This window comes from Suncus etruscus, chromosome 12, assembly GCF_024139225.1.
Source record: "Suncus etruscus isolate mSunEtr1 chromosome 12, mSunEtr1.pri.cur, whole genome shotgun sequence".
Classification (NCBI taxonomy): domain Eukaryota; kingdom Metazoa; phylum Chordata; class Mammalia; order Eulipotyphla; family Soricidae; genus Suncus; species Suncus etruscus.
The window spans coordinates 64,542,685-64,830,093 of NC_064859.1; the positions used below are offsets into that span (position 1 = coordinate 64,542,685).

Sequence of the window (287,409 nt, forward strand, 5' to 3'; positions counted from 1 at the left end):
TTTCACCTAAAAGCAATATGCAGTCTTGCTGTAAATCTCTGAGCTAAGAGAAAAGAATGTAGCTGCAGGACTTAATTTAGCTATAAGCCCGGAGGAGAGAAAAAACCGCCTGGTCCAGTTATCAGAAACTAGGCCCCATTCCTTAAGACCACATTCCGGAGTAATTTAGGCTGTTATCAATAAGTATATGCTATATTGTCTGTTCAAGATCACTTAGGCAAGCACATATTGCACCATTTCCTGATAGTCAAGCAATTAGGAATGCAGCTAGAAGGACACTAGAAGTTTCCATTGAAACAGCACGTTCAGTATAGCTTAAAGGTCATCCAGCCCCTAGCCCACTGCCCACTTCCTTATGAGCCTTCGCGCCAAAAGTATGATTGACATCACCTTTGTACTGCCCCTTTTTCTCCTTCACTATTTAAGAAGGAACTGTAGCCAATAAAGACACCCTTGAACAGTGAGACGCTGCCTTGGGTCTTTATTATTAACCTCTCTCAGATTTTTTACAGTGTGGTTGTTCTTCTACTCAGCAAAATAGGAGTGCAGTCGTCTGAGAAGCCTTCCCAGCTAATTCCTGCTGGCCGGGTCCCCCCTGGGGGGTTTCTGGTCACTGCAATTACTAATTTTTTTCCAGGGTTGAAGAGATGATAGAGAGGTTAAGGTGCTTGTCTTGCATACTGCAACTCTGGTTCAAACCCCAGCACCACATATAGTTCCCCAAGTAACAGCAGGAGTGATTCCTGAGCACAGAGCCAGGAGAAAGGCTTATACTGTGGTGTGTGGCCAAGTAAATAAAAACACATTTTTTTTTCAAACCATGATATCTCAGCAGCAATTATCATACATGTTTTCAAAAGGATATATTTTCCTCCAGAATGGAAACGTGGAAAACACTGTTATATATAATACCGTTATATTTGACAAAACACCTTTTTCTTTTTTCTTTTTTTTTTTTTTTGGGGGGGGCCACACCCGGCGATGCTCAGGGGTTACTCCTGGCTGTCTGCTTAGAAATAGCTCCTGGCAGGCACGGGGGACCATATGGGACACCAGGATTTGAACCAACCACCTTTGGTCCTGGATCGGCTGCTTGCAAGGCAAACGCTGCTGTGTTATCTCTCCGGGACCACCTTTTTCTTTTTTTACCATCTTTCACTATAAAGAGGTTCCACAAACCAATTAATTCATTCACTACATTGTTTGACATTAAGGCTATTTCTGACTTAGGTTATTTTAAATAAAGCAAGGGTGACCTGTTTGCTGACCAAGTTTTGTACTACCAGTGGTCAGCAACCTGCGGCTCACGAGCCACATGCGGCTCTTTACACTTTTTTTTTGGTTTTTGGGCCACACCCGTTTGACGCTCAGGGGTTACTCCTGGCTATGTGCTCAGAAATCGCCCCTGGCTTGGGGGGACCATATGGGACGCCGGGGGATCGAACCGCGGTCCGTTCCTTGGCTAGCGCTTGTAAGGCAGACACCTTACCTCTAGTGCCACCTTCCCAGCCCCGGCTCTTTACACTTTTAGTTTGGCTCTTCTGTGTGCTGAGCGGCCGCTCCAGGAGTCAGGACTCTGTTCCTACCCTCTGTCAGTGCGCGCCCTATGTGGCTCTCAAAATAAATTTCAATCGTGGTTTTGGCGAGATTTGGCTCGGTTGAAATAAAAAGGTTGCTGACCACTGTACTAACCTAAGAGATTAAATTCCTTGAAACATGTTTGTAAAGTCAAAGGTTGTACATCTTAAAAGCATTTGACAAGTTCCCTTCCCATTAAAGTAGTTTAATATGACATTAATCAACTGTGTGTAAGCCTACATCACCACTTTTCCCAGCAAAGGTACCCCAAGAACCAGATATGGACATGCTTCTCCAGCCAGTGGTGGGGGCCACCATAACACACTGTGAACTGTCTTAGACCATTCCCCCCCACCCTCCACGTCCTACTCCCTGAAGCTTCACTAATGTTCTACGTTTCTTTAACTAGTCTCATGTCTCTGGGCTGACATTTCTTTCATCTTAGTGGATTCAGCTCACTTTCCCTGCTCTGAGACCATCTTGGATTTAATGCTTCCACTTAATGTATTAAGCATTACTCTCTCTCCAGCTCTGCTTTATCTGGGAATTTGATCAGCATGTGCTCTCCCGGCTCCTCTGACTCATTAATATGTCACGTATGGAAAGACAAGAGGCTGAGTGCAGCCTCAGAGTTGACCTTGACCCACTAATTAGCACCTTTCAGTGACTATAACTCAAGCAATTGTAAATTTGCCTAACTGATTTATTGTCTGACCCGAATGGCTTTTTCAACAGAGATATCTCAAGAGAGCTGTCAGATGCTAAATCTACTTAAGCTAGTAGTGTCTCTCACCTTCTTTGCATTCCCAGCCAGTAGTTGGGGGTGGGGGGGGAGACAGTTACTCTCACATTTTCTCTTAGAAAAACCTTACTAATTATAAAGATGCACTGCTTGGGGGAGGAGCAAAATCTGTGTGTTCACTCCTGATGGTGCTGATGTTCAGAAGACTGTATACATCACTACTAGAGTTTGAACTTAGGTAGGTTGCATGCAAGCCAGATGCCCTGTGCTATCTTTGGCCCAAGAGTCACTACCTTTTTATATAACCCTCACCGAGCATGATCATTTATCATAATCTCACCTAATCAAGATATCTGAGGTTTTAGTAATTAACCTTTTTCGCTTTTTGAACATTGAAATCTTTATCTCTAATCTCCTGGCATCTTCTCGTATCTCCATTCTTCTAAATTTGGTAGGAGATTAGGAACCTTCTCCACATTGCAGAGATCAGTGGTTCAGGCTCAGAGACCCACTGAGGACAACTAGATACTTTCCTTGTTCTTTAATTTCCATCTCGCCTTGGGCCTCGATTTCTTCTCTACCTTCATTGTTGAGTCTACCTTCTATGTTACAACACTCTTTTCTTTACCAACTACCAGTTCCTTTACTCACCCATTTTGGTAACATATACCTAAGAACCCACTCTGCAGTCATGTGTTAGGTACTCTGAAGACTTGCTTGAGACTGAGACCCAGCCTTTGTAGAGCTCCAGAGGAGCTGGTCTTTAGAATTGATCATTGCTTGGAAAAGTTCAAGGTGTTGTGGGAGCAAAGAGGAAAGGTGACAGAGAGCAGTGAACCAGAGTCTTCATGAAAATGCAGTGATAGAAGTTAGAGGAACAATGTGGGGCTAGGGCCTTGCCTCAAAGGTCCAGAAAGGAGAAACAATGACACAGTTTTCTCTGCAGAGAGAAGACCAAGAAGATGTTAGAGGGAAGATGAACTGGGCAAGGAGAACAGGGTCAGGTCCTGTTGAATTCCATGGGTTGAGTTAGAGGCCTTGGACTAGATCTCCACAATTGGGAATAAAACCATGAGGCTCAACAGAGACAAAGCAGAGCTGGTTTAAGGTCAGCTTCTCCAGATGACTCAAGCTGCTTTGAACATAATAGGAAAGGGCTTCATTTTTGGGGGATGGGTCATACCTAGCAGTGCTAAGGGTATTCTCCTTGCTCTGCACTCAGGAATTACTCTTGGCAGTGCTCAGGGGATAAAACCCAGACCAGCCACATGTAAGGCAAACACCCTACCCATGTACTATTGCTCTGGCCTGATTTTTGTAGCTTAAATATTTTTCTTAGTAAGTTTCTATTCTCCTTTCTGACCTCACAATCACAGTCTTACATAGCTTCTTTTTCTTTCAATTTGGTCATAGTTTATATCCTCCACCTTCCATGTAAGGCCATTAACGGACTAGAGTAATAGACTTCTTTAACACTTTTCCCTGCCTATTCTACATTCCCAAGATAATAATAAAAAAAAAAACCCAACTTCTACTTTTTCTTTTTTCTTTTTTTTTTTTTTTTTTTGAGCTGTACTGATGGTGCTCAGGAGCTATGCCCAGGTCTATACTCAGGGCTCACTCCCAGTAGTACTAAGGCAATTATGTGGTACAGAGAATACATTGAACCCAATCTCCAACCCTGTTTGCATGTTCTGAATGAAGTTTTAGTGGTGACCTCCCTCCCCCACAACTGCTTTTCTCCATGTTTTAGGCCTCTTTTCTCTGAGCTTTAGAAAATCAATCTTCCCACTCCCTTAGATAGAGCTTTTTAAAATTCCACTTAAAACTTTTTAAAATTAGGGGACCGGAGAGATAGCATGGAGGTAAGGCGTTTGCCTTTCATGCAGAAGGTTGATGGTTCGAATCCTGGCATCCCATATGGTCCCCTGAGCCTGCCAGGAGCGATTTCTGAGCATAGAACCTGGAGTAACCCCTGAGAGCTGCCAGATGTGACCCTCCCAAAAAACTTTTTAAAATTAAAAAATATTTAAATGCCCCACCCAAGGGAATTCATTCTTCCAGAAACAGTTGTTTTCCTTTATCAGTAAATGCCAAGATTTTGTCATATGTGATCTGCTAAACCCCTACTCCAAACAAGAAAGCCCACAACAGAAGTTGGAGTATTAATTTCTTCATCACTTTGCAGCTGCCATGAGTTAGACAATGGGGTATCTCTCTATTTCCTCTGGGAGGAAGCCCACATTTCTCTTCTCTCTCAGGGGTCCCTTTATCCTCAACATACTTCTATCCTTAGAATTGTGTGTCTTAACTATAATCACTGATTTTTGGAGAGGGCCACATCCTACTATGTTCAGGGTTTACTCCTAACTCTTTTCCCAGGGATCATCCTTGGCAGTGTTGGATGGGCAGGATGTAGTGCCAGGCATAAAACCAGGTTTGGCCATGTGCAAGGGAAGAATTTTAATCCCTGTGTATCTCTCTGGCCCTACTACATCTTTTTTTTTTTTTATCCTTAATGACATATATACTATTGATTTAAATGATAAATTACACATTAACACAGGCTTCTTGTAAAATTAAAAGGTTATAGTTGGGGCCGGAGAGACAGCATGGAGGTAAGCCGTTTGCCTCTCATGCAGAAGGTCAGTGGTTCGAATCCTGGCATTCCATATGGTCCCCTGAGCCTGCCAGGGGCAATTTCTGAGTGTAGAGCCAGGAGTAACCCCTGAACACTGCAGGGTGTGACCAAAAAAAAAAAACCAAACAACAACAACAACAACAAAAAACTTGTAAAAATAAAAAGGTTATAGTTACACCTCCTCTCATACAGTATCGTTGTGTGCTTTTAAGAAAGCACATACAAATCTTTTGAGGCTTTACTTTTTATTATATACCTTTCACACAGTAGAAATCCATCTACTATCTAATAGAATTTTATCTATTATCTAATATCTATCAATATATCTCTCTAATATGAACATTAGTTTACATCAATCATTCTGACTTTTCTCTTACACTATAGCATAAGTTAAACCTTTATGTCAGGAATCCTCAAACTGGGGCCCAAGGGCCACATGTGGCCATCAAGGACATTTATCTAGTCCACCAGGTTTTTTTTGCTGCCACTTCCTGTCCTGTTTAGCAGCCTACTAGTCAGGGACCCTCAGTGCACATGTGTGGGATATGTGCCCCCACTCTCCTACTCCCTTCCTTTTTTCTGTCTCTGAACTCCTCTCACTCTTAGGCAGGGGTCCTCAAACTACCACCACCATAAGCAGGCCCATGGTTCCTATTTAAATACTGGTAAATTTGTTGATTTAACTTTACTTTCTTTTTTTTTTTTCCATTTTAAATATTGTATTTGTTCCCATTTTGGTTTTTCACTTCAAAATAAAATATGTTGGGCTGGAGTGATAGCACAGCATAAGGAGTTTGCCTTACTGACCTAGGACGGATCTGGGTTCAATCCCCAGCATCACATATGGTCCCCCAAGCCTGTCAGGGGCGATTTATAAGCACAGAGCCAGGAGTAACCCCTGAGCGCCACTAGGTGTGGCCCAAAAACAAAACAAAAAGATATGTGCAGTGTGCATAGAGATTTCTTCAGAGTTTCTGTTTTTAACTATAGTCTGGCCCTCCAAGGATCTGAGGAACAGTGAATTGGCCCCTGTATTAAAAGTCCAAGGACCTCTGCTTTAGGTGTTCCAAATTTTGATTGTATTTTCCTCAATTAAAGAGAAGCCCATCTTCCTACACCTTTGCCAGTACCTTCCACAGAACTTTATCTGTACTCTGAGTGACAAAGATTGTCTTTCATTTGCATATTTATGATAACTATGAATATCTTTTCCTATAATTGTTTGCTTTTCCTTTTCTGTCAACAATCTTGACATAATCATAAAAACCTCTTAGTTTTCCTTTTTTATGTTTTTGTTTTTGTTTTGTTTGTTTGTTTTTTGGGTCACACCCAGCAGCGCTCAGGGGTTACTCCTGGCTATGCTCAGAAATTGTTCCTGGCAGGCTCAGGGGACCATGTGGGATGCCAGGATTCGAACTACCGTCCTTCTGCATGCAAGGTAAATGCCTTACCTCCATGCTATCTGTCCGGCCCCTTATTTTTCCTTTTAAGCTACTGACTTTCTTCTTTCCTATGTCAAATGTTCTAGAATTTATTTCCACTGGATTCCAATTCTGTAGTCATGTCAGGTTTTTAAAGGCAACTGTGTTCATTTGCTTGGCCTACCACAGCAAAGCCTAGCAAACAGGCATCTTAAATCACAGAAATAAATGTTCTTGTAATTCTAGAGGTCAGCATTATTGCTTTCTGCGAAGGCTTTTTTCCTTGGCCAGTTTGTGACCACCTCCTCACAGGGTCTACACATGATCATCCTATGCATATGTATATCCTAACCTACTCTCTTTTTACAGATATCACACCTATTGAGTCCTATTAGATACCAGTGATGTTGAATTCATGACCCCATTTTATATTAAATACTTCTCAAAGATCTTATACCCATAAATATAGACCTTATTACTCTAAGGTCTCAGGAAGCAGATTAAGGCTTCAACATAAGAATCTGGGGTAAGACACAATTTGGCTCAGAAGGAAAAATTTCATCTGCCCATCCATGCCTTCTGGAACTGGGCCTTGGCTGCAGATATAATTAGACCCCAAGATTCCAAAGATATTTTTCTCCAACCTGATTTTGACAAAAGACTGACTCTTTTCTACCCCAACCCCAGGTGCTCCGGCCACTGGTTTACTCAGCCACACTCATCATGTGTGAAGAGGAGAGTACCGCACTTGTGTGTGACAATGGCTCTGGCCTATGCAAAGCTGGTTTTGCAGGAGATGATGCACCCCGGGCTGTCTTTCCCTCCATCGTGGGCCGTCCACGCCACCAGGTTTGTATTCATCTGGACCCAAGACTTTGAGTATCCTGAGCTCTATGTGAATGAGTGTGTGTGAGTGCGTAAAGGGGAAGGAGTGTATCACTGGGCCCTTTTATATTGCCCAAATTATATTGCCATATGAATGAGAAGAGAGAGAAAAGGAAATCCTCTGCATTTTCTCAACATCGCCTCCACATGTGTCTGCTCTACTATTCTCTCCTGCTGTCCTGCTTCTAGGGAAAGATTTTCAACTTTCTTCGGAGTCCATGTAGCATTTGCCACTGAGTGAAGCCCTCCACCAATATATACTTCTCCTACCTTCTCTTTTGCATTACAGGGAGTGATGGTGGGAATGGGCCAGAAAGACAGCTACGTGGGAGATGAAGCTCAGAGCAAGCGAGGGATCCTTACTCTCAAATACCCCATTGAACATGGCATCATCACCAACTGGGATGACATGGAGAAGGTATCTGTGAACTCTGGCTGCAGTGCACTCATTTGCATGATAATACAGCATTGTGAGCATTACTCCATTCAGCATATATACTTTCCATCCCCCTCTAAGGTGTTTCTGCTTTGCCCTTATGCACCCCCAGGCCATTCTCCAGGCCCTCCTCTCTTAGGAGGTGGCTTCCTAACTGATTTCTTCTAATTCAACCAATTAATTCTTCACACTGCTACAAGGTCTTTCAAAAACTAGATCAATCATGTCACTCACCTCCTCAGCAATCTTCAGTAGTTCCTTATTAACTGACAGTAAACAACTAACTCTCTGCCTGGCATCTGAGGATCTGGTGCTACTTAGTTCCTGGCTTCATCTTCTCAAATTTCACTCCAGCCCAGCACTTCCTGTTTTTAAATGCTGCTACTTCTTCCACAGAGGCAAATAACTTTCTTTCCTTTTCTGCTGCTTCTGTGACTGCAGAGGGATGCACTGATGTTGTATTATTAGGATAATGATTCTCTAATTTCTCTAATAAGTAATATAAGTACCAATTTGGATGGGAGGGATTAGTTCTAGAAGCTTTTTTTTGTGTGTAAGAAAATGAAGGGGGATGTTCATTTTTAAGTGGTGGATGATGATCAACAAAATCACGTGCAAAATGTTAACAGAGCCTTTCTAATACTCTTGATAAATTCTGCTGACAGCTGTCTGAGAGTTCTTGATTCTGCAATGATGGCCTTTTGAAATGTTATAAAAGGCTTATTGAGCAGACTGCAACTGGGAATAACGAGTGTTGGTTTGAAATATGTACTTTGAATACATTTTTTTCTAAAACCTAGATTCAGTCACTCTGGTGTGAGATACATGGATAAAATGCAAAAAAGACATTTGCTTCACAATAGAATGGTTAAGGGCACAGATACTGATGGTCAGTGACAGGAAGGTCTGGACTCCCCACCCTCCCCAAACCTTAGTTTCCTCACTTGCAGAGCAAAATTATTCTCTCTTCATAGGTTGCTTTGGAGATTGACTAAGTATAGGTCAGGCCTATACTTAATACTCAAGAATGATATATATTGTTCCTATATATCTAGCAATATCTAATTAAAAACATCAACAAAATGTCTTATTCATGGTAGTCACAATTTGAAAAAGTCTAAAAAAAAAAAAAAAACCCACCCTGAAATATATTAAGTGCCTTAAAAGAAAAGCTAAAAAAAGATAAATCTGTTCTGTCTTCCTCCACTATGGAGATCAGGGCCATTCTGATCAAAATCTGACAATGTTGAATGTATGTATTGAAGGCAAACAGCTTAATATAATAAGCAAGTGCATGATGGATTTATTTAAGCTCATTAACTTAAGTACCTGTCAGCTCATCCAAGTACCTTTTTGTGGTGTGGTGATGCAAAATTTATTTTGGTAACAAATCTCAGGTGGCCCATGCCCCAGTGACCAGCACAATTTATTCTCCCTCCATCTCAACCCCCAACTGGCAACTACCATTCTACTTTCTGTTTTTGTGAATTTAACAAGAATAAAATTATAACTTGTAATTTTTCAAAATAATTACAACATTGGCTTGGAGAAATAAATAAGAAACAAAGAAGGAAGGCCAAAGAGCAGAAGGGATAGTACAGTAGGTATGATTATTGTACGTGACTGACCCAGGTTTAATTCGCATATGGGCACCACATATGGACCCATAAACAGGGAAGATACCTGAGCACAGAGTTAGGAGTAAGCCCTGAGCACTGCAGGTGTGATCCAAACCATCTTCCCCGCCTCCCAAAAATAGACAAAAATGCTCACAAGTACAATAATGCCTTAATATATATATATATATATATATAAAAGTTAATATAAATTGGTAGAGGATAGGGAAATGGCTCAAAAGATGGAATATATGTAGGAGTTCCAGGCTTGATACCTGACACTGTGTGACTTCCCCAAACCAAGCAAACAGAAGTCAAATTGATAGTAAAAAACTAAAGTTTTTATGCCTCAAATAGACAAGTGACATGAATAGATAATTTTCCAAATAAAAATTACAGAAGTTGCAAATGTGAAAAAGTTTAAACTCATATGAAAATGAAACAACTAGGTATTATTTTTACTTAAGGAAAGTCTTCACATTTTAACAATTGGACATTGAATGCAGGGAAGGGTATGGGGAGCAGACACTTTCTTATTCTAGAGTGAAGACAAATCTACCCTTGCTGTTGGTCATAGAAATCAAAAAGTGCCCGAAGGGCTATCTATGCTAATTAATTCTATGCTCAATAATTTTAGTAAAGATATTTTGTCTGAAAAACATCCTGAATGCTATCTATCTTTCTATCTATCTATCTATCTATCTATCTATCTATCTATCTATCTATCTATCTATCTATCTATCTATCTATCTATCTATCTACAAGCTCAGTTATCATCACAAGACTACAATAACAAATGGATAAAATCATGTATTGTAATGTGATTAAATATGCAATGGTTTTTGGAAATGGTTTATGAACATTAACAAGCAACTGTTTGTTCAATTTATTTTAAAAAATGTATTTTGGGAGGGCAGAGAGATAGCATGGAGGTAAGGCGTTTGCCTTTCATGCAGAAGGTCATTGGTTCGAATCCCAGCATCCCATATGGTCCCCTGAGCCTGCCAGGAGTGATTTCTGAGCATAGAGCCAGGAGTAACCCCTGAGCACTGCTGGGTGTGACCACAAAAAATGTATTTTTTTGGTTTTGAGGTCATACCCAGTGGTGCTCAGAAGTTACTCCCATCTCTGCACTCAGAAATCACTCCCGGCAGGCTTGAGGGACCACATAGGATGCTGAGAATCAAATCTGGGCAGTCAGCATATGAGGCAAATGGCCTACCTGCTATACTAAAGCTCCAGGCCCTAAAACAGATTTTTAAGGGGCTAGGTATCTGGCTCAGCCTAGTAGGTGCGAGATCATGAATTTAATATAGGGCATTATCTGGCCCCTGAATATTAATGAGTATGACCCTAGTGGGCCCCAGTACTGCTAGGTGTGATTCTTATTTTTAAATTAACTAATTAATTAAATTGAAATGAAATGTGAAAAAGGAAATTAACTAAAACATGGCAGGAAACAAATTTGAACAATGAAATTTGAAAATTATAATAGTATAATAAAAAATGGAAATATACTAAATAAATGCTAGAAGTAATAAAATTAAAAACACATAAGAGGGGTCAGAGTGGTGGCGCGAGCTATCTAGGATGGACCTAGCTAGCCTACAATGGACCACAGTTCAATCCCCCATTGTCCCATATGGTTCCCCAAGCCAGGAGCAATTTCTGAGAGCATAGCCAGGAGTAACCCCTAAGTGCATTACCAGGTGTGGCCAAAAACAAACAAACAAACGAACGAACAATGGGGCCAGAGAGATATCATGGAGGTAAGGCATTTGCCTTTCATGCAGAAGGTCATTGGTTCAAATCCCAGCATCTCATATGGTTCCCCGAGGCTGCCAGGAGTGATTTCTGAGCATGGAGCCAGGAGTAACCCCTGAGCACTGCCAGGTGTGACCCAAAAACAAAACAAACAAACAAACAAACAAACAAAAAAGAAAAGAAAACACATAAAAGTAAAAGATTAGGAAGAAGAAAAATGCCCAAAAAACTATTAGGTAACTATTAGGTGATAGAAATACGGGCAATTTTAATTTCTCTTAAATATATGTAAGTAGGCAGGCTGGGGATGGAGCTCAGTGGTAGAGCAGTTGCTTTACACAAAGGTCTTGGGTTGGATCCCTGTCACCACAATTTTTGTTATTTTAGGGGCTACACCCTGTGGTGCTCAGGTGTTATTTCTGGCTCTGTGCCCAGAAATTATTCCTGATGGTGCTTGGGGGACCATATGGGATGCTGGGGATCAAATCCGGGTTAGTTACATGCAAGGCAAATTCCTTACCCACTATGCTATCAACTGCTGTGCAGTCAGACCCCAACTGCAATTTTTTTTTAATTTGCAAATTATCAGTATCTTTTTTTATTTATTTTATTTTTTGGGCCACGCCTGGCAGTGCTCAGGGGTTACTCCTGGCTGTCTGCTCAGAAATAGCTCCTGGCAGGCACGGGGGACCATATGGGACACCGGGATTCGAACCAACCATCTTTGGTCCTGGATCAGCTGCTTGCAAGGCAAACGCTGCTGTGCTGTCTCTCTGGGCCCAATTATCAGTATCTTTAACTTTTAAAGTGTCTTCTTAAAAACCCCAAAAGAAAAAAATATAGTGAAGCACAGGTGCTTATGCCCAACACTAAGAGATTCTGTTTCAAGAATTTAGAGTACCAGCTAGAAACCTGCAACTATAACTATCCAAGAGCATCTGGGTATAAGGCCTGTGGATTTGTACATGTTAGGAAATGGTATTGTTCCTCTTGAAGATTCACTGCTGTTTCCTTCCTTCCTTCCTTCCTTCTGTTTGAGCTCCCTCTCCCTCTGAAACCCTGAGACTCTTCCTGTGTCTTCAGGACTCCAATTTCCCAGAAAATAACTTCTCTGGCACCTTTCTTCACTTAAAAAAATGGCTGTGCTTTTGTAGTCTTTATGTTTCTCCCCTCCCCACCCAGACTTTAAAACTAAGCCCTAGTAATCATGTCTGATCTTGTTCAAACTATCAGTTTAATATAATCCTAAACACCAAGCCAGTACCTAGAAATATATGGGCAGGAACCAAATGTTCCTTTGCCCCTCCGTGGAGGTGATCAAAGCATAAGCCCCTACCACTCTCTGTTGATTCTTTCTGAGATAATGGTGCTTGTCTAGTTGTCCCTGGAGCCAAATTGCTAAAGAGGAAACTGAACCCAGAGGGAAGAAGACTTCCTTCAAAGCAATGATTCCTGATGGAAGCAAGTTTGCCTTCCAAAGGGACAATTGTCAATGTCTAGGGGACAATTATTGTTTGTCACAGCAAGACAAATGCTACTGATGTCTAGTGGGAAGTTTATCAGGACATGCTGCTAAATTTCCTATCATACACAAGTTAGCTCTGGCAACTGTTTCCCATTCTAAGTGCTGAGGTTGAGGAATCCCACTCCTAAGCACTAGTCCAGCCACTGACAGTCACGCAAAATTTAAGGATGAGTGTCAGGTTCCCAGCAAGACAATATACATGCAGAGTTTTGAAATTAATGGAGAACATTAATAGAGATATGAGCAAAGTTAGAGAACCAAGAAGGGATGATCAGTCCTAGCAACAAAGGAGAATATTCCAGATCATCCCTAAAACCAAGGAGTAAAGGTAGTACCACTAGAGTTTAGTGAGAGCTGGAGCCAATGTTCTAAATAAATAGATCAGTTTTCTTGCATGTATGAGGCCCTGGGTTCTGTCCATAGAACCAAGTGGAGGAGAGAGGAAAGGCTTATTCCACTGGAGCTGTTTTCATGGCGTATCATCACACTTCTGTGAATAGCTGGATTCTCTCTCCAACCCTTTCTAACTTTCTATCTTCCTCTCTCTCCCTGTACCCCTTCTTCACTCTCTGCTCTCTTGATGATATTTTCCACTAGCCAATTACAGCCAGAATCTAGGAAACAAAGACTGTTGATAAATGTAATAGGACCTTCCATCCACAGTACAAAAGCAGGAAAGAGGAAGAAAAGGCATAAAAAGAGTAGATCCTTGGAATTTTACACATTAAGTATATTAACTCCTGGTTTGAGTGTTGTTTAGGACTCTATTGAGAAAAACTATAAGCTCTAACTGGCCATCAGAAATTCCTAGGGCTGACCGGTTGTTGTTTTAATTTAAATTAAAGAGTCCTAGTGTTGGTATTGGGATGGTGAGGCCTTTCTCGGCTAGGCCTGACTCCCGCCACCCCTTAAGCCCAATGGTCTGAAAGCTTCAGGGTAACAGTGGAGAAACTCACAAAGCAGTCAGATGAAGTCCCAGCTTTATTTCACGGTCCTAACCTAACATACATTTTCTCACATGGCTTCTATGCTAAACCTTTTCCTAGCAGCTACTTCTCTACTCCTCCTGCTCTCCTGGCTTCTGTTTCCCTTTCAGCTGCTTTCCCCAGGCTTCCTTTCTGATTAACTCTCTTTGCTGATGCTACTGCTGATGCTCAACTGCTGATGCTGAATTTGATGCTGAAATCTCACTATTGATTCTCGCTTCTTCTACATTTCTCTCACTAACTCTCCTTCTTAATCCCCTCTCTCTCCCCCAGTCAGCCTCCTCTACCCTTCCTTTCCAGGTGTGGGCAGTTCTGATCATTCAGATGGGATAAATAAGAAGTTGGGAGAGGGGGATACCCACAATGGGTCTCCTCACCATATCCAGCCCATCCTGAAAACATTGTGCCAATCCCCCAGTATGGGCATGCCAATCAGCATTTTTTCGATATCAAAAGTCTATTGGGCTCATTTGACTCTTATCTCAACCAGATCTGGCACCACTCCTTCTACAATGAGTTGCGGGTAGCACCGGAAGAGCACCCTACCCTGCTCACAGAGGCACCCTTAAATCCTAAGGCCAACAGGGAGAAGATGACCCAGGTAAGAGGCCAGGAGATTTGAACAATGACACCATTATGCACCATGGAATCTTGATCAGACCCTTTCTCTCCTTCGTGCATCAACTCAAAAGAAATCGTTTTAAGGGCCTGTTATCTGCATGACCCATGCCAGACTATTGGGGAGAGAAGGGGAAGGTAAATAAGCATTGTCCCTCTCTCTAATAAGATTTCACACTGTCCAAAGGGCCAAGGGGCACTGTGAATTTGGCCGGTTAGTTTCTTATTTTGTATTGTTCTTTTAGATCATGTTTGAAACCTTCAATGTTCCTGCCATGTATGTTGCCATCCAGGCCGTACTCTCACTCTATGCTTCTGGACGCACAACAGGTAAGACACCTATAATCTATTTCCTTCCTGACCTCAGGGGGAGAGAGAGAAGCTGGCCTCATGCAGAGGCTCCTGCTCAGAAAAAAACAAAGGGACAGCTAAAGTTTAGGGAGACCTAGGAATAAGAGAAGGGAATGCACTTGTCAGGCTGCCTGTAGGGCTGGAAGAGCCTACACAATAAGTCTAAATGGCTAATTCAGGGAGGGCCATTTCCATCATTTATAAGTCTAGCTTATAAACACATTTTAACAACACTAAAATGTTGCTTCTAATTAAGTAGCAATAAAACATATTGGTGGATATACAAAAGTGTGGCCTTGGTATAGAACAGTGATCCAGGAAACAGAGGAAACACCATAATAAAGTAAATTAATTTTTGTGGTTTTTGGGCCACACCTGGCAATGCTCAAGAGTTGCTTCTGGCTTTGGACTCCGGAATAACTCCTGATGGTGCTCAGCAGACTATATGGAATGCCAGGAATTGAACTTGAGTCAGCTACATGTAAGGCAAGTGTCCTATCACTGTGCCATCACTGTAGCCTAGAAAGTGATTTTTTTACAACACATTTTTGTTACTGCAGTTCTGTGGAAGGAGCAATGAAACATGTACTAGGAATCAAAGTTAGGACATGCAAACGTGTGCTCTTGTTACTTGAATCACATCTCCAGCAAATTAAGCAACTTTTTATTTGGAGGCCACACCCAGCAATACTCAGGGGTTACTCCTGACTCTGTGCTCAGTAATTACTTCTGGTGGACTCGGAAAACCATGTGGGATGCTGGGCATTAAACTTAGGCCACGTAGGCACGTACAAGGCAAATGCCCTATCTGCTGTACTATTACTCTGGCCCAAATTAAGCAGCTTTTAGGGGAGATATTGGAGCCATACCTGGCGGCACTCATGGGATACTCCTGGCTCTATGCTCAGAAATCACTACTGGAAAATTCGGGGGATCATATGGGATGCCTGGAATCAAATCTGGGTCCTGGGTTGGCCACATACAAGCCAAGTGCCCTACTGCTGTGCTATATCTCTCCAGCTCCCCCAAATTAAGCAACTTTTAATTGGATTGGCAACTTCCATGAATATTGTTCAAATATTTGCTCATTCATGTATTCATTGATTTGTTAATTCAATCAGAAAATATTTTCCAGCACACTCTACCATGTGCCAAGTACTATACCAGGCCTTGAGCTTATTATAACAAAATAAATCCTGCTGTTGCAAAGTTAACTATTTAATGGGGAAGGGACAAAAAGAAAAGATAATTTCACTGCAACTGATAAGGACAATTAGGAGGAAATAAGTGACAGAGTACAGGATCCTATACTTTGTACTTGATTTTATGCTGTAAACATCATGCTTAATGTTTACAGTTTAATCATTGTAGGATGGTTCCATAATTTCCTCTTTTTAAAAAAGCATCTCTCTCAGGGCCGGAGCAATAGTACACCAAGTAGGGCACTTGACTTGCATGCAAAAGACCGGGGTTCAATTCCCAGCATCCCATAGGATCCTTGAGCCTACCAGGAGCGATTTCTAAGTACAGAGTCAGGAGTAACCCTTGAGGACCACCGGGTATAACCCTAAAATTAAACAAAGCCAAAAAAACATCTCTCTGTAGCTGAACTTTTAGGTTGATTGCCTTTAGATTTTTTAATTATGAATATGCTATCATTTGAACATAAGTAAGATACTTGGTCTCTCTATATTTATTTTTCTCCAACTAAACATCTTACTAGCTAAAATTCTTTATTAGTTGGTTCTCTTAGTTCTTCTAGTTATATAGTCATAACATCTGAAAGTAATAAAATTTCTATTTTGATAATAGTATCTTTTTTGTTGGGGATCTCCCAGGGGTGCTCAAGGGCCAGGGAGTGACTCCAGTGATATTTGATTGACAATACGGGCCTGATGGTTCAGTGCTCAGGTCTAGAATTGCAGTGTTTCTGGACCCGTAGGTTTCTGAACCACCAGAACTATGCCTGACAGTGATGGAAGTGTGATCTAGGTTTCTAGGGATTTAACTCTAGATCTCATGCTTGCAAGGCACCTCTTTGAGTTATCTTCCTGTCCCCACCTCTTGGCTTATTTTATGTCTTATTATATTGATTTAGAACATTCAGGATAATATTTAACTAAAACAATATAAATATTGTAATGTTTCCCTTCAATTGGGATGTGACTGTGACTGAAAGAGATTTTTTTTATCATGTTTGGAAAACTTCTTCTCTTAATCTCTTACTAAAAGTTTCATCAGTAGAAAATGTTATTTTTGTTCAAATTGACTGGGAAAAGGTCTGTTTTTCCATTCCTTTCAGTTCCAACATATGTGTAGTTTGATATCTAAAGGATGAACATATTATCCAGTCTCACACAGTCTAAGATGTAAACCAACAAGGGTGCAATATCATGAACAATTTTTAAGGAAAATAAGCAAAGAAGATGATTTTTTTGCTTTCTGGAAAGCAATAGTCTCATTTGGAAAGATAAAGTGGCTACACACACACACACACACACACACACACACACATGCACACACATCATGATAGCTGAATCTCATAGTGGGTGAATTTTCTTAACTGCTAAAGAAAAATATAGTAACTGAAGATCCTATGATCACTGATACTAGAAAGAGAAAGATGAAAGATAAGAAATGTTTTTGCATTTTGTTTTGTCCTCTCTTGTTCACACAGGCATTGTCCTGGATTCGGGAGATGGTGTCACCCACAATGTCCCCATCTATGAAGGCTATGCCCTGCCTCATGCCATCATGCGCCTTGACCTGGCTGGCCGTGACCTCACAGACTACCTCATGAAGATCCTTACAGAGAGAGGCTATTCCTTTGTGACCACAGGTACTGTGGCCCTCATCCTTATTCTTACTTGAATTCAGATCTGTTTCAGAATCCAAGGTTCTCGACTGATGAGAAGTTTGCAGCCCTAGGGTGAGGAGCAGCTGGGAGGCTACTAAACCTTTAGATAAGACCAGATCATTAAGGTAACCTTGCTAAGGAAGGTGGGCTCCCATCTGAGATACCCCAAAGAGAAGACAAGCTTTTGCCCATGGATCTTTGGCTCCCCTGTCTTGACCCTCCTTGTACTGCATTTCTTACCTCCCAAGGCACCTACTACCTCTGTCCTTGTAGTGTTAGGATTAGGGAGGGTGGTTTTAGGGTTTTTTTTTTCCAGAGCGGAATTGTAATAAAGATCTGGGGAGGTTTAGTCCAGAGAACCTGTATAATAAATAAGGTTTGACTTTCTATGTAGCATTGTTATCTTAGTTTTCCTTTTCCCACCACCTCCAGGGCAAGAGGAATGGCTAGGATGAAGCCTTCCCAGATTTTAAAAGGCTACACATAGAAGACTGCCTCTGGGCCAAAAGTCTATACTGCAAACCTTTATAAAGTCCTACAGAGGGTTAAGGATAAGAGATCAGGTTTGGGGGGTTGAGGGGGAAAGATCAGGTTTCAGAATTAGAATCTAGAATCTAAGCTCTCACTATAGGAGGAATGAAAATGATAATAATAATAATAATAATAATAATAATGATTAAAATGATAATAAAGGGCTAGAGCACAGCAGGTAGGGCATTAGCCTTGCATGCAGCTGACCCAGGTTCAAATCATGGCATCCCCCAAGCCTGCCAGAACTGATTTTACAGCACAGAGCAAGGAGTAACCTCTGAGCACTGCTGAGTGCGGCCACAAAACAAAACAAAAGCAAATAAAACAAAACAAAAATGTTAATATTCATCCTGAGACTGAGTCTAAAGTAGATGATAGAATTTTTCAAGCAGCCCAAAAGGAACAATCACACTAACAGAAATGATTGCTTACTATATGTTACTTCTTCCAGCTGAGCGAGAAATTGTGCGTGACATCAAGGAGAAGCTGTGCTATGTGGCCCTGGATTTTGAGAACGAAATGGCCACAGCAGCCTCCTCCTCCTCCCTGGAAAAGAGCTACGAGCTGCCAGATGGGCAGGTCATCACCATCGGCAATGAGCGTTTCCGCTGCCCCGAGACCCTCTTCCAGCCTTCTTTCATTGGTGAGATACTGCCCTCAGACCCTGCTAACTGGTAGGGTTTGGTGGAGAAGGGGAATGAGAGATGGATGGGAAGAGAAACACCAGGGGACACTTTGTTTAAAATGTATACATACACCCATATTTTTCCTATAAGGGACAAAAGTAAATAATCAACACAACTATTGATTATATGACTATAATTATAAATGAAAGAGTAGGGAAATCAAGATAAAGGGAATGCAGGACAGGGTATTATTATTATGAATGTTAAGGAGGAGGAGTTTCAGGTCAGGCCTTTGTCTGTTCAAAGCTGATGGACGTTCAATCGCCAAAACCCCATGTAGTCCTGAGCCCTGCTAGAAGTGATTACTGAATGCAGATTCAGAGTAAGCTGTGAGCATAGCTAGATGTGGCCCAAAATTAAAAAAAAATTTTTTTAAGGAAGTTAATAAAATACTCAAGGACCATATGTGTCATAGAGTTTAAAAACTAACAGTAGGGCTGGAGAGATAGCATGGAGGTAAGGCGTTTGCCTTTCATGCAAGAGGTCATCGGTTCGAATCCCAGCATCCCATATGGTCCCCCGTGCCTGCCAGGAGCAATTTCTGAGCATGGAGCCAGGAGTAACCCCTGAGCACTGCCGGGTGTGACCCAAAAACCACAAAAACAAAACAAAACAAAAAAAAAAACTAACAGTAAAGATAATGCATTTGGGGTCAGATCTTACTTTAAGTTTTAAATTTTCCTCTTCAAACCCTGTCACCCTGGACATGTTATCTTCTCAGTTAATCTTTAATACAGAACAATTCATTTTGGTTTTGTTTGCTTATTTGTTTTTGGATACACCCAGTAGAGCTGAAGGCTTACTCCTGGCTCTGCATTCAGTGCTAATTCCTGGTAGTGTTCAAGGGACCAGGTGTTAGGGGATCAAACCAATTTCAACCACATACAAGGTAAACACCACAACCACTGTACTTTTCTTGGGCCCCAACAATAGCTTTTTTGAAAAAATGTATAGGAAAAGATATATGTATAAGCAAATGTTAATCTACAGTATATAGTAGTAGATAACAAACTGGATAAAATGTTAATGATCTAAGAGGTTAGGAGAGGACTTCCTAGAAAAGGTAAACATTTGAGCACTAAGATTTTATGGTATCTAGGATGCAAGGAATGTAGAATGGGAAATGATATACAAGGTCAGTGTGAAGATAAATACAAAGGAATGAAGGTGGAAAAGGTCATGCTCTATTTCGGATATAATGGGAGAGTTGTGTGCATGTGCACGCACACAGATGGAAAACTGGAAAGAATTGCTGGACCACACAGAGTTCATCATTAACAGCATCAAGATTCCCTGGAAGAATTTAGGCTACAGTGCATCAAGGTCAGTTTAGGGCCCAAGAATGTTTCTTGATCAACAGTATTCACTTATTTCACATGAAAAGTGATTGGATGTAGGGGGGGCCAAATAGGAGGAATTGTACTGGTTCAGCCTTCAGCATTTCTGGGGAATACCAGGCTTGATGCCAGGATCAGGTAGTGCGATTTCAACTTGTAGACAAATGCAAATGTCAACAGTGATATAGGTAGGCAGTGGAATACTCTGAGAATAAATAAGAATAAAGTTCTGGCATAAATTTTGATATATTAAGCTAAGCATATTATGCTAAGTGAAAGAAATCAGCTATAAAAGACCAAATTTGTATGTTTCTACTTAGGTGAAATTTCCAAGAAAGATCATTTTGTAGAGAGAGAAAAAAAGAAATTAAATAATTACCTATGGCTGGAGAGGGTGAGGAGGAGGAAATAGGAACCAAAGAGATAGTTGATGGGTTAAGGCATTTGCCTTGCCTTGCAAGATCAAGGCATTTGACCTCAGTTTAATCCCTGCTACTGTATATATTGTCTTCTGAGCAGTGTCATGAGTGATCTCAGAGCATAGAGCCACGAGTAAGGCCTGAGCACTGTTGGGTGTGCCCTCCAAAAAAATAATAAATAAAATAAAAAGTAGAAAGAAACTATTAAACTGTTTTAAAAGGGTGGATGTTAGAGAGTAAATATCATTTATCAATAGAGCTATTAAATATGGTGATACAATGAAAGGGTTTCTTGGGCTCAAGTAACTGAGCTCAACAGACTGAGCATATGCTTTTCATGAAGAAGACCTAGGGATTTGAGCCCTGGCACTACATGTTCCTTGTGTACCACCAGAAGTAGCCCCTAAGCACTGGCCCAGGAGTTTCCCCCAAGCATTGCCAAGAGTAGTCCCCAAACTATACAATCAATCAATAGGAAAAGGTTACTTTACAAACTTAAGCAACAATATGAAAGCTCAATTAGAGCAGTGAGAGATTGAAGGCAGGGAACTGACCAGGTAGAGGTCTGATTTTATAATGTTTTGGGGCTATCATGAAGGGAACTGGGGGAACTACAATAACCAAAGAATCACTTAAAGGGGTTTTAAGGATACTGACTATATGCTGTGATTGCCACTAGGCATGGAGTCAGCTGGGATTCATGAAACAACCTACAATTCTATCATGAAGTGTGACATCGATATCCGCAAGGACTTATATGCCAACAATGTCCTCTCTGGGGGAACAACCATGTATCCTGGTATTGCTGACAGGATGCAGAAGGAGATCACAGCCCTGGCCCCCAGTACCATGAAGATTAAGGTGAGTCTTCGTTCAGTTTTGTTTCAGGGGATTGTGATTCCTTGATTGTTGAAGAGCTGGAGACATCTATAGCATGGGCTCTCTATTACAAGAGAGCCATACAAAAAAGGGTGGGAATTTGGGAGGATAACAATATGGGGGTTGGTGATCCCAGGAGAGAACTCAATAAGAGGAAAATATGGAGGAGAAAAGAGTAAGGCCACACAACACACAAGATTTTTTGTTTTTTTGGTTTGTTTTTGTTTTTATTTTCTTTTTGTTTGTGGGTCACAACCAGCAGCACTCAGGGATCACCTCTGGCTCTATGCTCAGAAATTGCTCCTGGGAGCTGGAGAGATAGCCTGGAGGTAAGGCATTTGCCTTGCATGCAGAAGAATGGAGATTCGAATCCCAGCATCTCATATGGTCTTCAGAGCCTGCCAAGAGCGATTTCTGAGCATAGAGCCAGGAGTAACCCCTGAGTGCTGCTGGGTGTGACCCAAAAAAAAAAAAAAAAAAAAAAAAGGAATTCGCTCCGGAATCCATGCTATGTCTCTGGTCCACTATAAGATTTTTGAACTTACAAAGGACTTGGGTGTTAGTTCAGGAGAGATTGAAATTTCCAAAAACGAATGTTTGCCATACACTGGCTTCTGGTTTATACCCACCATGATTTTTCATGATCTCTGAGGAATCCATCAATATATGGTTGGCCACCACTCATACCACACTGCTTCTCACCCTGTAGGACCTGGCAGATTGGGGCTCTCCTTTTGCCACTTCTCCCCAGCTTCTAGTCCCCAAGCAATTACCTATATCTTTCAGGGTTTCCAGGTACGTTTGAAAAAAAAAATGTTGGGAATAAAATGGAGATTAAAAAGTAGGCTTAGTTGCTGGAGTGGTGGGTAAGGCATTAATTAGCCTTGCACATAGCCATCCCAGATTTGATCCTCGGCAACCCATATGGTCCCCCAAGCCTGCCAGGAATAACCCTTGAGTATTGCCAGGTGTAGCCCCAGAACAAAATTAATAAATGAATAAATAAATAAATAATAAAATAAAAAATAAAAATAAAAACTAGGCTTAAAAAGTGAGACTTCATAAAGTTGGTTTTTGTCTTTATGTTGGTATTCTAAGAATCTTCACAGAGGAAGGCTGCCCCAGGCCTTCCCAAGCAAAGAGATGGTACATGTGGAAGCAGAAAAGACCAAATAGGAAGAAGCTTGAGCATTCTCTTCACTTAGTGCCACTGAAGTAGCCAAACTTATAGAAAGGAGTTGTGCTAATTATGCTAGTTGGGCAGGACTTTTTACTAGGTCCATGCATCTGGATACCACACCTAGCCTTACTCCTATATTCTAGTTCAGGATCTGAAGAGTCCCTGTCATCTGCAAGATGAGATGCATATATATATATATATATATATCCAAAAAAAATATATATATATATATTTTTTTTTTGGTTTTTGGGCCACACCCGGCGATACTCAGGGGTTACTCCTGGCTGTCTGCTCAGAAATAGCTCCTGGCAGGCACGGGGGACCATATGGGACACTGGGATTCGAACCAACCATCTTAGGTCCTGGATAGGCTGCTTGCAAGGCAAACACCGCTCTGCTATCTCTCCGGGCCCGAGATGCATATCTTAACTGATAAGACACAACCCTGTGTGTCTTAAACAACCCACACACACATATATACATATACATACATTCATGTGCCAGCCTTCAAGAAGCTTAGAGATGATCAATGAAAGAACTACATTGATAAAAGTGGGTTGGGGAAGAACACTCCAGGCAGAGGAAAGAGAGTGAGCAAAATTCTCAGGGTGTGTTCATGTAAAAATATCATTTGCTGACAAATTATACAGGAGGAATTGCGTACAGGAATAGGGAGAAATGAGGATATGGAAAGATAATTGTGAGTTGAGGCTGGGACTGAGATTTAGGAGCTCCAGCCTAAGACATCCATAGTTTTCTCACAACCAGAAGTTCCCAGTTAAAAAAAAAAGTCTGGAGGTGGAGTGATAGCACAGCTTTAGGGCATTTGCCTTGCATGCAACCAATCTTGGATGGACCTGAGTTCCAACCCAAGCATCCCATATGGCCCCCCGAGTCTGGCAGTAGCGATTTCTGAATACAGAGCCATGAGTAATCCCTGAGTGCCACCAGGTGTGGCAAGAAAAAAAAAATAGTTTGTTACCTTAATGGTTATGTGAGTCCTGAGCATTTGAATGACTTTTGTCTCCCTAAGTAACTATAATTACCACGATTACTACAATTTTGAAAATATAAAGATATTCCCCAAGAAACAAAATCATTTAGTGTCTGGCTTGCTCTAGCACTGAATTCTTTTTTTTTTTTTTTTTTTTTTTTTTGGTTTTTGGGTCACACCCGGCGGTGCTCAGGGGATACTCCTGGCTGTCTGCTCAGAAATAGCTCCTGGCAGGCATGGGGGACCATATGGGACACCGGGATTCGAACCAACCACCTTTGGTCCTGGATCGGCTGCTTGCAAGGCAAACGCCACTGTGCTATCTCTCCGGGCCCAGCACTGAATTCTTATACTCTTTGTAAAGTGGAAACTTAGCTGAAGAATCTAGTCCTTAGGGATCCACTTTTGGTTGGAGTTCAGAGTTGTGTTATGGGCTGAGGAGACAGCTCAAAGGGATAAAGTACATGTCACTGTACCATGTGACCCCAGACCAACACTATAGCTTACAGAGAGTATCTTTTGGGACTCTGATCATTGCTAGGGGGCCTATATAAAACTCCAATAAAGCTGTTCAATATGACATTCAGTTGCTAATGCTAAGCCCAAAGTCCCCAGTTGCAATGTATATATGAATCTGAGAATTTTTCAAAAATAAATGTCTATTGGCAGATAAAGTCTAGCTCAAACTCAGAAACTTAGGGATTCCAGCTCATTACCCACGCTATCTAAGTGAGGCAAGAATACGAGTCACTGCTATAGATAATTGTATTGGTTAGCTAATGCTGAGTAATGAGCAACTATGCTATTTCAGGAAAGGTGACAATGGGTATTATTGCTCGACCACCTGCAGGTCATTTGGGAGTTGGCTAGTGCAGTTCCCCTAGCAAAGATCAGGTCTACATCTCACATTTTGGGTCCCTGGCCAAAATGTCAGTAGTTCCTCCAACAATCCTGTTTCTTAAAGATGGCAGGGCACAGGAGTATGCTTGAAGTTCACATTAAGCTTCTGTTTGTATCATGTCTACTACACCCCTTTGGCCAAGGCAAATATGTGGTCTAGTCCAAAATTACATTGCACTTTCCCCATGAAAGGGCAGAGGGATCTGGGTGATGGGAAGAACAAATATTTGATCAATAATTCACTTTTTTCCTTACCATCGGGGCTCTCATTCTCTACAGCAGATCAGCAGTAATGAAATGATTTCTAGCCCACCTTCCTTATGTTTTGGAAATTGATTATACTTCACAACTTTGTTCTTTGCAGATTATTGCCCCTCCAGAACGGAAGTACTCAGTCTGGATCGGAGGCTCCATCCTGGCCTCTCTCTCTACCTTTCAGCAGATGTGGATCAGCAAGCCTGAGTATGATGAGGCAGGGCCCTCTATTGTCCACAGGAAGTGCTTCTAAAGCCAGATAGTTTGGAGATATCCTTAAGACTACTCTATTATGATCATGAAACATTAAAACCTACAAGATTGTCTGTGTGGGGTTCTATTATTTTTTACCTCCAGAACTTTATATTCCAAAATACTTTAAAGACTCTTCATGGCTTATCCCCTATTTATACTCTTTAGGTTTTTGGGTGTGTAAGAGAGAGAGAGAGATGTGTGTGCGCGTGCACTACAAATTGTAAAACCTCATATAGCATGTCTGTTTATAATATACACAATGATCCTGTGAGGTAGGCAATATTATTATCAAATTGCCTCTAAAGAAAATAATAGAAGTAAGGCACTTGCTGAAGATTAAAATCTGGCCCGGAGAGATAGCACAGCGGCATTTGCCTTGCAAGCAGCCGATCCAGGACCAAAGGTGGTTGGTTCGAATCCCGGTGTCCCATATGGTCCCCCGTGCCTGCCAGGAGCTATTTCTGAGCAGACAGCCAGGAGTAACCCCTGAACACCACCGGGTGTGGCCCCCCCCCCCAAAAAAAGATTAAAATCCAAGTGGTTCTGACTCCAATGTTAGTATTCCTATTATAACACCTTGTCTCTCTCCCTTGGAGATGAGTAAGAATGAGCAGCACATATCTGGGAAGAGAGTAAGAGGAAAGAATGGTGGTAGTGATGGTGATAAGAAACAAAATTTCCAGGACTAGATAGATAGTACAAAGTTTGCAGCACTTGTCTTGAAGGTGGACAACCCCAGTTTTATCTCTGCAGATGGTTTCTTAAGCACCCTGAAGCTCTTCCCTGAACTACCCAGGTGGCCCTGGTAATCCTTGACATGGCAGGTCCTTGTGGCACTGCATCCTCTGGGATGGAATGACTGAGAATTGCTGGGAGAAGCCAAAAAAAAAGAAAAAGAAAAAAAAAAAAGAAAAAAAAAACCTTTTGAGATAAACATCCTGGTACTCAAGGGGAATACACAAAGAGCAGGAATAGGAAATGAGGGAAGGAGTGATAGCACAGAGGGTAGGGCATTTGCCTTGCTCGCACCTGACCTGGGACTAACCCAGGTTCCATCCCCAGCATCCCATAATGTCCTCCAAGACCGTCAGGAGCGATTTCTGAGCACAGAGCCAGGAGAAACCCCTGAATAATGCCTCAGCCACCGCCAGGTGTGGCCCCAAAACAAACAAACAAAAATAGGAAATGAAACACAGGCTTTAGAATGGAATATGCAAGTGCGTCAAACACAGTGTTACTGAGTTAAGGTAAAGAAAGGTCATAGTATGACCTAAAAATAGTACTTTTTAAAATTGAAGCAAAATAGTTTTTATTGTCTGAAACTTACTTAGGAATATGTGAGTGGTGGGGAAGGAGAAAAGGAATATGTGTTTAAGAGAAAACATATGCTATAAAGAGAGACAGGATAAACAAGCAAAATAGGTTTTTCAAGGGAGAGCACAGGCTTGAAAAGACAGTCTGCTTAAGATCCCTCTAAAGTCTTTTTTTTTTCTTTGTTTTTTTTTTTTTGGCCACACCCGGTGACACTCAGTGGTCACTCCTGGCTATGCGCTCAGAAATCGCTCTGGGCTTGGGGGACCATATGAGACGCTAGGGGATCAAACTGTGGTCCTTCCTAGGCTAGTGTGCGCAAGGCAGATGCCTTATGCCTTCCGTCACAGCTCGGGCCCCCATCCCTGTAAAGTTTTTTATGGCTATTGAAGATTAAGTTGTATTTTCAGCTTAAAAAAACTAGCAGAACTCATCGAAAGACTATTTCCTTTCTCCGTTGCTGTTCCTTTTCCTCCTTCCCTTCTTCCTTTATTATCTCATTATTTGTTCCCCACCCCCTGCCGTTAGTCAATTAGGTTTAATTTGACAAGTATTTGCCAGATCTGGAGGCATATAGAACTGCTGAGTAAGTCACATGGCACTTATGTAATTCATAAGTTTGCTATCAGTTACTTCATAAAAAGTGAGAAATATCACCCAAAACTCTTTCAATTCACCTATATTATTATTTAAGGGTCTTCTAGGTTTTTGTTATTGTATTGATCAAGAAATTTAAGTTCTGAAATATTGATTTTTGATCATTCTAAAAATATTGAAAAATATGTTAAATATTTCTCAGGTTAAATGTAAATAAATAACTATAGAGAAAGAAAAAGGGAGAAATAATACAACACAATGATTTGAAGTAAAATAGAAACAGCCACAAAGTACTATGAGAAAATGAAGGATAACAGTAACAGCTAACTATCGGGTAGTTATAATGTAAGCACCAGGTAAGATTTATATGGATTTTTCTCATTTAGTCCTCACCACAAACCTAAACACAGGTGCCAGTATCATTCCTCTCTTAGAGTTTACTAATTAACTAGGTGATCTAACTAGTGAACGTCATTAATTCCGTCTTCACTTCTGCCTAGTGTGCCTTTTGCTCTCTCCACATAGCCAAACCCAATCCTTGAGACTCCTAAAATCTCACTTGACTATTAGCCTGGGCGTCACACTTATTTGGAGACAGTTGAGCCCACTGGAAGAACTGTGACTTCACCTTGATTTCAGATACCTCTCCTCACCATCCCTTCATCAGGAGTTGCAGTAGAGAACCAAGACACCTAAAGCCCCTGGAGGATTTGTCTTAGAACAAGTTTTCCAGAAGCGAACCCTAAAATAGTGATTCACATGCTAATAGTTTATTAATGAAATGCAAGTGGTTTATCAATGAAATAACTCATAGGCAAGTGGTTTTGTAATAGAGAAAGGGTGAGTACAATGGGAGAAGCAGAAGAAAAAGGGAGGAAGCAGTGGGCAAGCAAAATTCCAGAGGAAACTCTGGAGCAGTGGTCCTCAAACTATGGCCCGCGGGCCACATATTGTATTTGTATCTGTTTTGTTTCTTCATTGCAAAATAAGATATATGCAGTGTGCATAAGAATTCGTTCATAAGTTTTGTTTTTACTATAGTCAGACCCTCCAATGGTCTGAGGGACAGTGAACTGGCCCCCTATTTAAAGTTTGAGGACCCCTGCGTCTGGAGTTAGGAGCAACCTAATCTCAGGCTTTTCACCTTTTTTTTTTTTTTTTTTTTTTTTTTTTTTATAAATCTTTATTTAAGCATCATGATTACAAGCATGTTAGTAGTTGGGTTTCAGTCATAAACAGAATATCCCCCTTAAGCAAAGATCTTTCTTTGCTGCAAAGACTGGCTGTTGGAAGAGCACTGGCAAGTGGGGAGAACAGTCCTTCCCACAACAACCCCCATTGCCCAGACCAGTACTGTTATTCCCCTCCTCACACCTGCAATCAAAGGGCTGTTTCCATTTGCATTTATCTTTTAAAGGTGCCGCCTGAGGCATCCCATATGGTCCCCCGAGATTGCAAGGAGTGATTCTGAATGCAGCCGGTGTGACCCAAAAAACAAACAAACAAAAATGTGGCAGGTTTGCCAGCCAACTCTTAGCGTGTGACTCTTGTGATGTAAGCATGGAAGGTGGAAGCATCTTATGACAATACCCATTTTGAGGTGATGACAACAAAGACTTGACAAAGGACCCGGTGGCCTACACTCAGAACTGTCCAGCCAGCCTTTTGCAGAGAGCAGAACAATTAGTAAACATTTGCAAGTCTCTGGTGCCCACCCATAAATTGCATTTTACCCCTCACAGTCCCACTCTGCCCTGATTCAGTTCTGCCTACTGACTCCAATAGCCTCAGATTCAACAAGCGAGTCACACCCCAGAACTTTTGTATTTTACTATTATGCAAACTGATTGACCTGCGTTATACTTCTCATTTAAAAGACAAAATAAAAGATGGTGCACTGGTTAAGGGGGGTATTCTGTTTATGACTGAAACCCAACTACTAACATGCTTGTAATCATGGTGCTTAAATATTTATAAAATTAAAAAAAAAAAAAAAGATGAGGTGTTACTGAACTCACTAGTTGATCCCTCAGCAGAGCAATAGTGTCATGTGTTATGAAAGCTATTTGCATAAATTATTAGAGGGGCTCATTTTCCCACTTAAAAATTTTCCCAATTTCCCCGTCTTTGAAAATCAGACAACTGGGGTGGGGAGGGGAATTGGAGTTCTCATTTAAAATTGTAAGCATTGGTTTTGCCCTTAGTTATACAATTTAAAGTTACACGAAAACGCAAAAGTGGTGAAATTTCTATGATTCTTTCAAATGTTATTTGTCCAAGAAAACAAAAAAGGGTTTGGGGTGGGGAGGAGGGAGATTTGGACATTGGAGATGGGAATGTTGCATTGGTGAAGGGGGGGGGATGTTCTTTATGACTGAAACCCAACTACAATCATATTAGTAATCAAGGTGCTTAAATAAAGATAAATAATTCAAATTCCAAAGGCAGAGAGCAAATAGCTCTGTTATGAAGATAATTAATTGGATACTTTCATATTTATAAAAAATAAATGTACTATCATATTTTTATTTCAATATAAATGTATTAGATAGGAACAACTAAGAAAAATGAAAAGACAGAAAAAAGAAAACAAAAAAAAAGGGCAATCTAGTCTTGCCACACCATCAGCAAACGCTGGGGTCGCCCAAGTCAGAATGCTAGGTCTTCCGGTGACGTGCTCTACAAACATCGCGATAACAAAACGATAGCCCCGCCCCTTTGATCCCTCCCACCCAATCGGTTCCACCGCCTCCGCACTTCCTTCCTGACGTCACAGCTGCGCGCCCGCGTGCGTGCGCGGCGGCCCGGGGGCGGAAGAGCTCGTGGCGGAAGTGACCTGCGTAGTCGTGGGTGGGATGACCGCGGGACGGCTGTTTCGGAGACTGCTGCGAGCGCGCTCCAGTGCCATGGCTCAGGGCCCACTCGAGGGCGTGGCGCCCTCCAGGGGTCTGCACGCGGAGTGCAGGCCCCGAAGGCTTTCCGTCGAAGGCAACATTGGTAAGGGCCGCAGAGTGACTGTGCCCAGCCTTGCCGTTCCGTGGAAGCAGGGCAGGGAGCTGGGCATGGTTGAATGCTGCGGGGCTGCTGCCAGGGCCTTCCTTCCCCTCCCAGAGTGGGCTATTGGCCATTAAGCCGCAGTTCTCTGTAGGCATCTATTTGGTGTGTCTTAAGAAACCACGCAAGTGGGCAAATGGAAACGACCAAGAACAGGATGCAGTTCTTTTAATCTCCCTAGGGTGGCTAGATTAAAAAAAAATTAAGTGTAAAATAAAGTATATATACACACATGCATATATCTATATACATATATACACATATATACATATATGTATATGGGGCCGGAGAGATAGCACAGCGACCTTTGCCTTGCAAACAGCCAATCCAGGACCTAAGGTGGTTGGTTCGAATCCCTTTGTCCCATATGGTCCCCCGTGCCTGCCAGGAGCTATTTCTGAGCAGACAGCCAGAAATAACCCCCTGAGCGCCGCCGGGTGTGGCCCAAAGACAAACAAAATAAACCACATATATGTATACATACGTGTGTTTGTATATAGGTACATATTCCCATTTAAAGTCAGATTTCAGAAAAGAAAACATAGCGTGCCTCAAGTGCTATTTGGGGATAGACATCAAAGATAGTAAAAAAAAAAGTATTTATTGTTTATTTATATGTCCAAGTTTAACTAGATGCCCTTAAAAAAATTAAAAGATCACTTGATGGATGCAGGCACACTCAGAGATACTGTGAATTCACTTCCAGGCCACTGCAGTCAAATATTGGCAATAAAGAGAAGCACACAAAGGTTTTGCTTTCCTGGTGTATATAAAGTTATGTCCACACTATAGCTTTTTAAGTATGGTAGCATGAAAATAACAATCTAAAAAAGCAATGCTCATGCCTTCCTTAAAGATGACAAAGGGAGGGCCAGAGCGGTGGCACAGAGCTATAAGGCCTAGGACAGATTGCATTCGGTCCCCTGGCGTCCCATGTGGTCCCCCAAGCCAGGAGTGATTTCTGAGTGCATAGCCAGGAATAACCCCCTGAGCATCACCTGGTATGGCCAGAAAACACAAAACAGAAGATGACAAAGGGAAGTTAGTAAATGTTAAAAAAAAAAAAAGAAAAGAAAAGAAAAAGGGGACATACACTTGCAGGTTAAAAAGCTGCCACATACCTTCTGTTTGTTGAAAGTCCAGTATGAGAGAAGCACAATAGAGTGAAGTGCAATTAAATGTGGTGTTTCTGTACTTCGATGTTAAAAGTAGGTAATGTGGCAGGAATGATTGGGCCCAAACAATAACAGTGGAAGATGAGAAGCAAAATGTAGTCTAATTACTTTAAAAAGCTGGTTCAGGGCTGGAGAGATAGCATGGAGGTAGGGCATTTGCCTTGCATACAGAAGGACGATGGTTCGAATCTCGGCATCCCATATGGTCCCTGGAACCTGCCAGGAGCGATTTCTGAGCATAGAGCCAGGAGTAACCCCTGAGTGCTGCCAGGTGTGACCCAACTGCCCCCACCCCAGCCCCCCATAAAAAGCCACTCTAGGTCCATTTGAATTTGGTAACGTGTGGACTGTGAGATAAAAAGTGAATCTATGAAGACTCAAATCATTTTGGTCTGAACAACTTGAAAGATGCTATTTCAATTTTCTTAAATGTAAAGGATGGTAAGATCAGGAGGCCAGGAGTGGTTCCAAGATTGGGATTTTTTTCTTTTTTTGGTTTTTGGATCACACCCGGCAGCGCTCAGGGATTACTCCTGGTTCTAAGCTCAGAAATCGCTCCTGGCAGGCTCAGGGGACCATATGGGATGCGGGGATTCAAACCACTGTTCAGCATGAAAGGTAAACACCCTACCTCCATGCTATCTCTCTGGCCCCAAGATTGGGGTTTTCATTTTCCATGTTAAGGTTTTTATATGGTTATTAGCTGGAAATGAGAACAAATAGTTGGGATCTAAGTATGGAGTTCCTGTACTGTTGGAGTTCCTATACTGAGTTCTAAATGTAAATTGTATCTAAAGCCTGGAGACTTGATAAAAAGGATTAAGCACTGGGTTATGCAGATGTGAAAAGTGATTGGGAGATGTATGGAACCTACAAACAAGATCGAAGGAATGAGCACAGTGAGAGGAGAAAAACAAAAAACAAAAAACTAAAGAGATTGGTATCCTGGAAGCTAAGTTAAGAGATGTTTAGGGGAAGAGAATAACTCATGTATTATTAAGACAATAGAGGCAAAAGTTTGATTGTTGTAGGCTTAAGGAGAATGAAGTTGGGCAGTGGGTTAAGATAGATTAATACATGTGTTTGGAAGTTTTCTCAGAAAGAGAAAACAGGATGGTTGCTAAAATAAGTGGAAAATTTTCTCTTCCTCTTCTCTCCCTTTTCCACTTCCTCTTTCTCTTTTTTCTATTTCTTTTTCTCTTTATCTCTTCTCTTGGTAATTAGATAATAGAAGATGGTAGAAATAAGGTCTAGTTCAGAGGCATAAAATTGGAACAGAAGGGCCGGAGAGATAGCATGGAGGTAAGACGTTTGCCTTTCATGCAGAAGGTTGGTGGTTTGAATCCCGGCATCCCATTTGGTCCCCTGAGTCTGCCAGGAGCGATTTCTGAGCATAGAGCCAGGAGTAACCCCTGAGCGCTGCCGGGTGTGACCCAAAAACAAAACAAAAATTGGAACAGAAGAGAGGATAGATTGGAGTGATTCTATTAAACAAAAGGAATGAACTCTGCTACCTGAGTTGAGACAGGTTGACCTTAGTTAAATCATACAAAATGTGTTGGGAACTAAATGAATACTGACTCATGTAGGTATTGCAGTATTTCTTTTGATTGTATACATTATCTCTGTCAAATAGGAAAGTCAGCTGAGAGTAGTTGTGGGAATATTGGAATGACATGAATTTGTCAAGTAAGAGAAATGTAGAATTGTCAACAGCATTTGGTGGGGAGATTGAGGGAATGGTGCTCCCCAGCCAGTATTTGGAAGACCATATGGTGCCAGGGCTCCAAGTCTTTCGAGTTGTCTACCAACTGACATGTATTAAAGATACTCTCTCCTGTAGTTGGAGCACATGTCCCTAAAAGAAGCTATGCATTTAGAGCCCTGAGAGGAATCAAAAGTATTTCACTCTGGATAGAATCTGAGGTTTGAACTGTCTCTATTCAGTCTTTCTGATCTTGCTTAACTTTTCTTGCTTCCTCTGCTTCTTTCTTGCTTTCTAGTGCAACCAACACTAAAAGAGCCTGGAATGAGGGTGGGCTCCAGAAGTGATTTTCCGAGCACAGAGCCAAGAGTAACCTCTGAGCACCACTGAGTGTGGCAAAAAACAAAAACAAATAAACAACTCAACTAAACTAGAGAAACAGATTTATAAACATTTTTATGGAACTCAAAAGTCTCTGGATTAGGAATTCTCAAGGAGGAGAAGGGGAAAGGAATACTCTAGGCACAGGAAGTGATATTTGCCAAGGCAAAGACTAAAAAGACCCTTAGATTTTTAATCATAGGAAAGGAGCTGAAGTTTGAAGGGCCTGTGACTGGATGACAGACCAAAGTGGGCAAAGGTAGGAGCTGCCAGATATTGACAGCCTTTTAGGCAATGCTCATATCTTTTTTTGGCTATGGTAAACCACTGAAACACTACAGCCAGTGTGCCACAACTAGATTAATTGTTTAGAAAATGGGGCTAGAGAGATAGTACTGCATATTAGAGAGGATACAGTTTGCCTTGCCCCTGGCCAACTTGTGTTCCATCCCTGGGGTCCCTGTATATGTTCCTACTGGAGTAAGCCCAGTGGCCCCCCAAAAAAACACCATCATCATCATGAAACTGGCTAGTATGAGCATCACAAAGCACTCTTTATATCTGTTTGCTGCAGTATCATAGTGCAAAAATTGAAATGCAAAGATTGAAGAGAAGGAATGGAGGTTTGAGATAGAATTGATGATTTTAGAAAGATCTTAGAAATGGATCAGTGGTGAGTACTTATAGGTGATGAATAATTGGTATAGAAGATAACAATGAGGTTTATAATTTGAATTCTAAGTCTAAAATGTGCTGATGGGACTAAGAGAAGAGAAAGATTGGAAGGTATGAGTGATATGTATGCAATGCCTCTGAGTCATAAAGAGATTGAAGAACATATACTGAAGTTAAGAGAAATAGAGGCTGAGATATTTGATGAGGAAGTGTTGACTTGGGGAAGTAGTTAGAGCCTCCAGAATGATGCAGTTGCCCAACTTAAGTGTGACTAATGAAAAGTAGACTGGGAAGACCTTAATCTGGCTCTCGGTAGTTTTATTTCCTATTATATTTCATCACCCCACACTCCTCCGATGACTCTCTAGACAGAATTAGTCACAGCCTCCTCTGGTGCTCTCATAACATTTTGTACCCACAACTGCTGCTGCACTTGAATTCTGTTAAGATTGTTTGCAAATTCAGTCTTCTTTAGGTTAGCCATCTCACATCTTTGTGCTATCATCCTTAATCTTTTCCTGACCCATTGTACTCATTCAGTATTTGCAAAATGTTTGAATACTGTGATACTCATGAAGAAATTAGTCATTAGTACTGAGAGGAAATATATTAAACCACTTATACAATCAATTCAAGAGTTAGCTTGCTCTTGAGTCACTGATGACATTTCTAAAGAGAGTCAGAAAGTACCATTCAGGAACCTGAACAGGAGAAGGCAAGTCCCAATCCTGCCTGATGTTCATGTGTAGAGGAACTTTTTACTTTTTAATTCTATTGCACTAAGTCCTACTAGTCTGATCCTGAGGGAAAGGAAAATAAATTTGGGAAGGGACAATTGGTGATATGCAGCATGAATTATGAATTCAGATGTTTTGTGATTAAAAGTCAAAAGCTCAGTATCTAGCTTTTAAAATCTATAAAAATGTGACTGGAGCAATAGTACAGAGGATAGGCCATATACCTTGCATGTGGCTGACCCAGTTTCAATTCCCCAAGCCTACTAGGAATGATCTCTGAGTTCAGAGCCAGGAGAAAACCTGAGCACTACTGGGTATGACCCGCAGACCAAAATAATAATAATAATAATAATAATAATAATAATAATAATGAAGCACCTAGTGTTTTTTTTATCACTGAGGTATATTCTTCTCTTCCTGAACCAGTTATTTTCATATTACAACCCTAAATTTAATAAAGACTGCTTTATGAAATATTGTCTCATCTTAGACTGTTGTTCTCACTTTGTTTCTTGTTTTAAGGACACACTTGGTGGTGGTTGGGAATTGTTCTTGGCTCTGTGTTTGAGAGTCACTCTGGCAGTGCTCAGTGACTGGGTGATTCCAAGGACAGAACTTGGATTGCCTGCATCCAAGGCAAGCACCTAAATACAACAGTTTTTTAAAAATACATATTTTGGGGACTGAAGAGATAGCATAGCAGTAGAGTGTTCGGACGTGGCTGACCCAGGACGGACCTGGGTTTGATTCCCAGCATCCCATATAGTCCCCCGAGCATGCCAGGAGTGATTTCTGAGCAGGAGTAATTCTTCAGCACCACTAGGTGTGGCCCCCAAACAAAAACAAAAATAATAAGTAAATATATTTTTATTTAAATCTATGGTTACAAGGTTGCTCATAGCAGTTTTTTTTCCACAGATAACCTTCATGATTGAATTATAGTCACGCAATGTATAACAACCTTTACCAGTGCACATTTCCTACCACAATGTCACAATGTTAACAGTTTCCCTCTCACCATCCCTAATGCCCTCTTTCCTCCCTCCCACCCTCTCCTGCCTTCTGGGGCAGGCCTTTTACACACACACACACACACACACACACACACACACACACACACACACACACTCTCTCTCTCACATTCTCTCTCTCTCTTTCTTTCTCTCTCTCTCTCCCTCTCCCTCTCTCCCTCTCTCTCACACACACACTCTTCTCTCACTCTTCTCTCTCTCTCTCTCTCTCTCTCTCTCTCTCTCTCTCTCTCTCTCTCTCTCTCTCCCCCTTCTCTCTTCTTTCCTAGCATTGTTGTTTGTACAAATGAAAGGGGTGCAAATGAAGGGTTGTCATGAATGACCTTTTTATATTAGACCCTTCTCTACTCTAACTGCACTCTCTGCTCTTTGTGGCAAGCTACCTACCTGGAATGTCCTCCTGATTTTTTTCTCTATTGTCTCTGGATGTCATCCCCACACTGTCTTTTATTTTTCTTATCTCCCAGTGATGAGTGAGATTATTTTCTTTCTTTTTTTTTTTTTGGGGGGGGGTCACACCCAGCAACATTCAGGGGTTACTCCTGGCTCTAACTCAGAAATAACTCCTGACAGGCTGGGGGGACCATATGGGATGCTGGAACTTGAACCACCATCTTTCTGCATGCAAGGCAAGCACTCTACCTCCATGCTATCTCTCCGGCCCTATATTCCATTTTTAATCTGTCTTCCTCTGACTCATTTCAGCATAATACTCTCCATGTCCATTTATAAGCAAAATTCATTACTTCATCTTTTTCCTAACAGCTGCACAGTATTCCATTGTATAGATATACCACAGTTTCTTTAGCCACTCATATGTTTTGGGGCACCTGGGTTGCTTCCAGATTCTGGCTATTATAAATAGTGCTGTGATGAACATAGGAGTGCAGAGGGCATTTTTGTATTGTGTTTTTGTGTTCATAGGATATATCCCTAGGAGTGTTATTGCTGGATTATAAGGAAGCTCAATTTCCAGTTTTTAAAGGAATATCCATATTGTTTTACAGAAAAGCTGGACTATATGGCAATCCACCAGCAGTGATTGAGAGTCCTTTTCTCCCCACATCCACATCAGCAATGATTATTCTCGTTCTTTGTGATATGTGCCAGTCTCTGTGGTGTGAGATGATACTTCATTGCTGTTTTGATTTGCATCTATCTCCCTGATGATTAGTAATGTGAAGCATTTTTTTGTGTGTGTGCCTTTTGGCCATCTATTTATTTGAGAAATTGTCTGTTTCTTCTCCACAATTTTGTTGGGGTTAGATTTTTCTTTTCTTGTTCAGTTCTGTCAGTATCTTATATATCTTAGATATTAGCCCTTTATCTGATGAATATTGGGTGAATAGTTTCTCCTATTTGTAGGTAGCCGTTATATCCTAGTCACTGTTTCCTTTGAGGTGCAGAGGCTTGGAGCCTGAGAGATAGCACAGCGGCGTTTGCCTTGCAAGCAGCCAACCCAGGACCTAAGGTGGTTGGTTCGAATCCTGGCGTCCCATATGGTCCCCCAAGCCTGCCAGGAGCTAATTCTGAGCAGATAGCCAGGAGTAACCCCTGAGCACCGCCAGGTGTGGGCCAAAAACCAAAAAAAAAAAAGTGTAGAAGCTTCCGGTTTAATGTAGTCCCATTTGTTTATCTCTGCTTCCACTTGCTTGGACAGTGGTGTTTCCTTCTTGAAGATGCTTTTAGTTTCAATGTCATGAAGTGTTTTGCCTACGTGTTGTTCTAGTCAATATACCTTATGGTTTCCAGCTTGATCTGGATCTTTAATCCATTTTGATTTAACCTTTGTGCATGGTGTTAGCGAGGTCTGAGGTCACTCTTTTTGCATGTAATTGACCAGTTTTCCTAACACCACTTGTTAAAGAGGCCTTCCTTGCTCCATCTTGTATTCGTTGCTCCTTTATCAAAGGTAAATTGGTTGTATGCTGTGGGATCAATCTCAGAATACTTAAGTCTAGGGCCCAGAGAGATAGCACAGCGGCGTTTGCCTTGCAAGCAGCTGATCTAGGACCTAAGGTGGTTGATTCGAATCCCGGTGTCCCATATGGTCCCCCGTGCCTGCAGGATCTATTTCTGAGCAGACAGCCAGGAGTAACTCCTGAGCATCGCCGGGTGTGGCCCAAAAACCAAAAAAAAAAAAAAAAAAAAAAAAAAAAGAATACTCAAGTCTATTCTATGGATCTGAGAGTCTGTCTTTATTCCAATACTGTGCTGTTTTTAATAATTAATTGCTTTATAGTATAATTTAAAGTTGAGAAAAGTGGTGCCTCCCATCTTTTTTCTCCATCTTTAGCTATTTGTGGGTGTTTAGTGTTCCAAATGAATTTCAGGAGTGTTTGATTCACTTCTTTGAAAAATATCATGGATATCCTTAGAGGTCATACATTTAATTTGTACAATGCTTTGGGAAGTGTTACTTTTTTTTTTTTTTTTTTTTGGTTTTTGGGTCACACCCAGCAACGCACAGGGACTATTCCTGGCTTTACGCTCAGAAATCGCCCCCTGCAGGCTTGGGGAACCACATGGGATGCCTGGATTCGAACCACCATCCTTCTGCATTGCAAGGCAAACGCCCCACTGCTGTGCTATCTCTCCGGCCCCAGGAAGTGTTGCCATTTTAACGATTAATCCTCCCAATCTATGAGTAGGGTATATATTTCCATTTCCTTGTGTCCTCTTTTATTTCTTGAAGCAGTGTTTCATAGTTTTTTTTTTTTGTTTTTGTTTGTTTGGTTGGTTTTTGGGACCACACCCAGTGACACTCAGGGGTTACTCCTGGCTATGTGTTCAGAAAGCTCCTGGCTTGGGGAACCATATAGGATGCCAGGGAATCAAACCACGGTCCGTCCTAGGCAAGTGCCACTGCTCCGGACCCTATAGTTCTCTTTGTATAGGTCTTTCACCTCTTTAGTTAAGTTGACTCCAGGGTACTGATTTTCTGATGCACATTTGTGAATGGTGTTGTTTTTGTATGTCTTTTTTGTCTCTTTCTTTTATTTTTTTTGTTTTTGTTTTTGGGCCACACCTGGCGGTGCTCAGGGGTTACTCCTGGCTGTCTGCTCAGAAATAGCTCCTGGCAGGCATGGGGGACCTTATGGGACACCGGGATTCAAACCAACCACCTTTGATCCTGGATTGGCTGCTTGCAAGGCAAACGCCGCTGTGCTATAGCTCCGGGCCCATCTTTCATTTTTTTGTATATAAAAATAACATGTATTTTTGAGTGTTAATATGTAGCCTGCCACTTTACTTTACAAATCTATTGTTTCTGGAAGCTTTTTGGTAGTCTTCCAGATTTTCTAAATATAGTTATCATGTCATCTGCAAACAGTGAGAGCGTCACTTCTTTTTTTTCTATATATAGATGCCTTTGATAGCTTTTTCTTGTCGAATTGCTATGACAAGCACTTCCAGTACTATGTTGAATAGAAGTGACAAGAGGGGGCAACCTTGTCTTGTGCTAGATCTTAGACTTAGAGGAAAGGCTTTTAGTTTCTCCCCAGTGAGTATAGTATTTGCCATGGGCTTGTTGCAAATGGCCTTGACAATATTGAGAAAAGTTCTTTCAATTCCTATTTTGCTGAGAGATTTTTTTTTTTTTTTTTTTGGTTTTGGGTCATACCTGGCAGGGCTCAGGGGTTACTCCTGGCTCTATGCTCAGAAATCGCTCCTGGGACCATATGGATGCCAGGATTCGAACCAATGAGCTTCTGCATGAAAGGCAAACACCTTATCTCCATGCTATCTCTCTCTGGCCTGTTGCTGAGAGTTTTTATCATGAATAGGCGTTAGACCTTGTCAAATGCTTACTCTGCATTTATTCTAAGTACAACAAATTTAAATTTTATAATTTTGAGTGTTACATCAGAATAATTATCTTACTACAAATTTTAGTGAAGTTAGTATAGGTTTTTGTAGGCATCTCAGTTTTTAGAAAAATTCTGGGAGGGAAAAGAAGGCATGACAGAAGAATGAACATTAACAACAAACTTATATGGTTTATCTTGTGGGAGAATTATCCTGGTGTTAATAAAAATGAACAATGGGACCCGAGAGATAGCGCAGTGGTAGGGCATTTGCTTTGCATATGGCTGACCTGGGAGGGACCCAGTTTGATTCCCAGCACCCCATATGGCCCTCCAGCCTGCCAGGGGTGCTTTCTGACAGCAGAGCCAGAAGTGGCCTTGAGATCTGCTGGGTGTGGCTTAAAAAAACCAACCAATTGATAAATATAAGTAAAGTTTAAAAAAATAAAAATGGGGCCCGGAGAGATAGCACAGCGGTGTTTGCCTTGCAAGCAGCCGATCCAGGACCAAAGGTGGTTGGTTCAAATCCCGGTGTCCCATATGGTCCCCCGTGCCTGCCAGGAGCTATTTCTGAGCAGACAGCCAGGAGTAACCCCTGAGCAACGCCGGGTGTGGCCCAAACCCCCCCCCCAAATAATAAAAATGAACATACAGAAATAACATATACTCTAAGTAGATGTTATTCATGTATAGTATACTCTTAAGTATTTGTCCAAATTATTTTAAGCCATGTTTTATAAAGCATAGGAATAGGCAAGTTTTATTATAAGAAACTGGTGTTCTACATTAAGACTGGACAAAGGGAGATGCTTGTCCATTTTCCCCAGTGTTTGAAGAGATATTCTGGGTGACACAAGTAATCTGACCTCCAGGAGTCCAAGGTAACAGAAGAAAGTCGCACACCACCATTCTTGCTAAACCCATGGGACCACTAAACACAGCAGCCATCAGAACCTATGTAGAAGGAAAACAGTTATTATGCTCAGGTATCAGCACTAAAAAAAAACATGCTGTGTGTGATTTTAATATAAATGTATAACTTTGAAAATAATTGCTCCTTCTGTGTGGGTGGTGCCTGGCACAGCAGAGTTCATTGGAATGCAGCTTAAGAAATACTGCCCTGTGGTTATTACCCAGGCTCCTGAAGCTCTTAAAGACCTTCCTCCCTATTCACTGTCATTCATGGCTGGAGCCAGATTCCAATTCTTAAACCAGGACTGGGAGTCGGGGTGTAAGTGGGAATGTTGACTTGGTGTATTTGTTTCAGTAATTGGAGCTGTGTATTTCCCATTATGTCTGATTTGTTGGCATTTGGGTGTTGTGTATATAAATGTCATGAGTTGTTTTCTAAGAGCCATGGTAGTCCTCAGATGAACTATTAAGTGTCTGATCTCAGAGGTAAAGTTGGCATCTCCAACAACTCAGGGCCATTCGTTTCTATCTACAATAGTTTTTTGTGAGTTGATTCTCTCTCTCTCTCTCTTTTTTTTTTTTTTAACTCAGAAGGCCTTAAATTGGCACTCAGGAGACCTGGAAGCTCCACCTTGATTCTTAGCTAGCCAAGTGTTAGTTTAGTGCAAGGGTCTGAAGACACAATTCTTCTTGTGCCTGCAGTACCAGGGATACCCAGGCCACCCTAGTAATGCTGAGGTGGGGATGGGGGTTCTTCCACAGCTGAAGCTGCTGATGATTGAGGGGCCATGTAGTACTGGGAATCAAGCCCAGATCAGGGAGATAGATGATAGGCATGTGCCCTACACTGCTTTATTTTATTTTATTTTATTTTATTTTTTTTATCTCCCAGCATGTCTTAGGAATTTTTTTATTGTTTTGGCCACAATTCAACAACAGTTGGGGTACTACTGGCTCTGCACTAGAAATTACTCCTGGCAGGCTTAGGGACTATATCGAATACCAGGGATTGAACCTAGGTCAATCCATACAAGGCAAACACCCTACTTGCTGTACCTGGTTTGGCCCCTTATGAATTGGTTTGTTTGTTTGGTTTTGGTTTTGGTTTTTGGGTTACACTTGGCCATGTACAGAGGTTACTTCTGGCTCTGTGCTCAGAAATCACTCCTGGCAGGCCCAGAGGACCATATGAGATGCTGGGGATTGAACCTGAGTCCATTACAGGTTGGCTGTATACAAGGAAAATGCTCTACTGCTGTGCTATCTCTCCAGCCCCTTATGCATTTTTTAACTTAAAAATATTTAAGTTGGGCCCGGAGAGATAGCACAGCGGTGTTTGCCTTGCAAGCAGCCGATCCAGGACCAAAGGTGGTTGGTTCGAATCCCGGTGTCCCATATGGTCCCCCGTGCCTGCCAGGAGCTATTTCTGAGCAGACAGCCAGGAGTAACCCCTGAGCACTGCCGGGTGTGGCCCAAAAACCAAAAAAAAAAAAAAAAAAAAAAAAATTTAAGTAATTATAACAGCATTCAGTCCTATAGACCACTTGTCTTTGTCCTTTCATATAAATTAAATTAGCTTTCCAACTGATAGTCAGAGACCATGTTTTAACTTCATTAACAACCTACAGTCTAAATACTGACCACTTATGCCTTTTTTTTTGGTGTTTAAGCCACACCTGGTGATGCTCAGTTACTTCTGCTATGAGCTCAGAAATCACTCCTGGCTTGGGGAGGTACCGTATGGGACACCAGGGGATTGAACCACGGTCCGTCCTAGATCAGCTGTGTGCAAGGCAAATGCCCTACTGCTGCGCCATTGCTGTGGACCCTGTGCCAAATATTTTTTTTTTTTTTTTGGTTTTTGGGCCACACCTGGTAACGCTCAGGGGTTACTCCTGGCTATGCGCTCAGAAGTTGCTCCTGGCTTGGGGGACCATATGGGACACCGGGGGATCGAACCGCGGTCCGTCCAAGGCTAGCGCAGGCAAGGCAGGCACCTTACCTTTAGCGCCACCGCCCGGCCCCATGTGCCAAATATTTTTAACCAGAAACTACTCAGTGCAGGGCAGGTATCTGATAATACACCAACTTAATCAATTTTTTGGCTTGGAGGCCTCTCTATTACTAAATGAGATCTAAAGGGTTTTGTAAGTGATTTTGGAGCCTATTTATTTTTTTATTTAAATTTAATTTTAAATAAATTTTAAAACTGTGGTTTACAAAGTTGCTCCATAATAGTTTTTATGGCATTCAGTTTCTTAACACCATTCCCACCATCAGTATAACATTCCCTCCATGATTGTCCCCAGCTATCCACCCTCCCCCAAGCTTGCACCTTGGCAGATATGAAATAATTTTCTTCATATCCTTGGTAATGGAATTATCAAAAAAAATTTTCATTAAGGGAAAATTTGTGAAAATTGTCAAATTTCATAATGAGGTCATTATATCAATGTTAATGGTTTACTAAATTGTTCTGTTGCTAGTTGAGCATTCCATTGTTGGTTTTGTTTGTTGTGTTTAGATGACTTCTGTGATAATTTCACATCTAATTTAGTACATTTCTATGTCAGTATGAATAATACAGCAATGTCACTATTTATGCAGTCTCATGCTTTAGGACTAACTTAATATGGCGGCATCATTAGAAGTACAGAGGCGAGGGGGCAGGCTATCTACCCTGATTCCAAAGAGTCCCTGGAGATCTCAGCCACAGAACCAGTATACCTGGAGTTTGAGGCGGTTAGATGTCTCTTCATAGATAAATGAAAAAGTGGTAAAGTTGAGCCATTGGCGTGGCAGCAGTTGTTGGGTGTTTCAGTGTGTGCAGCTGCCATGGCTTCAGCAGACCCAGGGATTTGCCCTACCCTCCTCCTGAGGAGCCTCAGTTCGATCAGCTGCAAGACCTGTATATCCATGAAATTTTTGTTTTGTTTTGGTTTTTGGTCACCCAGTGACACTTATGGATTTACTCCTGGCTATGCATTTTGAAATCGCTCCTTGCTTGGGGGACCATATGGGGTGCTGGGGATCAAACCCAGGTTTGTCTTTCATCAGCAAGGCCAACACCTTATTGCTGTGCTATCGCTCCAGCCCCTCCATGAGTTTTTTTGTGACTTGATTTGCCTCTCTTTCAAGAAATAAATGAGTCTGTGGTGCTGGCCAATGGGCAAACATTATGGCAGTTCTGGATCATGGGCTAAAGCCTGTATTTTAAGAAAACCATATCTGTTGATTTTGATCAGATACTTCTGAATAGTAATCTCATAAATATGTGTGAAGATCACTTGGTCCATACCTTTAAAATGTGGATGCTGGGACTAGGATTCTGGGATCAGTGTTTGATCCTGGTACCAGGTATCCTGCCAAGTATCACTAGGGATAGTTCTGGAGGCACTCGAGCATCACCAAATGTAGCTCTGGAGGCTAGTAAGGGCCACTGGAGAGGCACTGATGCCCTTCCTCCCCAAGATCTTAGATCTTAGGCTGCATCTCATTATCAGGCTCTAGCTCTGAACTAAGGATTATTTGGCTGAGAATTGCCTGCCCTGGTCCCCGAGCACTGCTTTGGAGCCCCCCTTGCCCCCCAATAAAGGGGGAGAGGAGGAATTGCTGAGTCAGGAATGTGGGGCAAGTGAAATTCATATGCATAGCATGTTTTAAACTCTTGAGTCCCTATCATTGCTGGGCTATTAGATCACTTGAGTATACCCTAATGACCTCCACAGAACCACAGGCCTTAGTGGAGGAACCTATAAGAGTGGGTCCAGGGCCCCATGCACTGCTGAGTGTGGCCCTTGTTTTGAAGATGTGAATTTGTGGGGTTGGTTCAATCTCAGATATTCAGATCCTGCATGGAAAACAAATTTGAGAACTAGAAAACAAGACAGTTACTAAAAATAACTTAGTTAATATTTCTTGTTTGATTCACTTGCCCAATGCAGTAGGAATCTGGTATAATCTATTAGTATTATTATTTATAATTTTTGGGTTTTGGGTCACACCCGGCAGCGCTCAGGGGTTACTTCTAGATCCATGCTCAGAAATCGCTCCTGGCAGGCTCGGGGGACCATATGGGATGCCGGGATTCGAACCACCGTCCTGCATACAAGGCAAATGCCTTACCTCCATGCTATCTCTCCAGCCCCGGAATCTGGTATAATCTAATCTTGAATTTCATAAAAGAGGCATGGCTATGGCACCTATTTTGCATAGACATAGAAAAAAAGGAAAGGCTTTTGTTGACTGAATGTGGGAAGAGCCAAGACTGAGCATATGTGCAAAGGCACATAGGAGTTTCTTGGAGATGGGTTTGAGAGATGAGATTAGTGTGACTATTTAAAAAAATTCAGGATGGGCCTGGAGAGATAGCACAGTAGCGTTTGCCTTGAAAGCAGCCAGTCCAGGACCAAAGGTGGTTGGTTCAAATCCCGGTGTCCCATATGGTCCCCCATGCCTGCCAGGAGCTATTTCTGAACAGACAGCCAGGAGTCACCCCTGAGCACTGCCGGGTGTGGCCCAAAAATCAAAAAAAAAAAAAAATGCAGGAGCCGGAGAGATAAGCACAGCAGTAGGGTATTTGCCTTCAATATGGCCCACCTGGGTTGGACCCGGGTTCGATTTCTGGCATCCCATATGGTCCCCTGCACCTGCCAGCAGCTGCCAAGAGCTGCCAGGAGCAATTTCTGAGCACAGAGCCAGGAGTAACCGCTGAGCACCACCAGGTATGGCCCATAAAACAAACAAACAAACAAAATGCACAGAGTTTTGTTTTTGGTTTTTACCTTGTGTATTGAGAAGAGTAGTATGTAATAAATGTCACATAGTGGATGTGTGGACTTTTCTGTTGACATTGCTTCATACCCAATCAGTAAACATGAGTGACTGATAGAACTGAGTGGACAAGTGCCTCCTTTCCTCCTTTTTATTTCATTTTTTTTTTCTCCCAAGGATAGGACTCATTTGTGAAGAGTGCTTTGGGAGAAGAAATAGAATTTCAAATACACTCTTAAGGGGGCCAGAGCAATGGTACAGTGGGTAGGGAACTTGCCTGGCACACAGCCAACCCAAGCTCAATTCCCAGCATCCCATATGGTCCCCTAAGCATTGCCTAGAGCCGAGATAGCGAACCTATGGCATGCGTGCCAGCAGTGGCATGCGAATGCCTTGCAGTTGGCACACAGGAAGGCCCACGGTTAAGATATGCGGCATTGCTGGGTGTGACTCAAAAACAAAAACCCCAAAAATATCACGAATATATTCTTAAGGTTCATCATTAAAATTTTTAACAAATTAGTTTTCCAAATAGACCGAAATTAATATTGTACTGACTTCTATCTAGAAGAACACAATTACAGTAGTATTGGTGGAGTCTTACCCAGAATGCCAGACCAAGAACTAAGTAGGATTAATTGTTACAATTTAGAAGAGTCAGGAGTGCATCTGAACAAACTCTCAAAGATTAAGTAGGACTTGGCCTAGGAAGGAAAGGAAGCACTCTAGGAAATGGGGAAGCATATGTAAAGTCATTTTTCCAAGAGATAACATGGCACACTTGAAGTTCCAAAAATTTTGTCCATATAAATCTGAATTTAGAGCTCAGATTACAGAGACCAGAAAGGTATGTGCAGGGGTCAGATCTTGAAGTGTGTTAAGCAGTGTTATTTTGTGTTCATTATGGTTGCTCTGTGAGAGAGATGGAGGTAAATAAAGAATGGAGTTGGAAAGCCAACGGATAAGATGTGTATCTTCGGGCCCGGAGAGATAGCCCAGCGGTGTTTGCCTTGCAAGCAGCCGATCCAGGACCTAAGGTGGTTGGTTTGAATCCTGGTGTCCCATATGGTCCCCCTGCCTGCCAGGAGCTATTTCTGAGCAGACAGCCAGGAGTCACCCCTGAGCACCGCCGGGTATGGCTCAAAAACTAAAAAAAAAAAAAAAAAGTGAATCTTCTAACATGGAGTTGGAAATGGAGAGAATAGGAAGGTGAGGAAAGCTACAAAAGATACAGAAGGACTTGGTGGTCACATAAGGTTTTGGCAAAGGAGGAAGTTTTTATAATGAGTAGATGGTGGATGTTTTGTTTTCTTGAGATCCAGGATACCAAAGGAAGCTCAGTTTGTTAGGGAAGATAATTTGTTAAAGGAATATAATGACTTAAGAATAGGGCTGGGGGAGATAGCATGGAGGTAAGGCGTTTGCCTTGCATGAAGAAGGTTGGTGGTTTAAATCCTGGCATCCCATATGATCCCCCGAGCCTGCCAGGAGCGATTTCTCAGTGTAGAGCCAGGAGTAACCCCTGAGCACAAAACAAAACAAAACAAAAAAAAGAATAACTGTGGAATGTTAAAGTAGAGATGTCTGGAAGGTATAGGTCAGACATTGGTGTGAGTGGGAAAAAGTAATTTCAGTGATGTGTTGCTAGGTGGAATTCATCTCTCAGCTATTTTGTGACTATTTAGTAAATAAAACTATTTAGGGGCCAGAGAAGTGTAGGTGTCTGCCTTGCAAGCACTAGCCAAGGAAGGACTGAGGTTTGATCCCCCGGCGTCCCATATGGTCCCCCCAAGCCAGGGGCAATTTCTGAGCGCTTAGCCAGGAGTAACCCCTGAGCATCAAATGGGTGTGGCCCCCCCCAAAAAAACAAAAAATAAAATAAAATAAAACTATTTAGTCAATAAATAAATATTTAGTAACTATTTCCCAACTCCATTGATTCAAGTGACTGTCTTCTAAGTGGTTTGTCTACTACCTTATCATTCTGTTCTTATCTATCTGGGGAGTCATCTTTTTACAGTGAGATGGAAACTTGTCATTTCTCTATTTAAAACCCATCATCACTGACTTCCCATTACCTTTAGAATAGAATCCAAACTTTTTTTGTTTTTGGGTCATACCCAGCAGTGCTCAGAAATCGCTCCTGGCAGGCTCAGGGCACCATATGGGATGCCGGGATTCGAACCACCAGTCTTCTGTATGCAAGGCAAATGCCTTACCTCCATGCTCTCTCTCCAGCTCCTAATCCAAACTTCTTAATCTGGCTCCAGAGTCTTCTTCCTACCTCTCCATACTGATCCTAAAACAGTCTTTTTCCTCTCTTGGCCATAAAGCAGCACTTGCTTCTAGGCCACAGACTTTCCTTCTCATTGTGTGCCTCTCTCCTTGCTTTTTCACTGCCATAAGTGTAGAGAGTCTCCTACTCTTTCTTCCCTTATGGTATGGCTAGCTCCTCATTTTTAGGGTCTTTGCTCAGCTGTTATTTCTTCTGAGAATTTTTTGTTTTGTTTTGTTTTGTTTTGTTTTTTGTTTTTGGGCCACACCGGTGGCACTCAGGAGTTACTCTCTGGCTCTGTGTTTAGAAATTGCTCCTGGCAGACATGGGGGACCATATGGAATGCTGGGATTCGAACCACCATTGGTCCTGGATTGGCTGCTTGCAAGGCAAATGCCCTAACACTGTGCTATCTCTCTGGCCCCTTCTTCTGAAGTTTTTCTGTTGTTCTTATTGTTGTTGTTGTTGTTGTTGTTGTTGGGGAGGAGGGGGAAACACATGGTAATACTCAGATTTTACTTCTGGTTCTATGCTCAGAGATCACTCCTGGCAATGCTCAAGGCCATATGGGGATTGAACCCATGTTACCTGTGTGCAAGGCAAGCACCTTATCCATTGTGCTATCTCTGACACTCCTCACCCCCAGAGCTGTTCTTGACCTTCTGAGTTCTATTAGAGCCATCTTGCATTTTTCGTTCCTAGCACTTAATACAGTTTTCTAGTTACTGGTATGTTTCATTAATACCTGTCCTCCTATACAAGATTTGTAAGGCTGAATCTGATCTAGGTTTTGTTTACCATTGAACCCAGTTCCATTCTGAGCATGTAGTAATAAATATTTTATGAATATTAATTAAATTTGTTGGATAGTTGAGGGTCATGTTTTTTTTTATCTTGAAAAACAGGAAAATTTTGCAGTCACAGAATAAATAGACCTGTGATTCAGATGATTTCATCTACATTGATAGTCTTTTACATTTTCAACTAATATATTACTCAGAGAAACAAGGATATCAAAATTGCAATTCCAATCTTACAGGTATTTTCCCTTTTTCTTGTCTTGTATTCTTTTTTTTTTGTGTGTGTGTGTGGTTTTTGGGTCACACCCGGCAGTGCTCAGGGGTTATTTCTGGCTCCAGGCTCAGAAATTGCTCCTGGCAGGCACAGGGGACCATATGGGGCGCCGGGATTCGAACCGATGACCTCCTGCATGAAAGGCAAACGCCTTACCTCCATGCTATCTCTCTGGCCCCTTGTCTTGTATTCTTGATAGTCACCCTGCTTAGGATGATCTGGCTTCTCATCAGTCTGACAGTGGCATTACTGCTGAATTTTGGAATTGGAAAAACTGCTACTCATTTCTTTTAGGAAGGCATTTATGGCAGAGTGTAATAGCAGCTTTCTTTAGTCCTGATTTGAGAAGTATCCCAATACATGCTGTTTACATTGCAGCTGTGGGAAAGTCAACCTTTGTGAAGTTACTCATGGCAACTTACCCAGAGTGGCACGTGGCTACAGAACCTGTAGCAACATGGCAGAATGTCCTGACTTCTGACACTCAAAAAGTAAGTTTTCTTTTGTGGCGAGTAGTTGACTGGCTTGGGTAAGTAAACTAATTATAATAATTCAATTTGCTCTGAGTAGGTAAAGCAGAATAATTTGAGTCTTTCTTAAGTACCTTCATTCTAGGGCCAGAAATGATTGTGCAAAGGGCTTGAGTGCATGGAGAAAACACCATATTCTATCCCTGGTATTGTATAGCCCCACCCTCCTCCACCTTGAGCACCTAGGTGGAGGCCCTGGTGGCCTCCTAGCACTGTCACTCAGGTCCACAGAGCCATGACATGTGAACCCCCTGATCTTTATTGGGAAAAACTCTAGCTACCAAATTCCTTTGTTCTAAGAAGCTGACCATACATAAACCAAAGAAGATATGGTTTGTTTAAATATGTTTAGATTTTTCGTATGTGTAAGAATTGTGTGTGACTTTTGTGTGTCTGCATTAGTGACTACCTTGGATTTTTGTGGTTTTCCAAAACTTGACCAGCCATCATAGCTTTTTGTCATTTGTCATTCCTGCCCTTTAAGTACTTATATTTACTGAAATAGATCATCAGGATTAATATTAGCAGTGATTCTTAACTTATCTATAAGTCTTAGAAATTGGAATGAACCTGAGAGAGCATCTTGTCACACTTCGAGTCAGTGAAAAAATAAAAGCTAACATTTATAAAGTTATTTATAAAGCATGACACTATGTGCCAAACACTGTATATTTCACTAACGCCTCATGGTATACAAACTGGAGTCAAGTCTGTTGCATTGGAAAAGCTGTTGTGTAGGATTCAGTGCCAGAGTGAACAGGACCAGTTTGGACTTGAACTTTGGTTATGGCTAAAGGAGTAGCAGCACTGTGCCTCCTCTTTGTAGACTCCCACTGTAGCCCTGGAACAGTCACTGAATGCTCTGATTTGCTTGTTTGGCTAAACTGGCACCAACAGTGCTTAGGGGCTACCCTTGGCACAGTATTTGGGGAATCAAGCAGTATCAGGAATTGAAACCAGGTTCTTACATGCCAAGCATGTGCTTCACCTCGAATACCCTTGGTTCGTAACAACTTTGATATTTAAAAAATTCTCATTTGTGCTACTTTGCATTCCTATAATTCTTACTCATCAATTCTGATTCTGCCTCTTAAATCTTATCTTTCCACACAGCAGCCTTTCATATAGTTGAAAGCAGTGGTTTTTATTTTTTTTTATTTTTTTATTTTTTTTTTTATTTTTGGGTCACACCTGGCAGCTCTCAGGGATTACTCCTGGCTCTGCACTCAGAAATCGCCCCTGGTAGGCACGGGGGACCATATGGAATACTGGGATTCAAACCACTGAACTTCTGCATGAAAGGCAAGTGCTTTACCTCCATGCTATCTCTCTGGCCCCAGCAGTGGTTTTCTATGCTACTTTTCCTTTAGATTTTCTCTTTCATGCCAGATCCAGACTGTTTCTCATTTTGAAGTAACACTGTCTAGTTAATTTTACATGTAAAAATGATAGAACAGTACTGAAGCATTCTGGACATAGTCTAAATCAGTTGCTTTCAATCTTTTGACACTTGCAGACAGGTGTTGATATAGAATATTATATAATTTATGGGGCCGGAGAGATAGCATGGAGGTAAGGCATTTGCCTTGCATGCAGAAGGACGGTGGTTCAAATCCCGGCATCCCATATGGTCCCCTGAGCCTGCCAGGAGCGATTTCTGAGCATAGAGCCAGGAGTAGCCCCTGAGCGGGTGTGACCCAAAAACCAAAAAAAAAAAAAAAAAAAAGAATATTATATAAATTTACTCTGATCCCATTTTTGTTGTTGTTGTTGTTGTTGTTGTTATTCCAGCTTAGAATCATGTTACCCCTTTTGGCAGGTACATTGTGTTTATTGAAGATTTGGTTTTGAAATATTCTCTATGCTCTCTCTCCATATGTTTTTATAAAATTATCTTTTATGGGGTTGGAGGACACCACCAGCAATGCTCAGGGCTTACTCGTGGCAGGGTTGGGGGACCATATGCAGTGCTGAGGGTTCATATGCAGTGCTGAGGTTTAAACTGGGGTCTACTCTTACAAGGCCTTAACCCTTTTACTGCCTCTGCCCCCAGCTTTTCCATTTAATAAATGAATTGTCTATCTTTTTCTGAACATGACATGGGACAGCTGCTGTAGGGATTTAAAAATAGGTCCACAAGTGATCTGACACCTTTTCCTTCAAAAGGTGCCAACTTAATACTCCCATTGAATGTTGCCTAGGCTTGGTGACTCACTTCTATCAACTAGAATATAGAAGGAATAACAATGTGACTACTTAGGGTGGTCACAAAGATGCTTTTTATTCTCTTGATCACTTTGACTCTGGGGGATACCAGCTGCTGGTTATGAAGTCATTCTCTGGACAAAGAACTCCAGGCAGCCTCCTGCTGACAACTGTGTGTGTGTGTGTGTGTGTGTGTGTGTGTGTGTGTGAGAGAGAGAGAGAGAGAGAGAGAGAGAGAGAGAGAGAGAGAGAGAGAGAGAGAGAGAGAGAGAGAGAGAGAGAGAGAGAGAGAGAGAGAGAACACATGTGCGTCCATGCATAGATTCTCAGGAGTGTTCTTTTGGGGAGCACACCAAAGAGCTCTCGGGTTACTCCTGGTTCTATGCTCAGAAATTACTTCATGCATGCTCAAGGGACAATATGGGATGCTGGGGATGTGAGACAGATGCCCTACCCTCTGTGCTATAACTCTAGAATGGACTCAGGAGTTCTTCCTCAGCCCCACTCAAGCCTTCAGATGACTAGCTTAAGCCAAAGTGTATCTGAAGCCTCATGAGAAACCATGGGATTGGATTTCAGATTCCTTACCTACAGAAACTGGGATAATGAACTTTTCTTTTAAGCTTCTGAATGTGACCAGAGAGATAATACAAAGAAGTAATAATGCACTTGCATCAGCCACAACCCTGGTTCGAATCCACAGCACCACAAATAGTCTTTGAGCACTTCCAGACTTCATTCCAAGTTTTGCTGAGTGTGGCACAAAAAACAAACAAATGAATATAGACTCAGTAGATAAAGAATGCCCCAATCCCATTATCCAGAGATAAAACTGTTAATTATTTTTTCTTCAGAGGGGGTATATATATATTTACCTTCAATTACTTAAAACATTTATGTTACGTAAACAAAATTTGTAGGGCCAGAGTGATAGTAAAAGGGTGAAGGCTCTTGCCTTGTATATGGCCAGTCCCAATTCAGTGCCCAGCACTGCATATGATTCCCTGAGGAGTGACCCCTGAGCATAGAGCCAGGAGTCAGCCCTGAACAATGCTATATGTGGCCAAAAAATCCCAAACAAACAGAAACCTCACTTGATAAGTATTATTACAGAATAAGGAAGAAGGGGCCAGATAATTAAGACTCTCATTAGTGCCTTATTTCCATCCTTGTGTGCATAGGACATCTATGACCTGGTTGGTCAGTTCCCTAAGCCCTTATTTACAGAAGAGGCAACTAGTCAGAGAGCAAGGGGATTAGTTGGTAACCTGTTCTTACCTGCTTCATATCCTATTATAAACACGTTTTCTTGCCTGTGGGGCCTTTTCAGAGCCTTTTTGGGGTCTGATATGAATGCTTTTCTAGCTCACTCTGTATGGTGTGTGGTGTGGCACAATTGTTGATGTTGCCACCTTATATGTGAAGGATGCCATCAGGCTGCTCTATGAGCTGCAAAATAAAGAACTGTGGGTGCTGGAGATATAGTACAGCAGTAGGGCATTTGCCTTGCATGAAGCTTATTCGAACAGATGGTGGTTCAAATCCTGGCATCCCATATGGTCCCCTGTGCCTGCTAGGAGTAACTCCTGAGCGCTGCAGGGTGCTTCCTTCTGGTTACTATCTAGATGAGAATTTGTGCAACTGATCATTAATGTGTCTGTGCTGTGCACACAATGGTTTGTAACACAACCAATCAGAATATATGTAGATGAGACGCTAATGGCCCCTCCTTTCCATTCTCTGTAACAGTATTAACTCTTGCTGATACTTTGCCTTGGTTGCCATATTTTCATTTAATCTTCATATGCAATGTTTTGGAATAGAATACTTTTAACTTTTTGGGGGGAGCCACACCTGGTGACACTCAGGGGTTATTTCTGGCTATGAGCCTAGAAATTGTTCCTGGCATGGGAGACCATATGGATGGGGGGGGGGATCGAACCGCAGTCTGTCCTAGGCTAGTGTGGGCAAGGCAGAGACGCCTTACCGCTTGCACCTCTGCTCCAGTCCCAATACTTTGAGCTTTTTAAATAGTCAGATATACCTTCATTATTATTACCTAGTGCCAGAGTTTTTAAAAACCTCTCACAGGGCCAGGAGAAGTTACTCAGTGGCTTAGAATTCCTGCCTTGCAAAAATGAGGTGGCAAGAGCTGTTATCAGTGCTGAACTTGATCCTGGCAGCTCTGCTTTCTGTGAACCCTGGAGCTGCAAGCATTTTTATGTGTTAAAAAAAAAAAAGCGTAGCCTTTGAAAAGCAAGGCAAGTAAAATACATGCAAGCACCATAGACTGGAAGATGGCTTCTAGTGAGCCCATGTGAAGCCACAGTGATCTTCTATCAAGTACATCAACTAAAGGCATGCAAAGGCATGTAAGCAAACAGTTTGCTCCTTAGGGGAGTGTGTGAACACCATGACTAAAAATGTGCTTGTTTGTGTGCAATTCCATCTCTGTAACAGCAGTAAAGAAAAGGGAATATGGGGTGGGGTGGGGTGTTTAAGTATAAATAACATGGACCAAAGCAATAGCACAGCGTGCAGACTTTTGCCATGCTGGGTTCAATCCCCGGCATCTCATATGGTCCTCTAAGCCTGCCAGGAATCATTTCTGAGTGCTAAGCCAGGAGTAACCTCTGAGCGCCACCAGATGTGCCACAAAAACAAATAAAATGTAATTCAGTAAGCCCTTACAATCTTAAATTTTTTTTGTGTGTGTGGTTTTTGGGTCACACCCGGCAGTGCTCAGGGGTTATTCCTGGCTCCATGCTCAGAAATTGCTCCTGGCAGGCATGGGGGATGCCGGGATTTGAACTGATGACCTCCTGCATGAAAGGCAAACACCTTAACTCCATGCTATCTGTCTGGCCCCTACAATCTTAAATTTTATTTAAATTTATTTTTTTGGAGGACAAAGTGATAGTACAATGGGAAGAACACTTGACTCCATGTCTCAGACTCAGTTTTAGGCTCTAAAACTAGATATGGTCCCTGAATCCACCAGGAGTGATCCCTTGACACAAAGCCATGAATAATCTCTGAGCACTATGGGGTGTCATTCCCAAACTAAAACAAAAACAAAAAATTCCAAAAATTTTTTCTTTATCTTGCTTCAAATACCTTTGTTTTGTTTGTTTTGGGGCCACACCTGATGATGCTCAGGGGTTACTCATGGTTATGTGCTCAGAAATTGCCCCTGGCTTGGGGAATCATATGGAACTCCAGGGGACCATATGGGACTCCGAGGAATCGAACCGCCGTCCGTCCTAGGCTAGCGTGTCCAAAGCAGACGCCTTATGCCCTGTGCCACCGCTCTGGCCCCTTTTTCTTGCTTCAGATATCTTTAAAAGTTATAAGACACCTCATTACTTACAATAATTAAAATAGTGAAACAACAGGGACCAGATCTATAGCACATCAGTAGAGCGTTTGCCTTGCACGGGGCAGATCCAGGACGGACCTGGTTTGATCCCTGGCATCCCATATGATTCCCCAAGCCAAGAGCGATTTCTGAGCACATAGCCAAGAAGAAGTAACCCCTGAGCATCACTGGGTGTGGCCCAAAAACCAGGAAAAAAAAAAAAGGTGAAACAACCAAACCTGACCATAGATAAAAGATAAAGAGGCTGTTGATATATTCATACAGTGAACTACTAGTCAGTTTTTTTTTTTAATTTTTTGTTTTATTTTGTGAGTACACAAAGCCACTCAGAGGCTATTCTTGGTTCAGTGCTTAAGAGCATCTTTTAGTAGTGCTCAGGGGACTATATGTGGTACAGGGATTCAAACCTGTGTTGTGGCCAATGGAAGGGGGTGTTGGCCACACTCAGCAATGCTCAGTGTTACTTCTGGCTGTGTGCTTAAAAATCAGTCTGTTGTAAGAAAAATAAAAGATAGTATGGCAATAATATCCAGAGACAATAGAGCTGAATACTGGAGGACCAGGTCATGAATGCAGTTAGAGCCTAACCACATGACAAACACTATAACTATAGTGAAGAAGAGAGGCAGAATGCCTGTCTGAGAGATAGGCAGGGAGTTGGGGTGGGCGAGTGTAATGGGGACATTGGTAGTGGAATGATACTCTGGTGAAGGGTGGTATACATTCTATGACTGAAACCCCATATGAAAATTTTTGTAAACACAGTGATTAAATTTAAAAATAAATAATAAAATTTAAAAATAAAACAATAAAAGAAATCAGTCTGTTGGGGCTCAGGGGACCATATATGGTATCAGGGGTTGAACCTGGGTCAGCCTTGTACAAGGCAAGTGCCTTACTTTCTGAACCATTTCACTGGCCCTGCAGTAATTTTTTGTTCGTTTGTTTTTGTTTTTTGGGTCACACCTGGCAACGCTCAGAGGTTACTCCTGGCTATGCACTTAGAAATCGCTCCTGGCAAGCTCAGGGGACCATATGGGATGCCAAGAATCGAACCAGAGTCTGTCAGGGGTTGGCTGCATGCAAAGCAAATGCCTTACTGCTGTATTATCACTCCAGCCCCACATTTCTTTATTTTAAACACCGTGCTTTACAGAGTTGCTTATAATATAGTTATTTCTCTCAGTCAGTGTTCCAACAGCAATCCCACCATCAATGTAACATTTCCTCCACCACTGTCCCCAGTTTCCCAACCACCTCAAAGCCTCTTGGCAAGATACAAATAATTTATTTAATATTGCTTGGTACAACTAAATGGTAATGGAATTATCCAAAGAAAGCTTCATTAACAGAAAATTTGTGTAAACTGTCATATCTTACAATGAGGTCAATATGTCATTGTCTAATGGTTTACTATGCTGTTTATGCTGCATATGACAGTTTGTGTAAACTGTCATATCTTGCAATGATGTCATTGATGGTTTACTATGCTAATTGAGCATTCCATTATTGGTTTTGTTTGTTGACCTTATATGGCTTCTTTGATAATGTCACATCTAATTTGGTGTATTCCTACTGGAAAGTTGGTATCAAAATTATGGAAGTGTCATGTGACTGCATAAGTGACCATGTGGTTCAGGACTTCAAGAATCTGGGCCAATACATTTTTATGGCAACAGCAGTGGTTCATGGGCATTACTGCCAGGACTTATGGAAGTAAAATGGCATGGAGGAGTGGTAGGGAGAGGCCCTCTCTGGCTCCAAAGAGTCCCTGGAAATTTCAGCCACAAAATTGGCATACCTGGAATATTTGGCGGTGAGAAGTCTACAGAGACTGGTGGAAAGGTGGTGAAGCTGAGCTGTTGGTGTGGAGCATTGTAGAGCAGGTCTGTGTGTGCATCTACCACACAGCTTCATCAGGGTGGGGGACTTGCCTCACCCCTCTCCTGAGGAGCCCTAGTGCGATCAGGGATGAGGCCAATATGTTCGAGTTTTTGCTGCTAGTTTTGCCGCTCTTTAGAGAGTTAGATGAGTCTGTGGTGATGGTTACTGGGCAGACATGGTCGGCTCTCCCTTCAGTAATTTTAAAAATTAATTTTTCCCCATTCATTATAAATTAGGAAGAGCTTGAGAGGTATGCAAAACAGAAGTAAATCATAAGGAAAAAACACGTATTAACTAGTTTCATTAATGGAGCAGTACAAGGATATAAAGTTCCTGAATAGACAAAATAAACCAGTGGGTACAATCATAGAACTAAGTTCATCTGAGGAGAAGAGTTGGGGGAGAGAGGGGAGAGTGTGTATGAAATGTAACTGTAGGTGGTGGGGTTTATTTGTGAAAAATAAAATAATTGGGTTAGAAAGAGTTAAATATCATCAGAGTACATGTTTTACATGCAGGAGGTCCGGGTTTGATCTACAGCACCATGTGGTTTTCCAGAAAGACTGTATGACCTCTGGGCACTGACCAGAAATAATCCCTGATTGAGCACTGCCAGATATATCCCCCAAACCAAAAACAAAAAATGGAAGACTAAAGGAGTTTGATTTTCCCGGTAATTAACTACTGGCCTTGGTAGTGTTCCTTTTTATTTTATTTGTGAGTGGTTATTTATATACATATTATCATGTCTGATTGTGTTTTCCTGTTATCCTTTTGAAGTAGTTATTGCTGTTTAGAGAAAAGTCATTGTATTTTATATTTGTATTCTCTGACTTAATTCTTATATTGTTATAATTTAATTATTTTCTAAACAGTAATTATGAATTTTCTAGTGTTCATACCTCATTTGTATTCTTTCATTTGGGTAGAAGTTCTAGAATAACATTAAATTATAGTAGAGATGGTAGTTACAATTATTTGGGTGTGTCTTTAATTAAATACCTCTAAGTCCATTTTAGGTGACATAATTCTTGCTCAATACGTATTAGCATGTGATGGAGGAGGTACACTTCTGTAACTAGGATATTGGCTTTTCATCAGCATCAGTGCTGTATTTTCATCAAAAGCCTCTTAGTAGCTAGTATAATAGCCCTGTCTACCTTCTCATGCACAAATGCTTCCACAGAGTCACATTTCCAACCATGAGGATTATTGTCTTTAATTTTTCAGTCACAGATTTGATAATGATACATCTTCACATGCCTAGAATGAACTATTTTTTGGCAATGATGTACTAGCCTACATTTGCTAATATGATACCTGGAATTGTATAGGTATGTTTATAGACTTTTTTTTTTTTTTTTTAGATTTTTGGGCCACATCTGCAGGTGCTCAGTGGTTACTCCTGGATCTGCCAGGAATCAAACCCGGGTCTGTCTTGGGTTGACAACTAAATGGTAATGGAAGACAATGTTTGCAAGACAAACATTTGCTGTGTTATCTCTCTGCCCCTAGACTTAACATTTTAATAGTTTATGTGTACAATTTTTATAGACTTCACCTTCAGTGTTATGAAAGTATTGAAAAACTTGGTTTTTTTAGTTTGGTTTGGTTTGGTTTTTGGGTCACACCTCTTAGTGCTCAAAGCCTACTTCTGTCTGTAAAGTCAGGGAATCACTACCTGTGGTGCTCAGTGGGCTCTATAGGGTGCCAAGTATCAAACCCAGGTCAGCCATTTATAAGACAAGCACTCTGCCTACCCTCTATTTGTTCCAGTCCCCTTAAAAAAATATTTTAAGTACTTGTTAGGTTAGAAAGAGAATAAAAAGTTTAGACTTTCCTTCTTGTAGCTGAGATTCCTGATACTCCATTTGGTCTACAGCATTGCCAGGAGTGATATCTGAGCACAGAACCAGAGTAAGCCCAGGGCATTGCTGGGCATGGTCAAAATTTATTTTTAAATTTTAGTTTTAATTTAGTTTTGCCCAAATTAAAAAAAAATGTACTTAATGCCATTGATTTAAATGTTAATGTTTTGGGTCTGCAATGATAGCACAGTGGATTGGACATTTACCTTGCATACAGTCAACTCATATTCAGTCTCTAGCTTCCCATATTGTCCCCTGACTCCTCCTGCCAGGAGTGATTTCAGAGTGCAAAGCCAGGAGTAATGCCTGTGCACTACTTGGTATAGCCCCAGTGACACTCAGGGGTTACATTACTCCTGACTCTGTACTCAGAAATTGCTTCTGGCAGGCCCAGGGGACAATATGGGATGATGGGGATTGAACCCAGTTTGGTTCTGGGTCAATCCTGTGCAAGGCAAATGCCCCACCGCTTTGCTATTGCTTTGGCCCCTTTCTTTGTCTTTTTATTTCACTTAGTATAACACCCTCCAGTTCTGCTCATGTGTTATAGAGAAAAACAAGATTGCTTTATGACTTCATGAAAAAAGGCTCTTGTATTTTTCTGGAGTCTTTATTATTTGATTTTTAAAATCTTTTGTAGGATTTACTGTTTTTTTTTTTTATGTAGTTTTTTTTGTGTCTTACTCCATTTTATTTGCAGCTGTTTACTGATTTTTGCTATTAATTAATTGATTAATTTATGTATTGGTGCTGAAGTCAAACTCTGTCTCAGGGATGCAATACATGTGCATTGAGTTACATTAGTATGGGGATTTCTTTGTTTTTATTAATGTTTTGCCAAAGTAGGTCCAGTTTGTGGCTATCTGCATGTTATTGAGTTTCTCTGATGGAAATACTTCAGATCTCAGATTTAAAATTTTTTCCTTTGATTTTAATCAGATTTTTATCTGATCATTTCAGCTTCTTTATAATTTTCATAGTTGAACCATTATTTTTTGTTTTGTTTGTTTTGTTTTGTTTGGGGGGGGAGGCTATACCCTAGAGCATTTGGAAGTTTAATCTGAGTTAGTCTCGTGCAAGTCAAACACCCTACACATCGTGCTATCGCATGATTTTAAACTTTATTGCTGTTCTAAAACATCTAGAGATATTACATGTTTGTATAAAGTAGGGATTCTTAGGGATGGTGAAATCTGATGGGAGTGAGCACTTCTGAGTCTCTTCTATTGAGGATGTATTTCACCTCTCTTCTATTTCCTGAGAAAAAGAGTATTATGAAGTTTCAGATCATTATAAAGTTTATAAAGTTATTTGAATACAGTATTACAGTTACTGAAGTAGAAAACGTGGTTTATATTGATTTGTCTTTTAGGGAAAAAAATAAAAAGCAAAAGTTCTCTAGTAGGAGATGTTGCTCTCCTAGTTTTTCATCTCTAGGTTTTAGCTGCATTTTATACTCTCATAATTTTCTGCTTTTTAATATTGTAATTTCAGAAGAATTGCTTAAACTGACTATATGGTAGTCATTAATTAGGCTAATTGCAGAAATTAGTTTACTAAATAACTGATCCTCATTGGGATTCTTATTTGGGCAATTGCATTTTTTGCTTCTGAAAATGCTTCTCTTTTCATACTATACTTTAAAAAGAAGTTAGATTTGTTTTTGTTTTTTTGTTCTTTGTTTTTGGGCCACACCCAGCTGTGCTCAGAATTTACTCCTGGCTCTGTGCTCAGGAACTACTCCTAGTGGTATTCAAGAAACCATATATGGTGCCAGGGATTAAAACCAAGTTAGGGGGCCGGAGAGGTGGCACTAGAGGTAAGGTGTCTGCCTTGCAAGCGCTAGCGTAGGACGGACTGCGGATGACGGACCGCGGTTCGATCCCCTGGCGTCCCATATGGTCCCACCCAAGCCAGGAGCGATCTCTGAGCGCATAGCCAGGAGTAACCCCTGAGCGTCAAACGGATGTGGCCCAAAAAACAAAACAAAACAAAACAAAAAACCAAAAACCAAGTCAGCCATTTATAGGTGCCTTACTCACTATACTATTTCTCTGGTACCTTTATATTTTTTTTTCCAGTCACAGCTTTTTTTCATATTTTATCAACGTGTCAGTCTCTTGAGTCTCATTGATATTTTCCTATTTTGTTTCTGGCAGCAGTTCTTGTCTCCCAGGAGGTGGTTTGTCCTAAGCATGCAAATTGTCTCTCTGCTCCTGAGTTGTTAAATAGTTTTATTTCCATGATTTTTCCTCTGTTTGCTAATAGGTTTGAAGGGGTTGGTGTATATGTTCTCCAGCTAAATGGGTTCTGAGCAATTATGTAGGTCACTAAATATTTTTTTGTTCTAGAGCAGTCTCCCCTTAATTGTCCAGATTCCACTGATGGTGGAATAACCTCCTTTTCTCACCTTTCCCCCAGTCAGCATGGTACATCTACCAGCAAAATGCCTCTCCCTCTTATCCATGCTTCCACAGTCTCAGGACTGTACCACACACTCAATATCCCTTGCAGTCTCATACCCATTTGTGAAGCAGGTGTGTTTTGTAGTTGAGCATTTTGAAGGAGGTTAAATTGTTGTGGGTTGGTTTTTTGTGGGAGTTGGAGGTAGGCACACTTGGAAGTGCTCAGGGCTACCTCCTGGTTCTGTGCTCAGGGTTAACTTCTTCTTGGTGGGCTCAAGGGACCATAGAGGTTGCCAGGGATTGAATCTGGGTCAGCCACATGCAAAGCAAGTGCCCTACCTGCTATACTGCCATCCTGGCCCATGGGAAATCATTTTTGTGATCCCACTCTATTCTACCTTCTAAAACCTTTCAAAGCCTCTTTACAATGTAGGAATGATATTTTAACCACATTGGACCACTTGTACTTGTCTAAATAAATGTCTAACCTTTTCTCCTATTGCTGTATCTGTCTTCAGCTAGATCTTTTTTTAAACCCTCATTTCTTTTTTTTTTCCCCCTTTGGTTTTTGGGTCACACCCAGTGACGCTCAGGGCTTATTCCTGGCTCTGCGCTTAGAAATTGCCCTTGGCAGGCTCAGGGGACTATTTGGGATGCTGGGAATTGAACCACTCACTGTTGGTCTTGGTCCTGAGTTGGCCACATGCAATGCAAATGTCGTGTCACTATGCTATCTTTCTGGCCCCTAAACCCTCATTTCTGTTGGAACTTACATGTATCATTTACTTCCCAACTGACTGCCACTGTCCCCTCAAAGTAGGATTTGAAATGATTTGTTTTGTTTTGTTTTGGTTTTTGGGCCACACCCGTTGACGCTCAGGGGTTACTCCTGGCTATGCGCTCAGAAGTTGCTCCTGGCTTGGGGGACCATATGGGACGCCGGGGGATCGAACCGCGGTCCATCCAAGGCTAGCGCAGGCAAGGCAGGCACCTTACCTCTTGCGCCACCGCCCGGCCCCGGATTTGAAATGATTTGATTGTGACTCCTCATTGTGACTCCATCATCCCATCTATCAGTGTTGTTCTTCCCCTGTTATATTGAAGGGAGCATGTCATCTCTACCAGACTCTTAATCATGTAAGGTGGGAAAATCTTTTCCTTGTGAAGCCTTGATTAGACTAGGGAATGAGTTTGTATCGTCAGTGGAAGGGAACTTTTGTAATTGCTTCCCTAATTGATGATTAAGCCTGCAAGGGGAGAAGACAAGCAACATGAAGCCAACATGCCTCCTAGGAAATTTTCCCTCTTTGTAATTTCTCTTTAGGACAGCACTACCCAGAGTCTTGGAAACTTGCTCGATTTGATGTACCAGGAGCCAGCACGATGGTCCTATACATTCCAGACGTTTTCTTTTATGAGCCGCCTGAAAATTCAACTGGAGCCCATCCCTGAGAGACTGTTGCAGGCCAGCAATGCAGTGCAGATCTTTGAGAGGTCTGTTTACAGTGACAGGTAAGACTCTGCCCTGAGTCTTCTGAGAGTCATAGCCCCATTTTCATGCTACATGTTTTCTCTTCTTGCTCAGACCATGCATTGCCCAAGTCTTGAAAGGTGATCTGTACAGATACAGTAGACAGATTTTGTTCAGAACTGTAAATTCCACAAATTTGTCACATGTGTTGATGAAAGACCACTGTGCCTTTCCGAAGCAGTGCATTTAATTCCCACATTGCTTATATTGGTTATATTTCTTTAATCTTTTCTGCATAGAGGTAAACTGATAGCTACCTTAGAACTGCCACATGCCAAAAGGCACAGAGTAGTACTACTTAGCAGTGTTTTTGGTGGGGGTTTGGTTTGGGGGCCACACTCCAACAGTGCTCAGTGGTTACTCCTGGCTCTGCACTCAGGAACTATTTCTGGCAGTGCTTAAGAAACCATCTGGCGGGGCCCGGAGAGATAGCACAGCGGCGTTTGCCTTGCAAGCAGCCGATCCAGGACCAAAGGTGGTTGGTTTGAATCCCGGTGTCCCATATGGTCCCCCGTGCCTGCCAGGAGCTATTTCTGAGCAGACAGCCAGGAGTAGCCCCTGAGCACCGCGGGGTGTGGCCCAAAAACCAAAAAAAAAAAAAAAAAAAAGAAACCATCTGGGATACCAGGGATTGAACTCGGGCCACATGCAAGGGAAGTGCCCTACACTTGAATTGGTAGTTAGTTATCACCTTTAAAAAAGCAGTTGAATTAAAATATAGGTTCCTAAAATGATGAACTTTTTCTTTTTCTTTTTTTTTTTTTGGGGGGGGGGGGTTATACCTGACAGCTCTCAGGAGTTACTCTTGGCTCTATGTTCAGAAATCACTCCTGGCAGGCATGGGGGACCATATGGGATGCCGGGATTTGAACCACTGTCCTTCTGCATGCAGGGCAAATGCCCTACCTCTGTGCTATCTCTCTGGCCCCTAGAAGCTTTCCTTTTTGATGAAGGATTAGAGGAGGCAGTTGGGTTACAACTAACTGTGTGCTCAGATGTCACTTCTCAGAGTACCATATGTGGTCCTGGAAATTGAACTAGAGTTGGCCATATGCAAGGCATCCAGAATGATCCCCTTTATACTGCCAGGAGTAATTCCTGAGTACAGAGCCAGGAGAAAACCCTGAACATCTCCAGGTGTGGCCCAAAACAAACAAATAAAAAATAAACACTTTGCTAGTGTTACATACAGCACACCAACAACTCTGTGAGTCATGTTGTATCTCTTTAAGGAGAAGAAACAAGCTGATTGGACTAGTTTGCCCAAGATGTTGCAGCTAGTGAACTTCAGAACCAGAAATGGTTTAGAAGCTTTTAATCTTATTTTCTTTTGTTTTGTTTTAGGGCTACACCTGGTAGTACATAGGCAACATGTGATATTGGGACTTGAACCTGGGTTGTATTTTTTGTTTTGTTTTGTTTGTTTGTTTTTTGTCAAAAAGTCAACTCATTACACATTTTAAGCTTGAGGATAATTAGATCCTCCCTTTTTTTAAAAAAAATTGTATTAATTTATTCTCTGATTACAAATACATTAAATGCCTCCTGTGTACAGGCACCAGACTGAGTCAGGCTGCAGCAGGACAAGGCAGATCTAGTGCCTACCTTCCTGGCACCCCTCTTATAAAAGAAGATTCTGAGGTCAATTACTTTGAGGCCAAGGAAGAACATGGATTGTTTGGAGAGTAGATAAAAAGGGAGGAAAAAATCTAAATCCCTTCTGCTTGGGCTAAAGAAATAGTAATGTGGTTTAGAGCAAGAATCCTGATATGTACATCTCTGAGATGGTATTTCTCTGGTCTCTGTCCTTAAAAAGTGCAGTGGCTCCTTCCTCTCAGGTTCAGTACCATCCCCATATTTGAAGAGATAAAAGAAGTGCCAGTCCTCAAGAAAGGTGAACTGAAAGGAAGGGCTAGAGAGGTGTATAGTGTGTTAGGCATTTCCCTTGCCCAGCACCATAGCACCAACCTAGGTTTGATCCCTGACATCCCATACGGTTCCCCAAGAACCACCAGGAATGATTTTTGAGCGCAGAGCCAGAGATGATGCCTGAGTATTGCCAGGTGTGGCCAAAAATAAATAAATAAATAAATAAATAAATAAATAAATAAATAAATAAAGGCAAATTGGAGAGATAGTATAGTAAGTTTGGCACTTGCCTTGCCCATGGCTGGTTAGGTTTTGATCTATCACTTCATTTGGTTCCCTCCTGAGCCCTGTCATCTGACACAAAGCTAGAAGTAAGTCCAAAGATATGACTCCAAAATAAAGGAAGATGAGGAATACTTTAATGGAGGTAGTAAAAAAATTTGTGATTTCTTTTCTTAAAAATTTTATTTTGGGGACTGAAGAGATAACACAGCAGTTAGGGTGCTAGCCTTGCATAGGCTGACCAGGATTCAGTTCCTAGCATTCCATATGGTCTCCCAAACACTACCAGGACTGATTCCTAAGTGCAGAGTCAGTAGCAAACTCTGAGCACAGCTAGGTGTGACTCCCAAACAAACAACAACAACAAAAAAAATCTGTTTTTTTAAGTACCTGTCAAAAAGCTGAAAACATAGTTTATAAATTGAGCTGCAGAAGACACCTCTTTGTTGCTGTGGCCAAATTATCATCAAACCATACCAGACCGGGCAGTTTGATTTCTTTGACTAATTTGGGGTAAAGCTCCCAAATTAGTTTCTTCATAGCCTAGCAACAGAAGAATTCTAATAACTAAGAAGTTTGGAACGTTGTGTCCCAATCACTCCTCTAAGCAAGTTGCTAGTGCTAGGCCAGAGCAGGAACGGTGCTTGCCTTGCTCTTAGCCAACCTGGGTTCAGTCTCTGGCATCCAGAATGATCCCCTTTATACTGCCAGGAGTAATTCCTGAGTACAGAGCCAGGAGAAAACCCTGAACATCTCCAGGTGTGGCCCAAAACAAACAAATAAAAAATAAACACTTTGCTAGTGTTACATACAGCACACCAACAACTCTGTGAATCATGTTGTATCTCTTTAAGGAGAAGAAACAAGCTGATTGGATTAGTTTGCCCAAGATGTTGCAGCTAGTGAACTTCAGAACCAGAATCAGACCAAAAATAACTCTTGAAATCCTTTCTTCTTCAGGACTCTTTGCAGCCTTTTGGTATATACTTCCCAGAGTCACTTGTAAACAAGGATTCTAATTTTCATTTTTCCAGAAGTGGCTAGTTGCTTAGCGTTGCCTTAGAAACTGGAGTTTATTGTTTAGAATGTAATTGTGTTTTATATTAAGATGCCTGATGTTTTAAAGCAGAATAACCATTCTGAAGCAGTGGTTTCTAGTTAGTACCAATTTTCCTCCTTACCAGCTGCTCTTCTAGTTTTGGAAATCAGCATGGGGTAAAGGTAGTTTGATTGTTTTTATTTTAATTTTGCTTTCTTCTATCTGGATTAGTTGTTCAGCACCAGAGAAAACAAGTATATAAGGGCTCATATATGTTTTGAAGGAGAGTCTGCTTTCTTTGAAAAAAAATTACAATTAGTAGGAAATGCACTTTGTCATCACAGGTGGTACCACTTAAATATAGTTTATTTTACTTATTTTTTATTTTTTGAGCCATACCAAGAATTGCTCAGGGGTCACTCCTGGCTTTGCACTCAGGATTTACTCCTTGCAGTGCTCGAGGGACCATAGGAGATGCTGGGGATTGAATCCCCGTTGGCCATGTACAGGCAAAAGCCCTACCTACACACTGTGCTATTGCTCCGCCCTAAATGAAGTTTCTTCTCCACTTCTTAAATAAACCAAAGATGGTTCAGCAGCCTGGAGATTGAGAATCCCTCAAACTTATTTGAAAACCAGGTTATTTGAACACCAGTAGATGCCCTACACCAGGTTCTTTATTTGATATATTATAGAAGAATAAGGAAGTTTCACAGGGCCGTAAAAATAGCACAGCGGTAGGGCACTTGCCTTGCACGTGCCTGACCCGGGATGGACCCAGATTTGATTCTCAGCATCCCATATGATCCCCAGGCCTGTTAGGGGCAATTTCTGAGCGCAGAGCCAGGAGTAACCCCTGAGCACCGCCGGCTGGGTGTGGCCCAAAAACTAAAAAAAAAAAAAAAAAAAAAAAAAGGAGAAATAAAAATAAGGAAGTCTCAAAATTTCAGCTATCATGCATCCAGTTCTATATATCCTTATTGGTTTTCAATGACCAGTGATACTCTCTTTCAGTTTCCTTTTATTCCATTGGTTGATCCATGTGGAGAGATGCAATTTGGGCTTCTGAACTATAGATACTAGCTCCTGTTTCAGAGTTGCGCAAGGAGAAAGATGCAGATTAAAAATTCACATTTCTGGGGGCAGGTAGGGTGTTTTTCTTACATGCAACTGACCTAGGTTCAAAACTCCAACATCCCATATGGTCCCCCAAACTTGCCAGGATGAGTGCAGAGCCAGGAGTACTGCTGGTCGAGGCACCACGCCAAAATGAATTCATATTTCTTGGTCACTTTGGAGAAGAACTGGGTACTGAAAGGATGTAATATGATATACATGATACCCTTCAGTAACAGTATTGCAAACTACAATGCCTACAAGGAAAAAGGGGAAAGAGAGAGAAGAGGAGAGAGAGAAGAAAACTGCCATAGAGGCAGTCAGGAGGAAGGGGTGTGGGGACACTGGCGGTGAACAATATGCATCAGTTTTGGGACAGGTGTTGGACTATTGTATGACTAAAACTCAAATCATGAACAACATATAACTATCTAACAGTGATTCCATTTAAAAATTATTTTAAATAATTCTTTTTTTTTTTTTCTGGGTCACACCTAGCAGCGCTCAGGGGTTACTCCTGGCTCCATGCTCAGAAATCATTCCTGGCAGGCTCTGGGGACCATATGGGATGCCAGGATTCGAAACAATGACCTTCTGCATGAAAGGCAAACGCCTTGCCTCCATGCTATCTCTCCGGCCCCTTAAATCATTCTTTTAAAAAAATAATTCACATTTCTGGGGCCAGAGCAATAGTACAGTGGGTAAAGCATTTGCCTTGTAAGAGGTTGACCTGGGTTCAATCCCTGGCATTTCATATGGTTTTCTGAGAACCACCAGGGGTTCCTCAGGTACATTTCTGGGTTATTCCTACTGAGCCAAAAACCAAAAGAGAAAATAATTAAAAAGAGTTGGAGCAAGAGAGATAGCATGGAGGTAAGGTGTTTGCCTTGCATGCAGAAGGACAGTGGTTCAAATCCCAGCATCCCATATGTTCCCAAGTGCCTGCCAGGGGGCAATTTCTGAGCCTAGAGCCAGGAGTAAACCATGAGCGCTGCTGGGTGTGACCAAAAAACAAAAACAAAACAAAACAAAAGAGTTCATATTTCTGAGACTACAGTGATCCCTAGCACAGAGCTGAGAGTAAGCCTTAAGCACAGCCAGGAGTGGCCCAAAAACAAAAACAAGTTAAAAAAAAAAAAAGAATGAATACTTTTTTTTGATTTTTGGGTCACACCCGGCATCACTCAGGGTTACTCCTGGCTTGGGGGACCATATGGAATGCCGGATTCGAACCAATGACCTTCTGCATGAAAGGCAAACGCCTTACCTCCATGCTATCTCTCCAGCCCAAATTAATACTTGTTAAAGATTGATAAAGTGTTAGAAAGGTTAAGTGTTTTGAAACAGACATGGAACAAGTTGGTTATTGATTTTCTGCAACTCTGTCTCCTTTGCCTTTCATTCCATTTCCCATTTTTCTGTCTTCTCCCATTCCTCTTCATTTCCACCCAGGTATGTGTTTGCAAAGAGCCTTTATGAAAATGGCTCCCTCAATGACTTGGAATGGCACATCTACCAGAACTGGCATTCTTTTCTCCTGCAGGAGTTTGCCACTCAGCTCAGATTACATGGCTTCATCTACCTCCAGGCTACCCCCCAGGTAATGTAAAACCTAAAACCCTAGTCCAGGGCTATATGAGATGGAGGAGAGGTACTTCAGACTGCTGGTTTTCTGGCTGGACAACATGTGTTGTGGGTATTGTTCAGAGCCTGGAGAATGGTAGGTGAGCACACACTGGACACTCACTTCACAGGTGCTCTGCCAACTCTGTGGATCAAGTCACTCTTAAAGGTGCAGCAGCATAGGACATAATAGACTTTTAAAAAGATTTGCTCTTTCATAGTAATGTTGATGTTGTCCACCTCACTTTTCTAATCCTCTCCCTAGGTAACCTCAGTTTTGTTGTCAGCGTTGCTGTTTTGGTCTTCCAGGGTCTGCATGTTGGACCCTCTGATTAATTGCTTCAACTCTTTCTTTCCACTTATTGGGTCATCAGAATCTGTGGTGGTCTATATGATTTCCTAATTTATAGTTCTTTCGTTGCTTGGTTTGGTTTTGGGGACATGCCTGACAATACTCAGGGGATTCTCCTGGCTCTGTGACTGAAGATTGCTCCTGGCAGTGCTCAAAGGACTACATGATGCTGTGGATTGATCCTGGCCTGCCACATGCAACATATATGATCAGCCCTTTGTGTCATCTCAGCAGTCTAATAGCCCTTCCCTCCTCAATGAACCTTGAGGATGCCTCTGACCAAGCCTGAAGAATTGCAGATTTTGCATCCCATGGCTCCTTGCATGGGACTGGCACACAGCAGGGGCATGTGATGGTAGGAACACTGAAGTTTGAGCACCTTTTGAAGAGAATAAGGCTGACATAAAATGTATGAATTTTAAATGACCAATGACTATACTATAAGGATAGGGATTGATGTCAGTGACTAGGATTAAAGAGACTCCTGCCAAAGAGAATGACTTAAATAACCTAGTATAGGGTTTGAGTGAGAGGAAAGTTCTATTCCCCAGGAAGGTTCAATACCTGGACCAAGGATAAGTGATGGTTCTGTGAACTAGGACTGAGTAAAGATTAAGGCTGGCATCTGAAGCAATGGTAGAGGTTTCCAGTGGGAATCATAGGATGACTGACTAAAGAAGCAGAAGGTTGATTGCCGAATGTTAGAAGAATTGAGAAAGCTGAGTAGCCTTGTCCAAAAGAAGCAGGACTTCAAGATCAATTGGCTTCAGAAAATTGGCAGTCAAAAAAAATAGAGAGAGAGAGAGAGAGAGAGAGAGAGAGAGAGAGAGAGAGAGAGAGAGAGAGAGAGAGAGAGAGAGTGAGAGAGTATAAGGGCCCGGAGAGATAGCACAGCAGCGTTTGCCTTGCAAGCAGCCGATCTAGGACCAAAGGTGGTTGGTTCGAATCCCAGTGTCCCATATGGTCCCCCATGCCTGCCAGAAGCTATTTCAGAAGCTATTTCTGAGCAGATAGCCAGGAGTAACCACTGAGCACCGCCAGGTGTGACCCAAAAACCAAAAAAAAAGAAAATGGGTAGTCATTCCAAAGGCCAGACAGTATGCTTGGTATCCATACAGTATCCCCCTCCCTGTAGCAGCTTTGTTTCTAGGACCTGGAGACTGAGTTTTTGTTGTTGTTGTTGTTTTCTGGAGACTGAGTTGAGAAAGCAAAGAAAGCTCCCTGTCCTGTCTGTGCACTTGGAAGGAGCAGTGGCGAGGACAGTGATGGTGTTATTTGGGTGATGGTGCAACTGATGTGGGGTATTTCAGCTGGGTTAGTCTGACAGGAATTGAGGGATCTCTGTAGCATAATGATAGGAGACATAGCTTGCTTGTTTTGTGAACAAATGGGATTTGATTGCTGCTTCCACTGGAGGTCATGAGAGTCAGGGAACCCAGAAATGCTGCTGTTTTTCCCTGAGATCAAGTCTTGACTCCTCTGTACTGTATTCACAAGAGCAGAGCAGAAGGGAAACCTCTATGTACAGCTGTTGAAAGCAGCTGTTGAAAGAAGGGCTTAGAGGTAGGGCCTTTCCTCTATTCAAGTAAGCTTGAGGGCTGGAGAGATAGCACAGCGGTAGGGTGTTTGCCTTGTATGCTGTTGACTCGGGACAAACCTGAGTTCAATTCCCAGCATCCCAGATGGTCTCCTGAGCCTGCCAGGAACGATTTCTGAGCATAGAGCCAGGAGTAACCCCTGAGTGCCGCCAGGCGTGGCACCAAAATCCCCCCCAAAAAATGAAAAACAAATAATCAAGTAAGCTTGGTAAATGAGAAGAGAAATGGCTGTTCCTCTGCATGCTTCCCTAGACTCACGGGAATGGGAAGCAGGAGCTCAGCGATGGTGCCTCCCAGCACTAGGCCGTGCCTGCACTGTAGGTACATGAGAACAACTGGCAGAAAACCTTGGGAAATGAGGCACCTAAGACAAGTGAGAGCCATGCCATGGGCCCCTGCCTCTGACCCCACATAGCCCAAGCAGCAGATCCTCCTTGTTAGAGGCAAAGGGGTTGATTGTCACTTGCAACTAAAGAAAGACTTTTTCTGCTGCCATTGAGGTACGCCCTCCTGTGTGGTTTTTTGTTTTTGTTTTGTTTTATTTTGTTTTAGTTTTTAAAAGCAGTTTTCCAGAGAGATGAAACAGCAGTAGCCCATTTGCCTTGCACTCAGCCTACCTAGAATGGACCTGGGTTCGATTCCCGGCATCCCATATGGTCCCCCAAGCCTGCCAGGAGCGATTTCTGAGCATAGAGCCAGGAATAGTCCCTGAGCACTGCTGTCGGGTGTGCCCCCCCAAAAAAAAATAAATAAAAATAGCAGTGTAACATGAATGCCACCAGATTTTCAAAATGGGAATTAACCTAGACCTATAGGGAGAAAAGTTTGCTCTTTTAAGCAAATTAATACTAAAAAGGGGTATGTTGGCCTATTTTCAGAGGAGAGGCTTTAGGATCAATGTTTGCCTGCAAGCAATGAATGAATAATTATAGCTTTAATAAAAAGAAGGGCTCTGTTCTTGTGTATAATTGAAAACATAAAGCCACATTCAAAAATACGCATTTCCATTAATTCTGATAATTTTTCCCCGAGAGAGGAAAATTAGATAGCTTTGCTAAGTTTAGCAATCTTGAAGCTACCTTTCTAGTAGGAATGTAAATTGGCTACTCTCTGTGGAAGCTTTTTGGCAGTATATGCTAGTAAGTCCACATACCTTTTGACTTGTTAGTCATGTGCCTTAAAATTTACTCTTTAATCAGGGCTTCGTACGTAGCAGAGCAGCTCCCTCGCTGCAATCTATTGAAAGTCAGCCCTCGACACAAGGGTTTGTAGAAATAAAAAGTACTCTTTAAATATGGGCACATTGACTCATGTGCAAGGCAGCACTGTTTGTAAGAGCACTTGCAGAGAATCAACACAAGAAATCATCAGTAGGGACAAGATGAATATATTACACTCCATCCTTGCACTGGAAAATTCTGACACCATTAAAATGAACAGCGAAGTTGTCTTAGGACATCTTGTAAAGAAAAACAAAAAAAAAGTGTGTGGTAGGTCTTTTGCTTGTATGCTTAAGGAAAATAGGTTGGGGATTAAAAAACGTTACCTAATAGCACACAAAAAGTTAATATAGTTGGTTGCATGTTTCTGGGGTAGCTGAAAGTGAGGAATATAAAGCTGCATGATGGAGAGAGAGGGGCAAAAAGGAGGAATGTATTGAAGCCATTGGCAATACAGTTGGGAATTATGGAACAAATACAGAAGGGAAAAAAAGGAGTTTCATATGGGGTCAGAGAGATACTACAGTGGGTAAGAGGTACCTGCTTTGTACACAGTTGACCTGAGTTTGGACTGTAGAACAGGTTTCCCCCATCAGGAGTGATCCCTGAGCACAGAGCCAGGAATAAGGCCCTGATCGCCTCAGGTTGACACTCTATCTAAAAAAAATAAAAAAGAAGGACCATAGAAAGGAAGATTAGGAGACCTAGGTAAATGGAAGCCATTAAATGTCAGAAAGTAAAAGATTTAGAGAACTCTGGGACTTAGTGTAAAAGGGTAGGCAGCCTCTCCCTACTCCCTCCTTCTGGAAGCCCCAGCAGCCACAGACACATCCCAGCCAGCCACCGTCATGTCATGTCACCTCATCATCCCAGCTCCACAGAATTCCTGGAGCACATGGCCACATATGCAACTGTACACCTCCAAATTTTTCAATACTGCTACCCCAATAGGAAAGCACCAAATTAGATGTCAAAGTAGCAGATAAATCACCTAAGCTCAACAAAACTAGTAATACTGAATGCTCAGCCATCAAGAAACAGCTTAATAAACTTTCAGACAGATGACTTAATGAATCTATTGTGATTGATATGTAACAATTTTCACAAATCTATTTTACTAAAGTTTTTAGCCATTTAATTGTAGCCAGCAATATAATGTAAATTATTTTGTGCCTGCCCCATGGGTAGGTGAAAAACAGGGGCAATGGTGGGAGAATATTACACTGGTAATGGGATTGGTGTTAGAACATGAAATGCCAGAAACAACTGTATTATGAACAATTTTTGTTTTGTTTTGTTTTTGTTTTTTTTTGGGGGGGGGTCACACCTGGCAGTGCTCAGGGGTTACTCCTGGCTGTCTGCTCAGAAATAGCTCCTGGCAGGCACGGGGGACCATATGGGACACCGGGATTCGAACCAATCACCTTTGGTCCTGGATCGGCTGCTTGCAAGGCAAACGCCGCTGTGCTATCTCTCCGGGCCCATGAACAATTTTTGTAAACCTTGGTGTTTAGTAATAAATTAATAAAGTTTTAGAGGCCGGAGCAATAGCTCAGTGGTAGGGCATTTGCCTTTCACGTGGCTGATCCAAGCCAGGAGCTATTTCTGAGCGCATAGCTAGGAGCAACCCTTGAGCGTCACTGAGTGTGGCCTAAAAAAAACAAATAAATAAAATTTTAGCAAAAATTTTAATAATCATTTTAAGCTTTTAAGTGGATACACATAACACATTTTGTTGACCCTCTCCTCCACTTGACTGTGTTCAGTCCTATGCAAGGATTCTTGCCCGTCCCCTGGGATTCCTTTATCCATTGAGAAGGAGCACCCCATGATCACCTCCTCCTTCTGATGTCTAAAAGAGTGAAAACTCCGGGGCCGGGCGGTGGCGCTAAAGGTAAGGTGCCTGCCTTGCCTGCGCTAGCCTTGGACGGACCGCGGTTCGATCCCCCGGTGTCCCATCCGGGGCCGGGCGGTGGCGCTAAAGGTAAGGTGCCTGCCTTGCCTGCGCTAGCCTTGGACGGACCGCGGTTCGATCCCCCGGTGTCCCATATGGTCCCCCAAGCCAGGAGCAACTTGTGAGCACATAGCCAGGAGTAACCCCTGAGCGTTACCGGGTGTGGCCCAAAAATCAAAAAAAAAAAAAAAAAGAGTGAAAACTCCTTTAGTAGTCTGTGTTTGCACAGGCCAAGAACAGCACTAAACTCAGAGTTCAGTGAGCTGGTACCAGAGAAGCAGGAAACTTCTCTAGGAAAGACTTCTTGGACTTTCCAAGCCCAGTCACTCCCTCTTTTGGCTAAAGTGTCTTACTTAAGATTCAGACCTCTGGACTAGGGATTTGTCAGGAGAGTTGGAATATGTGCTTTGTATGTGAAAGACCTAAGTTGGGTCCCTGGTACCAGATGGTTCATGGAGCACCATGTCAAGAAGGAAAAGGAAAATTCATAATTGAGCAGTCGATTACTTCATATATTTTTTGTTATTCTCTATATTATAAAACTCTGAGGACAAAGACTTTATCTAAATGTGGGGGTATTTAATTGATTCAGGGCTGAGGGAGAGATAGGTAGGATAAGTGTTGAAAGTGTAGATCAGTTTGAGGAGTTGGTCATGAGCCCATAAATGAAATGTTTGTATTTCAGTAGGGTACAGGTGGGTTATGAGGGGAATGTAAAGATGATCTGTGGAAATGTTGTGTGCTATATTTGGAAATGATCTTTACATTTTGGAAATACAATGTTTGAGAAATTCAATCGTTGGGTTTATTTAAGGGTTATTCAGTGGGTTAAAGATACATGACACTGACTTTGAAAAGGTTACCTAGGAAGACAAAAGGAGAAATGCTAATCAAGCAAAATATAAAATATCTAAGGCAAAAGTTTTGAGGTGTGAAGGAACTTGTCTTGCCTGTAGGAGATCAGATCTTCTCTTGCCAAAGCTCAGAATCCAGGAGAGTAACTAAAAATTTGAGAGTGCAGAAGACACAGGAGTGGGGCCAAACTCTAGGACAGCTTGTGTGCCAAGTACAGAAGATGACATTTTGTGAGCTGCTGTGTCTACCAGGTTCCCAGCTTTTATATAGCAGAATAATAAGACCATTCATGCTTTCCACTTTACTGAAAAGTAAAGGGAGGAGAGTTACTCTCAAGCCTCATTTTAAAAAATTCTTTTAATTTTGACCTCAGCAAATTTTTTGCATTTTTGTTACAGAAAGCATGTTTGGTATAATAAGAAAGCTGTTTTAAATTATTTATCATTATGTAAATATGAGGCCACTCACACTTCTCTGAAAGGAGGAGGTAGTACATACCTGTAGACAGGAGGGAGCCTGGGAGGTAGTTAATAGAGAGAGACATGTCGTCATACTTCAGAACTATGGAAGGGTTGACTGAAGGGAACCAATTGGAGGTTTTGCCAGGAACCTGACAGGCCTTACCACAGTAGATCCTCACAACAACGTGTGTGGTGAGAGGAGAATTAGGAAATAAAAGCCCACAAAGATTGCACCACTAGAACGTGGTGAAGTCAGGAATTTGATCCTGGATTTTTGTGATTTTAATGTCTGTTTTCTTTCCATGTGCTTCACTACTCCCAGAGGCAGAGAGCTCCTCTAGTGGACCAGGTGAGAGAAAATGAGGGCCAGTCATGAGGCCTGAAATGAAGGCAGAGGTGAGAGTAGTGGGGAAGAGAACCAACTGGAGAAAAACTAAAGAGAATTTAGAGACTTCCCAGATGTCTCTGGGAGAAGGAAACATAAAGATAGTGCAGGTTTCTGGAATGGGTCTTGTTTGCCTGTATCTGAGCCAAAAAAAAAAAAAAAAAAGCAGGCAGAAGCAAATTTACATGGAAATTCATCACAGAATCAGAATAGACCTCAAGAGTGGGTCTGAGAGCCCCCAAAGATGAGATTGTAACAGTCAAGGGAACAGTCCTGGTTGGTTTTGTTTTTCAGGTTTGTTTGAAGAGAATGCACCTGAGGGCCAGGCAAGAGGAGAAGGGGGTTGAGCTGTCCTATCTTGAGCAGCTTCATGAGCAGCATGAGGCCTGGCTTGTTCGTAAATCAACCAGGTAAGTGTGAAGGGAGCAGCAGGGGATCCCTGCCTCCCTCTTGCCTCTTCCTAGGAAGAGGAAGGCTTTGTAGGAAGGCTTTGAAAGTACTAAAAGTGGTTCAAAACTTCAAGCATTATTCAACAAAAATTTAGTATTGGACGTAATCTGAATATTCCAAGAGGCTTTTTATTAGATTCCATTTCCTCAGCTTTTTTGCTATTGTTCTCTTTTATAATGGTCATCTAGTTGACTCTGGGTTAAAAGGCTGAATTGTCAAGAAATTGCTCATTTTGCTAAATTGGCATTCTTAGTTTCTGCCTTTTCTCCCTTAGACTTGCTTTATTCTCTACTTAAAATGGGGCTCAGACCTTAAGTATAAGCCTAACTAAAAAAATAATTTCAGGACCAGACAGTATATGAGGTAAGGCACTTGCTTTGCATGTGGCCAACCCTGATTTTCTAAGTTCCCTGAGTCCCATCATATAACCCCTGAGCACACAAACTCTTCTTACCTAAAGAGAAGATAAAATAAATTTACCACTTCATTTCTGCCAATTTTATTTATTGTTTGTTTATTTATTGTTTGGGTTTTTTTTTCCCCTTTGGTGGTGGAAGAAGGGGACACACCTGATGGTGCCTGGGGCTTATTCCTGGCTCTGCGTTTAGGAATCATTCCTGGCAAGGTTTAGGGAGCCATATATAGTATGGGGATCTAACCTAGGTCAGCTGGGTGTAAGACAAGCTCCTTACCTACTGATTATCACACTAGCCCTATTTTTTGCCTAATTTCTTTTTTTAACCATGTTTACAAATGTACAGATTTTATAATTTATGGGTTTTTCTTATTTTAGCCTCTCTTTCTTTATTTCAGGGCAAGGGGGCTGTGGCTCAGTGCCAGGACCTAAAGCTATTTGGGCCCCACAGAGCTAGGAATTACCGGATCACCCAGAGATGCTGGTAGTGGTCAGGTGCCACCAGGGCTATACCTGATGCTGCTGAGGGGACATTGTCATGCCAGGGATTGAACAAGAGTAAGCCACATGCAAAGCATGAGCTTTAACTCCCTTTACTATTTCTCTGGCCCCTCTTTCTTCTTTGTGGGTCTAAGGGGATTGTTTATACCTGGCAGTGTTCAGGGACTTTACTCCTGGCTCTGTGCTCAAGGATCAGTCCTGGTGTTGCTCAGCAGAATATGTGGTGCAGATTGAACCTGGGTTAGCCGAATAGAAGGCAAGTGCCAATACCTCCTGAACTTTCTCACCACCATCCTATCTTTTGTTTGAATTTTTTTGTTTGTTTGTTTTTGGGCCACACCCAGCAGCGCTCAGGGCTTACTCTTAACTCTATGCTCAGAAATCGCCCCTGGCAGACACAGGGGACCATATGGGATGCCGGGATTCGAACCACTGTCCTTCTGCATGAAAGGCAAACACCTTACCTCCATGCTGTCTCTCCGGCCCCACCATCCTATCTTTTGAATTACAGCTTACGTTCTGTTTAATTTCATTGAAAAGCAATATGAGTTTACTTCTCCTCTTTGAACTAATTGTAAGACATTGTGGACATGTCTCAAAGTGGCTCAGTGTCCTTTTTCCAGTCTCCTAAATGTTTGTAATCTTTTCAGGCTCCACTCCGATACTCTGCTCAACATCCCAGTGCTGGTGTTGGATGTCAATGATGATTTTTCTGAAGTAGGAGCCAAACAAAAAGATCTAATGGAGAAGGTAGAAAAGGATCTTGAGTCTTGTCTTCTAGATGGTGCTTTTTATCTTTACTTAAAGCTTCATTATAATGGGCCTTGTCTTTGATGCTTTAATTCACACTGAACTTGTGAAATGTGGAATTTTGTATAAGTTACAAATATAATTCCAATTCTCAAAAGTATTTCAAACCAATAGTAATTTTTATTTAGATCCTGTGATTCACAGCAGTATTAACATTAGTGTTCCAAAGTGTCCAGCATTCCTCCCCCACTGTAGAAGTCTCAGTTCTACAACTGACTCTCAGGGTCTCTTATCATTGGCCATTGTTTACTCCATGATTATGTTTTTTATATGCAGAGCTGATGAATTTTATTAATAATTGATATACTAGATACTTCAGAATTTTCTCTTCTAAGGTATTCTAGAACTAGAAAATGCAACCTTATCATTTATTTTCTCAGCTCTGCTGTTTGCTTCTGTATGACCCTGGGTAGGTCACATTTTCTCTTCCTGCCTGTGACCTCCTTTACTAACGAAACTCCTTGGGTTTGGCTACACAGATTTGGTATAAATGGATTCTTGTATAGTCAGCAAAAAATTTGAACTTCAATTTTTGTTCTTTTCTCTTTCCTGCAGGTAATCACCTTTGTAAAGAATCTGTAGTCATGTACTATGATATGGACTCTCTGAATTTCTTAAGCTAGAAAAGCACTGAACCAACTGTTGAAGTTCAGGCATGACCGAGGTCCAGTGTTCCTGTGTGGTCATCTGTGAGAATGCTCCAAAAACTAAGGCAACAACCTTGGAGACAGACAGCCTGGCTCACACTGAGCCCAGCACACATACTTATATAGATTCGGTCATTCCGAATATAATGATTATAGTTGGATCAAGCTGCAGACAAGTATCTTTGTCTTCTGAGGCCAGAGCAGTGGCAGAAGTGGTAAGGTAGTGCCTTGCCCGCACTAGCCTAGGATAGAATGTGGTTCGATCCCTCAGTGTCCCATATGGTCCCCTAAACCAGGAGCAATTTCTGAGTGCATAGCCATGAGTAACTCCTGAGCATCATTGGTGTGGCCCAAAAACCAAAAAATAAGAAAAGTATCTTTGTTTTTTTATGCCAGTAGCTCTCCTAGTTTTATTCTCATTCTTTTAGCCTTGTTCCTCATTATTTTACAACCCTAGTGATTAATAACTCTTGGTATTAGTCATTTGGACCTAATCACCTAGATCAGTCAAACAGGATAGAATACAAAAAGCAGACAGCCCTAATAAAATTGCTACTGACCAGCAGTCAGTAGTTTGGGCTACTCAGTAGTCTGTCTCCATCTTGTTCTTTCTGGCTCCGTGCATTAGGTACTCCATTCCCCTGGACGGTCCAGCACCTATTCTTCCTACCTACTCCTACGTCTGGGAGCTCTAGAGCAATCTCACCCTCCAGCATTTGGTTTGTATTGCCCTGAGATGTTATTGCAAGAACTTTGTGGGGCATGGGAGTGATCTATACCTGTGTCCTCAAGCTGTAGAATCTAACTTAAAAAGGAAGTCATGGCCAGGGCCAGAGCGATGGTGCAAGCAGTAGGGCATTTCTGTTGTACGAGCTAACTGAGGACGGATTGCGGTTGGATCCTCTGGTATCCCATATGGTCCCCCAAGCCAGGAGCAATTTCTGAGTGTATAGTTAAGAGTAACCCCTAAGTGAAACCAGATGTGGCCCAAAAAGCAAAAAAGAAAAGGAAGTCATGGGTTGGAGAGATAATATAGTGGGTAGGGTACATGTATGCATACTGGCTGACCTGGATTCAATCCTCAGCATTTTATATGGTCCCCTAAGCACTGCAGGAATGAGTGATTCCTGAGTGCAGTCAAGAGTAACCTCTTGAGCATTTCCAAATGTAGCCCACAAACAACCAACAAAAAAAAAAGAAAAAAAGAAAAAGACAAGAGAAGAGATCCAGAATTTGCTATTGAGGATTCAGTTATCCTAATACTCTTAACTTGCTGTGAGTACCCAGTGATTTTTTTTTTTTTTTTTTTTTTGGATTTTGGTTTTTGGGTCACACCCGGCAGTGCTCAGGGGTTACTCCTGGCTCTATGCTCAGAAATCGCCCCGGCAGGCATGGGGGACCATATGGGATGCCGGGATTCGAACCACCATCCTTCTGCATGCAAGGCAAACACCTTACCTCCATGCTATCTCTCCGGCCCCGTTTTATGTGATCTTAATAGATAAACAAATTTATGCTGCAAAGAAAAAGTATCATTTTTTGGTGATTTACTTCCAAATCTCAAGGACAGTTTCCACTTGTGCCACATAATGAATTTTAGATTCCTTTTGCTTGGTGATGTGGTACTCACGGTCATTGTTCTACAGGAGCATTAAGTCACGGGTGATAAAGCCCCTCTTCTGACATGCCCTCCTCAACTGTTTGCCATAGAAATGAAGAAATGGTGTGTGGAAAAGAATCCGCACTCTGTGACGTTCACACAAGAATGCAGTTGCCCAATGACGCATTTCTCACAGCATATCTTTGTCATTTAGTGATGCATGTCTATAGGTTTAAGAGAGAAAAAGTAGGGGCCGGAGAGATAGCATGGAGGTAAGGCCTTTCATGTAGAAGGTCATCAGTTTGAATCCCAGCGTCCCATATGGTTCCCCATGCCTGCCAGGAGCAATTTCTGAGCATGGAGCCAGGAGTATCCCCTGAGCACTGCTGGATGTGACCCAAAAACCACGAGAGAGAGAGAGAGAGAGAGAGAGAGAGAGAGAGAGAGAGAGAGAGAGAGAGAGAGAGAGAGAGAGAGAGAGATGTCTGTTATCTTTTTTTTTTTAGTTTTTGGGTTGAGAGAGAGAGAGAGAGAGAGAGAGAGAGAGAGAGAGAGAGAGAGAGAGAGAGATTAATGTCTGTTATCTATTTTTTTTTTTTTTTTTTTTTTTTAGTTTTTGGGTTACTCCTGGCTGTCTGTTCAGAAATAGCTCCTGGTAGGCACGGGGGGGGGGGGGGGGGGCATATGGGACACCGGGATTCAAACCAACCACCTTTGGTCCTGGATCTGCTGCTTGCAAGGCAAACGCCGCTGTGCCATCTCTCCAGGCCCAGTATTCCTTTATCTTACATAAAAATATTTAACAGTTTTACTCATGGGCATTTAAAGTATATAGTTTTAGGTCAGAATTACAGCTCAGAGGGCTGGAGTGCAGACCCTGGGTTCAAACCTCCACAATATATGGTCTCTGAATATCACCTAATATGGTCTAAACACTCCTGCAAGTTTTTCCATAGCATAAACAATTCCAGACTTTATCACCCCAAGGAGAGATGTCATGTCTTTTGCAGTGATTATCCATTTCTCATCTCCCTGCAGTCCCTGCTCATTTCCTTCCCCCAGCTTGGGCAACCACTATCTACTTTGTTTTGTTGACCATACTCAACATGTTTAGGGTACTTCTGTATGACTCCGTACTTAGGGATTACTCTTTTTTTTTTTTTTTTTTTTTTTTTTGGTTTTTGGGCCACACCCGGCGGTGCTCAGGGTTTACTCAGAAATAGCTCCTGGCAGGCACGGGGGACCATATAGGGCACCGGGATTCGAACCAACCACCTTTGGTCCTGGATCGGCTGCTTGCAAGGCAAACGCTGCTGTGCTATCTCCAGGCCCCAGGGATTACTCTTGATGGGGCTCAGAGGACTATATGGGGTGCTGAGGATATAGCCCAGGTCAATTTCTGGCCAGGGATTGAACCTAGGTCAATGCATGCAAATCAAGTGCCTTTCCTGCTGTACTATGTCTTCAGCCCACACTTTGTATCTGTAGATTTACCTATTCCAGACATTGTATATAAATGGAATCTCATAATATATGCTTTTTGTGTTGAGCTTTTGCTTCCAAGAAGGCTTTTAAGGTTCATCTGCTAAATGTTCTGTCATTTATCAGTGATTCATTTTTTATGGCTAAATATTTTATGTATCTATCACATTTTGTTTATTCAGAATTAAACCCTGAACACTTCCAGGTGTGGCCCCAAAACAAATACTAGGAACAGTCTGTGCTAGGAATGTGATGAAAAAGTACTCTTATTCTTTGCTGGTAGAAATGTTGTCTGTTTCAACCCCTGTGGAAAACAAGTTTGGAAATTTCTCAATAAGCTTAATAATTGAGCTGCCATATGACCCAACAATTCCATTCTACATTTCTGCCTCTACAACACAAAAACATTCATTCAAAAGGACGTGACAAAAAAAAAAAAAAAAAGACAAAAAAGGATATGACACCATTATTCATTGCAGCACTTAGTACAATAGATAAAATATAGAATCAGCCTAAGAGGCAACGATGAGTGGGTTATAAATATGTAGTGTATAGGCCGGAACAGAGGCGTGGAGCAGTAAGGCATTTGCCTTGCTGTCGCTAGCCTAAGACAGACCGTGGTTCGATCCCCCAGTGTCTTATGGTCCCCCAAGCAAGGAGCAATATTTGGGCACATAGCCAGGAGTAACCCCTGAGCATCACCAGGTATGGCCCCCCCAAAAAAATGTAGTGTATATATGTGTATGCACACACACAGAATGGAGCTGCAAAGAATGATGAAATAAATGATGCAACTCAATGTAACTTGGTTGGAACTAGAAGGTATGTTAAGTGACTTAGAAGAACTAACAGGATAATTGGACTTATCTGTGGCATATATACTAAGTAGAAGAGGAAATGCAAAAGATTAAAGGGAAGATGCATAGACCACCCTTGACCCTAGAGTAGAAGGAGAAGGACAGAGAAGCAAAGAAGTCAAGGGGGAAATAAGATATAGGGAAGTGTGCACAAGAGCCTTGGGGACATTGGTGGTTTAGAGAAATGTTGTAGCTCTCTATTCCAACCACAGAGTTGACAACACTGGCAACATGAGATTCAAAACTACAATGACCAAACTTTAAAATGTGCCTGTCATGGTGGGGGGAGGGAAATGGGACACTGGTGGGGGAAGTAGACTCTGGTGTTGGGATCACTGCTGGAACATAGTCCTGTAACTCAACTACCAATAACTTTGTATCATGATTCATTTAATAAAAATTTTAAATATTACAGCTGAGACATTTTTCGACTTGTTTCCAAAGTCTGAAGCTGAAAGCTTAGTTTTTATTTTGTATTCACAAAATAATTTTTTAGTCATGTCTTGACAGATAATTGTATCAGAACTTGAAGTTAAAAATTTACACATTTTAAGGGCTGGAGTGGTAGTGCAAGCAGTAAGGTGTTTGCCTTGCACGCGCTAACGTTTGATCCCCTGGTGGTCCCCCAAGCCAGGAGTGATTTCTGAGTGCATAGCCAGGAGTAACCCCTAAGTGTCACTGGGTGTGGCCCAAAATAGAAAAAAGATTTATACATTTTTAGGGGTCAGAGTGATAGCATAGTGGATGGGACATTTGCCTAGCATGGGCTGACCTGGATTTGGTCCTCAGCATCCCATATGGTCCTCTGAGCCTGCCAGCAATGATTTCTACGCACAGAGCCAGGAGTAACTCCTGTGGCCCAAAAACAAAGCAGCAGCAAAAAAAATACACACACACACACACACACACACACACACACACACACATTTTGGAACCGGAGTGATAGCACAGCGGTAGGGCGTTTGCCTTGCTCATGACTGACCCAGGACAGATGCAGGTTCAATCCCCAGCATCCCATATGGTCCCTGGAGCCAGGAGCAGTTTCTGAGTGCATAGCCAGGAGTAACCCCTGAGCGTCACTGGGTGTGTTCCCCCCAAAATACATATTTTAGGGACCAGAGTGATTGTACAGTGGTAGGGTACTTGTCCAACATGCAACCAGGCTGGGTTTGACCCTCACCATCCCATATAGTCCCTAAAGTTCTGCCAGGGTGATCCTTGGGTGTAGAGTAAGCCCTGAGCACTGCTGGGCGTGATCCCAAAAGCAAAATGAAATTTGTACATTTAAAGTAATGTGTTTTCTCCTTTAAGTTTTTTTTTTCTTTTGGTTTTGGTTTTTGGGTCACACCCAGCAGCGCTCAGGGGTTACTCCTGGCTCTACCCTCAGAAATCGCTCCTGGCAGGCTCAGGGGACCATATGGGATGCTGGGATTCTAACCAATGACCTTTTGCGTGAAAGGCAAACACACTACCTCCATACTATCCGACCCCTCCTTTAAGTTTTTAATATTAAATTCTTCAGTTAATAATTTTTTTAAAAGGTAGCCTTTAAGGCAATGGATATGGTTCAGTGGTAAAGTGCAGCTTTCCAAACCATTGACCTGGGTTCAATCTCAGACATTGAAAAATAAGCCTTTCATTTTATTTATATTTTCTTTTTTTTTTTTTTTTTTGGTTTTTGGGCCACACCCGGTAACGCTCAGGGGTTACTCCTGGCTATGTGCTCAGAAGTTGCTCCTGGCTTGGGGGACCATATGGGACACCAGGGGATCGAACCGCGGTCCATCCAAGGCTAGCGCAGGCAAGGCAGGCACCTTACCTTTAGCACCACCGCCCGGCCCTATTTATATTTTCTATTGGCTTTATTCTCTTTTTGAAAAATTTCCCTTTTATTTATATCCACTTTTTTTTTCTTTTTGGTTTTTGGGTCACACCCAGCAGTGCTTAGGGGTTACTCCTGGCTCTATGCTCAGAAATCGCTCCTGGCAGGCTCCGGGGACCATATGGGTCGCCGGGATTCAAACCAATGACCTCCTGCATGAAAGGCAAATGCCTTACCTCCATGCTATCTCTCTGGCCCCTATATCCACTTTTCTTTATTCTTGTGTGTTTTCCCTATTCTGCACCTATAGTCTATAGTTGGATCTATAACTCATTTATTTTAAATCTTTTTAATGTTCTGATAAATGTGCTCAGACAAAAGCATAATATCTCTTAAAAAAAGAAACCATACATATACACAATGGAATATTATGCAGCCATTATAAAATGAAAATTTCCTGTACATGGGTGGACATGGAAACTATTATACTGAGTGAAATGAGTCAGAAGGAGAGAGAAATAGAATAGTCTCACTCGTATATGGGTTTTAAGAAAAATAAAAGACATTATTGTAATAATGCCAGAGACAGTAGAGACAAGGGCTGGAAGGACTGGCTCAATATGAAGCTCACCACAAAGTGGTAAGTGCAATTAGAGAAATAACTACACTAATAACTATTATGACAATATTAATGAGAGTAGAATGCCTGTCTCGAATACAGGCAGGGAGTGAAGGAGGAGTGAGATGGTGGAGGCATTGGTGGTGGGAATGTTGCACTGGTGAAGGGGGATGTTCTTGTTATGATTGAAGCCCAACTACAAACATGTTTGTAATTATGGCGCTTAAATAAAGATATTGTTTTAAAAATTAAAAAAACCATAGGGGGCCCGGAGAGATAGCACAGCAGCATTTGCCTTGCAAGCAGCCGATCCAGGACCAAAGGTGGTTGGTTCGAATCCTGGTGTCCCATATGGTCCCCCGTGCCTGCCAGGAGCTATTTCTGAGCAGACAGCCAGGAGTAACCCCTGAGCACCGCCGGGTGTGGCCCAAAAACCAAAAAAAAGAAACAAACAAACAAAAAAAGAAACCATAGAGGGCCAGAGTGATAGCACATCAGAGGGACATTTGCTTTGCACTAGGCCAAACCAGGACCGACCCAGTTCAATTCCCAGCATCCCATATGGTCCCCAAGCCTACCAGGAGCGATTTCTGAGAGCAGAGCCAAGAGTAACCCTTGAGCACCGCTGGGTGTGGCCCACAATCACACACACACACACACACACACACACACACACACACACACACACACACACACACACACACCACACTGCCAGCTCCATAGACTTCTCCAAAGAGATGTAGGCCAGCCATACAGTTGAAAGGTGGCAATTTCAGGAGGAGAGGGTAGGCCAGTCTCTGCCCTGGCCGAAGTCGTGGCTGCCACCCGACACCCACAATTTGCACTTTACCAATGACCCTGCTTCATCACTCTCTTTTTTTTTTTTTTTTTAGTTTTTGGGCCACACCGGTGGCACTCGGGTTACTCCTGGCTCTATGCTCAGATATCGCTCCTGGCAAGCACAGGGGACCATATGGGATGCTGAGATTCAAACCAATGTCAGTCCTGGGTTGGCCGCTTACAAGGCAAATGCCCTACCACTGTGCTATCTCTCCGGCCCCAGAAATACAATAATTTTTTTATAAATTTTGCTTATCGCTATACTTTTTTTTTCTCTTCTTTTATGTTCTTTCTTAATTTCTCACCCACTTACCTGGAAACATTTATTATAACCAACTATGCCAACTATATGATACTTGCTCTTTAAATAAAATTTAAAAAAAGAATCAATGGGGGGCTGGAGAGATAGCATGGAGGTAAGGCACTTGCCTTTCATGCAGAAGGTCATTGGTTCGAATCCGATATCCCATATGGTCCCCCAAGCCTGCCAGGAGTGATTATTGAGCATGGAGCCAGGAGTGGCCCCTGAGCGCTGCCGGGTGTGACCCAAAATCCAAAAAAAAAAAAAAAAAAAGAATCAACAGGACTGGAGCAATAGCACAGTAGTAGGGCATTTGCCTTACACGTGGCTAACATTGGACGGACCCTGGTTCGATTCCCAGGATCCAGTATGGTCCCCCCACCCTACCAGGAGCAATTTCTGAGCACAGAGCTAGGAGTAATCCCTGAGCACCACCAGGTGTGGACACACACACACACACACACACACACACACACACACACACCATAAAAATCAGCAGTTTAAATCTTTGGAATGACTTCTCAGAAGTCTGTTGATCTCTTCTGTCTCCTCTGCTGTCTGGTGTGTTCTTTCTTATATTCTTGGTTGGCTCATCTTTATCTCCTGTCCATCATTGAAGTGTTAATGTCCCCCAGATCACTGTTAGGCCTGCAGTTTGTTCTTAAATCACCAACAAACATGGGCTGAATACAACACATACTCATTACCTTATAGTTCTTTTAGTCAGAACTCTGGGTCAAATTACCTGCCAAAAGGTTCTTTATACATTCTGGAGATTCCTGAAAAAGATCCATTTCCTTCCTGTCTTCTACATGCTGCCTAGATTCTTTGGCCCATGGTCCCTTCTTCCATCATTTATTTTTTTAGATATAGGAAATTTTTAATTAAGTTGCCATAATTAAGAACAAAAAGATTTAAGGGCCACTGTATCTTATCCTGTTTTTTTTTTTTCCTTTACTAGGTTAGTAAACATAACCTAAAACAGATGTCTTCCTGTTCTAGGAGATGGTGATTTCCTCAGTCTTTAGGTCTATTAACATAGCCAGTCATAGAAAACTATTCTCCCACAGGTATGTAATTCACAATCACAATCTCTTGGAAAGGTGAATATGACCAATTAAGTTCAATCATATCTTTAGAAGGAGCAAATGGTGATTTGTACCTGCTGACCTGGAATTATCAAAATTCAAAAAGCTGATTATAAGTCATTTAAATACAAGCCAATTTTATTTCAATCAGGGCTGTCCAACAACAAAAAAATACACTACACCAGCCACTCACATGATCTGAATTCTGATGAATGAGATGGAATTAAATATGGTACATGGGACCAGAGAGATAGCATGAAGGTAGAGCGTTTGCCTTGCATGCAGAAGGACGGTGGCTCAAATCCCAGCATCCCATATGGTTCCCCGAGCCTGCCAGGAGTGATTTCTGAGTGTAGAGCCAGGAGTAACCCCTGAGCACTGCCGGGTGTGACCCAAAAACCAAATATCTATCTATCCTAATATGTATACATATATAGTACACATAAAAGTCATGAGACATTTTGTAATAAATAAGGTGGTGCCAAGTATTACTCATTAATAGCTTTTTTAATTAATAGCTATCAACTCTGCCCTCTCAGTCTTCTTAATGTCAGCGAAGATCATTTTTGTTCCAGGGATGTACTTTTTGGGTTTCTCCAAATACACCATCAGCGTGTCCTCTCCCCAGGTGATGCCTTTGTTCTTGTTAACATCAGTATAAGAGAAACCAGGAGCCTGACCCTTCTTCGGCCCAAACAGACCATGGAGATTCGGCCCAGTTTTGTGCTTGCCTCCTTTCTCAATGGTATAGCACTGAGCACACATCTGGACAAAAACTTTTTGCCCTTCTCAGTATCACTCATCTTAGAATCTTGATATCCCCGCGTGTGACCAAAAAAGACCTGCTCGCAAGTCCGCCGTTGAGCTCTTTTTTCTCCTTCCATGTTTAAGGTGAGCAGTGTTGTTTTTCCAATCTTTGCACCTTTATGTTTCCCTGATAGCTTTGAAGAAGCTGCTAAGGAAGGTTCTTTGCTTTTAATAATCCATGTGATTAGGATACAATGAATCATTCTGTGATTACCTAGGTGACATAGCAGGCCTTCCCAGTCTCAAAGTGTAGCTTTATCTTTCTGCAGGTTCTTTTGTTTAATTCAAGTCCCTTTTGTTTAGATTACCAAGATTAGGATATGAATCTTTTGTTGGGTGGGAGTGGGGTTACCATTTTTGCCTTCCACAAATCTTAAACTGTCATGGCTCCTATTGTGATCATAGAGTGAACACTTACAAACTTAAAAATACTTGAATGGTAGAGATAGTAGAAGAGTTAACATGCTTGACTTGCACACAGCAACTAGGTTCACCTCTGGCACTGCATATTGTCCCCCCAGTCTCCCAAAATGACCCCTGAGTGCAGAACCAGGAATAGGCCGTGAGCATTGCCAGATGTGGCCCTAAAACCAAAAACCCCAACCCCCAAAAAACTGGAATTGCTGGAAAATGTGAGTCATTTGCCACAGCAAAGAGTGCAGTACAGAATTTATATGTGCTATCATTATCCATGCCCTAGCTCAGACAGCCTAAAATCACCAGGAACAAATCTACATTTTTACAAAATCAGAATTTTTAAGTTATTGCAGTGAAGGAGACCACAACACCAGAGGAACTCTGGGGCCTATCACCAAGAGGATGTGGGTGGACGGTAAATTTTAGGTAACATTAAGATGATGCATCATTTAGATAGGCTAAAAGCAAAGCCAGGCCGATATGAGTCCACATCTGGTATGATCTGTACTATAGACCTAGGTTCACTTCCTTTCGCAAAGTTAAGATAAATGTGGAATGTTGTGGTCAAAGGCCCTTCCTTATCTGAAGCTCTGAGCCTGGGCTACAAATCAAGATTGCTTCTCTCTGTGTTAAAGCCACTTAGCTCCATCGGGCAAGAGAAAGCTGTTTCATTTTTACTACAAAGTTTCAAACAGCAGGCTCGATAATAGTCTGTGGGCTCCGTGTGGCTCTCGGTGAGACTGAAAGTTGAGGTCTGGTCTCTCCAGGAAGGGGTCATTTGGACTCCAGCTGTAGCCCAGCTAGTAGGAGAAATGTTTTACAATTTTGTTGCTGGTCTTACCTCCCTACCTACTAGCCTGATCAATATCTGGGCAACTGTTCCTTTTTCCGTATAAGCTTGAGTTTGTACTTTCCTGCCCGCTTCATTTACCTTGCACCTTTGCTGATTCTCAGGTTATATCCCAGCAAATGCCATCAAAAGACAGCTTATAAAGTTGGCACTGTAGGGGCTGGAGCCATAGTGCAGCTGTAGGGTGTTTGCCTTGCACGTGACTGACACAGGACGGACCTTGGTTCTATCACCAGCATCCCACATGGTCCCCTGAGCCAGGAGCTATTTCTGAGTGTAGAGCCAGGAGTAACCACTGAAAGTCACCGGATGTGGCCCCCCCACAAAAAAAAAGTTGGCACTTTAGTGACCCCTGGATATCAAGTAGATACTTGATAGTATCTCACCTACAAGCCCACTCATTCCCCTCTCTTCTCCACCAGCCATACATTCCTGTCCCACAGCCATGGAAGGCTACAGAAAAGCTCTCAATCATCTCTGTTCCTTCTGCCTTCCTAACACTCATCAGATTCTTTTTATCTCCAAGAGCTCTCACCATGAGTAGCCAGAATACCTGCATGTCCTCCTTCTTCCTATTAGTGATCACCTATCTTCCCACCCCCAGCCACTGTAGTCTTGTGTGGTTCATGGTTTGAGTGGTAATAGCTCTTAAAAGCCTGGCAACTGTACCCTGTCTACATGGGAAGGGTCAGGGGATCTGGGTCAAAACTCTTTTCATGGCCACACTTAGAGAGTCTGAGGGTTACTTGCATGATTTGTTTCCCACTTGTCAAGCCTTGCTTTCTCTTCCTCTCTCCTCCTCCTTGCTTTTATTCTTCTGGAAGACCTAATGATTTGCCTAGGGGTTACTGTCCTCTCTGTGAGACTCTTCCTTGTACTACATACATGTGGTGAGTCTCTTTGAGGTCTTGGAGATCCACTTATGTCAAATGTGTAATATCCCAATGAAAGTTGTGTAGCAGAATCCTCTCCTAAGTTTCCCATTCTTTTCACTTCTTTGTCACACCCAGCAATGTTCAGGCACTCAGAAATTACTTCTGGTGGTGCTTAGGGACTATATAGGATACCAGGGATTGATCTTGGGTTGGTTGATTGCAAGGCTAGTGCTCTATCAGTTTGTACTAGCTCCCCAGTTCCAGTTTTTCTATTCTTGACATAGATCTTATCTTGGTCACTTAGCACAGTGCCTGTGTTCATTATATATTGCTCTTCAGGTGTAAAGTAACTGGAGACATACTTGACCCTTTTTCAGGTCATTGTTTTTTATTTTTTATTATTATTATTATTTTTGTGGTTTTTGGGTCACACCCGGCAGTGCTCAGGGGTTATTACTGGCTCCAGGCTCAGAAATTGTTCCTGGCAGGCACGGCGAACCGATGACCTCCTGCATGAAAGGCAAACGCCTTACCTCCATGCTATCTCTCTGGCACCTTCAGGTCATTGTTTTATGCTCTCAATTTCTAACCATTGATTTAAAAAGTACCTGTCATGGGGCCAGAGTGGTGACACCAGAGGTAAGGCCTTGCAAGCGCTAGCTGTTCGATCCCCCTGCATCCCATATGGTCCCCCCAAGCGAGGAACGATTTCTGAGTGCATAGCCAGAAGTAATCCCTGAGTGTCAAATGGGTGTGCCCCCTCCCAAAAAAAAAAAAAGTACCTGTCATGTACTATGTCTGAAGAAGACATGAAGGAAAAGGACAGACCCAGACACCACCCTTAGAGTGAAGGGAACTGATGATCACCGAACATTTGCCATGTGCAAGCTACCAAGTACTTCTCAAACAGTACTTAATCTTCCTAGTTGAAGATCCAAATCTACCCACATCTAAATCTACAGGCCCATATGACCAAGCATCTCATATTCTTGCATCGAACTACTGGCAAGGAGAGGTCTCTGGACTTCCTCAACACCACTTGGGAGGCCCCAAAAAACAAAATCCATACATCTTTAATTGTATTGATATTTCCTTTAAAAATATTGGTATCAGGGGGCCAGAGCTATAGCATAGCGGTAAGATGTTTTCCTTGCATACGACCAACACAGGATGGATTCCAGTTCAAATCCCTGCATCCCATATGGTCCTGCCAAGAGCAACTTCTAAGCGCAGAGCCAGGAGTGTGACCCAAAAACCAATATATATATATATATCAGACCAGGAGATAACTGAGGAGGCTGGACAGCACACTTTGCATGCAGGAGTTCCAATTTCAATCCCTCGCACCACATGTGGTCCCCAAACCAAGATAAGCAAATTAAAAAGTTGGTATCTAAATGTAAAGCAGTATCCTGGTGTGGACCCTGGAAGAGAAAAAAAACTAATGAAGATTTAAAAAAAATATATTAGTGAGATCTGAATTAGGTCTTAGTTAAGAGCAATGTATCAATGCTGCCTTCTTGATTTTGACAAATGCAATATAATGCAAGATGTTGGCATGAAGGGAAATTGGGTCAGGGTATGTGGGAACTGAATTGTCTCTGCCACTTTTCTGTACATTTAAAACTATTGCAAAAGAAAGTGTTTTGTCTTGTTTTAATGTTCGTGTCTCGTATAAAAACAAACTACTCAGCTGGATATCATAGTTCCCCAATGTCCTGTCTCTGTGAATCCCCCCCCCCCAATTAGGCTAAATAGTTTTCTCAGTGCTTAGAGCAGAATGGCAGCACTATCTCTACCAGCCCTGCGTTTGCCCTCACCCGGACTGATAAACTGCCAGGAAATCCACTATGAGCTTTAATTGCTAACAGAAGCAAATTCCCTCGAATCTAATGAAGCTCAAGCTTCAGAGTCTGTCATTTACAAGAGTCCCCCCGCTGCTGTCACGAGCCTGTGATTGCTCTGCCTTTGCTGCTGTGGCCGCAGAAAGTTCTCCCACACCGAGACTTGAGGGAGCCTGGGCAAGTCTGAGTCTAGGACCCGGACACGCAGACGAAGCATGAAGTACTGAGGGCATCTGGGAAGACTGTATCTGCCTTTTCATCTTTTCTGTGGGAAGGAGCTTGTTTGCCTGAGCTAGGTAAGTCAACTTGGGAAGGAGATGCATTCGCCACTTCTCCACCAAGTGGCAGCTGTTCACAACAGGAGGGCTTTCTAGAGCCAGAGCTTCTGCCAGGGACCACGGGGCTCCAATGACACTTGTGCAATTCCAGCCTGTGTTGGCAGGAATATTGTGCAGGCCAGTTTCTGCTCCTCTAGGTGATTTACTAGACCAACTCCAAGGGAACTCGGCCTCAAGAGGGCACTGAAAGAAACCCCTCAGGGTCCACATGAGTAGCTCTGTGGTACAGTTCTTGTCCTGCAGAATCCTGGGGTCCTGGATTGGATTCCTGTTACATCTTGAGTGGTTCTAGTGATGCATCAACATGTGTGGCCCCCATCACTGCAACAACCACCACAAGCAGGAGGGATAGAGTGGAGAGGATGATCAATCTATGTTTATTTTAAATGAAAGGGGGGAGTGTGGAGCAATAGTACAATGGGTTGGGCATTCGCCTTGCACATGGCCAACACTGATTTGATCCCGGCATCCCATATGGTCCCCTAAGCCTGCAAGGAGTAATTGTTGAGCACAGTGCCAGGAGTAGCCTCTGAGCACTGTCATGTGTGACCCATAAAACAAAGGACAGGGTGAACAATTTATGTGCAATAATTCTCTGCTGTGTCTCTGCTCTGGCCCCTCCCAAGCAGGTTTTAGTTCCTGCTGAGGGTCGTTTGCAATGATCTCATTGATACATTTGCCACACAGCATCAAAATGATCCACTTGGGTGTGCGAGTCAGTACAGGAGGTAAGGTGCTTGCCTTGCAAACCCCTTATGGTCTCCTACATATTGCCAGGAGAGTCCCCTGAGCATAGAGCCAGGAGTAAGCACTGAGCACAGCCATTGCAGCTCAACCTACCCACACCCACATTCAAATCTACTTTCTTCTTTCTCTGTTAAAACAAGGAATAAGTTTTACTCTCTATAATTCTAGTGCCTAGCACATAGGAGTAAGCAACTCAATAAATTGACAAATGGAAAGAGGAAGAAAAAAAGAAGAAGCAAGTAAAGCTAGGAACAGGGCCCCCTATACTGAGTAATGTTCCCCACACCCTTAATCCGTTGAAGTTGCCAACAACATACTACACGCTTGCCAATCCTAGGCCAACCCACATCTAGGTATGAGCAGCCTTTTTATTCTCAGGACCAGATAGGATTGTTGAGATCCTTTGCACAAATGACAGGACTTGAAGATGGGCTGTAAAGCCTTTGATTCTACTCACAGACACACACACACACACATTTGTCCCCCTCCAGGGGATCCTCTGTGACCATAAAGTGCTGTGCAGAAGGAGAGATGGCTTGGTACTGTTACCAGTGCAGTCAGTCACTGTTGCCAATTTTTTTTCTTTTCATTCTTAACTTTTCTTTACTGTTAACAAATTTTAATACAGCTAAGTTAATGCTGTTCTATATAGCTCTGAGCTTGTTAGCAACATTTGCTCCTGCTTACTATGGGACATGTTTGCTGGGGTAGACATGTATCAAATGGATTGCAACAGGGTATCTCAGGGAATAATGCTGAGTTCTCTCTGTGTGTGTGTGTGTGTGTGTGTGTGTGTGTGTGTGTGTGTGTGTGCGCGCTGCAGTGGACTGGTGGTTCTTGGTGGTTCAGTGCTCAGTTGTGGTTTCAGAGCTAGTGCCTGGGAGGAATGAGAGAAAGTCCTGCAAAGTCCTCAAGCCTCTCTGTCTTCACGTGCTTTGAGAGCAAGCTGGGTTTCACAGTTATTCACAATCTCCAGAACATCATTGCCTTAGTCTGGAGACAAATGTTTGGGGGGTTTACCTGATTATACTCAGAGCTTACTCAGCTCTGTGCTCAGTCCTCACTCTGGGGGGTCTTGGGGGATCCTGTGCAGTGCTAACGATTAAATTCTTGGTCAGCTGCATGAAAGGCAAGCACCTTACCCACTGTAATATCTCTACCCTCTGCCCTCCACTCCCTGGCCTTATGAAAATGATTTTTTTTTTTTTTTTTTGGTTTTTGGGTCACACCCCAACAGCGCTTAGGGGTTACTCCTGGCTCTACGCTTAGAAATCGCTCCTGGCAGGTTCGGGGCGGACCATGTGGGACGCCAGAATTCAGAACCTCCAACTCCTTCTGGCCAAGTGAGCTTAGGTATGTCCACAGTCCTGGTTGGTCCCACCAACCAGCAGTGTAAAGCTTGGGCAAGTTCCTTCACTCTCAAACCTTCTTTCTTTAACAGCTTCAGCTCTTCAAACTCCAAACTCCCTTCTTTACATTTTGCAGTGATGAAACCCACTTTTGCTCCTCCTTTGCAGGGGGGTATTCCCAGGTTTATTAGGACCATCCTTCTATTCTAGGCACAAGAACCACTCAGCAAATGGGGAATGTAGTGGATGGAGGAAAAGATGAAGAGAGTAGAAAAGTCATTCACAGGGAGAATAGCTGAGCCAGCTCCGTGAGTGGTGGGAGAGGAGTCAGTTGTAGATGGAATGGTGAAGACTGGTAGGCAGGAGCGGGAATAGGTGAGCTTCCAATGCAGTTCCCGGTGTGGAAAGACAGTTGGTCTTTGATGCAAGTTTGATGCAAGCTGGACTTGAACAGGTACTGCTCCCAGCTAAAGGGGCTTCCTGGAGAAGATGGGGTTCAAGTTGGACATGCATGAAAGGATTAAATGAGAGGATTTTTAGTTGCTGTTTGGGGGGGTTATCTGGTTATACTCAGAGCTCACTCTTAGCTCTGTGCTCAGTCCTCACTTCTGGTGGGTCTTGGGGGACCCTGTGCAGTGCTAGTGGTTAAATCTTGGTCAACTGCATGCAAGGCAAGCACCTTACCCACTGTAATATCTCTATCTTCTACCTCCACCCCCTGGCCTTATGAAATGATTTTTTTTTTTTTTTGGTTTTTGGGTCACACCCGGCAGCGCTTAGCGGTTACTCCTTGCTCTACACTCAGACATCACTCCTGGCAGGCTCTGGAAACTATATGGGACTTTGGGGTTCAAACCACGAACCTTCTGCATGTGAGGCAAAAGTCTTACCTCCATGCTATCTCTCCGGTCCCATGAAATAATTTTTTTTAAAAAGTATGTTTGGGGGCTGGAGAGATAGCATGGAGGTAAGGCATTTGCCTTTCATGCAGAAGCTCATCGGTTTGAATCCCAACATCCCATATGGTCCCCGTGCCTGCCAGGAGGAATTTCTGAGCATGGAGTCAGGAGTAACTCCTGAGCACTGCCAGGTGTGACCCAAAAACCACAAAAAAAAAAAAAAAAGAAAAAGAAAAAGAAAAAAAAGTATGTTTATTATTGTTGTGCTGCTGGGATCCAATCCAGGGTGGCACATGTGCAAGGCCTGCATTCTACCATAATCTACATTCCTGGGCTCTGGAGTAAGGTCGGGGTGAGGATGGCCTTGAAGTTAGCTCCTAGTCAAAAGCGTGAGATAAGAAAGTGTCTCTGTCATTGTATGACTGAAACTCATCACGAACAACTTTGTAACTATGTATCTCATGGTGATTCAATTAAAAAGTTATTAAGAAAGAAAGAAAAGGGGGCCCGGAGAGATAGCACAGCGGTGTTTGCCTTGCAAGCAGCCGATCCAGGACCTAAGGTGGTTGGTTCGAATCCCGGTGTCCCATATGGTCCTCTGTGCCTGCCAGGAGCTATTTCTGAGCAGACAGCCAGGAGTAACCCCTGTGCACTGCCGGGTGTGGCCCAAAAACCGAGAGAAAGAAAGAAAAGAAAGAAAGAAAGAAAGAAAGAAAGAAAGAAAGAAAGAAAGAAAGAAAAAGAAAGAAAGAAACAAAAATAGAAAGTAAGATAGAAAGAAAGAAAGAAAGAAGGAAGGAAGGAAGGAAGGAAGGAAGGAAGGAAGGAAGGAAGGAAGGAAGGAAGGAAGGAAGGAAGGAAGGAAGGAAGGAAGGGGAAGGAAGGAAGAAAAGGAAAAAAAGAACGAAAGAGGAAGGAGAGAAGGAAGGAAGGAAGGAAAGAAGCAAGCAAACAAGGAAGGAAGGAAGGAAGGAAGGGAGGGAGGAAAACAGGGAAGGAGGGTTGGAAGGAAGGGAGGGAAAGCATGTCTCTGTCAAGGAGGTTGGCAGTAAGGCTGGAGGAGTGGGTGGTCATGAAGTAGGAATGAGCCCAAGTTTTCAGCAATGCCCTGAATTGCTCCTCTGAAGGCAACGAGGATGGATCTGCTGAACCTCAGCTGCTCACACTGTCCTCGTGTGCTACCTCGCAGCACCTCTACTTGTCTCAGGTCCTCAAAGTCGAAGTCAGGATACCTGGGTCTGGCAGGGGCATCTGTGAATGGGCATCTCAGGGGCTTGTGCTCTGAGAGTGGAGACTGAGAGAACAGGCAGAAACAGCGTGCAGGGTGGCAACCTTTCCGGAGCCTTGCTCTTGACCTCAACTGCCTTGTGTTCCTTCCCTGGAGCTCTTCCTTTGCTATGAACTTCAGAGCTCCCACCAGCTGCTTTCTTGATCTTAGCCCAGGCTGACTTGTTGCATCTCCTGTTTCCTTGAAGTTACCTGAACCTCTTTCTCCAGTACATGCTGCGGGAAAGGGGCTACAGCTGGAATCTCTGCTTGCCTCTGGTCAGCTTTCCCTATTCCTTTTTCAGTAGCTGAGAAGGATGGGGAGAAAGTACTTGCCTTCCATTTGACTGACCTGATTTCTGTCCTTGGAACCAGGTAAGTCCCTTGACCCAAGCACCAACAGAGTGATTCCTGAGCACAGAGGCAAGTGTAAGCCCCTTAGCATTTCCAGATGTGGCCCATAAAAACAAGCAAACAAGCAAACAGAAAAGCTGACTTTAAGAGTGTGAGATCCTTCTAGAGATGTCTGAAAGATCAAGAGAGGCAGGTGTCAAATATTTCCTGGGGGCAGCACAGCTAATTAACACTGGGCTGGCGAGACTCAGAGCAGTGACACCACACCTGTGTTCTCTGACCTGATCGAAAGCTGCCTAACTATCCTCTGAATTTAAATGTATCAAAGCATGAACGTGTGGACCTTAGCTCATTTGCAAGCTCAGATTAATGTCAGCATCTTGAAATCCCTGTAGGAAAAAGTGAGTTATGTTCCAGGCATTGTCCTTGTTAACAATACCATGTTTGGATGTTTTGTGGGTTGGGTTGGCCTGAAAAATAATTTCAAAAATTACTGGATCTGTCCAATGTCACTGAATGAGTTTTGCCTTGGGAGACTAAATCCAGTCTTAGCCCTAGTAAGGAGAAGCATAAGGTATAAACACTTAGCATACATGCTAAAGACATGTTTCTAATCAGCATAAAAATGAGAATCCATGAATCCCAATGAAGTTGTTTCACTCACAAGCCTTTCTAGACTTACTTTTGAATCAATGTGTGAGCCCCAGTAGTCAGGCTTGTTCACAGTTTAACAAAAAACGATGTTAAATGTCTGGGTCCTGGGCACTGTGTGGGCACCAGGAATGCACCGGGTAGCAAGGTGGATCAGCACTTGCGCCTTATAAGGAGCCTGTTTAGATAAAATACAAAATATCTTATGAGGTTTGAAAACCACTTCAATCATTAGGCTCGGTTCCGAAGAATATTTTTGGCTTCTTTCTAAAATAAATCTTCTCTTCAAGGGTTGGAGAATAAATTTGCTGTTTGAAAACGCTCAAGGAAAAACATTATAATTCAGATAAATGTAATCTTCGAAGAGGAATTCCTGTGACAGTTTATGCAATGGTCATATTACCTCCTCAGGAGTCCATTTACAGAAAAATACGTTTTTGAATGAAAACATTAAAGGGTGTTTGCCTTTGCCTTTTCCTTTTAGGGTTTTGGGGACACATCTGGCAATGCTCAGGGGTTATATCCAAGCTCTACATCCAGGGATCACTCAGGCAGTGCTCAGGAACCATATGGGGTGCGTAGGGATCAACCTTGGTCAGCCCACCTGCAATGTTATACAACCCTCCCTACCAGTACCATTTCTCTGGCCCCCATTTATTTTTTTTCTTTTCTTTTTTTTCTTTTTGTTGTTTGTTTTTGTTTGGAGGGCACTTTCCCATTGTGCTCAGGAGTTACTCCTGGCTCTGCACCTCAGGAATCTACTCCCAGGAAGCCTTGGGGGATTCTATGGGATGCCAGGTATCAAACCCACATTGACTGCAAGCAAGGAAAGTGCCCTACCCCATATACTATCACTCCCAGCCCACAGGAGGTTTTTGTTGTGATTTTATTGGGGGAGGAGTAGCACAATTACTAAATGAGAAGAATGTGGGGGACACTCTGAGGATAAATTTCTCGGTTTTGTTTACTTCTGTTTTCTTGGGGGTAGGAGGTTGTTCTCTGCCAGTGGTTGGGGGAAATCATATGTGATGCCAGGGATCAAGCTGAGATTGGTTGCATGCCAGTGCCTTAAACTCTGTGCCACCTCTCCAGCCATGAAATGGGTCCTCCTGGGACTGTACAGTTTCTACAAATGGGATTCAACCATAAAGAATAAAGACCATAAAGAATAAAGAATGTGGTGAAACGAGAGGGCTAAGAATGAAGGGCTTTGGGCCCGGAGACATAGCACAGTGGTGTTTGCCTTGCAAGCAGCCGATCCAGGACCAAAGGTGGTTGGTTCGAATCCCGGTGTTCCATATGGTCCCCCGTGCCTGCCAGGAGCTATTTCTGAGCAGACAGCCAGGAGTAACCCCTGAGCACCGCTGGGTGTGGCCCAAAAACCAAAAAAAAAAAAAAAAGAAAAGAAAAAAGAATGAAGGGCTTCATATCAACTTCATCAGATGTCAGATGGGATAAGCCCTCTCTGGCTGAGTGGGAATGCGACAGGAGCATCTGTAGAAGCAGGAGATGTGCCCAAATGGGCTGTTCCTCTCTTTCTGCTGAGCCTTTGCTGTGCTGACTGGATTATTAGTCTTTGTAGCTTAGACATTTCACCTTTATTTATTTTTCTGTACATAATTCTGCGGTTTCTTCTCCCCTCCACGTCTGTTTTGCTTGCTTTTGGTTTTGTTTTACAAGTTCCTTTTCAAAAACACTGATCTTGAAGAAATTGGTGTTGAAGTTGAACCAAGAAGTTGATCACAGGATTGGCACCATCAGGTGACCTTAGGGGCCCCTGTCTGTTCTGCTTCCTGGCTCCCCACCCCTCTGGGTATATCTCAAAGGTCGCCCCAAACTGAACCAGATCCAGATCAAACATCTCTTAGCTATTACCATTCCTGCAGTCCTGTTTCTTGGTCTGTTTTCCTAGACGGGTCTCAATTTCTCACTATCTTCACTCTTCTTCATTTTTCTTCCCCTGGACATCATAGTCTTCTGTCAAGCTGGTCTCTGCCCTCATTTCATGTTCCCACACTGCCTCAGCACAGAGCAAGATGTGGTTACTGGCTGCTGCTTTGCGAAGGGGAATAGTCCTCACTTGCACTATGTGTGTGACTCTCAGGCCCTGTCTTGAGAGACCATCAAAGGCTTCCTGGAGCGTCACCACATTTAGCCAGGAAGATAAGTGAGTGGGAGTGAATGGCAAGGCGGCAGGAAATGCTTCTGCCCTGCCCGAACTGTGCTGCTTTAGAAGTTTCCTTTCACAGACAGGCCCCTGGGGACCCATAGACCCCAAGTCCTTCCCTTCCATGCCTTTCTTTCTTTCTCTCCACCACCACTCCCCTTCCCTTCATTGTTGCCGATGTCATGGCGTTGGTGACCCGGGTCGCACACATGCCTGGCCGGGGACTCACACACCCAGTGGCAGCTGTGCCACGCGCCCTTGCGATCACACACCCTCGGGCTGCTACTGTGAGTGCCCTCTCAGTGATCGTTCTCACTTGGGCTTGCCAAGTTCACACAGGTGCTCACAATTTTGGAAATCTGGGTATTTGCACACATTTTCCTTGTGGGTGCTCTCCAGGACATACACCCCTTTATGATGCTCATTCTCTTGGCTACTGGGCAGCTAGAAATTGATGTGTGTGTGTGTGGGGGGGGGGGTGGAGCACAGTGTACAGAGAATACAGGATCCTGCTTGCACATACAGTAGCCCTGGGCATTCGACTCACAGCCATGTGATGACAAGGTGGATGCTCTCGGCCACTGAACTCTCTCCTGGGCCCAGAATTTCTTTCTACTATGTAATCACTCCAGAGTTATCCACTTTTCTTCCTTCTTTCTTTCCTTCTTACCCCCTGTGTGGTTCCTCAGGTTGGAAAATTAGCTTGCTTTTGTTTTGTTATTATCTCTTTCTTGTTACATTTTCCTTGTAAATTATGTAGTCTAATTGATTCAAATCAAATTTAAAATGAGGCCTGGAGGGCCTGGAGAGATAGCACAGCGGTGTTTGCCTTGCAAGCAGCCGATCCAGGACCAAAGGTGGTTGGTTCGAATCCCGGTGTCCCATATGGTCCCCCGTGCCTGCCAGGAGCTATTTCTGAGCAGACAGCCAGGAGTAAGCCCTGAGCACCCCGGGTATGGCCCCCTCCCCCCAAAAAATGAGGCCTGGAGAGTTAAGGTGAATGCCTTCCATGATGCTGGCCCCAGTTTAATCCCTGACATCACATGGTCCCCTAAGCATCCCAGGTGTGGCTCTGCAGGGCCCCCCCAACACTTCCAGGTTAATCCCTGGAATCTTCAAGGATACCACACCACAACTGTGAGCCCTCAGAACTCAGTGACATAGGATCCGCAGGCAGGATCTTAGAATTCATGAGCACCTTGAAAATGGAAATAAGGGCCTGGAGAGATAGCACAGTGGTGTTTGCCTTTCAAGCAGCTGATCCAGGACCAAAGGTGGTTGGTTTGAATTCTGGCATCCCATATGGTCCCCCGTGCCTGCCAGGAGCTATTTCTGAGCAGACAGCCAGGAGTAACCCCTGAGCACCGCCGGGTGTGGCCCAAAAACAAAAACAAAAACAAACAAAAAAAAGAAAATAAATCACAGAAATTGTTACAAGGTACAAAACATTTGTATAGCTATTCAAGAGCATCATCTAGATACCCTACACATTTAACACTCACCAATAAATGTCTCAGGGCCATATACTAATGAGTTGTTCTTTCCTTAAGAACAAAATGTCGATTTTCTGTCCACTTCAACCCTGCCACTAATATGTTAATTACAGAGGTCCCAGATCATAAATCTGAATCTGCCACTTGGTAGTAAATAAAACTGGGACATATTACTTCTGACTCCCAAGTTTTCTCATCTACTAAAATATTTATATTAATTAAATATTGTTTCCATAAAAGGGACAAAATGTATATATGGATGCTTAATATATTATCTACTTTCTGCAGAAAGATGTATGTAGAAATGCTTTGCGCAAGGACATTTCTAGGCAAATAATGGCTGGTATTATTTTTCACTAATACACGATCAAAGAAGAAATACATTAAAGACCAAATAAGATTAGGAGTGGGGGAAGAGCTAAGTGGTAAGACCATAGGCTTTGCCAGCGATCTCCCTATCTCCCCCACCCCCCAGGGACAATGTGAGACGACAGCCCTGCCAGCTGGTGATCTCAGCACGCTCCACAACTCAAGTGTGTGATCCCACACCCCACCATCACACAACAACCACCCTCAACACAAAAAGCACAGGAAGTGAGGGTTGGGGTGGCAGAATCAAGAAAATTGTAATCCTTTTTTTTTTTTTTTTTTTTTTTGGTTTTTGGGCCACACCCGGCAGTGCTCAGGGGTCACTCCTGGCTGTCTGCTCAGAAATAGCTCCTGGCAGGCACGGGGGACCATATGGGACACCAGGATTCGAACCAACCACCTTTGGTCCTGGATCGGCTGCTTGCAAGGCAAACGCTGCTGTGCTATCTTTCCGGGCCCAAAATTGTAATCCTTAATCTTTAAAATAGAACCTTAGGGGCCTGAGCTATAGCACAGTGTTAGGGCATTTGCCTTGCACACGGCTGACCCAGGTTTGATTCCCAGCATCCCATATGGTCCCCCAGCACCACTAGGAATGACCCTGAACTCAGAGCCTGAACAACACCAGGTGTGACCCAAAGATTTAAAAAAACAAAAAAACAAAAAAACCTTCCTGTGGACATGGGTGTCTATTGACATTGCAATGCAAAAGGCCCTATTAGTACCACACTCATTCTTCAAACAGGACAAATTGCTAATTAGCTAAAGAGAAGGCCCGGGTCAGACACCTCAAAGGAGGTTAGTCACTTTCAATCATTTGCAGCTTCAGCAAACACCAAAGTGTTGGTTCCAGGCAGTGATTTCCCGAAATGCCGCAGGCGGCGTGTTTCCAATGTTACTTCCTGTGCCCTTTGCTCTGCTCTGAAGCCACACCAGTGCCTCAGTGGAGCTGGAAGGGCTCCGTTCCCCAGCCACCTTCGCCATTCAGGTAAAAAGCCTCTCTGCCTTTGCAGTGCCTGGGGCACTTAGCCTTCCAAAGGCTATTTCCTTTTCTAGTCCTTGGGGCACAGCGGCATGGTGATGACTGTGGCAGAGCTATTGTGGAGAGGATGCGGCTGGGGGAGGAAAAAGTTCAGTGGTTGACTTCTGGGGGTGGGACTGCCTCCACAGGCCGGAGACTACCACCTCAAAGAGCCCAGACTTCATTCTGGCCCCTGCTTGCTGAACTTGCTTCTCTATATGCCCTCTCCAGCCTGTTCTGGTCCAGTGCTTCCCAAACTTGAAGTGCATCTCCCGAAGGCTCTGTTGTTTTATCAACACTAGGTACACCCTCAGAATTGCTGATTGTGTAGGTTTAGTGGGAGGTCCAAGAGCTTGCTTTTCCTGACCTGTACTGAGGTTCCAGATCCCTTTTTCCACTATCTCTAAAGTAACGCTAGCTATTCCTCCTCAATAGAGGCATTGCTCTGTACCGCTGCTCCCCCAAGCATATGAGGAGAGAAATATCCTTGCAGTTAGGAGGCTGGAAGTCCCTAACGGAAGGACCTGGGGAGTTTGGGAGTTATCCTGGGGGGGTTCCTAAAGACTTCAGCAGACAGGAAAAACCTTAGAAAGCCTGTGGGCCCGCAGTGTTACTGAGATACACATTAAGTAGGTTTTAAGACTTCGATTCTTCATTGACAAGTGTGATAAGACAGGGTTCCAGACCTCTGGAGCTTATAGTCACTGGGAGGTAAATTGCAAACAATTCCAATACCGATAAGATCACTGTTCCTCAGGAGCGTCTGTTCAACTGCAACCCCAGGAGCTGGAAAAGTTTTCAGGGAAGAACTGACATTTTTGCAAGCCTTGGAAAAGATTGGAAATTTGACAGGTGGAAGGAGCAGCTGGAAGGGAGTGAGAAGAAAGCTGAGCCCCTGTGGAAAGAAGGGCCCCAAAGTCTGTTTGCAGCACTGGGTTCCAGGGGAGAAGTCACTGAGGGGTGACTTGACCCATAGGTGTCAGGCTGGACCTGGATTCCTCCCGCTTGTCTCTTCGGACAGCTCCCGCTGTGCTCCAGAAGTCAGCCACTGTCTAGCCTGGGAGGCACTCCCGGTGGGGGGGGGGAAGGGGGGGGCTCTGTCCAGCTGCTTTTTCTCTTATTCTCCGCATCTAAATGTTCAGGAATTGGCTCACATTTGTGTTCCCAGCCCAGACCTCACCCATGGGCACACAGGGATGTCCTCAGGACATTTTCTTCCTGCTCTTGGACAGGGTGTTGCACGTGCACAGCCTCCGTCTAGACTCCAAGCCAGAAGTGATCATCTCACAGCAGGCTGGGGAAGAGTGCAAGGCACAGTCCACTGCCAGAGCTGTTCCTTTATTTATTTATTTATTTATTTATTTATTTATTTTTTTGTTTTTGGGCCACACCCGGGGGTGCTCAGCGGTTACTCCTGGCTGTCTGCTCAGAAATAGCTCCTGGCAGACACAGGGGACCATATGGGACACCAGGATTCGAACCAACCACCTTTGGTCCTGATCAGCTGCTTGCAAGGCAAACGCCGCTGTGCTATCTCTCCGGGCCTTTTTTTTTTTTTTGGTGTGTGTGGTTTTTGGGTCACACCCGGCAGTGCTCAGGGGTTACTCCTGGCTCCATGCTCAGTAAATTGCTCCTGGCAGGCAATGGGGACCATATGGGACTCCAGGATTTGAACCGATAACCTTCTGCATGAAAGGCAAACGCCTTACCTCCATGCTATCTCTCCGGCCCCAGGGCTGTTCCTTTAGACTACACAGAAGCAGTGGCTGGCCTTAAGTCCCCAGCTTGAACAAGTGATTTAATGTTTCCTTCTCCGTTAAAGGGGTTCAGTGATAGTCCTCACTCCAAGAGAGTTCTCCGGATTAATTGTGGCCATTTATGAAACCCCAAATTAAGTACTTCACTTGAATTCTCTTGGAGGTGGTGAATGCCCGACCCAAAAGACGCTCTGCTAGCATGTGGCAGAGGCAGATTGGGATCTAGTTTTGCCTCCCACATCACCTCTTCACCTCACTGTCACTGGACTAGCAGAGATTGTACAGCAAAACAAGGAACACGTGGACAGTATGATAGTAAGTGAAAAGAGGTCAGCATAAAACTGCATCATCAGCGAGTACAACCATATAATTTTTTTTTTTAAAAAGGAAACCACCACAAACAAACCTAGAAGAAAACATACCAAGTAGTTAAATGTCTGCGATTGGTGTGCGAATGCCACTTTCTACATATTCTTGACATAATGATCTAAAAAAATGAAGCCAGGATTACACTACACGGACACGGTAACAAACCCACGGCCAAGGGCTGCTACTCTCCTGGTGGTTTTTCTCTTCTTATTTCTAGATCCTCTTCCCCATCACTCTCCAGGCCTCTCAGAGGCCGCAGTTAGGAAGCCTGCTCTGTAGCAGGCACGTTCAGCACGCGCCCCACAGCTGACTACCTGGCCCCTGGGAACAAGCTGTCAAAAGTGGCCTTGGAGGAGGAAGTTCCAAGCAGCACAGGGCTTCTCCCTACCGACTAGGGCTTTCTACTTGAGATCAGTTTACGTTGTTTTCCTCCTCCTTCCTCTAAATAACCGGCCTCTCCTAACGCTCTCCTCTTTTCCCAGTTCTGGCCTGAGTTGTAAGCTTCACCTAGTTGGGGGTGAAGCACATCCCAAAACGGGTCTGGCCAGTCTCTGCCCGTGGGCTGTTTTCTGCCAGGACTTGCCCGCTTGCGCGTGTGTGTTATTAGGCGTGTGTGTATAAGAGACCCACCCTGGCTCCCCGGCAACCCAGTAGATGGAAGGCAGCTACGGGGGCACCATCACCCTGGCAGTCAGTCCAGAGGGTGGGAGCTGAGTTCATCTAACCTGGAATTTCAACTTGGCCTGCACAACAGGTGAGGGAGGGGGTGGTGGTGGGAGGGAAAGCAGGCAGCAACAGCTCAGCAGCAGAGTCCATGGGGGCAGCTCAGCAACTTGGAATTATTCTTGGGCCGCCGTGCCCCCTGTCTGTCCCCTGCCTTGCCTGCCTGCCTGGAAAAAGAGCCCGGGGGTGACTTTTCTCAGCCAGGGGCTGGCTGTGAGGGCTCGGGTGAGCGCCCGCGTGCCAATGCGGGGAACGATTCGAACCGTGCATACATACGATACATGCAACGCTGTGTCCTTTCCCGTTCCCCCCCTTCCACGACGCGACGAGCCGGGCCCGTTCGTTCGTTCGTTCGTTCGTTCCCACCTCTCCTCGGGAGGCAGGGCGGGGCGGGAGGGGGATCGGATTAAGTCTTTGTTTTCGACGACGAAAAGAACCGAGCGAGCGCGGTGCAGGGGAAGCCAGCCGACGATGGCAGGGCCTTGGGGTTGTGCCAGGGCAGGGCGATCACCGTGACCCCGGGGGGGGGGGAAGAATCTCCTCTCGGCCGCCTGTGCCCGACACCCCAAGAGGGCTCCCCCCGTTTTTTCTGCGGCCAGGACTGAGTCGGTACGCAAACAGCGCGATTGCTTTTCCCCTCATTGTCCTGCTGGGCTGGGGGGAACCACAAAGCGCGGTAGCAGCCCGGAGCTCGGGGTGGGGGGGTAGGGGATAGGGTGGGACGATCGTGAGGGGGGGCTCCCCAGATCGTGCGGGGGAGGGTCCCCGCCAGAGAGAGAGAGGATGAGAGAGGGAGTGGCTGGCAGGTACAGACCGACTCAGTCAGATCCCCCGGAGGAGAGGTGGGGAGACTCGGGACAATCGTGGGGGGCTTCCCAGATCGTGCCTGGGAGCCCCGCAAGGAGGGGAAGGAAGGGATGGCTGGCAGAAAGTGGGGGGACACCTAGACCGACTCAGTCAGTCCCCGGGTTGGGGGGGGCTATATAGACTAGGAAGGTCCGCGTGCCCCACCCCACCTCACCCCACCCCGGCCCGCGCGGCCCACACTCGGGTGGTGGGCGGGCGGCCTAGGAAGGAGCGGGAGGACTGGCAGAGAGAGAGAGAGAGAGAGAAAGAGGGGAGTGCATTCACACCCTCTAAGAAGGCCAGGCGGGGTGCAAAGTAGGGAGGACCTGCGGGGTTGGGGGTGTGTGTGTGTTGTGTGGCTGTTACTGCTGCAGGTGCAAAAGGCCTTCCGAGCCGGGCCGGGCCGGGCCCATGCACCCCGCACTCCCCACTGCCAGCTTCCCGGTCCATTATTGCATGCCCTCCCTCTCTCGCTCCCCTCCCGGGGCCCGGGGTCCCCCCTTCTTCTTCGCCCCGGCCCGGGGAGGGGGGCGGCGGGGCCGCACGTGCGGCGCCCTCCCGGTGGCGGGGGGGAGTCCCCGGGCGAGCACGTGCGCGGCGCGCGGGGGGCGGGGGAGTCCCGTGGCCGCCTCCTTGGCTGCTCGGTGCGGCTGGCGGGCCGCCGCTGCCTTCTGCCTTCGTCCCCTGCCCTGCTCTCCGTCCGCTCCCGTCTGCCTTCGTCCCCGCAATCGCCCTGCACGGGCTGGGCGGGGGCGGGCGTGGGGGCCCGGAGCGCGCGCGCCTGCCTAGTGAGTGAGCCTGTGGCCGGGCCGGGCTGGGCTCGGCTTGGCTCGGCTTCTCCTCTCCGGGCGGCCACGGCAACTTTGCCCCACTTGTGGCGCTCCGCCCCGAGGCGCCAGCGGGCAGGGTCGGTCCGGGTTCTGTCGGTCGGTCGGTCGGTCGGTCGGTGCAGCCGGTGTGGGGGGCAGGGAGGGGGGGTAGGGAGGGGCCGGCGCGCGGCGTTGGGGGGGGCCCTTCGGGGGGGCTCCCGCGAAATGACTTTTGTAGCGTGGGTATGTGCGTGTGTGGGGGACACATGGCCCCCCCGGGGGCCGTGCGTGGGGGGGGGCGCGCGCCCGGGTCGCGCGGTGCAGCGAGGCGGGGCGGGGGCCTCCGGAGCGGAGAGCCGCTGCGAGGCCTCAGAACAAAGGAGAGAGCCCGAGTGAGCGGAGGCGCGCGCGCGCGAGCGAGAGCAAGAGAGAGAGAGAGAGAGCGAGAGTGTCCCGGCCGCCGGCGCGAGCGCGCGCCCCCCCTCCCGCACCCCCCTCCCGGTGCAGCGCGAGCGAGCAGCAGCGCGCGCGCGCGACGGGCGCCGCTCTCCCCCCTTCTGCACCCCCACCTCCCACCCCGGCTGCCCGGCGCGGGCTCTCTCTCTCTGTCTCTCTCTGTCTCTCTCCCTGGGTGCGCGCACTCTCTGCTTCCCCCTCACAGCCGGGGCGGCTCCAGAGCGAGCAGGAGTGGGGGGGACGGACGGGTGTGCAATGCCGCCGCCGCCCCTGTGGGAAGGTTTTTTTTTTCCCCCCTCAAACTTTTGAGGGCAAAGCGGCTGCTCTCCCTGGGTTGCTGCTGGGGGGCCCCTCGTGTGTAAAGGCTTGTTGTGTGGGAATTCCGAGGAAATTCTCTCTCTCTCTCACTCTCAGGAGGACAACTTTCTTGGAAACCCACTTGAACCACCAACAACACACCCCCCCACACCCCTCCAAAGTGTTTGTGGGTTGGGGGGACGTCCTCCCCACTTGCCTCAGATGCAGGGCCCCCTGTGGTGATGGTGCCCTGGCCTCCCTGAGGCAGACTCCTGGGGCATGACTTCATTGGGCAAACCCCTTCTCACCTCCACCCTCCTCCTTTTTCTTCTCATTTATTTTTTTTTTAATCTCTAGAAGCAGGAAGAGATGAGGTGATATATGAAAGTTGTCCCCTGGGGGCCCCCCCCCATGAGTGATGCATTTCTTCTTCTGTGTGTCTGTGTGTCTGTCTTACAGGCGGTGCTGCCTGGGCATAGCCTCACGCTCTTCCAGAGCGCCCCATAACACACCTCATCTCATGCCTGGGCCCTGGGTAGGTGAGGCTGAAGAGCCCACCCAGCCAAGATGATCCCTTCCCTGGGCACGGCTGTTGTCACCACCGCCGTCCTGCTGCTCCTCCAGGTTCTGGGCCTCCATAGTGACCCCAGACTGAACCCCGAGAGACTGCTGCAGAGGTGAAGAACAGATCGGGTGGACCAGAGGTGCCTCTTGGAACAGGAAGTTACTCATCTTCACCCTTTCTACACTCTTGATTGCTTTTTAGGAGAGAAAGACCTGTTGGTGGCCTTGGCAGGCAGGCAGGCAGCGGGACGGTGGCTCTGCCCGGGCACTTATGCCCCTTGCTCCCGCTCCATCATGAGCCAATTTCAGGTGCCTCTGGCCGTTCAGCCAGACCTGCCTAGCCTTTATGACTTCCCGCAGGGCCAGGTGATGGTAGGGGGCTTCCAGGGCCCAGGCCTCCCAGTGGCTGCAAGTGACTCCCAACTCCGAGGAGGAGGAGGAGGAGGGGGTGGAGATGGGCGAAAGAAGAGGAAAAGGTGCGGGACTTGTGAGCCCTGCCGAAGGCTAGAAAATTGCGGGGCTTGCACCAGCTGTACCAACCGCCGCACACATCAGATCTGTAAGCTGCGCAAGTGTGAGGTGCTCAAGAAGAAAGTGGGACTTCTCCAAGAGGTAAGCTAGAGCGGGCTGGGCCGCCCTTGCCTTTCCTAGAGGGCCCTGCGTACTCAGGAGACTGGTCTGGGATGCTGGAATCCTCCTGGACCCATGCTGAGGGGCCTGGAAGAGGAGGGGTGGCCTTGGAAGTTGAATTGTGCTCCTTTGCCTAGGCGGCAGTCTTGACAGCGAGTGCGCCAGGCTTGGAAGGCTCTGAGCTGGCGCTCTGCTCTCTGATGTGTGCGTTTAGCGCAGGACATTGATACCAAGTTTAATCTCTGGAAGCTTCTTGTCCTGTGTGAAGCTTTCAGTGTCGTTTTCAAGGTCACATCGATGCATGTGTCCAGACCTGGGGTGTCAAGTGAAGGATGGGTGGATTTGAGGAGACTGGGAGTGAAGGGTAGTTTGCTTGCCCCGAGTGGGATGTTTCTTTCCCTAAATCTTCTCCTGGATCCCGTTATCTTTTCTGGAAAATGACCGCTGAGCGAGCCAGTTGATAGTTCCTGGGAGTTTAATGAGAAATCGGTGATTTTTGGATTCCCCTACTGAATAGAGTAGTTCTGAGGTCAAAGGCTGGTGTTTGTCTCTGTTTGCAGGACCTGGCTTCGTTCCTAGACAGTAGTAAGCGTCTAGATACTAGCTAAATGAATGAATGAACGAGGTGCTTCTGCCCCACTGTCCGCCTCAGGGAGAGGACGCCTTATTTGGAGTTAGGGGCCATGCACGGAAGGAGGGAAGGAGGGATCGAGGTAAAGACGGGTTGTGGACGAGTGGGAAGAAGGGAGGCAGTGACCCTGCTTGGGTCATCTCGCATTCTGGAGGCAGACTGCCAGCACGAGGTTGGTGGCAGCTGAGACAGCAGAGAATTGCCAGAAATAGGGACTCGTGGAGTGGAGTAGCGCAGGGGGAGCGTGTAGCGGCTGAGGTCGCTCCAGGCAGCGGAACTGGTGCTGGACAGAGACGGAGGCCTGCGCTGTCCATGGGGCTCTTGGCTCTGCCACTGATTTGTCTACAGGCTCTGACAACTCAGGCTCCTCTCTCTGGGCCTGTCTTCTCCCCAGGGAAACAGAGGGTTTGTGCTTGATGGCCTTTGAAGCCCTCTACAGCTGAGCTGAGAGCTGCCGCTGTGTTGCTGCGGGTTCGCGCACCTGTGGCTTGGATGTGCTGGCGGCTTCCACTCTGCGTTGCCATGATCGCTGAGCTGAGAACTTGCGGAGCTTGACGGGGCTGTGGGCCTGTGGTAGCGGTGACAGCGCCTTTTGGGGGGCAGGGCTGTGGCTGTTGTTGGGCCATTCCGACCCTTTCTCGCCATCTCTATCTAGTTCATTCTCTGTGAGGCTGTCCAATATGGTCCAGGGACCTCAGGTGTGATGCTCTTCGTCCACCTTTCCTACTTAATAACAAACACCTGTGTTGTATTATGCAGGGTCCTGCCTCAGACTGGGAAGCATTGTCTGGACCCTTTGGGTCACTGGTATTGGGAGACTTGGCAACCTGTTGGTCCATTGTCCCCAGGGCCATTTCTAAATGGAGGGTAGGGTCAGGGGAGTGTTCCTCTTTGCTGCTTGGTGTTCTGATGCGAGGAGGACCTATCTGCTTTGTAACGCTGAGTTCCTGACTTCCTTCTCACCTGCACCCCTCTACCCTGTTGTGTTGTCACTCCACAGTCAAACCTATAGGTCAGGGAGTTTGGCTTTTTGGAATGTATGCTCCTGAGCCTGTGACCCCAGGAACCAGGCGGAAAGTCTTCTGTTGGCAATGAAGAGAGCATGCCTGCATGAAAGAGGCTGGGAGTGAGGCCAGGGTTAGGGTTAGGATTGTCCTTCTGTGGAGAATGCTGGTCTGGGCAGCCAGGTAGTCATGGTTAAGATTTGGGAAGTCTTGGTTGGCCAAGGCTTAGAGATTCATGTGTTGGGAGCTGTCTCCACACCATGGACTCTGTCATATCTGGCTGCCCCATTGGACTCCCAGGGTCAGGGAAGATGCTATTGGCATCCTGGGGTGTCCCAGGAAAGAAGGCCTAAAAACTGGCTCATGAGAGTGTTGGCTCATATTCTGGAGAAATGATGGAAAGAGGACAGCGAAATCAGCTTTTTCCTTAGTACTCATTTTCTTTAACCTATAGAGCAGTATTTTGTTCTTAGGGCAGGTTATTTTTACGTGGTGTGTAGAATATGCTGACCTGTAGGAAAGAGAGGTGTGGATAGAAGAAAGTAAATCTGTTCTTTTAAGTCTTGATAAAACACAAAATAGATAGTGTCAGTCTCCACAAATTGATGATGATACTGCTTTTTACTAGTCATGTGGACTTACTGTCCAGGCCACACTCTTTAATGAGCACAGCTCTCACAGGGCTGACCTGTCCTAGAGGCTCTGTCTGGGGCTGGAGCGATAGTTCAGTGGGTAGGGCATTTACCTTGCACATGCTGACCCAGGTTCAATCCCAAGTATTTTATAGGGTCTGCTGATCCTTGTGCAGATCCTTGTGAGCTCAGAGTACAGCCAGATGTGCCCCCAAACAAAAAAACTAGGGTCTCTGGTGGAGAAGTTCCTAGATCAGACCTGTATTTACTAGCAACCCTAACACCACTGGCTGGGATCTCTTAACCATTAGCCAGTTGCCCTGGCAGCCCAGTGAAAATGCTACTTCTGAGTCATGTAGCAGAGGGAACTTGTTCTGGGAAGGGAAGAGACACATTTCTGCTGTCTGCATTTTCTCTGGTTTGCTCTAGTTTACAGTTCAGGAGTTAAACTTTAGAATGTGGACTGATTCCTCAGGTGGGGAAGGACACAACACTCCACAAACCTCACTGGGCTTCCTCATTGGGGTCCCATTTTCTTCCCTCCATTCCCACCTCCTTCAGCTTTCTTGTCTGCTGCTTTGTGTCATCCCAAAGCAGGGGTTCTCACTTGGGTTGTTTGCCTTCCCTCATGGTTCCTGACTTCTCTCAGTAGGGTAGCCAATATGGTGGGAGTCCTAGTACTTGGAAACAGAAATGCAGCAGTGGACTGGAGACCTTCCAGGGACCAGGATGGGCACTGAGGATGGGCTGTTTCCATCTTTGGGTCTTATCAGTCAGTGCTAGGAGGGCCTCCGTTGGAGGCTGGCTATTCTCACCTTCTTTGTTTTTGTTTGTTTGTTTTGTTTTGGGGTCACAATCAAGCTGGCCCCTGACTCTGCACTCAGAAATCACCCCTAGAGGCTTGGAGGATCATAAAGAATCTGCTGGGATTTGAACCCTAGTCTACCACGCGCAAGGCAAATGTCCTACCCCTGTGTACTCCAGCCTTTCTCACTTTCTTTGAATGTGAGTATGACTAGGCATCTGGAGAATTTGGTAGCTGCAGGTCTCAGAAGCCCAGTCAGTAGTTCTCTGCCACTTGCTCCTGAGCAATCCCTTTCCTCCTATGTCAGACACAGTCAGCCTCCTTGGCAGGTTTATTGTGAGGATTGAGATAAAGTGTGTTTTCAGAACTGGCACACACAGTAGGGCATAGATTTTTCTCTATCCTTTTGAAAAGGCTTCACTTTGGCCCCCTGAGCCTGCCAGGAGTGATTCCTGAGTGCAGAGCCAGGAGTCAGCCTGAGAGCAAGACTGGGTGTGGCCCACCCCCCTCAACCACCCAAAATGTAATGCAAATTAAGTGTGTTTCAAGAGTTCCCCCTGGCTGGTTCATAAAAGAATTGTGGAGCTGTGGGGGCTGGGAAATTGTTTGCTAGACTTTTTACTAGAGCATGGGGAGTTAGTCAGGAACTGCAATTGGGTGGCCCTGGGCCAGCCTGTTAGGGAGGGTCAGAGAACCTTAATGATGTCTAAGTTGTGGAACTATCATAGCACCTATGCTATCATCTGCACCAGTGCTTCTCAGTCTTTTTCTGTGTTTTCATCTTCTGTCCCTAGTCTGGTGCTGTAATCTGTCCATTAACACTAGGTTCACCTATGGCCCTCTTGGACTGTCCTAGGAGCCCCAGTTGAGAATTGCTGCTCTAGCTGGTGTGAAACTCAGCCTTGCCCACAGCTGAGTGAGCTTAGTGGTTGATACAGATCTCTGCCACGTTTTTCCTCCTTCTGTTTTTTTGTTTGTTTGTTTGTTTTTGGGTTAGACCTGGCGTGATCAGGGGTTACTCCTGGCTCTTTGCTGAGAAATCGCTCCTGGCAGGTACGGGGGATCATATGGACTGCTGGTATTCGAATCACCATCCGTCTTGGATTGGCTGCGTGCAAGGCAAATGCCTTACCGTTGTGCTATCCCTCTGGCGGCCCCCTCCTTCTGTTTTTTTTTTTTTTTTTTGGTTTTTTGAACCACACCCGTTTGATGCTCAGGGGTTACTCCTGGCTAAGCGCTCAGAAATCACCCCTGGCTTGGGGGGATCATATGGGACTTGGGGGGGGGGATCGAACTGCGGTCCTTCCTTGGCTAGCACTTGCAAGGCAGACTCCTTACCTCTAGTGCCATCTCGCCAGCACCCCTCCTTCTGTTTTTTAGGTTACACTTGGCAGTGCTCTTGGATGACTCCTAGCTCTGTGCTCTGGGGACCATATGTGGGCCCAGTATTCAACCCACGCTGGCTGCATTCAAAGCAAGTGCCCTCTCCAGTCCCTTTGTTTAGTTTCAAGACCAGCTACTTTGGGCTGGGGCATTGCTCAGTGATCTCAGAATCTCCCATGAATTCTGGTCTCTGTATCCCAAAGATGCAGGCTGGGTGGAGGGATGCCTCCCGGCCACATCTGCTCCCAGAAACAAAGGGGAGAGTTGATGGTGATCATGTTCCTCTGGAGCCCCTTTCCCGTTTGCGCTGAGCAAGGAGAGGCGCATCCCACAGACTTGAGGAAACTCTTGCTCAGATGCACAAGTTTTTAATCCCATGGCCACAGACTATAAACGGGAAGTTAGCTAGTTAAAAGAAAAGTTAGTCTTGGGGCTGGAGAGATAGCACAGCAATAGGGTGTTTGTCTTACACGCATCCAATTCAGGATGCATGGTGGTTCAAATTCGGCATCCCATATGGTCCCCGAACCTGCCAGGAGCGATTTCTGATCGAACCTAGGTCAGCTGTGTGTAAGGAAAGTGGCCTATGTGCTGTACTTTCACTCTGTTCCTTGCATTACAGCCAGGAGTAACCCCTGAGCGCCTCTGGGTGTGACCCAAAAAAAAAAAAAAAAAAGAAAAGTTAGTCTTGCTTCTTAAAGAGGAAGTGCTGAGTTTATGGGCCTGAATGGTGCCCCGAGAAGGGTGGTGGCTGTACTAGTAAGAACGGAACCATCTGTTAGGTTGCCCGGGCACCCTGAGTAAAGAGGGGAATGAGCAAACTCCTTCATGTACTTCAGGTATATGAGCCACTTAGCAGAGTAGTCTGTCCATAGTAGTCTGTCCCCTTCAGAAGAATGTCAGAAAGCCTAGGAGTCAGAATGTGCTGAGGCTGGTGGAAAATCTATAGGACAATAAAAGGCTTTTGTATGTTTCCAGCAAGGAGGAAAAGGAAGAGGGGGGGAGAGCTCCTGACTGCAGGGAGTATAACCATGACAGAGTCTCAACCTAGGCTGCTGGATCCCGGCTATGATTGGAGTCACCCACTGGGAAGGACAGCAGTGTGTGTCCTCCATGGGGGCCAGCTCTTCCCTATCTTAGTCATTTGCTGTTCTCTGCCCCAACACCTTCAGATATGCTGGTGGAATAGAAACTTTAAGGAATTGCAATGCTTAGAAAAAGACCACAGACAGTCTAACATTCAATGTTTGCAAGATTTAGGAAATTATGCACACATATATACAAATGCACACTCTCAACAGCTTTTGACAGTTCTTTTTTACATTTTTTTGGAGGGGGGGCACACCTAGAGGCATTTAGGAGTTACTTCTGGCTCTATTCTCAGAAATTGCTCCTGACAGGCTCGGGGGACCATATGGGATGCCTGGGATTGAACCTGGGTCCGTCCCAGGTTGTCTACATTCACATCAAATGCTCTACCGCTATGCTATCACTCTGGCCCGAACTTTTTTTTTTTTTTTTTTTTTTTTTTGGGTCACACCCGGCAGCACCAAGGGGTTACTCCTGGCTCTATGCTCAGAAATCGCTCCTGGCAGGCTCAAGAAACCATATGGGATGCCGGGATTTGAACCACCAACTTTCTGCATGCAAGGAAAACGCCCTACCTCCATGCTATCTCTCTGGCCCCAACTTTTGATAGTTCTAAGGCAGATGGTGAGATGACAGACAGATGGTGAGTTTTTGGGGTCCCTCTAGTTTTATATTAAGTAGCCCAGTTTGACTAATACTGCAACCAAGTGACAGTATCATTTGGGTGAGTCAGAGGCCAGTTTTTGATTTTAGGTCTTCTTGGAGAGAAGGCTTAACTTGAAGAGAATTATCAGTTGTCTTGTTCAGTGTTTTTATCAGTTATGTGTAGTAGAGTGTCCACATTGAGATGACCTGGGTTCCACCTCTGAGATTCTAAACTCCCGCTATGGAGTGGGACCACATAGGTTTTGGTAGGTGTCTAGGGTGATAAGCACTCATTCTTCCCTTCCCAGTTTAGTCTGGATCCCAATTGGTTCACAGCTGTAAATTCAGCTTGCTGATTAGTGCTTGACTCATAGTAACAGCCACCTGGCAGAATCTGAATCCCTGTTACCAAATCCAAATTGGTGCTTGAACTAGATCTGATGTCACTTTGATACTCTTAAGTTTGGGGAACTGGTGTCCAGCATCTTCATGACCTGAAGAAAGGGTGTGTGGGCCACGGAAAAGGTGACAGAAATAGCAGGGTAGGAAGGATAATTCAGCTCAGTTTTTCTCCCTGTCTGCCAGAGACAGACAAGATGTTGAAACTGACCCTGTGTTTATTCTTTTTTTTCTAATTCATTACCTTCTAATCTTGTGAGTTAATTAAGCCCCCTAAAAACCTATGCCATGAGGAATTAGGAGAGAGCATTCAGAAGGCATTTGGTGTTCAGTACCTGGCAGCTGGTGGTAGTTAAGAGGGACATATCCACAGACTACTGTGTCTCAGGGAAGGGTCTGAAGGCTTATGAAGAAGTGATGTGTCTCCCTTTCAAAGATGTAGCTTAAGAGTTTTGCTAGATTTGGGGATGGCAAAGCTATTTAGTTGGATAAAGGAAACTAGGACAGCCTGTGACCACTGGCCCCAACCCAAATTTGATTGAGTTTAATTAGGGTAAACCCAAAGGCCTGTATTTGCTTTTTAAAAACAAATAGATACACAAGTAAGAACCCTGGGCTTTCTGGCAAGTGGCAAAGCTGGAATGTACTGAGGGAATGTGACCATTTCTGGTCCACTGAAGGATGAAGGATGTTTCTTCTTAGAAGATACGACAGGAATGGGGGCAAGTTAAGGCATTTTGTGGGGAAAAGGGAGTTTTATGTGTGCCAGAAAAGGTGAGAGACTTTTATTAGTGGGTGGAAGTTAGAAGTATGTAGACTGGATCCATGTTCAAGAAAATAATTGTCTAGCATTTACAGCTGCTTTAAAACGAGCGTCGCTTGGAAGTGCAAGGGCACCATGTTGCAAGGGCACTATTAGGAGGGAGGGGTATCTTGGTGGTCTCTCGCTGAGACTATGCAAATTCTAATGTTCATATTTCTTAGATGCTTGCAGAAGAGATGTCTCTTAGACTAAGTAAGTTTTTTTGGTTAAGTTCTAAACTTCTTTTTTTTTTTTTTTGGTTTTTGGGTCACACCCAGCAGTGCTCAGGGGTTACTCTTGGCTCTACACTCAGAAATCACTCCTGGCAGGCTCGGGGGACCATATGGGATGCTGGGATTTGAGCCACCATCCTTCTGCGTTTAAGGCAAATGCCTTACCGCTGTGCTATCTCTCCGGCCCCTAAATTTCATCTTTTATCAAGACCTGTGTAATGCTCTGAATATTCTTAAAAACTTCATTCAAATGTCTGGGGTTTAGGGCTGGTTTTTTTCAGAGGAAATATCCATCACTTATTTATTTTATTATATATTGGACTATGTCTGCTGGTACTTAGGGCTCACTTCTGGATCTATATTCAGGGATCACTTCTGACAATGTGTTTGGGACACCATATGTGGTACTGGGAACAGAACTGGGGTTGACCACATGCAAGACAGTGTACTTTATCTGCTGTACCATCTCTCCATTAATAGTAGACTTTTTCAAAAACTTTACCTTGTAGGTGTATAGCATTACTTTGAATGTACACTTTGTTATTGCCACCAAAAGTTTCATTCCCATTCACAGACTGAGTTCCTTTTACTTTTCTTCCTCCATCTCCTTTCACTCCTGGTAACCATTATTATAATGTCAGGGGCTGGAGCAATAGCACAGTGGCAGGACAGACCTGGGTTTGATCCCCAGCATCCCATGTGGTCCCCTGAGCCTGCCAGGAGCAATTTCTGAGCACAGAGCCAGGAATAAACCCCTGAGCACCGCCGGGTGTGGCCCCAAAACAAAAACAAATGAACAAAAACCATTATTATATATTGTCTAAGGATTTATTTATATTCCACATATAAATGAAACATAAACTTGGTATCTATTTTTCTGTTTTTAGCAGACTGATTCCTCCCACCCTCCCCTTCCTTTGCTACAATGACCAGGGATCTCACACACATATTTGTGGTGCTTGCACACTTGAATGTGTGGCTCACTGGGGTTTTGTATTCTTTTTTTTTTCTTTTTCTTTTTTTTTTTTCTTTGTTTTGTTTTTGGGTCACACCTGGCAGCGCTCAGGGGTTTCTCCTGGCTCTAAACTCAGAAATCGCTCTTGGCAGGCTCAGGGGACCATATGGGATGCCGGGATTCAAACCACCGTCCTTCTGCATGCAAGGCAAATGCACTACCCTCATGCTATCTCTCTGGCCCCTAGGTTTTGTACACTTCTAGTTGTAAGCTTCAGCAGATGCCAAAGAGTTTCTACACCTGCCCCAAATTTAAAGAGTGTGCTTTGAGCTGGCCAATATGGTAACCATTAGCGATTTAAACTTATTTCTTTGGTTTTGGGGCTACACTTGATTGTGCTCAGGGCTTATTATTCCTGGCTCTGTGCCCATGGATCTCTCCCAGCAGGGCTCAGGACCCTGTGGGATGAGGAATGGAACTGGTATACGCTGTATACCAATCAGTTCATGCCTGTACTTTTTGACCCAGCTATTTACATTTAAATTAACTTAAAATTAAATTCAGTAGAGTATATAACTGTAACATCTACTAGACTGTGTTGGACCGTAACCTCCCTCAGATTTTAGAAGAACAAAGTAACTGCTGAGGTGAGAACTGAATATATCAGGATTAAAAACACTGGAACTGTTTAGGAGCAGTTTGTGAAGTGATAGGAAAATTGGAAATGAATATTGCTAATGACATCTTTTTTTCTTGGAGGAGCAAATGATTTAGACTGGGGTGGAAGCAGGGAATGAAATGACTTAGGAGTGCAACAGGAGACAGGGAGGAAGAGGAATATGGGGCAGTGTGGGGTTGGGTTGGGGGAAAGCAGAAGAGAGAAAGCCAGGGAAGAAAAACGAAGTGACCTGTGCTTGGTTGGACACTGTCTTATTGAATACCTATTGTTTAGATGCACTTCAATCACAAGATCTGTGATCACCTCCAATCAGGAGTTTGTTTCAGTTCAATATTGTAGGGCTTTAAAAAAGCTTCCTTTCAATAAAACAAGTGCTTTTACCTAGCTGCTTTTCAAAGTTCAATAACAAAGCTCTTGTTTTGGCTTGTGCTGGGGACAGAATCATGGAAGATTCTATTGCTCTGATCTGCAGAACTACACAGGCATACTTCTGAGTGGTTTCTCTGAGGCCCATCTTTGGGGTAGGGCAAGAGCTGTCTGGGTTAGTTGTTGTCAGAATTTTGGGGGCTAGGGGCCCTATTCCCACCCCATGAAGGTGCGCATTCCTCAGAGAAAGTGTTCTCCTGGTTCTAACTCACCAACAGACTCATGGCCCCTCCCTGAGCTCTGGGCATTGTTTTAATTACCTGCTCTTAGTAAACAGGATCCAGTACCCACATGCTGGCTTAGAAGCTCCCAGAAGGGTGAGTGGCCTCTCCCAATGACTTACAGCTTTGATGAACTTTATGCTTGTTTACTTCTGGCCCCACACTGACTCTTCTGCATGGATCTTGCCTTAGTCACCCCACTCTCAGCCTCAGGGCTCTCATTCCGTAAAGGGCAGAATAGGGATGGGATGGTTGGAAGCTCAGGTCTTGGGAGTTGTCACTAAAGTTCCATTCCCTGTCTTTCTTTTGAGGGTTGTAGGTAGGATGCCACGAAGTGAGAAGGGATCCTGTTTATTTGTTTGTTTCATTGCCAGACCTCAGGTGTACTTGGGGTTCTCTTCTGGCAGTGTCAGGGGACCATATGTGGCACCAGAGATAGAACCCGGCTTAGCTGTATGCAACCCAGGTGCCTTATCTTTCTCATGTTCTGTCTCAGACTGTTTCTGATGAGCCTGTGGAGTTCCAAGGCCTTTATCCTCTGCCTGAGTGTCTGTGCAGGGAAAGGTTGCAGGCTCAGCTGGACTGGACACACTTCTCTGTGACCTGGACTCCTCACTTGCATAAGAAATCCTGATAACCTGGTTTTTATTCCCTTGGGAGACCAGGCTGGAGTCTCTGGCCAGACTTCCGGGACACAGACTAGTCGGGGGTACTTGCCCACTTCCAGTAGTTCTGTTCCCCTGCTGCTTAATTTGGCCACCTCCCCTGCTTCCCTACACCCAGGCTGGGAGATGGTGGACAGGAAAATGTACCTCCCACTTGGATAAAGTAAGAGGTTTTCCAAATAAAGTGGAGTTTTCTTTGGGAGACTTAGTAGCTGGTCTGCCTAGCCCCCCACCTGTCCTACTGATTCCTGCCAAAGGAAATCCGAGTAAGGAGTGTAGAGATTATGGTGAAAAACAAGAAGAAAGGTCCTTTGCTTCTTCATTCCACTTCTGAGCCTTTCTTTTGGGGAGGCTTGTAGAGTGATCCTCCTCTCCTGACTGTCTGACTTTATTGCTGGCTCTGCCTTCTGGAGGATGAGCTCTGGCCGCCTCAGTTTCCTGGTTAATGCTGGCAGTGCTGGCAGTGACCTTGGAGCCCCAGAAGAGAGTGGGATGGTGGGTTCCCCCCACCCCACCCCAGAGGACCGTGTCTGGTTTGTTCGAGTTCGCTGCTCTGTGATGAGTGGTTGCAGGACTTCTGTGGGTGCAGACATACCGGTGCTGAATGCTGGGAGGGTGAGAAGAAGAAATGCCTTCATTTTATTTATTTATTTATTTATTCATTCATTCATTCATTCATTCATTCACTCATTCATTCATTATTTTTGGGCCACACCTGGTGACGCTCAAAGGTTACTCCTGGCTACATGCTTAGAAATTGCTCCTGGCTTGAGGGACCATATGGGACACCCAGGGATTGAAGGTCCATCCTGGGTCAGCCACGTGCAAGGCAAACGCCCTATCGCTTCGCCATCGCTCTGGCCTCAGGAATGCCTTCTCGGAGTTGTTCCTCCAGCTCAGGACTTGCAGGGTTCCTTTGCTCTGGCTGCGGCTGCGTGGCTGCAGTCTCTGGGAGGCAGGACACAACCCGTGTGTTGCCTTCCCACAAGATATTCAGCGTATCTCAGCTGAGACTGTCTGCGCCAGGCGCCACGCTGAGCCTGAGCGTAAAGGGGAGTGAAGGCAGCATTAACTCTGTCCTTAATGAGCTCACACTCTGGGGAGGGAGGCAGCATGGAAACAAACAATTACAGTGCAGTCTGCCAGGGCTGCTGAGGGGGGTGCCCCCAGGAAAGGGACTGGCCTCAGTCACCTGTGGGTCCCCAGGCGCTGGAGGAGAGGGGAAGGAGCATGTTCTGAGAATTGCAATGTAATGAGAGCTGAAGATGGCTTGGAGGAGGAAGAGAAGGCAAGTGTATACCTGGCATCCAGGTGTGTAGTCAAGCTCCTCAGATACTCTGCTTGTGGAAGGAATCAGACTTCTGGGCACTCGCTGGGCTTATTCCCAGAGCCTCAGGCTTTGTGCTTGTCTTGGAAATCTATTAGGCTGCCTCAAGTCTTGAACTGCCTCATCCAGCATCCCTGGTCTTCTTAATGACATTTGTCATTCCCTCAGGTCCTGGATTGTTTGGTGGTCTTAGATGGTCTGGTGGTCATGTTTAGAGAGGGGAGATGTTGGTGAGGTTCATAGAACATAGGACTTTCTGTGCATTTAGCAGTGCGCTCAGGGTGTGGGCAGGACCTCAGCGGCTCTCTGTTCACCTGGGTTCCCCACATATATTCTCTTTGTCGGAGTGGGCACTGCAGGCAGAGCCGCTGCTGGCATTGAGCATCCCTTAGAGCTAGCTGGCTGCTTGAGATCAGTCTTGTTCTATAGCTTCTCCAGGGAGGAGCACTTTTTTCCCTCTTCCTACTGCTGTTCTTCCTCCTCAGCTTCCTCCTCCCTTTGAGATTTTCTGTTGACACAGACTTCCGCTGCCAAAGCTAATTGTGAGGCCTGATCAGTGAATGAAGGCACAGGCAGTTCCCATGACAACCGTGAAGAGTTTCAAATATAGGGGATGATGTGTGTGTGATGGGCTGCAATTACTTGGGTGGAAATTGATGCGTGGACACCAGGGACTTTGAACGTAGGCTCTGAAGGTGGAGGGGTATGTGTGTGTGCATAAGGTTTCTTTGTGCGTTGGAGAGGGGAAGGAAGGAGGTCACAGATTTCCCTCACAGTGAATCCCAAATGCTTGTCATGTGTCACAAAATGTTGGTCAGAACTCTGCAGGGACTTTGGAGAGTCATGACTTGAGTCATTCTGGCCACAAATGTGAGACTTGGAGGTGCTGTCAGCTGGCTCTGGGCTGGAGAAACCTGAGAAGGCTTCCTGAAGGAAATCAGACTTGAAGTGAGTGTTGAAGTCGAGCCCTGTGGGGCAGTGACCTCATTTAGGATAGTCATGGCCCTCTCCCCTCTGGCCACTCTAGAGGAGGCAGGTGGAGGTGAGAACCAGATCTGACTAGACTAGTCCCAATGCTGTGCTACAGGTGTGTGGGTTGTGTCCCCTCATTTCCTAGCTCAGTGACCAGTGACTCGGGGCCAGGGTGTCACCTCCTTGAGGCCCCACTTCCCCAACTGCTGGGTGTTTCATTGGCTGCAGATGAAAATGAGATATCATTCTTCATGCCTCATTATTTTTTTGATGAGTTTGGGGTTGGTTGGTTGATGCTCCTGCAAGGCCCCTGAATCTGCCTGGATGTTTCCCTGTTCCCTAATCTCAGCACATCTGCATGTTCTTGGACCTGTGACTTTACGGCCTCAACCTCCAGTTTGGCGCTGCTACTTTTGTTCTTTGCCTCTGTCCCTGGGAGAAGCCATAGCCCTGTTTCTTCTGAAGGTTGGATGGGGGAACCAAATGGAAGGTGGAATGGGAACCTGGACCTCCCAGTCAAGGGGTCTCAGGTACCTCTGCAATCACAGTGAAACCCCAACTGTATACATGCTAATGTGAGGCAGCTGGAATGGAAGATCAGATGAGAAGACAAACAGCCTGTTCTGCTCATGACCTCTCAGGACCCTGGTATTCCAGGTGCCTTGGTAAAGGGCAGACAGCTGGAAGGGAAGGGAGCAGGTGGATTGCCTGGGGTCACTAGCTCTCATAGGGCCTTGTTTCCGAAATAGCATGTTGTTCCCCATATGCGGCCACATATTTAAATGTGTGTGTGTGTGGGGGGGGGGGCAGAAATTCACCAAAAATTCTTAACAGTAAAAGGTTTCTGAACTTGCAAAAATAAAAAGCTTGACATTTCTGCTCCTGGCAGCACTCCTGTGTTGTGTTGCTTGGGCAAGACAGGTGGGTCTCCAGTGGAAGAAGTTTCCAAGGACCCTGCTTTGCTCTCAAGGTATCTTCAGGCTGCAATGGGTGCAGGCAGGGATTTGTAGGTGAGGTTGCATGAGCTCTGGGGACCATGTGATATTCCAGAGTCAGCTAGTTCCTAGAGAGAAGTGAAGAAGAGGTGAGTGAGCTGAACAAAGCTGGGTTTTAGTTGGGTTGTGCCAGGTCCTTCATTCCAAGAAGAGTCCTTATTTGTGGAGACTGAGAAGGCCAACCAGGAGCATGGGCTCTGAATCCAAATACCTGCCTCTTCCTACACATTCTGCTCAGTGTAGAGCCCTGCCCACATGGAAGACCTCATCAACAGGCCAGGGTGAGCCTCTGTTAATGTGATGGGGTCAGTGAGCTGGGAATGCAGGGGAGGGGGAAAGTGAGAGTTTTTTTTTTTTTTTTGCTTTGTTTTGGAGTTACACCCATTGGTGCTCTGGCTTACTCCTGACTCCAAGCTTAGGGATCACTTCTGGTGTGACTCGAGGAACCGTAGAGGGTACTGGATATCAAACCTGAGTTGGCCACATGCCCCACTAGCTCTATCCTTCTGTCCCAGGAAATGAGGTTTGGATTAAGCCTTTACACCAATGCTAGCTTGCGGGTGTGGTTGGGGAGAGGAAGAGCCGCTTGGGGAAGTGTTGGAGGCACGAATAAACAAACCCTTCTGGGCTTGGAGAGATAGCACAGTGTCGTTTGCCTTGCAAGCAGCCTATCCAGGACCAAAGGTGGTTGGTTTGAATCCTGGTGTCCCATAAGGTCCCCCGTGCCTGCCAGGAGCTATTTCTGAGCAGACGGCCAGGAGTAACCCCTGAGCACCGCTGGGTGTGACCCAAAAACCAAAAAAAAAAAAAAACACAAACAAACAAACAAAAAAAAACCCAAAAAAACCAACCCTTCCTAGACATGGAGCTGAAAGGGAAGTGATGGGAGGCCAGTGTCTTTCACTGGGTTTGGGGACTCGTTGGAGTGGAGAAGTGGAATGAGAAAGATCTGAATTGGAATTCTGCCTCTCGTCCTCCAGCTGTGTCTTAATGGACAAGTAACTTCATATGGCTAGTTCATTTTCCTGTGAGAGACGAGGTCATGTGTGGAGTCAGTCAGTGAGATGCTCCCACAGAGAGTCACTGGCACCGGGCCTGGGACCTAGCGGGGGCTTGATAAACTGTGGCAACCTCAGCAGCAACAGTAATAATTGCTACTGTCCAAGCCATGTTGGTGGCTCTTATCCAGCAGCAAAGAGTGTGTGGGGGAGCAGGAGTTGTGGGGACCAGGAGGGACTTCACTTGGCCTGGCCAACCTAAAAGCTGAGGGGGATAGCTGAGGGGCAGCTTCCTGTCTTGAACCACAGCTGAGGCCACTGTCCTGCCTTTGTCACCTTCCTTTCTCCCTGCAGGCTGGGTCAGGTGTGTGCAAAGTCATGTCACCACAGGCCGGCTTTGCTCATGCTGTCATGCTGCCCTCCCACCTTGGGGTCACAGGGTCAGGGGCCAGCAGCTGGGCTCCTGTAGAGGGGAAGAGGCTTCAGGTAGTAACCCACATTCCTGGGGGCAGGCATGCAGCAGATTCAGCACCTTCCCTCTGGCTTCCACCGTTGCTGGCTAGCGTGAACATGAGTGTGAGAGAGAGGAGCAGAGCGACAGTTAAGGCATCTCCCGAAGCCCTGAGCTGCGTTTCCCCATCCAGGACTCGCAGCTGGGTGCAAGGAGCCCTTGGAGACAAGCTTTTCAGATGAACAAAACGGAGCTCAGGAAGCGAAGGCGCCACCACAGCCTTCTGCACCCCTGTGGAGCCCAGAGCTGAACTCAGATGTGTGTCCTAGAGTCTGGGAAGTGGGAAAGTAGGAACACTTTGGGGTGTTCAGACTACGGGGCAGAGTGGTGGTAGCTGAGAGAATTGATTGTGCCGAAATCAGGACAGTGGGTGAGGACTTTCCTTGCCCCTCCTTCTATTCCTCATCCTGCCCTTTCTTCAGCCTCCTTCAAAGTCCCAAAGCTGCTTGGTTGTCAGTCTCTTGTCCTCAGCCTCTCTTCCCTCAGGGAAGGATGACACACCAGGTATGACTGGGAATGCCTTTGGGAAAGGAGAAAAGACTGGGGCGGGTAGGTGGAAAGGGGGACAGTGTGTGTGTGTGTGTGTGTGTGTGTGTGTGTGTGTGTGTGTGTGTGTGTGTGTGTGTAGGTGTTGTTCCAGCTCGGGGGTGTGAGGGATCTTAGGGTGAGGTGGGGGTGTTCCGTAGGCCTGGGCAGGTGGGCCTGGAGCAGCTCAGCCTGTCTCTGAGGTGGGCGCTAGGGGCTGGCGGGTTGCCTGGGATTACGTCTATATAAGTGTGATGGTGAGGACTCTGGTCTTTGCGCAGCCAGAGCTCAGTTAGCGCCAGGCTCACCTCTTCTCCACATCTGCAAAACCGGGTAAGGGTGCCAGGGCAGAGCTTGTTTTTTTGTTTGTTTGTTTCGTTGTTAGTGGTGCTTGACTTGGAAGGTGGCCAGGTGACCGCTCCTCATGCTCCCTGTCCCAGCTGCTGCCTGGATAAAAGCTGTTTACTGGGCTTAGTTTGATTTGGGAGGGGGGTGAAGGCGGAAGATCCCACCAACAACGACCCCAATCTGTACGCGGCCTATCCTCTTGACCCAGGTGCCGCCCGAGGATGACCTTGGAGGGGGGGGTCTCCTCCTTGGGGGCGGAGGCAGAGCGTCCCAGGATGCCCCCAACCCCCCACTGCCACCCCTTGTCGGCCAGGGAGCGGCCTCCGGCCTGGACGGCTGCCAGCGACTCTCAGCGGCCCCCTTGGTGGCGCCCCCGCCTCTGGCTGGGCAGGTCCAGCCCGGCGGCCCTGCCCCCGCCCGGCCGGCCGCGGGGATTGGCTGGCGCGCGCGCCGCCCCCTCCACACCAGCCCGGCAGCTGGCGGCCGCCGCCTCTGCAGTGCCTCGCTCGGTGCGCTCCGGAGGGGAGAATGCACGGCCCGGCTGCCCCGAGGGCGCCCCAGGAAGCCGGCCGAGGTAGAGCGGGCGGGCGGGCCGGGGACGCAGGGACAGAGGCCTGCTGGGGTTCTGGAGGGTGCAAAAAGGGGAGAAAGGGAAAAGCCAGCCGCCCTGGAAGGCTCCTGAGCGCCGCCACCTCCAGCCCTGGCGGCAGCTGGAGGCAGGAAGATGGTCCCTGCTCTCCTTTCTTCTCGGGGCCCCTTCTCAGCCCTGCCAGTACCGCTGCGCGTGTGGGTCCGCCGCCTTCCCGGTGCCAGGCTGATCCACCCGTCTCTCTGGTTTCTTTTGCAGGTGGAAATAAAGGCTGGTGAAGGAGCCGGGCCGTGGGGACAAGGGGCTGCCGCTGTCAAGGTACCTTGTGTGTGTGTGTGTGTGTGTGTGTGTGTGTGTGTGTCCCCGCTTACGTGCGCGCGCCTGTGTGCGCGCCTGCATGTGCGCGCGCCGGGGGTGAAGTGTTGGACTGGATTGGATAAAAATAAAGGGTCTCCTCTGGTGATCCCTTAATCTCCCACTGTGTAGCAGCAGCTGAGGGGGAGGGGCGGCGGGGTGTGGGCGGCCAATGAATTCTCAGGCCTGTGTGGGTTTTGTTTGGATTCTCTTTGCTTTCTCAGCTGGATGGTTTGGATGCAGTTGGGGTTAGATTTGTGGAACTGTTTTTATTTATTTTTTTATTTTTGTCTTTTATATATATGTGTGTGTGTGTGTTTGTGTGTGTGCACGCATTTTATTTTTATTTTTTATTTTATTATTTTTTTTAAAGACCTGCAACCCACTTCCTACCCGCGCCTCTGGAAATCTCTGGAGAAAATCCCTGGCACTGTTGGTTTACATCCAATCTGCAGAAATCCCTGAGGGGGGGGTTTAGGGAGGGAGGGGGAATTGTACTCCTGAGTCTAAAGCTGATAGGATGTTATTAGTCATGCTGCTGTCACCATGGAGATGGCTGGAGAGGAAAGGAGGTGGTGAGGGTGAGGATATTTTGGGTAGGGTGGGGGCTGATGCAATATCATGACTGGGAATCGGGCGGGCAGGCGAGTGGCTGCTGTTACTCTGTGCAACTTGGTGTCTGGGGGCCTGGAAAGAGAATGTTATTGGTGCGTGGGAAGCGGAGAAGGGGCCCTGCGTGGCTTCATTTTGGTGTCTGGTGGCCCTGGTTGGGGTATTGGGAGCAGGGCAGGGGTGAGAGTCAGCCCTGACGTGTGCATCAGCATCAGTAGGTTTCATCGGGTTCTTCTCCCATGGGGGGGGTGTGCTGAAGGGAGTTTGGGATTACTCAGCAGTATCCTCTGTTGACCCAAGGATGGAAAAAACAGTGGGAGGTCGCTCCTTGTGGCTGCCTCTGGCAAAAGGGCTGGGTGACAGGTGTGGGGCAGGTAGGCAGGGATGAGGTGGGGAGAGGACAGATTTGTAGAGGGAAGGAAGTAGCTGCTGGGGCCTGTGAATGAGGAGCTGGGGATCCTGGTTGCTTGGGTAGCAGGTGGGTGAGCTGTTCTTGTCCCCAAATGCTCCCTGGAACCCTCCTCCTGCTTCTTGGGAAAGCTGTGGGAAGCTCTGAGGAGGTGCTGGAAGTGGCACCTGCCACCTCACTCCTGGGTGGGGATGCCGGCAGGGATGGGCTCTGACCACCATGTGGGACAGGGGCTTAAGAGTGAGGCTGCCAGGTGGTTTCTTGGCTGTCTTTCAGGGAACTAACTGAGGCAGGGAAGTGCGGGGACAAGGGTGAGACTGTCTTCTGGAGCAGCTTCAGAGGGAAGGAACAGAGTCCTGTTAGCATTGGCTCCCCCTGGGGAGCCGGGCATGCATGGGGGAGTTTTGGGGAGTAGAGGGTGAAAGAGACTGTGGGAGGCCCCCAGGAAGGCAGAGGGTGGTTATATCAGGGATGCTGTGGGTGGGGAGAGAGGCTTGTGAGCTCACAGCCTGCTCTTCTCGGAGCAGAACCCCCAGGTTCCACTTTTCCACCTCCGTTTCCTTCCCTGGCTTCCTAGTCCCAAGGAGTGAGCAGGGGAGGTGAGAGCTGGATTCTAGGGGTGTACCCCAGAGGACTGGGGCACTGGATAGGGTGGTGCGCTCTGAGTAAAGCAGGACAAGGGTATGAAGCAGATGGGCCTGGGAGGGGGCAGTTCCTTCCTGCCTTCCCTCTGCGCTGCTGGAGGAAAGACTGCTGGCAGGTTTGTTTACTCCTGGAAGCTCCCCTGCTGCCTGCTGATGGCTTCTCTGCGGCTCTTTCCCAGTGTCCTCTCTCCCTGCTGCCCGCATTCTGCTAGCCCTGCAGAAGCTCCTGGCCTGATACCTCGTCCCCTCCTTGCGTTGTAGGCCTGTGGCAGGGGCTTCTGAAAACAAACAACCGAGGAAGCCCTTTAAAGGCTCCGTGTTTATACGGCTCTGAGGTTGTATCCTGGTTTGTTTTTAGTGTGAACTTGTCTGTCTGAGAATCCGAGCTTCCTTACTGTCTGACTTGGACACTGCTAGCCCACCGCCCCCTTCCTGGTACTATTTCTTGTTCTTCAGCAGAATTGTCATGTTCCTACCCAGCGTGTTGTGTGTCTACCTGTGATACACCAAGGAACATTCCGTAGTGCACCCTGTTGCCTCTGCCGCCGCGTTGGCAGGCTGGACGGGAGTGAGTGTCCCGTGCCAAGAGCACTAGGCCATTCTGTTTGTGGAATCCCACGCTGCTCCCACGCTCTTCCCCATGGGAACCCTCCACTGTCTGACGATGTCTGGGAAATTATTTTGGGATTGTGCCCCAGGTTTCTGCCTTCTATCTCTCCTCTGTGCACTGCAGAAGCTTCCCCCGTCCCTGCTATGTAAGAAGATGAGATCCTTCCTGGCCACGAATCCTGGGTCATCCCTTTCCCTGCTCTCTGGCCTTTTATGAGTGTCCAGCAGGAGCGCTTGGCTAGCTTTTACTCTGCTCTGGAGATGCTTTACAAGCAGGCTTGAACTTGGGGCTATAGTGAAGTGGGTGAGCAGGCCAGGCAGAGTGAATTTCCATCCAGAAAGTTTCAGGGTTGAGTTGGAGAATGGAGAAAGCAGCTTGTTGCATGCATGATGAATAAGAACTGGAGTTTCAGGATCCCAGATCTCATCTCCTCAGGGACCACTCCCCCCAACAGATTTCTTTTTTCATCTCTTAGAAGAGGAAGAAGACTTTGTAAGGTAGATACATGAATGAGCTGAGTGCTGGGAGCTTTCCTGCATGCTGTGAGGGTGGTTATGGGGAATTGCGCTTGGGCTATTTGGGTCATTTTTTTTTTCCGGCCACACCCAGTGACTCTCAGGGTCCTCACCTGGCTATGCACTCAGAAATCGCTCCTGGCTTGGGGGACCATATAGGATGCCAGGGGATTGAACTGCGGTTCGTCCTAGGCTAGCACACGCAAGGCAGAAGACGCCTTACGACCTGTGCCACCACTTCGGCCCCTGCACTTGGGCTATTTGGAACTCTCTTTCTGAACTCACTGAGCTGGCCTTAGACGCTGGGCTCCCTCCAGCTTCAGATGAAGACTTTTGAATTAAATGGCCTTGGTATTCTGGCTAGGTGCCCTTCCCTATATTCAAGGCCAGCAAATGGTTTGACTGGATGGTGTTAGGGGTGGGTTCTGAGGGGAGCAGGGAAAGGAGACTTTGGGTTGGCTTGTTTGGGAGGCATCCCAGTCGTCATGCCCTTTTCTTTCCCTTCTCCTTTCTGATAGCAGTCAGCTAATGATACACTCACCCATCCCTCCCCCACACTTTTCTGAAGAAATAGGTGACTTTCTGGGTGAGTTTAGAAAGTCATAGAGCAAATACAGAACTAGGATGGGTTTTTGGATTCAGATCTGTAACTGGATCATAACTTTCAGGCCAGAGAGCCAGTCCGGTTCATCTTGTTTCCTTTTTCTTCCCCTTGTTTTTCATTATTTCTAGGGCTTGTGTCAGATATAGTAAGTGTCAGGTATAGTGCTAGGTCCTAAAAAATGAGTTAAGTCGTTGTTTCTGGGTTTCCATAAAATCACCACAAGTAAAGGTCAGTGACAGGATTACTGACAGTCACAGCTCTGTGTTTGTGGGGGGGGACGACAATGACGGGACATGGCCATTTGTCTTTGTCATATAGTGAGCAATTTGAATCTGCATTTGGGTTACATACTTGCACTCAGCTGACTCATCCTTTTGTCCCCAGTGGTGTCTAGTACTCTCTGTATACTTCTAGGAATGGTCCAGTGCACCCCAAGGCACCTCAAGGGAAGAAGCAACACACCAACCTTGTTTTCCTTAAGTTACAATTTCTGGGGGGTGGGGGATGATAACAGATTGGGGATGCGAGTCAGAAGTGGAAGTGTCCAGTAAAGAGTTTGTTTTGCGGGCCCGGAGAGATAGCACAGAGGTATTTGCCTTGCAAGCAGCCGATTCAGGACCAAAGGTGGTTGGTTCGAATCCCGGTGTCCCATATGGTCCCCCGTGCCTGCCAGGAGCTATTTCTGAGCAGACAGCCAGGAGTAACCCCTGAGCACCGCCGGGTGTGACCCAAAAACCAAAAAGAAAAAAAAAAAGAGTTTGTTTTGCAAGGAAGGTGTTTGCTAGAGCTATATTGGCTGAGAGTCAGATAAAGGTGGAAATACTATGCCTGGGTAGTTCACCTTGAATCCGAAATTCTTCTAATCAGGGTCTATGTGGAGCCAGTGACTGAGAAGCAATTGGTGGGTAGTGAGGCTGTCCAGTCTCTATCTTCAGCTTTGCTTCTATTCCTTACATTAGCTCTTGGTACTTTTTTTTAAATGTCCCTGGACTTTAAGTTCCTCTGTGAAATGAAGGACTTTGCCTTTCAAAGTTGGTACTGCGTAAGCAGAATGTGAGGAAAGGCTAGTTTTCTATCTTTTAAGTTCCCCAAACATCACATTTTCTTGCTTGTCTGGATGTCCTAAGTATCACATGGAGCAAAGCTTGGCTCTAACTATAGCGACTCCTGTTACTCACATCAGACATATGGGGGTTCTGTTTGGTCCACATATCCCTAAAAGTGAGACTACTCTGGGCCCTAAGCCCCCTGTGATGAGTCCCTAAAGCCTTCTCCTGGCCTCAGTGTTACTGGGGAGTTGGCCTAGTGCCACAGCTTAAACATCATCCCCCCAGACCAGCATTTGATTCCTTTCCCATGGTGGGACAAAAAGGACGTCCCTTACTTCTGTTGTCTCCATCCTGGGGATGGAGCTCCCACTGGATAGTGGGCATCATTCTTTTCCAGAGATGCTGAAGCCTCCTATCTGTTCTCTCAGAACCTGCAGAGCCTCCGAGGGCATATGTGTGTATGCGTCACCAGCATGGCTTAGAGAAAGACTTAGTGGAAGATGAGGCCAGTCTGCAGACATTGAACTGTGACATTAAAGTTCTTGGCTTCAGTCTAAACACCTTGAATTGTGAGCTTTTTCCACTCGGTAATTCTTAAAACTCTGGAGGTGTCCTTGTCTTCTGAGGGCTGATCTGTGTGCGCTGGCTTCTTTAAGGACAGTTGTGCTGCTTCTTCATCCACCTATTTGCCTCTGTTAACCTTTTTTTTTTTTAATTAATTGTCTGCCACTGAGGATCATTACCTTTTTTATTTGAAATGCTAAATAATTAGACCCAAAGGTAAAATGTTCTGATTTTCTTTCTGCCCCAGACTCTATCCTAAGATGCAAGATGGGGGTAAAGGGGTAGGTAATGCTGTCTTGACACCAGAAATATCCCTGAAGAGGCAAACATCCCAAGGACAGAAGATTAGGGTCTAAGCAAATCCTGGTTACTCTGTGGCTTGGAACTTTCGTGCCCTTGATGCTTAAGTAATTGGATTTCTCAACCCTGCCTCCAAGCATTTTCATGTGTAATCCTAACCCCTTGGGCTTTGCGAAGGAAACAAAGACATTGAAAGAGTTTGCAACTTGTCCCAGACAGTGGGCTCTAAGCCCTTGTTGCCTGAGTTTCTGCTCCGCCTTTTCTGCTGCGCCCACCTGCATAGCCCTCAGTGCCCCCTCCCCTTAGCACAAAGAAGCTGCTCTTTGTGCTAAACAGGTGGAAGATACCAAGGGAGGGAGTATTGCCTGCTATTCTTCCTCCCAGACTTCCTGAAGGCCTAGCAGACAGTGGAAATGGTCCAGGAGGCTGTATGTAACTCTTGAGGAAGTTACAGAAGTGAAGACCCTGAGAGAGGTTTGGGCTGAGAGCCCTGTCTGGGCTCCTCCAGACACTCCCTCTGCTGTCCCTTCTCTCTTGAGTATTATTCTGGGCCGAGCCATTTCTCTGTTAACTTGAACATGTGCTTAAATTCAGCTCCTGCTTGTAGGTAGCATGGATGCAGGATGGTGAGGGGGCTCCAGAAATTAATAGTGCTGGGTGCTCCTGGCATATAGGTTCTGTGGTGCTGCCCTTCTCCCTGGTCCTGCCATTTGTCCTTGTATCAAGCCTTACCTGATGATTGCATGGTATACTGACCTCCGTTTTGTGGCCTTTCCCTCACTATTACAATTCATCTTGGTTCTGCTTTCCAGCTATGGGATTTCTAGCCAGTGGTATCATTTGAACCCTGGGTAGTAGTTAGGGCTTAGCTGTGGGGTTGTGTGGTTGGAGTGGTGGTGTCTTGGGGCTGCGATGGTGGTGGTCCAGAGCAGACTCAGCACCCCTGGCTGGGAGATGGAGTCTGGGGAACCCTGGGCTACCAGGAGAAGTCTCCCACTCCATCCCCAGCGGGAGGCTCCATCTCTGTGGGGGGCATTGCTCCTCACTGAGTCTCTGCCCAGGGTCTCAGGGAAACAGGATGTGGAGGAGGATCTGGGTGGGTGCCAGGGCATTTGAGCCTTGAACACTTGCTCCCACCCCCTCAGCCTCTACTGGAGTAGGCAGGAGCCATGTTTCAACTTGCCCAGTGTTTTCCAGTGGCCAGTCCCTCTGGTTCAACTAGTTTTGTGGTTTCTTAGTTCTTCTGCACATTAGCATCATCTGGGAGCTTTTATGAAAGATACTACTCAGGTCGGCATTGCAGAGTCTGATCTGTCTGGTGTTGAGTGGAGCCAGGGCCCCATGTGTCTGCATCCCCAGGTGTGAGCTGAATGTGCACCCAGATGTGGAAGCCAGTGCCCTTCTCCACTTGAACTCTTTCTGTGTCTCCCTGAACTGTGGCAAATTGGCTTCTTTCTCTTTCAGGAGTCAAGTTGGTACTCAGTATAGAGATTAGACACATGAAGACAGTGAGACATGGCAGGCACTATCCTGGATTAAATGTTTTGTGAGTTAATATTTATTAGATCCAGAATTTAAGAGAGAGGTGTGGTAATAGATGGAGACTGGGTATTCTTTCAGTTTTAAGTGTTTTACTGAAATATAGAATAATGTCAGAAAATGTATACCAGGTGCAGTGAGTTTCCTAAAGTCATCACCTCCACATAGTGTCCCAATCTGAGTCTGGACCGGAGAGACTGTCACCCAATACCCATTCTCAGAATTTTGGGTGATATTTAGGCAAAGTTATGTTGGTCATGGAGGAAGAGTGCTGGCCTGTCCCTCTGGGATCACCTATAGAGACTCAGCTTACCTTCTCCCATACCCCAGCTGAGTGAGTTTTATATAGACTGGACATAGGTCGTGTCCCTCCCACCCCCAATGTCCTATTACTTTGAGCTCTTTCTGCATTTTGGCCTTTAGATTTTTCCACTTTCAATCTTGGATAATCCCCAAATTCTGCATCATCCCCTCCTTCCTTTTCTTCTTTATTTTGAGAATAAGGATAATACATGCTTTTGGAAAAAATTAGAAATGGACTGGGGAAGGAAGGAATTTAATCTTGATTTTGGGCACTCCCTTGTTGGTATTGTTTGTAGAACAAGCCAGAGAGAGTACAGAGGTTAAGGCCTTACATGTAGCAGCAACTGTGACAGTAGTTTGAACACAGGCAGTATATATGGTCCCTTGAATATAGAGCCAGGTGTGATCCTGAGCACTGTGGGATGGAGGGATAAGAAATGGGAGGGAGAGGGTCCTGCTGTGCTGCGTCCCCATGTGATCCTACATAGCAACTGGAGTAATGTGCTTTGCTGAGTGCTTACCAAGTCTGAGTCTTTGCATATGGGGCTGTTTGCCTGGTTCTCTCAATTCTCAAGGCAACTCTGCTGCCAGTGGTGCTAGCCCCACTTTTCAGATAAAGGAACAGACTCTGAGGCCTGACCCAGGGTGGTTTCACAAAAGGGTGGAGCTGGAATGAAGGCCAAAGATGTCCGACTCACAGTATCCTTGTCAGTGGACAGCTACCTCTCTCCTAGAACCTTCCACTACATTCTTTTTGCAAGTATTTATCAGAGCAGAGGGAGTCTTTTTCCTTTGGACATTTCCCCCCCTTTTCTTTTCATTTTAAGGTGGACTATTTCTTGAGTTTTGCCTGTAAGGGTGACATTGTTGATTGAGGTCTTCTTTATCATGTTAAGGAAGTGCCTCCTATGGGTTAAGGAACAGTTTTGTGCTCAGCGGTGCTCAGGGATAGTTTCTTGTAGTATTGAGGGAAGACTAGGCAGCATCAGAAATGGTACTCGGTCAGTTACATGCAAGACAAGCATCTTATTTGCTGTACTATCTCTCCAGTCCATTCTGCTGCTTATTCATAAGACATTTTCCCCCTATAATAGAGGATGCTTCATTTTGTGACATCCATTTAGTCTGGTTTGAAAATAGGATGTTTCTACTTTGCTAGTTAATGAGATAAATTGTTAATGCACTTATTAATACTGAACTTTCTTTGTGTTTTTAGACTATGTAATACCTGGTGATGCAGTACATACTTTTTTACATGCTTTTTGATTTGATTTATAAATCTGATAGTTTTGTGTCTGCAAATGAGATTGACCTGTAATTTACCTTTTATTGTGTTTTCATTCAGATGTTGGCATGAGAGTAATAGTACTTTCGTACTGTGGATTGTGAAACTTGACTTTGGAACAATTTAAACACAAGTTAAAATAATTTTACTTGTTTAGGATTAGGAAAAAGTCTGATAAAGCCAGCTGAATTTGGTCCTTTTTGAGGGATAGGTATTTGTAGCTTTCTGTTATTTTTTTTTCTTCTTGTGGCTTTGGTATGAAATGCTTGGCTTTCTGTTTCCCATGAAGTGATCTGTTTTCAAATTTATTAGCATGACAACATGTAGTTAATGTCTTTACATTTCTGCAGTATCTGTGATTGTTTTAATTTTTAGTTCTTCCTTTCCTCCTCTATTCATTCATAGCTCTGTATTCAGGGATCACTCCTGGCTGTGCTCAGGGGACCATATGTGGTGCCAGAGAGTGAATACAGGTTGGTTGCAGCAAAGCACATGCCTGATCCATTGTTCTATGTCTCTGGCCCATAGTACTGTATATTTTTCTCCTAACTTTTCCAGAGTTTCAGGTAAACATATACACATTGACCATTTGTGATTTGTTTCTTAGAGAATGCATTTCTGCTGGAGTCTTTAGTGTTTTCCTTCTTTTGTCTTATTGGTGTGTACTTTTCTTTAGCTTCTCAGTTGGATCTTTATGACTCTTTTTCTACTTCTGTCTTCTCTGGTCATAACCATATTGAAAAGAAAAATGTCTGTCTCTAAGTTTTCCTGTGGCCTCATTCCCAAGGTTTTGATATTTGACGTTTGCTAGAGCTCACAGGGAGCTCGACCTGAGAATAGCCTGGCTTCATTTAACCCCAGTGGTGTTTTTGGAACAATGGCAAGGTCATTTCTAGGTAGTCCTTGTTTGCTCTTAGGGACTTTGTGTTTAAGCTTCTAGGTAGGGAGTTGATGATCTTAGCCACTAAGATAAGTGGAAACTTACTGTTAAGTTTTTGTTTGTTTTTACAGTAAAATCAGTTTGAACTTATTGCCTAGAAGAACTACAGTATATCCTCAAGGCCAATTGAAAGTTTTAGTACTATGAAGAAAAGCCTCAGACATTAGCACCAGAGAAAATGAAGCTAAGGATAGAGAGAGAGTGAGGACCCTCCTGACTTAGCTGAACCGGCCTGAACTTGAGCTTGGTCCTTTCTTTTTACACCTGTAAAAGATATGCCTGTTGATGTCCCTGAACTGGTGAAGACATGTCCTAAGACACAGACATAATGGGAGGAGGGAATAGTTTGGAATGCCAGGAAGACACAGGGTAGACTTTTATTTTTATTTATTTATTTATTTATTAATTTTTTTTTTTCTTATCTATTTTCTTTTTATTTTTTCTTTTCTTTTGATGAAAATGGTTATAAACTTGTTTATAATTGGGTTTAAGCCATAAAATGCCCATCCCTCTACATGAACTTTTCAGCCACCAGTGGGGGAGGAGGGAAATAGGGTATAGGCTTTTTTTTTATAGGGCTCTTCTTCCAACCAAACATACATGAAGATTTGTTTCTCTTCCCATCTCCCATCCCATCAGAATGTAGGGCTACAATGATCCTAGTTGTGAAGGCCCAGTCCTCCTCCCATTCCACCCCTGGCTTCAGGGCGTGGTGGATGTGTGTGTGTGTGTGGGGGGGGGGGACCCTTTGTACCTAGTCTCTTCTTGTTCAAGTCAACAGAGAAATGGCCTGGCCCTTGGTTACAGCCTAGGAAGAAGGTGCAATACTTGAGAAGATAAGATTTTCTTATCCTTTATCTTGAGAACAATAAAGTCCTGGGGGAGGGTAAGGGCAAGGGAACTGAAATGGGCTGAACTTTCAAAATCATCAATAATATATTTTCCTAAATAAAAGGAAAAAGAAAATTTTGTTTGGGGATTTGGTATTTGGGGTAACCTCTGGCAGTTCTCTGGCTAATGCTGATTCTCAAACCAGGCCTTCAGCAGTGCAGAGCATTAGACCTTTGAACTTTCTCCCTGGCCTTGATGTTTGAACTTTAAAGTAATACATGCCCATTGAAAGAAATCGGATAGTTCTTTATAAAAGTATATAAATTGGAAATAGAAAATCTCCATTTTCTCTCCATTCCCATGTAATTTCAGTTGTGTTTACATATATTTTCAGACATACACACTGCCTTTGTAGCAGTAATGGTTTTGTGTCATAATTCATTTTGTATTTAAATTTTTTGTCATTTAATTCATTTTTGTTTATATATTATGAACATCTTTCATAATATCTTTCATGTCAGCGCTGTTAGCCTTTGTTTCAGCTAGGTTTTTGCACCACACCTGGCAGTACATAGACTAATACTGGCTCTGCTCAGTGGCACCTCCCAGTAGTGCCCCCGGGGGCCACGATGTGCTGGAGATTGAATCAGGCCTCCTGCAAGGAAAGCAAGTGCTTAGTGTGTCAAGCTATCTCTCTTGTCCTATCTCAGCCTTTTAAATGGCTAGAGTATTTTATTTTATGGTTTTATTACGATTTGTTCTTACTGATAGACACAGTTCCAGTTTTCTTACATAAAAATGACATGGCATTTTAACATATTATACATATATATATATATTTTTTTTTGTTTGTTTGTTTGGTTGGTTTTTGGGCCATACCCGGCGATGCTCAGGGGTTACTCCTGGCTGTCTGCTCAGAAATAGCTCCTGGCAGGCACGGGGGACCATATGGGATACTGGGATTCGAACTAACCACCTTTGGTTCTGGATCGGCTGCTTGCAAGGCAAACGCCGCTGTGCTATCTCTCCAGGCCATATTATACATATTTTTGATTGATTAAGAATGTAGTGTGAAAAATCATACAAATAATACTTAAGTTGACATTACCAAGTTGTCCTCCTACAAAAATGTTTGATACTGTTTATCACATTTATTCTTCCACTAACACTGAATCAGGAATTATCAGTCTTTCATTTTTGCCATCTTGGTAGGAAGAAAGGACTCGTGTTTTACTTTATTACTATACCTGAAAATGTTTTAAATACTAGCCATTTTGCATTTATTCTGTGTCTTGTTTTATCTATAACCCATTTTTTTTTTTGGTTTTGGATCACACCTGGCAATGTTCAGGGGTTACTCTTGGCTCTATACTCAGAAATCGTTCCTGGCAGGCTCGGGGAACCATATGGGATGCTGGGATTCGAACCACCATTCTTCAGTACGCGAGGCAAATGCCTTACCTCCATGCTATGTCTCTGACCCCATCTGTTATCCACTTTTATTTAAGTTGTCTGTTTATTGTTCTGCAATAAACAAAAATAGAAAAAAATTGGTGGGGCGGTGATTATACCAGTGCTTAGATACTGTTTCTGGCTGTGCTCTAGGATTGATTATTTCTGGAGGTGTCTGTGTCTCAAAGGACCCTCCTGTGTGTAAGGATGTGCTCAACCTGTTGATCTATCTCATAGACCCCATAAAGGTTTCTATTTTGAAAAAAGCATTTAGCCTCTTGCTGTCACTATCATAAAAATTTGGTGTTTTTTTTTTGTCCCCCAAATCACAATACAGACCAGGCAAAGGGCTGGGCTGAGGTGTATATGGGGTGCATTTACTGTACCTCCTCTTTCCATACAGTCAGTGTAAAGAACACAGCCTGTGGTAAGAATTGGGAAGCCTGGTTTTTTTTTTGGATAGAACTCATGAATATTTTGGCTTATACTTTATAGTTTCAAGTTACTTAAATCTCTAAGTTTAAATTTACTTAAATCTCTAAGTTTAAATTTACATGAGGTTTAAGATAGAATTTAAATTTGTCACACAATGAGAGTCTGTTAGCTCATCTATAAAATATAGTTTTCCTAATGATTTATATTCTCATTTAAGCATTTAATAGATGTTTAGTATTCTAGAGCCTTTTATCAGTTCCTTTAATTATTTGGTTCAATGTCAGTATTTTATTGTTTTAATTACAGTATATTAAAAAGCAACAACGAAAACAAAAGCTTAGTTTTTAGATGACATTTTGGGGGGCTTATTTATTTATTTTTATTTATTTATTTATTTTTTGATTTTTTGGGCCACACCCGGCAGTGCTCAGGGGTTACTCCTGGCTGTCTGCTCAGAAATAGCTCCTGGCAGGCATGGGGGACCATATGGGACACCGGGATTCGAACCAAGCACCTTTGGTTCTGGATCAGCTGTTTGCAAGGCAAACACCGCTGTGCTATCTCTCCAGGCCCGGGCTTTTTTATTTGAGGGTTTTGGGCTACACCCAGTGACGCTCAGGGGTTACTCCTGGCTATGCACTCAGAGAATAGAACCATAGTTTGTCCTAAGTTAGCATGTACAAGGCAGACGCCCTACTGCTTGCACCATTGGTCCCTTTGGGGGCTTTTTAAAAAATGTCTTTTCTTGAATAAACTGAGAAGCGAAACAGTTTATCAAGATCTGTGAAAATTGGGGATTTTTCTATTGGAATTACATGTAGAATGGACTTTTTTTGGATCTGAAAGAATGAACTGCTTTATAAAGAGTCTAGCCATTTAAGCAATATATTCTCATCTTTTTGTGTATTCATCAAAGTTTTAAAGTATTCTTCCTATGGATCTTTCTCCTTTCTCTTATTTCTCTCTCTTTTTATTTTTTTGTTTTGGGGCTACACCCGGTGACGCTCAGGGGTTACTCCTGCCTATGCACTCAGAAATTGCTCCTGGCGTGGGGGACCATATGGGATGCCAGGGGATTGAACCGTGGTCAGTCCTAGATTAGGGTGTGCAAGGCAGACACCCTACCGCTTGCACCACCGCTCTGGCTGCTCCTTTCTCTTAGTTCTTACTAGGTTCTGTTGCTGCTGCCATGAGTAGGCTCTCTGCTGTTTTGTTTTGTTTTGTTTTGTTTTGGAGGGGGGGTGGTTTGTTTTGATTTTGGGGTCACACCTGGCAGTGTTCAGGGGTTACTCCTGACACTGGACTCAGGAATTATTCCTGGATGGCTCAGGGGACCATATGGGAAGCTGGGAATTGAATTCAGGTTGTCCTCATGCAAGGCAAACACACCCTACCTGCTGTACTCTCATTGCCATCCAGAATATTGCTGTTGTGCTTTGTGACTGGGACCTACAAGTGTATTAGACACACTCTGGTTTCTGCCAGCTGCACTGTGAGACTGTCTCTGACACTCCCACACCTATCTGGGTGTGGAGAACACCTCCCCTTTGTTTCCTGAGTTCCCCTCACCCTGCCCTACACTGTACTTCTGTGGGGACACTTCAGCACCAATATGAATTCAAGTGGTGAGGTGCCCGTCTACTCAGTTCACTTTCTAGCACCTGGCACCTAGAGCCTAGCTTGCAGTAAATCTTTTTAATAAATGCTCTGGAATCAGACTGATGAGAGAAACAGTGAGTGCCACCTTCTCCTAATGTGACAACCTAGACCAATGAAACTACCCTACCTAGGGTAGAATTGAAAGCAGTCCTGGCTCTGAGCCTGGAGGTTGTGTCTGGGATAACATTGAAGGGGGCACTGCCCTGTCTCCATAGTCTAAGGCCTTGGGCCATTTTCCCACAGGCAGACATCAGGGAGGAATCCTCTGAGCCCACACCTTATAATTACTCTGGGACCCGAAGCCCACTTGTCATTAACCCTCATTAGTGCTTAAGTGATGGGGAGCTGCCTTCCTGATTTCCAGACACCTGAAGGTAGCCAGAGAAGCAGGCATAATCTGCTGCTGCCCCTCTGGGCTGAGGGTTCACTGATGCTTATAAAAGTGCTGGGAAAACTGTCTCCACTGTTCTTTTTTTGGAGGGGGACACTCCCAGTGACGCTCAGGGGTTACTTCTGGCTTGGGGGATCATATGGGATGCCGGGGGATTGAACTGCGGTCCATCCTAGGCTAGTGCTGGCAAGGCAGATGCCTTACCACTTGCTCCACCACTCTGGCCCCTCCACTCCATTCTTAAGGTAATCCTTTTCCTTCTCTTTCCTACCTCTCATCCTCTTCTGGATGACCTTAAGTTCTACAAGTATGCTAGTCCTTACCTTTGTGTTTGCATTTTCTTTCTTCATTTTTGTTAGTGATGTTGGGGAGGGATCCAATCTAGAGCCATCAGACAGATGCCCTATTGCTGTGCTCTATCCCCAGTCCCCAGTTGTGTTTGCATTTTAAGCTTTTACTAGTTCTCGAGGAAGGAAAGACACCATTTCTTGGTGGAACTCTCCAGCACCAGCTGCTCAGGTAGAGTTTACCTACCTGCCTTCGGAGGGATGTTGGGGTCTTTGGAAGGCCTGAGCAAAGGACTAAGCCTGGGGTTGCTTAGTTAGATGCCAGCCTTCCTGCCTCTGCCTTAATGAAGAGGTGACTTCAAAGGGGGTTTATGAGTGTGGAGTGTCTGGCTCTCTTTGTCTGGTTCTCAGTCAACTGGTGGTCTCTGCTCATCTTCCCTCCCATGCTCAGGGCAACAGAAGGATGGAAGCACTTTTTCCTCCTCTGCTAGTGAGTGGAAATCTCCCGGAATCAGTAGACTTAAAAGTCCAGCCAAGAGGTGGAGGAGGGGTTGGAAGTAATATTCTAAGTTCCCCTTCTGTTTGTTTCTTGACTCACGGTGCTTACTGCAGAGATAGGGCTGCACCCTCCTGGGCAGAGGGAGAATGGTGCCAAGTCCACAGGGCCCCCCGGTGGCAGGCGCTCTGTGTCTCTGCCAAGTTGTGCAAGAATTGCCTCCCTTCTAGGGTGCCGAGAAGTGACTCTGACAGATGGGTCTGCGAGAACCTGTGGAATGGTTCCAAATGCCTTCTCCAGAGCAATGCACATTCTGCCACACTGGGCTGCAAAAGGACTCACCTGTTGAAGAAAGTCTTGCCTGCTCCTGCCTCCTTGCCCATGTGTCCTCTTGTAAAGAGCAGAGGTGCTGACCACTGTCTGTCTAGGCCAGTGTGCACCTGCTGCCCCTGTTGAGCTCTCAGACCTTCTGCTCACCCAGTTTTTGATTGAGCTTCACTTCATATGTTCACCCTCACTCCTGTAAGGTGGTTGCACTAGAGCCTTTGATTGAGCTTCACTTCATATGTTCACCCTCACTCCTGTAAGGTGGTTCCACTAGAGCCCTCAGAGGGGAATTTGAGGCCCTTCTGCATCTACAGCTCCTCTGTAGACCTGCAAGGTAGATCTGTTACTGAATCTTCTGCCCATTGAGATTTAAGAACTGCTCTGTAGAATAATGTGCCAACAGCTCTGCTGATTTGGGGTTCCCAGTCCTTGAGGACGATACAAAAGACAGGCTTTTGGTCTTGCAATGCTTTGTGAAGGGGATGGGCATTTTGCAAACACGTGAAAGCTCCAGAGAGACTAGATGAAAAGGTCAAGTCTAGGAGATAATTAAACTTTTTTTTTTTTGGGGGGGGGGGAGAGAGAGAGAGATATCACTGTCCATTATAAAGAATGCAAATCATTGCAGAGGGATCAGGAAGTTCAGGTAAGCAAATAGAGAAAATAAAACGTCTCTAATTTGGCTGTTCAGAGAATCCATTTAATATTTTAGTCTTTCCAGAGCAACTATTTCTTCCTGATCATAAAAGTAATACATTTCTTGTTAGTTGGTATAAAACTGGGACTGACTATTTTGTGATGATGTCTTAGAACCAGGGTTAGTTGTGATTTGCATTTTTTGGTGAGCATATATTGGTTGCTTTACCTGCATTTCTTTCAGAGAGAGTGTTTTTTGGGTCACACCTGGCAGTTCTCAGGGATTTCTGGCAGTTATGGAGGACCATATGTAGTACCTGAGATTGAATTGGGTTGGCTGCATGTTGGGCAAGTACCCTAATCCATGTGTTATCTCTTTGGCTCATTGTGTGAATTTTTTGTTTGTTTGTTTTTTGTTTTTGGGCCACACCCGGTGATGCTCAGGGGTTACTCCTGGGGCTTTCTGCTCAGAAATAGCTCCTGGTAGGCACGGGGGACCATATGGGACACCGGGATTTGAACCAACCACCTTTGGTCCTGGATCAGCTGCTTGCAAGGCAAACGCCGCTGTGCTATCTTTCCGGGCCCTTTGGTTTTGTTTTTTGAGCCATAGCTACCAGTGCTCAAGGGTTACTCCTGGCTCTGCATGAACAAATTACTCTTGGTGGGCTTGGGGGCCCATATGAGATGCCAGGGATTGAACCCAGATTGACTTGTATGCAAGGCAAGAACCCTACTTGTTCTGCTATTTCTCAGGACCCAATTATGTGAATTTTGTTAAGAATTAATCAGAGCTTCATGTATTAGTGATTTTTTTATTTGTTTGTTTTTGAGTCACACCCAGTGGTGCTCAGGGGTTACTCCTGGTTCTATGCTCAGAAATCACTCCTGGCAGGCTCTGGGGACCATATGTGATGCCGGGATTCAAACCATTGTCCTTCTGCATGCAAGGCAAATGCCTTACCTCCATGCTATCTCTCTGGCCCCATATTAGTGATTTAAACTCTATCATAGTTTGGTAAAACCACAGATGCCTTTTAATTTTTTTGTATTCATTTTACCAATTGCATTCTACAGGTATGATTTATATGATGAATTCTAGTTTCAGTATTTATTAAAAATATTTCAGGGACTGGAGCGATAGCACAGCGGTAAGGCATTTGCCTTGCATGCAACCAACACAGGACAGACGCGGTTCAAATTCCAACATCCCATATGGTCCCCTGAGCCTGCCAGGCGTGATTTCTGAGCACAGAGCCAGGCGTAACCCCTGAGCTGAGCGCCACTGGGTATGGCCCAAAAACTAAAAAAATTTTTTTTGCCAATTGTGCAAAACAGGACACTGATTTTGCAAATTTTAGAGGAATCAAAAGATATGATATATTCCTTTTTCTACCTTTCATTCTTTTCTCCTCCTGAGCTGTACTCAAGGGTCTGGGGCCCCCTCCAGGTGAAAGTTGGCCAACCGTGTTTGATGAGTTAGTGTTTTGGCCCAGATATATCGGTGGCTGCCAGGGCAACCCTAGTAGTGCTGAAAGGGGCCCCTCTAGGGCAACATCCTGAAGCATCCAGGGACTGTGTCGTACTAGGTTCCTACTCTGGTCCATGTGATACCAGATGTGTGCTCTGACTACTGAGCTATCTCCCAGACCTCTTAGTTTTTATTTTTTTAGATTCTTGTTATTTTTTTGTTTATTTGTTTTTGTGGGTTTTTTGTTTTGTTTGTATGTTTTTCGGTCATACCCGGCAGTGCTCAGGGGTTACTCCTGGCTCTATGCTCAGAAATTGCCCTTGGCAGGCTCCGGGGACCTTATGGGTTGCTGGGATTTGAACCACCTTTTGTTTGCAAATGCCCTACCTCCAAAGCTATCTTTCCAGCCCCCTAGATTCTTGTTACTTTGATACTTAAATCTTTGATACTTTGTTAGCAGAAGCATTTATAGAAGCATTATTTTTTCTTTGTTAAAAGCTTCTGTTTATTTGTCTTTTCTTTTCTTTTTCTTTTTTTTTTTTTTTTTTTTTTTTGTTTTTGTTTTTTCAGGTCATTTTTCAGGTCATTTTCAGGTCGTTTGATGCTCAGGGGTTACTCCTTGCTAAGCGCTCAGAAATTGCACCTGGCTTGTGGGGACCATATGGGACGCCTGGGGATCAAACCGCGGTCCTTCCTTGGCTGGCGCTTGCAAGGCAGACACCTTACCTCTAGCGCCACCTCGCTGGGCCCCTGTTTATTTTTCTTATCCTTTTTTTTTTTTGGCCACACCCAGCGGTGCTCAGTGGTTACTTCTGCTTCTACACTCAGGAGCGATTCCATATGGGGAACCATAGGGGATGCTGGGAATCGAACCTGGATCCATTGGAGCTTCTCTTTCTTGTGATAATTTTTTTTGTTGTTGTTGTGGTTTTTGGGTCACACCCGGCAGTGCTCAGGGGTTATTCCTGGCTCCAGGCTCAGAAATTGCTCCTGGCAGGCACGGGAGACCATATGGGACACTGGGATTTGAACTGATGACCTCCTGCATGAAAGGCAACTGCCTTACCTCCATGCTATCTCTCGGGCCCCTCTTGTGATAATTTTTAAGTTGTTTCAATATTTGTAATTTGTATGTGCTGGTCTGGTCTGGTGGAGAGTTCCAGACCTCTGGCTGCTGCTGACCACAAAGCCAGCAGCATCTTTTTTCCTGTCCCTCATCTGGGAAATGAGGATAATGTTGCTTTTTCACAGAAACTGGAAGAGTCTTAGACATTATCTTGTAACATACTGTCTTAAAAATATATATTTTTGGTTTTGAGCAATTTCAGAAGAGTTGCAAGAATAGTACAAAGAATTCTTGTCTTGATCTTTAAAATGTTAATGGTTGACTGCACTTGCTTTATGTCTTTCTTTGTGACTTTTGTTTGAGCTACTTACAGCGAGGTGAAATCCTGTCCTTCTAAATATCTAAGTGTACATCTGGGGTATTTAGAGAATTGAATCAAGGGGTAGACTGTATCAGCTGATAACAAATTCTGGGCACTGGATCACAGAACTGAAAACCAGGTTGGGGGAGAGAACTGGGGGTGAGGGGCATGATGAGGTAGACTGGAAGTCACACAAGAGCATTGGTAGAGAGTCTTGGGCACTTTGGTGGTGAAGAAATAAGGTCATTGTATAACCATTATTTCAACACTAGTGTAAACACAAAACCTATAGTAAACTAAAAAAAGAATTCAATGGTGAAGATGCATAGACCCTTTTGATGGTGATGAAATAATACTGTATATTAGTTATTAATACTATTAATACTAGAACTATGGTTATTAATGCTGTTGTAACTCTGTTACTAAACTATAAACATTTTTAAATGCATACATAAAATAGAATATTAACATGGATGCACCCCCAGACTTAAGAGCAACACATTTTATTCAATTTGCAACAGTGTTGTACAAACGTTACATACTTTTTCAGTTATAGGAAGATAGAGCTCAGATCACCTATTGTATTCAGGGATTAGGTTTTTTAGCCTTTAATTTTGTGGGGGCCACACCCGGTAGAACTCAGGGATTACTCCTGGCTCTGCACTCAAGAATTACTCCTGGCAGTGCTCAGAGAACCAGATGGGGACTGAACCTGGAACAACTGTGTGCAAGGCAAACTCCCCATTCGCTGTGCTATCACTCTGGTCCCTAATTTAAAATTTTTATTTATTTAAAAATTTTTGCTGTGCTGTCTCCTTGCACAGTTATCAGGGCCATTCCCTAGGGTGCTGGGGGACCATGTGGTGCCATGGGTCAAATCCATGGCTCCAGGGCTGCCATATGCAAAGACTGTACTCTAGCCCTTCGAGGTGTAGTAGGCCCTTTCCTGACACTTTTTTTTAAGATTTTTAAAAAAAAAAGTTGATGAGGGATTTGGGGCTGGAGAGATAGCAGAGCAGTAGGGCGTTTGCCTTGCATGCATCTGATTCAGGACAAATGGTGGTTCAAATCCCAGCATCCCATATGGTCCCTCATGCTTGCAGGAGCGATTTCTGTGTGCAAAGCCAGAAGTAACCCCTGAGCGCCGCCACCAGGTTTGACCCAAAAACCAAAGGAAAAAAAAAAGTTAATGAGGGATTTTGAGCCTCATTTAGGTGAAATGACGTATGTGGGTCCTGTAACAAGATAGTCTTAGTAGAGCTGAGGCTTAGAGCCTGGGACCTGCTCTCTGAAGCACAGCCCCCTAGCTCCCAGGTGAGTTCTCCCTTGGCATTCATGTCAGGCATCTGCTCCTGGGAAGGGAGCTGCCTTCTGCCCTGCCCTTCTGCTCATTGCTCAGTGCAGTGCCAGGCCACAGCACTCCACCCAGCCCTTCCCAACTTTGGTGTTGGGCCAGGATCAGGGACTTTAAAACTGGTCGAGCCACTTACTGCCTCTCCCTTGAGAACAGGGTTGAGGGACAACACCCCCTCTGGGTGGGGCACTGCTGCTGTTGGTGGAAGAACACAGATACTCTTACATATTACAGCCCCTCTTGGCAAATTGGGGCTTATGTGCCAGAGCAAGCAACTCGCCTACTTATCTGCCTTGGCCTCCTGTGGAAAGGGTCATCAACATGACAGTGAACAGAGAGTTTGGTACTTGAGAGGCCCACATCAATAATGCTTGGGGCACATGTGGTGCTGGGTATAGAACCAGAGTCAGCCGCATGCAAAGCAGGTACTTTCACTCCTGTGCTATCTCTGGATGTCACTGGATCTTGGTTTTGGGGATCCACAGTGCATTCCAGACCTCATGGTTTTCTCCTTCAGCCAAATCAATACTGTACCAACTTGCTTTTACTTTCCTCTCAGTGAACCCCACCCATGCTTTGTGACAGAGTCTTCCTTTCAGAACTTAGTGAAGTTGATTCTTAACCACTTTCACTGAAAATGACCCTTATTTTCATGTTCACTTGTAGCCTGCTGGGAAAATAAGGGAAGTGCTCAGTGCTGGGAGAGACCTACAGAGAGGGACCTGTGGTCCTATCTTTTCTACCAGAGTGGACTCAGTAGATCAGCCCTCTTCTCTAGAGTTTAGTTTCTGGTTTTGTGTAAATTTTCTTTGTTTTGTTTTGTTTTGTTTTGGGCTACACCTGGCGGTGCTCAAGGGTTACTCCTGATCTCTGCACTCAGGGGTCATTTCTTGGCAGTGCTTGAATAACAATATTGGAAGCTGGGGATCAAACTTGGGTCGGCCATGTGCAAGACAAATGCCCTCCCTGTGGTGCTATTGCTCCAGCCCCTGTTCTTGTGTAAAATTTCTTATGAAGATTTTTTTTTAAGTTTTTTTTTAGGGGCCAGAGTGATAGCACAGTGGGTAGGGGGTTTGTTTAACTTACACATGGCTGATCTGGGTTTGATTCCTGGCATCCCATTTGGTTGCCTGAACCTGTAAGGAATGATTTCTGAGCATGGAGCCAGGAGCATCTACACTGTTCTATCTCTCCAGCTCCTTAAATTCCAGATTCCAGTATCCAGTTTGAGATACAATTCACCAATCTAAAGTGTATAGTTAAGTGAATACGAAATACATTTTTAGTGTATTCAGAGTTGAGCAACCAATATCACCATTCAGTACATATCCATCCTCCCTCCCTCCCTCCCTCCCCCCCCCCCCCCCCCCCCCCCCCCCCCCCCCCCCCTCCCCCCTCCCCCCCCCTCCCCCCCCCCCCCCCCCCCCCCCCCCCCCCCCCCCCCCCCCCCCCCTCTCTCTCTCTCTCTCTCTCTTTCTCTCTCTCTCTCTCTCTCTCTCTCTCTCTCACACACACACACACACACACACACATACACACACCCCGCTATTCTGTTTTTTTTTTTTTGGGGGGGGGCGGGGGAACCACAGGAGCAGTGCTCAGTCAGGGCTTACTCTTGGCTCTGTGCTGAAGGTTCACTCCTGCCTGTCTTGGGACCAGCAGTGGTTATTTGTGGTCATTTAGTATAAACATTTGGTACAAACATTTAAAAAAATCATTAGAAAGTAGATGGAAGCTGGGTCAGCCACATGCAAGGCAAGTGTCCTACCCACTGTACTCTTGCCCCTACCCCTTCTCAGTGTTTTACAATTACTAATGTTTCTCTTCCTATACTTTTCTTATTCATAGAATCATGCAATATATGGTTTCTCGCATTTGACTTCTTTATAGAATTTGGTATCCCCAGAGTCCATCTAGATGGAACCAAGTACTAGCACTTCATTTTATGTTTGTGTAATATACTAGAATGTATATACCATATTCTATAGATCCATTTATCATTATAATTAAGTTGTAAGAGTTTTCACATATTCAGGATATATGAGGCCCCCAAGCCATGTTTCCACCCAGGGGAAAGTGAGTCTGAAGTAAGGGCCATGCAGGAAATAATCTACACCAGGCTGAAAGTGAAACAAGTGTGACTAGTAACTTTCTGCCTCATCAAGCAAAGCAGCTGCCTTCTAGAACTGCAGTTTTTATTGAGTACAGAGACCACCCTGGGGGGCGGGGAATAAGGATAAAAAGCCAATCCTGAGCCATTCCCGTCCAGGTTTGCTTGAGACATGTAAAACAAGATGGTAAATAGGAAAAATCTCTGTTTTAGGTGAAACCAAGTTGTAAACAAACAGATACAAAGAAACCAGAGATTATTTTTGTTATGGGTGAAACCAACAAGGATACAAGACCCTTATTAGATAGGACAAACCATTTTTCCAGTTTGGGACTCCCTTCCCTTCCTGCATGATGCCTTTCAGAGCTCAAAAGCTTTTAATTTTGCTGAAGTATAATTTATCTTTTTTTTTTTTTCTTGGTCATTTGCTATGTGTTATCACATGTAAGCAGCCATCCTCTAATCCATGACAGTGATTTTGAGAGCTTTATTCTCTTGTATTTTACATTTAGATTTTTTGATTAATCTTGAGTGAGTCTTTATGTAAAGTGTGAGAGCCCAAATTTATTCTTTTGCTTATTGGTTGCCTAGTTCTTTTAACATTTGTAGAAAAGAAAAAAAAAAACATTCATTTGAAAAGACCTTTTTATTTTTTCCTGTTGGGTGGTCTTGCCACTTTCTAATGCTAATACCAAATGACCATGCTTTTTTGCTGGTTATCTGTATGAATTGACCGGTCTTAACACTTAAATATAAATCAATGCTCCTCTGATTTTCTGGCGAGTTATGTTTAAATTATTTTTATTACCAAAGCTTGATAATTTTGTAAAATCCAATAAAAATGAGTTACTAGAAAAATGATCACTTATTTGTGTCAAATTGGGACACCACTTTCTTGAGTTTATACTGTTTCTGAACTTAACCTGGCACAGGCTGATAGAGCACAGACAGTGCTGCAAAGAACTCAGGAGAAGAGTGCTGGCCTTGAGCTTTCACACACAGACTCTTGCTGACTGTGTCTTTGACCCTTTTTTTTTTTTTTTTTTCAAAGCTAGACCTTGGAGGGCTTTCACCTTTGTCTCCTGGGCACTGAAACAGCAGATGCTGCTGCTGCCTCTAATCTTGCTCCAGTCTTGGGAGTGCCTGCCCCCAAACTCAGGGTACTTGAAATTGCTTTTCCTGTAGTTTTCCCACTATTATATCAGGGTTCCCTATTGTAGCCTTTGGAATTGGTAGTTCTTTGCATTTAGCCAACCAGAGCCTAATCAAGTACCAAGTTTTCTTTTTTTTTTTTTTTTGTCCTCAGAAATGACAAACCCAAAGAGGTGAGATGAAAAGAAGGGAACTCAGCAGACAGTCTGACCATGGGAATATCCAAGAGAGGACAAAGAGAGACCTGCTGGGTCTATATGCAGGCTCCAGGGTGTCAGAGAAAGAAGTATAGCTATGAAAACAAAATTCTTTTTATTTTATATTTTTATTTTTGGGGGCCACACCTAGTGGTGCTCAGGGGTTACTTCTCACTCTATGCTTAGAACTGACTTCTGGCAGGCTCAGAAGATCGTATGGGATGCCAGGGATTGAATCTAGGTCAACAAAATGCAAGGCAAATTCTCTACTTGCTGTGCTATTGCTCTGGTCCAAAATGAAATTCTTCATGAGTTCATAAATGGGTAAATTCTTATGACATATTAAGGGAGAAAATATTGCATTGAAATATTGCCACCCAGTTAAAATTTTGTTTATGTTTATGTTTTGGAGCCACACTGGCAGTTTTCAGTTCTTATTCCTGCTCTGCAGTCAGGGATCATTCCTGGTGGGCTTGGGGGACCAGATGGGGTACCAAGGATTGAACCTGGGTAGGCCACATGCAAGGCAAATGCCCTACCTATTGCACTATCACTCTGGCACTCCGGTTTTAAATTTTTTAGGTGCATGATGCATGGGTGAAAAGTGTAAACGTCACCCGTGGTCATCTCTGGGAAATGAGAGTCTCTTGGCCTCTTTATATATCATTGTGCACAGAACTGCCTTTTTTTTTGTTTTGTTTTGTTTTGGTTTTGGTTTTGGTTTTTGGGTCACACCCGGCAGCACTCAGGGGTTACTCCTGGCAGGCTCAGGGGACCATATGGGATGCCAGGATTCGAATCACCGACTATCTGCATGCAAGGCAATTCTCTTACCTCCATGCTATCTCTCTGGTCCCAGAACTCCCTTTTTTTTTTTTTTTTTTTTGGTTTTTGGGTCACACCTGGCAGTGCTCAGGGGTTATTCCTAGCTCCAGGCTCAGAAATCGCTCCTGGCAGGCACAGGGGACCATATGGGGCGCCGGGGTTCGAACCGATGACCTCCTGCATGAAAGGCAAACGCCTTACCTCCATGCTATCTCTCCGGCCCCAGAACTCCCTTTTAATCCATCTCTCTCAGCAGCTCTTACAGCTGTTCTCTGCTTTCGTTATACTGTTCTTTGGACCCTTCCATGGTCCTTTGGGTCATCCATCACGGTTCACCCTGACCCCGATGAGCTTACAGTATGTCCAACATCACATAGAGATGAATTTGTTGTTTTATCGGTTTTCGTAGCTTTTTTTGTTTTCTTAGACCAACAGAGTATGTAACATAGATTGATGCTGCCATGCATATTTTAGAGTGTCTGCCCTAAAGAAACTTACCTTTAAATTTGATGTAAAACAGTCTAGACACACAAGATTTGTCTTTGGGGCAGGAGGGCTTGTTCACTGCTCTGTTCCCAGTGCCCAGCAGTGCTGTTCATGATAGTCAGTGTGGAATGAATACATACATGCCTGTTAGAGGGCTAAGAAGTGAATATGCACTTGAGTATATGTGCATTTATGAATGGTGTCATTGTTATGATATGGAATGGCATCTGTTCATGACATTTCTTAATTCTACAGCTGTTTTCACTTTATTTTCCACAAATCGAATTTAAAAAAATTAATGCAGAATTCATTTTGGGAGGCAGGGTTGAGTTTTACCCATTGTTGCTCAGAGCTTACTCCTAGTTTTGTGTTCAGGAATCACTCCTATGCTGTCAGGAACCTATTGTGGGTTGGATGTGTACAGTCTGTACTGCACCTTTTCTCTTTATTCATTTCCCTGTTAGTTTTACAACTAGAACCTTAACCTTCTGATCAAATTCTGCCATTTATACTTCCCATTTATACTTTAATTGGCACTTCCCTTTGGGGTCATAACTTATGGATTGTGATGATTATATAATATCTTATATATTGTAATTTAAGTTTTTCTCATTCTGAATTCCCAGCTTTTACTATTACATGCAAAAGGTGTGTAGTTTTTTTGTTTGTTTAGGACTAGAGAGATAGTATAGGGGATCAGGGGATTTAGCTACTTGCCTTGCATTTTGCTGACCCCAGTTTAATTCTAGCATTGTACATGGCCCACCAAGTATTATCAGGAGTGATTCTCACTGAGCACAGTTAGAAGTAAGTCCTAAGTACTGCTGGGAGTGGCTCCCAAAATAAAGGCAGTGGTGGCAGAAGAGTGATTGTTGTCATGGATACAGAAGCAGGACTGGGGGATGGGGCAGGAGCAAGTGTTAAGGCTGGGATGTCAGCCTCAGTTGTTTCCTGGTAGAGAAGTTTCCAGTAGTTGGAGAGCTGGGTTGGAGAAGGAAACCTTTGGGTTCTTAGTGCAGGAACCTCGGTTATCAGGAGACAGATGGGAGGTTGAAGGAATACAGGAAGAGGTGGTGCTGGGGTGTGGGGGTCTGCCTTGGAGTGGCCAGAGAGATGAGGGACACCCCTGGCTTCCTTATCACCTCCGACCCTCTTGGGAGTAGATAGATAATGGATAAAGAGAGGCTGGGTTTCCTGTTCCCTTTTCTCCAGTCTGCAGGTGGCACTTCCAGATGACTATGGACATGTCCTGTTACTACAATTTTTTTCCGTTATCTGGTCGAACAGACCAGTAGATTGTGGATCTGGAGCCTTTACATTGGGAAGTGTTGTGTTTCCAGGGGTCAGGATAACTAGGCTCTCATTTGCTCTTGGAGTTTCCTGCCAGTTCTTCATTGTGGACTCTGCTGCAGCCCCCTTCCCATGTCCTTGCCCACTCTGAAGTGAGGCTCATGATGGATGGAAGAAGGACCCCCTGCCAATGTTTAGTTTTCTTCCTGATTTTGGGGGTAGTGATATTTCAGATTTCATTTCTTCAGATGGAAGATACATTTTTCCTCTGGATCAGGAAAAAGGAGTGAGTGACGTAGGAAAGGGGGGAGTCACTACTACCACTGGCCAGTTATGAGGCTGGGAGCCTGCTAGGGAACCGCTGCGCCTCATGTGTGTTCCCTCATGTGGCTGTTGGATTTGGACAAGAACTGAAAGGTTCACGTCAAACCGTTGATCAAGTTGAGCACCAACACCAGCAAACTAAATTGTTCACTGCTTTTGTCATGACCACGATTCTCTTGCTCGGCCTCTCCAGTGGTTTGGTTTGGTTTTCTTTTTGACCACAGTGTGATGCTCTTGGGGATTGCAAGGTGACCCCCTGGGATGCTGCAGCCCTTTCTGCTCTCTTCCTAGCCCTGGTCTTGCCTTTTTCACAAACTGAGCTGCCAGGTTTTTGTAGGGTTGGTAGTACCTTTAGGGAAAGTTTTCTGGGTCCATTAGTCAGGGGTTGGCTCTCTGTCAGCACTCTATGGTGTGGGTAATGTTTACTCTCTCATTTCCTTAGCTTTGTAGGCTTGTGGGGAGGGTGGTGGTGGTGGGTGAGGAGAACTAGCTGGAGTAGTGGGTGGGGCTGTGGGAAGGGGCTTTAAAGACTCTGGGACGTGTTCTACAAGGCTTGGGTGATGGCCCCAGCCAATGTGCGTTGTGCGTGTACATGCATGCGTGTGTGTGTGTGTGTGTGTGTGTGTGTGTGTGTGTGTGTGTGTGTTTTGTGGAGTCTAGGCTCTCTGTCTGGGGAGCCGCCTCCGCATCCTGACCTGGTTCTCATGTGCTGGCGGCTTCTGCTGCAGCTGCAGCTCGTTTTGCCAGGCCTCAGATGTGGTCAGCTTGGTTTCTTCCCCGGGGCTGGCCTCTGGCCGGGCCACCACCGGCTGTTTGAGACAGGGGCTTCTGTCCGGCGGCCCCTCTGGCGGCCCATCCTGGATTTGGAGTTGGCCAACTGTGTAGTGTGGGGATCCCCTTCCTCCTTTCCTCCTGGCTTACTGGGAGGGTCCAGGGGCTGGGGTGTTGGGGTGGGGTGTCTCGCTGCTGCTGGGTTGGTAGTGAAAGAGTACTTTTATTAAAGGGCCGGTTCTCATTTTGTTTGTATAGACACACACACACACACACTTTTATTAAAGGGGCGGTTCTCATTTTGTTTGTATAGACACACACACACACAGACACACACACAAAACCTTCAGGTGCCTCTCCTCTCCACTCTCTGGAGGCTTGTGGAATGGGTGGCATTTTAGGTGTGTGGTAGATATTCGCAGACTTTTTCCCCTTTGAGGAATATACGTAGAGGGGATTCTGGAGCTTGAAGAAAATATGCACCTTCCAGGGTGGCCTGGCCCCGCCCCCACAGTATTACTCCCAAAGCCCGAGGTTCCCCTTCATGATCCTTGTGTTCTCACAGGATGTGAATGCAGTGGAATGCTTAAATGGGCAGTGATTCCAATGCTGTTTTTTTCCATTTTATTTAGTAAACCATGTCCCTTGCCATACAAACCCTCAGAAAGCATCTGTTTCTGAGCACGTTACATTTGAGTTTCAGTTTTTTATAAATTTTTTTCTTGGTTTTTGGGTCACACCCGGCAGTGCTCAGGAGTTATTCCTGGCTCCAGGCTCAGAAATTGCTCCTGGCAGGCACAGGGGACCATATGGGGCGCCGGGATTCGAACCGATGACCTCCTGCATGAAAGGCAGACGCCTTACCTCCATGCTATCTCTCTGGCCCCGAGTTTCAGTTTTTTAAGATTGTGATTCTACTAGATTTTTTTCCTTTTTTTTTTTTTTTTTCTTCTTTTAAATTTATTTTTTGTTTGTTTGCTTTTGGGTCACCTGGAGGTGCTCAGGGCTTACTCTGTTTCTGTGCTCAAAAATCAGTCCTGGCAGGCTCAGGGGATCAGAGGGGGATGCTGAGGAACAAACTCGTTTGGCTCTGAGCAAGGCGAGAGCCTTCTGTATGCTTGCTCCAGTCCCCAACATATATTTATTTTTAATTCTCATGATGACTGTGTGAGATTAGGTATTTTTATTAACCCAAAGTTTTCAGATGAGGAAAAGGACAGTGAGGTTAACTGTTAACTTCAAATTTACAGATGAAGGAACAAAGCATAGAATAATGAACTTGCTCAAGGTCACATTGTTAGTAAGTGGTGGGGAACCAGACATTTGAGCTAAACATTTTTGCTTTTAGATGTTAATGAATATAATTTAATGGTCCAGGTCTAAAATAGAACCTCAATGCCAAGTAAGCTTTGTATTTCTCTTATTCTAATTTTTCTTTATGCATTTATTCCTCATTCTCTTGTCATAAAGAATTACCATAGCATTTCAATACCATTTCCCTGTTGTTGGGGACTTTTTGATGATTTTTTTATTTATCTTTAATTTTAAAAATGTTTCATTTTAGACTATTTTTTTAATTTTTAAATCTAGGTTATTTATAATGCTTTATTAAGACTTCAAGGAGAGTCTAGGGCACAAATAACATTCTTATTCTATTGTTTATACTTTATGATGTGTGGTGAGGAGTAGTAGTTAAAAATCACATAGAGGGACTGTAGCTCTGATAGAGCGCAATGCTTCACATGCATTAGTTCGTGGGTGTGAACCCCTGCACAAAGAAATTGCTACACCTCAGAATTTCTGTGTAACCTGGCAGAGTTACATAACCACTTTGAGGTGCCCTTATTGTGGCTGTAGGGACTGTACCTTGTAGGGAGCTGGTGAACTTGGAGGAGTTAAAAGTGGGTGTGTTGACCCTGTACATTCTGTCAGAGCTACAGAGCTACTCCCGCGCTTTCTCCTCTTTTCCTTTTTCTAAAACCACGTGAATATCTGCTGGCTTAGAGGCAGGAACAGCCGCAGTCCTGTGCTTCTGCCAGATATGATGACCTCAGGAAATCTGGCCTCATTTTACCTCATTTCAGCTTTGTCTCAACTGGTGCTCTAACCGCTGAGATCTGCTGTATCTGGCCATGTTGTTGTAGGAAAAAGGCTTAAAATATCATATTGAAGGGCTGGAGAGATACTAAAGGAGTTAAGCATGTCTTGCATGCAGCTGACCCTGGTTTCATTGCTGGTACTCTGTGATTCCTTGAGTATTACCAGGCACCGACTTATCAATGCATTTGACCAAGAAATGCCAGAAGGGGCCTAAATACCTTTTGAGAGGTTCCCCCAATGTTTTATTGATAGGTACCCAGTAACCAACTCTGTCCCCCCACCACTTCCTCCCTCCCCCCACAAACCTCACACAAAAACACCTGCCAGCACTGACCCTAACCTCAGACTTGTCTGCAGAGAGAGTAGAGGCACAAGCATCTCCTGAGCAAAGAAAGCCTGGCAGCCTCTGAAAGGATCCCTGAGCTCCCTGAGTGGAGTTTCTTCTCCGCTCCTGGGCTTATTTCACCAGTGAATCCCAGGAGGGGAGAATCTTCTTCAGAGATGAATAATTGATCAACTCTAGACAGAAAGAGTATAAATCCAGCTTGTGTTACAAGGGGGTGGGGGCCGGCCATGAGGGGATGGGAGGGAGGAGTTGGCTTTGTGTGGAGCTAGAGAAGAGGAGTGGATCATTCCTGCTTTGGGGGTATGGGTGCTGGGAAGCTGAGCCAGGACTGTGGGCTGTGGGGAGCACCAGGTAGGAGTTTTTGGCTAACTGGGTGGGGAGCTGCCACCACTGCCTCATCTCAGAGTCCCCTGAGGATTACTTTGTGATGTTTCCACTCTAGAGAAGGCCCCCCAGCCCAGTGCTGCCTCCAGGCCATCAAAGATGAGGGCAGGTAGAAACATGCACTTACAGGGACAAGTTCCTTCCAATTAGGGGCTTTAACTGCTGTTGACTATTATTGGTCTCATTGAATTTCCTCCCCAGGAAAGTGTGGTCTCAGGGACTTTCAAGATTATGGTCTCCTGCTTCCACTATCCCTTCAGGAGAGGGGGCTATGCTCTCTCTCCTCCTTCCCCTTTCTCTCTCTTCCTCTCCCCCCCTCCCTGTTTGGTTTTTGGCCACACTGACAGATATGCTCAGGAATCAATCCTGGTGGGCTTGAGGAACCATATGTGGTGCTGGGAATTAGGCTGAGGTCAGCCATGTACAATGCCAGTGCCCTCCCAGTGTCCTGCCTTTCTGGCCCTGGTTTCTTCCTAATGTGTTGAGACTCAGGCAGCAGAGGCTTGGCTAATGTGATATCATGTCTCTAGTTCTCACTGTGTTGCTGACATAATGAGACATTTTGGGGGTTGTAGAACTCCATATTGCTCCAGCCTAGGCTGACACCTTCACGCTCTGGTGTATCTTAGAAAGGAACCCAAACACCATCGGAAGAACCCACCAAATACTGTGCCAGGTGTCACCCTCAAACAAGCAAAGCAAACAGTAGAGACTATGCTGGCGAATGGACATAGTTAGTAAAGGGCAACTTTGCCAGAAAAAGGTACATGTTCCTTATCTCACCGTCTACACTTCGTCTCTCACCTCCATCACCATACCTCTCACCCCGTCACTCTGTAATCATTTCCATCTAGGCCTTTATTAACCCTGATCTGGATAGTGGCGTAAAGGGTACCTAGGAGTTTGATTTTGCACTTGGTGGCCTGTACTTTGTACCCTCCTGCTGTGTGATGGCTCTGTAGGTACTATCTGCCACACATGCCAATTATACATGTTTTTTGTTTACTTGGTTTTGGGCCACATGTGACGATGCTCGGGAGTTACTCCTGGCTCCGTGCTCAGGAATCACTCTCAGCAGTGCTTGGGGGACCATAAGGGATGCTGGGGATCAAACTCAGGTTGGCTGCATGCAAGGCAAGTGCCCTACCTGCTAAGCTATCTCTTTGGCCCAGATGCCATTATTTAAATTTTTGTTGTTATTTTTGGGCCAACCCCAGCAGCACTCAGGAGTTACTCCTGGCTCTCAGAAATAACTTCTGGCAGGCTCGGGCAACCAAATAGGATGCCAGTCGCATACATATAAGGCAAACGCTCTACCTGCTGTGTTATTGCTCTAGCACCACAAACTTTTAATTTTGAAGGTAGAAAGGATGGAATATAAGGAAGAGTATGGCTCTGCTTGCTGGGAATCAGTCTTGAAGCTTGAGAGGGCTTGGGTGTACATAAAGTGGCTCTAAGGGGCCACTTTAGACTACCTTTTTAGACCCTTAGGTTGTCAGGTTGCCCAGTTGAACAGTGTACAGAAGCACAGATACCCAGATTGGGCAGGCAAAGGCGGAGCCAGAACAGGGAGCATTTTGTTTTAAGATTGTTCCAATCTGGTGATTGGATGTGTTGGAATAATGGATGATGTTTGTGTTGGGAACATTGGGAGCCGGCAAGAACACTGGCCAAAACAGCTGGGAAGGGGGAGGCGAGCTCGGGGTTTCTGTTCCAGTGTAGACAGGCTGAGTCAGTGAGCTGCAGCAGGTTCCAGAGCTGGCAGCCAAGCTGAGTCTGCTGAGATGTCAGAGGGGCAGCAGACATGAAGGCGCATCCTGAAAGCAGTTGGCTGCCTCCCTGCTACATAAATGCTCGATCATTTTTGTTGTTGTTGTTTGTTTTGTTTTTGGGCCACACCGGGTGGTGCTCAGGACTTACTCCTGGCTCTGTACTCAGGGATTGCTCCTGATGGCCTTAGGGGACTACTTGGAGTAACAGAGATCAAACTGGGTCAACCATGTGCAAGACAAGTGCCCTACTCATTGTATTATAACTCTGGCCTCTGTCACCTTTTTTAACACCTCCAGGATGTTAGGGGGACCAGGTTTTTTTTTGCTTGTTTTGTTTTGGGTTTTTGGGTGATGCCAGGGCTTCCCACTTGGCAAAGCATGCATTCAGTCCTTTGAGCCCTCCCCCTGACCCTCTATATATTTTTAAGAAGTATCTCATAAGTATTGGCGTTCATGCAGTAAGTTAATTAAGTTCTTCTAAGCTTTACCTGTGTTCTAATTCCATTCCTTAGGGCCTCTGAAGAGAGTCTAGTTCATATTTTTTTTTTTGTTGTTGTTGTTGTTGGGCCATACCAGTTGTTACTCAGTTCTTACTCCTGGCTCTATACTCAGGAATCACATTTGACAGTGCTCAGAGCACCATCTGGGCTACCTAGAATTGAACCTGGGTTAGCTGCATGTAAGCCAAGCACCCTACTCTATGTACTATTACTCTGGTCCTGAGTCTTACTCTTTCTCCTGGCAGCTGACCTTCCTATGGACAAAGACCTGAATTTTGTTTTTTGTTTTTTTTACATCAGAAGAAATTTTTCTCTCCCTGTATTGCCTTTCTCTGTGCCTTTAGAGAGGGGACAGCCATGAAGGGGGGCTGTTACTCAGGTGGGCACTGCCTTGGCACAGCACTTTGATTGCTGCTTCTGCTTCTGGCCTTGTTCTGCTCAGGGGGACATTTGTACATGGACTATGGACTATGGGGGAAAGGAACTGTTTTTTGTCTACCCAATGTGTATTATCCATATACAGACACATAACACACATGTATAACACATACAGGATCAGAATGTAAAACATGTTTCTCACTTTGAATCATAGTAAATAAGTTTGGTGGGGCGGGGGAGCTTGGGTTATAAATGACTACTTGAAGCTGCCAAGTCACAGTTTCTGAGCATGCCAGCCGTTGGTCTTTTAACTCTTCTGATCCCAAAGACATCTTTATGAGCATTGCTGGCACTGTTCTGTGCTTTTCCCATTTTTAATTTGTACAGATGAGATTTGGGTCTCATATATAGCAGCACCCTACTTAGCCTTAGATTTCTTTCTCTCTAGCATGTTGACTTTAGGTGCTTGGCCTTGTCATAATGGAGCTTTATCCCTCTCATTTTCAGCATGCCTGTGTAGAAAGTCATGGAGGCCTTTCCTGTTGCTATTGATTAGTGTATCATTGTGCTCTGCAGAACAATTCTGAGCATGCAGCCCAGGGGCAGACCACTCTAGACCTTTCCAACCAGCTAGGACAGTGGTTGTACCTTGGAGCATGGTCATTCAGCCTTTAGCAGTCTGGTCCTCTAGAGCTTTTCCTCAGATATAGATCCTGGCAGACCCTGAGGAACTTGAATATCTACACCTGAGTTGCAAATCCAAAGGGTCTTTAGGGGCCCAGTAGGTTACACAAAGGAAGTGATAGACTTAGGCAGTTCATAAATAACCTTCAACCTGGCCCTTTTTCAGGAAGGCAGAGCTAAGAGGTGACTCATGTGAAGGTGGCAGTGCTTGAGAGAGGTGAAGTTGGAGTGAGTCTTGGTGGGAGCTGAGGTCACACTTCTGCTCAGTCACCAGCAAATCAGCCATCTCTGTGGCCCTTCATGAATATCAGAACATATATGAATTTAAGTTTTTTAATGCTGTTAAACAAATTACTGGCCATAGGCAAAACAGAACAGTTGTGTGTAGTTTGACCAGAAGCCCTGGAATCTGACCTGGCAGGCAAGTGCCTCTCTGGGTCTTGCCCAGTGAGCACATTTTACAGAGCAGTGGGGGGGGGTCTCAAACTCTCGGCCCTGCTGGCTGCAAACAGCCCTCTGTACAACATTCTGTGGCCCTGCCCTAGAGGAATCTATTTTTTGTTTTGTTTTGTTTTAGTTGTTTGGGTCACACCCCCCAATGTTCAAGGCTTACTACTGACTTTGCACTCAAGGATCACCCTACTTTGCCTCCTGCAGCTGGCAGGTAAATTGAGTTTGAGACCCCTAATTAGGGCCTGTTTAATGGTGACTTGCTAGATTTGACTTCCTCAATTTCTTTATTTTCCTCTTTTGAAATCTTAAGTGGACTGTGGTGCCTGGCGCCTTTTCTTACCTGGAGTAACCTTTTTTGTTTGTTTTTGTTTTTGAGCCACACCCAGTGATTCTCAGGGATTACACCTGGCTATAACTCAGAAATCGCTCCTGGCTTGGGGGACCAATTGGGATGCCGGGGATTGAATCCAGGTTTGTCCTGAGTCAGCTGCATCAAGGCAAATGCCCTACTGCTGCACTATCGCTCCAGCCCCTGGAGGAACCTTTTGATGGTGATTTGCTCCTGGGCTACCTGCCCTGACTGTGAATAGTATCCTAGAATGGGCTCTACAGGTCCTGAAGGTGGAATAGAGTTTCTAGAAGTTCTCCTGCAGTCTGGCTTCCTGGTCCTCATACCTAATGTCTAAGACATTTTCCTTCCCAGGAAATCAACCACCTGAAACTGGCTGAGTCAGCTCTTTGTTCTTAGGCACACACCAAAAATAACTTTTAAAATTCTTTTTGTTTGCTCTTGACGGTTTCGGGGGCACCTTAGTTTAGGTGGCATCTATCTGTCTTTATGAAACTCTGACACCAAGTATCCCCCCCCCCACCCCCGTCCCTTCACCCCTGATGCCCTGATCCTGGCACTGTTTTATAAGTTTATGCTACTTGTTCTTGCTCCTTCTAGCTTATCTCTCACCTTTAGTCTCTTGCGCATAACATTTGATCACCGCCCTGCGTTTGTAACTGTTTCATGCATGCTAGAAAGTTTCTCAGGAGTCAGAAATGCAGTACTGGTGGTCCCCCAAGGAGAAAGGAGAAACAGTGTTCCCAGTTCTGTCAGGGGGCCAGGGAAGGGCCAGCATGGGGGTGGGCTCTAGCTGGGTTGTCTTGTGTTCTCCTGGCAGCTGTGGGCAGGAGGCACCCAACTCATTAAAATTTGGACCTTGTATTGAAGGAACCACCATCTGGTGGGGGAAGCAGCTGCTTAAACAAATACTAGTAATGGCATGTGATGAGTGCAAATAGAGACATGTACAAGGTGCCGTGGGAACCAGGGGAAGGAGCCATGGGCAGTTCTGCCAACTAGGTCGGGGAGGAGGTACCGCCAAGCTGCTGCCTGAAGGACAAGCCAGAGCAGCCTCTTGAAGGGTCTGGGAAGGTCATTCCAGGGAAGGCGAATGGCATGTGCGCAACTTAGAAAAGTGAAGGTCCTTCGTGGCGGGATTGGGCAGTGGAAGGGATGAGGCAGAACCTCAGTTAGTCACTGTTGCAGAAATAGTACCTGGAACATATCCATCCCACATTATTTACATTTTGCCTTATTTATCTTTTTTTATTCTGTGTTTTTTTTTTATACACAGGTTAAGTTGAAAATACTGTATCCTAATAGAGATGAGGATTAGGAAGTTCAGTTCATGGTAGGAACCTTGCCAAAAGAATGGAGAGTGCAGTTAGTGTAGAGAAGAATTTACTATGACAGGGACATACATAGCACATGTTATGACCCAAGTTGAGAAAATTGATATGTGACACATCATCTTTTCATTGTTGATATTCACATTTCACTAGTGATATACTTTATCAGTCTTTTTCTCCTTTCTGAGATCTGACCTGTGATGGGTGTTTTGCTGTCCTGCCTTTAGTTTCTAATAATCTGTGGAAGATCTTTCTCGCCTTTGAAAGTTTTTGTTGGTTTTAGATCACAAGCAGGAGTGCTCAGGGCTAACTCTTGATTCTGTGCTCAGGGTTCATTCCTGATGGTGCTGGGAGACTTTAGGTGGTGCTGGGGATCAAACATGGGTCAGCCACATGCAAGTGTCACCATGACCACTGATTTTGAGACTTTTGTAGAGAACAATCCATGAACTTTCTAGCCCTTTTGTTTGGGTTTATCTGATATTTCCTCATGAGATGAGATCCAGGCTTTGTGGTTTTGGCTGAAGCTTGAGTGAGTGACATCATGTTGTTCATGGTGTATTACTGTATATCAAGAGACACATGATGATTTGTCCGGATTGATATTGATGATGAGGACAACTTTGTTTATAGCTAAGTGAGTGGAATGTCCACTAGACCCCTCCACTGTAGAGTTACAATCATAATTTTTGAGGCAACATTTTGAGATATGTGTTATTTTGTATTCCTGCCTGTGCATGTGTCCATTTGTGCCTCATTAACTCATGCTAGTTGTGGTATTCATTGATGACTTTCACAGTGTATTCAAAATATTGTAAAAAATATTTTCCGGGCCCGGAGAGATAGCACAGCGGCGTTTGCCTTGCAAGCAGCCTATCCAGGACCAAAGGTGGTTGGTTCGAATCCTGGTGTCCCATATGGTCCCCCGTGCCTGCCAGGAGCTATTTCTGAGCAGACAGCCAGGAGTAACCCCTGAGCATCGCCGGGTGTGGCCCAAAAACCAAATATATATATATATATATTTTTTTTTCCATACTTTGTGTGTGTGTGTTGTTGTTGTTGTTGTTTGGGGGCCAGACTTGGTAGTGCTGAGGTATTACTCCTGACTTGGTGTTTTAAAACCATTCTTGGAGGAGCATGAGGAGAACCATATTTAGCGCTGGGGATCAAACTTGGATCAAATGTATGCATGGCAAGCACCCTTTCCATTGTACTATCTTTTAGGCCAGTCCTTCTGTGCTTGCAATTAATTTATTTTTGTGGTAGCAGGAATCAAACCTGAGGCCTCATACTTGCAAGGCATGTGTGGTTCTATTGCTATCACCTCTGGACCTTTTTCTATATTTTTCATTTTACTTTTTTTGTGTGTGTGTGGGGGGTCCACACCCAGCAGCACTCAGGGGTTACTCCTGGCTCTACGCTCAGAAATCCCCCTGGCAGGTTTGGGGGACCATATGGGATGCCAGGATTTGAACCACCGTCCTTCTCTATGCAAGGCAAATGCCTTACCACTGTGCTATTTCTTCGGCCCCATTTTTGTTTTACTTTTAAGGAAGATAATTCCTTTCTGGTAGGATGAACTTTCTCAATTCCAGTTTTGCATTGCTGTATTGGCTTTTAACTTGTTGGGCTGGACTCTCCTGACCACTTGACACTTGTGCACCCCTCGACCTTCCCCTCAGCTGTGTTGGTAGTTCTTAGGCTTGCGGGGGGAGATCTAGCTCTTCTTTCTTCTCACTGGCATGGTCAGCTTGGCAAAGGATTAAAGACAGTAACGGGCTAGAGCGATAGCACAGCAGGTAGGAGATTTACCTTGCACATGGCTAACCTGAGACTAACCCAGGTTCGATCCCTGACATCCCATATTTTCTTTTGAGCCTGCCAGGAATGATTTCTGAGCACAGAGCCAGGAATAACCCTGGAGTGCCATTGGGTTTGACCCAAAATCAAAATCAAAACAAAAAGACATTAATACCAGTGCTGTAATTTATGTTAATTAAGCCACATCTAGTATATGTATGTGTGTGTCCACACATATGTATATACGTATATCCCCACACACATATGTATGTATATACTGTGTATACACACATAGTGGAATATTATGTAATTGTAAGAAAGGCAAAAAATCATGCTATTTGTCACTATGGCTGAAACTGGAGAGTATCCAGTTTGAAGCAAGTGAAGTGAGAAAGGAAGGGCTATCCTTCCAGTTTCTCGATGCCTTAGTTCTCCTACACAGGGATAGGCATATATTTTACTTTCTTCCCTTTCCAGGCAAAATACAAACTTCACAGCATACTCATGTCCTTTTGGTCATTGTCAAGTAACGTCTACTTTTGCATGACTTTAATAAACATTTGGCTTTGAGATGGCTACCTTGCCAGGGAGATTGATCTGGGGCATTAAGAAGATCAGAGAGCTCTCTCTCTCTCTCTCTCTCTCTCTCTCTCTCTCTCTCTCTCTCTCTCTCTCTCTCTCTCTCTCTCTCTCTCTCTCTTACACACACACACACACACACACACACACACACACACACACACACACACACAAAGGTCAGAGCTGCATTCAGAATTCTACAAGAGGCTCTCTCAAAGGTCTTCCTTCTGCTGGGAAATCAGACCCAGAGGAGGATCTGAGGGCCAGGAAGCTGTATCCAATGCAGAGTGGAGGGGTGTGCCTGAGTGATAGAAAGCTGTAGGACGATCCTTTTCAAATGCCATGGCTCATCTTTGTTCCTTTTCCTCTTTCTCCAGACAGGTTCAGAGCTCAGCCCGGTTGATGGACCTGTTCCAGGTCAGATGGACTCAGGGCCAGTGTTCCATGGGGACTCACTGCAACTAAGCGCCTCCGGGGCGCCAGTCAATGGTGCTAGAGAACCCACTGGACCCAGCCTTCTGGGGGCTGGGGGTCCTTGGCGAGTAGACCAGAAGTCCAGCTGGGACGGTGCCCCAGGCCCAGCTCACTCTGCTCGCCTGGAAGATGCCCATGATCTGGTGGCCTTTTCGGCCGTGGCTGAAGCTGTGTCTTCTTATGGAGCCCTTAGCACCCGGCTCTATGAAACCTTCAACCGTGAGATGAGTCGTGAGGCTGGGAACAACGGCAGGGGACCCCGGCCAGGGCCTGAGGGCTGCTCTGCAGGCAGCGAAGACCTTGACACATTGCAGACAGCCCTGGCCCTGGCGCGACATGGCATGAAACCTCCCAACTGCAACTGCGATGGCCCGGAGTGCCCTGACTACCTCGAGTGGCTGGAGGGGAAGATCAAGTCCGTGGTGGTGGAGGGAAGGCATGAGCGACCCAGGCTCCCAGTGCCACTCCCTCCTTCCGAGGCTGGCCTCCCGACACCCAGTCCCGAAGTCCCCCAGGTCCCTCCCCCAGAGGGCCTGCCCCTGTCCCAGAGTGCCCTGAGTATCGCCAAGGAAAAGAACATCAGTCTTCAGACCGCCATCGCCATTGAGGCCCTCACCCAGCTCTCCTCTGCCCTCCCTCAGCCTTCTCACTCCACCTCCCAGGCCTCGTGCCCTCTTCCCGAGTCCCTATCCCCTCCGGCTGCCTCTTTTAGAACATCCCAGTCCTACCTCCGGGCTCCCTCCTGGCCAGTGGTCCCTCCCGAAGAGCATCCATCCTTTGCTCCCGAGAGCCCTGCTTTCCCGCCAGCAACTCCTCGAACAGAGTTTCCTGAGACCTGGGGTACTGACACCCCATCAGCAGCTCCCCGGGGCTCCTGGCCTATGCCCCGGCCAAGCCCTGACCCCATGGCTGAGCTGGAGCAGCTGTTGGGCAGTGCCAATGATTATATCCAGTCAGTATTCAAACGGCCTGAGGCCCTGCCCTCAAAGCCCAAGGTCAAGGTTGAGGCTCCCTCTTCCTCCCCTGCCCCCCCACCCTCCCCTGTCCTGCAGAGGGAGGCTCCCACACCCACCCCCGAGCCTAGCACCCACCAGAAGGCGCAGACCGCACTGCAGCAGCACCTGCACCATAAGCGCAGCCTCTTCCTGGAGCAGGCCCACGATGCCTCCTTCCCACCGCCCTCAGAGCCCCCAGCATCTGCAGCCGGTTGGTGGGCACCACCCAGCTCCCCTGCCCCGAGGCCTCCAGATAGACCACCCAAGGAGAAGAAGAAGAAGCCCTTGGTGCCGGCTGGAGGCCCCGTGGGCACTGAGAAAGCCACACTGGGGCTCAAGCCTAGTGTCCGGAAGCCCATTCAGATCAAGAAGTCTCGGAGTCGGGAGACACAGCCCCTCTTTCTGCCCATGCGGCAGATCGTCCTGGAGGGGTTGAGGCCCCCCATCTCTGATGAAGCACAGGCACCTCTAGCTGCCTCCCTCCCTGCCCCACAGGGCTCTTCTGTGCCCCTGCCCCCAGAACCTTCTCTTGCGCTATTTGCACCTAGTCCCTCTGGGGACAGCCTGCTGCCCCCTACTCAGGAAATGAGGTCCCCCAGCCCCATGGTCGCCCTGCCACAGGGTGCTGCCGACCCTCTCCCCCCTGCCGACGACAAGCTGGAGGAGCTCATCCGGCAGTTTGAGGCTGAATTTGGGGATAGCTTTGGGCTTCCTGGCCCCCCGTCTGTGCCCATTCAGGACCCCGAGAGCCAGCCAACATGTCTCCCACCCCCCGAGAGCCCGTTCACTACCCGATCCCCCAAGCAAATCAAGATCGAGTCTTCAGGGGCCGTGACTGTGCTCTCCACTACTTGCTTCCATTCCGAGGAGGGGGGCCAGGAGGCCACCCCCACCAAGGCTGAGAACCCACTCACACCCACACTCAGTGGCTTCTTGGAGTCGCCACTGAAGTACCTGGACACACCCACCAAGAGTCTGTTGGACACACCCGCCAAGAGGGCACAGGCCGAATTCCCTACCTGTGACTGCGTTGGTAAGTCGACCTGGGGGTCAGGGAAGGGCTCAGGCTGCTGTGGCTTTTTAGCAGCTTCTGTCAGCTGATCCTGGTTGACAAATGTGCCCTAGTGCACTCAGGAATGAGCTCCAGAGCTAATGGGAAAGACATAGTGGTGGTGGTCTGTGGTGAAGGCCACAGCAGCGGGCAGGCGTTTGTTTATTTGTGTGGATCAAGGCGGCAGTGGCATGGAGGTCTTGTGGTAGTGATGGGACAGCTGAGAGCTGTAGGGCTGGCAGTGTAGAAAGGAGCCCTGCTGGGGAGAGGGAAGGGCTTTGATGGCTAGGAGGGACTGACTGACAGACAGCCTTATGCAAACAGCTCTTGGTCTGGAGGAAGGAGGACTGTTTGGGATGCACCAGAAGTGGCCTGGGTGTGCACGCCCAGACTGGGCATTTGACTTGATCTCACAGTTCCCAATGAACTGAGGGTTTTTTTAGGTGAATAATAACCTGTCCCCTGGTGCTTCTGAATGATACATGTGGCAGGGAAGAGAGATGAGACTAGGGATATTTATGAGTCCCCAGAAAGTTTGAGAGTGGGCTCGTGGAGGGGTGAGGACCCTCAGTGCTGGTTTCATAGAGAACTGGGTTAGGTAGATGGGCAGTGGGGAGTCTGGGGGACCAGAAGCTGAGATCAGTGGGCGATCAGACTGTGCTGGGAGCTTTGGATTTGTTAACATCTCTGCATGGATATGAACTTGGAGGAGCTGGGCCCCTTCCTGCAGTAAGCACAGGCAGTGTCACGGCTGCTCTCACAGAGAAGTTGTGGCAGGGTTTCTCCACTGCCCAATCCCATCAGCTTTGCCTTGACTCCAGGCTCCAGCCTGCTATTTAAGGAGTGTTGTGTACAGAATAACTGTGTTTCAGATGTTGACAAAAAGGCCCACATGGCTGCTGGCAACTGAGACCATGGAATTCTTGTAACTTGATGGAACACAAACAGGTTTTACAAGAAGACTGCCTCTTCTGCTTGTTAGAATGCATTTCTGTCAGTCCTGGTATGAGTGTATGTGTGTGGGGGGGGTGTCTCCACCTTTACAGAAGCGGCTTCTGGACTATTTTCAGAGTCCTGGGGTAGAGGGCAGAGGTGTCAGTGACAAAGGAGAACAGGCAGAAGTTGGCCCTGAGGTTTCTGTCTGGTGCCCCAAATATGCCTGTCTTGGGAGATGCTCAAAGATCTACTCCTTGACACCTTTCCTTTGTCTGTTGGGATTTACCTCTGACCTGTCTGCCTCATGTCTGCTCTCTGGAGGGCATCTCTTTCCCTCGAGGCTATAGGAAATAGCCTGACCTTGTGTACTAGTTGATCCTTAGCAAATATTTAGCTCATAAAATTGCATTATATGGGGCCGGGAAGGTGGTGCTAGAGGTAAAGTGTGTGCCTTGCAAGCGCTAGCGTAGGACGGACCACAGTTCGATCCCCTGGCATCCCATATGGTCCCCCAAGCCAGGGGCGATTTCTGAGCGCATAGCCAGGAGTAACTCCTGAGTGTCAAATGGGTGTGGCCCAAAAACCAATACCAAACAAACAAACAAAAAATTGCATTATATGGATGTTTTGTTTGGTCAAGACTTGTTTTGTTCTTTGGTCACACCCAGTAGCGCTGGGAGCTACTCCAGGTTTGGTGCTCAAGGGACCATGTGGTTCTGTGAATGAAATTTGAATATATGGAAAGCATGCATACAAGCTCTTTGAGCCATCTCATGGACCCTCAAACTTGATTTTTAATTTGCATTCTCATTCCATCACTTCTTTCCTCATTTATAATGTGAAAATGGTAATAGAACTTTCCTCTGCCAGGACTGTTGTGAGGACTGAATTAACATGTGTCAAAGCAGTCACAGCCTTGTCTGGCACCAAATGAGCCCTTTGAGAGTGTTAGCTGTAACCTCTCCTCTCAAAGGCAGTCAGGCAAGAAAAAGAAGTAAAAACATCCAGTATAAAAGAGAAAGGTGTTGGCTATTAATTTGCTCATCATTTATTGATTATCTCATATGGTTTTAACTACCAATTATGATAAAGATGAAGAGAAAGGGTCCCTCTCTAGAGGGTCTGTGATTTACTGGAGACAGTTGCTCACTCGGATAGGTCTCTCTCTCTCCCTCCCTCTCTCCCTCCCTCCCTCTCTCCCTCTCTCTCTCCCTCTCTCTCTCCCTCCCTCCCTCCCTCTCTCTCTCTCTCTCTTTCTCTCTCTCTCTCTTTGTAGAGCTTTGAGACATAGAGTGAGCGTGGGAGCGGGATAGGGGTGGGGCAGAGAGAAGCTGGACACTCCTGTTTGAGGAATGCGTGAGCATAGTCTCTGGCTGGCAGCATTACTTGCTGTGAGGGATGGACATCAGCCCCCAGCAGCCTGCATTCCTCCAACTCAAAGTGTTCCCCCAAGCAGAGGCAAGCCTTAGCTTGAAACTGGTGAATGGAAGGAAGCACAAGTGGCTGGTCAGCATCAAAGAACACAACTGCGACGGTGCTGACCTCTACTGATGTGGCCACTGGGGAAAATGAGGAAGTGGGCAGTTCAGACAACCCCCTCCCATTGCTTCGCTTTATATAAGTTGCTTCTAACGCTGAGCAAAGTGTTGGAACCAAACCTCCTTGGGTTGTCAACTGATACAGTAATTGGAAATTCTTAGGCGAGAATGCATGAACATCTCCCTAGTTTAGGAATAAAGAGATATTAGGAATGGTGGTTGTCTTTGTTCAGACTATGGTGACTGACTTTTCTGTAATGGGATATGAATTGTATTGTCATGAATGTGTGGTGTAGAAGTAGCATGGAAGGTAGCCTGGTGAATGTAGTTCATTGTGACTGGAGACCATTGCAAGTAGTAGTAACAGTGATAATAATGCACTCTCTTCCAGGCCAAGTGCCAAGTACTTCATAGTCTCCTGGTCATTTAATCCTCCTATCTGTGTGTATGAGAGAGTGCTTACAGTAGATATATCTTATTTGTTTCTGTTTATTTGGGGGCCACCTGCTGATGCTGCTCAAGAACTACTCCGTGGTGCCCACAGGTTGCTCCTGGCAGTACTGAAGGACCATATGGTACCTGGGATTGAGCCCGGGGGTCCCATGTGCAAAGCATGTGCTCCACCCTTAGAGCCATCTCCTTTACCCAGTCATTTCATTTTAATGATGAAGAGAGGATCAGGCAATGGCTATAGTAGAAGTGAGACTTGAACCTTGGCAGTTATTTTCCTAATTCGAGATTGTGTTTGAAATTATTGAATGGACAAATGAATCCTAAGTGAAGCAGAGGTGTTGGAAATGAGGAGGGCCCATGAAGAAAAGATTTGCTTACAAACAGTTTATGAATATTTCTCCTTCAGAAGTATTATCTAAATAAAAGATGCTTCCATGGGTTAAATTGGCAGAATTTGTCCCTGTGAACTCGGGCTCAGGACACAGAGTAGGAATGAAGGCTGTCTACTCTGGGATTAATGTCAGATGGGTGCCGTCTCATATTCCAGAAACTCAACCCCAACCTATGGTGGATACAGAGGTGCAGAGTGCAGGTCAATATATACAAGAATTTTCCACAGAAGTGCAAGTTAAAATTGGCATTGAGTGCTCATAATAAACAGTTGATGATTAGCTTTGAAAAAACAACTTTATAAAAGCATAAAAAGGTCACATAATAAGAAAAACCCAATAGTCTAGTTCTGGTGATTTTTGCCAGACAAAAGCTCAAACACTTTGTTTTAAGGCTATAGCTTCCTGAAGGTTTGGAGAGTATCAATATGGATTTGTTTTCTGGCCCTGGACACAGCAGCATGAAAGGCTCTCCTACATCTGGTTAGAAGATAGGAAGGAAATACCTCTCTCCAGCAGGGTGGTAGATAATGATTAGGTTCAGAAAAACAGCACAGATTAAAGTCTTGTAACTATTAGGGATATTGGTATATTCTTGAGTGTTTTCTTGACTATTCTGCAGTGTTTTGAGGCCCACATTGGAGGTCCCCTAACTCTCCCTTAACCACCATAGTTATCAGAGATAGGGTGCTGAGCTGCCATGAGAATTAACTGCACCCTTCCTGCATGTTATCTGTTCTCAGAGATTGGGGACTCTCTCCTGGGGGAGCCAATTCAAGATAGAGATTGTCCAGATGACTTCGTAATGGGAAAAGCTCCTTTGAGATCATCAGCTTATGATTTTATAGATAAGGGAACAGGCCTGTCAACTTTTAGGGCTTGTCCTGATGTTTTTCAGGAGCAATCCTGGTCCACACACAGCTGGAAACTTTAAACCACAGAAAAAGTTGGAGATTAGAGACAGCTTTCAGGGGTATCTTCATGGAAATGTTAATTCATGCATTTAGGTTTTTGTTTTTTGTTTTTTGTAATCTAGTTGGTCATCCTGCCTTATAGACATAATCAGAGGTCAGTATGAGAGAAAGCAGTGCCTTTGCCTAGCCCTAGATAGAGCATGATGAGATTCTGGGAGGAATGCCTTGTACATGTGGCTGGTTGCAAAATGTTCCTCCCAATCCTACCCCCACCCCAGAAGCTTTGGTAGCTTCAGTGTAGATTATATTTGTGAGTAGGGACATGGAAACTTAGCTCTGTTTACATTATGTAGAGCAGTGGTCCTCAAACTATGGCCTGCAGGCCACATATTGTATTTGTATCTGTTTTGTTTCTTCATTGCAAAATAAGATATATGCAGTGTGCATAAGAATTTGTTCATAAGTTTTGTTTTTACTATAGTCAGACCCTCCAATGGTCTGAGGGACAGTGAACTGGCCCCCTGTTTAAAAAGTTTGAGGACCCCTGACGAGTCTGTTCTTTTATTTTTTATTGGTGGGAGGCATATTGAAATTGCTCATGGAATTCTCACAACTCTGTGCTCAAGCTTCTGGAGATGATTGGGGTGGGGGTGGGGAATCAATACTGGGAATTGAACCCAGACTTCTTGCATGCTAAGCACATGCTCCAGCCCTTTGAGCTCTCTCCAGCCCCAATTTTCCATCTTTTTTATGAGAATGTATTTCCCCTCTGCTTATAATTAGTTTGAGATGAAGAGGAGCTTTGTCTTCTACATAATGTCTTTTAGACAGTAAGATATTTGGGCACCAGTGTTAAAAGCTGGGAATCTGACTGTTCCAAGACTCAGAAAGAACTTCCTTGAGAAGGTGACATTTGTCCTAAGCTATAAGGATAAGTGGAAGTTTAACAGGGTATAGAAGGAGAAGGGTTCCAAGCAAAAGGATGGGAAAATTTGATAAAAAAAAAATCACGTGAAGATGTGGAAGTGAGAAAACATAGGGAAATACAAGTTGTTCTGGTGTAATCAATGTGCTCAGTGAGAGATGGGGAGTGTCTATAAAGGAGAGTTTCAGAGGAAGAGAGGATGATACTAAAGGCAGAGAAACCAGTTTGCAAGCTTGGGCATAGTTCAGACAAGAAATAATAAATGCTTAAACTAAGAACATGGCATTGAGTAGGAGGGAGGCAAAGAGAGGGTGGCAATGAAAGAATTTTTAAAAATTAATGGTTCCTTGGGACTAGAGATATATAGTACAGGGGTAGGACACTTGCCATGTATGCAACTGATTCGGGTTCAATCTCTGGCATCCCATATGGTCCCCCAGCACCACCAGGAGCTATTCCTGATTGTAGAATCAGAAGTAAACCCTGAATATTGCTGGGTGTATCCTCAAAACAAAAAGAAAGAAAAAAGAAATTATTGGTGCCAGGCCAGAGAAAATAGCACAGGGTGTAGAGCACTTGCTTTGCAAGAGGCTGACTCTGGTTCAGTCCCTGTTACTACATATGGTCCCCTTAGCAACCACCAGATGCGGCCTAAAACAAAATAACCAAAACCAACATTATATTATTATTATTATTATTATTATTATTATTATTATTACTAGTTTTGGGACCACACTTGGCAGTGATCAGGGTTACTCCTGACTCTGCACTCAGAAAGTGCTCCTGGCAGATGGGGGGACCATATTGGATGCTGGGTATCAAACCTTTATTGGTCCTGGGTCTGCCGCATGAAAGGCAAACACCCTACCAACTGTGCTATCACTTTGGCTGAAAACCAACATTTTTTAAAAAAAGGAGTAAGAGAGAAGATGTAATCACAGGTGACTCTTGAGTTTGAAGATTGGTTGACGTGGTGAGTGGTGGTACCGTTTACCAAGACTCAGAATAACTGGGATGGAAACACATTTGGCCATCTAGTCTGAGATATCATGTCCATGGCTCTGAAAACTGGAGACTCTTGGGCAAACTGAGAGCATTTGGATTTATGTTCTGGCCATCTTACCAGCCTGAAGATGTACAAAGAGAAAAGGCCTGAGAATGGGGGTAATTACACATGAGGGAGAATATCTCAAACAGGCTGTGAATATGAAGTTATGGAAAGAAATTGAGGAGAAAGGTTCAAGAACCAACAGCTCAGTACTGAAGTAAGTCAAGGATTCATGCTGTGTTTTTCTTTGTCTTACATTACTTAGTATTATCTATGGATAGCTCTTTGCAGTTAAACCCCAGACTGTTTAAGAACAGAGACTGAATTTTGGAGAGATAGTAAAGAGGAGCTAGTAAGGTGCTTGCTTTGTACATGGTTGATCTAGTTTGATTCCCTGCCTTATACATGGGCCCCTGAGCACTGCCAGGTGGGATCCTTAAGTGCAGAGACCTGATCAAGCCCTGAGCACCACCAGTTGTGGCTCAATAAAATAAACAAAAGAATTGAATATTGTATTTCTGAAGCATGTAAACTGGTACCGAGTGTATGCTAAATACATCTCTTTTGGTTAACTGTTTAGATTTATTCTTCACTCATATTTAAACTCTACAAAGATGTCAGATTGGCATGGACATGCCTGTCCTTCATCTCAGCATGCCACCCATACCACCTATGAATCTAATACTGACCTGAGATTTTAGTTTAAAAAAAGTTTACTTGGCAGACTTTCCACCTGCCTTATGCGGATTTGTGTCTGCCAGGAGGCATTATGTTAGTAGTCAGTTATTGGTTGTCATGGACGTGGAATCTAAATAGTCATATGAGCTTAAGCTGTCCTGCCTTAGGTTCACTAAAATTACATCAGGAAACGGAAGCATTATATAAGATTGTTTGGAAAAAGCAGATGGGTACAATAAAAACCTCTGTGTAAGATGGACACTTATGCATTAATTGTGTACGAGTTATTGACCTTACCTCTGTTAGAGTCATAAAGAGAAAAAATCCTTTCACTTATATCTGGGCCTGGCTGTGAGGTGTTCCCTGCTGAGAAAGTGTGGTTACTTGCCTCTCTGCAATGTGTTCCTCCCTGCTCTACAGGGACCAGATGGTAAGGTAGAAGCTCCATTTTTGTTATTCAGTAAGGTCTAATTTCTTCTGTTAGCGTCCTTTGACTGAAAGTAAAAAAGGAAAAAAAGCATCTAGATCCACATAACTAGCATTTTCTCAAAAATTGGGTTTTACTCTCCTAATGTCAACCCCAGATCTTTCTACTATATATTTTAGAGAGGCAAAAACAAAGACCTCCCCCCCCCAAAAAAAAAACTTGACTTCTGTACTCATTGTTTAAAACAACAGGTTTCCCCTCTTAGATGAGCTACCACTACAGAGAAGGAAGACATAGGACACTGGAAACTAAAAGGGAAAATGGCAATACATAGCAAAATAGAAAAATGCCTTTCCCTGAAATCTAGTGAAAAGGAACCAAAACAAACGACTAGAAAATTTCATTAACTAAAATTTGGAAAAAGCCCCAATCTTAAACCACAATTCCAAGTTTGTGTGCTAATTTAAAACTAATTTGAATTAAAGTAAGGATGACAGAAGGGTATAGGGTTCCCAGTGCTGGGAAAGCTAGCAGTGGAGGTTGGGGGATATGTGTGTGTGTGTGTGTGTGTGTGTGTGTGTGTGTGTGTGTGTGTGTGTGTGTGTGTGTGTGTGTGTGTGTGTGTGTGTGTGTGTGTGTGTGTGGCAGAGGCCTTGAACCATTATGCCACAGAGTGACAGACTAGAGACCAGGCATTCAGAGGGGTACTCTGCAGAATAAGTGCACATAGGCCCAAATTTCTTGCTCCAGCTTCTGAAGAGGCTAAAATCTGGGATGAGGCTAGTTGCCTGGAGAGATGGAAGGAGCCAGTCTCCTCAGGGGAGGCCTATAGCACCAAAGGCTATGGTGTAGAAAAAGATACTCGCTGAACCACTTAACAAATATCCTGTTAATTATGGGGCTTTATTTTAACTTGTCTTTATAGAGGAACCAGCTCACTTCATGTGAGGAAATAAGCCCAAATCCTAGCATTGGAATAGAGCACAGCCTGTTTGTCTCCAATACACAGATATATACACGAACTTAGAGTTGTAGTTCCCCCCAGAAGGGAGGAAACAGATGAAGTTTCCCACTAGCAGCTGTTCACAGCCCGCCCAGTTCCTCCCATCCCCAGTCAGGCTGCTGAACTTTTTTTTTTTTTTTTTTTTTTTTTTTTTGGTTTTTGGGCCACACCCTGTGATGCTCAGGGGTTACTCCTGGCTATGCGCTCAGAAGTTGCTCCTGGCTTCTTGGGGGACCATATGGGACGCCGGGGGATCGAACCGTGATCCGTCCTAGGCTAGCGCAGGCACCTTACCTCCAGCGCCACCGCCCGGCCCCAGGCTGCTGAACTTTTGAACTAATAATTGGAGTCTCCAGTTTAATTCTCTAGTTTACCATCCATGTCTCTAGTTTAATTCTTTTTTTTTAAATTAAATAAATTTTATTTTGACCAAGGTGGATTACAAATCTTTCACAGTAATATTTTGGGTACATAGTGACATTGAATCAGGGGCATTCCCACCACCAATGTTGTCCTCCCTCCACCCCGTTCCCAGCATGCATCCCATATCTACCTCCTTTGACCCCCCCAGGCTGCTAGTGTAAGTGGTCCCCTCTGTGTCTAGCTTGTTGTAGATTGGGTTTCGATTCTGTTGTCTTTGGCTTTGGATTTGGTGTTTAAGTCTGATTATTTTTTATTTCTACTCAATGTTCATACAACTGTTTGGTCTTGATACCCTCCATTATTTTCCCCTCAATTTGTGAGGCAGAACAAGATGGTTCAAGTTATGTGGTTCTTAAGAAAATTGTTTGAGCAGTGCCGAGATAAATAAGAGTAAGGAGATTCTATTGATTCTTTTTTTTCTTAAATAGATTTCTCAATCAATCAATCAATTTATTTATTTATTTATTTATTTTGGTTTTGGGGTCACACCTGGCAGCGCTCAGGGGTTACTCCTGGCTCTATGCTCAGAAATCGCTCCTGGCAGGCACGGCGAATCATATGGGATGCCGGGATTCAAACCATCGTCCTTCTGCAAGCAAGGCAAACACCCTACCTCCATGCTATCTCTCTGGCCCAAAAAGACAGAAATTTGTTTTTGTTTTTGTTTTTTTGGTCACACCGGCAGCTCAGGGGTTACTCCTGGCTCTATGCTTAGAAATCGCTAGTGGCTTTCAGCTAGGGACTGTTTGAGCTTTTTTACCCTAGGGGACAGGCACCTGGGAATGTAAGACATTTTTTAATCTTTACAACCAGTGTGGTACTACTGGCATCTAGTGGGTAGACAAAAGGTTGCCACTCATCATTCTGTGATGCACAGAACAACTCACATAATAAAGAATTGTCCAGTCTAAAATGTTCATAGGGCGGAGGGGAAAAAAATCCCGGGAGGGACATGCCCTGTGATGGAAAATTCATTAGCCTGTACAAACCCAATTTATTGCAACACCCAAAGAGAAGACAGACATTTAAATATACTAGTACAGTCAGAGGAGCTCATTAACACCTTCCAGGCAGTTGAAAGAAATATTTGCCGTGAAATCAGAAGTAAAGCATGAGGTGCCTTTTTTTTTTTTTTGGTGGGGGTGGGGGGTTTGGGCCACACCCAGCTGTGCTTGGGGATTACTCCTGGAATTGATCCTGGCTTGGGGGACCATATAGGATTCTAGGAATCGAACCCAGGTTTGTTCTGGGTCAGCCGTGTGCAGGGCAAATGCCTTATCACTGTGCTATCTCTCTGGCCGAAGCATGAGGTGCTTGAAACAAGTTGCAGAGACTTTGTCCCAAGAGCTAGAGATTGGATTCTAGAAGAGCCATGCGATTGCACAAAGCTTATGCAATGGCAGGAGTATGGAAAGAAAAATGGTGAGAGGGCAGTCTTGAAAGATGACTCCTAAATTGGAAAAGAGGTGCCCAGATAGCACAGTCCTTTGAGTGTGACCCAGAAACAAAACAAACAAGAACAAACAAAAAAAAACAAAACAGGGGCTGGAGAGATAGCACTGCGGTAGAGTATTTGCCTTGCATGTGGCCAACCCAAGAGAGACCCCATTCGATTCCTGGCATCCCATATGGTCCCCCTGCTTGCCATGGGCAATTTCTGAGTGCAGAACCAGGAGTAACCCCTGAACACCACCCGGTGTGGCCCAAAAAATCAATCAATCAGTAAAGTTTAAAAAAACAAAGCAAGGGCCCAGAGAGATAGCACAGTGGCGTTTGCCTTGCAAGCAGCCTATCCAGGACCAAAGGTGGTTGGTTCGAATCCCGGTGTCCCATATAGTCCGTGTCCCCCCCCCCCCCCCGTGCCTGCCAGGAGCTATTTCTGAGCAGATAGCCAGGAGTAACCCCTGAGCATCGCTGGGTGTGGCCCAAAAACCAAAAAACAAACAAAAACAAAACAAAACAAAACAAAAAACCAAATTGGAAAAGAGGAACTTGTCTTTGTTAGTGAAGGTTATACCAGTGAGCACTGAGACTCACCCTCTGTGCAATACTGAAAACTCATTGATGTTCCTTCTAAGTGCCTGGAGCTAGGGATAGAGGAGAGGCCAAAGTTAAAGGTCAAGTAGGTCAAAGGTCAAGGGAGACCTGAAATGAATGTTGAAGAATACAAATTGACAAATAATGATCCTGATAAGCTTTAAGGATGAAGAATTATCTACAAATACATTAGCCAAAGAATTAGGGGCCTAATGACAAAAAAGAATTAGGGGCCTGAGTACTGCAGGTTGGGTGTTTGTTTTGTATGCAGCCATACAGTTCATTTCCCAGCACCCCAGATGGTCCCCAAGCTCCACCACGTATAATTTCTGCTTGCAGAGCAGAAGTAAACCCTGCGAAAGGTATTCAAACTTCCCCCCAAAAAGAATTAAATTAGTTACATATACTTGGTTCTTCAAATATAAAAAAAATAATTTGTTTTATTTGCTTTTAAAGCCACAATGAGTATGCTCAGGGGCTGAACCGGACTCTGCTCCCCCATCCTCCTGGCAATGCCTTAGGGTACCATGCAGGCTCAGAACCTTAAACTTATCTGTCCAGACTTCCCCTTTGTTTCTTTTACTTTTTGAAAAATACTTTCATTAAGTCTCAAATGTTTGCCCTTTGACCCTTAGTATAAAACATTAGCCAGCCACTGCCCTAAGGCAACTACTATTCTAACTTGGAACTGCTTTGATCATTTTAGTGTGTATGAAATCACACACTTGTGTATCTTGTGTTTTGGCTTCCATAGCTTAGAGTCATCTCCAGCAAGAGTCAGCTGTGTGCTTCGCCCTGCTGATAGTTCATTCATTCTTACTCTCATTCTCATATGATATTCATTTCATGAAGATGCTACAATTTGTCCCTTGGATTATTGATAGTCTTTTAAATTGTTTCTAGCTTGGCATTAAACGGGAGAAATAGCTGCAAAGGGCTGAACACATGCTTCCCATGCAGAAGGTCTGGGTTCAGTTTCTGATACCACATGTTCCTCCAATCAGTGCCTTGAGCACCCCTGATTGTGCATAAATACAAGAAACCATCAACTTGGTGTTACACATGTGCATACACATACATATATGTTTGTTATCTAAGAAAGACTGAAATGGTGTGTCTTTAGTGTTAGTAAGCTACTATCCATTTTCTATGTGGTTGCAACAGTTTAAACTATAAGCTGCACTCTACCAACACAAACAGCCCTTTCTGCTACAGTCATTGATGTATAATTGTGGCTCATTATGGTGTAAAGTTGCATTTCTCTGTCTAATGATGCTCTGAAGCACCTTTTAGGTCATCTTTTACAGAGTCTCTATTCTGGCCGTTTGCCCGTTATTGTTTGATTTCTTTTTTACTCTCTCTCTCTCTCTCTCTCTCTCTCTCTCTCTCTCTCTCTCTCTCTCTCTCAACTTTAGTTTTTGTCTTTTTGGGTTTTTATGGGGAGGGGCACACCCGGTGGCACTCAGGGGTTACTCCTGGCTCTGCACTCAGAAATCACTCCCGGTAGGCTCGGGGACCTTATGGGATGCCAGAGATCAAACCCAGGTCCATCCTGAGTTGGCTGCATGCAAGGCAAATGCCCAACTGCTATGCTGGAGTGCCAGCTCCTTTCTCTCTCTTAACTTTTGGACCACATCCAGCAGTGCTCAAGGATTAGTCCTGGCTCTGTGCTTAGGGGTTATACCTGGTGATGTTCAGAAGACCATATGCAGCTCCAGGGACTGAGTTTGAGTCAGTTGCATGTAAGTAGGTGCCTTTCTTGTTATACTTTGTCTCTAGCTTGCTGTCTTTTTCTTTTTGCTTGCTAAGGATTCTTTTTTTCCTGGATGTGAGTTCTTTGTTGGTAGTAAGAGTATCACAGTCTCAGAGAGAATTGAGGTTAAAAATTTTGACATACTGGGGCTGGAGCGATGGCACAGCAGTAGGGCATGCTGCTGACCCAGCATGAACCATGATTCGATCCCCCGGTGTCCCATATGTTTCCCCAAGCCAGGAGCAATTTCTGAGCTCATAGCCAGGAGTAACCTCTGAGTGTCACTGGTTGTGGCCCCCCCCCAAAAAAAAAGTTTTGTCATAGAAATATTTTTTTAATTTTTATTTTATTTAAAGAAAATATACCACATAGTTGACCATAATACATTGTTTCCAGATAAAATAAGAGCAAATTATTAAAAAGAAAGAGAAGGAAGTTAGTTTTAAGAAAAGAAAAAGTACAGCAGCAAGGACATTTGTGAAAATTCTTGTCTCTCCAATGAGGTCATTAATATAATGTCAGAAGGTTTAGTAAGCTCTTGTTTGCTGTCCATTCTGTTAAATTGCTGTGTTCTTTTAGGGATGACAACATCAAACAAATGAAGTTGTCCAGAAGTTCAAAGCATTATTACTGATATTGCAGCTTTTAGAGGTGTTCTCAGCTGCCAGGTTTCCCAGAAGAAGGAATAAATGGGGGGAGGGTGTCCACATTCATTCCCAAAATTCCTAATGATATCAGCCCCAAAACCAGTGTACCTAAGTGTGGTCAGATTGGTGCCCAAAAGGAATCATAGAGGGGTGGTGAGGCAGGCCCATAGGGGAAATGGTATTTCTGGATGATGGATGCAGCAAGCATGGCTTCAGCAGGGTGAGGGCTTGGCCCACCCTCTCCTCCCTAGATGGCCATCTTTCTCTTCCCCAGATGCATGGATCAGTGAACCCATGATCTTTAGTGACTTGTTTTACATCTTATTCAAGACAAGAGTGTATCTGTTGAGCTGGCCCAGTTCCAACAGGTCAGCTACATTTGTGGGTGTGGTTATAGCTGCCAGACTTCCTGGAAGAAGGAAGTTTTGGGAGAGGTGCCTCTGTTGGCTCCATAAAACCCTGGTGATACAGCCCCCAAACCAGCAGATTTGAAGTTTGGTCAGATTGGTGTCCCCAAAGGGAATTGTAGAGTGGTTATGAGGCGGAGCCTTTGTTAAATGTAACATAAGAATTCTATACCTAAATACAGATCATACAAATACACTGCTTCAGAGTGCCTCTACACACACACACACACACACACACACACACACACACACACACACACACACACACACACCTTAAAGACCCCTTAGACTGCCTTAAATTTTGCCAAAGAAAAAGTGAGTGTGGATTTATATGACACTTAGAGATGTGTCTGCCCATCATGTCTTCTGAGCCTTCTTAGAAACTCAACTACCCAGTGTCTAGGTTGATTTGCCTTTCAGTCTTAGAATCATTTTCTCTAGTTGCTGTCACAATCTGGTGACCTTCTTTAAGTTCATCTTTCTTGTCAGGGAATGTAATGTAGTAGTAAGACACCTGCTCTGCATGTGTCAGACTCAGGGTTCAATTTTGTTCCACAAAAACAAATATAAATAAATAAAATATTTTTTTCTTTATTTTCCACTATAAAAGTTTGGGGACTTTTCTGATTTGGGCTAAAGGTAGTCACAGAAAGCTGCATTATGTTCTAGTTGAAGTGTAAGACTGCAGTTTAATCATTACTTTAACTTTTCTCCTGACAGTTTAAACTGGAATGGAGCCCAGAAGCTCTGGCATATTCTTATGTTCTATTTTCTGTATACCATGTAGTCTCTGAGCACCTATAAAGAGCTTCCTGCCCACTGCCTCTAACACCCACTGCTTACTTTTTTTTTCCTGTCCCCGTCACTATCCTGTTTCCTCCCTTTCCCACCTTAACACTGCTCCTTCTGTGATCATCTGTGTTATGGTTCAAGAAAATGTATATTTAGAGCAAATGGTTCTTAATTCTCTAGTGGAAAAACTGGCTCATTCATGAAACATTTAAGTATTGAAGTTGGGAACTCTGCAAATTGTCTCATTTAAAGCTCAACAGTTTTGCATTTATCTAGTAAAACTTGATTGCATCTATCTTTAGACCTTTATCTGGGTGGTTTACTTTGCCCACATCACATGATACTGGACCAAGGCTACTCATTTAATTCATGTTATGTATCAAATGCTGCACTGAACCCTTTATGTATTTTATCCACAAAGGCCTGAGTATTAGAGAGACTTGAAATTTAACTTGTCATGGTTGCCTGGGTCTCAGTTTGCAAAGTCTATCTTTGTAGTTCTGTGCCATGTTAGCTGTAAAAATATACAGTGATTTTTGTCTTGATATTTCTGCAGTATTGAGAATTCTCTAGAAATCAAAAAATGAGCCTAAGCAGGTTATTGGGTTTTAGCAGTGAAGGTGGCATTTAAAATATAGGCCATAAAAGATTTAGGGACAGAGGGAAGGAGGGTAAGGTAGATAGATAGTACAGAATAAGGTGCTTACCTTGCATATGGTTAACCCCAGTTTGATTTCTGATACCATATTTGGTCCCCCGAGCACAACCAGGTGTGACCTAAAACTACTATCACCAGAAGAGATAAAATTTTCAAGGTGAGGGGCTGGAGAGATAGCATGGAGGTAGTGCATTTTCCTTGCATGCAGAAGGTTGGTGGTTCGAATCCCGGCATCCCATATGGTCCCCTGAGCCTGCCAGGAGAGATTTCTGAGCATGGAGCCAGGAGTAACCCCTGAGCGCTACCAGGTGTGATCCAAAAACCAAAAAAAAATTTTTTTTTCCAAGGTGAAACCTGAAGGAAGACACTGTTGTTCCATTTGGAAATATGTTTACAGACAAGGGAACTATGGCAGGAGGTGCTGGCTTCAAGATGCAGAGCAGGGAGTATGCATCGAGGTTGCTCCAAGCCTGTGAACTATGCTCTGGAATGTGGGCTCAATCTACTTCCTGCATGGATCAGTGGAAGTAGCAAGAGCAGATTATGTGGGGGAATATAGCGGGTGATATTAGGAAGATGCCCCAGAGGCCTGAAAGGAGTTAGGCGGTGATGACAGATAGGAGTTCCACCGAGAGCCTGAATAAAGTATGAATAAAGAGCATCTATCTTTCCTTGATTCACTGGGCTGTGTGCATCTTTCAGACTTTTGTTTATAAACAAAAAACTTAGATGAGTTGATGAGCCCAACAACAGATGAGTGAAGAAGTACTTAGTAGCCACATTAAAAAAATAGTAAAGTCTCTGGTAATTTGGATTGAACCAGAGGGTTTCATGCTGAACCAGTAAGTCAAAGGCATAAGAACAGATACAATATGATTTCACTGGTCTACGGATATAGAGAAATAAATTATGAATAATAAGCCTTGGCTAATGGAGTACAGTACTGAGAGTGCCAGGGTGGGTGGTAGGGAGGGAATGAATAGGTTGACTGAAAGCAACATAGGAACATAGGTAGAGGGTCTCAAGCACATGGGTGATGCTTATAGAGGTAGGAGCATCCACCAAAACCATAACTATTGATCAGTGAGTAATGGTAGGAGGGAAGGATTGTGGGATGCAGGTGACAGGACATAACAGGTGCAGGGAAAGGTTACAGGTTGTTAGTTCTCTTAAATAGATAGTATAATTTTTATATTTTATGTATTAATTTATAGTTCTAAATTATAGGCTTCTTGCTCTGACTATTGCAAATGCTGCTATATGACTCCTGCGTATGTTTCAATGTATATGATAAGAAAGTTTTCTATAAAAGGACAAGAAATTAGGACCCCTGTTTTTTGGGTCTTGTTTAGTGATCATTGTTGTTGAGTCACACACAGCAGTGCTCAGGGCTACAACTGGCTCTGCACTTGGATCACTCCTGGTGGTCTCAGGGGACAGTATGGAGTGACAGGGCTTGTACATAGGTTGGCTGCATGTAAAGCAAGCCTTATCTGCTATACTATCACCCTGAACACTCTTTAAAATTTTTTTAAATTATAACACTATTTGTTCATAATAAAGTTATTTCAGGCATGAAATACCAGTCCCACTATTAGTGTGACCTTCCCTCCACCAGTGTCCCCAATCTCCCACCCACCACCCTAACCTTGCCCCCTTGCAGTCACAAAAAAATTATTTCGTGTTGTTTGTTACAACACAAAAGCAAATAGAGTTATCAAAATTTATATCAACAAGGGTTAATTTGGAATAATTGTTGTAATTCTTCATGGTGTTACTAAACTCAGTGTCTAATCATTTACTGGACTGCTCTTAGTGCTAGTTGGGCCTTCTGTGTTACTGTTCAGGCTCACTGAGTTTGATACATTTCTACGTAACTTTTCCATCAGATTTCCTGTGCTACAGTTAGGCTAACTTATCTGTGATATTTTTTTTTTTTTTTTTTTTTTGGTTTTTGGGCCACACCCGGTAACGCTCAGGGGTTACTCCTGGCTATGTGCTCAGAAGTTGCTCCTGGCTTGGGGGACCATATGGGACACCGGGGGATCGAACCGCGGTCCGTCCAAGGCTAGCGCAAGCAAGGCAGGCGCACCTTACCTTTAGCGCCACTGCCTGGCCCTTATCTGTGATATTTTAAGGTGTTGTGCAACCATGCAATCTAGGATCTATAGATCTGAAACAAATTTGGTGACTTGGTAGTCTGGTAAGGTTAAGTTGTGGAGTTAGACCATTTTGGAGCTAGACCATCAGAGGGGTAGGGTGTGGCACTGGGCTGCTGCAGTTTTATGCAGAAAGGGGAATCTGTGCCCCCATGTCCCTTTCTGAAAATGCCACAAAGCTATCAGCCCAGACCAGACTACTGGGAAAAGTCTTTTGAAGACTTTTTTTTTCTTTTTGAAGCTTTATAGAGGAGTTGTCTGGCCTCTTTCTCTCTCTCTCTTTTTTTTTTTTTTTTTAATTTTTTAATGAGGAGGGGGCGTTGCAGAGAAATAGTACATACACCAGGGAGGACATTTGCCCTGCACAATGCCAATTGGGGTTTAACCTCCTCATATGGTCCCTGGAGCCTTCCAGGAAAGATCCCCAAGGGCAGACCACTGTGTGTGACCCAAAAACAAAAACAAACAAAAAAGCAAAGGAAAAATATGTTTTTTGTTTATTGTTTTTGTTTTTGTGTTTGTTTTTCGGACCACACCCATTTGATGCCCAGGGGTTACTCCTGGCTAAGCGCTCAGAAATTGCCCCTGGCTTGGGGGGACCATATGGAACGCTGGGGGATCCAATCGTGGTCCTTCCTTGGCTAGCGCTTGCAAGGCAGACACCTTACCTCTAGCACCACCTCGCCGGCCCCTATGGTTGATTTTTAAATAGCTTTACAATTATAGGAGAGCTACCCAGTTCATACTGAATTCCTATATGCCTGTTATTTCTCTCAAAGGCGGTTTAAAAGATATGCTCTGAATTTACTAAATTCTGTAAGAATCTACAAAAATAAATCAAAATGGTGAAGCTTTTATAACTCAGTATTCAACTTCAAAAAAAGTCTGTGGCTTTTGTAGTTATGTTAATCTAAACATTAAGAAATTAATATAAAAAGGAATTAATGTAGATATATAATGCTATGAAATAGATTCTTTGGATTTCATTAAATTTCTCTGTAATCTAGTTATTTGATCTCAAGTCACACTGTACTGTCATGTCTCACATTTGAAACAGTTTGTCCCATTGTATTATAGTACTTTATCGGAAGTGCTTTTTATTTCACCTTATAGTATCCAATTAAAACATTTTTTCCTAATTTACTATTATGTAATTTTGGGGGGGGGTCTTATTTCTTTTACTTAGGAAAATATGTTCAAAATTTATCCATACCTTGTGATTGAACATTTGTTCCTTCTTTAAAAAAGAATGACATAAAGTTAATTGCTATAAAGTGAATGAGCCAGAGATGTGTAGTGCATTCTCATAGTATTGTGCAAGCACCATCTCTAGTTCCAGAACTTTTCATCACCCTAGACAGAAACTCAGTCTTCCTTAGCAATTACTCCCGTTCCTTACGCCTCCCAGCTCCTAGTAACCTCTAATCTACTTTTCCTCTTTATGAATTTCATCACCCCCAAATCAAACCCCTACCCAGTTAAGCAGTCAGTCTTTCTTTCTCCCTCATCTCTGTCTCTGCCTGTCTGCTTCTCTATTTTTTGTGATTTCTTTTCAGGATATTACATACAAGTGAAATCATAACAAGTCTTTACTTCTGTGACTGGCTTTTCCTTAGCCCCCATTTTTTGAGGAACATTCAATTGTAGCATCTATTCTTTTTTTTTTCCCAATTAGATTTTTTTTTTTGAAAATTTTGTCTTTTGAGAAGTTGTGGTTAAAATACACCCTAAACGTTTACTATTTTAAGTATGCCATTTAATGGTATTAATTGCATTCATAATATTTTGCAACCACCTCTTCTGCTTCCAGATCTTTTTCACCACCCTTGGCAGAAACCCTGTACCCATTAAGCAATAGGTCCCTGCTTACCACTCCTCCTAACCTTTGGTAACTTCAAATCCACATTTACTGTGAATTATTCTATATTTGATCTGAATATATATGAAAGGTCATTAGTACACTGGAATATGTTATATCTATATAGAATAGTTATAAAGCAGATTTACAAAAATGTAATGTACATGTGCAAAGTTTTGTAGGAGTCTGGGTCTTCACAAAGCAGAGCAGAACACTGGTTTTAAAAGGTTGGGCCTTTGGGCCCAGAGAGATTGCACAGCGGTGTTGCCTTGCAAGCAGCAGATCCAGGACCTAAGGTGGTTGTTTCCAATCCCGGTGTCCCATATGGTCCCCCGTGCCTGCCATGAGCTATTGCTGAGCAGACAGCCAGGAATAACCTCTGAGCACTGCCGGTGTGGCCCAAAAAATCAAACAAAACAAAACAAAAAAAAAAGGGTTGGGCCTTCAATAGTCAGTAGAACTGTAGTTAGGGTGCTGGGAATAGTGAGGACCTTGATAATGGAGGTGTCCTGGCAATCTGATGGGGGACATGGTATAATGAAGAAAAGAAAAGGTCTCAGAGAGAGGACTACAGGTATAGTGCTTGTTTTGTACAGGACTGACCTAGATTTAATTCCTGGCCTCTCATCTAGTCCTCCAAGCTTCCTAGGAGTGCTCTCTGAGCACAGAGCTAGGTGTAAACCTTGAACAGTGAGAGATGTGGCTTTAAAAATAATAAAGATAAGTTTTTTTTTTATTTGAAACAATTAAAAAATCAAAATGGAGAGCCTGACGAGGTAGTAGATCGGGTAGGAAACTTGCCTTGCAAACAGCTGACCAGTGTTTCATTCTTGGCATCTAAGCCCTGAGTACAGGGTGATCCCTGAGAATAGAGCCAAGATTAAACCTGAACAGAGCTGAGTATGGCCTAAAAAAAAATCAAAAGAAAAACAAAGCCCAAAATGGAAACACACAAACTATATAGTAGTATATATATGTATATATGTACTATATAAGTAGTAGTAAATACTGAGAAAAAATAGCTATAATAAAACTGCATTGACTAGTATTTATTAGGAATAAGGCATATGTACAATTAATTTTTTTTTTTTTTTTTGGTTTTGGGCCACACCCGGCAGTGCTCAGGGGTTACTCCTGGCTGTCTGCTCAGAAATAGCTCCTGTCAGGCACGGGGACCATATGGGACACCGGGATTCGAACCAACCTCCTTTGGTCTTGGACCGGCTGTTTGCAAGGCAAACGCCGCTGTGCTATCTCTCCAGGCCCTACAATTAAATGTTTTTAAAGTGAGAATATTTGTTTGTTTGTTTGTTTGTTTGTTTTTCGGGCCACACCCGTTTGATGCTCAGGGGTTACTCCTGGCTAAGCACTCAGAAATTGCCCCTGGCTTGGGGGGGACCATATGGGGTGGGGGGGTGGGGGGTAGGATCGAACCGTGGTCCTTCCTTGGCTAGCGCTTGCAAGGCAGACACCTTACCTCTAGTGCCACCTCACTGGCCCTGAGAATATTTTTTTTGAGAATATTTATTTTTTAAGTCAGAATAAATTGTTTGCATTTTGAAAATGTTGTGGCCTTAGGTGTTTCTAAGGGTCCTCATGGAAGCAATCCTATTGTAATTGAAAAGAGTGGATGGTAATCGGACCCTCCATAGTCTGTTCATCTGGTAATGATATTTGTATTGTTTTCACCTTTTGGCTCTTGTGAATGATGCTGCTATGACATTGGCAGACAAGTATCTGAGTCCTTATGCTCAGTTCCTAGGAGCATATACACCTATGAGTGGAACGGGTTTTCTCCTATACTGGAGTATGTAGAATGGCAAAATCCAGTCTTGACAAACATTTGGCTTTCGCAAATTGATCAAATTTAACCTGTGTATAATACTGTTTCATTGTATTAGTTTCTATTTCTAGATTTCTAATGGAATGGAACTTTTTAATGGAACTTTTACACATTTATGGAACTTTAATGGAACTTTTACACATTTATAAGCTATCTGGGCTTCTTGTTTTATAACATCTATTAATTTTCCTTGCGGTCCACCTTTTAATGAATCTATATCTTCAAATAATGTTTATTCTGTATTTCTACAGAACAAATAGTGGAAAAAGATGAAGGTCCATATTATACCCACCTGGGATCTGGCCCCACAGTAGCCTCCATCCGGGAACTCATGGAAGAGCGGTGAGTGATGTCCAAAGAGAAATGGGCAAGCATCTCTCATTTGTATAGTCTCATACTGGACAACATGTAGAAAGGAAATCCTGGTATATGTAAGATTATGATTGGGTTAAAGGTGGGGTTCTTATCCTTCATGCCTCTGGATTTCTTTCCATCTTCAATCTTTTCCCTCATTCTTTCTCTCTTAAAATATATTTCATTAGAAAAATATGTTAATTGTGTTGTAGTTTCCCACAACCTGAATTTTGCTGCTAAATTTCCTATGATTTTGTTTAACGTGTTCTACCTACATGAACATATTGTCAGCTAAGTAGTCAGATCCAAAGGTGCGTCAGGTTGTTTTTTCCTTTCTACAAACTACTTTGCAGGTGATATTTTGTTCCTCCACTTAAAGGAACGCAGTGTGTCTTCTTTGGCCTATAGTTCCTATCTCTCATGAGTTCAGATTATTCCCAAGTTCTTGGATATGATCCTACAGATCATTGTTTCCTTGGTTGTATGACAGATGTTTGGGCTCATATACTACATTTATTCAAGAAGTCCTGACTTTTCTTTATTGGAGAGAAATACTTAGGAAATGGACACTGGGTACATTGTTTCTAGATCATTTCAAGGTGCCTGTGGAGTCTGGATAAGTTAGTGTTTAGTGAGACATCAAGATTCAGGTGATAGGGCCCGAAGAGATAGCACAGCGTCGTTTGCCTTGCAAGCAGCTGATCCAGGACCAAAGGTGGTTGGTTCGAATCCCGGTGTCCCATATGGTCCCCCATGCCTGCCAGGAGCTATTTCTGAGCAGATAGCCAGGAGTAACCCCTGAACACCGCCGGGTGTGGCCCGAAAACCAAAAAAAAAAAAAAAAAAAAAGATTCAGGTGATAATGGTTGTTATTTGGCATCAGGGATCCAACCTCACACATACAAAGCATGTGCTCTATCACTGGGCCACATCTAGGGCTCCACTGTTTTGATTATTATTTTTTTCCTAATTTGGAGCCACATCCAGTGGTACTTGGGGGCTATTCCCAAGTCTATATGCAAGGGTCACTCCTGCCATTACCTAGGGGACCATCTGGTGCAGGAAGTTGAACCTGGGCCTCTCACATGTAAAGTATATACTTAATTCATTGAGCTTGATCTCTTTGGCCTTTGTTTTGTTTCTTTTAAAGAAGTTGAGGGAGGGGCCGAAGCGGTGGCGCAAACTGTAGGGTGTCTGCCTTGCACACACTAACCTAGGATGGACCACAGTTGGACCCCTGGCATCCCATATGGTCCTCCAAGCCAGGAGCGATTTCTGAGCATATAGCAAGGAATAACCCCTGAGCATCATCGGGTGTGACCCCAAAACAGAACAAAACAAAAAAATTAAAAAGTTGAGGGAGATGGGGCTGGTGTGATAGTAAAGAGGGTTAGGGTTGCCTTGCTTGCAGCTTACTAGCTAGGTTCAATCCCCAGCATCTTATATGGTTCCCTGTACCTGTAGCTCTGAGCTCAGAGACAGGAGTAAACTTGAGCTTAGCAGGGTGTGATTTCCCCACCAAAAAAAATTTTTTTTGGTTTTGGTTTTTGGGCCATACCCAGGGGTGCTCAGGGTTTACTCCTGGCTCTGCACTCAGAAATTACTTCTGGCAGGCTTGGGGGACCATATGGGATGCTGGGAACCTAACTTGGGTCCATCTCAGGTTGGCATTCTGCAAGGCAAATGTCCTACTGCTGTCCTATCATTTGGCCCCTAATTTTTTAGCCACACCTGGCGCTGCTCAGGGCCTACTCCTAGCTTTGCTCAGGAAGCCTACTTGGCTTGCTCAGAGGGACCATATGGGATGCTGGTGATTGAACCCAGGTCAAGAGCATACAAGATGAGTGCCCTGCCTCCTTTACTATTGCTTTGGGCCCCCCCAAATTTGTATGGATAGAGATTTTTTAATCAATATATTTTAAAGTATGGATATTCTTATGTGCACACAAGTTTATAAATACTCTGGCACCAGTATTTGGAAGAGAAAATAGCTCAGGAATTGATGTCATATGATTACTGTAGCTAGATTCAGCTTTACTCATATTCTTTTGCTTATTGTCAGATCTTTGGGCAAGTTGCTGCCATTCACTTTCTTTTTTTTTTTTTTTTTTGGTTTTTGGGCCACACCCGGCGATACTTAGGGGTTTCTCCTGGCTGTCTGCTCAGAAATAGCTCCTGGCAGGCACGGGGGACCATATGGAACACCGGAACTCGAACTAACCACCTTTGGTCCTGGATCGGCTGCTTGCAAGGCAAATGCCGCTGTGCTATCTCTCCGGGCCCTGCCATTCACTTTTCTTCCTGAAAAATGGACTTAATGATAAAAGTGTTACACTGTGTGAAAGTTGTGAGGATTATAATGATGTATGGGTGGGGCTGGAGAGATAGTACAGTGGATAGGGCACTTGCCTTGTCACCCCTCATCTCCCTCCAGAATTGATGTATGGGAAAGCCCTTAATGCTTATTAATAAATAATTATTTACTATGAGGTATAAGTTATGATATTTTTATAGCAAGCATTCATATGTTAATAATAATGGCAAGAGCTGGCGAGGTAGTACAGCAGGTAAAACACTTGCCTGGTGCTAGCTTAAAACCTCAGCACCACATAAATTCTGCTGAACCCCACCAGGAATGGTCCCTGAGTCCAGAGTAGGAGTAAACCCTAAGCACAGCTAGTTATGGCTCCAAAACAAAACAAAAAGGCAATAGAACATGAGTTTGCTCAGACATAGATGCATGGAAAATGGCACACATTAAGATTTCTACAAACTTGGGAACCAGTTATTTATTGTTGTTATTGTTTTGTTTTGTTTTGGGGTCACACCAAGCAGCGCTCAGGAGTTACTCCTGGCTTTGTGCTCAGAAATCGTTCCTGGAAGGTTTAGGGGATCATATGGGATGCCGGGATTCAAATTGGGTTCTGCCCTGTGTTGGCCGTGTGTTATTGCTCTGGCCCTAGGAATTAGTTTTTTATTTTCCAAGCTGGGGAACCAAACCAATAGTTACTGATATAACATGGGTCATGGTTTTGAACTGAATATCAGCGTTCCAGAGTGAATAAATTTAAGATGGATGGAGGTCAGAGACCTGGAACTGCTCCTCTTACCCTATCCAGCCCTTCTGGAAACATGGACATTCCAATAGCCCATCCAAAACACAGTTGAATCCAGTCTGTTAGCTGAAGCTTGACTGAAATGAATGGGCCACCTCTGAGCCTGTGAAGAGGAGTCAGTGAGGTGTGTGCACTATGTGCGTACACTGTGATATACTGCAAAGCTGTGGTTACTGGATATCATTTTAACTGGTGATTTCTATTATTTATTTATTTATTTATTTATTTATTTTGGTTGGGCAACTCCAATGGTGCTCGGGGATTAATCCTTGCTGGGCTCAGGGGACTATCTGGGATACCAGGGAATAAACATAAGTCTGTCAAATGCAAGACAAATGACCTACCCACCTATTGTACTATAACTCTAGCCCCTCTGTTTTTGTTTGTTTGTTTGTGGGTGACACCTGGAGGTGCTCAGTGGTTACTCCTCCTGGCTCTATGCTCAGAAATTTCTCTTGGCAGGCTTGGGGGACCCTATGGGATGCTGGTGACTAAACCTGGTTGGTTGCATGCAACACAAAGACCCTACCCTCTGTGCTATCTCTCCAGCCCCCAACCCCTCTATTATTTTTTGTAAAAAGCAATTCTGGGGCCCTCAAAAGTAATTCCTGAGCACTGAGTATGACTGGATATGGTCCAGGCACTTCCCTTAAAGCAATTATTGTCTTTTAGAAAACATTAATTTTTTTTTCCTATTTCCTATCTTTGTTGTGATGACCAGGGTCACAGACCTTCACATTGGGGTATTTCTCATACTTTGTTGTGGCACCAAACCATAGAGCTTCAGAATCACAGTTCAGCCTGTGGGACTGTGCCAGGGACCGAACCCACAGCCTCTCTAGCCTCGGGTTTTCAAGGTGGGCACCCTGCCACTGAGCTATCTCTTCCAGGTCCTTTTTGCCATGATTCTTCAAGAAATCTTAACACAAGAATCAAAGGAGTGGGAAATCAGAAGTGCAGATTGATCCAAGATGGGTTTTTGGCAATAGCTCTCTAGCTCTTCATTATAGAGTATTTTTGTTTGTATTTTTTGTATTTTGTTTGTTTGTTTTTTTGGGTCACACCTGGCAGCATTAGGAGTTACTCCTAACAGAAGCTCAGAAGTTGCTCCTGGCAGGCTCAGGGGGCCATATGAGATGCCAGGAATCGAACCAGAGTCTGTCCTGGTTTGATTGTGTGCAAGGCAAACATCCTACCACTGGGCTATCGCTCTGGCTTCATAGAAGAGTATATTTTGGAAAAAAAAATCAAGATAGTAATAAAATTGAAGTTTGGCTGCCTCCCCTCCCGTCCCCACGCCACCCCCGCATTACTTTAAAAATAACAGCCACTGTAGCTTCTTCAGAATCTGATCCAAGGAGGAATTCCTCTCAAGACCAGGAATACTTGTGTTTCTCTTCAGCAACTGGTTTATTTTTATCTTAAGGACCTTGTAAATCATGCAACAGATTGTGTTCCCATCTTTATGTTGGCTGCCACTCAGCTCGGAGCCAGATTTGTGAACCCCATTAGGAGGACCGTGATTTCCCATCTCGGGCCCGTGGGAGACTCTTCAGGTTTACTTGCAGCCCCTCTGACCCCGCCCTGAAGGAGTGAGTCTTCAGCAGCTTCCTGATGTCTCTGGATGATGAGATGTTCTGACTCATTACTCAGAGTAGCACAACAGCCTTCTAGTTTGCAGTGTGTGTATCTCCATCATGCCCATCTCTCCCACATCTATTCTATTTTCATCACCTGCTGTTTTTATCCTCCAGACATCTTTCTATGTTCCTTTCTGGAACAAGAAGGAGAATGAACAGGTGTTGACAATCACTTGGATTGGTAGTGACTGGTCCAGGGGCCAAGCTGTGTTTTTCTGGATCTCTCCCACTGCCCCCTTGCCCCACAGGGCCTCTGTTACCAGGAACAGGACAGAGACAGAGAGACAAATAGGGAGGGGAAACAAACTGGAATCAAGGACGCTGAAGATTTGGAGGGAGGAGGGGAGGTAAAAAGCAAACTCTAAAGTATTATGCCCATTTTGGAGGGGGTTTGGGTCATACCTGGTTCCACTCAGGGGTTACTCCTGGCTCTCTGCTCAGAAATCGCTCCTGGCAGGCTCAGGGATGCTGGGATTCGAACCACCGACATTCTGCATGAAAGGCAAATGCCTTACTTCCATGTTATCTCTCTGGCCCCATATTATGCCCATTTTTATAATGGTACCTTCCCTCTTGAATTTCTGGGTTCTTGTTGCCTTTCATCCTTGATTCAGTTGTTCAAACCTTTGTCTAAAAACAGTGGGCTGTAGTGAGCCACGTTCTCTACCTGGATGAGGAGGAGTACATTCTACCTGGGTGGGGAGGAGTACATTAAATGCTCATTCTCAAGACTAAGTACTAAAAGATGCACTTACAGGGTCAGAGCTGTAGTACAGCAGGTATACTTGCCTTGCACACATTGACCCTATTCAATCCCAGACCTTCCAAGAGTGATTTCTGAACTCAGAGCCAGGAGTACACCCTTAGCATTGCCAGGTGTGGCCCTAAAACCAAAATAATCAATAATAACAATAACAATAATAAGAGTAAAAGATAGTGCTAACAAATCCTGAGTCTGGAGAAAGTCATCTCATTATAGTGATAGAATAGTCTGGAAGCACAGCTTGAAATCAGTGGCTCTGGGGGAACAGGAGAATAGGATGGGTTAGGGTAGGAATCACCTAAGGAGATGGTACTGAAGGTGGTAAAGTGTTATGTATGAAAACCTATCAGTACTGTAAACCATGGTGCAAAAATTGATTTATTTTTAAAATGGTGCTTCTTTAGCCATATATTTGTTTATTTATTTTTGGTCCACACCTGGCACCACTCGGGTTTACTCCTGGCTTTGCGCTCAGAAATTGCTCCTGGCAAGCTCAGGGGACCACATGGGATGCTGGGTGTTGATCGATCATCCTGGTCGGCATTGTGCAAGGCAAATGCCTTATGGCTGTGTTATCACTCCTGCCCCAAAAGGTGCTTCTTGTAGAAGCAGACTAGCGGGAGGCAAATGGGAGTGAGGAGGCACTGGTGGAAGGAAGTGGACATTAGTGAAGGTATTAGTATTGAAACATTGTGTGACTTAAATCTGACCATAAATGGCTTTGTAATTTTCTCTCTATAAAAATAATTATATAAAGCAGGGGCTAGAGAGATAGCATGGAGGTAAGGCGTTTTCCTTGCATCCAGAAGGACAGTGGTTCGAATCCTGGCATCCCATATTGTCCCCCGTGCCTGCCAGGGGCAATTTCTGAGTGAAGAGTCAGGAGTGACTCCTGAGCGCTGCTGGGTGTGACCCAACAATCAAAAAAAAAAAATACACAATTAAATTTAAAATGTAAATCAGTGCCTCCCAAAATTCATTGAGCTTCTGTGTTCTCCCAGAGGACTTGTGATGATGCAGATGACTGCTGGCATGGTTGGGACCCTCGCATGTCAGATCCTGCCCACTTCTCTGGGTGATGTGTCCTGTCACCCATTAGAATAAGGTGCCAGCCTCTCCTGGCAGGCTTAGATTATTGTCTGGGACTTTATGTACCAGAAGAGTCTCTTCACAAAAGACCAAAAAGTAAGGCATTAAATAAAAAGGGGGGGTGTCCAGGGCAATAATACAGCAATTGGGGTGCTTACCTTGCATGCAGGTGATCCAGATTATATCCCTGACACCCCAAATGATCTCCTGAGTTTGCCAGGATTAATTCCTGAGCTCTGAGTACAGCCCCAAAACAAAACAAAGGACCAAAAATCTGTGCCTCTGAGGGGGGGGGGGCGGGGGGAAAGAGAGGGAGAAGGGGAGAGAGAGAGAGAGAGAGAGAGAGAGAGAGAGAAAGAGAGAGAGAGAGAGAGAGAGAGAGAGAGAGAGAAAGAGAGAGAGAGAGAGAGAGGGAGGGAGGGAGGGAGAGAGAGAGAGAGGGAGAGAGAGGGAGAGAGAGAGAGAGAGAGTGAGTGTGTGTGTGTGTGTGTGTGTGTGTGTGTTAGTTCTAGCCCCTTAGATGCTACTGGGTTTGCCCTTTTATTTGCTCTCAAGAGGTTCACTGCAGGAAACTTTTCTCTAAACTGTGGGGGGAAGGTTCTGGTCAGAAAGCCTTGGTGTCCTCAGCTCACCCTCCTGTGTGTCACATGATATCCTGTCCTTTTGGGTGAGAGCTGTGTGGTCACCTCAGCCAGGACTTTCCACGGCAACTGAGGGCCAGGCCCGTACTGACAGGTCGCTTCCTGATACTGTTTGTTGAACTGAAAGTTTTCCAAGAGCTAAACAAAAAGCAGCGCTATCTGGTCTTGGCCTCTTGCACCAGCCCATGCTACAGAAACTCCTCAGAGTCGTCTCAGACATATTCTGCAAGGTTCTGTGTGGCCTTCAAATTTTAATATGGTCATTATCAAACACACTTTGCCCCTTCTTTAGGATCTTGAGTGAAATAGAGAACACTGAAGTCAGTGAAACCTTAGCTCAGCACTTAAAAAATACTGTTTTCTTTTCCAGTAACAAAAGACACCTCTAAGACAGAAACAAAAACCCACCTCCCCCAAAAACCTTTACAAAAGCCTAGAGTGAATGAAACTCTCTAGCATTTATTCTTCCCAGAAGAAAAAAATTCTTTTTCAGTTTAATGCTTACCTTTTATTTTTTCCTGTCTTTACAAAAAGTGTATACACATATGAAGGACTTATATGTACTAGGTGAAATTAGCTATAAACCCACAGTTTGCAGCTACTTTCCCCAAACTTAATTTCTTCATTTTGTGGGGGGCTGGAGGGACAGCATGGAGGTAGGGCATTTGCCTTTCATGCAGAAGGATGGTGGTTCGAATCCTGGCATCCCATATGATCCCCTGTGCCTGCCAGGGACGATTTCTGAGCAAAGAGCCAGGAGTAACCCATGAGCGCTGCCGGGTGTGACCCAAAAACCAAAAAAAAATTTTTTTCTTTATTTTGTTACCTAAAATTATATCAAATTAAAAAAAAATATTTTTTGTTTTGGTTTTTGGTTTTTGGGCCACACCCGACTCCTGGCTGTCTGCTCAGAAATAGCTCCTGGCAGGCATGGGGGACCATATGGGACACCGGGATTCGAACCAACCACCTTTGGTCCTGAATCGGCTGCTTGCAAGGCAAACGCCGCTGTGCTATCTCTCCCCCCCCCCCCAATTTTTTTTAATGTTAAAATATTTTTATTTGGTGGCCACATTTCGCCAGGAGTCGGGGCTTTTCCTAGCTCATAGCTTGTGGATCACACTCAGCAGTTCAGGATCATTCCTTGCCAGGGAGTAATGTGCCTGCAAAGGGGGTGTGTGCTTCAGCCTTTGTCTCTCAGGGCCGTGCCAAAGACTTCTTAATGGATACATCATTTTTTGTTATATGAAAATATGCTGGATTTAGCTTGTTCTATACTAAGTATTTAAGTTGTTACTGACTTTTGTTAAAGCAACAATGAATATCTTGTTCCTAAATCTTGGTGTATTTCTTAGGTGGAAATTCTTAGAGGCAGAGTGAATGAGATAAAAACTGCAGTAACTAAGATAACATTCCTCTCAGTTAAGTATCATGTTAAAATAATATGCCACCATCAAATTGGATTCACTTAAAAACTACAAAGATAGTTTGACAGTTTGTTAAGCAAGCATACCATGATAATTGAGCCAACGGGGAAATCCATTCAGTAATTCATCTGTCTCCTTTGGTGCTAAAAATGTATTGAAAAGTAGAATCATTAAAAAAAAAAAAGTAAACGTCCTCAGAACAGGAGTTCCATAGAAGAACCCTTCAAATTAGAAAGTTGCTGCATCAATCCAAGCCAGCTAGTTTCATGCTCAGTGATGAACTAACTGTTGGACACAGTTCAATGAAGTGAGGGAGCAGGAGAGCCCTGCAGGCCTGTGGCTGCACTGGCCAGGACAGTACAGGAGGCTGCAACAGGCAAAGTGAGCGGGAAAGAGGGGGTGGTCAAGGGTCATTATTTGCAGATGAGACGGTTATGTGCTATTAAAAATAATTCAGTCGGATGACTGTGTACATTATTAGGAATAATTACTAGGCTCTTCCCTCATGCCAGGAACTTCAAAGCACTTTAAATAATGCACTCCCTATGGATTATGTCATTTGATCTTTTTCCAGGTCCAGGACGTACGAACCATTTTCTCTCTCTTTCTGACACGGAGACTAGAGCTCAGAGAAGTCTGGTAGTGAGAAAGTGGCTGGGTGGCCTCTCACTCCCAGGCTCTCCTCCTTCTAGCTTCTGTTGCTCATGTCCTCGTTGAGGACAGCACCCCTGTGAGGCCTTTGTTCAGTGTCCTCTGCTGGTAGCATGGCTACTAGATGGTCTTGGTCCCTTGCACGTGTGGGTCAGGGCTGGTGTGTGTTCTAAGTGTGTGTGGAGAGCATTGTTTTGACTGCCAGGGAATCTGGGAGCCAGCCTTTGTCCTCATTGTGTTTGAATGTCAGCTGGGGATTGTTGAAAGAGAACAATAAGGGTTTCCCCCACTTAATTTCTTTTATTCATTGAATTTATAAATAACCAACCCTGAGGGCTACTGAGTGGCAGAACTGGGTCCAAAGGGCCTGTGTTAGCCTCAGGTTGAAGTGACTTCATGGCAGCTGGGTGCACTTAACCTGTACCTCTGCCTTGGGACCGAGGTGGTGCGGCTGGAGCAAAGTGCCTGGAAGCCCGTATGTGGCCTCTGTGTCCCCAGACACTCTGAGCACAGGATAATGTTCAACCTTCCCCTGCACTTTCTGTTGCACTCAGTTACTCGAAACCCAAACTGAGCATCCCTACCACTTGTTCTCCTTTAGGCTTCCACTGTGCTTAATGTCTCCTTCTATTATCCATCTCCAGGTATGGAGAGAAGGGGAAAGCCATCCGGATCGAGAAGGTCATCTACACGGGGAAGGAAGGGAAGAGCTCACGGGGTTGCCCCATTGCAAAGTGGGTAAGTGCTCCTCTTCCTCCATGAGTCCTCATCTGGGAGAAGATCCCTGCACCGCCCACAGCTGGTGCTTGCTTAGCTAAGTTCATCTCCTCTGCTGTCTCTTCTCATCCTGTTGTGAATGCCAGCCCTAGTGGCCTGAACTGGCCTGGAACTGCTCCAGTCCCAGTGCAGGGCTCATGCTGTCTCCATGGGCCAGCACTGGGGCAGGACGGGGGAAGCCGGCGATGTTATCTTACAGAGCCGGGCCCCACTGCAGACTGCTTGACGCCTCTTCCCCTCCATGTGCCACAGAGATGCCCGTGTCTCTGTCTCCTGTCCGGAAGAGGCCAGACCTCTGGGCAGGGTCGGAGACCAGCCTTGCCTTTTTCTTGCTTCTGAGCATCTGTCTGTTATCGGCAGCCCGAGTGTTTGACAGAGCCCCTCAGTGACTCAGACCCCGACCTCATCAGTATGAGGTTCCTGACCTTGCCTTTTCTCTGTGGGGATCCTTAGAACTGCTTCTGCAGGCTGAGTGCCCAGTGTTCTCAAGGGCTGCATATGGGGAGATCTGTGGGGGTATCTCTCCCACCAGTATAAGGCTCCAGCCCTGTGATGAGGCTGTTTCTGATGGGACACATGAGATAAAATTGTGGGGACTTAAGTGGCTGAGATTCAACACTCTGAGGCATTCTTAATGTTTGAGTTTTGGAGCTAGGCCTGAACTGAGGGAATTTAGGAGAAGTTACCTAAAGTAGGTGAATGTGAGCTGAGAGAGTATGGGGGAATCTAAACCTTCAAGGATCTTATTGTAGCACTTTCAGTTTACATTGCAGGACTATAGACAGGGACGATTCTGAAGCCACCAGCTTTCAGAGGTAGAAAACAACAGTTTGTCCCACCTCTCTGCAAGATAGTCCTTGAAGCAATAGACTTAGGAGTTTGTCTGTAGCTGATCGGGAAGAAGAGGTTTCACCTACAGTAAGCCATCAGGGAAATAACATCTCCCCTTTCTCTTGTGAATTGTGTAACTGTCAGAATCTTGGGCAGGAAACAAGCTCTTTGGGCACAGCTGGAGTGGGAGAACTTTTGTAACTTAGGGAAAAGTGACATCTCAGGGAATGAAAAGAGTAAGCTCCATGGTTGACATCGAGGAAAAGCATGTGGTTGTTCAGTTCCTGAATATGTCTGGAAAAGCACTGATCCTTAATCCTTCACCAAGCCTGTGTCTGTCTCTGCTCTCTTGGAAGACTTGTGGGGTAGAAGAGGGAGGCACTGAGGAAGAGTAGGAGAAGGAGGCAGATGATGGAGGAGATGAACTCTGTGCACAGCTCCCAGGGTCTGCAGGCAGATGCCAGAGCAAAGCATACTTAACTTAGTACACTTGGTCAAAAGATAGGATGGAACTGCTGGCAAGAGCCACTGAGATGTGGGAGTGATGTCTGCTTTGAAATGCACTGCGAAGGTAGAAAATTCATTTCTGACGAGCCAGGATATAAAAGAGAAGAAAGTGTTTTGGATTCTGAGCCTATCAGGAGGTATTTGGAGGCTACTCCTGATGGTCTTCAGGGCCCCAGGTGAACTCTGGACTCCAGCAGGCAAAGCACTTACTCCTGCACTTTGAGCCATCTCCTGAGTGAGAGCAAGAAACCATTTTTTAAAAAAGAGCAAATGGTGGTTAATTGATGTGTATTCCTGTATGGGCAATGTCGCCCCCTGGGGGACACAAGGTCCATCCACACTATCGTGGGTAGAGTTGTACAGGAAAGGTGCTTTCTACTTGTTCCCTTAAAGGTAGATTTTTCTAGGCTTACTGAATGATTTTTTTTTTTTCCTAGAAAGGGGCAGTAGGTCAGATAAGTTTGAGAACCTCTGTCATAGAACTCAGAAAAATTGTGGGTGTTTCTTTTCTGTCTCTTTATAGTGACAGGTGGCTGCTTTTCCGGTTATTTACTTTATTTGTTTGTTTTTGCCTACCAAATTCCCAATGTACTTTGGTGATGAGGTTCTCCTAAAGAGTTATACCCCCCTGGAAGTTGGAGAAGGGAGAAGTGTTTCCTTTCCCTGCACCCTCGGCCCCCGGGAAAGTGACCCAGAGATGCCTAGGAAGCTTGTCCTGGATGACAGCATGGCATCAGGAGCCTGGATAGTATCTGTGGGCACAGATGTGTGGCATTATGTGGCAACCTGCAGACAGCACTAGGACTGCACATAGAGCTCACACTTGCAGGTTTAACCATGACTGTAGGCTAGTGGTTCTCAATCTTTTATACTTGTGGACCAATAGCAATGTGTGAACCTGTCTTGAGCCTGTGTTTTCTTTTCCAACCAAAGTTAATGATTAAAATTTGGGGCAGACATTCTGCTAAAGGCAGTGTCAAATTCTAGAGTTGACTAGCCAGACTCTTGGAAGATAGAGATGAACTGTGTCATGGGTGCTGGTGAATGTGTGACGAGAGAATGATCTAGGGAAGCCATGAGGTGATCTAGAAGACACTCTGGTGACTAAGGAAGCCTGTGTGGAATATGGAAGTCACTAAGAATGGAAGTAAGAGAGTGGCCCACCTGGTATTCTCAAGGCTTGGACTACATAGGGGCATCCCAGAGGAACTGTGGCCAGCAAAAATGTACTTTTGGTAGAAGAGCTGGCCTAGTAACAGAAAACAGAAAACAGAAATCAGAAGCAGGTATCTGTCTGAAAGGCTGGTAGAGATGCCCCAGGGGTTGGAATCAGGTACCAAGGATAGAAATATAGGAGAGTTTTTGGTTTCTGTTGGCTGCTGTGGGTTTGATGTGAGATGTTTGATTATTTGATGGAATTGAATGAACCATCTCTGTTGCTGTCTCAGGTGTTGGTGTCTCACTGCCTTCTGTTGGCCTTTGACCTTTGTACATTTGGTCTTGCTTATTTTACAATGTATGTGTGGCAACTCCTCTGTTGCATCCATCCAGTTGGGTTTTTTAGGTGGTGCTGGGGATTGAATGTAGGACCTCACACATTCCAGTCAAGTGCTCTATCACTGAGCCACATCCCATGTCCCCAGCTCTTTGGTTTCTTTTCACAATCACATGGCTATCTGCTTGTGCCCAGTATACATTTGTCACTCAGGAAGTATGAACTAAAAAAGATGAGACTGAGTCCATATCTTGTGAGCTTAGAAAGCAGGTGAGCTTCCCCAGTCTCTGAACAGAGGCTGGCACTAAGGTCTGAAATGGCTTTGCAGTCCCAGCAATAGGTGTGGTGCCCATATGTAAGAAGCTGGGTCTACACCAGAGTTCTAGCTTGGCATTCCAGTTACTGGCATGTTGGTGTCTTATTGATTTCCCAGAACATCTTCAGAAATGTTGCTTTTTGGGGAGGCAGCTTTCTGATATGGCTTAGACAGAGTAGGAACGTGTGCCCCAGAGATGGGTTTTTGTTTCAGTTGCAAAGTGCCCTGTAATATTTTGCAGGAAATTTTATCACATGAAGAACTGAACCTTGAGGACATTATATGCGAAATGAGACAGTTACAGGAAGACAAGAGCTAGATGTCCAGGTCCCCTTCAGGAAGCATCTCAATGAGTCAAAGTAATCGAAACAAAGTAGAATATTTATGGGTGCCATGGACTAGGGGTGGGGAGAGGAGGCACAGAGGAGGCTGCATGTGGTTAGAGGTGTAGTTTCTGTTCGGGAAGAGGGGAAGTTCTGGTATGCTTTCACAATGATGTAAACATATTCAGTGCCACAAGCAGCACATTTTAAAAGTGATTAAAATGGTGGAGGGGTGGAGCGGTGGCACAAGCAGTAAGGTGTCTGCCTTGCCCGTGCTAGCCTAGAATGGACTGTGGCTCGAATTCTGGCATCCCATATGGTCCTCTAAGCCAGGAGCGATTTCTGAGCGCATAGCAAGGAGTAACCCCTGAGCGTCACTGGGTGTGGCCCCCAAACCAAAATAAAAGTGATTAAAATGGTACGATTTGTCTTCTGCTCTACCACAATGAAAACAAACTAAATTTGGTTGTTCACATCTTTTTTTTGTTTGTTTTATTGTTTGTTTTTCGGGCCACACCCATTTGATGCTCAGGGGTTACTCCTGGCTAAGCGCTCAGAAATTGCCCCTGGCTTAGGGGGACAATATGGGACGTTGGGGGATCGAACTGTGGTCCTTCCTTGGCTAGCGCTTTCAAGGCAGACACCTTACCTCTAGCGCCACCTCGCCGGCCCCATTTTTTATTTGTTTGTTTGCTTTTTTGTTTTTTTTGGGCCACACCTGTTTGATACTCAGGGGTTACTCCTGGCTATATGCCCAGAAATTGCTCCTGGCTTGGGGGGACCATATGGGACGCCGGGGGATCGAAACTTGGTCTGTCCTACGCTAACTCTTGCAAGGCAGACAGACACCTTACCTCTAGCGCCACCTCTTCAGCCCCAGGTTGCACACATCTTCTAACGGGGTATTACATGCGAAAAATCTGGATTTCTCTTCTGCAAATTTGAAGTTGCTATACTGGACAGTCTATTGATTGCCCCACCCCACTCCACCCAACTGGCAGCAGTTAGAGGAAAGACCTGACTTGATCCCTTGGAAGGGCAGATGGGGTCCATCCTATTCCCCTTTATGTAATCATGGTTCCTAGCCTGTTTTCCCTTTTCACATTCTCCCGAGACTCTGAGGTGCTCATGGCCCAACCTAATGGGGCCTCCTAGAAATAATGGCATCTGGGGCCGGAGAGGTGGTGCTAGAGGTAAGGTGTTTGCCTTGCAAGCGCTAGCATAGGACGGACCACGGTTCGATCCCCCGGCGTCCCATATGGTCTCCCCAAGCCAGGAGTGATTTCTGAGCGCATAGCCAGGAGTAACCCCTGAGCATCAAACGGGTGTGGCCCAAAAACAAAAAAAAACAAAAAAAAAAAAAAAAAAGAAATAATGGCATCTTGGGACTTCAGCTTGTTCATCCTGCCCAGTAACCACACTCACTGCCCAGTACTACACACCATGTAGGTGATTGCAGACTTGTCCTTGTCACTCTGTGACTTCCTCTAAATACCTTTGGAAGCTGTTGCTTCTGTCTCTTTCCCATTGCTGATGAGTTTCAGAATTTGATCCATTTTGGCTTGTCACATCAGTGGTCTTCCCATCTCTCCCTTATCTTAACCATCTACTGCCCCCTTTTCTAAGGCAGGAGATGTTTTACATAAGTCCCTGCTTGCAGTCTTTTGTGGGAAACCCATGTCCTCCCCCATCCTCAGCCAGTCCCTCAAAGTCCTTCCCAGTGCACCCGCCTCTCTGCTTTTCCACTGACCCTTGTCATCATAGAGTCACTAGGGGAAGATTCAGCCGCCTCATTCACCAGCTACCAGATGCTTGGCCTTGAAATGTCTTTTGGGAGTTGTGACCAGTTTGCGAAGCTGGAGCAGAGCAGTGACCTGGCCAGAGCCATTGTCTCTCTCTGGCCACATTGTGGTACAACCCACATAACAGCTCACCCATTTAAAGTATACAGTTCAGGGCTGGAGAGATAGCACAGTGGTAGGGCATTTGCCTTGCATGTAGCCAATCCTGGAGAGATGGTGGTTTGAATCCTGGCATCCTATATGGTCTCCTGTGCCTGCGAGGAGCGATTTTTGAGTGCAGAGCCAGGAGTAACCCCTGAGCACTGCTGGGTATGAACAACAACAACAACAACAAAATGTTCAATGGTTCGGGGTTGGGGGTGGGACAAGGGGAGAGTGTTGAAGAACATTGTTCATTTGTTAAAACCTTGTTAAAATGGTGAAGGGGGGTATTTTGTTTATGACTGAAACCCAACTACAATCATGCTTGTAATCATGGTGCTTAAATAAAGATTTTATTTAAAAAAAAAAAAGTATGACAACATGAAACTTGTCACTTAAAATTTCTGTTAGTTTGCTTTTGGGTCATACCCAGTGGTACTCAGGGATTACTCCTGGCTCTGCACTCAGAAATTGATCCTTGGCAGACTCGGGGGACCATATGGGATGCTGGGACTGGAACCGATAGCTGCCTGCAAGGCAAACACCCTACCTCTGTGCTATCACTCTGGCCCCTAAATAATATTTTTATTTGGTTAAAGAACCATGATTTAAAAGTTATTGATAGTTGAATTTTAGGTGTCTAATATTTCAACACCTTTCCCTTCACCAATGCTCCCATAATCCACACCCTCCCCCGTCTGCAACCCCTGCCTCCCACTTTGATTGCATTACGAAGTTTGGCAGTTGTAGCTTAGATCTTAATTTTTCAGTTTTATCTGAACCATTTTTAAATGTATTATTAGAGGTATCTACTATATGCCATTCTTTTTTTGAGGGGCATACCCAGCGATGCTCAGGGTTACTCCTGGCTCTGTGCTCAGAAATTGCTCCTGGCAGGCTCAGGGGACCTATATGGGATGCCAGGAATTGAACCCGGGTCCATTCTGAGTCAGCTGAGTGCAAGGTAAACGCCCTACAGCTCTGTACTATTGCTCTGGCCCTTATATGCCTTTCTTTTTTTTTGGTTTTTGGGCCACACCCGTTTGACGCTCAGGGGTTACTCCTGGCTATGCATTCAGAAATCACCCCTGGCTTGGGGGGACCATATGGGACACCGGGGGATCGAACCGCGGTCCATCTGCTTGCAAGGCAGACACCTAACCTGTAGCGCCACCTTCCCGGCCCCTATATGCCTTTCTTGTACAATAAGTGACATGATGTATTTTAAAAACTTTTTCATTGTCTGGCACTGAAACTCTGTACCCAGTAAGTTAACTTTTTTCTATTCTATCCTCCCGCTCAGACCCAGATAATCTCTATTTACTCTTTGTCTTTGAATTGGTCACATCTTAGTATCTGACTTATTTCAATTTGCATCCTATTTTCATGTGACAAAAATGTCAGAATTTTTATTCCATTTTAAGATTGAACAATGGGACTTTGTATGGATATATTGACTTTGTCTATTCAGTGAGTGGTTGCTTAGCCCTTGGTTTGTACTTTCCTTTTAGTTGAAAATTAGGCTGCAGCGGACATTAGTCTGGCATGTTCCTGAGTCCCTCCTGCTCTGTCTCCTCTGAGGGTAGATGTCCTTTATATAGAATATCCTGGACCATCTATTTATTTTTTATTTTTTATTATTTTTTTGTTTGTTTGTTTTTGGGTCACACCTGGCAGTGCTCAGGGATTACTTCTGGCTCTATGCTCAGAAATCACCCCTGGCAGGCACGAGAGACCATATGGGATGCTGGGATTCGAAACACCGTCCTTCTGCATGAAAGGCAAATGCCTTACCTCCATGCTATCTCTCTGGCCCCTATTTTTTTTTTTTTTTTTTTTTTTTTTGGTTTTTGGGCCACACCCAGTGACACTCAGGGATTACTCTTGGCTATGTACTCAGAAATTGCTCCTGGGGACCATATGGGATGGTAGGGGATCGAACCTCGGTCCATCCTAGGTTAGCCGCATGCAAGGCAAATGCCCTACATCTTGTGCCACCGCTCTAGCCCCTATTAAGCTTTTTGAGGAGCTGCTCACAACTTTCCTATTACACCGATGATCCATAACCAGAAACAGAGATATGTGGCATCCTCTTTTTAAAGGTTCTAGGACTGAAAAGAAACTCCAAGTATATTAAGCCTCCTTGTTGTTTTATTTTCCTTTTGGGACCACCCTGATGGTGTCAGGAGCTCTATGGGCCCCACCAGCTATTCTTGGCCCACTGAGCTGGTGGTTCAGTGTGAGAGCCCAAGGATGCTCATATGTTTGGGCCTTGCAGTACTAGGGATACTTGGACCACTCCAGTGGGGGTGGGGAACCTCACATCCGCACTTAGTGATGCTTAGGATACCTTGTGCTGGGACCTTGGGTCAGGTACATGATTTGCATGTATCCTAACTGCTGTACTATTTCACAGCCCCTGGCCTACTGGTTTTTTCTTTTGTTTTGTTTTTTTTTGTTTGAAGGTGGAGCCACATCTGACTGTGCTCAGGAGTTACTCCTGGCTCTGTGCTCTGGAATTACTCCTGGTGGACTTGGGGGACCATATGGAATGCCGGGGTTAGAACTTGGGTGGGCCTCATGCAAGGCAAATGCCCCGCTCACTATGCTTTTGTTCTGGTTCTTTCTTATACATTAACTCTTAAGTCTATAGAAATATTAACCTAAATTAATAATTTTGATGTGCAGTTATTTTTAATTAGCTTTAGAAAAAATAACTTTTTTTTTTTTTTGCCCTTTCCTCATTTTAACCATCTCTTCACCTGCATGGTGGAAATTGTCAGAGTGTGATACCCCAGGACACTGCCCTATTGACCTGCATGCCCAATTCTGTGCCGCAGCAGTGAGGGGCATGTAGCATCTGCCAGAGAAGATGGGTGCTTGGTCCTGGTCATCACAGCCCCTTGCCCTTCCCTCTTGCAGGTGATTCGCAGGCACACGTTGGAGGAGAAGCTGCTCTGCCTGGTGCGGCACCGGGCAGGCCACCACTGCCAGAACGCTGTGATCGTCATTCTCATCCTGGCCTGGGAGGGCATCCCCCGAAGCCTGGGAGACACCCTCTACCAGGAGCTCACTGACACCCTCCGGAAGTATGGAAACCCCACCAGCAGGAGATGTGGCCTCAATGATGAGTACGTGTGGGGTCTGCTGGCAAAGGGAGAATGGTGGGTCTCCACACAGGCAAGTGCAGGAAGGGTACTCAACCCATCTAAACCCCCACTGCCCTGCAGAATGAGGGCCATAGGGGACAGGCACTTACCCAGCAACTCATCAGCCTGCAGTGAGCTGTTGACTTGGCTTGGTTTGCTTTATTGATATAGCCAAGTTTGAGTACCTTACAAGTAGAAAATAGAAGCATCAGTGGTGTTCATGAGTCTTCCCACATAATGTCCCCCACCATTTAAAAAGACAGTATATTTACTTGAAATGAAAATTTAATCTTAAAAATTTTTTCAAAAGGTAAATAATGTACTTACTTTATTTTTACTTTTTATTTATTTTTGGCTTACAATATTATTAGTTTCTCATAGATAATTTCAACACCACACCTAGCACCAGTGGATCCAACTCTCTCTCTCTTTCTTCCCTTTTCTCCCTTGACTCAGTTGTCAGTGGGTTCTCACATTATGTGAGCCAGTGGTGGGTCAGTTCTCCCATTATGTAGACTTTGAATCTTTGTTTCTGGATTACTGTGCATATCTAAGTCCTACATATAAAAGCAATCAACTTGTAGTTGTCCCTTTCCATCTGACTGACTTTACTCAGCATTAATGTTCTCTAATTTCATCGATGTTGCTACAAGTTGCCTGCTTTTATTCTTTCAAAGATTTGTCCTTTTAAAGTTTACAGTTTGAAGTGTTTTGCATGTTTACAGTTACGAAGCTATTACCACATAACCAAGCTGCTTGATTCCATCATCCCCCCCATATTTTTCCTTTGCCCTTTAATTGGCAAGCCCTTCCAACCCCACCCCACCCCCAGCAATCACCAATCTTGCTTCCTGTTCCTTAGCTTGAACATTATATAAATAGAAACACACTGCATGTGTGGCCTTCTCAGTCTAGCTCTTACTTCAAACAATGCTTCTGGTGTCCTCTCTGGTGAGGTCAGTTCTTTTCTTCTAGTTGTTAAAAACTCTTCCACCCAATTGGTTTAATTACTGATAACATTTCAGTATTTTCCAGATTTGTTGTGTTTGTTTTGTTCTGGGGTCATACTAGGCAATTCTTAAGGGTTACACCAGGCTCTGCACTCAGGAATCACTCCTGGCAGTGCTCAAGTGACCATATAGGATGCTGGGGATGAAACCTGGATCACCCACATGCAAGGCAAGAGCCTTAACTGCTGGTGTCTCTCTGGCACCTTTTCCAGATTTTATTAGCATGTTGATATCTAGCACTGCAATTTGTGTTAATTAAGCCATATAAGGTGTGAGCCACTGGTGGTCCGAGACGGCATCACTATATTAAACCTTGAATTTCAGTATCAGTGTTTATTTGCTTAAAGTTCTGTCCATGTCTGGGCCTATAAGAAGCTGAGGTAGTTAAACCCTGTGGTTCATATTCTTTCCTTGCTTGTGTGCCTCATGCCTACATTGATAAAGATGTTAGTGTTAAGGCTTAGATAAACCTTAATGGATTTTCAACTAGATGTTCGTTTGAGGGCTACATCCAGCAGTGCTTAGGAGTTATTTCGGGCTCTGTGCGGTTGTTTGGTTCCTCCTAATTGTGCTTGGGACTAGATGGTGCCAGGGATCAAACTTGGGGCCCCTGCATGCAAAATATATGCTTCACATGATGACTGTCTCCTGGTCCTAAATTCTTTCCCATTTAACTCCAACAACCCATGTACACATTCCAGAAACAGACTCTGAGTTGGACTTTCAGGCTTAGGGTTGAGAACAGATCATGCTGCTCAGGATTGGACCTTTTTCTCTCCATTCAGGGAAATCTGGGAAAGGAATTGAGACCTGAAAGGGATATCTCAGTCTCTTTACATCTCCCCTGGAGAAAGATTCCAGATCACAGGGACATTACGTCCATCTGTCTAACATGTCCTTTGTGTTGCAGCCGGACCTGCGCTTGCCAAGGCAAAGACCCCAACACCTGTGGTGCCTCCTTCTCCTTTGGCTGTTCCTGGAGCATGTACTTCAACGGCTGCAAATATGCACGAAGCAAGACCCCCCGCAAGTTCCGCCTCACGGGGGACAACCCCAAAGAGGTGAGCAGAGCTCACAGGAAACAACAGGGCCTTTCCACTCACCTAACAGTCAGTGGGAGGGGGCAGATTGGAACCCCTTGACCTGGGTGTGTGGAAGGTGGACTGTGAACTCTCATTGCTGTGAAGGGGGCTATGCAGGTATATGTGTGAAAGGGTGTCATGTCTGAAAACTTAATCGCAGGTACTTCAGGTTCTACCAGTTGAAAACAGTATCTTTGAGGTCAATATTAAAATTCCTCATCAGGATTTTGTAAGCTTGGAGGCCTCAGTCTGAAATCCAGCAACACATGGTCCTAACAGCACTGCCAGGAGTACAGATGTGCCCAGAACTCACACTCTTCTTCCCACTCCAGATCCTCATCAGAATTTGAATTTTTTTTTTTTTTGAGCCACACTACTATACTTGGGGATCATTTCTAGTGGGGCTTGGGACCAGGTGGGGTACAGGGGATAAAACCAGGTTGGCAGTATGCAAGGCAACTTGCCTACTGTACTATTTCTTCACTGTTAAATATTACCTTCTTTAGGGATTTTTTCCCCCTCCATTTAGTTTTACCCCCTGCTCTCTTTTTGTGATGGTCAGGATTAGAGATTGCACGATCTTGGTTATGCTGTTCATAACATAGTTTAATTGTGATGTTAACACATACATTGCTTTGGTGCACCAGAAATTGCACACTTTTTGGCTTGCTTTTTAATTTTGTTTTCTTTAACCACATTGGGTAGTGCTCAGGGCTTAGTCCTGACTGTGCTCAGAGATCACTCCTGGAGGTGCCCGCTTGGTGGGGAGGGGTGGGATTTGAATTGGAGTTGGCTGCATGCTACTTGATACTCTTTACTATCTCTCTGGTCCCACATACTTAATTTTATTGTTGTGTCAGGATCTTGGCTAGGAAAGGTAGGAGAGGGGACTTCTGGTCTTGGACCTTTGAGACCTGCAGAACTTTGAGGCATTGCTGGTCCTACCTGGCACTGGATGTATGTACACTCTGTACATCTGTCACATTGTGTGGGCCCTTACTGTCTTCTTGTTGGGGTAAACTAGCCAGATCCTTGTTACATGCTTGGTGCCTACATAGCATAGCCTGTAGGCCCAAGGTTATCGGCTTCCCAGGTGTAATGCCTTTGCAGTCTGGACTCTGACTATAGGAACCAGGAACATTGGGCCTGGCCACCTCTCCTGCCCCTTCCCATTCATTGCTTATGCTGACACCTAGAGAGGTTCTATTCTCAAAGTCCCACATCTCCATCATTCCATTTTCAGACTCGCTCTGGCCTGAGTTCCTGTAGTGTGCCTGCTGTAGGGACTGAGGTCTTTCTCGGAGCTGGGAAGGAGCAAGAGATGGATTCCCACAAGGCTGGGACAGGGGGGAGGGGGAGCTTTTGTTGGCACCCTGCTCCTGAAAACCTCACCCAAGTGTGTGGATCAAGCAGACCTTGTTTCTGTGCCCTGCTCCAGGCTGCATCTTGGTGATCTGCAGGCTGGCATGTAACTGCTCTTCTCTCCACTTCTCTCCAGGAAGAAGTGCTCCGGAAGAGTTTCCAGGACCTGGCCACTGAAGTTGCTCCCCTCTACAAGCGACTGGCTCCCCAGGCCTACCAGAACCAGGTACTGGATCTTGGACCTTCCTCTGCCATCCTGTTATTTATTTCTCTGAGACTGTGGGACAGGAGAGTGGGCCCCAATGAGCTCCTTGGCTTGGCCAGAGAGCATCTGTGGAGTTCTCTGAAAAAAGCCCTTTCTTGGGTAGAGGAGAGAGTATGGCAGTGAGATTCATTTCTTGCATTCAGCCAATCCTCCCATTAGATCACTAGTATCTCATATAGTCCTCAAGCACTACCAGAAGTGATCCCTGGACACAATCAGGAATAAGCCTGAGCACCACCAACTATGGCATATGCTCCTCTGCCTCCCCACCAGCCCCTTATAACCGTTATTTGCCACACACTAAAAGCTCCTCGCTTTTATTTCTCCCTGCCTATCCCCCCACCTCTCTGGTTTACTGCCTGCTGCATCTTCCAGACAAGGTGGGAAAACTGGGGACTACGCAGAAGTAAGTTGTTTCCAGGGGCCATAGCCAGGAACACTCTCAGCTGAAGTGCAGAGACTGATCTTGAACTGCCTTCCCTCCCCCAAGACTCGGGCCCAGGTACAGAATCAGGGCTGTTCCCACTGCATCTCAACTGTAGCTCTCTTTGGTGTCCACATAGGTGACCAATGAGGAAATTGCCATTGACTGCCGCTTGGGGCTGAAGGAAGGGAGGCCCTTCTCGGGGGTCACGGCCTGCATGGATTTCTGTGCCCACGCCCATAAGGACCAGCATAACCTCTACAACGGGTGTACAGTGGTAAATAGACTCTGGGGAGTGTTTCGGGAGGCAAGGAGGGAATCATCACCTAGTGTGTGCCTGTTGCAGGGACCCAAGTTCTTTCTCAGAGCTGGGAAGAGCAAGAGATGGATCCCCATAAGGCTGGATGGGGGGTGGGGATTGCTGACTCCCTGCTCCTGAAAACCTCACCCAAGGGTGTGGATCAGACAGACTTTGTTTCTGTGCCCTGAGTCGACGTAGCAGAATGTCCCCTTGGAGACTGCAGAGATAATATAGCGAGTGCCAGTATTGTATACAGCCAACCCAAGTTCAAACTCTGGTATCCCATATGGTTCCCCAAGCACTGCCAGGAATAATTCTGAGGACAGAACCAGGAGAGTGACCCCTGAGCATTTTCAGATGTGGCCCCGAAACAGAAACAAAAGAATGTATTCTCTTTAGCACCTGAAGCCCCCAGTTTTTCTCAGTATGGTTCTTACGCTCTAAGAATATGTGGGTTTCAATCCAAACACCCTTCTAATTTTCAGTTAAACTTAGGTTGATTGAAAATCCTGCTGTGCTTTGTGTATTGCTCTAGATTCTGGAGAATAAACAACAAAGTTCTCTGTGTGTGTGTGTGTGTGTGTGTGTGTGTGTGTGTTAACAGTGTCGCTGGCACAGACCGCCAGTGGCTCCCTCTCAAATATGGCTTAATTAACACAAATTGCAGTGCCAGCTTCAGCATGTTAATATGTGCTAGTGGTGCACACTGCCAGGGAAGGAGGGAGAGGATGGAAGTGTTCTAGAGGATGAAGTGATTGAAGAGGGTTCCGTGAGGAGGGGACTCCTGAATTGAGTCACGGATGACACATAAGAGATGCAGGGCCTGAGACAGGGAGCTCCAGCTAGAAGGACCAGCCAGTTTGAGAACAACCGGTAGCCAGGGTGTTGGAATGAGAGAGCAAGGGGAAGAGAGGAATGAGCATGGAGGGGCAGCAGGGGGCAGCTTTCCATGAGATGGCAGGAAATCCCAGCTGTATGTATGTATCTGTGTATCAACAGCTCTGCATATTTTATGACCATGGAGTTGCATTTAAGTATGTGATGTTTGCTGACCTGATTTTTTTTTTTCTTTTTGGTTTTTGGGCCACACCCGGCAGTGCTCAGGGGTCACTCCTGGCTGTCTGCTCAGAAGTAGCTCCTGGCAGACACGGGGGACCATATGGGACACCAGGATTCGAACCAACCACCTTAGGTCCTGGATCGGCTGTTTGCAAGGCAAACACCGCTGTGCTATCTCTCCAGGCCCTGACCTGACTTTCTTAACTCAAGGACACATGGTGGACAGCTTTTTGTGTGGCTCTAGATGTATTTCAATCTGTTCTAGACCTTGCATATATGGCTTTGACCTATGCATTATTGCAGGACAACTCTTCCCTGCCTTCCCCTCTGATTGCTGATCACACACAGCTATGAAGTGATATGATGATCCCTGAAGGCCTAAGTGAGGACACAGGCTCTTTTTTTTTTTTTAATTATTTTTTGCCAGGGGGACTGTTGGGTGAGAAAGTCTGGACATAGGCTCTTAGTTTTGTTTATTATGATTATTATATTGTATATTATATATTATCGTAATTATTAGCAATCATTCTTATTCCATTTCCCTGGCCATACAGGATTTTTTTCAAGGCAACATTAAATGAATCTAAAATACATATATATTTTTGGGGTGCACGCTTAGGGGTTACTCCTTTCTAAGCACTCAGAAATTGTTCCTAGCTCGGACCATATGGGATGCCGGGATCGAATCGCAGTCTGTCCTGGGTCAACCCTGTGCAAGGCAAATGCCCTACTGCTGTGCCATTGCTTTGGCCTCTAAAATACATATTTTTACAATAGGGTTAATATTGCCAGCACCATTTGTTTCCCTGACCCCACCCAGTACCCCATTTTAGTTGTCTTGTTTTGTTTTCCTTTGCCTAATCCCTTGTTTCTTTATGTACCAGGTATGAGATCATCTGGCATTTTCCTTCTCTCTCTGTTTTATTTCACTTTACATGACCCCCTCTAGTTTCATCTACATTGGAGCAAAGACAAGATTTTATCTTCTCTCATATCTGAATCATTCCCTTGGGCTTGTGTACCACAGTTCCCAATCCCCTGATCTATACCAGCTTTTCTTTATTCCTTGTAGTCTTTCTCTGCCTGAGTAACAAACCTATAATTTCCTTTGAATTTGTATTTTTTTTTTTTTTTTTTGGTTTTTGGGCCACACCCGTTTGACGCTCAGGGGTTACTCCTGGCTATGTGCTCAGAAATCGCCCCTGGCTTGGGGGGACCATATGGGACACCGGGGGATCGAACCGCGGTCCGTTCCTTGGTAGCGCTTACAAGGCAGACACCTTATCTCCAGCGCCACCTTCCCGGCCCAATAAATAGATTCTTTTTTTTTTTTTTTTTTTTTTTTTTTTTGGTTTTTGGGCCACACCCGGCGGTACTCAGGGGTTACTCCTGGCTGTCTGCTCAGAAATAGCTCCTGGCAGGCATGGGGGACCATATGGGACACCGGGATTCGAACCAACCACCTTTGGTCCTGGATCGGCTGCTTGCAAGGCAAACGCCACTGTGCTAACTATCCGGGCCCCATGAATTTGTATTTTTTTAAAGAGGTTGAAATTCTCCTATTTTTTTTCTGGCCCATTTAAATTTCTTTTAGTCCCCTATTGATGTCCTTTACTCATTATTAATAATTTGTTTTGTTTTGTTTTGGGGCCACACCTGGCAATGCCCAGGGGTTACTCCTGGTTCTGCACTCAGAAATCACTCCTAGCAGGTTCAGGGGATCATAGGGGATCATCAGAGGTCAAACCTGGGTCAGCTGCGTGCAGGGCAAATGCTCTACCTGCTGTGCTATATCACTCTGGTCCTTCACGACTAAAAAAAAATTTTTTTTTTTTTTTGGTTTTTGGGTCACACCTGGCGGTGCTCAGGAGATACTCCTGGCTCTGTACTCAGAAATTGCTCCTAGAAATTGCTCCTGGCAGGCTTGGGGGACCATATGGGATGCTGGGAATTGAATCATCATCCGTACTGGGTTGGTTGCATGCAAGGCAGACGCCCTACCACTGTGCTGTGGGTTGGTTGCATGCAAGGCAGACGCCCTACCACTGTGCTGTCTCTTCGGCCCCACACTATTAATAATTTGTGTGTGTATATGTGTTTGGTTTTTGGGTCACATCTGGCAGCGCTCAGGGATCACTCCTGAATCTGCGCTCAGAAATCACTCCTAGCAGGCACAGGGGACCATATAGGATGCCAGGATTCGAACCAGCATTCATCCTGGATCAGCTACATGCAAGGCAAATGCCCTACCACTGTACTATCTCTCTGGCCCACTACTAATACTTTTTGTTTTGTTTATTTTGGTCATGCCCGGCAGTGCTCAGGGGTTACTCCTGGCTCTATGCTCAGAAATCGCTCCTGGCAGGCTCAGGGGACCATATGGGATGCCGGGATTCGAACCACTGTCCTTCTGCATTCAAAGCAAATGCCCTATCTCCATGCTATCTCTCCGGCCCCATAATAATTTTTAACTAGGATAGTGTAACTGTTGAAATTTGTATCTCTAGAAAAATATTTCCCATCTTTCTTTGTTTTTTGCCTTTGCTCTCTTTATTACATTGGGCTTTTGGTATGTATATGTCTAGTGGCCTGTTAAACCCCTACAGCAGACAAGGACAGTTCATGTAAAATCCATGTGCACTCTGGGAAGGAGACTCTTGGTAGAAGTGACACTGAAAGAGAAACTATAAATGACAGACTTCATGTATTTCATTAGAATGGGATTCCACTGATTTTATTAGATGGTAAAATTTCTATTAAAACATCCTAGTCAAATTGGAACAGCCAATATAGTCTAGAAAGCAGCATTGTGGAGCTGGACCAATTATACAGCAGGTAGGGTGCTTGCCTTGCACATGGCCAACCTGGGTTCGATCCTCAGTGTCCCAGATGGTCCCCAAAGTCTACCAGGAGTGGGGCCAGAGTGGTGGTGCTAGAGGTAAGGTCTGCCTTGCAAGCACTAGCCTAGGACGAACCGTGGTTCAATCTCCTGGCATCCCATATGGTCCCCCCAAGCTAAGAGCAATTTCTGAGCACATAGCCATGAGTAACCCTGAGCGTCAACAGATGTGGCCCAAAAACAAACAAACAAAATGAAACAAAGTCTACCAGGAGTGATCTCTGAGTATAGAGGCAGGAGTAACTCCTGAGAATTGCCAGGGGTAGCCCAAAAAGCAAACAAATAAAATAGAAAGCAGTTGTGCTTAATAAGTGTTGAATTTTTTTTTTTTTTTTTTTTGTTTTTGGGCCACACCCAGCAGTGCTCAGGGGTTACTTCTGGCTGTCTGCTCAGAAATAGCTCCTGGCAGGCACGGGGGACCATATGGGACACCGGGATTTGAACCAATCACCTTTGGTCCTGGATCGGCTGCTTGCAAGGCAAACGCCGCTGTGCTATCTCTCCGGGCCCCAAGTGTTGAATCTTAATACACAAAAATTTGCTTTCTAATGATGAAAAAAGATAATAGTATGGAAATATGCAAAAGAGTAAAATTTACCACCCAAAAAGAAGGAGGTTATATTTAGATATAGGTAGGCTTTGTTTAATTGAAGAAATAAATGCCAGGCATGAAGTATAGTCACAGACATTTGGAAGGGAGTACACGATACCAACGGGGCCATGAAGAGAAGTACCTTAGATGGTCAAGAATGGATGGGTAAAGTGGCATATAGGTCAGAGTCTTTAATGGGAATTTCATAAGAAGAGATACATGAGTCAGGTTGGTAAACTGTGTGTTCAGAATTGGATATGGACCCCTGCTGTCCCTTATCTGACTTACAGCAGGGAAAGTGCTGTTGTGTGAGAATTGGGTAAAAGAGATGGTTTGGTCTATGGATTGAGCAGTTATATAAGAAGGGATGTGGTTTGCTCTCTGTAAGAATTAACTAGCCCTGGGAAAGGTGGTCTGGTCCCTTCAAGATCAAAGCCCCAAATGCTAAAACATCAAGAATATACAGTATGAGAGAGCTTAGTCAGGACTGTCGAGGTGGCTCAAAGAGCAGGAGCACGTTCGCATGTAGGAAGCTCCTGTTCAGTCTCCTCTACTGCACAGAACCCTGAATTTGACCCCCAAGCATGAGTAGCCTAAGACCCCCAAGCACTATCAGGTGTGACCTTAAAGCCAAAAAGAAGGGAGGAGGAAACAAGGGACAAAAAATATAGTCAATGCAAGTTTACTCTCTGAGTAAATTTGGAGAAAAATAACCCAAAATCTCATCAGTATACCCAGAGGATGTATACGTAGCAGTGAAGTGCATTTGATAATGAGCATAAAGGATTAAGAAACGCTTTGTAAGATTATTGGCTAAAGTATAGGAAAAATAGACCTTCACATTTTGCCATTTATAAGTAGAAATGTAATAATCATGTTGGAGAGGAGTTTGGTAGTAAGTTACAATTCTGCTTCACTGTTTATCCTAAGGAGATATAAGTATCTTAGGAAATGTAGCTAAAAGGATAAGAGTTATTATTTATAAGAAAAATTGGAAACAAGTGTCAAGTGTAAGTAGTCATAATAATGAGGAATTAACACATTCTTAGAATAACAGCAGCTTTTAAATCAGATCGAGGGGGAAATATTTAATGCATAAGAAAATACGCTGTTAAAGAGGGGGCTGGAGAGATAGCACAGCGGTAGGGTGTTTGCCTTGCATGCAGCCGATCCAGGACTGACCGTGGTTCGAATCCTGGCATTCTACATGGTTCCCTGTGCCTGCCAGGAGAGATTTCTGAGTGCAGAGCCAAGAGTAACCTCTGGACACCGCCGGGTGTGATTTCCCCCCCCCCCAAAAAAATAAACCTGTTAAATGAAGTTTTTATGAAACCATATGATTCTAGTTAATTGTCAGAGTATGTGTGTATGCGTGTGTGACTAGACTGTTCCCTGTAATCATTTTCGAGTGGTGGATTTATGGAGATAATTTTTATTTTCTTTTTGCTGGCCTAGTTTTTCTGCAACTGGCACACAGAGTTTTAATAAAGAGGGAAAGTGTTTAACTGTGAACAGTGACTGAGTGTTCAGAGCAGGAGAGTGGCCATGGTGTAAGGTCCTGCCCATGGGGATGTGGAGCTCTGCTCAGTGTTACAGGCTGTGCTCTGCTGGAGGGCAAGTGCTCACTGCCCCAACCTTGATTGACCATGCCTAACCAGAACGGGGACCTTGGGCCTGTGCTCTTATCCCCTCTTGGCCTTGTTAGGATCATTGAAAGCAATGACAGTAGAGGTGCTTAAGGGCTGAAGAGCTATCACCAAGTGTGGTTACTTTATGCAGAACCAGAACAAATTGTTTAGCTGCTTCAGCAAGTTAGAGGGGACACAAAGGGCTGTCAGTGTGGTGACATGGGACCTATGTGGGGAAGGCTAAGGACATGTGTACGAGGTGTCTTCCAGCCTATGCATCCCGCTTCTCTGCTTGGGATAGGTCTGCACCCTGACCAAGGAAGACAATCGCTGTGTGGGCACAATCCCCGAGGACGAGCAGCTGCATGTGCTCCCCCTGTACAAGATGGCCAGCACCGACGAGTTCGGCAGTGAGGAGAACCAGAATGCCAAGGTGGGCAGCGGGGCCATCCAGGTGCTCACAGCCTTCCCCCGGGAGGTGCGGCGCCTGCCGGAGCCAGCCAAGTCATGCCGCCAGCGGCAGCTGGAAGCCAGAAAAGCAGCGGCCGAGAAGAAGAAGATTCAGAAGGAGAAGCTGAGCACTCCCGAGAAGATCAAGCAGGAGGCCCTGGAGCTGACCGGGATCCCTGCTGACCCAGGTATGTGCCGGGAGAGAGGACGCCCTGGGGGTGGGGACCCAGGACAATTCCCTTCCTGTTTCTTCTCTTATTTTTATTTTGTTTAGGGGTTATACCTGGCAACACTTGGGGCTTACTCCTAGCTCTGCACTCAGGAGTTTCTCCTGGCAATACTCAGGAAACCATTTAGGATGCTGGGAATTTAACCCAGGTCACCTTGCATGCAAGGCAAATGCCCTATGCACAGTGCTGTCACTCCAGCCCCTCCTTCCCAAGGTCATAGAGGAATACCAGGGCCTCTTCGCCATCTGGTCAGCCTTTTGGACAGCCTGGGGAGGCCAAGACAAGGAGCTCCCTGGAGAGCCCATGCTCTACTCTTTCCTCTCCAGCCACTGGGGAGGTAACAAGGACACCACAGTGGATGGACCTGACCCGGCTTTCATGGCCAGGCCTTTGTCCCCATGTCAGTCCCTGACCAGGGAGGGAGGCATCACCATGTGGACTACTTCCACAAAGGTTTGGGGGATTTTGCAGGAGAGGCAGCCCAGGCTCTGAGCTGCTTCTCCATGGGGTTGAACCGGCCATTTTCCCTGACATTTTCCCAGGCCTGGCCCTGAAGGGTGGATTGTCACAGCAGAGCCTGAAGCCTGCCGTCAAGGTGGAGCCCCAGAACCACTTCAGCTCCTTCAAGTACAGCGGCAACGCAGTGGTGGAGAGCTACTCGGTGCTGGGCAGCTGCCGGCCCTCCGACCCCTACAGCATGAACAGCGTGTACTCCTACCACTCCTACTATGCACAGCCCGGCCTGCCCTCTGTCAATGGCTTCCACTCCAAGTACGCGCTTCCATCCTTTGGCTATTATGGCTTTCCCTCCAGCAACCCTGTCTTCTCTTCTCAGTTCCTGGGTCCCGGTGCTTGGGGCCACGGGGGCAGCAGTGGCAGTTTTGAGAAGAAGCCAGACCTCCATGCTCTGCACAACAGCCTGAGCCCGGCCTACGGTGGTGCTGAGTTTGCCGAGCTGCCTGGCCAGGCTGTGCCCACAGACACCCACCACCCCACTTCTCGCCACCAGCAGCCTGCTTATCCAGGCCCCAAGGAATACCTGCTTCCCAAGGCCCCCCAGATCCACCCAGCGTCCAGAGACCCCTCTCCCTTTGCACAGAGCTCCAACTGCTTCAACAGATCTATCAAGCAAGAGCCAGTAGACCCCGTGGTCCAGGCCGAACCCTTACCCAGAGACACTGCTAAGATGGGCAAAACGCCTGCGCCTGGAGTGTCCCAGAATGGGGGACCCAGTCACCTCTGGGGACAGTACTCAGGAGCACCAAGCATGTCCCCAAAGAGGACTAACAGTGTGAGCAGCAGCTGGGGTGGTTTCCCTCCCGGGGAGAGCGCCACCCTCATCCCCGAAAAGCTCGGTTCTTTCGGGTCCAGCTGCCTGACCCCCTCCCACTTCCCGGATAGCCAGTGGGGGCTCTTCCCCGGAGAGGGGCAGCAGCCAGCCCCCCAGCCGGGTGGGCGGCTCCGAGGCAAGGCGTGGAGCCCTTGCAAGTTCGGCAATGGCACCTCGGCCTTGGCGGGGCCCAGTCTGACGGCAGAGAAGCCATGGGGGGTGGCCGCAGGGGATTTCAACTCCGCCCTGAAAGGCGGTCCCGGGTTCCAAGACAAGTTGTGGAGCCCCCTGAAAGGCGAGGAGGGCAGGATTCCAACGCCGGGGGCCAGCCAGCTGGACAAGGCCTGGCAGTCCTTCGGCATGCCCCTGGGCTCGGGGGAGAAGCTCTTTGGGGCCCTGAAGTCGGAGGAGAAGCTGTGGGACCCCTTTAGCCTGGAGGAGGGGACGGCAGAGGAGGCCCCCGCCAAGGGGGTGGTGGTGAAGGAGGAGAAGGACGCGGGGACTGTCGCGGCTGCGGAGGAGGAGGAGGAGGAGCTGTGGTCCGACAGCGAACACAACTTCCTGGACGAGAACATCGGCGGCGTGGCCGTGGCCCCGGCACACGGCTCCATCCTCATCGAGTGCGCCCGCCGCGAGCTGCACGCCACCACACCTCTCAAGAAGCCCAACCGCTGCCACCCCACCCGCATCTCGCTGGTCTTCTACCAGCACAAGAACCTCAACCAGCCCAACCACGGGCTGGCGCTCTGGGAGGCCAAGATGAAGCAGCTGGCGGAGCGGGCGCGGGCCCGGCAGGAGGAGGCCGCCCGTCTGGGCCTGGGGCAGCAAGAGGCCAAGCTCTACGGGAAGAAGCGCAAGTGGGGCGGTGCCGTGGTGCCCGAACCCCAGCATCAGGAGAAGAAGGGGGCCGTGCCTACTCGGCAAGCGCTGGCCGTGCCCACGGACTCCGCGGTCACCGTGTCCTCCTACGCCTATACGAAGGTCACCGGCCCCTACAGCCGCTGGATCTAGGTGCCTGGGAGCCAGCGTACCTCAGCGTCGGGCCCGGCCCGAGCTGCTCTGTGGTGCTTTTGCCCTCACACCGGGGGGCGGGTTGGGGGTGCAGAAGTCTTTTCATCTATACATACATATATAGATATGCATATATATGTATTTATGGTCCAAACCTCAGAACTGACCCGCCCCCCCCCAACCCCTTCACTCCCCGTCTCCCCCCAGCACTTTGAAGAAGAAACTACGGCTGTCGGGTGATTATTTTTTTCTTCTCTCGTGATCTGAATATTTATATCTCCACTTGGTTTCTTCCTCATCCCACCTCCTCGTTCTGGGGAAGGGGCGGGGAGGAGGGAGGATTTTATTTTCTCTTGTTTTTAAAACTCTATCCTTGTATATCACAATAATGGAAAGAAACTTTCACAAAGGAGTAGTTTTAAATTCCATTTAAAACATGTATTTATTGGGTTTTTGTTTTTGTTTTTTAAAGCAACAAGAGTCATGGTCAGGAACTGCGGGGAAGGCCACCTATGCTCATTGTGGCCCAGTTGTGCTGGGCCCCTCGCTCGAGCTGGCCTGGGGAGCTGACGAGATTTCGTCTGGCCCTTGTTGGGCAGATTGTAGCCGTCTGGTCAGTCCCACAGACCTGCCTTCCCTCGTGGAGGTAATCCTCAGGACGGCTTCTATCCTCTCCGGAATCGGAGAATCTGTCAAAGAACATCTCGGGGGTCCCTTTTTCCAGCACTAGCTTGGAGTGAGGGGGCAGGTGTACCCCAGGCCAGACACTGAGGTGCTGGTGTCGATTTCCCCAGAAACCAGGTTGGAAGTAGACAGCTTCAAGCTTGCTAGTCTCCACACTGAATCCTCTCTGTCCGTTATTTACCAAGTCACACGATGTCACGGTTCCCCAGGCAGCACCTCCTGATGGAGCTGGAGAGGCTCTTAGGAGCTGCTTCCACCGAGTTGACAAGCCAATGAATACTGGGCTGAAGGAATTTTGTCTTAGTGGCAGTTTTTTGGGAAAATGCCCCAAAGTCTATGCTGATACCGGAATTAAAAAAGGGCTACTGTAACTTTTAAAAGAAGTCAAACCCAAGCTGTGAAAAGCCAGCCCAGGTGGCTGTGGCTGTAGCTGTGGCTGTGTGCAGCAGCCGTGGTGCTGTGCGGAGCCTGGTGCTGTAGTGAGTTTCGTGCTGGGACTTCTCTGACTCTGGGCAGGTGGCACCTGCGGGAGCTCAGCACAACTGAGTAACAGCAGTTAACACATCTCTCCTTGTTCCTGGATTTCCACATTGGACAATGGTGCATGCCTCACACCTGAGCCCACCCCCTTCTCCATATCGCTTCTGGGGAGTGGGCCCTCACGTAACAATTTTAAGATGCAAGAGTCAAACATTTTCAGCAGGTAGCTATGATTTCCACCACCCCTCTCCCTTAACTGGTGCCATTTCTCTATATGATCATCTTCTTTCCTTCCCTCTCCACCCACTCAAACATACCTGTTCTAAAATTTCTGGTGCATTCATTCAGTTCTTTGAAATAAGAATGTGGTGCTTCATTTTTGCAACGTTGCTGAGAGAGGTTGGGCCCGACAGGCAGAAGCAACATTCAACAGCAAGCGGAGTGTTTTGTTGTTGGGTTTTTTTTTTTTTTTTTCCCTGTGGTGTTAGCAGAAAGTCTTACTGAGCTGCTCTACCCAGGTGATGTGTGTGGTGTATGGGAGGCTTCGTCAAGGACACACAGGGGAATATGGCCACACTGGGGAATGACAACCAAACCCAGAGGTAAACATCAGCTATTAATGAGCAGTTTTATTCAGAGGTGGGTCTTCGTAAAATGAGTTTTTAACAATCAGATGATGATGCTAGAGGCAAGTTCCTGAGCTTCCAGGTGCCTTGTGTAAGCGCTGAGAACTGACCCGCTGGGTGTTCACTGTAACTTCAGAAGCACTGGCGGTGCATTGCTGTAAGATGTCCTGAGCATTTATGTGGTCTGGTTTTAACTGTAAATAGTGAAAGATTTTTTTAAGCACTTTTGCCTAGATTTAAACAGCAACTTGAAAAAAAAAAGTATGTTTTAACATGTAATTGTGGGAGAAATTGTAAATAGTAGCTGAATATTTAACGTGCTTTGTCTATCCTTCACTTTTACCATATTCTGTAAAGTTGCATTTATTTTACAGGACAAAAAAAATGAAATATTATTGCTTTTGAAATAAATACCCAAGAGCTTATCAGGATTTAGAATTATTCAGAACTCAGATTTATAGGATAACCTCTGACCTTCAGTGTGACAAGCTAAAGGCAGCAGAATCTTTAATGAGCATGCAAATTTTCTAGTTTTGAGGAAAAGTTGGGTCCTTTAAATGCTATTTTGCTTATTGCATCAGTACTTTTATGCAGGTCTCATTTGACTCCGTGCTTAGGTAGATGCGGGGGTGCCTTGAAAACTTCATTTTAAATGATCTTAAGCAAGAAATACAATATTTTGCGAAACATTTGGAGAATGTGACGTCTGTCTGGCCCGTGAAAGCCCCAGGTTGGCTGTTGGTTTGGAAGGTCCCGAGTGTAACCCAGGTGATTCTGAGAGCAGGCATGTGTGAATCTTCTGACTGTGTTCAATAGACCCTTCCCCTTGTTGCCCTTTGGTAGAAAAGCCATTAGATAATAACAGGAGAAACCAATACAAGCTAAAAGCATGTTATGTCTGTCCCGTCCTGTCCCCCCACCCCCCCAGCTCAAACGGCCTTTGGTTCATAAATTTCTAGATTAACAAATAGGCTACTGAGAGGCGAGTCAAGGTGGTCTCCATTGGACGTTCCCAACCCCTCCAAATGGTGTTTCAGAAATTAGGTGGTGCTGTCACCACGCTCTAGCCGTGCTGGTCTTTACACACTACACGTATAACCTACCTCAAATCTCAGTCATTAAAATTAGCATGCTTTAGACATATATTAAAAAAAAAAAAGTAACTATGCACAGCTCTTTATCCCCCCTTGCTGCTGAAGGTTTCTTAAAGAGAAAAAAAAAATCAAATTTTTATTTTTTACTGGCACTATCATTTTTTTAAGTCCTAAAGATGATTAACAGACATTTTTTATCATGAGAAGAAAAAAAAAAAAAAGCCATTGCAACTAAAGAACCTTAACAGCATGACCAAGTTTTTAAGAGTCATAGCAACAGGAAATGTGGAGTCTCAAAGTCATCTCCCGATGTACCCCAGTCCAGACGCTTCCATGCGCACTGCAGACCTTTCGTTCCTCTTTTGCTATGTTGTCCCTACCTTTCATGCACAAGGGAAGTGCTTGCAAAGTTTTGTGCTAAGGGATTTTAAACATTACAAAAATTGCTTTGCGGCAGGTTCTCGCAAAATAAACTGGTGCTAGCTTAAGAAACCATTATCAGAAATCTGGATGAAAGGTGTTTTATAGATTTTGAGGTAATTTTTGTGGTTGTTTGGCTTGTTTTTTGTTTTGTTTTTCAGTTTGGAGCAGGGCCGATGTTTTCTACACCCTGGCTTTATGGGTGCTGTGTCACCTTGGCACTGAGATGACAGTGGGCGTGGGAAGAGGTGACCCCTGTGTGACCAAGAAGTGTCCCCTCTTGGTCCTTCCACTGGTCTCTTTTGGAAATAGAGCGAGGGATTTTTTTTACAGTACAAAGGCAAGAAAAGAAGTCGTGGTGCTCAAGTGTTTTGTCTCAAATAGCAGGCGATGTGTGAGGATAGGTGATGTGTCTATAACCTAGAAATCCGATTGGTGGAGCTGAACCAGCCACCCAACCAGATCTCAAACCAAGGCAGTGCTGGTAGAAAATGATATCCCTGAGGTGCCTCAACCAATACTTTTGTTACTGAAGTGTGTTTTATGGACTAAGGAAGCATTTTCATGAATTGAAATCGTCTAAATAAAATGGTGCTATGGTGTTTTAATGTGACTGTCCCAGATCCTGTTTTGCTGAGGTGCTATCAATGCTCTGAAACCACAACCAACCAAAAACAAGGTGGGCTCCAGTCTCTCTTGGCTTATATCTCCCCTCCCTTTTTGGTGCTGTCTCTTGTGACCTCTGTTTACCATGCTGTAACCTCCCTGGGCAGTTTGTTTCATCGTTCTACCCTCAGTGGCCAAGGAAAGGCAAAGGGTGGGGAAGGCTTGCTGGGTTTAGCAAGAGCCAGGGTCCTACACTCGTCCTTTCAGCCCTGCAAAGTGGACCTTGACTGCCTCCTATTCTGGCAGAGCCAAGGACACACTTTTCCCTCTTTCTAGGGTGCAGGTGGTGTCTGAGAGTTCCAAAGGTGCTCTACATGCGTCAGTGGATATGGTGGGCCAGGCCTCACTAGTCCTCAGCCTTCGCCCCTGTTGCTTCCCTTCCACATCTCATTTGGTCATTCGTGTTCAGCTCAGAGGAAGGAGCTTTTGCTCACTTGGTGCCACTGAGGCTGCTTTTTTTTTTTTTTTTTTTTTTTTTAAGTTGGTGCTATTCTCTTTTCTTCTTGGGTCCACAAAAGTTGATTAAACTCACACACACACACACACAATGCATCAGGAAACTCCATTTTGTGTCATCCTGGTCACAACAATATTTTTTTAAATACCTCAAGAACAGGACATCATGACATTTTAAGGAAGATACCCAGGAAGTCTGATTGATACCCTGAAGGTTGTCCATCAGATAATATACTTGGCCTCAAGGAATCTGAGGTCACTTTAATTCTCATTCCTCAGCAGTTAAATGGCAGCATGACTCAAGGCTGGGATGTAGTTGACTGTATTTCATTGTCAAGTTTTGCTTTTGAATAAAATGTGAATCTCTTTGTGCTCATCCTGCTGAGCTTTTGCAGTCACTGTTGCTGTCATTTGAAACTTCTCCCTCAGAGTCTAGTTTCATTAATCAGCTGCATCTGCTGTGGTGCATGGTCACTTTCAACATACCCCGGACCAAAATGAACATGTTTGAGGTGAAGATCCCAAGTGTAGGTTATACAGTTCCACACCCCTGGTGCAGCATTGTTTTCCATGTCTGAGGCTCCTGTCTTGGTGCTCCCTCCCAGCCCTTTCTCTCACAGAGCCGCCAATATGACTAAAGCAATAGGCTTCTCCTCAGAGCAGACTGCAGCACAGAAAAAAAACAAAAAACAAACAAATAAAAATCCCAAGGTTAAAGTTGCTTTTTTGCCTAAGAATCTGTGAGCGATTTGGCCTACTTCCTCCTTTGCTTCTCTTCTGATATCAGGGATGCTTTTTGTAGTGGTATTCTTTGCTCTTTCTCTCTCTTTCTCCTCATCTTGACCACCCATCATTCAGGGATAATTTATCACTATTCACATGGGGATTAAAAACCTTACTATTTGGCTCCTTCAAACATCACAAAATTTCATGATTCCAATACATGAGTTTTTTGGTTGTTTTTTGTTTTTCATTTCTGGGGGGCGGGGGAGAGAAAAACAGAAGTGGTATCATTTGTTTTTCACATATTCTAATGAAAAGAAACAAGGGCAGGCCATTTTGTGGCATATTCATGCATTAGACTTTTGAAACTTGTAGCTTTCTGATGGATTTCATTTCTTCTTTGAATTCCTGTTTGGTTACTTGGCTTCCAATGGAGGTGAATTTCACAACCATACTTGAATATTCCGTCTTGACTTTGTAACTGTGGCTACTTGAAATGAAGTTTATCTGGGGTTGATGGATGAATGGTAGATTTTTGCAATGTCTCAAGGCAATAGGATGTGTATTATTAAACTGTAGATATTCTTAGTACAGTAAATTTATGCTGATAATTTTATTTTGTATAATTTTTACCTTTTTTGTTAATATTTTCTCTCCCACTTTATTGATTTGCCTCCTGAACAGCCCCCTCTTACCCTCCCTTCTTCCCCAGTGTTTCAGTAAATTTAATTTAGGGTGCCTAGAAATTGCAAGTATGTATCCTTTTTTGATTTGTATTTTATTATAATTTACACAAACAACTGGTTTGTGACCTGTATTACTCCTGGTATCTTTAAAATATTGTGGGTGTTTTAATAAATTTTATATTTATTTTTTGCACTCAAAATTCAGTGTGGGTCCTTTTTCCCCCCTTCACCTCCCGTCCCTCATTATAGATGTGCTAGAAGTGTTTCTTCTGCTCTCCTACCACCTGCATGCTTTACATTTGGATTGCCTGGTTCTGGTACTGGCTAGCCTTGAAAAGAGAATCATGAGAGAGGAAATGGGAAAAGGCAATTACAGGAGACAGTACCTCTCACTGCTTGAAAAAAAAAATTTTTTTTTTGGTTTTTGGGCCCACAACTGGTGACGCTCAGGGGTTATTCCTGGCTATGTGCTCAGAAATCGCTTCTGGCTTGGGGGACCATATGGGACACCAGGGATCGAACTGAGGTCTGTCCTAGGTCAGCCACTTGCAAGGCAAACATCCTACCACTGTGCCACCGCTCTGGCCCCACTACTTGAAAATTCTAACTAAAATTGACACCCAGAGCCCAGATCTTTTTTTTTTTTTTTTTTTTTCCTTTTCTCTAGTTGATGTCCACACCCCTTAGATCCTTTATTGGGAAAGCTTCCCCTGAATGGAAGCTTCATGATCATAGCTTGGGGTGCTGGATAACAGGCTTGGAAGTTTTTATCTCCATTTTCCACTTGGAATAGAACTCTCTAGAAATGGGGGGCCGAAGAGATAGCATGGAGGTAAGGCATTTGCCTTTCATGCAGAAGGTCATCGGTTCGAATCCCATATGGTCCCCCGTGCTTACCAAGAGCAATTTCTGAGCATGGAGCCAGGAGTAACCCCTGAGCACTGCTGGGTGTGATCCAAAAAAACCACACACACAAAAAAAAGAACTCTCTAGAAATGGGTCTGCACAGAAAGGGATTCCTTAGATACACATTTTACATAAATACAAGGTGTTTTTTTTTTCCTCATTTGACATCTTTTGTTTTGAGGCCACATCCAGTAGGTATCCAGGGCTTACTCCTGGCTTTTTGCTCAGTGATCATTCCTGGTGGGCTCAGGGAACCATATGGGGTATCAGGGATTGAACTAGGGTCAGCCACATACAAAGCAAACACCCTATCTCTCTGGCAACTTATATATCTTTTTAATGGAATTATGTGTTGCTGTAGTTTATGCCACTTAGCATGTTATTAAATATCAATAACAGAACAACACTTTTTTTGTTTGTTTGTTTTTTGTTTTAGGGCCACACCTGGCAGTGCTCAGGGGTTACTCTTGGCTGTCTGCTCAGAAATAGCTCCTGGCAGGCACGGGGGACCATATGGGACACCGGGATTCGAACCAACCACCTTAGGTCCTGAATCCGCTGCTTGCAAGGCAAGCTGTGCTATTTCTCTGGGCCCAACAACACTTTTTTTAAGAGTTGCCAACAGTCATTCAAGATAGTGGCTAAAAGAAGAACTTAACATTTACTTTCTCTCCTAGCCATATAATCCATGAGTATATATGGGACAACTACCTCTGACATACTAGCTGAGAAGCTTTATACAATAGTAGATAAAAGCTGATGTTGGGGCAGGTAGAAGAGGCAGAGCTATGAAATTGCTAACATAAACAGGAGATTAAAACAAATACGGAGCATTTTAGGAAAAGCAAGACACTGGTGTCCAAAGAGCAGCAACTCCAATGACAAACCTGGACTGGAGAAATGGATCCTCCCAAAACACCAGGTTCTGCAAACCATGGGATGGTGTTCAGGAACTGCAGAGATTCTACCCTTAAAGCGCTCAAGCATACACTTGTCTTGGTACCTAACACAAAAAACAGCTCGAAAATAATCTAGAATTTGTTCATCTTAGGGCAGAGAGCTAGTACAATGAATAGTGCACTAGCCTTATACACTACTAGCAAATGGTTCCCTGAAAACACTTGTAGCAGAGAGCCAAGTATGGCCCAAAAACCAAAAGATAAGAAAAATAGGGGCTGGAGAGATAGTACAGTGGTTAAGGTGCTTGACTTGCATGTGCCCAGCCCAGATTCCAAGCATCCCATATGGTTCTCAGAGTGCAGAACCAAGAGTAATCTCCAAACATTGCCAAGTATGACATTTAAAAAACAAAATCTTAAGGCATCTACTCATAGGAATCTCTTTGGAGACACATCAACTAACCTAATGGCACTGCCAGCTGTTCCTTCCATGCAGGCAGCTTTTGAGTGTCTGGCTCCAAGGATAGTGAAGATTGAATTTGGGGCCCCTACTGATCAGAAACAATTGTAAAGGCTGTTCTTGGCACCATCAACAATGGGAAGGTTGTTTTTTGTATAAAGCAAGTGAGGTGGGAAGGTCTTTGAAGTGAAAGAATGAATAAAAGTGCAGGGGGATGGGGCCAAGGTGGGAAGCCCAAATGAGATAATTTACCAGATAAAGAGCTCAAAGTTAAGATTACCAACATACTAAAGATGTATAAACAGCAAGAATGTCAACAAAGTGAGAAAATGTAACCAAGTTGTGGTGCTGAAGAGAGTAATAACCCACAGGTGTGTTCAACAGCAGGTTAGATAAAGCAGGAGAATTGGTGAGTTGGAAGACAGGATAGTGGAAATGACTCAAATAGCAGCAAAAAGAATATTACAACAACAACAAAGAGGGTCCGGGTAGGTCACTTGCCTTGCATATGGCTAACATGGTTTCCATCCCTGGCATCCAGTATGGCCCTCCATGCCCACCAGGAGTGATTCCTAAGCAGGAGCAGGAGTAACTCCTGTGTACCACTGGTGTAGCCCAAACTAATAAGCATAAAACAAAAACAATGGATTTGTGAAAGATCAAACAGCATAACATTTTTTAAAAATTTATTTTGGGTCCAGCAGTGCACAGGGACTACTCCTAGCTCCATGTTCAGAGGAGACACTTCAGGTGAAATTTAGTCAATGGGGTGAGAGGGTCATTTAGGGGTCACACCCAGCAGTGCTCTAAGGAGTCATGTGTTGCCAGGGATTGAACCTGAGTTTTCTACATGTAAAGCATGTGTTCATTTCACTGAACTAATTCTCTGGCCTAAGCAGAATAACTTTGTATAATAAGGACCCTAGATAATAACAAGGGGGAAGACAAGGGGGGGGGGGCAGGAAAGACAGAAAACACATTAAAGAGGGGCCGGAGTGATAGCACAGTGGCAAGGTGTTTGCCTTGCACTCAGCCAATCTGGGACAGACCTTGGTTCGATTCCCGGCATCCCATAGGTCCCAAGCCTCCCAGGAGTGATTTCTGAGTGCAGACCCAGGAGTAACCCCTGAATGATGCTGGGTGTGGTCCAAAAACAAAACAAACAATAAAAAACACATTAAAGAAACAATGCCCCCCCACAGTGGTGGCACTAGAGGTAAGGCAGACCCATGGTTTTGTTTTTTTTTTTTTTTTTTTTTTTTGGGTCACACCCGGCAGTGCTCAGGGGTTACTCCTGGCTCCATGCTCAGAAATTGCTCCTGGCAGGCACGGGGGACCATATGGGATGCCGGGATTCGAACCGATGACCTTCTGCATGAAAGGCAAACGCCTTACCTCCATGCTATCTCTCCGGCCCCGAGACCCATGGTTTGATCCCCCAGCATCTCATATGGTCCCCCCAAGCCAGGAGCGATTTCTGAAAGCATAGCTAGGAGTAACCCCTAAGCGTCAACAGGTGTCCCCCCCCAAAAAAAAGAAACAGTGGGTGAAAAATTACCTAATTGGGGGGGGGGGGAGAATAGGTATCTAAGCCCAGGACACAGAGTTGCAAAATTAGAGATTCCAATTAGAACTCAGGAGTATTGTTAATATGAGATAAATCAGAGAAAAATATTGTTGCTCATGAGATACATAGAAAAACAATACAAATAATAAACTTAATAAGATAAAAAAAAACCTTTAGATTATAAAGCCAAATTAGCAGTCAATAGAGGGAAAAGGGATGCTGGAGTGATAGTACAGTGAGTTGGGCCGGGCGGTGGCGCTGGAGGTAAGGTGCCTGCGCTAGCCTAGGACGGACCACGGTTCGATCCCCCGGCGTCCCATATGGTCCCCCAAGAAGCCAGGAGCAACTTCTGAGCACATAGCCAGGAGTAACCCCTGAGCATCACAGGGTGTGGCCTAAAAACCAAAAAAAAAAAAAAAAAAAAAAAAAAGTACAGTGAGTGGGCAGATGCTGATTCCCTACACTTTATTCAGTCCCCCATGCACCATCAGGCTTAATCTCTGAGCCAGGAGTACCTCATAAGCACCAGGTATGGTGTTCCCCCCCCCCAAAAAAAAAAATCGATGGGAAAGGGCCTGATGAACTTGTCAAAAGGGACCAGGTATAGGATGGAGAGACCTGAGCTTTTAGTAGCAAATCTATGTAATAGTACATATTTTCATTTACAATGATTCAAACCTGAAAGGTGTTAAGACACAATGTTACTTGTGTGGAAGCGATCCCTTAAATGTCAGGTAAAAAGGAATAAAAATGGAGAGAATAGATATGGCATGCAACTAAACTTTGCAAAAAATGGCATAACTATACTCATACCAGACAAAATAGACTGACATGGTCCATAAAAATAATGATAAAGGGAGGGGCCGGAACGATAGCATGGAGGTAGGGCATTTGCCTTGCATGCAGAAGGATGGTGGTTCTAATCCCGGCATCCCATATGGTTCCCAAGCCTGCCAGGAGCGATTTCTGAGCGTAGGGTCTCAAACTCGCGGCCCGCCGGCCGCAAACAGCCCTCCGTACAACATTTTGTGGCCCTGCCCTAGAGGAATCTTTTTCTGTTTTGTTTTGTTTTAGTTGTTTGGGTCACACCCCCCAGTGTTCAAGGCTTACTACTGACTTTGCACTCAAGGATCAATCCGACTTTGCCTCCTGCGGCCCCCAGGTAAATTGAGTTTGAGACCCCTGGTAGAGCCAGGAGTAACCCCTGAGCGCTGCCAGGTGTGACCCCAAAACAAAACAAACAAAAAGGTAAAGGGGGCTAGTGATAGCACAGCAGGTAGGGCCTTTGCCTTGCATGTAGCCAACCTGGGTTCAATTTCTGGTATCCCATATGGTCCTCTGAGCACTGCCAGAAGTAATTACTGAGCACAGGGCCAGGAGGAACCCCTAAGTGCTGCCACATGTGGCCCCAAAACAAAACAAAATAAAGGGCTCTGAGGCTGGAGTGATAGCACAGCAGTTAGGGCATTTGCCTTGCACACAGCTGACTCGATCAACACCATATATGATCCCTAGCATCCCATGTGGTTCCTCGAGCACTGCCAGGAGTAACCTTTGAGTACTGCTAGGTGTGGCCCCAAAAAACTAAATAAAGAAATAGGGGCTGGCGCGGTGGTGCTAGAGGTAAGGTGTCTGCCTTGCCAGCACTAGCCTAGGACGGACTACAGTTCAATCCCCTGGCGTCCCATAGAGTCCCCCAAGCCAGGAGCGACTTCTGAGCGCATAGCCAGGAGTAACCCCTGAGGGTTACCGGGTGTGGCCCAAAAACCAAAAACCAAAAAAAAAAGAACACAAGAAAGAAAGAAATGGGGCCCGGAGAGATAGCACAGCAGCGTTTGCCTTGCAAGCAGCTGATCCAGGACCTAATGTGGTTGGTTCGAATCCCGGTGTCCCATATGGTCCCCCGTGCCTACCAGGAGCTATTTCTGAGCAGATAAGCAGAAGTAACCCCTGAGCACTGCCGGGTGTGGCCCAAAAACCAAAAAGAAAAAAGAAAGAAAGAAAGGAAAGAAAGAAGAAAGAAATGTAAATAAGTTTGCAGAAAGTAGAAAATAGGGGCCAGAGAGATAGCACAGCAACAAGGCATTTGCCTTGCATGCAGAAGGATAGAGATTCAAATCCCAGCATCCCATATGGTCCCGGACCCTGCCTGGGGTGATTTATGAGGGTAGAGCTAGGAGTAACCCCTGAGCGCTGCTGGGTGTGACCCAAAAAAAAAAATAATAATGTTCTGAGTGGAAAGAAATAAATTGAGACAATTGAATAGATACATGAAATAAGGAGCTGACTCTTTGACAAAGTAAAATTGTGAAACCTTTATCTAGATTCACCAAGAGAAACTGTCTCAATTAAAATAACCAGTAAAAGATCTTAACACTGATTCCTCAGAAGTACAAAGACTCCTTACAGACAAGTATGAGTACCTATATGCTCATAACTTGGACAACATAGGAAAAAAATGAACATATTGTTAGACTCGATCTCCCATGAAGAATATAAGAAAATAGACTAGTTACTATTTCATCTCTTTCCTAGTAAACAAAATCTATTTTTTATTTGACAAATAATTCCAGAGCAGCTTTATTATCAGTATTACCAAAATTTCTAAGAAGAATTTTATACCCATCTTAAATTTCTCTTAATAAAATGAATAAGAGGAACTTTTCCAAATGCACTTAAAGGGGACTCTGGGGGAGACTCAGTGAGAGTTCCGCATGAAGGCCTGAGGTCAGGGGTTCAATTCATGGCGATGCCCATATGCTGGATGTGATCCTCGTGACATTGCCTCATGGAATCCTCAGGTCCAATCCTCAGGACCACCACAAAACATGCAAGTGCTACAACTAGAATGTGCAGCCCTCAATGAGCTGTGCAACCAAGTATGCCAGCTGTGGTGTGTGCACTGTAACCCAATGTTCAAGCATCAAGCACCCAGTCATTACAAGACTAGGGAAGGGCAGGGGAAAATAATTGTATAAGGCTAGCATTACCAACCTTCAAACCAGATAAGGAGAGCACAGGTCAAAGAACATGACAACCAATATTCTCAGAGAAGCTGGAGGGTTTGATCTCAAAAACTACATATGATCCTTGAGTCCCACCTGAGCACCCCAATATCCCCCAAAACATAGCAGTAAAATTTCTCAATAAAATATTAGCAAACAGGGACCGGAGAGATAGTATGGAGGTAAGGCGTTTGCCTTTCATGCAGGAGGTCATCGGTTCGTATTCCGGCGCCCCATATGGTCCCCCGTGCCTGCCAGGAGCAATTTCTGAGTCTGGAGCCAGGAATAACCCCTGAGCACTGCCGGGTGTGACCCAAAAACCACACATAAAAAAAATATTAGCAAACAAATCAGCAATATATCACAAAGATCATGCTCCAGGATCAAAGGGGATTTTATCAAGTATATACAGATAGCTTCATAAAATATGCTTAGATCAATGTGAGATACATTAACAAAGAATAAAACAATATGGCTATTTCAGAGAAAAAGCATTTGAGAAAGTCAACATCTATTTGTAATCTTTATAAAAAAAAAACAAACTAACTCCCTTGGGGTTGGAGAGGTAGCATGGAGGTAAAGAGTTTGCCTTGCATGTAGAAGGTTGGTGGTTCGAATCCCAGCATCCCATATGGTCCCCCATGCCTGCCAGGAGTGATTTCTGAATGTAGAACTAGGAGTTACGCCTGAGTGCTGTCGGTGTGACCCAAAAACAAACAAACAAAAAAACCCTAAAAAAACCCCAAAACTCCCAATGGGGGGGGGGGCAGAGCGATAGCACAGCAGTAAGGCATTTGCCTTGCGCGCAACCAATCCCAGTAACCCATATGGTCCCCAGTGCCTGTCAGGGGTGATTTCTGAGCACAGGCCCAGGAATAACCCTTGAGCATCGCAGGGTGTGACCCAACCCCTCCCCCAAGAAAACTCAGTAGAAAATGTGCGAAAGGAACTCAACAGAAATAAGATCATAGGACAATTTTACTGCTAACATGATATTCAAAGGGGGAAAAATGAAAGCTTTTGTTTTTGGGTCACACCCGGCAGCGCTCAGGGGTTACCCCTGGCTCCATGCTCAGAAATCGCTCCTGGCAGGCTCGGGGGACCAGATGGGATGCCGGGATCAGAACCACCGTCCTTCTGCATGCAAGGCAAATGCCCTACCTCCATGCTATCTCTCTGGCCCCAACTGAAAGCTTTTTCTCAAAAGCGTGAGCAACATAAGAATGTACCCTCTGGGGCCGGAGAGGTGGTGCTAGAGGTAAGGTGTCTGCCTTGCAAGCGCTAGCCAAGGAAGGATCGCGGTTTGATCCCCCGGCGCCCCATATGGTTCCCCAAGCCAGGGGCAATTTCTGAGCGCTTAGCCAGGAGTAACCCCTGAGCATCAAACGGGTGTGCCCCCCCCCCTAAAAAAAAAGAATGTACCCTCTGAGGGCTGAAGTGATGCTACTGTGGTAGGGTGTTTGCCTTGCACATGGTTGACCCAGGATGGACCTGGGTTAGATCCCATATAGTCCCATATGGTCCCCCAAGCCAGGAGCGATTTCTGAGCACATAGCCAACAGTAACCCCTGAGTGTCACCAGGTGTGGGCCCAAAACAAACAAACAAAAACAAAACAAAACACACAAAAAAAAATAAAGAATGTACCCTCTGAGAGAAAGAAGAACAATGTCTGCCACAGAGGCAGTGAGGGGAGGACATAGGGAAATAGACACTAATGGCAGAAAATGTGCACTGATAAAGGGGTGGGTGTATGACTGAAGCTCAATCATGAACAACTTTGTAGCTGATTCAATTAAAATTATTAATTTAGGGCCCGGAGAGATAGAACAGCAGCATTTGCCTTGCAAGCAGCCGATCCAGGACCAGAGGTGGTTGGTTCGAATCCCGGTGTCCCATATGGTCCCCCGTGCCTGCCAGGAGCTATTTCTGAGCAGACAGCCAGGAGTAACCCCTGAGCACCGCTGGGTGTGGCCCAAAAACCAAAAAAAAAAAAAATTATTAATTTAAAAAAGTGAGGGGCTGGAGAGATAGCATGGAGGTAAGGCATTTGCCTTGCATGCAGAAGGACGGTGGTTCTAATCCCGGCATCCCATATGGTCCCCCGAGCCTGCCAGGAGCGATTTCTGAGCGTAGAGCCAGGAGTAACCCCTGAGCGCTGCCGGATGTGACTCAAAAAAAAAAAAAAGTGTGCTCTCTTCCATAGAGAATAAATTATTTTGAGCCTGCCAAGGTGGGCAGGCTTGGAGGCAGGTAGGAAGCGAGGAACAATGGTGGAAGGAAGGTCACACTGGTGGTGGGATTGTGTTGAAACATTGAATGACAGAAACAAGTATATTATGAAAAACGATGTAAACCATGGTGTTTAAATAGGGTAAAAAAAAAAAAAAAAAGGTAGGGGGCCGGAGTGATAGTACAGTGGGTAGGGAGCTTGCCTAGCATGAACTGACCCAGGATTCTATCCCCAGCATCCCTTTTGGTCTCCTGAGCACAGCCAAGAGAGATCCCTAAGTGTAGAGCCAGGAATTAGTCCTAAGTAACCTTTGTTCCAGCTTCCTTTTCTCAAATTCCACAAGTTTCTGCCATTATTCTAAAACTATCATTCTGGCCACCTTCTCATTAATTTGAGATTCTAATTATATGAATGCTGGCTCTAGTTCCTGAATATAGAACACCCTGCTCCTTGAAGTTTTTGTTTTCCCTTATATGTTTTATAAATTTGATTCAAATTGATCCATCAGTTTTATGAAGCAAGGAGAATTGTATGCACATGTTTATGTCATTCTTTTAAGTTATTTCTCAACAGCACAACCAGATAAAGATATAGGACACAACTAAATAGTTCAGGTATTTAATAGCCAGCTGGAGAGATGATAAAGCTGGTAAGGTGTTTGCTTCATACATGGCCAACCCAGGTTCAATTCACAGAACCCCCTTTGGTCCCCTGAGTGCAGAGCCAAGAGGAAGCCCTGAGACATGACAAGCTGCCCCTACCCCCTCAAAAAATAAATGGAACTAAATTAAAAGATTCAGTTCAAAACAAAACAAAACAAAACAAAACAAAAAACCAACCAAAAGATTCAGTTCCAATATCTGGACTGTTAGAAAATGTGATGAAACAGCTCCAAAGCACCAGGAATTGACTTATTTTTTTCTTTTGGGGTGGGGAGGCCCACACCTGGCTGTGCTCAGGGATTATTTCTGGCTCAGAACTCAGAAATCATTCCTGGTGGAGCTCAGGGGGGCAAATAGGGTGCCAGAGATCAAACCCATGTTGACTGCTTAAAAGACAAATAAATGCCCTACCTACTGTTCTCTCTCTAGTCCCAGGAATTTCCATTTCTATCTGAAATATTCTTTGTTTTCTCTCAACAGCTCTCAGTTAAATAAAAAGAAACTTTTTTTTTTTTTTTTTTGGTTTTTTTGAGTCACACCCGGCAGCACTCAGGGGTTACTCCTGGCTCTATGCTCAGAGATCATTCCTCGCAGGCTCGGGGGACCATATGGGATGCCAGGATTCGAACCATCAGCCTTCTGCATGCAAGGCGAATGCCTTATCTCCATGCTATCTCTCCAGCCCCCAAAAGAAACTTTTATATTATTTTTTCCCCTTTTTACCTATCCTAATTTGAGGGAGTTTTGTTAATTTTGCTGGGAGTTGGGCCTGGAGAGATAGCACAGCGGTGTTTGCCTTACAAGCAGCTGATCCAGGAGGACCAAAGGTGGTTGGTTCGAATCCCGGTGTCCCATATGGTCCCCCGTGCCTGCCAGGAGCTATTTCTGAGCAGACAGCCAGGAGTAACCCCTGAGCACTGCCGGGTGTGGCCCCCCCAAAATTTTTTTTTGCTGGGAGTTTACACCTAGCAATGCCCAAGGGTTCTCTGGACTCAGTGTTCAGGGAATTCTGTGGAGTTAGGATCAAACCTGGACCAACCTCCTACATTCAAAGTAAATGTTTTCCCTTTGGTCTTTTTCTTTCTTTTTTCTTTCTTCTTTCTTCTTTCTTTCTTTCTTTCTTTCTTTCTTTCTTTCTTTCTTTCTTTCTTTCTTTCTTTCTTTCTTTCTTTCTTTCTTTCTTTCTTTCTTTCTTTCTTTCTTTCTTTCTTTCTTTCTTCCTTCCTTCCTTCCTTCCTTCCTTCCTTCCTTCTTTCTCTCTCTCTCTCACTCTTTCTTTCTTTCTTTCTTTCTTTCTTTCTTTCTTTCTTTCTTTCTTTCTTTCTTTCTTTCTTTCTTTCTTTCTTTCTTTCTTTCTTTCTTTCTTTCTTTCTTTCTTCTCTCTCTCTTCCTTTCTTTCTTTCTTCATTCCTTCCTTTCTTTCTTCATTCCTTTCTCTCTTCTTTCTTTCTTTCCTCTTTCCTTCCTTCCTTCCTTCCTTCCTTCCTTCCTTCCTTCCTTCCTTCCTTCCTTCCTTCCTTCCTTCCTTCCTTCCTTCCTTCCTTCCTTCCTTCCTTCCTTCCTTCCTTCCTGCCACACCCAGGGGCGTTCAGGGGTTACTCCTGACTGTGCTCGGGGGACCATATGAAATGCTGGGATTTTAACCACCGTTCGTCCTGTATCGACTACATGCGAGACGAACGCCCTACCACTGTGCTATCTCTCCGGTCCCTTTGATCTATCTTTCTGACTCTTCTTCCTTTATTTTAGAGAACACTCAAGGTTCGAAAATGTATATAGAAATAATTCTTCCCTAGAATTATTGATATTACACATCACTTTAGCAATTAATTCTACTAAGCCCCCCTCTTCGTGCTGTTTGAGAGATGCTGCTGCCAATTCTGGTGGCGGTAACTCAAGGCGGTTATTTTGTTTTTAATGGTGCCAGTGAACATTGTTGGTGTGATAGCTAAAATGAATTTATTTAACGTGTAAAAAAGATTTAGAGTACAGGGTTGGGACATTAATTTGTGGTTTTGATTTTTGTTTTTTGTTTTTTGTTTTTTTTAAAAAAACTTTCTTTTTTTAAAGTTTGTCGGGTCGAAGAGATAGCATGCAGAAGGTCAGTGGTTTGAATCCCAGTATCCCATATGGTCCCCGAGCCTGCCAGGAGCGACTTCTGAGCACAGAGCGAGGAGCAACCCCTGAGCGCTGTTGGGTGTGACCCAAAAACCAAAAAACAAAACAAAACAAAAAAACAAAAGTTCTTTTTTTTTTTGTCATGTTCAAAATACATCAGAGGGGGCTGGAGAGATAGCATGGAGGTAAGGCGTTTGTCTTTCATGCAAGAGGTCATCGGTTCGAATCCCAGTGTCCCATATGGTCCCCCGTGCCTGCCAGGAGCAATTTCTGAGCATGGAGCCAGGAGTAACCCCTGAGCACTGCCGGGTGTGACCCAAAAACCACAAAAAAAAAAAAAATACATCAGAGGATAGGGTGCTTGCATTGCATGAAGCCAATCCATGTTTAATCTCTGGGACCCCACAAAGTTTCTTGAGCTCTGCCAAGAGTATTCCTGAGCATAGAACCAGAAATAAGCCCTGAGCACTGCCTGGTGTGACCCAATACCAAAAATAAAAGAAAAAGATGTTCTTTCTGTCCCCGTTCAGTGTACAACTAATAAGACATCTGTAACCCGTTAGAGTTTTCTTTTTTGTTGTTGTTTTGCCTTGTTTTTTTTGGTTTATGGGTCACACCGGCGGTGCTCAGAGGTTACTCCTGGCTCAGGGCTCAAAAGTTACTCCTGGCAGGCTCTGGGGACCATATGCTGGGGTCCTTCCTGTGTCAGCCGTGTGCAAGGCAACACCTTATCGCTGTGCTATCTCTCCGGCCCCCGTTAGAGTTTTCTTTACACAACAGATCAGAACCACAGAGAAGCCACACATCTGAAGACGTATATGGAGGTTTTGGCACAGAGTTGGAGTGCTGCCTGCCATGACTGATGCTCCTGCAGCCTTGGTGTCAACAGCAGCATCCGTGTTTCCAGAGGCACAAGGAGCAGGGAAAGATTCTGGGGACCACTCTGACAGAAGTAGGGGAGGAAAGAAAATGCTTCACACTCAAATACAGGCAATACAAGTAAGTAAAACCAAAAACTTTTGCTAGTGCGCCACCTGCTGGAAAATAAAAAGAATGACCGCTAATGACCAACCTCTAAACTTGTGAATTTATTTTTCTTTCTTCCTTCCTCTCTTTGGGTCCCCACTCCTCCTCCCACTCCTTTTCTTTCTGAGAGAGCCCATAGGCTGACTTTAAGCAAAGGTTGGTCCAGATTAGATCACCTTCACTGATCTGATCTCCTGAGCACTACCGGGAGTGACCCCAGCACTGCTGGTAAAGTAAAAAAAAATAAAAAGGTGTTTGCACATTTTATCAAACACCAGAGTGCCACAAAAAGATGACACTAGTTAGTGTCCCACATTAGTTTGGGGCTGGAGCGATAGTACAGTGGGTAGGGCCTTGCATGCATCGGGTTCAGTCTTCAGCATCCCATATGGTCCCCCGAGCCAGAGGAGGAGGAGAAAGAAAAATGAACATCAGTTTTTCCAGCAACCAAGTTCAAATTCACAGAAGACTGCATCCTAATCAATAAACTCAAAATAGCTGCTGATAAGAGATGAAATGAGTTACCAGAAAATTCAGAAAGGCAATTCTAGGAACTCAGGAACAGAGTTGTGCGAATCTGACTCAATTAGTGAACAGCAACATAGTAAGAGGAGAAACAACTGGGGATGTGGCTCAGTGGTAGAACATTGGGCTCGGCATGTGTGAGACCAGGTTTCAATCCCACACCACAGAGTCCCCAGAACACTGCTGGGACTGATCCCAGAGGACAGAGCCTGAAGTAGTTCCTGAGCACTGCCTAGGTGTCTCTCCCCCTCTCCACCCACCCCCACAACTCCACAAAGTGATTAGGTTTCTTTGGTAATTTAATGTAAAAATGCTTTCTTCAGAATCTATTGTTATGAAACTCTCAAAGATTAATGATAAAGAAATTATCTTGGGGCCAGAGAGATGGTACAGCAAGTAGGGCACTTTCCTTGCATGAAGCCACCCCTGGTTCAATCCCTGGCATCCCATATGTTCCTCCCTACCCCACCGGAAGTGATTTCTGAGAGCAGAGCCAGAACAAAACAAAACAAAACAAAACAAGTCAAACAAACAAAAAAAAAGGTCTTAAAGATCACCAAGGGAAAAAAAGAAAACAATTTGGAAAATAATTCTCATTGAATTGTCAGCAATTTTCTTAGCAGAAACTCCATAGGTCAAGAGAGGGTGAATGATGTTTTCAAAGTATCGAAAGATTACAAGCATCAAACAAGAATGCACTATCAAGTTTCCCTTCAAAGATGAGAAATAAAGGCTCACACATACACACACACACACACACACACACACACACACACACACACACACACACAGTTTTACCATCATTAGACAAGAAACTCTTCTCTCTGAAGTAAAAAGATAAGTACACAAACATTAAAGTAATAACTTAATAGAAAGGTAATAAATATTTTAGACTATCACTAAACATTTCATTATGACAACAAGGCTAAATGAGGAGGGAGGAGGGACAGAACTTATATACAACTATAATTTTGTACCGAACTCAAAACATAAAAAGTGACATAGAAATAGAAATGGGGGGCCCAGAGAGATAGCACAGCGGCGTTTGCCTTGCAAGCAGCCGATCCAGGATCAAAGGTGGTTGGTTCGAATCCCGGTGTCCCATATGGTCCCCCGTGCCTGCCAGGAGCTATTTCTGAGCAGACAGCCAGGAGTAACCCCTGAGCACCGCTGGGAGTGGCCCAAAAACAAAAACAAAAACAAACAAAAAATAATAGAAATAGAAATGGACTAGAATAAAATGAGAACTAAAGGTAAGTTGCTACCAACAAAGAACTACTTCATCTATGAAATCTCCCCTATAAATCTAATGAAAACCATCTACAGAAAAGTAGTGGAGAGAGGAAAGTCACCAGGGCTAGGTAATAAGGTTAGATCCAGAAAAGACTACAGAGGTGAACCCAAATCACAAACTAGTATACTAAAAAAAAAAAAAAAAGTACAAAAAAAATCCCCTACAATGCATATGTTAAAGTATTAGCAGTAACTCAAATATGCACCCCAAATTTGCATCCAAAGAACTGGGGGGGGGAAGAAACCTAAGGTAAACAGAAAAAAGGAAATAATAAAAATCAGTGTGTAGGGGCCAAAGTGATTATACCAGCACAGCTCTTTCCTTGCACATGCCTGACTCAGGTTCTATCCCTAAGCACTGCCAGGAGTGACCCCTGAGCACCACCTAGTGTGGCCCCCAAACAAAACCAAGTTCATGGTGTATGTAAATGAAAGGAATAAAGGCAAAAAAGAATAAAAACAAATAGAAGGAAAAAAACAGAAAAAATAAAGAAATCAAAAGAACTAAAAAGAGAGCTGGAGCGATATAGCACAGTGCTAGGGCGTTTGCCTTGCATGCAGATGAGCTGGAACAGACCCTGGTTCAACACACAGCATTCCATATGGTCCCACCATCCTGCCAGACAATTTCTGAGCACAGAGCCAGAAGTAACTCCTGAGGGCCCGGAGAGATAGCACAGCGGTGTTTGCCTTGCAAGCAGCCGATCCAGGACCAAAGGTGGTTGGTTCGAATCCCGGTGTCCCATATGGTCCCCCGTGCCTGCCAGGAGCTATTTCTGAGCATACAGCCAGGAATAACCCCTGAGCAACGCCAGGTGTGGCCCAAAAAACAAAAACTAAAACAAACAAATAAACAAAAAAGTAACTCCTGAGCACCACTGGCTGCGGACCCCAAACCAAAAATAATTTTAAAAAATTAAAAAAAAAGGGGGAGCAGGGACAGAGTGATAGCATGGAGGTAAGGCGTTTGCCTTTCATGCAGAAGGTCATCGTTTCGAATCCCGTCATCCCATATGGTCCTCCGTGCCTGCCAGGAGCAATTTCTGAGCCTGGAGCCAGGAATAACCCCTGAGCACTGCTGGGTGTGATCCCCCCCAAAAAAACACACACACACAAAATGGGGGAGAGCTGGAGAGATAGCATGGAGGTAAGGCATTTGCCTTACATGCAGAAGGCTGGTGGTTCGAATCCTGACATCCCATATGGTCCCCCGAGCCTGCCAGGAGCGATTTCTGAATGTAGAGCCAGGAGTACCCCTGAGCGCTGCCAGGTGTGACCCAACCCCCTCCCCAAAGTAAATAAATAAATAAATAAATAAAATTAAAATAGGCAGCCAGAGAGATATCACAGTGTTAGGCATTTACCTTGTATCCTTGCATTCAGCTGACCCAGACAGACCCAGGTTTGATTCCCTGCATTCCATATGGGTTCCCCAGCCTAGCGGAAAAAAAAAAAAAAAAGAGAAGAAAGAAACTAAAATAGAATTAGCTGGTTCTTCACAAAGACTTGAAAAATTGATAAACTTTTTGTTTGTTTTTGAGTCATACCCAGTGGTGCTCAGGGGTTACTCCTAGCTCTGCACTTAGGAATTACTCCTGGCAGGCTCAAGGGACCATATGGGATATTGGGAATTGAACCCAGATCTGCTGCTCCAGCACCTCATAAATCTTTAGCTAGAGTAAGAATGAGAGAGGGAGAGAGAGAATGAGAGAGAGAGAGAGAGAGAGAGAGAGAGAGAGAGAGAGAGAGAGAGAGAGAGAGAGAGGGAGGGAGGGAGGATGCAAATAAATGAACAGGAATTACTCATTGCTTTGCACTCAGAAATCACTCCTTGCAGGGCCGGAGCGATAGCATAAAAAATTTGTCTTGCACTTTGCCGACCTGGGACAGATCCGGGTTTGATCCCTGGTATCCCATATCTTCCCAAAAACCTGCCTGGAGTGATTTCTGAGCACAGAGCCAGGAGTAACCCCTGAGGGCCATTGAGTGTGGCCCCAAAAACAAAAACAAAAACAAAAAAAACAACAAAGAAAAAAGGAAGAAGGAGAAGGAGGAGAAAGAAGGAAGGAAGGGAGGAAGGAAGGAAGGAAGGAAGGAAGGAAGGAAGGAAGGAAGGAAGGAAGGAAGGAAGGAAGGAAGAAAATACTTCTTGCAGGCTCAGGGGAAGATATGAAATGCCAGGGATCAAACTTGGGTCGACCATATGCAAGGCAAATGCCCTACCCACTGTGCTACTACTGCTCCAGTCCCAAATAAATGAATTTCTTTTTTCGGGGGGGGGGGAGGGTCACACACAGCATCGCTCAGGGGTTACTCCTGGCTCTATTCTCAGAAATCGCCCCTGGCAGGCACAGGGGACCATATGGGATGTTGGGATTCGAACCACCGTCCTTCTGCACGAAAGACAAACACCATACTATCTCTCCCGCCCCAAATAAATGAATTTCTAAAGAAAGGATGACTTAAGGACTATGCAGAAACACAGAAAATAACAGATCATTGTAAACCATTATAAGCCAATTATTAACCACAAAAGACCTGGGTACATTTTTGAAGCACACAATCCATGAGGGTTTGCTGAAAGAAATCCAAAAGAAATCCAAGAGCCAGAAAGTTTGTTGACACTCTCACTTCTCACTGGGGGAAGCACTGGCAGCTCCCCCAGGTCCAGCTGCAGCTCTGGGCTGTGATCTAGACCCCGAATTGTGTTCTCTGCACCTGTACCCTGATCCTGATCCCAGTCCAATTAGTGTCCTCTGTGCCTGTACCCAACTCTGCCTCTGAGCAAGGTGCCCTTTCGCCCTTCACTGTAGATCTAGGGGATGTGAGATTGTGGAGGGAAGCAGATTAACGTGACCAGTGCAGCAGCTGCCTGGAGGGTAAGGATGTTGGGCTCTAGTAGGAAGGGTGTAGTATATGAAAAAGTTTCCATAAGATTATTCTTGGAATTGTTGTATATAAAAGTATTTCCTTAGGATTGTTCTGTGACTATTGCCCCACCTGACCCTTCCAGGTGCGGCGCTGTGGAGTTGGCAATAAATAGCTTGATGGAGAGGGGAGAGGGGTTCTTTTGCGAAAGCTGCAGGCTGCAAGAGGATTCTCTCGTTCTCTTTGCCCAATCTTTTACACCCTATCCTTCTTGTCAGTGTGGATTATTATGTGCTGCGGATAAATATTACCAAGGTCTCCCCCTGAAAGGGGACAAGGGGATGGGAAGTAATTTCTCATTCTGGGGACTGTTCTTGGATTCACAAATACCCGACAAAGGATTAAACAGTAAAGATAACTTACAGAAGGGCTCCCCAACTCAGCAGTTTGGGTGTGTGCATGACTCTGGGCCTCCCTGACAACTGGCCTGCCCTGGCACTCTTCCTTCTGGAGCAGGACACTGTCCTTCTCTTGGCCCTAACAGAAGTGGTGGTGGGGTAAACAAGGGGCTGCTTTGCTCCTGTGGCCCCAGCCCTGCACTCCACAGCACTCCACTTTATCTGGGGGATGAGACACACCCTGCAATGCTCCGTGGTTGAGCTCTGTGCTCAGGAATTACTTCTGATGGCTCAGGGGACCACATGGGGTGCCATAGATGGAACTGGGATTGGCCGCTGCAAAGCAAATGCCCGATGTGCTGTATTATCTCTCCTCAACACTACTTAGCTTCTTTCCATCACAGGCTGCCACAACCAGGGGCTGCCACAGGAAATGAAATGAGTTTCATCTGTCGATGGACCTTTGGGGACTTTCATCTTCCTCATTCCTTCTTCCCCCACCTCAAAAGTAAAGGTTTGTGAGTCACTCCAGGTGGAAGCAGTGAGTGTGAATGGAGAGGAAAATTTGACTGTTGCTAGAGTGGCTGGAACTTAGCCCGATCATCTTCACCTCAGTGCTCAGGAACTACTCCTGGCTCTGTTCTCAGGGATCATCACTCCATGGCAGTGTTTAGGGAATCATGGGCTATTTGGGAATAAGACTGTGGTCAGTTGATTAGGGAACTACCTTAATCTCATATTATATAACCCAGGCCCTGTCATTACCATTTTTGGTTCTGAAGCAAGTGTTACCTTACTACATTTGGGGAAGGTAAGAATCCCCCAACTTTTCTCCTCTGAACAGCAAGTACTCAGTAAAATTCATGAATCAGAACAGAAAAGTCAGAGAAATTGTAGCTAAGTCTCTTGTCAACCCCTGGGGCTTTGAAGCATGGCTAAAAATACTCACTTGAATTGGGCCAAAAGAGTTCCTATGAAGCTCAGGAATTTTCATGTATGAAGATTATAATGGTTTCTTCACACTTTAACAGCCATTCACTGTCTAACATCACTAGGGTTCTCTTATAGCAGCTTGACATGCTCCTCTAGTAGGTCATGACTCGAGTCATACCAAATGTATAAATGACACACTTTTCTATTTTATTTTCACTTTTTGTTTGTTTTTTTTTGGGGGCCACACCCAGCAGTGCTCATGGGTTGCTCCTGGCTCTGTGCTCAGAAATCACTCCTGGAAGACTCAGGGGACTGTATGGAACGCCAGGGATTGAACCTAGGTCTATCATGGGGTGGCAGCATGCAAGGCAAATGCCCTCCTGCTGTGCTATCACTCCAGCCCCTTCTTTTCTGTTTTTTTTTTTAAAGCTACATCCAAAAATGCTTAGGGCTTACTCTTGACTCTATATATTTACTCCTGGCTCTGGGCTCTAGGACCATATGGTATACTAAAATTGAACCCAGGTCTGATGAGTAGAAGGCAAGTGTCTAACCCTATAATATCTCTCTGGATCCTCTTTATTTTTTAGTATTTCGATTATTCAAAAAGTATTTCGATGATTCCTCTTGCATCTGTTGTCAGCACCTCTAACAGTGCTCAGAAATTACTCCTGGTGGTGCTTGGGGAACCATATGGAATGTCATGGATTGAATCTGGGTCAGCCCACATGCAAGACAAGCACCCTACCTGCTATACTCTCTCTCTGGCTACAGCCTGGCACCATTCAGGCCCCTGATCACCACCAGGTGCTGCCTGGAGGCCCCAGCACTCCCAAGGTGGCACAGGTATCCTAGTACTATAGAATGGAAGCAGCACAACATCCTCAGACCCTTGCACTGGATGACAGCTTAGGTGGGGAAGAATCAATGATGGAGTCTGGAGCTCCTGAGCATGCTTGGATGGACATTCTCCAAGCCCCATAGCAAAGAGCAAGGCGGTAGAGGGGTGCTGGGGTTACCCAAGTCCCCAAAGCAAAGAATAAACCCAGAGCCTGTGTCAACCATTCTGCTACCTCTTAGAGCTTGGTGATAGTAGAATTAGAGGTGAAGAAAAGAAGGTAAACATTTGCCCTTTCACTTTATTAAGAACTGGAGACTGTTTCTTTTTTCTTTTTGGGAGTTCCCAAGTGGTGCTCAGGGGGCCTGAGGGCCACTCTCAGCCTTACTCAGCTGACCAGGCTGAGGTTGAGAGTGACCTAAGGGTGTGAAGCAAACCAGAGATGCAGAGCTGAAAGCTGCTTTCTTGACAGGCAATTGTCAGGGGCTGGTCCTTCCCGGGCTCGGGCCCTTCCCCAGTGTGATGTGCCGTAGCTTCTCCCAGGAATGCACACTAGTGTGTTCATCACTGGGGACTCAGTAACTTGGAGCAACAAATACACAGGAACTGAGCAAAGCACCAACATCCACTCCCAAAAGGGCAGGTCTAAATGGCATGGCTAAAGACTGGGGTCATGTTGGCTGTGGATCGTGCCTCACCTTTCAACCCTCCCCCTACCACCCCAGTATCTGTGCCCACTGTTCAAGTTCTCACAAGTGGCTGTCTTTTCTGTAGCTAGCAATGCAAGAGGGTGCAAGGAAGGTGCCTGGGACTTTATGCCGTGGTTGTTTCCCATTGGCTGTATTGATTTGCAGGTCAGAATCCAGTCCTTCTTCCTGCAGGCTACCATTCTGCACCATGGCACCTGTCTTTGGCCTTTCCTCATCACACCCCCGAAAGCTGTTCAGTTCTGTCACAGGTGCCACAGGCCCTGCTCTGTTTTAAGAGTATAAATATAACATAAACATAAACAACGGCTCACAGTAAGAGACCCTACATTTACCTATAGAATTGAATGTGCTAAAGCCAAAAAGGTAGTACAGGAGCTACAGCGTGAGTATTGTAAGTAGATCTGGGTTCAATCCCTGGCATCCTACATGGTCCCCAGAACCTGCCAGGAGTAATTCTCTTTTTTTTGGTTTTTGGGTCACACCTGGCAGTGCTCAGGAGTTACTCCTGGCTGTCTGCTCAGAAATAGCTCCTGGCAGGCACGGGGGACCATGTGGGATACCAGGATTCAAACCAATCACCTTTGGTCCTGGATCGGCTGCTTGCAAGACAAACGCCGCTGTGCTATCTCTCCGGGCCCCAGGAGTAATTCTTGAGTCCAGAGTCAGGAGTAAGCTTTGAGCACCACCAGCTATGGCCCCAAAATCAAAACAAAAAGAAAGGGCCGGGAGAGATAGCACAGTGGTGTTTGCCTTGCAAGCAGCCGATCCAGGACCAAAGGTGGTTGGTTCGAATCCCGGTGTCCCATATGGTCCCTCGTGCCTGCCAGGAGCTATTTCTGAGCAGACAGCCAGGAGTAACCCCTGAGCACCGCTGGGTGTGGCCCAAAAACCAAAAACAACAACAACAACAACAAAAAAAAAAAAAACAAAAAGAAAAAGAGCTGAGTATGCTAATAATGGGAAGATGGGAGGGATGCAGGAATATGGGGTCCTCTGTTAGTGAGTATGGTATAGCAGTATAGCATTGTATATCTGAAACATTAACTAACACTATTTTGTTTTTTATTTGGGGGCCACATATAACTGTGCTCAGGGCTGACTTCTGGTTCTGCACTTAGGAATTACTCCTGACAGTGCTCAGGGGACCATATGGAGTGCCATGGATTGAATCTGGGTTGGGTATGTGCAAAGCAAGACCCTACCCACTGTACTATTGCTCCAACCCTTAACACTATTTTAAGTCTAAAAGGTTTTTTTTGTTTTTGTTTTTGTGGGTTTTGGGTCACACCCGCCAATGCCCAGGGGTTTCTCCTGGCTCTATGCTCAGAAATTGGCCCTGGCAGGCACGGGGGACCATATGAAATGCCGGGATTTGGACCACCTCAAACCACCGTCCTTCTTCATGCAAGACAAACACCTTACCGCTGTGCTATCTCTCCGGTCCCAGTCAAGGAGCTTTTATTTATTTATTTATTTTGTTTTTTGACTCATACCCGGTGATGCTCAGGAGTTACTCCTGGCTATGTGCTCAGAAATAGTTCCTGGCTAGGGGAACCATATGAAATGGCAAAGATTGAACCAAGGTCCATCCTGGATTGGCCACATGCAAGGCAAAAGCCCTACCTCTGTGCTATCGCTCAGGCCCCAAGTCAAGGAACTTAATAAGTTTAATGAAGAGGGAAGGATTGGGCCACATCCAGAGGTATTCAGAGGTCACTCTGCTCTGCTTTCAGGGACCATTCCTTGCAGGGTTCTAGGGACCCTTTGCAATACCAGGAATTAAACCAGTTTGCTGTGTGCAAGGTAAGTGCCTTATCCACTGAACTATCTCTCCAAAATGACTTGTTTTCTAGTGTTTCCTCATCTCAGACTCAGTGAATGATAGAAGACACCAATCCTTTCCCCAGGCTAGCGAGACAGGATCTGTTTCTAAATTTAAAAAGTGGGGCACATTATGTGAATGAACTATTTAAAATTGATACTGGACCCCAAGGTTGTTTGACCTAGTATTTCTATTTCTTTGTTTTGTTTATTGGTTTTGGGCCACAGTGGTGCTCAGGGTTTACTCCTGGCTCTGTTCTAAAATCGCTCCTGGCAGGCTTGGGGGACCATATAGGATACTGGGGTTCGAACGAGGGTCCGTCCTGAGTTGGCAGCGTGCAAGGCAAATGCCCCACAGTGCTATCACTCCAGCCCCTGGTATTTCTATTTTTTTTTTTTTTTGGGTCACACCCGGCAGCTTAGGAGTTACTCCTGGCTCTATGCTCAGAAATCACTCCTGGCAGGCTCAGGGGACCATATGGGATGCCGGGATTTGAACCACCATACTTCTGCATGCAAGGCAAATGCTTTACCTCCATGCTATCTCTCCAGCCCCAATATTTCTATTTTTTAGGGAAGTAGAAGAGGCTGAGATTTACAAAGTCAGGCCACTCATTTCCCTGGGGTCACCTCCCTGCAAGAGAGGAAGGGCGTGGGGAAGATGGGCACCCCTTACCTCCAGACACGGGGCCTGAAAGGCTGAGGACATTGTTACAGAGTCCTGATCTCTTAAGATGCTGCCTGGCAAGGAGGGCCCAAGAAGAGGCTGGTCCCATCAAGACTCTCGACTAGAACCCCAGACACAAGCGAGAGTGTTGTGGGCAGAAGAGCTTTTGGAAAGGATCTGGGGCCATGACTATATTTTTTAGGCATGTGGGCAAGCCTGCCTCAGAAGGTGGGCAGCTCAGGAAGGTTCTGGGGACAGAACCCAGGTCACACCACAGACTCACACTGACTGTGACCACTGACACATATTCCAGAAACAGCAGCAGGTGACGCTGACAAGCCACTGCCAAGGACCAGAAACCCCAATATTGTTGCCAAGTAGATGTGCCAAAGGCAGCTGCTCCCGAGTCAAAGGCCAGGACAGACACAGCCAATTGGTTCAAGCTCTATCACTAGCTTGTGCCTTATTTGTAAGGGAATTGAGAAAGGGAGTCTCTGCTTCTGTGCTGGGTAGGATTATCACCTCCCACCTGGACAGTGAGGACATGGACCCTGACACAAATAGCCCGGAGCCCCAAAAGGGAAGAAACTGAAGGTCCAGCATCAAGAGATGCTCAGTGGGTAGGAGGCCGAGGTTCACAAGCACTACACAGTTCCCCGAGCACTGTTGGAAGCCACCCAGAGTATTTAGCACAGAATAGAACTCGAGCACTACCAAGTGTGGCCCTAAAACCAACAGAAAAAGAAACTGAGGGTCCAGAGCAATAGCACAGCAGTAGGGCATTTGCCTTGCACATGGCCAATCCAGACTGGACCCTGGTTCGATTCCCAGCATCCCATCCCATATGGTCCCCCCCCCCCGAGCCTGCCAGGAGCAATTTCTGAGCACAGAGCCAGGAGTAACCCCTGAGCGCGCCAGGTGTGACCCAAAAACAAAAATAAACAGAAAAAGAAGAAACTGAGGGTCTAAGATCACTCTTGTAGAAAGCTTGAGGGAACATAGTGGCAAACTGAGGGAAAAGCGACACTGGGCAATCCTTTCTTTGGGTCAGATTATGGGCTGGAGAGATAGTACAATAGGTAGGGCACTTGCTTTCACATGACCAACCTGGGTTCGATCCCTGGATCGTATAATGGTCTCTTGAGTGATCCCTGAAAGCATCACCATATTGTGGCCCCAAACAAACAAAAAGATTATGGGGCCTGGGCAATTTCATAGAAGAAAAAAAGGGGGGCCGGAGAGATAGCATGGAGGTAAGGTGTTTGCCTTTTATACAGAAGGTCATCGGTTCGAATCCTGGCGTCTCTTATGGTCCCCCGTGCCTGCCAGGAGCAATTTCTGAGCATGGAGCCAGGAGTAACCCGAGTACTGCCGGGTGTGACCCCAAACCACACACAAAAAAAAAAAGAAAAAAAAAGTTTGCCGACAAGACAAAGTAGCTGCCCCACAAAGCTGCACGAAGCACCTTGAGGCCATTTAGACAGCAGGCTGCAGCTTCTGATCTAAAGGTACTAGGACTCTCCCACAGCAAGGGTTATTCCTTGTTTTTAATTAAAATGTAAATAGATAGATAACATATTCTTCTATAATTATAATATGAAATGTCTATGAACAAAATAGATCAAATCTTTTGGCAAATTCCTAGGAGGGAAACGTCTGTCAAGTTCATCCAAGGTTCAAAGCAGCACCATCTGGGCAGCCAGCTGTGGTCAGTGCTTGGGAACAGAGGTGAATATCCTCAGCCCGTGCATCCCTTTGATTTCTTCTTTGAGCGCCTGCAAAGAGTAAATGAGCATTGTTGCTGGTGGAGCATTTGGTATTTATTACATGAAGGCTAATGAGAGCATTCCATAGGGAATCCATAATCCATAGATGATCTTAGATGCATAGAGCAGTTTTTCCTTTTACTGAAAAACAACATTTTAAAACCACCATACACACCCACCCCACTCACACCCCATTTCTGGTGCCAGGAATGAAATCCAGAACCTCAACCTGCAAAGCAAGTGTTCTATCCACTGAACCACATCTAGGCCTCTGAAGATAAAGTCTTTATGGTTTTGACATGTCTCAAAAATGATTTCAAAAATTTTTTCAAAAATAAAAAAGCATGAAAAGATATAAAGTGGAGACTTCTCCCATACACTGTCCTCCAACTTCCTGTCTCTATCCACATCCTGCCCTAAAGATGGAACTGTTGTTAATTTCTTGATAGCCTTAGCAGATTGAGAAATGCACATTCAAAGATTCAAATGAATCTCTGGTCTGCCCACCATGGCTAAGAAACACATGGCAGCATCTCCACACTTTGTTCTATACTTCTCCAGAGAGCTAAAGTGCCCTCTGGGGGCTGTTTCTATCAGCACAGTATTTTTGTTGGCAGGATCAAGCAGAAAACGTCTTCGCTTGGCCCTGAAATAATAAACTTTGACCATGTTTCCTGTGATTTGTCGTTTTAAACAACAACAACAGTGCCTCCCCCCACCCTCCCCCCCATATCTGTGCTTGCTGTTCAGGCCCTTACAGTGTCTGTCTTCTCTGGAGCCAGCAATGCAAGAGGGTGCAAGAAGGGTGCCTGAAACTTTATGCCATGGCCATTTCCTGTTTGCTGTGTGGATGGTGGCATGGCCCAAAAGTGACTGTGTGTCCCCTTGGTGCCCATGGAGCTAGAGTGGAAATTAGGACTCAAAGAAGGGATGGGCCAGAACAGAGGAGATAAGGCACATGTCCTACATCCAGGCAGGACAAAACCCCTTTACACCAGGTCCAAAGCAGATCGCACAGTGAGTTGCAGTCAAAGTGCTCCCTCAGTAACCCCCTTGACCTGCGACTGGGACACAACCAACCTCTCCTTAGTAGGTGGGTGGGTTGGGAGGCCCAGTTGCCTATCTTTGCAAAGCCTCAGGCAGAGAGCCCTTCAGGACTTTGTGCCCCATTTCCCATGTACTGACCCCTCCCAATGTCCTGTCAGTTCCTGCCCACACTCTCCCCATCTCCTCCCTCAAGGGGCCTTAAGGTATGCCTGGGCACTGTCCAGCTGAGGAAACTGAGGTCCAGATAGGGAAGGCGCAGGACTATAAGCCTGATTTCTGAGAGTACAGCCAGGGCCAGGCATTGCAGGCCACCAGCTAACTGCTAGCACCTGACTTGACCATTCTCAGATCAGAAGGAGGCTGAAGGCAGAACTTGCAGAGGAGGAGAGGTCAATGGGGCAGGGAACAAGGGAAGGAAAGAGCTGGTCAGGACTCACTCAGGAGAACCTGGTATGCAAGGAGACTGAGGCAGAAGACTCGGGCAGAGGTCAGAGAAATACTACTGGGTTAAGGTGCTGGCCTATTGGGTTAACTAGGTCCTACGGTACACAGTATTTATTCTCCACCCTAGGGTGTGGTCTGGTTCTTGCTAATAAACAGCCTGGTCTCAGGAAGGCTTGGCACTCATTATCCGGTCTTCCCCATTAAGCTACCTGCCTCTTAGGAGCAGAAGGCTTGTGTGTTGGAATTCCTGAACCCATTTTTACCCTCTTTTCACTGTGTGAATTATTTCCTGCGTCAGCATTTGCTTCCAGTCCTGCGTCTCTCCAGGTCCTAAATTTGGAGCCTGAGGCTTCCTTCTCACTGGCCTTGCAAGCAACTGATCCAGGTTTAATCCCTAGTACTCTGTATGGTCCTCAAAGTCCTACAAAGAATTCTCACTGAGTACAGGCCAGGAGTAAGCCCTAAGTACATCAGGTGTGACCCCATAGGGGAAAAAAAGAAAAGAGATCATGGCCAGGAAGGTAGGCCTGAATTCTGCAGGATATGAGCAGAGGCATGGCTGACGCACTGAGCCAGGATGGAGGGCAGTAGAAAGAGGCCAAGAGAAGGGGAGCACGGAATCTTGGGTCAGCTGCCTCTTCTATGCCTGCATAAGGCTGAGCATGGGGGACAATGCCTTGGTCAGCCTTCTCCAACAAGAGGCTTTGACCCTGAGTCTACAGTGGAGCTGAGAGGCCAGAGCACCAGCTTCATCCACCATAGAAGGGAACTGGGTATAAAATTCATTATGTGATAACAACAGTCAACAAGGATAATTAGACAAAGAAATGCACAGTAACTCTTGGGAGTGGGGCTGCTGAGGGGAAGAAGGCTTGAAGCATGAGGACAAATACATTTCCCACTGGGCCATAGTTAAATTGCAGATGTTTTTCTCTGGGCCTGAATCCTAGCAGGGGCCTTTAGTGTCATGTCACATACATACATACATACATACATACATACATACATACATACACACATACATACATACATACTTCCTTCCCTTCCTCCCTCTCCTCCCTCCCTCCGTCCTGCCTTCCTCCCTCCCTCCCTCCTTCCTTCCCTCCCTCCCTTCCTCCCTCACTCCCTCCTTCCTTCCTTCCTTCCTTCCTCCCTTCCTTCCTCCCTCCCTCCCTCCCTCCCTCCCTCCCTCCCTCCCTCCCTCCCTTCCTAAGACTGCCAGGAAAATGCCACTTCTGGCAACGCTTCATATGCTGGCATACAGGGACCAAGGAAACAAGCGCCTCTACTGACCTGATTTACCATCTGGTGCTGCTGGACAATTTTCTTTGCCTTAAAGTCTTCCGACTCGATCTGGATTTCATACATCGCCCCACAGCCTCCTACAGACAACACAATTGGAAAGCGTTTTATTTGCTCATTCTGTTATAGCAGTCACAGTTCCTAATCATGCCTAAAGTACCACTGGATGCAAAAAAGATCTCTGTTAGGTCACACCCTACCTTTACCCATAGCAAAGGCATTCCTCCAAATTCCTCTTTCCTTTTCACTAAGCCCTTTGACTTATAGAAGTCCACCTGGAGAGGTATTTTTGTCTCTCACTCAATCTTCCCCTTCCTGATGAATTTGTACTGGTTTAATAAAGGTGTGTCTGGCTTGGTGAGCAGAGAGACCACAAGGCAGGATGCTGACTTCATGGCTCTCTCCTGTCTGGGTTGGTTTATTAATTCTCAGCTCTCCTCCATCTTCAGACCTGTTCACCTGAGGTTGGAAATACAGTGTGTGGGGTGATTTACAATGTGAGGTGATTTTACAGGACTCAACACTATTATTTGGCAGAAAGCTGCAAAGGCCCTTTACAGAAAGATCCTGGCTCACAACCTGATTGCACACGCCTCCTGGCCAGCTGCTGCAAACCCAGAACTCTCCTGTCTTTCACGAGGCCTTTCTTTGCACTGCGCAGAATTCTGTCTTGTGGGATAGAAAAGACAATGGATGACCCCTGGAAAGTCCAGGAACTGACTGTATTCACTACTATTTTCTGTTTCCAGGTCAACAAACCAGAGAAGAGGGTGGCAGAAATGAAATTAATGTTTCACCTTCCAAAGGACCAGCAATCGGGGCTGGAGTAATAATAAAATGGGTAGGGGCTTGCTGCCTTGCATATGGCTGAGCCCTGAACAGAGAGTCAGGAGTAAGCCTAGTGCATCACTGGTATTACTCAAAAACTAAATGGGGGAGGCAGTTCAATGGCTGAAGCACATGCTTTATCTGTAGGAGTCTCAGGTTTGATCCCCAACATCACACCAAAGCACCTATATGTGTGACATGCTAAGCACTAAGCTGTTATTAGAAGAGACAGAAAAAGAAAGAGAGGGGCTGAAGAGATAGCACAGTGGTAGGGCGTTTGCCATGCAAGTGGGAAACCCTGAGCAGACCCAGGTTCAAGACCCAGGTTCCCTGAGCCTTCCAGGAGCAACTTCTGAATGTAGAGCTAGGAGTAACCCCTGAGAGCCACTGGTGTAGACAAACAAACAAACAAACAAACAAGCAAATAAAAAAGTACCACATACACAAAAACAAAAGTAAAAGAAAGTAGAGAGGGGAACTAAATTTTGGCTTGAAATTACATGTAATTATACCTGAAGAAAAGAGAATGAGAATGTGGGGGAAAGGGTCAGCGAAAACTCAGAGGTGTCACTCAGAGGTTGGAGAGAGGAGAGAGGAGAGGGAGAGGCAAAGAGTGAGAGAGAGGGGCCGGAGAGATAGCATGGAGGTAAGGCGTTTGCCTTTCATGCAGAAGGACAGTGGTTCGAATCCCAGTATTCCATGTGGTCCCCTGAGCCTGCCAGGAGCAATTTCTGAGTATAGAGCCAGGAGTAACCCCTGAGCGCTGCCAGGTGTGACCCAAAAACCAAACAACAACAACAACAAAAAAAAACAAGACAAGGAGAGAGAGAGAGAACGTCAGAGAGAGAGAGAGAGAGAGAGAGAGAGAGAGAGAGAGTCAGAGAGCTTATACTTCCTTGTGCAGAGGCTCCTTCTGGGCATCTGCAGGGAGAAAATCACTTTCAGGAGAAGTGCTGAAGGCAGAGCTTATGGCAGAGGTGTCTAACCCCTGGCCTGGCCATGTTTGCATCTAAAGAAACAACTGGTGCTGATGACTGCAAGTGTGTGAAGTGTTATGGAAAAAGATGGAAACTTTGTCCTGTTTGGTGAATTGCAGGCCAGTCAGAGCAACACAGTGTAAAAAGGAAACAGATGTTCCATGTAGTCCTCTGGCTTTGACTGGCTACTCTAGGAGATAAGCCTGGGTACATCCAAGACTTCCTGCCCGATTTCCCTTCTGCAATTCCACCGGGGCTGGGCAAGTCCCTCCCCTATCTGGGCTTGCAACAGACACTGGACCAGAGGCACCAACGCCTCAGCACTGCCCAGGTGCCACAGAGGGTTCACGGGCTACTGTCCAGGGTGTCTTCGATTAACTTCCTTCAGTTGGCATGATACATAGCACTTTCTGAACTTCCTGTGTGGTTCTCAGATAAGTGGGAAAGCCCTCAGGGTGCTGCTGAGCAGCAAGGTCTGCACTGGGTGGGTGTGGAGCTGCAGCTGGTGCTTATCACAGCCTGAGCATGCTCCTAGTGCATGTCTGGATAAAGGCGTAATCTCCCTCACCCTGCATGCAAAGCCCACGCCAGCCTGTTCCAGCACACAGATAGCTATAGCTGGGACTTTGAGGGCCCGAGTCACCAGGCAGGGCTGAGCAAGCCACTTCTTTGGCCTCTCTGGGCACGTCTCCTTGTAGCAAAGCTGAGGCAGTATGAACAAAAATCTGGGTCTGGAGAGATAGTTCAAAGGGCTGGAGCACAGGATTTGCCTGTGGAGGCCACAAGTTCCACCCACAGTATCACAGGTTCACCTGAACACCTGGTGGCCCCTGATACCAAGCCCAAGCACCAGAAGGCCTGAGCACAGCACTGACCCTTCAGGCCTGGACAGCAGGGAGTAGCTCCCTAGACTCTTTGAGCACCACCTGCATATCCCAACTCCCCAAAAAGAAGAATAAAAGGCCAAAAATTTTCCATGGTCCACTCTATGCCTGACATATCAAAGAATGTTCTAAGTACTGGGGAGTGGGTAGGGGAAGCTAAAGAGATACTATAGGGATTAAGGAACTTACGTTGTAAGCAGCCAACCCAGATTTGATCCCTGGCAACCCCACAAGGTTTCTGACCACCATCAGGTATGGTTCAAAACCCCAAAAAGAAAGAAGACAAAGGGTGAAAGAGAGAGAGGGGAAGGAACAGGAGAAAGAGGAGGAAGAACAGAAGAATTATAAGAGATAGTAAAGTGAAATAGTACAGCTTGCTCTGTACCTGATCTGGGGTCCATCTCCAGCATACCATATATTCCTTCCTCATAGCACTATCAGGAGTAATTATGGAGTGCAGGGCACGAACCCTCCTCCCCACAAAAGAAGAGAATTAAAAATAAATAAAATAATGTTGGGAAATTCAGATCCATTCAAATTGGGCCAGGCCAGGGACAGGAGCCGGACCACTGCCACGCTGCCTTGTCTCCCAGGCTTTTCTACAAACCTCTAACTTTACCTCACAGAGTGGGAGAAGTTGAGTCCCATTTGCCCTTGAACCACATATCGGAGGCAGCCAGTGACACCAAGTTCCCTTGTTACCTCTGGTCCCCTGCTCTCTCACCCAGAAATCTCACCTGAAATGTCAGTGACTTGAATAGATGTAGCTCGGGGGAACTTTTCTTTGAGAATCTGTGTCACCTTGAGCTCGCCCTCAGTCTCAGAGGCAAACAGCCGCTGGGCACAGTGGAGAAGCGGAAGCTGCACAGAAGGGAAACAGTCACCCAGAGGTCCCAGCTGCTGTCCCCACAACCAGCCTGACCACCCACCATGAAGGCACATCAGGCCTTTCAATTTCGAGGCGCAGCGCCAGGCCTGGCTAGCACTGCCAGAAGCTAAATCAAAGGGTTAGGCACTCCTCAGAATGGAAAACAAACGTCTGGAGATATTGGGGGTGACTGTAAATAACCAAGCTTGAGCCTAGTGATGAGACCCAAACCTAACTCAACAAGTGCTTCACCCACACCTGTACTGCTATATGGAACATGATCAAGACAATTTTACATGCCAGGGAATGGAGACCAGGCACCAAGTCAAGAGACGAGGCAGGACTTATGGGTAAGGTCTTGGCAGAGCAAAGAGCTCGGCTCTGCGTACCAGCAGTAGAGGGACCAGAGCCTCCAGCCAAACTCCCTTTAAACATGATTAACAACCATGTTCTTCCCCAGGGATGTGGCCATGTCCCTGACTTCTCAGTAAGCCAGACACCCTCTGCAGGGGAAAGTGTAGGAGGGCAAGCTGTGAATGTCAGGGGCCAGAGCAGTAACAGTACAGCAGGTAAAGTGTTTGCTTTAAACACATGGCTGACCTGCATCCTATATGGTTCCCCAAGGCTATAAAAAAAAAAAAGTTGGGGCTGTTAGCCAGACATCTGTGTGGCAGGGACAGGGAAGAAACCCAAAGTAGCAGCAGGCACAGATCTCCCTTAGTGGAGATCATTCAATGCTGGTGGGGGTCCTGCCCACCATTTTAGAGCCTGTAGCAGTGCTCTGAGACAAAACCCAACCAAGCCATGACTGTGCACTAGCTCTTTCACGCAGAGATTTCAAAGTCAAATGCTTGCTTGTCTTGCTGCCGCCTGCCTTTCAGCCTGGCCAGGCCTACTGCAGGGCTGGGGTGATGGGTGAGGGAATGTCCGGGAAAAGGGGGCATTACTTCAAGAGGCAAGAAGAGTTCAGTCAGGGCAGAGCGATAAATAGTACAAGTGAGTTGGGTGCTCGCCTTGCGTGTAGCCCAGAGGAGTTCAATTCCCAGCATCTGACACGCAGAGCGCCTTCCTTCTGGAGTAATGCCGAGTACCGCCTGGTGTGTGGCCCCCCAAACCAACAACAACCAAAGAACTACTCTACTGGGCATGGGCAAAATAGTCTCCTGGTCCATTGTGGCAGTGAAGAGGGAGAGATGGGCCAGTAAGGACGAGTGGAAGGTGGCCGGGAAGGCAGGAAAAGGCAGCAGGGAGACAGCCTGCAGGTCTGCCCAGGGGAGAGGGATCCATCTTGCACTGGATTCTGCAAAGCAAAACCTTGCATCCCTAAAGGTTTTGCATTGCAGAATGCAGTGCAAGATGGATCCCTCTCCCCTGGGCAGACCTGCAGGCTGAGAGCTCCTTCCCCTAGCAACTGTCAAGGCTGGAAATCTGCAGCAGGGCCTGGCAGGCGCGGGTTCGAGGGCCAGGGGCGGTGAAGGGAGAGGGTGAGACCCAAGGGCCGGTCTTCTTGCCGGGAATGCAGGGCTAGCGGGAAGTCAAGATCGCGGGGGCCGGCAGAAGAGGCGGCTCGGGCTCAAACCCTCTACTCGACCCGTTCCCGCCTCTGCCGCCCTCTCCCCCCCCGAACCGGCACCGGTACCGGTTCCGAAACGTCCCCCGCCGGCCCCCGCCCGCGGCCGGACTGACAGGTCCCCGGGAGCGGAACGGGGCCCATGAACGAATGAGTGAATCCCGCCCCGGGACCCCCTCCGCGCTCACCCCGCGGACCCCGCGGAGCAGGGGCGCTGCCGTGGCCGGGCTCCACGCCGCCATGCCCGGCCGACGCCGCGACGTTGAGCCGCCCCGAGGTCGCTGCGCCGCCCGGAAGACGGAGGGAGAGCCGCGGGGCACACGCGCCTGCACGCGCCTCGGCCGCCACAGCGCCCCCTGCGGGATGGAGGCCGCAAGCAAGCAAGCGAGCAAGCGAGGGAGGGAGGGAGGGAGGGAAGGAAGGGGAGGGGGAGGAAGGAGGGAGGGAAGGGAGGGAGAGAGGGGGAAGGGAGGGAGGGAGAGGGAGACCCGGAAGGGAGGGAAAGGAGGGAGAGGGAGGGAAGGGGAAGGGAGGGAGGGAGAGAGGGAGGGAAGGGAGGGGGAAGGGAGAGAGGGAAGGAAGGAGGGAGGGAAGGGAGGAGATAAGGGAGGAGGGAAGGGAGGGAGGGAAGGGAGGGAGAAGGGAGAGAGGGAGGGAAGGAGGGAGGGAGGGAGGGAAGGGAGGAGGGAAGGGAGGGAGGAAAGGGAGGGAAGGAAGGGAGGGAAGGGGAGAGGGAGGGAGGAAAGGAAGAGAAATGGAAGGAAAGAGGGAAGGAGAAAAGAAAGGAAGGAGGGAAGGAGGGAGGGAGAGAGAGGAAAGGAAGAGAGAAATAAAAGGATAAAAGGGAGGGAAAGAGGAAGAGAGGGATGGAAGGAAGAAAGGAGAGGAATGGCAGGAAAAGGGAAGGAAAGGAGGGAGGGAGAAAAGGAAGGAAGAGAGAAATAGAAAGAAGGGTACCTCCCTTCTTTGGAAGGAAAGAAGGAAGGAAGGAAGGCATGAAATAGGAAACATTTTAAGTAGGAGCGATCTTGCACTTGAGTTTTAGGAAGATTTCTGCAAGGGAAGGCTTTTGACGTTTTCCCTCCCCTTACATCTTGGCTTGGACAGTGAAATGGACGAGGAAGCGAAATGTGGACAGAAGCTGGATGGTGACATCCCAGGCAGAGAAGCGACCACCGTCTGGGAGCATGGGGGGGGGGGGGAAAGCAGGTTAAAGCAAACTTTCGCCTGTGGTCTGGCAAAGCCTGCAGGTCTTTGGCAGTTTTATGGGATGGTGTTCCTGCCTATGCAGGTCGTAAATTCAGATTATGTTCTGATAGACTGAGCAAAATTGTTCTTGAAGGTGATCAGCTACAGGTGGGGGTGGGGTGGGATGGAGGGAGATTTGGGACATTGGTGGTGGGAATGTTGCACTGGTGAAGGGGGTGTTCTTTACATGACTGAAACCTAATCACAATCATATATGTAATCAAGATGTTTAAATAAAGGGAAAAATAGAAGTATGTTTCTTATTCTTGCATTGACTTCCATGTTGAGACATAGTTTCCCCCTTCGATTACTGTAATAGCTTCGTATTTGGGGGGGCACACCCAGTTGGTTGTACTCAGGGCTCACTCCTGACATTTGGAGAAACCCAGATGGGAATATCAGGAATTGAATTGTCCACTTGCAGGGTCCTTTTATTATTGGCTTTTATTATTATTAAAACACCTGGCAGTTTTAAGGATTATCCTTGGTCATGCACTTCAGGGATCACTCCTGGTGGGCTCAGGAGACTATATGTGTCGGGCATTGAATCTGGTTTGGCCACACGTAAGGTAAACATTCTACCCAATGAACTATTGCTCCAACCACCCCCCCCTTTTCTTTAATTAGCTATTTTATGCTTGATTGCTTAAAAATAAGGGGCTTTGGAGGCCAGAGAGATAGCACAGCGGTAGCACATTTATTTGGTATGCAGCTGACCCAGGACAGACCCAGGTTCAATCCCTGGCATCCAACATGGTCCCCTATGCCTGCCAGTAGCTATTTTTTTTTTATTTTTATTTATTTATTTTTTTTTTGCCAGGAACTATTTCTAAACGCAGAGCCAGAAGTAACCCCTGAGCGCCGCCGGGTCTGGCTCAAAAACAAAAAATGGGGGTTGGTTTGGGGAAAATTTCCCTAACTTCATTTTACTTCTTTAATGTAAACAATATAAGTTGACAGCATTATTCCCTCCCCTCCCTCGGTGATTTAGAGGCTCAAACCCCTGGAGGTATAGCATCACCAGTTTAGGAACTGAAATAACACCCAGGTTTCAACAACCAGATCAGGGTTTGGAGTTGGCCACATGATCTGAACCAGCTCGTGGAGAGTCGGTCTGACATTTTTCTGGAAATGAGGAAAAGAAACGATCATTTGTAACTAGATTGCTAACTTGGTAAGATGTCTGTAGTGGCTGGCATTCATCTCAGTCCCCAAGTGGGCAACACTTTGGAATTGAAGTAGACACAGAAGCAAGGGGCCTGAGAGGAAATAGACCTTCACAATGTTTTTGCAACTGCAAAACAGCAATGTTCAAAACGAACACTTAAGTTATCTTGTCACACAATTGAGACCCATTTAAGCCCATTGATTGCTTGCAGAATTCCTTACTTTTCATGGAAAATCACTACATTTGCTCATCTCCAAATGTCCTGACCGCCATGATTTAACAATTACATCATTATTATTGGTTTCTGGGCCACACCCGGTGACACTCAGGAGTTACTCCTGGCTATGCCCTCAGAAATCGCTCCTGGCTTGGGGGACCATATGGGAGGCAGGGAGATTGAACCACGGTCTGTCTTAAGTTAGTGCTCGCAAGGCAAATGCCCTACCACATGCGCCACCACTCTGGCTCCAATTACATTTAGGTTTTTACAAAGAATAAACACCATGATTGTAAACATGTTCATAGTTGGGATTCAGTCATAAAAAAGAACACCCCCCTTCACCAGTGCGACATTCTTACCACCAATGCCCTCCATCTCCCTCCTCCCCCACTCCCTGCCTTTATTTGAGACAGGGATTCTATTTCTCAAATACTACCATTGTCTTGATAGTTGTCAGTGTAGTTATTTCTCTAACTTCACTCACCATTCTTTGTGGTAAGCTTCATATTGTGGCCCAGTCCTTCTAGCCCTCATCTCTATTGTCTCTGGTTATTATAATACTGTCTTTTATTTTTCTTACATCCCATAGAAGTGAGACTACTGTGTCTATCTCTCTCCCTCTAACTTATTTCACTCAACATAATAGTTTCCAGGTCCAGCTATGTATAGGAAAAAAATTTTTTTTGGTTTTTTAGGCCACACCCAGCGGTGCTCAGGGGTTACTCCTGGCTGTCTGCTCAGAAATAGCTCCTGGCAGGCACGGGGGACCACATGGGACACCGGGATTTGAACCAACCACCTTTGGTCCTGGATCTGCTGCTTGCAAGGCAAATGCAGCTGTGCTCTCTCCGGGCCCTATATAGAAAAATTTCATGACTTTTTTCCCTGATGGCTGCACAGTATTCCATTGTGTATATGTGCCAGGTTTTTTTTAGCCACTCATCTGTTGTTGGACATCTGGGTTGTTTCTAGATTCTGGCTATTGTAAATAGTGCTGCAATGAAAACAGGTGTGAGGAAGGCATTTTTATATTGTTTTCGTGTTTCTAGGGTTTATCCCTAGGAGTGGTATAGCTGGATCATGGGAGCTTAATTTCCAGTTTTTTGTGGAATCCCCATATTGCTTTCCATAAAGGCTAGACTACACAGCATTAAAGGCTGTGGATAAATGTTCCTCTCTCTATCCCTGGCAACACTGATTGTTATTTTTTTGGGTCACACCCAGTGGCACTCAGGGGTTACTCCTGACAGGCTCAGGAGACCATATAGGATTCTGGGAACAGAACCGTTGCCTGTCTGGAGTTGGCCGCGTGCAAGGCAAATGCCCTACCACTGTGCTATTGTTCCGGCCTGTTCGTTTTTTTTATGTGAGGTGTGCCACTCTCTGTAGAATGAGATGGTACCTCATTATTGTTTTGATTTGCAATTCCCTGATTAGTGATGTGGGACATTTTTCCATGTGCCTTTTGGCCATTTGTATTTCTTCTTTGAGAACATGTCTGTTCATTTCTTCTCACCATTTTTTGATGGGCTTAGGCCATCCACAGAATGGGAGAAACTATTCATCTGATACCCATTGGATAAGGGCTAATATCTTAGATATCCAAGGTACTGAAAGAGTTTAACAAGACAATTACATCATTTTAATTGTTTGGGGGCCATACCTGAAGATGCTCAGGGGTCATTCCTAGTTCTGCACTTAGGAATGCTCATCAGACCATACAAGATGCTGGGGATTGAAACTGGGGTCAGCCATCTGTAAGGCGAGTGCCTTCACTCAAGTTCCAAGATATTTATTATATCAGAACTTCTCTTTCTTCTGAGATTTAAGAAAACCATTTTCATTACCAAATGTTAAGCAGAGATAATCTTACAACGATAACATTCTAAACTTAAGCTGCATTCAGTATCCATAAACTTACAAAATACTCGTTTCTATTGAAACAGAAATAAGTGTGTTGCAACACATTTTCATCATTCCTTTCTTTCAATATATTTTATTCTGATATTACAAAAGTAGATACAAAATGTTTCTCAAAGTACAGTTAACTGACTTAGAAAAATAGATAAAGTCCCTAAAAGACTTAAAAAATATAACATGATTTTTAATGTAAAGAACATTTAAAAATAGACGGTAACTAACACTAACTTATATGAACTATTTCCAATGTAGACCAATACTGAATGTTGTCCTATAATAAATCTACAGCATATGTAATCCATTTGAACTTACAAAATACTTGTTTAAAGTAGAATCTGATAAAGAGAAGACAAGTAAATTTCAATGCACTTCAATTTAAAAAAAAATTAGTACAAAATAAACTTCCTCAAAAGCATTTTTACAGTCAGAAATATTAAAATATAATACAAAACAAGAATTGAAAAACTACTTTTCCTTTTGCCAGAATTTTATATTTGTAACCCATAATTCACTCACTGAACTGCTCACAGGAGAAAATAATGACCCTGTTGGATATGCTTGTTTGGTGTCTCAGCCTGCATTTGGCATCCCAGTCTCCTATCCTGGAGACCACCCCTACACCAGGCAGGGAACATTAGCACCATGACTGGCAACATAAAAACAAATCTCTAGAATTTAGACTCTGGATTAGATTTATGCTTTTGAGGCAATGTCGTTATGCTTAGAAGTTCCACTTCTAGCTAAAAAAGAGCAGTCAACCATCTAATCCAAAAACCGCAACAATGTCTGAGAATGTTAAAAACCAAACTTTAGTTTCTCTAGCCTCTACAAGACAATAAAGACATCATCTCCTTTGTCATCAGTCACAGGATTACAGATTTTCAATCTTCCAGCAGACAGCCTCATGAGCACTAAAAGTCTGAGATGAAAGGAAATACTTTAACAGCCTTGGAAGATCACTTTATTCATAACATGGAGAATAAAGGAAACAAATGGCTGTCAATACAAAATCTGCAATACAGGAAAGCTTTAATATTTAACAAAAATTTGCACATCATTGTCCACAGTTTTTTTTATTAAATGCCTGAAAAATAAAGCACCACAGGGCAGTTGCATAATTGAGCTCGAATGCCCTGGCCCACAATCATAATCAGTTGAGAGGAACAGAGAGAAGCTGAGAAAGACTTCTGATTATGAGGGAAATGGGGGTGAATGTTGTGGAACACACAGATCCTGGGCACAGGGAGATAAAACCAAGATAAGAGGAGTATGAGATGGACGGATTTCTTCCAACTCCTATCAAAGCTGACCCTCCAACTATACCAGGAAGGCACTATCTTCTTCCCTTCCTCCAATTATCTGTCTACCCTGATTCTTGGCCTGGATATAAATAAATAATGGTAATACATACTCAACTTTAGAAGCACTATTAGTTTAAACCAGATAGGTTTAGGAACTTGACAATGTTTTCAATGTTTTTGTTTGAAGAAGTCTCAAATTACTAACACATTTTCAAGTCCAAAAAAGATGTAAATGCCTACTTGCTTTGCAGGCGACCAACATGAATTCATTCCTGGGCATCCCATAGGGACCCTCACACACTGTCAGGAGTAACCCCTAGTACTGGTACCAGTTGTGGGCAAAAAACAAACAAACAAAAATGGATGCTTTTAGGGCCAGGGTGAAAGCACAGCAGATAGGGCGTTTCTTTTCATATGGCAGACCGGGGTTTGATTTTCGACATTCCATATGGTCCCAAGCCTACAATCAGTAATTTCGGAGCAAAGAGCCAGGAGTAACCCGATTGCTGCTAGGTGTGCCCCCTTCAAAAAAGATGCTTTTTATGGCTGTTTTAGCCTGTGACCATCTTTGGTTTGTTTTGTTTTGAGGTTATGCCATAAAGAAAAGGAGGCTTTCTAACATAGAGAAAAAAGTGAAAACAACCGAAGTATTAGAAATGATGATACAACCTAGCTTAGAAATATAATTTTACTTCTTGCATACTTAAAAATAAGTCAACAGGTTTAAAATTGAGAGGCAGTAACATTCTCTGCTTTAAAATGAGTGACATCTAGTGGTCTGCTTTCTTGTTTGTAAATTATCAACAGAAACAATCAAATGGCTGCCAGGGAACTGTGAACTCACAGGAATGTAGACTATGAGGCATAATGCAGAGGGCTTTTATTTTTTATAGTAATCTTACTCTTTAATTCCTAAAAAAAATGATGCATTGCTTGACTAAATTGTGCATCTACTTCTTATAAAACTTAGTATGTATTTAACAACCTACTGAAATTGAGTCATAAAAATTGAGCTTCTATTTTCAGGATACTCTAATAAAATAAAAATAAATAAAAACAACCTAAAAGCCCTCCAACCCTGGCCACACACACACACACACACACACACACACACACACACACACACACACACACACACACACACACACATTCTCTCTCTCTCTCTCCCTCTCCCTCTCTCTGGTAATGGAGGTCAATGGTAGAGTGCTTGCCTTATATATGTTAATTCTTGGTTTCAATCCCCAGCACAGCAAAGCAAAAACACAAAAACACCAAAAACACTCTCACAAACTATCAAAATTATTCTTTGATATCAAAGTCATGCACTCTGAACAACCAGAGCTCTGACAAACACAATGATGCTGAACTTAAAGCTTTGTTAGTAAAACAAGTCTTTAGTATATTTGTGCCTCTATACATTTTAAACAGCTACTAAAACCTAGGCACAAAACGAAAATTAAGAATTTTGGTTGTTTGTTTTTGGGTCATACCCAGCAAGGCTTAGAATTTACTCCTGGCCTGTGCTCAGTGATCATTCCGTGTGGGGACTGTGGAATCATAAAGGGTGCTGGGAATTAAAGCCAACTTGGCTTAGTGAAAGGCAAATGCCCTACCTGTTGTGCTATCTTCAGCCCCAAGATCTGTTTTTCACTAGTAGTGAATATTGTTTTTAAAAATTCCAATAAAGATAGAATAATTTAAAAACAAATGGGGGGGGGGGTACACATCCAGCAATGATCAGGAGTTACTCTTGGCTCTATGATCAGGAATTACTCTTGCTCAAGACCAGATGGATGGGAATGGAGGTGTTTAGGGGTGAATTACTTCTGCTCAAGACCAGATAGATGGGAATGGAGGTGTTTAGGGGTGTCAGCTGTGTGCAAGGCAAGGGCCCTACTTGCTATGCCACCTCTGGCCCTATTCTCAAAGTTCTGATATAAAATTTAAAACCAGGAAAAAACAAACAATGGGAGCTCAACCCATCCTTTGATTAATACAATGAGGCTTTCAGAAGTTTATTTTTTTCATTTTGTCTCATGTAAACACAGGCAAACACAAACACACAGGTAGCACACCAAACTTAGTTGCTGTTTGATATGTATACTCTTTTAGGTATTTTTTAAAAATCTGGATCTCCTTCAATCTTATGCATCATTCATGCATTTTGACACAACTCTTCTCTCAAGTCACCATTAAAAACATAAAATAAGGGGCTGGAGAGATAGCATGGAGGTAAGGCGTTTATTTGCCTTTCATGCAGAAGGTCAATGGTTCAAATCCCAGCATCCCATATGGTCCCCCGAGCCTGCCAGGAGTGATTTCTGAGCGTGGAGTCAGGAGTAACACCTGAGCGCTACCGGGTGTGACCCAAAACTCAAAAAACAAAAAACAAACAAACAAAAAAAAACCCATAAAATAAAGCTGAGTACTTGGAGCATTTTCTTGTATTCTCCTGTACATAATTTCAAGCCCTCTAAAAACCAGAATGCAATAGTGGTTTTGCAACCTAAATCTGTCAAAATTGAGTTTTCTTTTTATTTTTTCCAGCCAAAGTTTAAAATAAAACATCCATGATCATTTTTACATGACCTAAAAATAATATTTTACACACACACCCACACACATGTGCCTAAAAATTTAGACAGGTTTATGTCGATAAGTCATTTTAGAAATAACTTTAGTTATTTCCATACTATGTATGTCATATGTGATTTAAACAGCAATATGGATTTTGAAAAAAAAATACATGTTTTCTTAACTGTAAGACCATAGCACACACATTTTAAGCTATAAGATTATTCAAAGTAAAATAAATGTTCTCCTTAGTGAAACTTAAACATATCTATCCTATTGGTAAATAAAAATAACAGAAAAACAATCTGTGTTATTAGGAAAATGTTCTTGAAACTTCTAATAAATTATTGGTAGAAATTCTTATTACTCACCTAAAACTGACTTAATGTTTTTCTTTTCAGCAAAGAAATAAGTAAGCTAATAAACTATAGATTAGTCATTACATATTACAACTAGGCATGACTATAAAAATAATAAGTGTGGTCAAACAGTGCCTCATACTTTTGGCTATATCCTCAATTTCTCTCTCTGCAAGAATTAGGTCTACCTACCTTTGGGACAATTTTATAGGCAGCCATAGACAGTTAAGGTCTCTTTACATTTCTGTAAAGTTTGTAGCACTAGTCTATAAAAGATAGCAATGAGATAGTTCTAGCAGTGGGTGAAGAAAGTACGTAACTGTGTTTCAGAAGAAACATTTATCTGTCTTTTGATCCAAGCTTCTCAATTAACTCTTGAAGAGGTGCCAATTCACGCCTATCGATCAGATTAAACTCCTAAAAAAAAGAGAAACATTTAAAATCAATTAAAATCACAACTTTGCAAATGTAATTATTTATAAAGGAAAGGGATTCATAACTTTAGGTTTCTGAATAAGATGATGCCTTTATTTTAAAATAAGGTAACTTTTACTTCCTTTATTAAAACCTAAACAATTTTATACTATGTAAGTAACTATATATCAGCATGTTCCTCACCTAGTTAAACATTAAGATCTAAGTTATGTGACATCTAAATTTGCCTAAAAATTAACTGAAAATTACGTAATTCTAAACTTAGGCTAAAGGAATCTTTTTTTTTTGGTTTTTGGGCCACACCCGGTGACACTCAGGGGTTACTCCTGGCTATGCACTCAGAAATCGCCCCTGACTTGGGGGACCATAACCATGATCTGTCCTAGACTAGCGTGGGCAAGGCAGATGCCCTGTGCCACTGCTCCAGCCCTTAAAGGAATCTTATTTTTGGGGGTTTTTGGGTCACACCCGGCAGTGCTCAGGGGTTGGTTACTCCTGGCTCCAGGCAGGCACGGGGGACCATATGGGACAACAGGATTCGAACCGATGACCTCCATGCTATCTCTCCGGGCCCTCTTAAAGGAATCTCAATTATTTTTTTATTAATATCTTTATTTAAGCACCATGATTACAAGCATGTTTGTAGTTGGGTTTTAGTTATATATATATATATATATATATATATATATATATATATATATATATATATATATATATATGAACACCACTCTTCACCAGTGCAATGTTCCCACCAACAATGCCCCCATCTCCCTCCTCTCCCACCCTTTGCCTGTATTCAAGATAGGCATTCTATTTCTCTCACTCACTACCATTATCCTAGTAGTTGTCAGTGTAGTTATTCTCTAACTGAACTCACCACTCTTTGTGGTAAGCTTTATATCATGGGCCGGACCTTTCAGCCCTCATCTCTATTGTCTTTTTGTATTATTACAATAATGTCTTTTATTTTTCTTAAAACCAATAGATGTGGGGCTGGCGCGGTGGCACTAGAGGTAAGGTGTCTGCCTTGCTAGCGCTAGCCTAGGATGGACTGCGGTTTGATCCCCTGGCATCCCATATGGTCCCCCAAGCCAGGAGTGACTTCTAAGCACATAGCCAGAAGTAACCCCTGAGCATTACCAGGTGTGGGCCCCCCCCCCCAAAAAAAAAACCAAAACCATAGATGTGAGTCTATTCTGTGTCTAGTTCTCTCGCTCTGATTTATTTCACTCAGCGTAACAGTTTCCATGTCCATTCATGTATAGGAAAATTTCATAACTTCATTTTTCCTGACAGCTGAATAGTAAGGAATCTTAATTCTTTTTTTTTTTTTTTTTTTTTGGGCCACACCTGGTAACGCACAGGGGCTACTCCTGGCTATGCGCTCAGAAGTCACTCCTGGCTTGGGGACCATATGGGACGCCAGGGGATCGAACCGCAGTCCATCCTAGGCTAGCGCTGGCAAGGCAGATACCTTACCTCTAGTGCCACCACGCCGGCCCCAGGAATCTTAATTCTTAATTTGATGTCACTTTGTTTTGTTATTTTGGGGCCATACCAGGCTATATGCTCAGGTTTTACCCATCACTCAGGGATCACTCCTGGCAGTGCTCAGGATGCTAGGGATTGAACCTGAGTTGGCCATATGCAAAGCAAGTGTACTCTCTGGCAACTCAACCAGAGATAAGACACCAATAAGTTATTCCATACTTCTTTTCAGACAGACATCTCATGAAATAATCCAACTGCAAACATTTTCCCAAAGGGATTACTTTATCCAGCAATTGCAGTTGAAAAGGAATTAACAGCAAAACCATTTTTTGTGGGGTTTTTTTGTTCTTTTTTTTTTGTTCTTTATTAGATCCTAACTAGAGTCCTGGAGTGTCCACAGGCAGAAGGCTCAAAATATGGGTGACACTTCTCTATGCTGTTACACAAATCAATGACATAAACATCATGCAAAGAACAAGAAAACAAAAAATTCTACTTATATTTAGCTCTACATCAAAAATTAAGACACTGCTCTTCAATAAAGTTATCAATCTATGCAAGACCAAATCACAATCATAATCTAAGCAAGACCAACATACCTGAACAAAAAAAATAAAGTGCTTAAAGGAGGTGTTGAGGTGGGCCTCCTCTTGCAGCTGCATCACAGAGTCAAAGTGCTGGTGATAAATATGAGCATAAACCCTAAACAGACGCTTTAGGATGGTCTTTGCCACAGACATGAAGTTTTTGGGAAATGGAACACCTGTAATCATATGTACATAAGCATCGATTAGTCTTGTACAATGGAAAGTCTAAATCATGCCATGTGCAACTCTAATACACAAACTCACTCCTTCACAAATACAGACCTATTTCCAGTTTAGTTTTGGTAGTGCTCAGAGATAACTTTTTTTTTGGGCCACACCTGGCGGTGCTCAGGGGTTACTCCTGGCTGTCTGCTCAGAAATAGCTCCTGGCAGCCACAGGGGGGGGGGGGGGGGGGGGCATATGGGACACCGGGGATTTGAACCACCTTTGGTCCCAGATCGGCTGCTTGCAAGGCAAACGCGCTGTGCTATCTCTCCGGGCCCAGAGATAACTCTTGGCTCTGTGCACATAAGGCAAACACCCTCCCTTGCTGTACCCATCCACCTCTTAAAGATGAGGGCTGGGAGATGGCTTAGCATGTTGACCTAGCACTGAAGTTTGTGTTGGTTAAACCACATTCAAGAGTGGCCCACTGATAGAACGTGCTGATGTCAAAGTGGAGTGCATGTTCTGCATACCACTGGCCTGGGTTTGATCTCCAATGCTGCATGGTCACCTGATCACTAGGCGTGGTCATCTCCTAGCAGCTGAAGCACACCAGCCCTCCCTAACCTTCTTTTTTTTTTTTGGAATCTGTACATTTTTTTTTTAATTTATTTATTATGAGAACAAGGGTGCAAAGAAAGAGGACAAGGTAAAGTTACAGTGGAAGGACAATCACCCATAACATAATTCTCAGAAGTCCCTTTGCTGATATCTTAACTTTGAAATTTCAGCCAAAGAACATTAAGATAAATAAGACAGAATCCATGTACAATTACTTTGTCCCTCAAGTACCCAGATTGTAACACATTATAATATTTCTTAACAGTACACAAGGCAATCTAAAGCCGTAAAACTTACGTAACTCCTTAAACATTACAGGCATAGTATTTTCTTACATTTCCATATACATGCATATTAGCTTAAGTTAACCTCAAATTTTAAGTGAGTTCTTTTTAAGGATTAGAGTCAAAGGAGCACAATTAAAGTGGTGTTAGAGTGGCAATTGTTGTTTGCATAGGCCCACCAAAATATGAGGGACATGGAAAGAAATAACCTTGGCCTAAGTACAAAGAGACCAGACCCCTGAAGTTTCCTGGCACAAGACCAAGTCTAGACTCCAGGCAAGTTAGATCGTCCAATCCAATACATTGTCTGTAGTGCCAACACACTTTTATTTTTCACACAGTCTCTGTTGTTGGTATCATGTTTCTGTATTAAAAATCCTGGAATCTGCATATCTTACATTGAAGTCAGGATGTGGAGCATCCTCTCCTTTCACCTCACAATCAAAGGGCAACGCAGGGAGCCCTGTCCTGTAAGCAGGTCGTTGTTGTTAAGTCTTCTCAGTGTTAAGGGAAGTCTCTTTTGAGCAGGTCGAAGTCTGAGCAGTGTAGGTCTTCTGTGGTAGAGGATTGCTTCCAAGTGATGTTATAGACTAGCCTGGATGTTTCGTGGATGGCTTCCCTGGTTCAGGGGAGAATGGATTATGCCCTTTCTTCTGAGGTCTGTGCCAGGTCGTTATGTCAATGTTCAGGGTGTAAGGTCCCTTTGCACTACAAGACTTGTGTGTTCCAATCGCTATTAGATAGGATCTTATTTGTATGTATAGTATTTTCCCATTTTAATGTGCCTATGCAAATAAGAAGCAATGCCACGTGGTGTTATTGGCGCATATGGGGGCCATAAGAACAATTCCAATGATTCCCATGACATGGTTCAATCATAAGCATTAAACTGGGGGACTCTTCCACCAAAATACCTTGTTAAACAGCTCAAAAAGAGAAGATAAAAAGTGGTTAGAATCATCACTGTATAAGACAACATTTAGTAAGAATTATAGCTGTCAGAGAAAAAACACAAAATATTCTAAAGAAATACGTGTCCATTTTATGTATCTTGAAACAGTTTGGGGTTGTCACACACAATGCACAGCTTTGGACTGTGATTAGGATTGTACACTACTGACGTTAAAAAGAGTAATGTAGGTTAGTGATGTTTGAGAGGGGGTTAGAGAGTTAAGAGGTAAAAAAGAGCTTTGTAGGGGTGTGGGAAAGGGCAGAATACAAAATGAACATTCTGTATACGCAAAACATAAAATAAGAATGAGGAATATTCTGAATACATGAAGTACGCGGTTCTGTAGTTTTGGGATGCCTAGGGAGGAATTTCTCACCCCCTCCCCCCAGGCCCGATTAACCAGGCGTGGCCCTGAAGACCCGCCTGGTGTGGGGGGAATCATGCTCTCCTGGACTAAGTGGTCAGCCCAGGGGTCCTATGGCTAGCTGTCCTGCCCAGAGCCCCCATCATACCAGTCAAAGGCACACGAAATCCTGGCATGTCCTCCCTAACCTTCTTCTTTTTCTTTTTTTTTTTTTTTTTTTGTGGTTTTGGGTCACACCCGGCAGTGCTCAGAAATTGCTCCTGGCAGGCACGGGGGACCATATGGGAAGCCGGATTCGAACTGATGACCTTCTGCATGAAAGGCAAACGCCTTACCTCCATGCTATCTCTCCGGCCCCAGCCCTCCCTAACCTTACATTTTTTGTTGTGACAATAAATTCTTAAATATTTTTCCCTTTAATTTTTATTTCTCTAACATTTCCTAGTAGTTTGAAATTTAGTATATTTTGTCTTTTTTTTTTTTGGTTTTTCAGGCCACACCCATTTGATGCTCAGGGGTTACTCCTGGCTAAGAGCTCAGAAATTTGTCCCTGGCTTGGGGGGACCATATGGGACGCTGGGGGACCGAAGCATGGTCCTTCCTTGGCTAGCGCTTGCAAGGCAGTCACCTTACCTCTAGCGCCACCTCACCGGCCCCAGTATATTTTATTTGTATACATGAATTTTTTTTTTATGGATTTCTACCTAGTCTTGACTAGCTTGTTCTTTCATACATTATTCTGAAACTTATGGGGATATTTTTCTGAAGTGGGTCTTGTATGCATGTACTACTATGTACATGACTTTTAAATCAAATTCCTTTTAACTTAGAGTTTGATAATGGGTGTTTTTTTTGCTTTGAGGAAAAGGGGATAGTAAAAACTTATATGGGAGACAACCCAAAAGCCTGGTTTTGATCTCTGGCACAGAATGATCCCCCAACAACAAACCAGGAGAAGCCCCTTCCCAGCACTACCACCAGGTATGCCCCCACTCAAGCAACAAAATCAAAACTTTAAATTACATAAAATACGGGTTCACTTAATAAGAATAAATTGCGTTAGATGCTGCAGAAATAGTACAGCAGGGATTAAGGGACATGCTTTGCATGTGGCCACTCTGATTAAATGCCCAGCTCCATATGGTCCCCAAGCATCACGGGGTGCAGCCCTACAGATTGTGGGTTCTGCTGGGGTAGCCTGGGGAATATCCAAAGCACCACATTCTTGAGCCTGGCATTGGACACCAGCCTCAATGGCTGACAATTGCTGGGAGGAGCCCCCATAACCTGAAGTAACAATTGGGAGGGAGCCTCTAGCTATGTGCACACCTAGGTTTGATCCCAGCAAGCTAGGTATGGCTTTCAAGCCAAAAGCAAACAATATAAATACTCTTACTTTTCCACAAGGGGGAGACTTTAATGTTTAGAGAAATATAGTGCTTGAATCGAAACACCTTTCAAATTCATTCTAACAAACTTTCAAGCAATGTTTTTATTCAATAAAATAAAATGTCTTTATTCAATATATAATAAAGACTAATAAAAGAAACAACAGATTTAATAATTGAATAGAAAATTTGACCCTAGTCATGCATGAAAATTGCTTTGCATACAACCTACCCATGTTCGATCCCTGGCATGCCATATGGTCCTTGGGGTACCACCGGGAGTAATTCCTGAGCGCAAAGTCAGGAGTAACCCCTCAGAATTGCCAAAAGAAAAGATTGGCCAAAGTGAAAACAGCATGATGGGAAAAAAAAATCCTTTTGATCTGGAATGATAGTACAGCATGTAGGGTGTTTGCCTTGCATGCAGCCAACCTGGGTTCAATCCCTGACATCCCATATGATCTCCCAAGTCTACCAGGAATGATTTTGAAGCACAGAGTCAGGAGTAACTCAAGTCCTGCTGGATGGGTGCAAAAACCAAAAAAAACAAAAAACAAACAAAACAAAACAAAACAAAAAACTCTTTTACAGGTCAGAGCTATAGTATAGTGGGTAGGGTATGTGTCTTTACACATAGTCGACTCAAGAGTTCGATCACTGGCACCCCATATGGTCCCCTGAGCCACACCACGAGTGATTCCTTAACACACCAGTAGTTAAGTACACAGCCCTGCTGGCTGTGGCCCTAAAACAAACAAAAAAATTAAATATTGTAATAATACAGAGACAATAGAGATGAGGGCTGGAAGGTCTGGCCCACGATACAGAATTTACCACAAAAAGTGGTGAGTTCAGTTAGAGAAAAAACTACACTAACAACTATCAGGACAATGGTAGTGAGTAAGAGAAACAGAATGCCTATCTTGAATATAAGAAAGGGGTGGGAGAAGAGGGATATGGGATATGGAAGGAACTGATAGTGGGATAGTTGCAATGGTGAAGGGGGGTATTCTTTTTTTATATATATAACTAAAACTCAACTACAAACATGCTTGTAATCATGGTGCTTAAATAAAGATATTTATTAAAAAAAATAGCCACAGGTTGAGGGAACACTTCCTGTGAGTGAGAGGGGACTATACCTAATTGTGCTCAGGGCTTACTTGTGACTCTGTGCTTAAAGGACATTACTGGCAGTGCTCAAAGACCATATGAATTGCCAGGATTAAACTTATACAAGGCAAATGCTGTAAACCATATTACTTATACAATCTAAGAAAAACACTTTTCAAATAATTTGCTGTATTTCAGATGAATAAACTGGCCCAAACTGTTATAAAAAAAACTTTTGTCCTAAGTCACTTAAGAGACTTTTCTGCTCTAGAGAATTATCTGTTGTCTTGAACACAAATTCCCTACCCACACTCCCAATTTCTCTAAGCACATCTCTTTAAATAAAACTATTTTACTTCACGGGTTGGAGAGATAGCACAGCAGTGTTTGCCTTGCAAGCAGCCGATCCAGGACCTAAGGTGTTTGGTTCAAATCCCAGTGTCCCATATGGTCCCCCGTGACTGCCAGGAGCTATTTCTGAGCCGATAGACAGGAGTAACCCCTGAGCACTGCCTGGTGTGGCCCAAAAACCAAACAACAACAACAACAACAACAACAACAAAAACAACCACCATTTTACTTCACTTAAAAAAATGGAGAGAAAAACAAAATAATCTACAACATCAACTTACCAATCTTAGAAGGAAAAAGGGTTTCATCATCAAGTTGATCCTGAACCCAAGTCATCAAATAGTCAATATATTTTGGTGCAGAACATTTGATTGGCTTTTTAATATTTGTGCCATCTGCCCAATGATATTCATACCTGGGGAGAAAATCGTTTTACTGACAAAGTTTTTTAAAACACTGACAAACCTAAAATTTGCAATCAAAACTATTCAAAATCTGTCAATAGGAATTACCTATAGGGACTGGAGAGAGAAATTACCTATAACTAGTAAATTACTTAAGGATCTATTGAAGAATTCTGACATCTCCCTTAAGTCATCTATATTCAGATGATTATGATCAGAAACGAGCAGGGATGTAATTCAGTTCTAGAATGTGTGTCTTACATGGTCCTTTGTTCCCTCCCTGACAACTCCCCCCACAAATTAGTTAATTGGGGAAAAGAAATTCTGAAAAATAAAAAGGATAAAACTGGTTGGTAATGACAAATAGATAGATGCTGCTTGCAATAATAGTCCTGGGAAAGAAACAGGAACTACATTCCTATCTGCTAGACAAGAGGTGGTAGAAGCTGGGTAGAGGCTAATGAATTCACCACATCCTAAGATCCCTGGTTATCAAGTCACCTTCAGTACAGCCAGCCAGTTAAAATCCTACTAAAAACATTCGTAGACCATCCTCCCATACCCCACCTTTACTAAGCTAGAATGACTATCAAGATTTATGCTCAAGTTCACTGTGTAAAGAATTTAAGCATATAAAAATTTCCTACTTCTTTTAATTGCTTTTTGTTTGTTGTTGGCCACTCCTGGCGATGCTTAAGAGACCATATACGATGCCTGGGATAGAACCCAGCCAGCCATACCCTACCTGCTCTACTATCGCTCTGGTCACTTTTTATTTTATTTTATTAGACAATATCTTTATTTCTGGTCACTATTTTTATTGCTTTAAGGAATTGAACTTATTTCGAGAACTAAACTTTAAACATACAAAGACATCCCTCTCAAAATAGTATAATTAAAAAAGGACTATAAAATCAATAAGGACCTTGTCCCCTCTCCCCTTTATACTTACAGCAAATTGAAAAAGAATTCCCCCAGTGTTATATATCTTGATACCATCTATCATTATATGAAATCAATCACTAAGGAAAAAAAAGACTGGAAGGAAACCAATAAAACATGAATTCTGGGCCCGGAGAGATAGCACAGCGGCGTTTGCCTTGCAAGCAGCTGATCCAGGACCAAAGGTGGTTGGTTCGAATCCCGGTGTCCCATATGGTCCCCTGTGCCTGCCAGGAACTATTTCTGAGCAGTCAGGAGTAACCCCTGAGCACTGCCGGGTGTGACCCAAAAACCAAAAAAACAAACAAAACAAAACAAAAAACCATGAATTCTACCACACCTGAAATTATTACTCAGTATTCTAGAAAGTATTATAATAAAAAAATACTAACTTAGCATCTGTAAGTCAGATCACTTTTGAATTTTACTTTGTTGCCACACCCAAACAAATGGGTGTAGTGGTGCTCAGGGGCTACCCATGGCTCTCCACTCTGGAATCACTCCTGGTGGTGCTCAGGAGATCGCCTGGGATGTCATTGGTGAGAGGGGCGTGTGTGTACAAGGAAGCACCTTTCCCAGATAATTTCTTATAAGAAGTATTTCTAAATACTAAATAAGCACAAGAAAAAAAATCAAATGTAAAAAAGGCAACTAAAATCTCTTGAGAAATTTATATTCTAAAAAATACTTTATATGTTAAAAACAGAACTATTAACTTAATTTAAAAATAAAACTTATAATTTATGGGCCCGGAGAGATAGCACATTGGCATTTGCCTTGCAAGCAGCCGATCCAGGACCAAAGGTGGTTGGTTCGAATCCCGGTGTCCCAGATGGTCCCCCGTGCCTGCCAGGAGCTATTTCTGAGTAGACAGCCAGGAGTAACCCCTGAGCATCGCCGGGTATGGCCCAAAAACCAAAACTTATAATTTATGTTAAACCTAATGCAAATTTACTTTTACTCCAATAATTGAGCATCTATATTTATAATGCAATTATAAAATTAAGTACCTAATTTAGAGTAACTAAAATAATTCAACTCATAAAATCTGTTTTACACAAACTGCTTTCACATAATCGAGAAAAACAAAGTCTTTATAGTTTTATTCCTATTAACAATAAATTTGTCCCAATAACTCAAACATGTATGGCTGTATACATACCGTGGTCCTGCAGACATGACTGGACAGCTTGCTTCAGTGCAGAATTCTGTAATGGTTCCATACAGCATGTTGATTTGGTTGAAGAAATCCACAGCTAAGATATAACAATAAAATTTCATTAAAGGTATTAAAATCATAGTAATTTTAACAGTTCATCAGATCCTCAGTTGAAGGAAAATGGACAATATACAAATCAAATTCATTTTGGATAATCCTTAGACAATTCAACAACCAGAAATTTTTTTTAACTTGTCATATTAAAGTAACATTTTATAGTCAGTTTTAATGAGATTTTAACAGTTTAAAAACAGAATGAAAAACGAGATGTTGGGTAACTAGATTCAATCCTTGACATCCCATACAGTCCCCTGAGCCTGCCAAGAGCTCAGAGTGAGCTCAGAGCCAAGAAAACCCCTGAGCACTAAGATGTGACTTGAAAACAAAACAAAATAAAAAAGAAAATAAATCTACTTCACCATAAAAATTTGAGGCTGGTGTGGCCGAAGCACTGGTGCAGCAGTAGGGCATTTGCCTTGCACACGGCTGACCCAGGATGGACCTTGGTTGAATCCCCTGGCATCCCATATGGTCCCCCAAGCCAGGAGCAATTTCTGAGCACAGTAAGGAGTAACCCCTGGGTGTCACCAGGTGTAGCACCAAATTAAAAATATATAAATAAATAAATAAAATTTGAGGCTGGGATCAGAGAGATAATACAGTGGATACAGGATACTTGCCCTGCACGCAGATGACCCGGGTTTGATACCCAGCATTTCATATGGTTTCTGATCCCATATCCCCTGAGCATCACCAGAAATGATTCTAAGTAAGGAACCAGGAGCATCGCCAAGTATGGCCCACTAAAAATAAAAAAAAATCTTGAGGACTAATGTATACCAAAGAACATAGAGGACAATGTCCCTTCTCTTGGAGTCTTCCGCTAAAGGAGTCTCTGGCTGAAGAGATGAATCTTAAGATAGGATTCAAATGTCAATAGAGTAAGTGCTAAGGATTTAGAGAAAAGGCAACAAATTAACAAGGTAAGGCATGGAGTTCCTAAAGAGCTTCAGCAAGACATGTAATAAAAAGAAAGAGAGTGGGGCTGGAGCAATAGCACAGTAATAGGGCATTTTACTTGCATGCGGCTCACCTGGGAGAGATCCGGTTCATTTCCCGCATCCCATATGGTCCCCCAGCCTGCCAGGGGCAATTTCTGAGTGCAGAGACAGGAGTAAACCCTGAGCATAGCTGGGTGTGGCCCCCAAACTAATCAATCAATAAATAATAAAGTTTTAAAGAAAAAAATAGGGGCTGGAGAGATAGCATGGAGGTAAGGCGTTTGTTTGCCTTGCATGCAGAAGGCTGGTGGTTCAAATTCTGTTATCCCATATGGTCCCCCTAGCCTGCCAGGAGCAAATTCTGAGCGTGGAGCCAGGAGTGATCCCTGAGCGCTGCCGGGTGTGACTCAAAAACCAAAAACCAAAAAAAAAAAAAAAAAAGGAAGAGAATAATCAATAAACTGAATAATACACATTATTCTGCAGAGGACTATTATAAATCTTGGAAAGTCTGAAGACATTGTTTTCTAAAGAATACCTAAATACTAAAGAATGTCCAGGGGCCGAAGCGGTGGTGCTAGAGGTAAGGTGTCAGCCTTGCAAGCGCTAGCAGAGGAAAGACTGCGGTTCTATCACCCCCCCCCCAGTCCAATATGGTCCCCCCAGGCTAGGAGCAATTTCTGAGCCCTTAGCCAGGAGTAACCCCTGAGCATCAAATGGGTGTGGCCGCTCCAAAAAAAAGTTAAAAAGAAGAATGTCTAAAAAATGCCCATCGCCACCTGAGATTGATCTCCATCAATCTCAGGGCACTGAGCCAGGAGTAACCGGAGCACCATAGGGTGTGGCCTCAAAACCTAAATAAATGATTTCATGCAAATCTCTTCATAAACAACTTTCCTCTTAATCATACATTGGGGCGGGGGGCATACCTGGTTGTGCTTACTCCTAGCAGGCTGGGGGAAATAAGGATGCCAGGGATCAAACTTGAGTCAGATGTGTTCAAACTGAGCAACTTACCCACTGTACTATCATGTTTCTAAGAAAGTAACTTGTAGGCATTGACTATTCATTGGAAACAAAGCCAACAAGATAGCATGCTGATTTATGGTTCTAAATCAGTTAGTCTTTAAGTGCCAGTGAGCAGGAATAAAAAGGCTGAGAATCACTAGTAGTCTACAGCCTTGGCGATAGCTGCTAGTTCTCAGACCTATGTGCAGATAAGTGCGGATCCACAGGTGTAAAAAAGTTTAAGAATGCTGGTCTAAAGCAGCTATTTTCAAAATGTGGCCCAGAGATCACCTGTTTCTGGGGTGATCTGTGAGCTCAGAATCATTTTAACTATCTCTATCATTCTATTAAAAGGCACAGTAGAATTTCCAGCTGTGCCATGATGTATGGTATCCTAAGTGACTAAAAGGAGAAGCAGTTTAAGATTTCAGTTGTCTCCTACTACATTTAAGATTTGCAAGGGGGGCTGGCGCTAGAGATAAGGTGTCTGCCTTGCAAGGCAAGTGCTAGCCAAGGAAGGACCGCGGTTCGATCCCCCGGCGTCCCATATGGTCCCCCCAAGCCAGGGGCAATTTCTGAGCGCTTAGCCAGGAGTAACCCCTGAGCATCAAACGGGTGTGGCCCGAAAAACCAAAAAAAAAAAAAAAAAAAAAAAAAAAGATTTGCAAGGGGAGGAAGGGTTAGGGGCCGGAGAGATAGTATGGAGGTAGGGCATCACCAGATGTAACCCAAAAGTCCAAAAAAAAAACGGGGTGGGGAGGTGGGGCAAGACCAATAGTCTAGGGACCAACCTGGGTTTAAGTTCCAGCATCCCATATAGTCTCCAGAGCCCCAGGATTTGAGTGCAGGGCCAGGAGTAAGTCCTGAATACAGCCAGGTATGGTTCCCTACTCCCAAAAGTATCAATTTTGAAGTAGTGTGCCATAGTAGCACTACTCACACTTATGTGCTAAATATCCACAGAGCAGATATGGAACATTTTCCACATTGCAGAAAGTCCTATTAGATAAAACTGTTACAAATCTAATATTACAGGAAATAAAAGAGACTGACCAAAGTAACAGATGCCTTGGATGATTAAATCAGGAGATTCTTATGTGGTAAACAAGCTGGCTTCTCCAACAATAACAACAAAATAGACTTAGAGGAGATTGGGGATATCAGGTGAGTGTGCCCCTTCCGATCTTGCAGGCATGAGGCTAGGAGTTTCATCTGTGGCACCCCCCAAATGTTCAGTGCAAACCCAATGGCAATGCTATTTATAGTACCTGGCACTATAACAACTATGATTTCTGAGGTACAACCACCATGTATTTGCAAGTGATGCAACTAAGTTTATGACCTCCAGTAATGATCACAAACAAGTTCATAACAATGGAAAAGAATGCAGGGTGGAGGTTGGGGAGAAGTATAAAACAAGAAACTATGTAAAGACCTTACTGAGTCCCAAACGAACCATAAATTTGTTTAAAAAAGAGGAACTTTTGTAAGACATCAGAAAAACTGAACATTGTGTATTTGCTTACAAAAAATGGGTGTTCTGGTTATGACTGCAACCCAAATATGATGTTACTTAAATAAAAAATATATTAAAAAATACGGTATATATTGTCACTGTCTTTAAAAGGGGGACTATCTTATCTTAAAGATAATATCTTGGGCCTGGAGAGATAGCATAGTGGCGTTTGCCTTGCAAGCAGCCGATCCAGGACCAAAGGTGGTTGGTTCGAATCCCGGTGTCCCATATGGTCCCCTGTGCCTGCCAGGAGCTATTTCTGAGCAGACAGCCAGGAGTAACTCCTGAGCACCGCCAGGTGTGGCCCCAAAACCAAAAAAAAAAGATACTATCTTAAAGAAATAAAGATGAAATAACATGGAATTTAGTTCAAAAAAATCACAGTAGGATACAGATGGATACACTGACCACTGAATATTGCTGAAGAGGAGAGAAACTTGGAAATTCAGTGTACTAGTTTCTTTACTGTTGCATGCTTTTCAAAAAATTCATTAGAAAATAAAAAAAAAATTGGGGCTGGGAAGGTGGCGCTAGAGGTAAGGTGTCTGCCTTGCAAGCGCTAGCCAAGGATCAGGACCGTGGTTCGATCCCCCGCCGTCCCATATGGTCCCCTCAAGTCAGGGGCGATTTCTGAGCGCATAGCCAGGAGTAACCCCTGAGTATCAAACGGGTGTGGCCCAAAAACCAAAAACCAAACAAACAAAAAAAACAAATAAAAGTAAAATAAAATAAAATAAAAATTATAAAAGATTTCTAAGAGTTAACCCTGACTTCCCAGAACTGAGTTCATCTCAGAATAGAGACTCAACTGAAAGCGAAATCTGTATATTTGTCTGTCTCACCCTCACTTCCTGAAACTCAAGAGTAACTTTCAGTTGAAGCGACCCTGTTTCCTCCAGATATTTCAATTTCCTCTGACAACTCCAAAGTCATTTCCAACATGTACCTAACTATAGACTGAACTTTCCTCTCTTTGCAGCAGATCAAGGGGCGGGGGGTTTACACTATTAGGAGGACAGATTATCTTCATCAACAGTACCTGCTGAAATGATCCTAAAGTACTTACCATTTCTCTTCAGTTCTTAACCACACAAGCTACCTGTTATATTATTATCAGTTATAACTCATCCCTATAAAAGAAAATTCATCAAAAAAATTTCAGAAAAAATGTTCTTGGGGCTAGAGAGATAGCATGGAGGTAGGGCGTTTCCCTTGCAAGGTAAAGGACAGTGGTTCGAATCCCTGCATCCCATGTGGTTCGCCAGCCTGCCAGGAGCTATTCCTGAGCGTAGAGCCAAGAGTAATCCCTGAGAGTTGCTGGGTGTGACCCAAAACCAAACCAAAACAAAACAAAACAAAAAAAAGAAAAAATGTTCTTGTAAGTCAGCAGAGTTGACCATTATTAAAAAAACTTACTGTTCACAGCAATCCATTCATTGAGGTCCTCTCCCTCCGGCAACATAACAGCTTGTCTCAGATTCCCACTTCCCAGAGTTGCTTCCGCATGCTTTAAGAGTTCATACTGATGAGATCCTTCAGGAATATTCTTCTTTGGTTTGAACGTTTTAGAAGAGCGGCTACTGCTGTTAGGTTAAAAGTTGGGAGTGGAGAGATATATTAATTTTCTGGCAGAAACAAAATACATACTTTAGGCATCTTATTTTTTCTAGAAAAAAATATTTTTTATCCAATAAAAGATGCCAGGATGGTAGAGGTTTGAGGAGTGAGAAACTGAGAAGTGACATAGTAAGAGAGTACAATAAAATATTCTTCCTCACAAAGAAACAATTACACACAGAACGCGGCTTAACTATGTACTATGAAGCAGTTTACTGTAATAGAAAGGACATTTTCTATTACAAAAGAAGGAAAAACCTGGATTGTAGTTCTTCTAGATAAAGAATACTTGATTCCGGATCTGCCTTTAATTCTGACTGTAGAAATCAACTTTAGGTTCCAATTTCTACCTACCTTAGGGTAAGGGAGGTCACCTAGGGTTCTCATAGCCCAAATCCAATTTTCTCTATCAAAAAAAAATTGTGATGCCAACAAAGCAAACCACAAAAGTAAGACTTACACCTTCCACAGGGAAAATGAGATTTATTATAGGAGAAAAGTATTTTTTTTAACTTTCTTTTCTTTTTTGTGGGGCTGAGGTTTGAACCCAGGTCCTCAAGCACAAAAGGCATACACTCTACCACTGAGATAGAACCTTAGCCTCTTTTTATTATTTACTTTTATCTCATACCATCCATAAGATCATTTTAAACATAGCTAAAAACTACTTAACAGAGCAGATTTATAATAAAGAAAAATATTATTTGTAACAATAAAGAGATTACTATATATTACTATATAGTAATATTACCGTAAGGATTAACTGTAATTTAGATACTATGTTAAGAAAAAAAGTAAGAAGGAGTATGAGCAATAGTACAGCAAGTAGGGTGTTTGCCTTGCACATGCTCAACCCAAGTTCAGTCCCGGGCACTCCTTAAGGTTCCCACAAGTACCTCTAGGAGTGATCCCTGAGAACAGAGAAAGGATTAAGTCCTGAACACCACTCGGTGAGGTCAAAAAGAGAACACTTTATTATTATTATTATCTGGGGGGGGGGGGGTGTCACTCCCGGCGGCACTCAGAAATCACTCCTGGCAGGCTCAGCAGAATATATGGGATACTGGGAATCGAACCAGGCTATGCCCTGTGTTGGCCACCTGCAAGGCAAACACTTTACCGCTGTGCTACAAACACTTTACCGCTGTGCTATCACTCCTGCCCAGATAGAGAACACTTTAAAAGAAGGAATAGATAGAAAACTGTTAAACACATAATTAGTAATGAACATCTCAAAAGCTGTCAATTAAAATATTGTTCCTCTGGGGCCAGAGTGATAGCTTAGCATTAGGGAGTTTGCTCCCAGGCATCCCACATGATTCTTTGAGCCTGCCAGGAGAGATTTCTGAGCACTGAGCCAGGAGTAACCTCTAAGTGCCGCCATGTGTGGCTCAAAACATAACTAAACAAGCAAACAAACAAAAAAACACTATTCCTCAATCTGAGTGGCATAAGTTAGAATTTAACGTTTTAATATAACAAATGTATAATATTTAGGAAGGTTGATATGGTGGTATTGAATAAGGAGATGTTTTTCAGATTTTTTTTTTGGTTTTGGGGTCCAGCTTAGTTAAGGGTGCTGGGGATCAAACCCAGGTCTTCTGCATGCAACACATGCACTCAGCCTACCAAGCTAACTCTTCAGAGCTTTAATGGTTTTAATGGTAAAAATCTGGAAACAATCCTACAGCTCATTAATAGAGAAATGAACTGGCATTAGTCTCATAACAAATGCCATCTGGTTATGAACAAGTCCTGTAGTGACATAGAAAAACCTCAAAACTCTGGGCTAGCACAGAGCAATGATTCTGAATGTCTCCCTTGCCAGCCTATGGTCACAAGAGCAAATACCTGATTTCCTATACTGTACTAAGCAAAATCCTGTCTGCATATGTGCAAGCACCACAAAAAGGGAAATAATACCCGGCAAGTGCCTGTGAGTGTGATCTCTGGTGAGCTAATGTAAGCACTTCAGCAGACCTGTGATGTACATGAGTGGTTCCCCGGGCCTTCTGAGCTCAGGTATTGTCTGATAGCCTCTAGCACAACTGATGTGGCCCTAAAACAAATCCAAACAAGCTTGTATTCAGTAAAGAATTCTTTCCCTAGGGGCCGGGCGGTGGCGCTGGAGGTAAGGTGCCTGCCTTGCCTGCCTGCACTAGCCTAGGACGGACTGCGGTTCGATCCCCCGGCGTCCCATATGGTCCCCCAAGAAGCCAGGAGCAACTTCTGAGCGCATAGCCAGGAGTAACCCCTGAGCGTCACAGGGTGTGGCCCAAAAACCAAAAAAAAAAAAAAAAAAAAAAAGAATTCTTTCCCAAAACCAAAAAAACAAATAATCTAACTGAAAAAAATGATCAAAGGGCGAGATAGCTCAAAGCACTGGGCTGGAGAGATACAGCAGGTAGGGTTCCTGCTTTGTACATGGCAGAACTGAGTATGATCTTTTTTTTTTTTTTTTTTTTGAGTATGATCTTATAATATTCTATGAGCCTGCCAGTAATGACTGATCCTTCCGCACAGAGCCACGAGTAAGCGCCAGGCTTACTCAAACCCCAATACCCCCCTTCAAATAAACCAAAGAAATCCTTATGCATGCTTTGCAAGCAGAAGACCCAGGTTTGATCCCTGAAACTACATGGTCCCCACCCCCTGACCACAGTATGGGTGGTCAATGAGAAAACCACATCAGAAGTAGGGCTTTCATTACTGTTGAACATGCTTCCAAAACAAAACAAAAATGGTCAAAGGACGGCCAACTCACTGATCTTAATAAAAATGCAAATTTAAATTGCTGGGTGATTATAATAGAAAAGACAATTTCCAACTTTCAGCAAATACACATCTTGTCTACCTAAAAATACATATAATATAAAGTAGGTACTTAACGTGATAACACAGTGGGTAGGGCATTTTGCCTTGCACACAGCCAATCAGGGTTCAATCCACAGCATTCCATATGGTCCTCAGAGCCTGCCAGGAGTGATTTCTGAGAGCAGAGCCAGGAATAATCAGAAAACCGATGGGTGTGGCTCAAGTGAAAAAAATTTTTGGGGCCCGGAGAGATAGCACAGCAGCGTTTGCCTTGCAAGCAGCCGATCCAGGACCAAAGGTGGTTGGTTCGAATCCCAGTGTCCCATATGGTCCCCCGTGCCTGCCAGGAGCTATTTCTGAGCAGACAGCCAGGAGTAACCCCTGAGCACCGCCGGGTGTGACCCAAAAACCAAAAACCAAAAAAAAAATTTTTTGGTACGCAGAGATAGTACAGAAGATAAGGCACTTGCCTTGCATATGGCCAGGTGGGTTTGCTTCCTGACAACTTGTAGTGTCCCACAGTAATGCTAGGAATAATTCTTGAGTGCAGAGCCAGGAGTAAGCCCTGAGCATTGCTGGATCTTAACTCCCAAATAAAACAACAAAAAGTGTGGGGGTAATAGTAATAGTATAGTGGGTATGGTCATTTGCCTTGCTTTATTTAACCCAGGTTAGATTCCTGGTATCCAATATGATCCACCAAGCACTGCCAAGTGTAACCCAGAGTACTTCTGGGTGTTGTTCCAAAATAAAACAACAATAAAAATGTTTTCATCTTAAGGAGGCTGGAAAATTATAACTTTCATAATATTGCTGGAACTGTAAAATGGTGTAATCTTTGAAAAGTCAGTACTTCAAAAAGTCAAACATCTACCAAATAAATCTGCAATTCCACTTTTACGTGTATTCACACAAAAAATGAATATACGCATTCATACAAAAACTTGTAAACAGAACTTCACAACAGCAGCATTTATAATAGAGCGAAAACGCATATGCTCCTCAACAAACAAAACACTGAAAGAAATAAAATACCGAGGTTCCACAAATCAACCAATCATCCACAAATTCATCACTAAACATTATTTTTAAGTGAGCTGATGTTTAATAAAAAAGACTGGAGGAAGGGTCGTCGAGGTGGCGCTAGAGGTAAGGTGTCTGCCTTGAAAGCACTAGCCAAGGAAGGACCGGTTGATCCCCAGGCGTCCCATATGGGGGGGCCAAGCCAGGGGCGATTTCTGAGCGCTTAGCCAGGAGTAATTACCCCTGAGCATCAAACGGGTGTGGCCCGAAAAACAAACAAAAAAAGACTGGAGGAATAAGCTATTGTTCTAATTAACATGCACATTTGCAACTAAAATCAAAATTGTACAAACTTGGGGCCGGAGAGATAGCATGGAGGTAAGGCGTTTGCCTTTCATGCAGAAGGACGGTGGTTCGAATGCCGGCATCCCATATGGTCCTCAGAGCCTGCCAGGAGCGATTTCTGAGCGTAGAGCCAGGAGTAACCTCTGAGCACTGCCGGCTGTGACCCAAACCCCCCCCCCACCACCAAAATTGTACCAACTTCTAGACAAGGTAGGACATGGTAGTTGTACTGGAAGACTGTGTCCTTAGGAAAATAACCCAAGGACCAAAAAAAATGAATAAAGATATTCTTAGTAGTTGCTATATTATAATAGCACTATGCTATAAAGAATTTAAGTTTCACAGTAAAAACTGGGTAGCTAAGTTCTGGTTATGAACACTTCAAATCTTGGGGCCAAGGTGACAAGTTCAAAGGACTGGGGCACATGCCTTGCATGCAGGAAGTCCTGGACAGTCAGTCTCCAGCACTGCAAACCCCCCTTACAGACCCCCAACTCAGCCAACATCAACCCTCAGCCCAGCCATGAATGCACGTCGGGGCGTGGCTCCCAAGCCAAACCCACAAAAGCAGGAGGGTGGATGCTTAAAACTTGACATGGAAAATACATTCACCCACACAGCACAGTGAAGCAACGAGCCACAAACAGGCAGAGCGAGAGCGAGACACTGGCAAACAAAACTGGCAGGAAGAGAAGAGCGAGCCAAGCTTCTGCAAGCTTTAAGTTGGCTAAAGAAAAAATCAAAACGGAGGACGGAGCACAGCGGTAAGAGTACTTGCCTTGCAGGTGCCAGGAGGCCCTGAGTTCGAGCCCCAGTGCAACCCGAGGAAATAAAGAAATAGAAGAAATGATCAGAGAAAATTCACAAACATTTCCTAAAATGTTAAGTCTCATTGGGGACTAGGAACGGGAAGATCTCCAACCAGGAATCTATCTACAAGGTGGGCTGTAGCAGAACAGGACATAGCTCAACTGCAACTGAGTTTTCCCCAGAACCGGATTTCCCCCGCTGAGGGAAGGATTTTGCAATCTAACACTCGGTGGAGT

General features: G+C 44.7%; 6 protein-coding genes and 1 non-coding gene across 11 annotated transcripts in view; 3 read left to right on the forward strand and 4 right to left on the reverse strand.

The window, feature by feature from the left end:
- Positions 1–7,105: 7,105 nt before the first annotated feature.
- On the forward strand, positions 7,106–24,854 carry ACTG2 (actin gamma 2, smooth muscle). Of its 4 annotated transcripts, XM_049784431.1 has the most exons (8): positions 7,106–7,231; positions 7,557–7,685; positions 14,085–14,195; positions 14,458–14,542; positions 17,241–17,402; positions 18,403–18,594; positions 21,073–21,254; positions 24,711–24,854. In XM_049784431.1, exons 1-8 carry the CDS (start codon positions 7,106–7,108, stop codon positions 24,852–24,854), a joined length of 1,131 nt encoding a protein of 376 aa, XP_049640388.1. The 4 variants fall into 4 exon arrangements, with proteins under 4 accessions (XP_049640388.1, XP_049640392.1, XP_049640389.1 ...); XM_049784435.1 differs by lacking the exon at positions 18,403–18,594; XM_049784432.1 differs by lacking the exon at positions 14,085–14,195.
- Positions 24,855–29,613: 4,759 nt separating this feature from the next.
- DGUOK (deoxyguanosine kinase) lies at positions 29,614–77,964 on the forward strand. Its single transcript, XM_049784437.1, has 7 exons — positions 29,614–29,761; positions 48,744–48,856; positions 61,961–62,148; positions 67,926–68,073; positions 75,216–75,331; positions 76,938–77,037; positions 77,653–77,964. Exons 1-7 carry the CDS (start codon positions 29,620–29,622, stop codon positions 77,677–77,679), a joined length of 834 nt encoding a protein of 277 aa, XP_049640394.1. The 5' UTR covers positions 29,614–29,619; the 3' UTR covers positions 77,680–77,964.
- An 8,896-nt stretch (positions 77,965–86,860) lies between these two features.
- Positions 86,861–87,118, reverse strand: LOC126024011 (cytochrome c-like). The gene has a single exon (XM_049784455.1). The coding sequence runs from the start codon at positions 87,116–87,118 to the stop codon at positions 86,861–86,863; it is 258 nt and encodes an 85-aa protein (XP_049640412.1).
- A 20,797-nt stretch (positions 87,119–107,915) lies between these two features.
- TET3 (tet methylcytosine dioxygenase 3) lies at positions 107,916–219,942 on the forward strand. The gene is made up of 11 exons (XM_049784391.1): positions 107,916–108,233; positions 125,344–125,403; positions 163,788–165,912; positions 187,070–187,160; positions 197,144–197,237; positions 205,614–205,822; positions 207,761–207,911; positions 209,431–209,520; positions 210,123–210,260; positions 216,764–217,100; positions 217,685–219,942. The coding sequence occupies exons 1-11, from the start codon at positions 107,916–107,918 to the stop codon at positions 219,481–219,483; spliced, it is 5,412 nt and encodes a 1,803-aa protein (XP_049640348.1). The 3' UTR covers positions 219,484–219,942.
- On the reverse strand, positions 137,409–137,540 carry LOC126024792 (small nucleolar RNA SNORA51). The gene has a single exon (XR_007500894.1). It is a non-coding gene; the product is annotated as a small nucleolar RNA SNORA51 (small nucleolar RNA).
- A 29,836-nt stretch (positions 219,943–249,778) lies between the features above and the next one.
- On the reverse strand, positions 249,779–262,830 carry BOLA3 (bolA family member 3). Of its 2 annotated transcripts, XM_049784450.1 has the most exons (5): positions 262,232–262,830; positions 260,225–260,305; positions 256,232–256,355; positions 252,797–252,885; positions 249,779–250,021 (listed from the first exon to the last, which is right to left on the reverse strand). In XM_049784450.1, the coding sequence occupies exons 1-5, from the start codon at positions 262,250–262,252 to the stop codon at positions 249,956–249,958; spliced, it is 381 nt and encodes a 126-aa protein (XP_049640407.1). In that variant the 5' UTR covers positions 262,253–262,830; the 3' UTR covers positions 249,779–249,955. The 2 variants fall into 2 exon arrangements, with proteins under 2 accessions (XP_049640407.1, XP_049640408.1); XM_049784451.1 differs by lacking the exons at positions 260,225–260,305; positions 262,232–262,830 and adding an exon at positions 258,121–258,198.
- A 4,226-nt stretch (positions 262,831–267,056) lies between these two features.
- The window catches only part of MOB1A (MOB kinase activator 1A), a 21,213-nt gene continuing 860 nt past the window's right edge, over positions 267,057–287,409 (reverse strand). The window contains exons 2-6 of the mRNA XM_049784440.1: positions 281,981–282,147; positions 276,983–277,076; positions 274,756–274,889; positions 269,248–269,411; positions 267,057–267,139 (exon numbers count right to left, since the gene is read on the reverse strand). Coding sequence (XP_049640397.1) covers positions 267,062–267,139; positions 269,248–269,411; positions 274,756–274,889; positions 276,983–277,076; positions 281,981–282,147 — 637 coding nt within the window. The 3' untranslated portion in view covers positions 267,057–267,061. The remainder of the gene's footprint in view (positions 267,140–269,247; positions 269,412–274,755; positions 274,890–276,982; positions 277,077–281,980; positions 282,148–287,409) is intronic.

What these genes read in the sequence shown, in the direction of transcription:
- ACTG2 (XM_049784431.1), top strand. Translation starts at nt 7,106, where the DNA reads ATGTGTGAAGAGGAGAGTACCGCACTTGTGTGTGACAATGGCTCTGGC. An exon ending in ACTGGGATGACATGGAGAAG is followed by an intron (nt 7,686 to 14,084) that starts GTATCTGTGAAC and finishes TATCTCAACCAG; the next exon opens with ATCTGGCACCACTCCTTCTA. An exon ending in CTTCCAGCCTTCTTTCATTG is followed by an intron (nt 18,595 to 21,072) that starts GTGAGATACTGC and finishes GATTGCCACTAG; the next exon opens with GCATGGAGTCAGCTGGGATT.
- DGUOK (XM_049784437.1), top strand. Translation starts at nt 29,620, where the DNA reads ATGACCGCGGGACGGCTGTTTCGGAGACTGCTGCGAGCGCGCTCCAGT. An exon ending in CTTGTTCGTAAATCAACCAG is followed by an intron (nt 75,332 to 76,937) that starts GTAAGTGTGAAG and finishes TAATCTTTTCAG; the next exon opens with GCTCCACTCCGATACTCTGC. An exon ending in AAAAAGATCTAATGGAGAAG is followed by an intron (nt 77,038 to 77,652) that starts GTAGAAAAGGAT and finishes TCTTTCCTGCAG; the next exon opens with GTAATCACCTTTGTAAAGAA.
- LOC126024011 (XM_049784455.1), bottom strand. Translation starts at nt 87,118, where the DNA reads ATGTGTGCTCAGTGCTATACCATTGAGAAAGGAGGCAAGCACAAAACT.
- TET3 (XM_049784391.1), top strand. Translation starts at nt 107,916, where the DNA reads ATGAGCCAATTTCAGGTGCCTCTGGCCGTTCAGCCAGACCTGCCTAGC. An exon ending in AAGGGGCTGCCGCTGTCAAG is followed by an intron (nt 125,404 to 163,787) that starts GTACCTTGTGTG and finishes CTCTTTCTCCAG; the next exon opens with ACAGGTTCAGAGCTCAGCCC. An exon ending in AGATGTGGCCTCAATGATGA is followed by an intron (nt 205,823 to 207,760) that starts GTACGTGTGGGG and finishes TTTGTGTTGCAG; the next exon opens with CCGGACCTGCGCTTGCCAAG.
- BOLA3 (XM_049784450.1), bottom strand. Translation starts at nt 262,252, where the DNA reads ATGACCCCTGAGCATCTTCAG. An exon ending in TGACCCCTGAGCATCTTCAG is followed by an intron (nt 260,306 to 262,231) that starts GTATGGCCCCCA and finishes CCTCATTTCCAG; the next exon opens with AAAAATGTCAGACCGACTCT. An exon ending in AGCACCAGATGGTAAATCAG is followed by an intron (nt 250,022 to 252,796) that starts GTCAGTAGAGGC and finishes TACTCTTTGCAG; the next exon opens with GCGCTCAAAGAAGAAATCAA.